Source organism: Mirounga angustirostris, unplaced genomic scaffold, assembly GCF_029215605.1.
Source record: "Mirounga angustirostris isolate CCGP_5_RB_7025 unplaced genomic scaffold, mMirAng1.0.hap1 SCAF_13, whole genome shotgun sequence".
In the NCBI taxonomy this organism is placed as follows: Eukaryota; Metazoa; Chordata; class Mammalia; order Carnivora; family Phocidae; genus Mirounga; species Mirounga angustirostris.
Window position 1 is genome coordinate 26,638,025 of NW_026991721.1, and position 288,358 is coordinate 26,926,382.

The window sequence follows — 288,358 nt, forward strand, 5'->3', positions numbered from 1 at the left end:
GAGGTGTGGCAATTAACCCAGTCCAGCGCAAGCTCAAGAGGACTGGCCAAGGGCACAGCAGACGGAGTGACTCCAGTAAACGTAACTGGCCTCCATTCCCCAAGGCCAGGGAAAATGGAGCAGAAGCTGGCCCAAGCCTGTTTTCAACAACGTGTGGTTTCGTGCGGGGAGGAAAGCAGTGGAGACAGGCCAGGACTTAATTCAGAGGAGGGCTTGGTCTCTTTCTTCCCTGTGTGGCTGAGCCACCTTTAATATACTGTGTGATGGGCAAAGCTCTATGGTTTTGCAAAAATCTACCCTTAGAGCGGTAAATGATTCCTGAAGGCAAAGTGCCTTACTTAGTACTCTTACATGTTCTACTCGCCACCTTAGCAGGAAGTACAGATGGGAAGGGAGTCATGATTTAACACATGATAGACCGAATTTCTATACCTCTCTATTGGGATCCATGTGTGCATGATCAAATACCCCCAAATGTAAGCTTTCCCTGTGATCCGTGCCCAGGTATGGAACTGTGGGAGTTGAGCTTATCACTCCCCTTGCTTATTTCAGCTCTGCTCCTTTCTGATGAGGACTCAGCAGAAGACTGGCAACCAATTTCTAAGAACAGAGATCTTTTTTTTTTTAAAAAGATTTTATTTATTTATGTGACAGAGAGAGAGACAGCGAGAGAGGGAACACAAGCAGGGGGAGGGGGAGAGGGAGAAGCAGGCTTCCCGCGGAGCAGGGAGCCCGATGCGGGGCTCGATCCCAGGACCCTGGGACCATGACCTGAGCCGAAGGCAGACGCTTAACCGACTGAGCCACCCAGGCGCCCCAAGGACAGAGATCTTTAATCCTAATGCTTTATGTGGTAGACCTCTCCAAGGTAACCTAAAATGATCTGAGGAGACCGTTCCAGACTAATTTGCTCTTTCCTCATTGGAGACAAATTCTTTCAGAAATACATTTCTAGGGTGCCTGAGTGGCTCAGTCGTTAAGCGTCTGCCTTCAGCTCAGGTCATGATCCCAGGGTCCTGGGATCAAGCCCTGCATCGGGCTCCCTGTTCAGCTGGGGATCTGCTTCTCCCTCTCCAGCTCCCCCTGCTTGTACTTTCTCTCCCTCTGTCAGTCTTTAAAAAAAAGAAATACATTTCTAAATTATTCCACTGCTACCCAGTTGAATCTTTAAGTCCAAAAACCCTACATCTAAAGCGCCCTGAGATAGACCTTCCCCATAACCTTGTATTTAGCCCCTTATATTCTGGTCCACACTAGAGCCTTCTGGAAGTATTGGTTTCAGTCAAGATTAATTTTCCAGAAAGGATAACTGCACTGTCTGACTCATGGTCATGATTTCTATTTTTTAAGACTTAATTTTTAAGAAGATTATTACAAAAGTAATATGTTTGCATATAAAATAATTAAAAATGAGGTATATAAAATAAAAGGTAAAAAGTAAACTTTTCACTTGATCCCACTCCCCGCAGGTATCAAACGTTCATTTATATATAACATTTAAAAGAAAAATGGAATCATGCTATATATACTGTCTGCAATTTATTTTTTTTCACTTAAAAATATCTGGGACATCTTTCCCTGAATATAAATTTTAGAGCAGGAAACTAGGGTCCTTGGATCCCCTGAGAGATCCCTTGATGGACTTCAAGAGTTCATGGACCCTGAAATTTTATGTGAATGCAGATGTGTGCATTTTCGGGTTCACAGTGTTCCACAGGGCTCAGAGAGTTCTATCACCCCCAAACTGTATAAGCAAAATCACCCCAATCCTACCTTCAAGGCTTTTCTATACTGGCTGCTGCAAAAATCACAGTTAAAACCCTTGGACGTCATTGTTGAATTGCCATTGTGATGTATTAGTCTAATGGTGACTTTATGAAATTGCCTTTAAATGCTAAGTACCTTCAAGCATAGAAGCTCACTCTCACTCCGTAACTTGCTCAGTAGACCACATTGTACCTCTCCTTGCTCTGTAAATTTTGCAGCAGGCTCAAGCCAAAAACAATAAAATCTGACCTGGACAAATCTGTGCAGTAACAACCATGCTGTTAATGGGGTCCCTGTCCTGTAAGACTGCGCGATGTTCTAGCCAAACAAAATGGAAATTGGAAAGAGGACAACAGATAGTCCTTCGTCAGGTAACCCTTTTAGAAGAGGAACAATAAAGGAACTGGAGGCCTGGATTGCAAGTCCATTTCTAATTCTTTGCTTTCTCCAACCGCAACACAGGTTAATGATTGTTCGAAATGCTCCTCGCCACCTCCAGCCCTGCTTCATCACACGCGGGAATTACCTTACTTTGTATGTTTCCTTGTTTATTATCTGTCTCCACTTGGCACCGCCCAGAATGTAAGCTCCATCATCAGTCTTGGTGTATCTTCAGTTGCCTAAGAAAGTGTCTGGCAATAGAAACTAAAAGAACAGTAGAACAGATCAACGAAACTAGGAGCTGGTTCTTTGAAAGAATTAACAAGATTGATAAACCCCTGGCCAGACTTATCAAAAAGAAAAGAGAAAAGACCCAAATAAACAAAATCATGAATGAAAGAGGAGAGATCACAACCAACACCAAAGAAATACAAACAATTATAAGAACATATTATGAGCAACTCTATGCCAGCAAATTAGATAACCTGGAAGAGATGGATGCATTCCTAGAGATGTATCAACTACCAAAACTGAACCAGGATGAAATAGAAAACCTGAACAGACCTATAACCACTAAGGAAATTGAAGCAGTCATCAAAAATCTCCCAAAAAACAAAAGCCCAGGGCCAGATGGCTTCCCAGGGGAATTCTACCAAACATTTCAAGAAGAATTAATACCTATTCTTCTGAAACTGTTCCAAAAAATCGAAACGGAAGGAAAACTTCCAAACTCATTTTATGAGGCCAGCATTACCTTGATCCCCAAACCAGACAAAGACCCCATCAAAAAGGAGAATTACAGACCAATATCCCTGATGAACATGGATGCAAAAATTCTCACCAAAATACTAGCCAATAGGATCCAACAGTACATTAAAAGGATTATTCACCATGACCAAGTGGGATTTATCCCTGGGCTGCAAGGTTGGTTCAACATCCGCAAATCAATCAATGTGATACAGTACATTAACAAAGGAAAGAACAAGAATCATATGATCCTCTCAATAGATGCAGAAAAAGCTTTTGACAAAGTACAGCATCCTTTCTTGATCAAAACTCTTCAGAGTATAGGGATAGAGGGTACATACCTCAATATCATAAAAGCCATCTATGAAAAACCTACAGCAAATATTATTCTCAATGGGGAAAAACTGAGAGCTTTCCCCCTAAGGTCAGGAACGCGGCAGGGATGTCCACTATCACCACTGCTATTCAACATAGTATTGGAAGTCCTAGCCACAGCAATCAGACAACAAAAAGAAATCAAAGGCATCCAAATTGGCAAAGAAGAAGTCAAACTCTCACTCTTTGCAGATGATATGATACTTTATGTGGAAAACCCAAAAGACTCCACCCCAAAACTGCTAGAACTCATACAGGAATTCAGTAAAGTGGCAGGATATAAAATCAATGCACAGAAGTCAGTGGCATTCCTATACACCAACAACAAGACAGAAGAAAGAGAAATTAAGGAGTCGATCCCATTTACAATTGCACCCAAAACCATAAGATACCTAGGAATAAATCTAACCAAAGAGACAAAGGATCTTTACTCAGAAAACTATAAAATACTCATGAAAGAAATTGAGGAAGACACAAAGAAATGGAAAAACGTTCCATGCTCATGGATTGGAAGAACAAATATTGTGAAGATGTCAATGCTACCTAGAGCAATCTACACATTCAATGCAATCCCCATCAAAATACCATCCACTTTTTTCAAAGAAATGGAACAAATAATCCTAAAATTTGTATGGAACCAGAAAAGACCCCGCATAGCCAGAGGAATATTGAAAAAGAAAAGCAAAGCCGGTGGCATCACAATTCCGGACTTCAAGCTCTATTACAAAGCTGTCATCATCAAGACAGCATGGTACTGGCACAAAAACAGACACATAGATCAATGGAACAGAATAGAGAGCCCAGAAATGGACCCTCAACTCTATGGTCAACTAATCTTCGACAAAGCAGGAAAGAATGTCCAATGGAACAAAGACAGTCTCTTCAACAAATGGTGTTGGGAAAATTGGATAGCCACATGCAGAAGAATGAAACTGGACCACTTCCTTACACCACACACAAAAATAGACTCCAAATGGCTGAAAGACCTCAATGTGAGACAGGAGTCCATCAAAATCCTAAAGGAGAACACAGGCAACAACCTCTTTGACCTCAGCCGAAGCAACTTCTTCCTAGAAACATCGCCAAAGGCAAGGGAAGCAAGGGCAAAAATGAACTATTGGGACTTCATCAAGATAAAAAGCTTTTGCAAAGCAAAGGAAACAGTTAAGAAAACCAAAAGACAACCGACAGAATGGGAGAAGATATTTGCAAATGACATATCAGATAAAGGGCTAGTATCCAAAATCTATAAAGAACTCATCAAACTCAACACCCAAAGAACAAAGAATCCAATTAAGAAATGGGCAGAAGACATGAACAGACATTTTTCCAAAGAAGACATCCAAATGGCCAACAGACACATGAAAAAGTGCTCAATATCGCTCGGCATCAGGGAAATCCAAATCAAAACCTCAATGAGGTATCACCTCACACCAGTCAGAATGGCTAAAATTAACAAGTCAGGAAACGACAGATGTTGGCGGGGATGCGGAGAAAGGGGAACCCTCCTACACTGTTGGTGGGAATGCAAACTGGTGCAGCCACTCTGGAAAACTGTATGGAGGTTCCTCAAAAAGTTGAAAATAGAGCTACCATATGATCCAGCAATTGCACTACTGGGTATTTACCCCAAAGATACAAAAGTAGGGATCCGAAGGGGTACGTGCACCCCGATGTTTATAGCAGCAATGTCCACTATAGCCAAACTGTGGAAAGAGCCAAGATGTCCATCGACAGATGAATGGATAAAGAAGATGTGGTATATATATACAATGGAATATTATGCAGCCATCAAAAGGAATGAGATATTGCCATTTGCAACAACGTGGATGGAACTGGAGGGTATTATGTTGAGTGAAATAAGTCAAACAGAGAAAGACATGTATCATATGTTCTCACTGATATGAGGAATTCTTAATCGCAGGAAACAAACTGAGTGTTGTTGGAGTGGGGGGTGGGATGGGAGGGATGGGGTGACTGGGTGATAGACACTGGGGAGTGTATGTGCTCTGGTAAGCGCTGTGAATTGTGCAAGACTGTTGAATCTCAGATCTGTACCTCTGAAACAAATAATGCAATATATGTTAAGAAAAAAAAAAAGAAGAAGAAGAAGAAGAAGGTAGCAGGAGGGGAAGAATGAAGCGGGGGAAATCGGAGGGGTAGACGAACCATGAGAGACGATGGACTCTGAAAAACAAACAGGGTTCTAGAGGGGAGGGGGGTGGGAGGATGGGTTAGCCTGGTGGTGGGTATTTAGGAGGGCACATTCTGCATGGAGCACTGGGTGTTGTGCACAAACAATGAATCATGGAACACTTCATCTAAAACTAATGTTGTAATGTAAGGGGATTAACATAAGAATAAAAAAATTAAAAAAAAAAAAAAAAAAAAAAAAAGAAAGTGTCTGGCAAAGAGCATTTAATCAAATCCCTTAAATGAACGAATAAATGGATAAATCGGTGTGTGAACGCTGCCCTGCTGTCATTCGTAAGAACAGGACACCTGGACACGCAGGTTGGCGTGTGCCCACACTTCCTAACTTTCCAAAGCCGTGGGAGCCACAGGCCCAAGCTCCTAAAGGAGGAACCAAGCTAGAAAGATGCCTACTGGAATTCCTAACTCAAGCCCATAGCCTCTCAGCACTCAGCAGGCCGTTAATTCTCGTCGTGGAGGGGATAACAAAGACAAACATCTTTTCCATTCCCTGATTACAGAATGGGAGAATGCTGCTTTTCTTTTTATTTTTAACCTCATCTCCAGTTTTAGGATGACAAGATGCACCAGCGTGTACCAGGCAATGATTTCACCCTCTAGCAGCGGTGGAAGGGGTTGAGTGCAGACATGAAGCAGCTGCTAGGCTAGTCATTGGCACCCTGACCCTGTTCCGACCCAAGATGGTCAGTAGCCTGTCCTCTCGGCCTGCCCTGCAGCCCAAAGCTAGGTAAGGCAGCCAAGGCTCTGGAGGGAGACGAGGCCGCCCCCTGCCCTCCGCCGCCCCCTCTCTAGCACAGCCTTGTCGTTTCTTGGACTCATAAATCCTGAGCCAGTATTTGATCCCACAAAGCAAGATTGTGGTTATCTGGGTGGATGGGCCTGTCATGGGGCCTGTAGACAAACCACAGTCAGGCTGGGCCGCGCTGCATCATTAGTCACCAGGACAGAAGTTCTGCACCGGGTCAACCCCAGGGCCAGTCCAGCTCTGGCCTCAGACAAGGCCCCAGGAGGACAGCTCATTATTGTTCTCAGGAACTCACAGTCAAGCCTTCCCGTTCTTTTTTTTGGGGGGGGGGGGTAGGTGAATAAATAAATCTCTTACATCTGTGTGCAGTGCCTCTCAAACTCCAATGTACAGAGGAATTCTCCTACAGAGGGTGTTAGAAAAGCAGGTTACCCCGAGATTCTGATTCAGTGGGTCTAGTTCTAAGATGACCCTTAACATCCCCCCATGACCACTTGTGACTGTATGTACTGCATCCCTGACCTTGGTTTCATGCTCTCCAGGCATTGCTCCCCTCTACCCCACCCACCCAGCAGCCCCTCTGCGGGAGGCTGGAGGCTGGGAGAAGGTCTCTGGGATTCTGGCACAATTCAGTACTCGCCTTGTTGCTCCAGGGGACAGAAGGCAACGTGCACTGAGCGGCACTGGGACCAAGGAGCAAGAGAGCAGAGCCTGGAACCCCCCGGCATTGGGAGACAGGTCAGCCTCTCAAGGGACAACATTATGGATAATAATCCCAGGGGTTACCATTAGTCGAGCGCTTCCACACCCCGGGTACTGTGCTGAGCGGTTTCTGTGCATCCTCTCATTCGTAAGGCAAAAACCCTACGTGATGGGTTCCATCATTATGTCCATTTTACAGATGAGGTACTGAGAGGTTAAGTGACTTTCCAACCTCAGCAGCAGGCCTATAGAGACTGTTCAGTGTGGACTGATGCCTGTGATGGCTTTAAAAATATGGCCCCATGTGTTGCTTCTCTGCCGCTCTAGAGGTGGAGTGTCATTCCTCTCACCTTCTGTGTGGCCTTCTGACACATAGAATATGGCAGAGGTGATGGCATGTCACTTCTGGGGTTATGTGTAAAGAGACTGTGGTTTCCGTCTCAGGTGAAGCAATACCACCCGTAAGCAGCCCTCTGGAGAGGCCCACACGGTGAGGGACTGGACCCTCCTGCCAACAGCAACCACCCAGGGTGCGCCTGGAAGTGGAGGGGCCAGTCCCTTTGGAGACCGCAGCCCGAATGACAGCCTGCTTGTCACCTCCTGAGAGAGCCCACGCCAGAATCCTCCGGCTAGGCTGCCCCTCGGGCACGGTGTGAGACAGTAAATTATTATGGTTTCATACTGCTAAATTTGGGGGCAATTTGTTATGCAGCAATAGATAACTAACGTGGTTATCATCTGGAAGCTTTTTTTTTTTTTTAAAGATTTTATTTATTTATTTGAGAGAGAGAGAGAGCATGAGAAGGGAGAGGGTCAGAGGGAGAAGCAGATTCTCCACTGAGCAGGGAGCTGATGCGGGGCTCAATCCCAGGACCCTGGGATCATGACCCGAGCCGAAGGCAGTGGCTTAACCAACTGAGCCACCCAGGCGCCCTGGAAGCTTTTTAGAAATGCAGACCTCAAGCCTCACCCCAGATGCACTGAATCAGAATGTTCGCAAACTCCCCCAGGTGATTCGTAGGCGCGTTAAGTTTGAGAAACACTCAGCCGCTCCACTCTTAGTCAAGCACACACATATAAATACATAGGTATATCTCCCAAGGAAAGCCTTTTCAGTTAGCTCATCTTGTGTCCTTCCTTTCCCCTCTCCGTCTTTTTCCCTTCACCAAGGGAACCAGAGCCTCCGCCCATCACCCCGTCCTGGCGGCCATGTAGCTTGCTTGGTGGAACATCCTTCCTCTTTGCCCCAGACCCACAGGTGACAAGTACTCGAGGGAGTGCATTAGATGGGAACCCAGGGAGGCCACGTAACATGCAGATTGGGAGAAGTACCCAAGGGATATGATGCCATAACATAAAAGGGTGAGTTTGATTCATTTCCTTGATAAGGGGCCAGCCTGCCTCCTGGGGTCTCCCCCTTCGGGGAGTTTTTAGTGACTTCAAAGGCCAAGTTAACATAGTGGAAAAGGGAGTAGGGGGAGGGTGAAAGGGGTGTTTTGGTTTCGAGTTATGAACATAGGGTCACCAAGAGAACCCACATTTCGACGATGGTTGCTTTTTTGTGTCATGATTTACACAGTGTGCCCGCTCTAGGTTTTGGGGCACAGATACTTCCTGGGGGACTGAAGCTGGCTGGCAGGCCTTCAGACTCGGGAGGCAGCCTCGCTAGCTAGCAGTGGGAATCGAGGGAGGAGCCTCTGTTGTTGCTCAGTCCCCAGATGGTGGCACACATGGCAAGGGACCATTACTCTTTCAAACAATTCTTCTTGGCCTTGTTTGTCGAGCCACATGCCGGGATTCTTAAGGAGTGTTTCGGCCAGGTCAGAAACACCACGGAATAATTTGAGCAGGTAGGTGATACGTGGCTTCAGTTAATCTTTTTTAGCCATGTTTCTGGTCCGTCTCCATCACGTACTTTTTTTACTACAGCCAAGTGGAACAATTTCTATTCTGCAAAAACACTCTGGGTTTCACATCTAGACCTTTGGATATGCTACTCCCTCTGCTTGCAGTCTCTTCCTCCTTTTCCTATGGGTAACTTCTACTCATCCTTCAGTGCCTGACGGAAGTGTCACCTCCTCTGGAAAGCCATCCTAGATTCCTCCAGGTCTGGTTTCCCTCCTATGTGTTTTGAGAGCACCCTGCTGAGTCCTTGCTCCTACTGTTTATCACTCTGTAATGGCTGATTTCCTCCTCTCGCCTATGAAACTGGAAACTCGGTGAGTGGCCATGTCTCATTCCTTGTTCCATTTAACCCAGTGTCTGGCACAGAGTACGTGCTCAATATTTACCGTTGTACGAATGCACGAATGAGTATTAGCTGTGCCGAGAATGGTGCCTGGCCCCTGGTACATGTTTAATAAAGGCGTTTGGGATGAGTTGGTGCCTGGTGATTGTTTCTCTGGAGAGGTCAGAGAGGTGGTAGAGCCCTTGAGGGCAGACCTCCCCCCCTCCGCCCTTGGAAGCCCCCAGAAGCCCATGCAAACCGGGAGACGCTCTGCCTCATCCAGCCCTCTTCTAGGAGGGGTACAGTTTTGGCCTCCACCGCAGCTTAGCCAGTGCCCTGCTTTCATCAATGCCTCTGCTTCTCTCACTTCTCTTGACTTGATAAATAGAATTGAACTTTCTGGTCTGAAAGGTGCTGCCTTATTGATTCAAAAGCTGGCAACAGTGACCCCAGCACAGAAACATTTCCTGGGGATCAAATAACCAGCTCCTCTCGGCCCTCATCAATCTGCAGCCTGGCTACACGTCCACTTACTCTAGGACTTACTACCTGAACCCTAACCCGAAGTCCCCCAGGCCAGGGGATGGCCCAGATAATTTACTATCATCTTGATTTCCCAGGGTTGTAATTTAGAAGGGCTTGCTGTTGGAGGCAAGACAAAGCCTTACTTTGGTTCACTCGGGGTTCTGAGTGGTGCTACTTTCCTGGGATTAAATAATAATCCCGAGTCAAAAATACTTTGTACACACATTTTCTTGTCTGGCTTACATAAAAAGCTCGAGATAATCATGAATATCTCCAGTTCATAAATAAGGAAATAAGCTAGTAGAATTTGAATAAGATGATCCTCTGGCCAGAGATACTATTCTTAGTGATAAGAATAAATAAAATAGTAATAACAGTTATTTCTTTAGTGTTTAGTATGTGTCATTCAATACTTCATATAGATCATCTGATTAAATGGTCACACTGATGTTATAGATTATGTATTACTATTAAAATTTTGGGGGGGTGAAATAGGGGATTAAGAGTACACTGATCATGATGAGCACTGAGTAACGTATAGAATTGTTAAATCACTACATTGCACACATGAAACCAATATAACACTATATGCTAACAACACTGGGACTAAAAAAACCAAACTTAATAAAAAAAATAAAAAACACCTTCACAATAAAAGAAAAAAAATTTTTTGAATATAGTTGACACAGAGATTATGTGTTATTATGATTTTCATCTGATACTTGCAGATATTGAATCTTAGGCAAGTTAAATAACCTGCCCAGGATTCTGAAGCCCATCAGTGGTAGGGCCTATGGTCTACCTCTGGTCAATGCAGCTCCTGAACGGGTTCTCCTAGTCATTCTTCTGTGAACCCCGTTAGGACAGGGACCACTGAGCCTTCCACTGCGTCCTCAACTAGCAGCACAGAGCTAGTGCATGGAAGGGGTAATGCCTACTGTATCTGCTTCCAAATCGGATGTTCCTTTATTTAATTTTTTAATTTTTTAATTTTTATTTTTTTTCGGATGTTCTTTTAAACGTTCTGTTCTGCCTCAAAGAAGGCAACAGAGAAGGCAGATCTGTGCCATGTGTCAGGAGGCCAGTCAAGGCCGTTTCCCATCCATCACCAAGGCGTTTCATGCTCTGAGCCTCCGTGAGCTCTGCGTCAGAATGGTCGTAAGGAGAGTCACCATGCGTCAAGTACAAGGCACACCCTCACCAGCCAGCCAGGCAGTCTGCGGGCGAGCACGGAGCGGATCCTCTGCCCCACCCTGCAAGGGAGGCAGTATTATTTCTGAGAGGTCACTAGTGATTCAGAAAGTTGAAGTAATGTGGCTAAAGTCGTACAGGAACTAAGTGGTCAAGCTGGGATGGAACCCACATCACTGCCAAAAATAGACTCCATGATGTTATCTCTCTTTTTAAAAACAGCTCTACTGAGATATAAGAAACCACACAATAGGTACATTTATCGTTTAAAATGCACTGGCTTTTAGTGTAGTCACAGAGTTGTGTAACCATCACCACACTCAGTTTTGGAATATTTTCGTTACCTCCACTTCAGCTCTCTACCACCCCAACCCCACCGTACTCTCTCAGCTCTAGGCAACCACCAATCTACTCTTTGCCTCTATAGATTTGCCTATTCTGGACATTTCATAGAAAGGGATTCGTACCATATACGGTCCTTTGTGACTGGCTTCTTTTACTTAGTCTAATGTTGTCAAGGTTCATCTATATCATAGCACAGTTCAGTCCTTTGCTCCTTTTTTTACTGCTCAGTAATATTCCATTGTATGGTTGTACCACATTGTACTTATCCATTCATCAGTCTAAGGACATGGGGGCTGTTTCCGATGTTATCTCTCTTACACACCCTAGTGCCTCCCAGGGATGTCCTGAGGACCAAATAAAAATTAGACAAGAAAGCATTTTCTAACTCTCAAGTAGGAGGCAGCCATTTTTATTGAGCTGATGGAAACAAATGAGGGCCAGTTGGCTTGTTTGTTTATTTGTTTCCAACGAAGCCCGGAGGATCCTGCCTCGGTGGTTGGAAACTGAGTACCAGTATAAGAGCTGTTTGTGTTCTTATCATTGCTGGTGCCTCTTCAGCATGCTGTTCTGTGATAATAGTTTCTATCTTGACTTTTATTTTTTGCTGTAAAACAAATGATAGCAAGTGGCTCTTTAAGGGAATAGTTTTTATTTTGAGTGATTCAAAAGTCTGGCATCTAACTTTAATGGAAAACAGATCTATCTTCTGCCACTAAACTAGGGAATTGTTGACTGGAAATAATCTTACTAAACCAATTAAAAAAAACTCTTCACGGATCTTTCTCATCAGCAGTTCAGCAATTCATATATTTTTCAGATATCAGAAGGGGCTAATCTTGTGTGTGTTACTAAGGAATCCACTGAGTCTATTTTGTAAACACACTTACATGAATCCAAGAAGAAAACCAGGACAGTTAGGAAACTTGCATCCTCTTCTCTTCCTTATCCTGGGGTGAAATGAAACAGAAGTGGGAGATTATGTTCTCTTCCCCATCTTAATTTAACAAACTAGGAATTGTTTCAACCAAGCCCTGTAAAGGTTGCTTATGCTGCACAGATATTCCTCGTGTATAACACACTTTGGGGTTAGGTTTTTCAGCGGCCAATCTGAAGGTGGTATAAAAATATCCATGTAAAATCTTCCCTGTTTTCAGTGAAAGGGGGCTTCCATTATTTTCAAAAGGGGCTCTACACAATTCAACAGATTTATTGAGTGCTGACTGCGTCTGGAAAGGGACATGGAGACAGGCATACCAAGAGGAACCAGCTGGAGCATGAGAAAAGTGATCATCAAGGCCAGAAAGAAGAACTAGAGCAGGGCAGGCGTTGCGGGGAAGGGGTCTGTATTGGGACAGCAAGTAGAAGGGCCAAGATGGGCAGGAAACACTACGAGCTAGTATTTTTGTTTACACATTTACTGTTTGCTAGACACTGTGCTAAACACTTTACCCAGATTTTCTTACCCAATCACTGCAATTTAATGGTGGTATGCACCACAAATGGGTACCACAGTGGGTATAATTATTAATCCCCCTTTTAAGATGGAGACTTACTGGGGTGCCTGGGTGGCTCAGTCGTTAAGCGTCTGCCTTCGGCTCAGGTCATGATCCCAGGGTCCTGGGATCAAGCCCCGCATTGGGCTCCCTGCTTGGCGGGAAGCCTGCTTCTCCCTCTCCCACTCCCCCTGCTTGTGTTCCCTCTCTCGCTGTGTCTCCCTCTGTCAAATAAATAAATAAAATCTTTAAAAAAAACAAAACAAAAAAGGTGGAGACTTACTTACCCAAGTTACACCCTTAGTAAATGAAGGAATTCAGGCCAAGTTTCTAACCACTGCCCAAAACCACCTCTCAAGCAAACAGAAACCAGTCTATTCTGCTTCATATCAGAAAGTAGATAATGATTTTTTAAAAGGAAAATGAAATAAATTTTCTCCCTACAAATTATGCAATTTAGTTCTGAAATCTGAGTGTTGAAGAGGAAATGATCAGAGTTTTACATTTTTACCATCTGAGCATTTTTGGGCTGAACATGTTATTTCAGTGGCCCCTGGTGAAGCTGGGAACAGGATGACTATCATCTGTGATACTTCCACACCCCGCCCCTTCCCCAATATTCGGGCCCCTTCTGTATCACCTTTCAAGTCACCATCTGGCTGCCTGTTACATCCACGCTGTCCTATGTCCTAGATCTGATATTTGTTTCCTTAGATAATAGTGGAAGTAGGCTCTAGAGCTGGAAAAGACTGGGAGACATGATCTGGTCTCTCTCCCATTTTGTGGATGAGGAAAACTGAAGTCCAGAGAAGTGAATCACTCCAACTCACAGTGTTGGATAATAGGTCTCTGATGAATTGATTAATTCTTGTGTGCAACTGTGTTGGTTTTTGGAGAAACATGAAAGGGGCCCACAGAACTCCCCAGAGTCTGGGATGAAGACCATTGGTAGTTCCTAAGATAATTTAGATGATGTTCAACAGCTTTTAACTTCTCTGTCAATCCTTCTGGTTTAGGTCAAGGAGACAATTTCCATTTGGCTCTGTCTTTAATACCTAACACCTAACGCTTGGTAATCTCTCTTTTTAACAAAAAGAGAACAAAGCTGAGGCTCAGAGCCTTTGACAGACAACTAGCTAGCTAGCATCTAATAACATTGTTTTGTTTTCATTGTATTTATTATTATGCCTCTATTTTTGGCAAATGACACTGACTTTACATTTATACTACCGATGCAAACTTTCCCCTAAAACCTACCTATTTGTTTTTAAAAATAGATCTAAATTGTTAAGCAAATAATATTGCAGATGGTTCACAAATACGACAAAAATCTTCATGATGGTAAGCAAATGCCTTAAAAGCAAGAGATGTTGCTGTAAACTATTTGAATGGCAAAACGCAATGACCTGGGGCCCCTATGCAGGTCCTTGAGGTAAACAGATCTCAGATCACACTGCCCAGCTCCTTGCCTGTTTTGAGAAGGGTCATCTTTGCTTGAAGATTGGGGATAAATTGATGAATCACTTAGCATCGTCCACCCCCTGCCCCATGATACCGTCATTCCCACAGTCTGGCTTCTCCATGGTGTGCTCATCTATTTCCCTGCCCCCTCACCCCCCACTTCTCTCTCCAATCCGGCAATGGCCTCCAAATTCCCCTCTCTTCTCCCTATAGATTCTGACACTAAAGATGGCAGACAGCTCACAGGGAATTACTTCACACTGAAGAATGGGGATACACTGTGGCCTCCTTGATCAGGCTTAGGTGAATGAGAAAAAATGCTGTGTGCCATAGTGAAACAATGCTGCTGTGGGGGCCCCTGGGCCTGCCTCCCGGGAACTGCATGAGCCTTGTATGGCAAGTTGCTCTGTCTCTAGGCCTCAGTTTCCTTTCTTAGCAGCAGCTGTCCCATCAGCCCTGAAATTCTGAGTTCCAATGATCTGCCCTCCACTTACCTCACCTCTCTGCTTACAGGAAGGTGGGCTGAAGAAAGGAGGAAGAAGGACAAAGGATGGGGTGAGGACAACAGGAGTTTCCTGGCCTGTGAAATGAGAGAGCTGTGTGTAGCCATTTAGAGGCCCAAACACACAGGGTTGTTGTGAGGATTAATTAAGATATTGTCCGAAAATGTCTTACCACAATACTCCACACACAGTAGGTGCCCAAGGTGGTAGCCAGTCTTATTGTCAGAGGATTGCTGAAGAGGTGAGCCAGCTTCTAGAGACTGTGGAGGCCCCTGAAGGGCAGCAGGCTTCACCCAGGGTCATCGTATAGAGGAGTCACACCTCAGCCCATGCTGGCCTCTCCCAGGGCTGGACTGGGAAATGGGCCCATTCCCTTCCACTGGGTCTGACCAGGGACAGAGGACACAGTCAGAAAAAATAACACCAGGGAGAGAATAAGGGGAATAGAGGCCCCTGTGCAGAGGGAAAAAAAAAAAAAAAAATGACAAGGAACCAGTCAAAGGTCAGGAAATCAATTTTTTTCTCCTTACAGATCTATAAGTCTAGAGGCTTGTAAAGGTCAACGTTGTCCTTTTAAAGTACCTCCAGGATTTACATCCTGAGTAACACTTGGTTTCCTCCATGGTAAACATGAAGATCCAATTAGTTTTCCCTATAATTCAAACAGATCCGAGAAACAGGGACCTTTCCGGTTGGGAGTCAGTTTGGCTATAAAGTTTCTTGCTACGCTATTCTGAGGATGAACTTTAATCCATATCTTATCTCCTGTTTGAAAATGAACATCCCTTCTCTTCTTATCATAATGTTTCTGCTTTCTTTTTCACTTTTTTCCCCCTTTCCTGAGGAGCCTTGGCCATATTCCTTTTTGGCAATTAGAGTAAATTCTTCATACTTGGTTATTTGCTGCACTCAGTTACCTTAAGAATTTTTCTCCCTGACTTGACTCCAGAAGGCATTTTAAGGTCCTGTCAAAGCAGAATGTTGCTGGAACCCAAGCTCTCTGGGCCCTGATTCTAAGTCTTTTACAGCAATGTGAAATGGGGATCATTGAATATTTCTCTTTTTTATGGCATCCTTGACCAGGGATGAAGTCACCAATGCAGTTGTTCCAGGAACCCTGTTTACAGAGGCTGCTTCTCAGTCTCCTGGTTTCTCTCTTTCCCTCTGGGTCTACAAATCCATCCTGGTCTTTCCCAGGGGCCTGAGGGGTGAGGTGGCAATTGCCAAATATAAACATGCCCCAACTGGTCTTTCTTCTCATGCTGGGTGTGGAGCTGGTGTGCTGTCACGAAGAGGGCTAGTTCTGGATTCCTGGGGTTAGAGGATACGGAGGGGGAGAACCCCCTTTCACAGAGGGTGAGAATCAATAGCATTTAAGTGCTCCAGGTCCTTCTGAAAGGCAGGACGGAGCTCTGAATAAGAGATCTGTGTGTGAGCTAAGGAGTTGTGGGGCCTGTTTAGAAATCTCGAGGAATCTTATTTTGCTCTCTTTTGACTGAAAGAAGAGGAGTGAGCTCTTCAACAACAAGATGATATCTTGTACAAAGATCACTGGGAATGTTTGGCAGGAGATATTGGTCTCCCCAGTGCAATCCCTAGTTGACAGGGGATTCCTGATCATCATGAAAATCAACATCTACTGAGTGTTTACTATGAACAGGCCCTGTCAGAGGCACTTGACATGCATTAACTCACTTAATCTCAGAGCCTCCCTATGAGACGATTATCATCTCCATTTTACCTATACGGAAGCGAAGGCACAGACAGGCTAATTAACTTGCTCAAAGCCCAACAGGGTAGTGGCATGTGACATTACATGTGACAGTTTGGTGAGTCATATTTTTCTCCAGCTTTGGTGATTGAAAAAAAAAGGATGAATGACCATACACCTACCTAATATGGTGGATCGAGGGATGTTTTCACTGTCACTTCTTAAAAGGCCGCCATTTGGTGTTTCCTCTTTGTTGCCCATCAGTCCAGATAGGAGGTGTATCAAATCAGAATGCATTCTGAAGTTGCAAAGAACAGAAAATGCAACTCAAATGGACTTTAATAAAGGAGATTTATGAGCTCATGTAATGGCAAAACCAGGGTGATCCAGCACCTCAAGGACATTATCATGGACTCAGTTTCTTTCCGTCTTTCTGTTCTGCCTTCTGTTTGCTTTCCAGGCTTCATATGTGAGTAGTTGAGAAGGTGAGAGAGCACTTTTTTCCTAGCGTTCCAAATACAAATCCGAAGTTCACCCTGGTTGGATAACTTAGGTTGCAGCTAATCCTTGAATCAATCACCCTCCAGGCCAGGGCAGTGAAATTTTTTGACTGACTTAAGTCAACCGATGATCACCTCTGGAAGTGGGGGCAGAATCTGCATCCACTGGGCTACATGAAATACATAGGAAGACTGGATACCCAAATAAAAATCTGGGTAGAGTCAGGAAGGGGAGAACGGAGAATGGTTAGTGGGTAAATAATTTATATCCCTGAATTAATTAAAGATAATGGGTGCCTGGATGGCTCAGTTGGTTAAGCATCTGACTCTTGATTTCAGCTCAGATCATGATCTCATGGTTGTGAGATTGAGCCCCACATTGAACCCCATTTGGTTTTGTGCTGGACATGGAGCCTGCTTAAGATTCTCTCTCTTCCTCTCCCTCTGCCTGCCCCCTCACCCCTCACTATCTCTCTGTCTCAAAAAAAAAAAAAAAAAAAGATAATCATGTCCTTGGTTAAAAGTGATAGAACACCCAATGGCTGAAATATAGGAGATTATTAGTCACATTTAGTATGAAATGTGAAGGCTGGCCATTCCAGTTGGTGTAGTGGCTCAATGATGGCCCCAGGGACCTGGGCTTTTTCTGCTTTATTATACTCAGTGTTTCAACAATGGTTACACATGGCTGCTAGAGCTCCAATGTGACCCAAACAAGAAGGAAGCAGGAAGGATGGACACAAAAGGGTCCTCTCCCTATGCATCTTGTCTTTTACTGAGATAGGAAAAATCTTTCCCCAAATCCCCTAACCGTCTTTCTCTTCCATCTGACTGGCCTTAACTGGATCATATGGCCATCTAGCTGCAGAGGAGGCTGGGAAAATAAATACCCGGAATTTTTAGTCTCTGCAGTGGGAAGCTGGTGAGGAAGAAGTGGATTGAGAATGGCCTTGAGTAGTCATCTAATAATGTTTTGTTTGGGTAATTTTGTGCTAACGAAGGAAAAGCCATGTCCTAAGATCCTGCTAGTGTCCATTATAGAGAATATTATCAGGATCTGGCTTAAGGTCTTTTTAGTTAAACTCAGACTTACAGGTAGTTAGCTTTCATCCATATACCTTCAAATACAAAACTCAATGTAGCCTTAGGTATTCAAGTGTTGACATCACTGAGAGGTTTATCAGAAGCAAATTTAGGCAGCAGCCTACTTCACATTGTCAGCAGTAAATGAACACTTCACACCTACTTAAAAATCAGATGTCTAAAATAGCCTTATAAAAACTGGAAATTCCAATATAGACTGTTAATTATTCTGAAACTGGTTTTTTCTCTAGATGGCAAAAATATTTCTCTGTTAATTAATTGCCTAATCTTCAGGGCTACAAGCTCAGTCTCAAAGTACATTACAAATATCCTATCACTCAATAAATTGCAGCTAGTATCAGCAAAATATTTTTGGCTTATTTGAGGACTAGAGCAACGAAGCCAAGAAAGTGACTCGATAGATTAGGGAAACGGTAGAGTGAAAGATGCTGAGAACAATCTGATTACACACACATACATCCATTATGTTTTCAGTTTCAAACTATTCCAACTTTGGACATTTTTTTTTTCCTTCTGGCTTCCTTTGAAAAATGACATGAACGAATTTTTCACTGCAGTTGGAAGCAGACTCTGTGAGAAGAAAGAGGCCAATATTCGGGGAAACTGTGACAAATGAATCTGCTAGGAGGAAAGAAAAACTTAAAACATTCAGAGAGCTAAAGATCCAGGAGTAATTGCAGTTTGGCTGGGCAGGGCCAATATAGACTTACATTTAGCACTGACTCACAACCAACATTTCATGGTGCTTTAGCATTTATGAGGCATTTTTACTTATACTGCCAATAGGCCCAAGCTCTAATAAATCTCCATAGAGCGTATTTGGTATGTACAATTACACAGGGATGTAATAGGTTTTATTTTTGGCACCCCAGCACTTTATTCCCCATCTTCCCTTTTCTGGCAGCTGATTCAGGCCTGGCCCACCATAGTATCCATTCACCTGAACGGCTGGAGGACCAATCAGGGTCTTCCCCTGGGATTTCGATATAGAGCCAATAAAGTTATCCACTCATCCCATCAGCACCTATGTTGCAAAGCTGAAAGGGTAAGACTAGAGCTGCAGAGGGGGAGTAATGGACATGGAGAGAGCTTAGTGCCCCTCCTGGACCCAGGATCCATCTTTGCCTGAAGCCAGATCTCTTGGGATGTCCTAGTTATGCAGACTAAAAAATTCTACTTCTGGCTTGGCTAGTTTGGCTTGAGTATCTATCACTTGCATCAAGAGTCCTGGTCGATACCACCATTTACACAAGCTACAATCCATCCTGGCAGGTTCAGCTTGAATTGAGCCTCTTTGATGAAGACTTCCCCAGGGACTACCCCCTGCCCATTACTCTTTCCAGGAGCCACACCACTCACTGACTCTACCAAACAATTTGAATGGTGTTTCATGCAATCAGAATATTCTCTGATTTTTCAAATGCCTTTTCAGTTGTAATGTAAAGTCTTATGGGAATGGATAATGTAGTCTCCAATAAATAAACAGAAGTTCTGAAAGTTTTTTTGGAAGTTGTTTGGTTAGAAGCTACACATCTCTGGAGAAGTAATATAAGCAATGGTTGAATTCCCAGGCTAGCTCACAAAAGCTTATTTTATGAAAATGTGTGTACAATGGCAGAGAATAATAGAGGAGTCATGCAGAAAACTGCTGCTTGGAAAAAAGTGAGTTTGATTTGAGAAAACAAGGAGATAGAAATAGACTTTTCTGGATCATCTGGAAGAGTTTCAGAATTGTGTTTGTCTTTTTTTGGTTTGTTTGTTTTAATTTTTACCAAACTTACACGTCCATGTGGTTTGAAGAGTCAAATAGTTCAACAAAGCTTATCATAAAAAATAGCAATTTCCGGGCGCCTGGGTGGCTCAGTTGGTTAAGCGACTGCCTTCGGCTCAGGTCATGATCCTGGAGTCCCTGGATCGAGTCCCACATCGGGCTCCCTGCTCAGCAGGGAGTCTGCTTCTCCCTCTGACCCTCTTCCCTCTCATGCTCTCTGTCTCTCATTCTCTCTCTCGCAAATAAATAAAATCTTAAAAAAAAAAAAAAAAAAAAAAATCCAAAAAATAGCAATTTCCAAACCACTCCGCCTCCTCAATTTTCTGCTTCTTCAGAGACAACTGCTTTTAAATCTTTTAGTTGTTTATTTTGGTACTTAACACATGTGTCTAAGCCACTTCTTGGTTTTTCTCTAGTAGGCATTATCTACGGATTCTTAAGAATTTAGCTTTCATGATCATTTGCCTACCCTGGTACACACCACTCATCTTCTCGGTACAATTCTGTCATAGCTTTGGTTTGATCAGTGTTTCGTGGTCACATTCTCATGATGAGATACATGCAATTCACTGCTGAGCCATGCAGTATAAAAGAATACCAAGATTATTTTTTAATTTCTATGCCAATTTGAACTTTTCCCAGAAATAACGATCATCTTATTTGTTTGTTTCCTTAGGTTTTCATGTCATTATTAATGTAGCCTCCAATTATCTCCCAGTTGGCTATGTATGTTCTCAGTAAAAGACATGTTTTTCATCGATTCCTCTTTTTGGAGACATCACTTCTGGAACCTTCTGACCTGCTCCATTCTGGAATGTTGTTCTCTGTGCCCACTGGACAGCTGTTATCCTCAGACCTCCCTCCATCATTATCCTGGGGATCCTTTTGCCTTGCTTTTGAGTTAGATTTCTTGCTTCTTGTATCCCAACTCTCCTCTTTCTTGTTTCACTCCCTCATTTGGGTGGCATACCTCCTCCTCTGGTGGCTTTTTTTTTCCTTTTGGTAAAACATAACCTAACATTTACCATTCTAACCCTTTTTAAGTGTACAATTCAACGGCATTAAGCATATTCACATTATTGTGCAACCATGACTACCATCCATCTCCAAGACTCTTTACATCTTCCCAAGGTGAAATTCTTTTTTTTTTTTTTTTTAAGATTTTATTTATTTGACAGAGAGAGACACAGCGAGAGAGGGAACACAAGCAGGGGGAGTGGGAGAGGGAGAAGCAGGCTTCCCACCGAGCAGGGACCCTGATGCAGGGCTCGATCCCAGGACCCCGGGACCACAACCTGAGCCAAAGGCAGACGCTTAATGACTGAGCCACCCAGGCGCCCCCCAAGGTGAAATTCTGTACCCATTAAACAACTCCTTGTTCTCACCTCTCCACACACCCTGGTACCTAATATAGCTGGAATCATTTATTTGTCCTTAAGAAAGGGTATGTGAAAGGTAGATTTTTTTGAGTGTATGCATGTCTAAAAATATCTTTATTTTTCACTTATTGATAATTTGGCTGGATATATAATTCTGTGTTGGATGTACTTCTCACGTTTAATTTTGAAAGCACTGTTTCAGTATGGTATACCAATTAGATCTCAGAATCTGGAGCCAGACTGCCTAGTTTCAATCCCAGCTCTTACCATTTATTACCTAGATCATTTAGGCAAGTTTGTACTTTGCTCCTTTGTACCTCAGATTTCTCACCTGTAAAATGGAGGTAAGAAGAGCACCTATTTCATAGGGTTGTGGTGAGGATGAATTGTAAAGCACTTACTATAGTCCAATAGAGTTAAAATCTAGTCTAAAATATTAGCTACCATTGCCTTCCAACTTCTAGTGTTGTTGTCGAGAAGTCTGAAGCTGTTTTTGATTGTTGATCCTTTCTAGGTCACTCATTTTTTTTTTCTTTAGATGTGGTTAAAATCTATTTGTACTAATATTCTGAAATTTCATAGCGATGTTCCTTTGTGTAGGTTTATTTTAAACCGTTTTTCTGAGCACTCAAGAGGTCCTTTCAATCAGGAAACTCATGGCTTTCAATGTGTGGGGGGGAAATCCTATTGATTAATCAATAATTAATTATTTAATGATAGCCTCCCTCTATTTTTTTTTTTTTCGGTCCTTTCTTCCTGGAATACTTATCATTTCGTTGATCTGGTCTTTCCTTTATTTTCGTATATTTTCACCTATGTCTTTACGCCTTATAGTTTCATATATATAATGTTGAAGAGCTCCGCCTGTTCCTAGTTCCTTTTTTTTTTTTTAACACACTGTTTTGTTTCAAGGATTTATACCTTCTTTTATCTCTCTGAGAATCATAATTTTAAAAAATGTTTTTTTTGGGCTCAGTTGGTTAAGTGACTGCCTTCAGGCTCCTGGAGTCCCAGGATCAAGTCCTGCATCGGGCTCCCTGCTCAGCAGGGAGTCTGCTTCTCCCTCTGACCCTCCCCCCTCTCATGTGCTCTCCTCTCTCTCTCTCAAATAAATAAATAAAATCTTTTTAAAAAAATAGTTTTTCTTCTTCTTTTTCATAGTCTTTGTTTTTTTCTGTTTGCTCTTACCACATCTTTGACATTAGAATCTTCCTTCTAACATCTGGTGATTCTTGGTATCTGCTAAGTGGGCAGAAAAACGCTGATTAGAAGCTCCGTGTGTGTGGACGGGGTTTGTCCACTATGGGCTTCACCAGAGGGCAGTTTTATTGGATCTGATCAGGAGCCCTTCATGACATAGAAAGGAATCTTGCAATCTCCTCTCTGGAGGATGTATGTCAGACTTCCAGCCTGTTGGGGAAGAGGACTTGGGCAGTATTTAAATTTTCATTGAATCCTCTTATTTTTTTTTTTTTTTTTAAGATTTTACTTATTTATTTGACAGAGAGAGAGAGAGCAGGAGAGCACAGGCAGGGGGAGCGGCAGAGGGAGAGGGAGAAGCAGGCTTCCCGGAAAGCAGAGAGCCAGATGTGGGGCTTGATCCCAGGACCTTGGGAACATGACCTGAGCCGAAGGCAGCAACTTAACTGACTGAGCCACCCAGGTGCCCTTGTTTTTAATGCACTCATCCTCTCCAGAGAATAAACCTTCGGTGTTTTGCTGCCGTGGGGCGCAGTCACCCAGCTATAATGACTTGGAGAGGCTATCTAATTGATTCTTCAATACATTTCAAACTAAAGCTCTGTTTTCTGCTCTGTTCCCCAGTTCTGCAGTTCAAATAGGGATTCTTTTCTGTGTTCACTATCACCTGCTTAGGAGTTTGCTTTTGTGGTCTTCTGTCAGTTACCACTAAACTTTTTTTTTTTTAAACAAGAAGGGAGCAATTGTTCATGTTGCTCTTTTCACTTTACTCACCAAGAACATCTTTCCAGGTCAATAAATATTCTCTGAACTATGTTAATAGTTGTCTTGTATTCTTTCACATGAATGTACCATATTTATTTTACCAGCTTTCTACTGCTGGACAAATTTGGGTTATTTCCAAATTCTTGATATTGCAAGCAAGAATGTGTTAAACATTTTTGTTGCAAAAATTCTGTTTACCCCCTTAATTATTTCCTCAACTTCAATTCACTGCTCCTCTGACAGTACTACTTTAGATAGCTCATTAATTCCATGAGATGCTTTGTGAAATAAATTTTCTGCAGACAAGTATGTTTGGGATTGCTGACATTCTGTGTGGGTCAGTAGTTTAAAAAGCTCCACAGATGATTTTGTTGTACAGTGTAGTTTGGAAACCACCATGAGCACAGACTTGGCTTCCATTTTACCCAGGAAAGCTGCCCTGATTGAAGCCTGAGTGAAGCAGAAGAAAAACCAGCAGGTATCTTAGTCCATTTGGGCTTGCTATGACAGAATACCATAGACTCGGTGGCTTATAAACAACAGAAATTCCTCACAGTTCTGGAAGCTAGGATATCAAGACACTGGCAGATTTGATGTCTGGAGAGCCCATTTCCTGGTTCAGTCATCCACTAGCTGTGTCTTACATGGAAGGATAACTTTCCCAAGCCAAGATCTTATAAAGTCACTAATCCCAGCAGGTTCTGCCTTCATGACCTAATCATCTTCCAAAGACCCCACCTCCAATTACCATCACACTGGGGATGAGGTCTCGACATGAATTTTGGGGGATGCAAACATTCAGTCAAGAGCGGCAGGGCAGGAGTAGGTCTGGCTCAGAATGACAAACAGCCCAACGTTAGTAGAAGGCACTCAGCATAATCCACTTACTTTTTTTTTTTTTTTTTATCATCAGGAGGTGCTCAGAGCCCTATACAGTGGGAAGAAATGCTTTGGCATAATTTTCTTTAAAAAATTCATGAAATAAGGCAGTTTGTTTGGAAGCCAAATTTTGTAGCCTACACTAAAAAAAAAAAAAAAAAAAAAGAATAATGTTTAACACTGTTGAGAGTTTTGAGGGAGTGCTCCAGATGGAAAAACAAGCACCATATCAGCACTGTCAAATAAAGGGCCAAATCCAGTAATTCTCAAACCATACTGAACAGAAACCTCACAAGGCAAGCTTGTTAAAATGCAGATTTCTGGGCCTCATCATTTTTTTTCCCAAAGATTTTATTTATTTATTTATTTATTTGACAGAGACACAGCGAGAGAGGGAACACAAGCAGGGGGAGTGGGAGAGGGAGAAGCAGGCTTCCCACGGAGCAGGGAGCCTAATGCTGGGCTCAATCCCAGGAACCTAAGATCATGACCTGAGCCGAAGGCAGACGCTTAACGACTGAGCCACCCAGGCGCCCCTTCTGGGCCTCATCATTCTTAATCCAATTTATCATCTATAGTGTAGGCCCTAGGTCCTGAATCTCTCTACCAAGGATCCCAGGATATCTGATGTAGGTGGTCCCTGGACCACAATTTGAGAAACTGGCTTTAGACAATGCCAGAAATTACTAGGGTTGCTTGAATCTGGAAACATCTCTAGAATTCTTTGTTGGCTGTCACAGGATCTTGGGGTTGGGGCTGAGAACACTTTTTCCCATCGAACAGGGCACCAAGCCCAGAAGACATGCTGGGGTGGCCCAATTTGGAGTGGTTTTCATGGAGCAGAGGGTGCAGGCAAACATTTGGGATGAGAGGCCTTCTCACCCTCTTGTCTGGCCGGCTGTTTCCTGGGGTTACTGAAAATTCATGCAAGGCTGCGGGGATGGAAGCTATACAGGGCCTCGTAAAGGGCTCTTAAAAACTGTAATTAGAGGGGCGCCTGGGTGGCTCAGTTGGTTAGGCGACTGCCTTCGGCTCAGGTCATGATCCTGGAGTCCGGGGATGGAGTCCCGCATCGGACTCCCTGCTCAGTAGGGAGTCTGCTTCTCCCTCTGACCCTCCTCCCTCTCATGCTCTCTGTCTCTCATTAAAATAAAAAAAATAAAAAAACCCCAAAAAACAAAAAACTGTAATTAGAGAAAAGGAAAAAGTAAGTTGGCTTGCCATTTGATCCAAGGAATAGGAAGTGGCCGCTCAAAATGTGGAGCCAGGGGCACCTGGGTGGCTCAGTTGGCTAAACGGCTACCTTCTGCTCAGGTCATGATTCCAGGGTCCCGGGATCGAACCCTTCATCGGGCTCCCTGCTCGGTGGAGTCCGCTTTTCCCTCTCCCTGCCACTCTGCCTATTTGTGCTCTCTCTCTGTCAAATAAATAAATAAATACATAAATAATCTTAGAAAATGTGGAATCATATTTTTGGGGAGTCCCTCTTCTCTGCCCCTTAGCCGTTTGTAACCTAATGCTCCTCTTTCTTCTAGTCCCGTGGTCTCCGCCTTGAACAGCTCCAGAGTCTGATGAGAGCGCCCACACTCAAACCTCTGACCCCCACAAGTAGCCAACGCCTTCACCCCCGAGGCTGGGCCTGCAGTTGGGGTTCAGGCGGAGGGGGCGAGGCTCTCCCAGCTCTCTCACCAGTTTCCCGGCGCGCTCGAGAGGGGGCGCGCTCTTCGCCCGCCCAGGCCTGGCCGCGGGTCAAAGGTCGCGGGCCGAGCGGCCCACAGGCACCCGGCGCCGCGCTGCCCCGAGGCCCGCGACCCCAGCTCGGAGCGCGCCGGCCCGCCGCTTGTCACGCGCCCCCTGCCCCCGCCGGGCCCCTGGAGACCTGCGCGCCACCGGCCGCCGACGGTAAGCGCCGCGCGACCCCGCGCCAAGTTCTGGAGGCGGGCGGCGGGCGAGCTCGGCGGGTCGGGGGCTCTGCCGGCTCCTCCGCGCTCCGCTTTCCAGCCCCGACCCGCGGCGGCCCTGCGGCGGCCCTCGCGCTCCTTCTCTGCGCCGCGCGCCGGGCTGCGGCTCCGGGGCTTCACCCGCGCGCGGACCACACTCCTGGGGGCGCAGGCGCAGTGTCCCTCGTCCCCGGCTCTCTGCGCCCCGGCGGCACTTTCTGCCCTTGCGCACTTGGCCCTGGCGCGGCCCGGCCGCGGCGCTGTCTTGACAAGTACGCCCCGCTTGCCCGGCCCCGGACGAGTTGCCAGCTTTCTCTTTGCTCAGCTCACGACTCCCTTCTAGAAAACACACCGGAAGGGGGAGCTTTGGGCCGGGCGAAGCCTTTTTCTGTGCAAAACGCCCGCTTCCCGCACACCTGGTTTTAATAAGCGCCAGGGGCGAAATATGGCCGGGATCTCGAAGGATCCCCAAGAAATTCCGTCCACAGAGAGAAAGAAGGGGGCACATGGATTGTACGTGAGCCGACGCACTCACTGTACCAGGGTTTGTGAAGACCTTGTGCGCTTTTCAACTTATTTGTAGCCGGGACAGGTTGTAGGTGGCAGTGATGGTGGAACTGGGATATAAACAGTTAAAAACACATTTATTAAGATAAAGACAAGAAAATTGCACGGTTATGCACAATGTATTCTTTTCTTCCCAGTTTTAATAACAACAAAGGACTATTGAAAAACTACCGCCACCCCTTCGTATTCTCCCATCGCCTTAATCCACGTGCACACGAATTTTTTTTTTTTACATAGTTGCAGTTAGAGGTACATGGCATTCTTATTTCAAATTCTGGAACAAGGGAGGTAAATTACATCCGGACAGAACGGATGTCTTCATTAGTTCTAGGAGAAAGATCTTTCAGTGCATGAGGAGCTGGAAGTTAAAGATTGTATCGTGCTTTCAACCTATATTACAAAAGTTTAAAGGATAAAGGACATGAAAGGCTTTTTAAAAAGATCCTTGTGAGACATATAAATGTAAATATATATTCACAGACATTCTTTTTGCATCTTCCCTTAAAGCCAAGGACAAATTTCTTTCCAACATAGCACTTTGATCTTTATGCTCTTAAGGAAATAACTCTACCATGTACTACAATTTTGAGAGAACTGGTTTTTCATCAAACGTTTTTTAAACCTCTAATCAGCATTTAATCAGACAGAGGCTTCGGGGTCTTGCACTTCTGTTCTTTCTGCCTGAAATGCTTTTCCCTTGCCTTTGCTTTGCTAGCTCCTCCTCATTTAGATCTTAGCTCATATTCATTTCCCTGTCCACCCCATGGGACAATGATATTTTATTTTCTTCAAAGCACTAATCACAATCTGAAATTATTAATTTGATTATTGCTGCCTCCCCCCACCTCAATAATGCAGGGGACTTTGCTGTTTTACTTGCTGTTATATCCCAGAATTGTACCCCCCAATCCCAGTATCTGCCAGGACTGGTATTTAGTAAATAAATTTACTAAAAAACCAATCTTTGCCATATAGTATAGCCTTGGGAGCAGTTGGTGAATGTGACCCTGGAGGAAACATCTTTTTTTTTTTTTTTTAAGATTTTATTTATTTGACAGAGAGAGACAGTGAGAGAGGGAACACAAGCAGCAGGAGTCGGAGAGGGAGAAGCAGGCCTCCCGCTGAGCAGGGAGCCCGATGCGGGGCTCAATCCCAGGACCCTGGGACCATGACCTGAGCCGAAGGCAGATGCTTAATGACTTAGCCACCCAGGCGCCCCGGAAACGTCTTTCTTTAGTCTCCTGTCCCCCACCCCTTGCTTCTTTCCCTTGGTGGCTTGGGGGCAGCTGCTTTCTGATCTGCTGGCCCTTCTTTAGGGCCCCACCCACAGTGACCTAGCCCAGCCCCAGGAAGTGGGCCCTGGAGGCAGCTGAAGCCTCAGGCAGTTTTTCTGGGGCCAGATTTTGGACTAGAAAGTGGCCGGGTTTCTCCCCCAGAGGCCTGGGACTGCTGGCCACACAAACCCCCTGACCCTTTAGCACTTCTCAGTGCTTGGCTGCACGCATGAGGCTGCAAGGTTCGTGGTGGGAGCTGCTTGTGAAAAAACGCTCTGTTATTGTTGGACTCCAGGCACAGGGAATAATTAGGGGAGTGACATGCGCTAAAGTTGAGGTCTTTTCCTTGTGGGCTGGGCCATGCGGCTGCAACTGGCCTGCTTGCTGGCAAAGGCTGCGGATTCCTGCGCAGCCCTATGTGGTTCACTTCTCAGAGGAAGCCTTGATGAGGAAGAGGCTGGGAGTGGGGGCAGAACGTTTGGAATTTCCCCGTGGTTCCTTGGGGATTGATTGTTGCAGAGAACCACCCTGGCCAACACCAAGGTGAAGTGGCTGGGCCTGCTTGCCTTTTCCTCAAGGCCACACACAGCCCCTCCAGGCGCTTACAGCTGCCTGGGCCTGTGAGAGAGCTGGAGTCAGCACCTGTGGGAGGAACCATTGTTCTGGGAACTGTCAGGTGCCAGCAAGGAAGAAGCTTGTCCTTAAGCTCTGCAGTGCCCAGCACGGTGCCTGGCACATGGTGGGTGTTAAGTCTGTATTCAGTCACGTAGGGAGTGTGAGAGTGCCCTTAACACTGTGTCCAGCCTGGGTGTGTTGGAGAACAGAGACTCTGGAGGCCTACTGCTTGGGTTCAGATCACGGCAGCTCCGTGTACAAACTGTGAGCCTGCTGTTACATAGTTCCCTGTGCCCCACGCTCTGCATCTGTAGGATGCAGACAGTAATGCTCTCCACTTCGTGGGGTTGTGGGGAGGGGGAGATGTGGATGTTTTGGAAAGCACTTTGAACAGAACCTGGCACATAGTAGTAGGGTAAGTGCTAAACAAAAATTAAAAATAAAGTATGGCAGGGGTGCCTGGGTGGCTCAGTCGTTAAGCGTCTGCCTTCGGCTCAGGTCATGGTCCCAGGGTCCTGGGATCGAGCCCCGCATCGGGCTCTCTGCTCAGCGGGAAGCCTGCTTCTCCCTCTCCCACTGCCCCCTGCTTGTGCTCTCTCTCTCTCTCTCGCTGTGTCTCTCTCTGTCAAATAAATAAATAAAATCTTAAAAAAAAAAGTATGGCAAAGGTAACAGTCCTCACTGGGGAGGACAAGGAACGGGCCAATTGGGAACATGGGTTTCATTATACTGCTATTCTTTATGCTTTACACATATAAATGTTTAAATAACGGTTCAGTATATAATAAAACATTAAAGCTGCACACCTCAGTGTATCCTGTACTGCCTGTCTCTTAACACACTGAAGACTCTTGAGGCATTAATTTGTGCAGCCTGTCTTGTTCTTGTACAAGAAGGACTTCTTATGAGGGAAGAACTATTATTATTTCCAGTTTTCAGATGCAGAAACTGAGGCTGAATAACTTGCTTACGGTCTGCATTGTTAAACAGAGGAGAGCCAGGATTTAAATCTGACTCTGGGTTCTTAATTGCTGTATATGGCTTTCTTAATGTGTTACAGATAATAGGAGGTTGTATCTGAGCTTTAAAAAAATGGAATTCGTTACCCTGCCAATGTCCACTCACATAAAATTGCACACTGTGGCTTAGTTGTGTGGATCAGGATTTTCTGAATCATCTAAAATCATGTGAAAAATTGAGTACCTAGACCAGGGAGGATTTCATGTGAAATTCTGTGTCAAAACACAGAAATAAGCTGGATATGGAAATGGCTCAGTGCAAACCACCACTCCTAACCCTCTGCTTCAAATTTTATATTCACTGAAACAGCCTCCTATTCTCATAGTTCACTTAATAATAAGAAATGCTGTAAATTTTAATTTAAAATAAATGTATATAAAATGAGATGCCACTTACATGTGCTTTACTCTGTATATAGAATACATATAAAATCTTCCTATAAAACACATATTGGGATTCAATCTAAGATTTCATTAGAAAAAACGTCTGTGATGCAAGAAAGAAAAAAGAATACTATCACTGGCTTAAGGATGTAATTAAGGTTTAGGAATTTGATGGTGTGTGTTAAATGTTATTCAACAGACATTTATTAAATGCTTTTATGTATAAAGCATCATGTTAGGCATTTGGGGAAACTAACAGATGGTAGCACAGTTTTATATTCAAATTTGTTTATAGTCCTTCAATGTGGAATACTTTAAAGTTGATTTTTGAACTATACAGGTTTGAACTGTGTGGGTTCACTTAAATGTGGATATTTTTTGATAAATACAGTACTATAAATGTATTTTCTGTTCTTAAGATTTCTTTTAAAGATTTATTTATTTGAGCAAGAGAGAGTGCACGTGGGCGCCTGGGTGGCTCAGTCGGTTGAGCGACTGCCTTCGGCTCAGGTCATGATCCCAGGGTCCTGGGATCAAGTCCCACATTGGGCTCCCTGCTCTGCGGGGAGCCTGCTTCTCCCTCTCCCACTCCCCCTGCTTGTGTTCCCTCTCTCGTTGTGTCTCTCTCTGTCAAAAAAAAAAAAAAAAAAAAAAAACTTTAAAGAGAGAGTGCACGCATGCTCGCAAGTGCATGGTGGGGAGGGGCAGAGGGAGAGAGAACCCCAAGCAGACTCTGCGTTGGGTGCAGAGCCTGGCCTAGGGTTTGATCCACTATACTGAGATCACGACCTGAGCTGAAACCAAGAGGTGGAGGCTCAACGGACTACGCCACCCAGGCATGCCCCCCCTTGTGATTTTCTTAATAACGTTTTCTCTAGCTTGTTGTAATGTAAGAATACAGTATATAATACATATACCATAAAAAACACGTGTTCATAGACTAGTACAGCTTACTTGGATTTTCCACAGTGTGGTGTCAGTAACCCTAACCCCTGTGTTGTTTAAGGGTCAAAACTGTACTATTGACTATTTTGAAACTTATGACACTAAACCAAGCTGAGTGTATTATGAACTATGAGATTCCTACTATCGAAGTGTTTGGGAGAATTCAAAGAAAAGATCAATGATTTCACAAGGTCCCAGCATTTGAGCCAGATTTCAAAGATGGATAAAGACAAAGAGAGGGGTGTCTGGATGGCTCAGTTGGTTGAGCATAGGACTCTTGGTTTCAGTTCAGGTTATGATCTCAGGGTTGTGGGATTGAGCCCCGAGTCAGGCTCTGTGCTCACACGGCAGTTTGCTTGAGATTCTCTCTCTTCCTCTGCTCCTCTCCCCGCTCTCGAGTGCCCCCCCATTTAAATAAATAAATCGTTTTTTTAAAAAAGACAAGGAGAAGAGGAGTGGGTTCAAAACTGATTGAGGATGAGGCTGGTGGGGAGGGTGGGCTGGGTGTGATGGGAAACCTTGAGGTCCATTCAGGGAATGCAAAATAGTTGACTTGACTATAGGGTTAGGTTCCCTGTGGTGGGAGATGTGGCTAGGTGGGAGACGTGGCTAGGAGGGCAGGTTGGAGTGAGAACCACAAAGAATCCCACATGCTAGACTCAGGGGTCTGGTCTTCTTTATCCAGTGGGTAATGGGGAGCCACTAAAGGGTTCTAGGCATAGTTGTGACATGCTCAGCACTGTGATCTGGAACATTCTTCTGATGCTGACTGTTACGAGGGAAGAAAATAGAAATACGAAGACCAGGGAGGAGTCTACTGGGGTAGTCATCAGGACATAAACTAGTATGATGGCAAGGGACAAGGAAAAACAGGTTGATGGAAGAGGTATGGCTGGAGCTGAATTCATAGTCTGATGACTGATGGAATGTGCTGACAAAAGAAGAAATAAAAAAGACTAAAGATTTGAGATTGGATGCCACTTACAAAATAGAGGTCAAGAGGGGAAGAGCTGGGCATATTTTAAAAATGATCAATGGGTGAGGATCTGCGGAATTCAAATTTCTGGATTACAGGACTCCTCTGAGCCTTTAGAGAGAATGTATCCTCCAGCATTTCCCAGGTTTTCCCCAGAAACCCCCTCTCCTCCCCAGACTTCAAGTAAGGAGCAAGCCTAGTGCCTTGGACCTTTAGCAACATCAGTCCTACATGATAACAAGAAAACATCTCGCAGGAAGCCTTACTCCCAGGACACTGAGTTCTGGAACCCGGGTCAGTTTGCATTTGCCTATCTCTTCAAGCAGTTCTTCTAGGTCCTATTTCGTCATGCCTTGGATTTACAGCATAGGGAAAGTGCATTATCAACTTGAGAGGAAGAGGAGTGAGGCTTTCACACTTGTGCCTGAAGGGTTGGGAAGTTGTGGGGAAATTTGAATTTTCTTAGGAAGAAGGCCTGGAGGAGGTGGGAGCTCTTTTCCATTATCCCTGCTCTGCTACTGCTCTTTAGACATTGTTTCCTTTAGAACAGGTCCTTGGGTTTTGAAACATCATGTGTGCATTTAATACCAGATCATCCAAATGGACTTATCTCTAGGGCCGCTACAAGCTGTTGAAGTGACTTTGAAGGATGCAATTCCACTTAAATCAAGGGCTTCCCTTACCAGAAAGCCATCACTGATTTTTTAAAAATCAAATTATATACCCCACATAAAATTTACCATTTTAACTTTTAAGTGTACAATTCAGTGATCTTAAGTACACTGACATTGTTGTACAACCATTCACCGTCATCTGTCTCCAGAACTTTTTCATCTTCCCAAACTGAAACCCCATACCCACTAAACAATAACTCTGAATTCTTCACTCCCCACCAGCCCCTGGTGATCGCCGTTGTTTTCTCTCTATGAATTTGACTACTCTAGGGACCTCATATAAATGGAATCACACAGTATTTGTCCTTTTGTGGCTAGCTTGCTTCACTTAGCCCAATGTCTTCAAGGTTCACCCATGTTGTGGTATGGGTCAGAATTTCCTTTCTTTTTAAGGCCAAACAATATGCCATTGTATGGATAGATAGACCACACTTGTCTGTTCATTTATGTGCATATGGACCTTTGTGTTGTTTCCACCTCTCGGTGGTCTTGATGAACTTCTTTAAGCACTCCCTGCTTGGAACTTCCTTCCCCACAAGTTGGAGATGCCTTTTGAGTCTGTTTTGATTATGTTTGAATTGATAATAGAAAATCACAAGCCATCTCACTAAATCAAGATGTGAAATTGGGCTCATTAAACTTTAGAGAAGGGGCACCTGGGTGGCTCAGTCGTTAAGCGTCTGCCTTCGGCTCAGGTCATGATCCCAGGATCCTGGGATCGAGTCCCACATCGGGCTCCCTGCTCCGTGGGAAGCCTGCTTCTCCCTCTCCCACTCCCTCTGCTTGTATTCCTTCTCTCGCTGTGTCTGTGTCAAATAAATAAATAAAATCTTTAAAAAAAAAAACAACTTTAGAGAAAAAAATACTTTTAAATTCAGACTGCAAATGGATTTGGATAGCAGCAGTTCTGTATTTGACTGGGGGGCTTGGTCCCAGAAGCTCCCCAGGGAAAGGTGAGGGTCAACTCAGTTAGCAGTTCGGTGTTGGGGCCTGCTGTGCTCTCCTACATTTTTGTAAAGCCTCAAACTTTGGGGTGGAGGGGCGGAAAAGTGAGTAGGTTGGTTGGAGATCCTAGACACCACGGAAAAGAATGTGGGACCAAGGAACATGCTGCTTTGGAGGCTGCTGTTGGTTCTTAGTTTTGAGTACCAGAATCATTGGCAGAGGACTTTGGTGGAACAGGGGTATAGGGAAACCACCAGAACCCAGCGCTCAGCCCAGCTTCCCACACCATCCTTTTCTCCTTCCCCGAAGACTTTGGTTTAGAGAAAACAAAATAGTTTTGACTGAGTTATTAGGTTGGAATAACTTCAAGTCTAGTTTAATGAGTTTCTCCTCCTTTGCCAGCCTTACAGGGAATCAGTTTTATCATTTGAATTTACTGGTTCCCAAATTGTGCACCATGGCACCCAGGGGTGCTGCAGTAAACACACAGGGGTGCCGTGAGATATATTAAATTTTTAAGGGAAACACAACTATACTTGACAGTTGTGGGATGCCCAAGAACTACTAGCTCGAGGTGCTCATAGTTTCAACATTAGGTCGCGCTGCATTCCTTCCGATGGTGTCATATCTTTGTGAAGCTGGGTTTTTGGTGGTTGGAAGCTGTGATAAAAACTGACTACCTAATGAAAATCAGTGTGGAGTAGGAGATGAGAGTGGCAGTGTCCAATCTAGTGTCAAAGTTTAAGAAGTTGTATGGTGCCCAAGAGGTGTACACAGTCCATTAATAAGTAATTGTGACCGTTTAAGAATGAAATAAAAATAATTTTTTTCACTTTATGTATATTATTCTTTCAAATGGCCATGAAATTGTTAGGACATAAATACTTCGTAAGTTGTTTGGACTTTGACACTTAATAAATGGAACTGTTAAGTATTTCTTTCATCCAAGGGATGCCATAAAAAAATTACTGAGATACTAAAGGGCACCATGTACCAAGAGAATTTGGGATTCTTTGCTTTAATTTATCAGAAAATTCCCCAAATATTTACTTTTAAATATATCATGGGGCTGGAGGTGAGGTAACAAGAGAAATAAACACTTTGCTTGGAGATTTCTTAAAGTAAGTGACTTTATTTTTCTGATTATAAAATTTAATATGTATTGTTTATTTAAAAAAAATCCAGAAAGGTACAAAATAGAAAATAAAACCTCCATGTTCCCACCCCCTATTTCTCCCCCCCCTTCCCAGATATAACAGCTCTTAACATTTTGGTGGATATTCTTCCAGACTTTTATTTCTCTCACGTATATTTAAGATTAGATGTTATACAAAAATTGGATCACAGGCATTCTGTTTTGCTTATTCCTTTTTAAAATTCACTGTATCACAGCCTTCTTTCCATGTCAACATGAATAGATTTGTAATCATACATAATGCATATATATTTACTTTAAACAGGCTTACAAATAGACCTTCAAGGGAAAAAAGCCTCTCAATTCTAAAACCTAATTTATTACTAACTGGAAGAGGATTCAACTGTTACAGTAGCTCAATCATGCCCCCTTGTGGCTTGGCATGATATTTAACATTTTTCTTCAAAGATTTGCACGTAAGGCCTTGTATTCTGACCTGGAAAATACAAAAGCGAATGAAATCGGATCTATTTTAGAAACTCACAATCCATAATAGGAGATGAAATGTATAGTTAAATAACTATGGGAGGAAAGAAAAAGTAATTAGGTACATCATAAGAGAGCTACAATTAAACATCCTGTAGGAGCAGGGGTTAATCTGTCTGTGAAGATTAAGGCCTTCATGGCACGCTCACAGGGGCAGTGGTAACCACAATAATAACAGAAAATGTTTAATGAGTGCTTTTAAGCCAGATATTGTTCTTTGCACTTTTTATAGCAAAGATGGAATTTCTCTCTTCTAGGCTTTACCCAAGGGAAGGATTTCGACTCAGAGAGGTGATGAGGGAATGGAATGAAGGCAGGGGATAGTACCCTAGGTGGGGGGATGCTGCGGGAGCAAATGCGGGAGAGTCTGTACAGAGAGGACTGGGCCTTGCAGATTGCTCGGAGTGAAGTGGGAAAGGACATCAGAAAGAGGCAAGTGCCTTGAATCCCAGGCTAAGGAATGTGACCTTAATTCTGCTGACAGGTGATGGTAACCAATGATTCAAGTTTTTTGATCAGGGGAGCAATTTTATCAGAGCTGGACTTTTGGAAGATTAACTTTTCAGCGGTGTGAAAGATGAGAGGCTACTGCACCCGTCCAGGCAAGATACAATGCCACTCAGAAGAGGTGCAGCAGCAAATGGAAAGGAGACATGAATCTGAGCTTGGTTAGGAAGGTGGCAATGACAGCATCTATTTCTTGAATTTCACAGTTTAATTACTGATGTAAAGCCACAGTAACATTTGGTGAACTTTGAATGGAGGTCTTCATACCCAGTGGTTCATAGATTGATTGGCCAGTGTTCACAGGCTGATTTCCTCCTTCTCCTCCAAGAAACTAGTTATTTTAGGGACACCAGCTAGAACACATTGTTCGGCCTCTCATTTGGTAATTTTGACAGAGCTCAGGTCCTCTGGTAGGGTGTACTATTCCTAGCCATCTGCTAAATCTGCGATCGTGGCATGGTATTTGGAGAATGGTGTTACAATATGTTTCTCTTTTCCAGTGAATATGAAAGCAGAGGGAATTTGCTGAACCTGCGCAAACAGGGCTTGGGTCAGGCCAGAGGAGCTGATTCTAAGGATGAGAGATAACTGGAGATAACGAATTGCACCATCAAGGGGCCAGCAGCGCACTATTTTGTGGCCATTTAAAAAGGTGAGACAGTCAAGCGAGATGATGGGAGTTTAGTTTGCCTTCCAAAATAATCTATTTTATTTTATTTATAAGTGGTTATCAAAGAAATCCTGCCTTTAATATTATAAGCATCCAGTGCAGTGATTCTCAAAGCAAGGACACCAGGTCAGTGGTGAGCCATCAGGATCTTCTTGATGGGCTCAAGCGTATCCCATAAATGTGTAGGGTGTTATTTTATAATAAAAAGTAAGGTACATCAGCTCACATGTATCTCTAATAAAGCTAATAACAGATGATTCAGATATCTTCCTCCCAGTTCTTGATCATCACGGGCTTTCCCATGCTTATGTGGGAGTGTCCCTTACACAGTTCAGGGCTCACTGATGTGGCAAGAAGTGATCATACTGATTGCTCTTCATGCATTTTCCCAGTAACTCGTGAACTTCTCTGCACTTCATGGGTCCTCTGGAATATTGTTCCTTGAGAAACTAGCTTGAGTTAGATCACATTTGAAAGATAAGTAAGTTGAATGAGGGAAAGTTATGTCAGGTGTTCCTAGGGTATCCAGGACCTAGAATTCAAAAAGCTTCACCTGGCTTTCCTCTCTGACTATTAGAGGACATGCTTTTGCTGGTGGGTAAAGAGGTGTGACTGAATAGAATATATAACATAATATAATGCAGTTCTTGAATTTGTGGATCACTAATTAACATGCTTGAGCTATTTCAGACTTTGCTGGAGTCATAATTCAAAACTGGTTTGTCATCGGTGTCCAGCAGTATCATATTTCAAGCCCTATCAGGTTATAGTTGTGTACTTTATCACTTTTAACCATTTAAATTACATTCCTGTTAATAGGATCTATGTTTTAACATCAACAGGCGGATTGGAGGATTGCATGGTTCATGTCTAGTTGAGTTTTTATGGCTAATTGGGCACATATGTACTGAACTAACCCCTCTCTTCAGAAGTGAAGGATTTTACTAAAAATGAGCACATTTTTATCACAGGCAGTTTAGTTTCATCTGCTTAAGTAGTTTTTAAACATGACGCATTTTTCAGTACAAGTGTGCCTTAATGTGTTAACTGTATTTTTTAAATGCAGATTTCTTTCGCTAGCTTAATGGGAATTCACAGAAATCATAGCATTTTAATTAAAGCCAATCTGTTTCAGTGCCAGACATTCTGAAAGATTCCAGTGAACCAAAAACGAACACATTTCTGCACTGGAAGTGTGCATGTGGGACCCTTCAGAAGCCTGACAGAAATGCCTGATGGAAGCATTTGAAACAGGAAAAAGATTAGTAAAAGGAATGTCAGAGTAGTTTTCAGAATAGCTTAAATAATGTGTGTACTGACATAATTTTCCACACCAAAGGATGATTTGATTGAAAAACTGTGACTCTTGCATAGTCGTAATGCTATAAAGTCTAAATCTCACTTCAGAATGTTTAAAGTAAGAAAGAGAGCCCACGATGGCTATATTTTTCAAACCTAAAATTGATATAAGTGACTGTATTTTCAGAACTAATTCAAGGGGTCTGATAAGCACAATTTGGAAGACAAAGGAACAGAATATTTAAAATTGAAAGGATCCTGGAAAATCTGGAATGTATAGTCATTGTAATAGCAGTTGTGAGGAAATCACAGGATACATTTGGGTACGGTTTGGTCAAACAGAAAGAGCCAAAGACCAGAAGTCAGATGCACTTAACTAGTGGTGGGACTAGACAAGTCCCTTAACTTGGCTGTATTTCTATTTTCTCTGTTGTAAACAGTGATTATATCTACCATAACCATTATTGTGAGGATCCTAATGAACTATTGGGTATAAAAGCTTCTGGAAAAGTAAAGCTGAAGTGTTACACAAGTGGAATTACTTCTGTAGTTCTAAGTAACCATGGCCAGGCAGGGAACATGTTTTATTTGCCATGGCCTCAAGCAAGTGCCTAGCACCTGCCTGGTGTAAGGAAAGGCTCCCTAGACAGAGCTGAAGGAAGGAAGGGAGGGAAGGAGGGAGGGAGGAAGGAAGGGAAGAAGGAAGGAAGGAAAGAAGGAAGGAAGGAAGGGAGGGAGGGTTCTCTTTGCTCTTGTTTGTTTTATTCTCTCCCGCAGGGACTTGGGCCAAAAAAATAAAACCGTATGTGTGTTTTGGGATTCTCCAGAGTTTGACACAGACCCATCCAAGTCTGAACTACATGTACAAATACAAATAGAAGCTGGTAGATATCCTCGTGGTACATGTGTACAGGATGTTTGGTGGGATTTCTTTCTGTGGTACTAGAAGTGTAGTTGCAGATGCAACATTTTAAAGAAAGCCAATGACAATGTGCCCCCTTCTCCTTCCCTTCTCCATCCTTTACCTTTCGCCCTACTATGGGGCAGCCTACTACGTCCTCCTCCTACCTCCAGTCATTGACTCAGGCCTTCTCTCTCATCCTGAAGGCCTTTCATGGAGGTTCTGAGGGAAGGAAGAGAGGGGAGAGTCTTATTGGCTGTAGCCTTCTGGAGCAACAGTGTTCATAATTTTCCCCCCTTTCCATTAGGGAGCGGCAGAGGCAGGGGGGTAATTCCTTCAACAAATTAAATGAGGGGAGAAATTCCCTCTTGCTTGCAAGAAGGGAAAACTGGCTTTAGGTGCCCTGTTGGACACCTGCTTGGGTAGCAACAGCCTTGCACATTTGTCCGCTGGCCTGCTTAGCAGAGGAGAGGACCAGAGAAGGATGGCAGGAGGCTGCGGGGCTGGTGGCCAGGCAGCCTGCATGTGTGCTGGGTGATGTGGCGAAGATCGCCCGAGTGGACTGCGGTCAGGTACGGGCTATGGTGCAGGGCTGTTGGCTTCGACTCTCTTGCTGGTTTTCTGGCCCAAAAGGGTGGCCCACTGGGTGAGGAAGCATGCTGAAGAGTCACACTCGCAGCTGCAGCCTGCCCTGCAGGGGAGGGAGGTGATGAGATTTAAATTGAGTCCCACTGACATTTGAAACTGAACTAACTAGCACTAGGTGACCGTGACCCAGAGGTGACCGAGCTTGCTTGAGACCCACTACTCCAATGGTGAAGGGAAATTTGACAACACATAATAGAAAGCAGTGATTAGAAGAGAGACAGAAAACAAAGCCAAAGCCAAACCGTTCAATGTTGTGTGGCACTGAGCAGAGACTTTCAGGAAGTTATTACATTAATTAGAAACTGTCCCCATGTGGTTTGACTCCAGTTGCTTAATCACAGAATCCAGACTCGGAGCAGATAAGACCTTAAAGATAATTCCTTCGAGGCCAGTAGATTTCAGATGCTGTTCCAGGAAGTCCAGGGTCGGGCAGGATCCCTGGGGGAGGGACGAGGGTGGGCGTAGACCGAGGCGGTGTGGAGGGAGGTAGATATGCTGAGAAGGAGGGACTTCTGGTTTCTCTCCCTTTAGCTGGAAAAAGTTTGCTTTTATCTGCTTTATACATCAGGCTTCATTGCAAGATTACTTTTGTTCAGAGGGTTCCCCGATTTAAAGAAAAAGCTCCCTTGTAATCTAACCCCCTTAATTCTGAGATTAACAAATTCAAGTTCAGTCTGGGGAAGTGACAAGCCCCACCCAGGCCATGGAGCTTTGAGCGGCAGAGGCAGGACATAGGCCATTTAGTTCTGTGACCTGTCCTGAACCGAAGGGTGGCATTAGCCTCATGAATTCAAGGTGCATTTATTAAGCAGCTACTAGATAGAGTAATGTGGTAGGTTTTTTTTTTTTTTTCCTCCTTCTTCCTAAAAGATTAATGCAGTTATTGCATCCATTTGGTGCCTTTACTGCCGGAAAAATAACAGCCAGCAGGGGCTTTCTTGGGTTACCTCTGTAAGAGATCTCTGCAAGTCAAACACTATTAACTTTAATGAAGCGGCTTTGATGGTGGGGAAGAGACAGCTGACACCACATTTCCCTAACAATAAACCACTCTGACAGATAAAAACAAACAGGCTCAAGATAACATATAGCATTTCGGAGAACAGGGCCAATAATGAATGTAGACGGATGTGAGCCGGGCTTTCCTCTAAAGCTGTGTCCCTCCATCTGTCGTGAAAACTTCTAAAAGGCCGGGCACAGATGATCTAATCCGGCTTTTACAGAAACCACTGCCTGGGTTATTGTAAGGATGGCCCTGGGAGGAAATCTTGAAGAATCTCAAGACCCTTTTTTGCTCTGTGTTAGGTATCTGAGCACTGGTGGTTTGTTTAGCCACTAGCAGCCACGGTAATACGCTCCTCCACCTTCCTGGCCTCGGGGGGGGGCCTCGCCCGCTGATGTCCTCTCCACGGGGCGCGCTCTCAGCCCCCAGGAGCGAACCCCGTGACCAGGCATCACTAGCAGGGGACTGCCAGGGCTTTCCTCCGTCTTGGCAGATCCCAGCAGAGAACTTGGCCTAAAACAGCAGCAGCAACAACAATAAAAACCAGCCAGCGGTTGACCAGGTTTGGCGTTAATGCCTGTTGGAGGCCGCAAAGAGGGAAATGGCGTAAGGCTTGGAGCTTGATCATGATGTGGTCATTAGTCATTAAACCCAGATTTCAGTTAGGACTAGGATGAGTAACACATACTACTTTACAAAAGGCTTATTTCAATTCCCTCACCAGGCTGTCCCTTAACAAAATACCCTATAGTGTGTCCTTTCTTTGGGGGCTGCTTTTATGTGTGCAGTGGTAGGGGGGAGCGTTGTAATTCCTTCCTACTGAAGTAGACTTTTGATAGTCCCACTGATTTCCCCACGGTCATATAGGTAGTAAACACCAGAGCCAGCACTGGATAGATTTCAAAGCTTATTCCACTCTGATGGAAAGCTGTGAGAGTCCTTTCTCTCTCTTTTTCTCTGTTGGGAGTGGGGTGTGAGGGGTAATGGATAGCAAGCAAAAGAGCCCACCCTGAATTACTACTGAAATCCACTGATAATTCCAGAGCCCTAGTGTAGCCTCAAAAGCCATGCTCTTTCCTTAGGAGTATCTTTACTAAGACAATTAACAAGTTGTCCAGGTACCTGCTTTCATAATGGCAATAATTATTAATGGGTCTCTAATTCAAAGTTGGAAAGAAAGAGAAAATTGCCATTGCCTCTTCCCACACCCTTGGCTGAGATCAGATTTCTGTCTGTTAGACACACCGGACACGGGTTAATGAGGACCCTTCCTGCAGGAGTGGGTGATGAGGGCGTAATTTGCTTGTGTTCGGGTTCTCAGGCATGGGACAGGGGCTGTGCAGGGACTTAGGGCCCCACAAAGACATTCTCGTGTCTTCCAGCCTGAGAAAGCTTCTCAGAGGCCGAAGTGACTGGGTTTTGTGGGAGCCCTCAGGGGCAGCCTAGGACTGATTCAGGGTTGCTCCAGGGATTTCTCCGGGCCCCTTTTCTCTGCATTACAGCAGCTCTAAGGATGCTCCCTTCATCTTCGACTCTGGTTGCTGCAGGCTAACAGCCCAACAGAAGACAGAGTTTTAGATGGGGGCTGAAAATAAGGGATGCTTTAGGCCCAGAGTTGATTTGCCGCCTCTTCTCACCCAGTATTTTTTTTATTTATTTTATTTTTTATTTTTATTTTAAAGATTTATTTATTTATTTGAGAGAGCGAGAATGAGAGAGAGTACATGAGAGGGGTTAGGGTCAGAGAGAGAAGCAGACTCCCCGCCGAGCAGGGAGCCCAATGCGGGACTCGATCCAGGGACTCCAGGATCATGACCCGAGCGGAAGGCAGTTGCTTAACCAGCTGAGCCACCCAGGCGCCCACCCAGTATTTTTTTTTAAGTAGGCTCCCCGCCAGCTGTGGGGCTTGAACTCACGACCCTGAGACCAAGCGTCTCATGCTCTACCGACTGAGCCAGCCAGACGCCCCTCACCCAATATTTTATATGCCGATGAAATCACAGTAAAATGAACATCAGGGACTTAGTCAAGGGAAGGACTGCAGTGAAAGTAGCCTCAGGTGCGGGGTGGACTGTGCGCTTTAAGAGCGGTGGACGGTGCGGGCCATTGGGTGTCTCTGAGCCTATGCTCGGTCTTGATCCCTTTCAGCTTGGAGCGCCCCCTTCTGGGCTACTCTGTATCAGGCGGCTTTGGGCTCCGCCCTGCCGTAGTCCTGTTTTCTTCTACCAGGAGGGATACGCGCCCTTCCGAGGTCTTGGCTGGTTTAGCAATTAGTAATTTCGGAACATCACAAAGCTCTGCCCTCTAGTGGTTCTTTGGGAAACATTCACAATCTCTTAAAAAACACACACACACACACAACCCCCCCCCCCCAAAAGACAGCATTTAATGCTAGCGGTATTTAAAACAGAATGGCCAGAGAGCAAGATGACTTAAGAGAGCAGAGTCCCTGCAGCTCCAGAGTTGAAAACCCCTCTCTGCTTCAGTTGGCACTCCCTGGCCGTTGAGACTTTTAGGAACCGTCCAAATCCATTTAGACTGTTTTAATAAAAAAATGAAGCAACACATCCCTGAAAACAAAACTTGGTTTTGATTCCTCTTGCTCAGGACAGTGCCTCGAGAGCCCTTTTATTTGTTGCCCTGTTTGTTTACATTACTGACGGATAACAAGGTCGGTTCTGGGATTGCATCAACCTCCTCTCTGTTTCTTTATGAAATATCCCTTTAGTGTTTCTCACCCTCTAACAAGTATTCCTGTTTTCTTTCGCATTGGGAAGAAAATGCCTTTAGTAACGTAGCCATTTTAATATTCAATTTTCCCCATTTCTTCAAAGTGAAGACAGATCTTAATTTATATGACAAGCTGAACTGTGTGCTCTCTTCCTAAAGTTTTTAACTTTACCCTTAAGTTGACTCTTGCCTACTCGGTGACCTTGCACCCTAATTTTTCCGTTTACTTCCTGTACTGCATTTGAAGTGCCTATAAATCACATCGTAGGTCAGCCCTTTCCTTAACATGAATAATATTTGTATTCTCGCTGTGCAACACAATTTTACAACAATGCCAATTTATTTTTTTGGCAGTCTAGACTTTCATTCTTTTTTCTTTTCTTTTTTAAAGCCCTATTGAATTTCAAGCCTCTCTCTTAGCTCTTGCGGTGATTACTGCTTTAATGCATAACTTTTCACCTCTCGAGGCATATCTGGAGAATATCACATGGGAGGTTCTAGGTGGGCTGACCCAGTTTGATGTGGGTACAAAAGCAGAACTGGGCCCAGTCAGGCTGTGATGTGGAGGTAGACAGGGAAGGAGGGATGGTGAGATAGGCCTGGGTGAGTAGATGCTCGCCTGGTGCTTGGGTTGACCACTAACAGTTTACTGCCCCTCTCCAGAGGACCCTCCTTTAATTAAAAAAACATACTTTAATGATCTCGTAATCATTGGTTTGTTTCCAGAAGCTATCAGGTTGCGCGTGGAAAAGTTAGTGGAGCAGAAACAAGATCCACTGACCTCATCTCCCAAGCCATGGAGGAGGGAATTTCAGCATTTGGCCCAGGGAGGGTAGAACCAGATAGAATTTTTATCTCCGTCATATCTTCTTAGAGCCTAGCTTTTTATGATAAACTCTGGTCATTTCCATTCTTACCACTCCTCCCCCTTGTGAAAATCACTCAACTGTAGTTTGTACCCATTTTTTTGTTTGTGTCCTTATGCTGTGTGTGTTGAGCGTTCTCTGTTGGAGGGCTTAGAATTCTTAATCCTGCCCAGGCAGTCAGCAGTCTTTACAAATCTCTGGGAACTCAGAACCTCAGAGGGTTGTCCCTGGCATATAATCAGTATTGTGGCCCAGCTTGCCTTTCAGGTAGATAAAGCAAAATGGATGAGAGAGGACCCTGCAGTCAGATGACTTCCCTGTGTGATGGTGGACACCTCACATATCTTTTCTAAGCCTTATTTTTTTCATCTGTAAAATGGGAATAAGAGTAACACAGGTGAAGAAAAATGAGGTGATTCATCTAAAGCACTTAGCAGCATGTAGTGCTCAGTAATATGAGTTATTATAATTATGAAGCTGGAAGATCCATTATAGGGGATCAGTTTATATGGTACAGACCCTAGACTATGGGGTCAGAAAGGCCTGAGTTTGGGCTCCTGACTCATCGGTATTAGCTACCCTGGAGCCTCATCTCACCACACGAGCCTTTGTGTTCTCCTTCGTGAGCTGATGACCATACCCGTCCACCCCAGGGCTGTTGTGGGGCTTCTGTTAGATACAGGGTGTCCCGTGCCTGGCACATGGAGCCTAACCCGTGTTAGCCGATTTCCCGTTCTCCAAGTCTTCTAAGATGCTGTGTGTTGTCTCCAGTAGGCTTTTCAGCCCTAGTTTCACTTGATATGAGTCAGAGATAAAGAAAAAGGGATCTGTTAGAATGACACCACCCCCACCCCATATTAAAAACAACCATTCAATACTTTCTTTCAGATATCTTCAAGAACCCAGGAGCCTTCGGCTCTGCAATTTAAAATACTAGCTTAACTGAAACAAATATTGCTGTTCTGTTAAAATTAAATGAATGCAGATGTTGTTACAGAACAATGGATTGAAAGTTCTCCTAATCATTCTGTAGAAGAACACAACTCCCTGATTGGGAAGTTCTTCAGGGCACCATGTGCTTTGGATGTTAACAGTCTGGTTGGGAAGATGTCACGGTACGTAACTTCTGTGTGCCGTAGTCTCTTGGCTTGTACCTACGAATGCAGCTCTGGGCAGAATTTTTGCTTGAGTGTCCCAAAGGATTTTTTTCTTTTGTAAATAAAGAATTCAGTTTATAATCAGTGCTTTCTGGGGGTTGCAGAGGTGAGAGAAGGGGTCGTCCATTGACATGGGACCTATGCATGAAAGCGTCTTTCTGCTCTGCTGAGATGTGGAGCCTGTCGGCTCCACGGGCAGGTCCGTGAGAAACAGCAACACCCACTTTGGTGTGAGCAGTCTGTTTTCTGCTTACATATACAGACTTGATTTATAATCCTAGTCCGGACAGCATCTGAGTCTAATTACCTGGGTATATGAAAGTTCAGGAGATCTCAACTAAGTTTGCAGTTCAGGGATGCGCTTTACCAGAAGCAGATGGAAAAAATAAAACACTTTAGTTTATGACTAGTTTTCTATTTGGGGGAAGTAGAAAGAACAAAAAGAGTTGCCAAATTGATCCTTGTCAAGCACTAATTAAATATTATTCATGATTAATTCTGATGTTGATGTATTCAGTGTTTTAGCGGTGTCATAAATATCTGAAAGAATGAAATAACTCACTTTGTGTAGCTCTAATAAATCATGCATACCACAGTTCCCACGTGGCCTCGTGAGCCAGCCCCTTATTATTATTTTGTTAATGCATACACTTGTTAGTGACTTTTATGGAATATTATTAGAGATGTGAGAAAATAATTTCGTAATTATGCCTTGCAATTGCCATGTCATTCAGTTAACAAATACTTTTAAAATTATGAAGAATGAACAGTTTCTATTTTTTAGAGGTAGACACTGAAATATTTACATGAAATGTCTGGGATCTGCTTAAAAAAATACAGGTTGTCTGAAAGAGGGGTGAGTGGGTGGGAATATAGATGAAACAAGAGTAGCCATGAATTGATAATTCTTGAAGCTTTAGTGATGGTCCATGGGGGTTCATTATAATATCTTCTATTTTTGTGTATTTGAGGAATTTTCCATAATGAAATATCTAAATGATTTTTCCTCGGAAAGGAGCTTAAGTTTATTTCTCAAGGAAAATTACAGTAATCAGTTTTTGTTGTAAGCATATGTTCCTTAAATTACAAATCATGGGTCAGAACATGTTGTAAATCCAGTTTGGGGCTGATAGACTGATGATGAGGAGGAGGAGGACGAGGAGGAGGAGAAGGAAAATAGCAATTGTAGCTTCTACTTCATTGAACATCAGCTGTGTGCCAGGTACTGTGCTGTGTGCTTTACACCGTTATTTCATCCTTGAGACAGCGATGCAGGTTAAATATTTGTATCCTTAACTTTGTAGGTGAATAAACTGAGACAGAGATAAAATTACTTGTAAAGGTCACATGCTCTATGACAGAAATGAGGCATCCAGGTCCCAAAGCAAATTCTTTCTTTCTCTTTTTAATTTATAAGGAGACTGCACTTAGTGACACAGTTGGGCTGGAACTATGAATCCAAGTAATTTGAGCAGGAGGGGACCTTAGAGATGCTTTCGTTGGAGATGGCAAACAGATGACATGCTTACTCCCTGCTCCCATGCCCATGGTAGCAGACACGGCTAATGGATTGTGGCTCAGAATCCCACTCAACATAGTGTCCCAAACGGGTCAAAAGGCTCAGAACTGGAATTCCTTTAGAAGCCTATTCATCACCTCTCATCCCTCTGACTACCTTACCAGATGAGAAAACTGAGGCCTGGGGAGAGGGAGGACTCACTCAAAATCTCCCGGACAATAGGTGTCAAAGTCCTTATTTCTCCTGGCATCGGTCTAGGGCTCCTTCCCCCACAATAGCTAAGACTCCTTCCAGGTCAAACTTTCTATGATTCTACATGTGTGAATACATGGAAACTTGCTTAGAACAGTGCCTGGTACATGCTAAGGACTGGATCAGTTTTGGCTATTATTATTTTTTTTTTTAAAGATTTATTTATTTATTTATTTAACAGAGAGAGAGAGAGAGAGAGAGCACAAGTAGGCAGAGTGGCAGACAGAGGTAGAGGGAGAAGCAGGCTCTCCACCGAGCAGGGAGCCCGATGCGGGGCTCCATCCCAGGACCCTGGGATCACGACCTGAGCCGAAGGCAGCCGCTTAACCGACTGAGCCACCCAGGCGCCCCAGTATTGGCTATTATTAATATCATTATTTGTTATAAGGAGGTAAAATGTAAAATGGGCCAGCTCTCAGATATAAGAGCGGTGACTAAAACCAGGTCAGTTTGCAAAAGCATCTGCTAGTTTCCTAAAATGGTAACGGAGCCCTGGGCCGAAGCTGGCCACACAGCCGCAGCCTCAGGCCCCAGGGCTCCCTGGCAACACAGACTGCTCAGCCCTCGGTCCCCAGTCACTGCTCCTCAGGAATGTGCATGGAGAGCACTGCGCTGAGGGCTCTGTCTGGTGTAGATTGATGATGTAAAGCAGCCGACCTTAACATTGCCTTTGTATGGCTCCAGCAGCAACCCCCAGCCTCACCTTGTCCAGGCTTGGCAGATCCATAAACCACGCGGCTGGCTCAATGAGCTCCTGTTCTGATATGGCAACCAGATTTGGGCTTTGCTCCTGATCTCGGGTCTCCCTCTCCGCCCCTGAAGGCTTTTGAATCATTCGGTGACTCTGACCAACATTCCTTTCACCACTCACAGCAGAATTTTCATACATACAATGTCCTGGTGCCGTGGTCTTTTATTCTTTGGTGGTTTCGTGGGTTGGCTCTGCTCTCCCCAGGAGCTTAGGAGTGATGCAGGTATTGTGAGTGGAATTCGTTTTTTTTTTTTTTAAATCTGTGAATTAAACAGCTAAGAGGCCCATGTAATTTGTGTGACAAGTGACAGCTTGTGTGAAAATAACTTACCCATATCTTGTTACACATTTGCATCCATTATGCTGGGTAAAGCCGTATGTCACTGGTAGACCATTAAGTCGTAGTCACCAATGTTTTCCTAGGTGAAAGGGTAATTATTTTTGCTGTTTGTTCATAATTTATTAATAGTCAGTGAAGAACATTAGGGTAAAGGATTATTTCAAACAAAGTGACAGATCAGATGTGTGGAGGGCATAGTGATCTAGCAATTGATAAGAAAAGCTATTAGTGTAAAGATAAGCTTTCATTTGGGATCTGCATTTGCTACTACTGATTGGCATTTCAGATAAAATAGGTGCGTACAGAAGACCGAATAGGAACTTACGGAGAATACCAGTAAGCGGTTTCGCTTTGGATGGAATCAGCTGTGTTCTAGAGTAAGAGCAAATTTCCTATAATGTTATATGCATGCTGGAGGTAGTTTGCAGAGTGATTTTAAGTGGCACGTGAATATTTTTTCTTTTAATAGTTATGTATTTATCTTAAATGTGCTAGGAAAACTGTAACTTATAAAACACATGATTTATTGGATTATTTATTATTTATTTTGCTTAGGCTGAGGTTAATTAGGTATTTATGCTTTATATTTTTTATTAATTTTTTAAATTAACATATTATGTATTATTTGTTTTGGGGGTACAGGTCTGTGATTCATCAGCCTTACACAATTCACAGTGCTTACCATAGCACATATCCTCCACAATGTCCATTACCCAGCCACCCCATCCCTCTCACCCCCCACCACTCCAGCAACCCTCAGTTTGTTTCCTGAGATTGAGAGTCTCTTATGGTTTGTCTCCCTTTCTGGTTTCATCTTGTTTCATTTTTCCCTCCCTTCCCCTATGATCCTCTGTCTTGTTTCTCAAATTCCACATATCAGTGAGATCATATGACAGTTGTCTTTCTCTGATTGACTTATTTCGTGTAGCTTAATACCGTCTAGTTCCATCCACATCATTGCAAATGGCAAGATTTCATTTTTTTGATGGCTGAGTAATATTCCATTGTGTGTGTGTGTGTATACACACACACACACACACACATATATATATATATATATATATATATATATACACCACTTTTTCTTTATCCATTCGTCTGTTGATGGACGTCTGGACTCTTTCCATAGTTTGGCTATTGTGGGTATAAACATTGGGGTACAAGTGCCCCTTTGGATCACTACATTTGTATTTTTGGGGTAAATACCCAGATACTGATGCAAGTGCTGGGTCGTAGGGTAGCTCTATTTTCAACTTTTTGAGGAATCTCCATATTGTTTTTCAGAGTGGCTGCACCAGCTTGCATTCCCACCAACAGTGTAGGAAGGTTCCCCTTTCTCCACATCCTCGCCAACTTCTGTCATTTCCTGATTTGTTAATTTTAGCCATTCTGACTGGTGTGAGGTGATATCTCATTGAGGTTTTGATTTGGATTTCCCTGATGCCAAGTGATGTGGAGCACTTTTTCATGTGTCTGTTGGCCATTTGGATGTCTTCTTTGGAAAAATGTCTGTTCATGTCTTCTGCCCATTTCTTGACTGGATTATTTGTTCTTTGGGTGTTGAGTTTGATAAGTTCTTTATAGATTTTGGATACTAGCCCTTTATCTGATATGTCATTTGCAAATATCTTCCCCCAATCTGTCAGTTGTCTTTTGGTTATGGTGACTGTTTCCTCTGGTGTGCAAAAGCTTTTTATCTTGATGAAGTTCCAATAGTTCATTTTTGCCCTAGCTTCCCTTGCTTTTGGTGATGTTTCTAGGAAGAAGTTGCTGCGCTGAGGTCGAAGAGGTTGCTGCCTGTGTTCTCCTTTAGGATTTTGATGGACTCCTGTCTCACATTGAGGTCTTTCAACCATTTGGAGTCTATTTTTGTGTGTGGTGTAAGGAAATGGTCCAATTTCATTCTTCTGCATGTGGCTTTCCAATTTTCCCAACACCATTTGTTGAAGAGACTGCCTTTTTTCCATTGGACATTCTTTCCTGTTTTGTTGAAGATTAGTTGACCATAGAGTTGAGGGTCCATTTCTGGGCTCTCTATTCTGTTCCATTGATTTGTGTCTGTTTTTGTGCCAGTACCATGCTGTCTTGATGACGACAGCTTTGTAATAGAGCTTGAAGTCTAGAATTGTGATGCTGCCAGCTTTGCTTTTCTTTTTCAACATTCCTCTGGCTATTCGGCGTCTTTTCTGGTTCCATACAAATTTAGGATTATTTGTTCCATTTCTTTGAAAAAAGTGGATGGTATTTTGATAGAGATTGCATTGAATGTGTAGATTGCTCTAGGTAGCATAGACATTTTCACAATATTTGTTCTTCCAATCCATGAGCATGGAACGTTTTTCCATTTCTTTCTGTCTTCCTCAGTTTCTTTCATGAGTATTCTATAGTTTTCTGAGTACAGATTCTTTGTCTCTTTGGTTAGATTTATTCCTAGGTATCTTATGGTTTTGGGTGCAATTGTAAATGGGATCGACTCCTTAATTTCTCTTTCTTCTGTCTTGGTGGTGTATGGAAATGCCACTGCTCTCTGTGGATTGATTTTATATCCTGCCACTTTAGATATTTATGTTTTAAAAAGTGATTTAAAGAAAAGTGAGTCAAAGAAAAGAAATAAGTGAATAATTTTTTTTTAAAGATTTTATTTATTTATTTGAGAGAGAGAGAGCACATGAGAGGGGGGAGGGTCAGAGGGAGAAGCAGACTCCCCGCTGAGCAGGGAGCCCGATGCGGGACTCGATCCCGGGACTCCGGGATCATGACCTGAGCTGAAGGCAGTTGCTTAACCGACTGAGCCACCCAGGCGCCCCATAAGTGAATAATTGTAAAGGTGGTGGTCAAATTTGACAAAAATTGAGATAATGATATACGAATTAGTGATGTTTAAAGAACATTGGACTAAAAACTGGTTGGAACCTTGGGATTAGCTTTTGTTCACTAGGGATGACCACAGGTGTTGACGTAATATGTCTTATGGCAAAACCATCTGGAGCTCTTACAATATTCTACCTTTGATTTAAATTTTCAGCATAATATTTAACTTTTGAAGCAAAAAGCAAAACAAAGCATGGAATGTGATTCAAAGTAGGAGTTGGGAGGTATTTTTCTTCTGAGTGTGAGATGAAAAAAGATGAAAGTCTTGAGTGTGTGCTTGGATAAGCTGAGGTCTTGTCCAAACTCTGCCATTCACTTCCTATTTGATCTCTGGGATGACCTCAACTTTCCCTGAACCTCAGTTTCCTGTAAAATGAGGGGTTGAGTTAATCTCCAAGTTACCTCCTGGCCCTGAGTTTTTGACTCATTCAGAATTCTGAGAGGTGGGAAAAGTGAAGCCACCCTTAGTGGCCTGATGTTCTGGGAAATTTAATGTATTCCTTAACCTTTGAAGAGGGGGTTACGAACGTCAGAAACTCAGTTGATGTCTTAAAGTGGACTAAATAACTTTTTTAAAGGGGACAGCACTCATCTGTAATGTAAATTTGGGTGTGCTTTTTAAGTAAAAACCATTCCCATTTCTTCTTTATCACACACAGGAGCTTTTTGGTAATTGGTGTCCCTAACTGGGCTCAGGGACAGGTCAACGATGATTTCCCAAGCGAGCAGAACTCTAAAGCTGATTCTTGTAAACAGAGAGGAAGTTAGAGGAATGGGAAGGACAACTCAGTCAGAGAGGGTAGCTTGAATCAAGACCTGGAGAAGGAAAAGAACATGGTTCATTTAGGGAAATGCAAGTACTCACAGATCCAGCACACGATCCTTGTGGCACCCCCTCCGTGCTAGGCATGTGACAAGTGATCTGGACAGATAGTTGCTTGGTCAGGCTGCAGTGCGTGGTGGTGACGGTGGGAAAGAAGTGAGACGTTGATGAGCAGGACTCTCTCCCCAAGGGCCTCCTGCAGGGGCCTCGGAGGCCTTGCCGAGGACTGAAGAGTTTGCTCATGCTGCTGCCCCCCCCAAGCAGGCAATGGTTAAGGGGCGCCCGGTTGGCTCAGTTGGAAGAGCATGTGACTCTTGATCTTGAGGTTGTGAGTTCGAGCCCTATGTTGGCTGTAGAGATTACTTAAAAATGGAGTCTTAAAAGAACAAACAAACAAAAACCTTTCCTTTAAAAAAAAAGAAGAGGGGCACCTGGATCACTCAGTTGGTTAAGCGTCTGCCTTCAGCTCAGGTCATGATCCCAGAATCCCGGGGTTGAGTCCCACATCGGGCTCCCTGTTCACTGGGGAGCCTGCTTCTCCCTCTGTCCCCCACCCCTCTCTCACTCTCAAATAAATAAATAAAATTAAAAAAAGAAGAAGAAAGCTTTGAGATCAGGAGAATTGTGGGAAGGATGGAGGCTTTGGGATGTCCTTGCCCTCCTCCAACAGCTCAGTCCCTGTTGGGGCCTTTCCTGTGAGGGAATCTTCCTGAATCTGGTCACTTGAAGGCCCCCTTGAGGCTCTAATGATAAATGTCCTTGCCCCTCTAGCCGGAGGCAGGGGGAGGGCCAATGACTGTGCCTAGCATGGGTCCCACTGTGGTCTCAGATGCTGATTCACAAATCCCCCTCCCCCCCCGCTTTTTTTTTTTTTTGGTGAAAGCTGACCCTTTCCTTTGAGCTTCTTGCTTGGACAAGGAAGCATAATCTCAGGAGATATTCTTGTGGATTAAAAACCATGGGCGTGTTTCTTCTTGCAGACATTCTTCACTTTGTAGCTAATTTGCGCAGACCGTGTCAGTGCCATTCTAGAGACAAGCTGCTTGTTCCTAGCAGCCTGTTCCTTCCTAACAAGCAGATCTGGGGAAGCCACTGCCAATTTGGTGAAAGTACAGTGTTGGAGCACAGGAGACTCAGCGCTGAGCCAGGCACCCAGGGGCGGGCGTGCGCTTTCTAGTTAGCTCCGTTACCGAGAGGAGAGAGAGCATCTGGGCATGTAGCCTCTTGCAGTTGTTTGAAACTGCAGTAAAGAGAAGCGCCCCCCCCCAAAAAAAACCCACACCCCCAAACATAAAAAGAGTTCCACCACCGTTGTTCATTTTAAGCTTTGCATTTGATGTCTAACCATTTGAGGAGTTAAAAAGTAAGAGACTGGCAGGCTCGTTGGACTGCTTCAGTTCAAAATCTGGCTCTGCTGCTTGCTAGCTCTGGGGCCCAGTGCAAACAGAACAGTAATATGCCTTCTTTAGAAGATTTTGGCGGGGAGGGGATGTAAAGAACTTGGCCAAGCTCTTGGGAGGTGTTCCATGATTGGTAGCTCTTGTTATCACCTGGTGGACATTGTCGTTTTTCTGGTAACAATCACCTTTCCCCTGACACTGAACCCCGTAGTAACCACTAACAGCTTATGTGCATGGAGTATAGAGTTTAGCCACGTTTCTCTGTTTTTGACAAATAAGAGTTCAACTGAGCTGGATGTTAAGTAGGGCAACTGTTCCTTCCCTCGTATAGGGGAGTAAACAAAAATTGGAGCAGTTAACGGATTTGACCAAATTCCTAGAGTGAATAAAAGGAATCAGCACACAGATTCAATCTTTTGACTGAAGTCTTGTGCTTTTTATCGTGCCACAATTTCACTCTTACGCCGAGAGTATCTCCTCGCTTCTGTAAGTGAATGGTCGTTACTCTTAGGAATCAGAACACCACCAGCCACCTGCGTCCCGATGTGAGCACTGGCGGGGCCACATCTGGTATCCCGGTTTCAGGGGCAGGCAGGCAGGCAGACAGGGGAGAGGTTAACAGGGCTTTGGTAGGGGTGTTACAATCATGCCTGTGACAAATCTTGAAAACCCAAACCCAATATTCCACTGTATTTGCGTTCAGGGGAGGGCTTCTTGCTGCTACAATGTGGCGGTCTTGGGAAAACATACAGGTGACATCAGCTTGGACAAGGAGTGTGATTCAATCTTTGCAGGGGCAACAATAGTTCCAGCGATGCCCCCTAACCACCCCCTGTGTAATTCACAGTGGACATCAGGTTTGGGTCTGAGAGTATAATACTCATCTCTCTCAGAAGGCTCCGACTCAAGTCCGCATCCTCCAGCATCATTTCTTGTTGGTTCACTGTGGTTTATGGAACCGGGTCACCTGTACCTGGTAGATTCTGGTCCTGTGACCTGCAGGTTCCTTCTCAGTAGAATGCGCCTCGGAGTCCATAGTTCGCGTTATTGCTTAAGTGCCATTTCTTCACATCCGCAGAGACTAATTTTACTGCAATGGAAGACCTCAGTGTGAGCTATTCTTGCAGAACATCCTGTGATGTCAGAGAGAGAGCAGGACTGTGAGCACCCCTGCTTGGGTCCTAATCTGGGTCAGCTTGCCAGGTGGGAAAGATCCTTCATCTGTGTGGCTGATGTTTCTTCTTGTCTATGATGAGAGAGTTGAAGCTGTATCCAAATCTCCTTCAGCTTTTAAATTCTATGATGTTTAAGCAGTAGCTTAGGAACAATTTAGGAGAATCGATTGGAACACCTCACTCAGTCTGAGAATTGCTGAGTTGTGGAGACATGAATATTTTTATTCTTTTAAAAATTTGTTTTGCAGCTGTCCCAGGGATTAAAAAAACCCACATTATTAAGCAGTTTCTATGTATTGCCTTTGCATGGAAGCTAAAGGCTTTTATTAAGATTTAAAAGCATGTTTATTCTTATTTTCTTCAAAAATGTCTTAAGTGGGGTTATCCTCCCGTCCAGAAGTTCCTATGCCTGGTTTATGGTCAGAAACATGGAGGAAACATTTAAAAGCTACAGGAATCCTAGGTATCTGCCAGACCTATGGAATTAGAATATCTGCGTTGTAAGGCCCAGCGGTCTATATTTCAAAACAAGCAGAGTCAAGCAAACTTCCTGGGTGATTCTGACGAACAGCCAAGTCTGGGCAATCACTGCTAAGTCGGCTGATGTCCTGTGATTGTGGTGGATTCGGTTTCTGATTCCTGGCTCTGCCTTTCTCCTCCCAGTAGTTTTGGAGTGCTCAGGGTGAGCTGCAGGGAATGATCTGGGTTATTGATTGGGTGGTGTGTAGGAGAGGAAGCCCAGGTCTGTACCAAGGCCTGAGGGTGATTTTTTGCGACAGGTTAATCATTTGGCTGCATAGCACACCCTGTCTTTGGTGCCCTCTCTCCAGAGACTTCTGACCTCCCACATGTGCCCCTGACCCAAAGCAGCTCCCTCCTCATACAAGTCAATAATCCAATCCTGCTCGGATTGCTTTCTTTCATTTTGGGGTAACTGTTTTATTGAGGTATCACTGACATTTCATACAATCCACCCACTTAAAGTGGATAACACAGTGGTTTTTAGCATATTCACAAATAAGTGCAATCATCTCTTTTCAAAGAAACGCTATACCCTCTGGCTACCATTCCTCCTTCGCTTGCCACATCTCCCAGCTCCAGGCAACCACTGATCTGCTTTCTGTCCCAGCAGATTTGCCTCTTCTAGATGTGTTGTGTAAACAGAGTCATAGAATATGGGGCCTTTTGTGACTCCTTTCATTTAGCATGTTTCCAAGATTCATCCATGTAATAGTGTGTAACAGCACTTCATTGCTTTTGATGGTCAAATAATATTCTGTTGTATGGCTAGCCTACATTTTATTGATCTATTTATCCACTGGTGGACATTTGGGTTGTTTCTACTGTTTGGCCATTATGAATACTGCTGTGTGAACATTTGTTTACAGATTTTTATGTGGTTATATGTTTTCATTTCTCTTAAATATATACCTAGGTAGGGTGTTGTGGGCTGGATGGTAACTTAATGTCAAACTTGGACTGTTTTCCAAATGACTGCACCATTTTACATTCCTGCCAGCAGGATAGGAGGGTTCCAGTTTCTCCTTGTCCTTGTCAACACCTGTTATTTTCCAGTGACACAAACAGCCACTTGAATGAGTGTAGAGTGATATCTCATTGTGGTTTCCTTTCTTCCTTTTTAAGGAGGATTCCTGCCAAATATAATTTATTTAATCCATCTATGAAAAGTCTTTTTAAAATCAAAATTAACTTTTAATTGTTCACTGTAAAAAAAAAAAAAACAAACCCTAGAATATACAGATAAACAAAAAAGTAGAAAACCCAAATCACTCACAATCCCACTACCTAGGAAAAACCAGTATATACTATGGAGCATCTCCTCTTAGGTTTCTTTTTTATGCAGTATTCACTTTTAAGAGGAGAATTTGGTAGACTCAGTGAAACAAATTGATAGGATTACGGGGGAGTTATTTTTGAGCAAGAAGAACCCTGACCTCTCCCCTTCCCACCTGAGATGAGACGAGGATTGGGCCTCTTGGCTGCATCCCTGCGAAGTTCTGACCTGTGTGGTAAATGGAAGAAATGCTCTTCTTTCTGACCCCAGCTGTCTGTTGAGAAACGTATCTAACTTTTAGCAATGTAGCTGTTAGCAGTTGCTGAATGAGGGTCCCTGATGCCACTTAGACTCTGAGTAGGGCCTTGGGGTGTGGGTTGGGGGTGGCGAGGTTCTCTTACACCCTGAACCTAAGAAACTTTTGACATGTGCTGTGAGAGACATACTTTCTTTTTTTAAGCATTGATCACATTGGACTCATTGGATGAAGGAAAAGATCATGCATGTTGCTACCCTGTCTTTGATACGTGACCCACATGTTGGCATTGATTTAAAAAAGGCAATCTTTTTCTAACAGCCAGCTGATTAAGAGTTCAGTGGTAACTTCTTATTTTCATAACAACTGAAACTGTCAAGAGTTCATTGTAGGGGTGCCTGGGTGGCTCAGTCGGTTGGGCATCTGACTTCGGCTCAGGTCATGATCTCAGAGTCCTGGGATCGAGCCCCGCATCGGGCTCCCTGCTCGGTGGGGAGTCTGCTCCCTCTGCCCCTCTCCCACTCATTCTCGCTCTCTCTTTCTCAAATGAATAAATAAAATCTTAAAAAAAAAAAAAAGAGTTCATTATAAATCCATGGTTTGTACCTTGGAATCTTTTCTCCCTTATCAGCAGTGGTGTTCTACCTGGCAGCCAGGTAGCTAAATATAAAGTCTATTTTATATTTTAGCTCCAATAATAAAAACTAAATATTGTGGAGCACTCACTGCATGTCAGGTGTCCTCCAGTCTTTTACATGGATTATTTCATTTCATCTTTACAGTCACCTTACAAGGGACGATTCATCACTATCCCAGTATTATGGATAAGAAAGCTGAGGTTGCACGTCTTGGCCTGGACATGCAGTCTGGCTGTACTAGCATTCCAGAAAATGGTACTTGCCTAAAACTCATAATGAACCAAAACAGGAAAACAGTATGATTGAAGAAAGAAGGTTTGCTTGTCTGGACTGCCTGTACCACTCCCTGATTGAAAAGCTCCTTCTTCTGTTTTGCTGTTGGATGTCGCACACTGGGCTACCTCAGGGGAGGGTTGCTCGTACTACTTGGAGAGGAAGTCTAGAATTAAGTGAGGTAAACTTCTTCTGCAGGGGACACCACTCCAACTATATACTTTTGGCTAATTAAGCACTTTTTCTGGGAATGCACTTGAGGAGTGAGAAGAAGCTGGGATTGGTTCAACTCCTTTTTTTTTGATCTCGCCATCCCGAGACACCAGGTCATGAGGGGGATGAGAGCCGTGCACTGGGAGCCTTAGGAGGGTGGGGTGGTAGCTCGGGCATGGGAGCCCCTGGAAGGACCTTGCTGGGGAGCTGGATGCTCTGTGAGTAGTCCGGGGGATGGGGGCAGAAGGTCAGCGTTAACCACCAGCCCGCCGTGAGCCAGGTGCTGTGCTGGCCTCTTCTTGGAGGTTGTGTCATAACAAGCGCTGTCCTCATAAATAGCTAATAAAATTCAATTTTATTCTGACCACCACTCAGTGCGGTAGGTGTTATTAGCTGCCCGAAACCCTTTTGGAAAAGAGCTGGTGTGAATAGTTAAGACTGTCATCCCTGTTCAATGGACACATTTGCAGGCTCAGAGAGATGAAATAACGTGTTTCCCAATCCCCAAACGACAGAGCCAGGGCTGCAGTTCTGCTGTGATTCCAGAGGCCGTGCGAGTATATATTTAGTTAATTTTCTGGAGCCCATGAGTCTAAGTCCTGTGCGCTCTTGTGGGACCATGGCATGGGGTTGGAGCGGGCAGTCTGCTGGCCTAGTCGGGAGGCGGCCAGGATTCTGTGATTGCTGACTTCGTGTCCCATTTTTACCAAAAACTAATTGTAAGAAGTTTTCCTTTCTTCCTTCCTTCCTTCCTTCCTTCCTTCCTTCCTTCCTTCCTTCCTTCCTTCCTTCCTTCCTTTCTTTTATCTCTTTCTAAGATTTTATTTATTTGCCAGAGAGAGACACAGCAAGAGAGCGAACACAGGCAGGGGGAGTGGGAGAGGGAGAAGCAGGCTTCCCGCCGAGCAGGGAGCCCGATGCGGGGCTCGATCCCAGGACCCCGGGATCACGACCTGAGCCGAAGGCAGATGCCTAACGACTGAGCCACCCAGGCGCCCCTTAAGCAGGGTTTCTAAAGCCTTTAGTGGTTAGGGACTCAAGATTAAGGTCAGACCTAGGTTGGAATTCAGACCTCGGGCTACTTATATATACTCCATATGCTTTTATTTGTGAGGAGGGGATGATACTGCCCATTTGACAGAGTTGTTGGGATGATGATGCTTGGTACATGGTAAATGCTCAAGAAACGTTAGCTGTTACTGTTATTACCAGCTATGGATGCCCTTTTGTACTCCCCTGACACTTTTTTTTCTTTTTAAAGATTTATTTATTTATTTATTTGATTGGGGGGCGGGGCAGAGAGAGAGAAGGAGAGAGTCTTAAGCAGACTCTGTGCTGAGCATGGAGCCCCACAGGGGGCTCGATCTCATGATTCAGAGATCATAGCTTGAGCAGAAATCAGGAGCTGGCTGCTTAACCGACTGTACCACCCAGGCGTCCCTCCCCCTACTTTCTTATAGTCCCCCGGAGGGGCCTCCTGGACACCCTCTACCGTTCACCCCTATTGAGACCCACTAGATTCAGTGATTTTATGGAAAGGTATTCAGGAATTTCATTGATTCTGCCTTTGTTTGGAGTTTGCTGGTTGGATGCCTTTAGGCTCTGGGAGACTTGGCTGCACCGGGTCTCCCAAGGCTGTGTAGCTTCCATATTGACACCTGTCTGGGGCCAGAGCTGCTCTATCAATTCTTTATTAAGACCAGTTATTTTTTATTTATGATGCTTGTGTGTTCATTAAAAATGGCACTCCCTGTTGGGGATACCATCAAGGCTTTTAGCCAGTTTTTATCAGGTTGTTAGAGTAGATATGAATATTTTAATAGAGAGAAAGAGCAAAGCCTTCAACAGACTTAATTTGTTCTGGAATCTAAGTGACAGGCTTAACAGGGGTGCCAAGTAATTCAGTATAATCAGCCCAGATAGTGGAGTAAGGAACACAATTCAATGGACCAGGGAGCTTTTCCAGAGAGGCCACAAGGGGATTTTCTGCCCCTGAGCAGCTGTAAATCACTGTATCCTGCATCCTTTGAGTCCAGGTAAGATCTTGCATAGCCACGGGCAGCTTCTATCCCCCGTTAAGTTCCTAGGAAGCCAGGGGGAGCGTTTTTGCAGATGCCATTTTAACATTTATAGAATTCTTTCCCCAGGATGCTGATCTTATTTAATTATGTTCAAAATGATGGATAAGTCAGGTCACTGCTGCCCATTAGAATCATATTTGGGCCTCAGTCCTGATTGCAATCCTAGATGCCATGGCTGGTTTCTTGGTGTAGTTTAAAAATTATCCACTTGGGGGAGCTTTATGATTGAATTTTAAAATCCGTATCAGATTTTTTTTTTTTTTTTAATGTGCGACCGAGATCCAGATGAATTCCACCCCTCCCCACACCAGTGACAAGCTACTGAAGCAAGCAATGGTTGCAGAAATACAATGATAAATCAACGTGAGTGGTTTTACTTTATTGGCAATTCCTCCCTCTGGATTTTGAAGTTATTCTTGATTTTTTAAAAGCTTCCCTTTCAAACTGAAGTAGCTTAAAGATAAAATAAAGAATAGCAGTACTTTCTGCTGTTTCTCGGATGAGTGTTCTGCATATGTATGCAGACATCAATGCATACTTAAATAAATGCTTGTCCCAGTTAATTTTCAATAGCCACAGCATCAGAAAAATCTCCTTTGAAGTTTTATGAACACGGTCAGTTGCAAAGAAGATGAAATCACGAAACCAAATGTCTGAGCAGGGAATGCTGTTTTCCAGAGTATTCGCCATGTAACTCTCCATCACTCTTTCTCTCTTTCACATAGGTGGGGCCTGGAGAGGTCTAATGAAGGACAGTCCCTTGCTGCCTGGGCATATGTCCAGGTTCCAGATGGTCTTTGGGGTCTACCCAGATTTGGACAGTTTTGAAATAATGGAAAGCTAGTTAGGGTTCCTAATTAGGACATTTGCTAGAGAATGTTGTCACAATATGGACGCACTATTAACCCACTTTACTATGGAATAAAATGAAACCAATTATAAATGCACGTATACAATTGTGACTCTATGTGCCCACCTGCCCCCACAGAGGGAGCAGGAAAGTGTTTCTCAGAGGGGGATGGCTTGCTCATTGTCTAAAGCTCAGTGTTGTTCTGTTCTCTTCTTTTCTCCTCTTTGTCTTCTCCTTTTGAGAAGACATTCTAGATTCTCCCCTCATTTACTTAGGGTTCAATTATTATATTAATATGGCTCTGCTATTTTGACAAAGCCTCTTTCTTAGTTTTCCTTTTCTCTCTCCGGAAGAGGAAGGGAGGAATGCCGGAGGGCCGCCTTGCAGCCTTTTGTCCCTCGGGTGAAGGGCATCGCTGTCTCTGAGCAGCCGCTGCTGTCCCCGTATCTGCCTCGTTCCGTGCCATTTCCTCCCGCCCCCCGCGCGCTCAGGCTCACCTTGCCCCGCCGCTCTCTCCCTGGGCAGCCTGGCCTGGCTCCACGCAGGCAGCCCTCTCTGTCGTCAGTGCTCCGCGGGGACAAGTCTCGGGTACCTGCTCCAGTGGGGACCCCACTGCTCCCCTCCCCCCCCAGTCACTTGTTCACCATCTTCATTGGTCACATCGATATGACTTTCACTGTCTGCTCAGTGGAGGAGAAATCTCGCTTCCTCAGGAACCCTGTTGCTCCCACCAGGAAGACTTCTTCAGGAGGAAAAAAAAAAATTGCTGCTCGCTCCTATTTTTATTTTCTGGTCTTTGGCTTTCACAGAGTGGTTATCAAACTTTTCTTTGTAACCATGGACTTTTTTTTTTTTTTTTTAAATAAATCATACACAGAAGCCCAGACCCGTCCATGCCTGACTTTCAGAGAGCTGTGTGGCAGATTGTTCTCTAAGTCAGCTAAAACCATTTCTGCTGACATCTTTTGCAGTGGGACTCCGCTGCTTCTGCCATCAAGGGGTGGAATCTGTTTCTCGTCCCCTGGAATCTGGTGGCCTCTCCACTGGCTTAGACTGTCAGAGTGGGGTGATGGGCTGGTAGAGGCGCTGACCAGGTGCCAGCTCAGCTTCGAGCGGCCTCGCAGTTCCCACTTCCATCCTCACGGGTCCTTGCCCTGAGACGACCAGGTGAAGAAACCGCCCCTTCTGTCCTCTTGGGTCCTTACCCTCAGACCCCCGGGGGAAGAAGCTGCTGTACTCTGCCAGAGGATGAGAGGCCGTGGGGATGAAAACTGAGGCCACCTAGCCAACATCCGGTACTGAGCGCTGGGCACATGAGGAGGCATCTCGGACCTTCCAGGCCAGGTGACTCCCCAGCTGATGGCAGGAGGATGAGCGGGCCCGCTAGAAAAGCAGAGGGACCATCCAGCAAAGTGCAGAATTAAGAGAAATAGTCAATTTTAAGCCACTACGTTCTGGGCTTACGTAGATGACTGAACTAGAAATAAAAATAGATGGCCGAAAGATATGCCCTTCAAGGAAAATCTTATGCTGAGTCTGCTATGTGTGCGTAAGCCAGCTCACTTTTAATTAGGAAATCAGTTTCTGGGCTATGACAGTGTAAACGGAGAAGAGACGGCTTCTAGCGGCCCCATGTTGCTGCCTCCCCCGCCTGTCCTGCCCCCTTCTCCCCGCATGTCGCACCACATCGTGGCTGAGCTCGTTGTGTATTTTTCTACACTGTGAACATGCTTTGTGGAGAGCCTCACATAAAATCGGATTTATGTTTATAAAGTCTTACATCTCTTACGTTAGCTAAGAGATCCCTGTATCTAAGGGCACACAAAGGCCCATCTGCTCTGTCTGATGGCAGCAGAGGGAGGATCTGGGCCCTCAACAGCCCAGCCCAACCCTACTCCCTTGCGGGGCTGTGGATGGGAAGGAGAGTGGAAGGGAAGGCCGCTGGCTTAGCACACTCCGGTGCCTTCTGGAAAACTTACAGTCATCAAGATCAGCCAAGCCGACTAGGTAGAAGTAAGGTATATATGCTACTTTTCTACTGCAAGTGGTGATTTTTTCAATTCTAAGGAGACATCTGCTAGGACTACTGCTGCACATTAACCTATTCTTGAATGTTAGGCTTGGTGGCCATTTTCCTAGTACTCCCTGGATAATAATTACCATATGCTCACTCCTTACTTCATGTTGACCTCTTTGCTAAGCACTTCACATACATTGTCTCGTTTAGTTTTCCTAAGTGAGGAAGGTGAGGCAGGTATGATTGGTTCATTTTACAGATAAAGAAGTGAGGACTCAGAGCGAAGGCATTTATCCATCAGGGCTGGGACACCGCACGATTCCAGGGGGCACTGTTCACATGGTGGCCCTCCCCGAGGTGGCAGTCAAGGAGGTGGCAGAGCTGGGATTTCAGACTCCCAAACCTGAACACTTCATTTTATATGACTTCATTAAACTTTTCACTTCTCTAAGCTACTTTATTTCTTCTGTCTCTATCTCTGTATCCCAATGTCAGTCTATCCATCCACCCATCCACCCATTCATCCACCCATCCATCCATCCATCCATCCATCCATCCATCCATCCATCCATCTATCCACCCATCCATCCCTGCCTCCTTCTATCTACCACTCACCTAGTCATCTGTTTAGTCAAATCAGGGAAGGTATTGAGTGTTAATAATTAAGGTCTGAATTTCCAGTTTCTTGAAATATACATGGAAACATGAATTCCCTAATGTGTATTCTTTTTTTTTTTTTAAAGATTTTATTTATTTATTTGAGAGACAGAGAGCCTGAGAGGGAGGAGGGTCAGAGGGAGAAGCAGACTCCCTGCCGAGCAGGGAGCCTGATGCGGGACTTGATCCCGGGACTCCAGGATCATGACCTGAGCCAAAGGCAGTCGCTTAACCAACTGAGCCACCCAGGCGCCCCCCCTAATGTGTATTCTTATTCTTAAGTTCATCTGAAATAAAAATTTTTATTACTGAATGTTTAAAACAACCGGAAAAGAAAATCATTTTCTAGAAACCCATGTGCCCACAATACAGATTTCATATTGTGCCATATTTGCTTCAGATTTCGTCTCTCATTTTAAAAATGAAAATAGAATAATGAGGGTCAAAGCTCTGCCCCCTCTCTTTTACTTCTTTCCCTAGCTTAAAGATGGCATGTCATATCCATGCCACATTCCCATGTGTGATTTTGCATATTTACTACATGTCTGTATCCATAAATAATATTTAGTATTATTTTGAGTTTTATAGGTTGTATTTACCATCAATGTGCTTTTGCACCTTGCTTTTGCCCTTCAACACTATTTTTTTGAGATTTATTCATTTCGACATGTATACATCTAACTGATGAGCCGTTAAGTTGTTTTACTTCTTTTGCAGTTATAATAATGCTGTAGTGAACATCCCGGAACAGTCTCCTTGTTCACAGGTGCATGAGCTTCTGTAGGGCAGACGCCAGGGAATGGAGCTGCGTGTCTTCGCTTTCCTGTTCAAAATACTCTTCGAAGTGCTTGTACCTGCTTACCTCCAACAGCACTCTACTGCAGTTTCTGTTTTCCCACATGCTCGCTACAGCTCATGTTATCTAGTGTGTATCAAATGGTATCTCATTTTTTATTTCTATTTCCCTGAGCATCATTGCATAGTTGTATAGGTCATTCAGATTTCCTTTTTGTGGAATGCTTAGTCATAATATCCTTTGCCTATTTTTCTACTGGATAGTCTTTGCCTTTCTTACTGATTCGTTGGAAGTTTCTTGTTTCTGGTGTTGTTGTTAAATATTTTCTGGAAGCAGATCCTTTATCAGTTAATTGCCTTGCAAGTACCTTCTATGTCAACAAACACAGTTCAGCGAGCTCCATTCAGTCTCTTGCAACTGTGGGTCTTCTATGTCTCCTAGGTAAGCATTCAGAATGTTGTAGGTCATTACATATTACTGGTCATTACCTTTTACTAGGTCAATCAGACATGGCCAAAAACCAACGTGGTAAGGAGTAAGACATTGCTAATGACCTCATTTACCAGACTTGTATTTCTCTTCTCACTAACCTCTGCCTATCAAAATCACACTCTAGCAACTGCTGAGTCAGCACAAGGAACTAGAAGGCTTGTTCCTGGTGGTAACTAATGAGTCAAATCAATGAAAGAGAATTAATTCACAATAAGTCTATCTTACCTAAAACAGGCCAATCCTAAGCATAAATAACCCACATTATATATCATGTGTCCTGGAGAGAATAAGTTCATTTAATTGAGTCTTCTCAGCCAGCTGCATCAACAGCTTCAGTAATGACCTGTAGGTAATGACCTATAACACTGTGGGACCAGTGGCCCTAGGGTAGGTCATGGGATCTGTATATTAAGAAGCTACTCCAGAGGATTACGCTCTGTGGCCATATTTGGAAATCTCTGAATTAGGCCATCTGGTTTTCTGGGCACCACTCTGCCTTTACTATGGGGCTACCTTCTGTGGAAGAGGGTATTTTTCCCCAAGACAAGGCAGGAAGCAGATCCAGGTACGGGAAGAGGATCCCAGGGAAGAACAAGAGCTTCCTCCCTGTCTCAGGTACCCCCTACAGACTAGCTTCCTATCCGAAAATCTGTCTTACTCCCATTAATTGCCATTAGGAGTCTTCACAACTCATTCCATCACCCTGGCCCAAATGAGACAAGCACAACAGCATACAACCCATTGCACCTCCTCCAAAGTGAGACCACACCTGAGACCTGGGGGATTGTTTTCTTATTGCTAACCTGGGAACTGGTTCCCTGAGTCCTAAGATTTTTATTTTATTTCATTTTTAGAAATGTGCTCTAAGTCTAATGATCCATTTAAAAGAACATTCACAGCCACTAAACCTCTTGGAATAGAATCCTTAAGACTTTGTGTGACTCTGTTGTTTTGCTAATGTTGTCAAGATGATCCTCGGGTTGTTCCAGAGTCGGGCAGAAGGAACACACGGGTGGGTCTGAAGGAGGATGTGGGTAGTTATCAAGTCCAGCAGCTCCTCCTGTTGAGCCTTTGTTTCCTGCAGAGTTCTGTGACTTCCAGAAGTGGTTGTTAGGACAGGGATGGACCAACAGTTTTCTGTGCTGCCTAAGCTAAGGAAGTATTATGTTGAAACATGGTTTTTAAAGTTTCACTTTAACAGAGTAACAGGACCATCCTAATCCTTGACTGCTTTAGTTCTCCAAGGAACACAGAAGCCTCCAAGGAGTTGGCCAGTTTGCATGGGAAAATGATTCTGGCTCTTCCTTCCTGCAGATCAAGTTTCCAGGAGGGCAAAGGGGTGCTTACACCCTTTCCATGTTCTACTCACACCGTCTTGTGCTATGGAGTCTGACATCAGCTACAGAATAGACTCCTTCATGGGGTTGTATTAACTCTCAGACTAAATTCTTCTTCTCTGTTTTCCTCTTTCAGTTCTTTCCAGAGCCTCCTATGGAGAGAGCCAGTGTTCGAATCCTATCACTTGCTAGCTGTGGGACCTTAGGCAAGTCCTTTAACCTCTTAGAGCCCCAGCTTTTTCTTCTTTATTTTATTTATTTATTTTTTTAAAGGATTTTATTCATATATTTGACAGAGAGAGCAGGAGAGCACAGGCAGGGGGAGTGGCAGAGGGAGAGGGAGAAGCAGGCTTCCCGCTGAGCAGGGAGCCCAATGCAAGATTCGATCCCAGGACCCCGGGTTCGTGACCTGAGCTGAAGGCAGACGCCTAATGACTGAGCCACCCAGGTGCCCCAGCTTTCTCTTCTTTTTTTAAAAAAGATTTTATTTATTTATTTGACGGAGAGAGAGCACAAGTAGGCAGAGCGGCAGGCAGAGGGACAGGGAGAAGCAGGCTCTCCGCCGAGCAGGGAGCCCGATGCGGGGCTTGATCCCAGGACCCTGGGATCATGACCTGAGCCAAAGGCAGACGCTTAACCGACTGAGCCACCCAGGCACCCCATCTCTTCTTTAAAATAAGAATAATAGTAGTGCCAATCTCATAAGGTAGAATCAGGACTGATAATTTGTAGGGCCCAGTGTAAATGAAAATGTGGGGCCCTTTATTAAAAAATTATTAAGAATTTCAAAATAGTGATCGTAGAATGTGAAATCAAGTGTGGGGCCCTTCTAAGCACAGGACCCTGTGTGACTGCATAGGTTACACACCCATGAAACCATGGAATCAATGAGATAAGTAGTATTACTATTACTCCTATTAGTTTGTGTCTTCTGTTTCCTTTGTGTGCTCTAGGTTTGCCAGGAATAGCCAAACATGCCCTCCATCGAAATACACACACACGTACTTATTATTCAGTTGTTCTTAGGGTCCCTTACGTCTGTTGTTTGCTTTTCTTTTTTTCTTTGCTTGAACCTAATAACAGAAATCATTAGGTATAAGGTTCTGATTTCATTCAGAATGCCTCAATTTATATATTCCACTTTTCCTTTGATCCTTCTCCATGTTCATACTTTTGTATTCTCCTTATTTCCATGTTGTTCCATGGTTTTCCTAAGTTTTTAAAAAGAAAATCATGAAATCAGAGGAGACAAACCATAAGAGACTCTTAACTATAGGAAACAAACTGAGGGGTGCTGGAAGGGAGGTGGGTTGGGGGGTGGGGTAATAGGGTGATGGGCATTAGGGAGGGCACATGATGTAATGAGCACTGGGTGCTACAGACAACTGATGGATCACTGAACTCTACCTCTGAAACTAATAATACATTAAAAAATAAAAAGAAAGTCATTTAAAAAATGAATGAGATGGTAATTCATTGTTAACAATTAAAACAGATGCTCAAGAAGGAAACCGGGGCTTTGAGCAAGGGAGGAAATGGGATGGAACCAAGAGCTGGAGAGAAAGACAGAAGAGAGATTTTGAGGGCTTAAGTGTTTTGGTGACTGGGGTTTGGTTCATAATAATTACAGCCGACATGCTGTGCTGAGTGCTTTCCAGAGCTCGTCTCATTTGATCCTCACAATAACCTGAGAACGATAGATGGGGTTGTTGTCACTGGTAAACAAGAGAGAAACAGAGGCATGAGAAGTCAAGTAACTTGCCTCAGGTCACAGAGCTAGTTGGTGTTGGCTCAAAATAGGAACTTCTCAGGCAGACAGACTCATACGGAGCTGTGTGTATTTTGTTGGTGGCTGTTACCTGTGACTGCAGTGTGTTGAAGTCAGTTCTAGTCCTTTTGTCATTTCACCCCTATGTACTTCATTACGCATTTCTAGAAAATAAGGATATTTTCTTACGGGACTGTAGTACCATAATGATACCTGACAAAATAGCAGTATTTCTTTGATATTACATGTAACCCAGTCATATTCAAATTCCACTAATTGTCCCCAAAATGTAATTTTTAAATCTTGATTCATACACACCAGGATGCAAATAAGGATCTCTATATTGCCATGGTTGTTATATTTCTTAACTTTATTTTCATCTAGAGCAGACTCATCTTTTAAAAAAATGCGATTAACTGAAAAAGCCTGGTCAACTGTCCTATAGAGGTCCCCAAATGGGGTTTGTCTGTTTGCTCCTCCCTGATATTACTTGACTTGCAGGACCTGTTTTTTTAATTCCTACACTGTATGTCGCCTGTGTTGTTCTGGGTCATGCAAAAAGCAGACCTCCTTTTTGAAATCTCTTTGAAAGATATCCAAAAAGATTAAATTTGTTTCTCAGTGCTTTTCCTTTGGATTTGTGGATTTGTTTTTAAGTATTAGTCTTGTATTTCCCCTGGGGATGATCATCATTTAACTCTTTTCTCTGCTGTTTTATGTTTTGTATACAGCTTTTCCCTTCTTTAAAAATGCTTTAGTGAACATCTTTGCAAATATAATACTTTTTATCATTTCTAATTCAGTTAGGGTGTCAAAAGTTATGATCATTTGATGCATTCGTAGAGATGTATCAACTACCAAAACTGAACCAGGATGAAATAGAAAACCTGAACAGACCTCTAACCACTAAGGAAATTGAAGCAGTCATCAAAAATCTCCCAAAAAACAAAAGCCCAGGGCCAGATGGCTTCCCAGGGGAATTCTACCAAACATTTCAAAAAGAATTAATACCTATTCTTCTGAAACTGTTCCAAAAAATAGAAACGGAAGGAAAACTTCCAAATTCATTTTATGAGGCCAGCATTACCTTGATCCCCAAACCAGACAAAGACCCCATCAAAAAGGAGAATTACAGACCAATATCCCTGATGAACATGGATGCAAAAATTCTCACCAAAATACTAGCCAATAGGATCCAACTGTACATTAAAAGGATTATTCACCATGACCAAGTGGGATTTATCCCTGGGCTGCAAGGTTGGTTCCACATCCGCAAATCAATCAAGGTGATACAATACATTAACAAAAGAAAGAACAAGAATCATATGATCCTCTCAATAGATGCAGAGAAAGCTTTTGACAAAGTACAGCATGCTTTCTTGATCAAAACTCTTCAGAGTATAGGGATAGAGGGTACATACCTCAATATCATAAAAGCCATCTATGAAAAACCTACAGCGAATATCATTCTCAACAGGGAAAAACTGAGAGCTTTCCCCCTAAGGTCAGGAACGCGGCAGGGATGTCCACTATCACCACTGCTATTCAACATAGTATTGGAAGTCCTAGCCACAGCAATCAGACAACAAAAAGAAATCAAAGGCATCCAAATTGGCAAAGAAGAAGTCAAACTCTCACTCTGCAGATGATATGATACTTTATGTGGAAAACCCAAAAGACTCCACCCCAAAACTGCTAGAACTCATACAGGAATTCAGTAAAGTGGCAGGATATAAAATCAATGCACAGAAGTCAGTGGCATTCCTATACACCACCAACAAGACAGAAGAAAGAGAAATTAAGGAGTCGATCCCATTTACAATTGCACCCAAAACCATAAGATACCTAGGAATAAATCTAACCAAAGAGACAAAGGATCTGTACTCAGAAAACTATAAAATACTCATGAAAGAAATTGAGGAAGACACAAAGAAATGGAAAAACGTTCCATGCTCATGGATTGGAAGAACAAATATTGTGAAGATGTCAATGCTACCTAGAGCAATCTACACATTCAATGCAATCCCCATCAAAATACCATCCACTTTTTTCAAAGAAATGGAACAAATAATCCTAAATTTGTATGGAACCAGAAAAGACCCCGCATAGCCAGAGGAATGTTGAAAAAGAAAAGCAAAGCCGGCGGCATCACAATTCCGGACTTCAAGCTCTATTACAAAGCTGTCATCATCAAGACAGCATGGTACTGGCACAAAAACAGACACATAGATCAATGGAACAGAATAGAGAGCCCAGAAATGGACCCTCAACTCTATGGTCAACTAATCTTTGACAAAGCAGGAAAGAATGTCCAATGGAACAAAGACAGTCTCTTCAACAAATGGTGTTGGGAAAATTGGATAGCCACATGCAGAAGAATGAAACTGGACCATTTCCTTACACCACACACAAAAATAGACTCCAAGTGGTTGAGAGACCTCAATGTGAGACAGGAGTCCATCAAAATCCTAAAGGAGAACACAGGCAGCAACCTCTTTGACCTCAGCCGAAGCAACTTCTTCCTAGAAACATCGCCAAAGGCAAGGGAAGCAAGGGCAAAAATGAACTATTGGGACTTCATCAAGATAAAAAGCTTTTGCAAAGCAAAGGAAACAGTCAACAAAACCAAAAGACAACCGACAGAATGGGAGAAGATATTTGCAAATGACATATCAGATAAAGGGCTAGTATCCAAAATCTATAAAGAACTCATCAAACTCAACACCCAAAGAACAAAGAATCCAATCAAGAAATGGGCAGAAGACATGAACAGACATTTTTCCAAAGAAGACATCCAAATGGCCAACAGACACATGAAAAAGTGCTCAATATCGCTCAGCATCAGGGAAATCCAAATCAAAACCTCAATGAGATACCACCTCACACCAGTCAGAATGGCTAAAATTAACAAGTCAGGAAACGACAGATGTTGGCGGGGATGCGGAGCAAGGGGAACCCTCCTACACTGTTGGTGGGAATGCAAGCTGGTGCAGACACTCTGGAAAACTGTATGGAGGTTCCTCAAAACGTTGAAAATAGAGCTACCATATGATCCAGCAATTGCACTACTGGGTATTTACCCCAAAGATACAAAAGTAGGGATCCGAAGGGGTACGTGCACCCCGATGTTTATAGCAGCAATGTCCACAATAGCCAAACTGGAAAGAGCCAAGATGTCCATCGACAGATGAATGGATAAAGAAGAAGTGGTATATATATACAATGGAATATTATGCAGCCATCAAAAGGAATGAGATCTTGCCATTTGCAACGACGTGGATGGAACTGGAGGGTATTATGTTGAGTGAAATAAGTCAAACAGAGAAAGACATGTATCATATGATCTCACTGATATGAGGAATTCTTAATCGCAGGAAACAAACTGAGGGTTGCTGGAGTGGGGGGTGGGATGGGAGGGATGGGGTGACTGGGTGATAGACACTGGGGAGGGTATGTGCTCTGGTAAGCGCTGTGAATTGTGCAAGACTGTTGAATCTCAGATCTGTACCTCTGAAACAAATAATGCAATATATGTTAAGAAAAAAAAAAGAAGAAGAAGGTAGCGGGAGGGGAAGAATGAAGCGGGGGAAATCGGAGGGGTAGACGAACCATGAGAGACGATGGACTCTGAAAAACAAACTGAGGGTTCTAGAGGGGAGGGGGGGGGAGGATGGGTTCCTGGTGGTGGGTATTGAGGAGGGCACATTCTTCATGGAGCACTGGGTGTTATGCACAAACAATGAATCATGGAACACTTCATCTAGAACTAATGATGTAATGTATGGGGATTAACATAAGAATAAAAAAAAAGTTATGATCATTTTAGTGGTTCAGAAAATTACTTTCCATAGGAATGCATTTTTTTACATTAAAAAATTAAAACTTAAGGTTTCTCAGATTCAGTTGCAAGATCCCATGGGTTCTTTGGGTAACCACAGATTCAGGGGTGAGTGTATAATTGAAGATTTGTCCCTATAATCTTTCCTAATATATTTTCAAAGAAATGACAAAAGAGATTGCATTGCATGACCTACAACAACATGTCCAAGAGAGGCAACATACAGTGTAGGGAGGAAATGAAGATAATTGCAATGATGTCCAGACATACTGGCTTAGTATGTCACAATATTGTGATTTGGGCTCATTTCAGTACACCTGTTTTAAAGATTTTATTTTTAAGTAATCTCCACACCCAACGTGGGGCTTGAACCCACAACCCCGAGATCTAAAGTCTCCTGTTCCACCGACTGAACCACCCGGGCGCCCCAGGACACCTGTTTTAAAGGAGATTTTGTTTTGCTATGATCTAGTGGATTCTAGGTTGGTTGTTCTAATGAATTCTACCACGAGCCAATCCATTTGAAAAAGATCCTTAGTCTGTTTAAGCATCTAAAGCAAAGTAAAAACAAGAAATGAAAAATCCCAGTATCGGGCACCTGGGTGGCTCAGTTGGTTAAGCGACTGCCTTCGGCTCAGGTCATGATCCTGGAGTCCCGGGATCGAGTCCCGCATCGGGCTCCCTGCTCAGCGGGGAGTCTGCTTCTCCCTCTGACCCTCCCCCCCCTCATGTGCTCTCTCTCTCTCTCTCAAATAAATAAATAAAATCTTTAAAAAAAAAAAAAATCCCAGTATCTGCTGTCTTTTACATCCCAGGTGGTTGATTTTTGTTGCTTTGTTTTTTTCATTAGATGAAGTTTTGCAGGTGTCTTTTGTGCTTAGGAATCAAGAGTGTATTACAGTGCTGATTTCACAGAAAGGATACAGTAATTAGAATATCAGTCTTCCTGATTCTCTCACACCCTCATGCCTGCCTTCTTACCTAAGTCTTTAGCATCTTTTCCTCGTTCATGTGATACTTGTTGGCTGTATTAATTAGAGATCAGTTAAGCTGCTGTAACAAAGATCCTCTAAAAGTATAGTGGTTTAAATAATGTAGAAACGGACTTTCCGCTCATACAGCAGTTCCATGGTGGTCTGGGTAGATGGGACAGCTCTGCTCTCTGCAGTCATTTAGGAACTTGGGTTCTTCCAAGCTTTTAAATCTGTCATCCCTTAGGATATAGCCATTGTCTGTGTGACTGAAGCTTGATCCTTGACGTTGTGAGTTCCGGTTCATGAGAAAGAGAGAGAGGAAGTCTGGGATCAGGGAGTTCCTTTTGACTCAGAAGTTGCACACGTTACTTCCACTCATATTCCTGTAATAAGAACTTTATCAAATGACCACACTAAGTGCAAAGGAAGCTTAATTAGCAGTATAGTTTTTGGTGAGGCAGACATGTGCCCAGGAGGAAGAGGAGAATAGATTTTGGTGGGCAAGTAGCTGTCTGTGATTTATTATTTATGATGGTGGGCTCTAGAGTCAGACAGACATGAGTTCCAATCTTGGCTCTGCCACTCACCATCAGTGTGACTTAGAACAAATGATTTATCTTCTTGATTTTTCTCATTAGAAAAATAGAGATAATCATTTCTATTTTCTTGGGGTTGTTACAAGAATCAAGTTGAATGAGCAAATTCATGCAAAGTGCTTAAGAAAAAAAGCAATGGTGGGGCACCTGGGTGGCTCAGTCAGTTAAGCGTCTGCCTTGGGCTCAGGTCATGGTCCCAGGGTCCTGGGATCGAGTCCACGTCAGGCTCTCTGCTCAGTGGGGAGCCTGCTTCTCCCTCTCCCTTTGCCTACAGCTCCCCCTGCTTGTGCTCTCTCTTTCTGTGTCAAATAAATAAAATCTTAAAAAAAAAAAAAGCACTGGTAGTTAAGAACATAGAATTAGAATCAGACTGGTTGAGTTAAAATCCTGGTTCTGTCTTTGCTGGCTGTGTGGCTTGAGAGAAATTATACAAAATTGCCTGAGATCCACCTTTTTTGTCTATAAAATGGAGATATTATTAGTACCTACCTATAGAAAAACATGAATAGAAAATTTTCCAAAGAAGATACCCACATGGCTAACAGACACATGAAAAGATGCTCAACATCACTCATCATCAGGGAAATACAGATCAAAACCACAAGGAGATACCACATCATATCTATTAGAATGGCTAAAATTAACAACTCAGGAAACAACAGGTGTTGGCGAGGATGTGGAGAAAGGGGAACCCCCCTACACTGTTGGTGGGAATGCAAACTGGTGCAGCCACTCTGGAAAACAGTGTGGAGGTTCCTCCAAAAGTTAAAAATACAACTACCCTATGACCCAGCCATTGCACTACTAGGTATTTAAAGGATACAAAAATGCTGATTCGAAGGGGCACATGCACCCCAATGTTCAGAGCAGCACTATCAACAATAGCCAAATTATGGAAAGAACCCAAATGTCCATGGACTGATGAATGGATAAAGAAGATGTGGTGTGGTGTGTATACACACACATACACACACTGGAATATTACTCAGCCATCAAAAAGAAGGAAATCTTGCCATTTGCAATGATGTGAATGGAACTAGAGTTTATTATGCTAAGCAAAATAAGTCAGTCAGAGAAGGACAAATATATGATTTCATTGATATGTGGAATTTAAGAAACAAAACAGATGAACACAGGGAAGGGAAGGAAAAATGAAATAAAATAAAAACAGAGAGGAAGGGGCGCCTGGGTGGCTCACTCATTAAGCGTCTGCCTTTGGCTTGGGTCATGGTCCCAGGGTCCTGGGATCGAGCCCCACATCGGGCTCTCTGCTCGGTGGGAGGCCTGCTTCTCCCTCTCCCACTCCCCCTGCTTGTGTTCCCTCTCTCGCTGTGTCTCTCTCTGTCAAATAAATAAAATCTTTAAAAACAAACAAACAAACAACAACAACAGAGAGGGAGGCAAACCATAAGAGACTCTTAAATATAGAGAACAAACTGAGGGTTTCTGGAGGGGAGGTGGGTGGGGGGATGGGGCTAACTAGGTGATGGGCATTAAGGAGGGCACTTGTTGGGATGAGCACTGGGTGTTGTACGTGGGTGATGAATCACTGGATTCTGCTCCTGAAACCAGCACTGCACTGTATGTTAACTAACTTGAATTTAAATTAAAAAGCAAAAGAAGAAAGAAAGGATTCAGTGAGAGGTCCTCCATGCTGGATTTATATTAAATGATTTATTCAAGTTCGATAAATCATGATGGTCTTCTTATAGTTATTTTTATGTCTGTTCATTTTTTTAAACTCTTGAGTTTATCTCCAAAAAAGAAGTAGTAAGTTTTCATAGTGTAAGCATGCATCTGTTATGGGTTGCTGCATTCTCTTATGTCTCCTATATCTGCTTTGCTCCTGCATCCTGTTCATATGTTTGTATATGCAGATTGTGTACTGATTCCTGTTTGATTTCTTGGGTAAGCATCTACTGACGACTTCATATTCTAAATCACGTAGACTAGGCTAGTTAGTGTGAACTCTATAGCTTATTTCAGAAGTTGAGTACATTTGTTTCCATAATGGCCTCGATCCCATGCACCCATTTTGAAGGGATCAAGCTGGCCAGAAGAAATCTCTCTATGGATAGCTAGCTAGGCAAAGTAATAAAAATGGAAAACACAGGGATGATACATGGCTGCTTTAACCTCAGTGTATCTCTCTCTTGCATCATTGCAGTGACCCTGGATTATATTTTTCAGGTCTAATTTGGGGATATATTTGCAGAGTTCTGCTTCTCTGATCTCATGCAGATAACCTTAAGACCACAGTTGCTCCTCTTCTCTTCTAGGGGCCCCTCCATGAGTCCCATATGACTGCAGGGACACTTCCCTCTTGCCCCTCTTGCCACCCACTACTTACAGAGCTGACATGCTGCTGTGTTGTACCATTGTGCTATCCTGAGTATGTGGCATTCAGCCTGGCTCCAATGACATGAAATGAGGGGGTGTGTATGCCTTTTTCAAACTTGAGACTAGCAAAAGACAAAACCCCCTTTTGTTTGAAACCATTGGAAGTGTAGTTTTGAGTTCTTGTTCTTTTAGAGAAACTGTGGGGTGGGCTCTTTTCTTCCCCACACCCCCACCCACTGGCTGCTGTAGTTTTGCATGGAGTAATTGAGCAAATGAAATACCAAACCTATAAAAGTAACATTATCAAAGTGAATGAACGAACGCTTACCTAGCAGAACTGTAAGACGTGGAAAAATAGGAAGACAAGTTAATGATCTAGAAATTGTATAGCTTTGCTGTCTTAGAATCATGGGGAATGGAACATATGGCATTGGGTCATTTTTTGCATTGATATGAAAAGAAAATGAGTTTATTTTACAAATAAATGGAGTTTGTGTTTCTGTTTGCTATTCATGACTGTAATGTTTACTTCTCTTGAAATAGAAATATGTCACCTAAATATTAAATATAGAGAAAGATTTTTTCAACTATTAATGAAGAATTTTTTCTTTACATGCCATGCTTTTATCCACTTCAATAAACATTTTATGCTTTTTTCTTCATTTGCTATTACTTTGTCTGATGAGGCTGTCTGTAAACAGAGGCATCTTAAGAAAAAAAAAGGTGTGAGGGGGAATTGGTGAAAAGACAGACATGTTAAAATTGTTATTTGCCTGAGTATTAGAATTTCAGTTTAAGGCCTAGAATCAAATTCACTTCATTTTCTCAAGGATTTTAAGATATAACAGTGTTTCTGTTTCCTATTTTGAAATTCAGAATAGCCCCAGAATTCCATTAAGGTTGCCATTAAAAATTTACCACATTCATTGTCACTGTAGTGAACATTTAGTATTTTTTATCTCCACAGCATCCCTTACTTCAGAAGCCTTCTTTTCCTTGTAGAAACCACCTCTGCCCTAGTCTCAGTTCATGTGACTCAAGCCCGGCCAATTGAAGTCCCCAAGTTAGTCCAAGTCAGTTACAAGACTTTAGAGAAAAAGGAGTTCTCTGCCTGTTGAAATTGCTGGCTAGAGGGGCACCTGGGTGGTTCAGTCATTAAGCGTCTGCCTTCAGCTCAGGTCATGATCCCAGGGTCCTGGGATCGAGCCCTGCATCGGGCTCCCTGCTCTGCGGGAAGCCTGCTTCTCCCTGTCCCACTCCCTCTGCTTGTGTTCCCTCTCTTGCTGTGTCTCTCTCTGTCAAATAAATAAATAAAATATTAAAAAAAAAAGAATTGCTGGATAGAGATGCAGTATGAAGCTGGCAGAGGTGATCTAGGCTTCTGCATGGTGAGAGTCTCCTGAGACTGAAGCCAACTCAGAGAAAATTGACCCAAGAGATGGAGCAAGATTTCTGGCCATATTGTTTGAATACCCATGCCTGAAGTGATATTTATGCCTTACTACTGAGTTTCTTATTTTCCCCCTCAAAATATTCTGAGTCCGTTTCATCCACTTACAGTTGGAAGAGTTCTGGCCAATAGAGTCATCATCATTTTCCTCAGGGAGCATTTTGTTCAACACCTGGATCATTGCATATTAACCACTTCACATATAATAGGAAAATAGAGTATTAATAGAACAGCAAAATTAGCAGGGTCACTTGCCAGCTTTCTCCCCAATGCACAACTCCCTTCCTCAGGATCCTTCACTGATAGTCACCCTAGAATCAAAATCACTTCGTTTCTTCAAGGATTTCAAGACACACTAAGGTTTTTGTTTTCTGAGTTTCAAAATAAGTCCTGAATTCCATTATGGTCTTTACTTTAAAAAGTACACCCAATTCACCATGCAAGATAGCTTACTATCTTACAAAGTAGTGCATTCCAGTTTGGAAAGTTCTAATTCTCAGAAGGTTTTTTCTTCTATTGAGTTGAAATAGGTTTTATATTTATATCACTCATACACTCACTGGTCCCAATTCTGCTTGAAACCATTCAGATTAAAGCAAAGCCCCCCCTTCCACAAGATAACACTTCAGATATTTGAAATACCAATCATATCTCTACTCTGTCTTCTTTGCTCCCGGCTACATACCTTCAGTTTCTTCTCCCATCCTTCATAAGTTGGGGCTATCCAGACCACCTTGTTTACCCTCACCTTAATTTCTGTTTGTTAAATGTTCCTTTGATATGGGACCAGCACTGAGTTGGCACCTCCTTTGTTTTCCTCGAGATACTTATATGAGTGCAGCCTTATATTAAATTATATTTTGGGACTTCTAGTTCCCACCTGCAGTTTCTGATTTATAGTAAGCTTGCTGTGACCTAGTCTTTTCTTTCCCTCCCAACTTTTTTTTTTTTTTTTTTTTTGGTCCGAACAGTTCTTAAGCCAGGTCTATGTTTGAGTTTTGATTTTTCGAATCTGTACTAGGATTTTACAAACAACCATAAGCTTTCCTTTCCTAAATATCCAGCACCATGTGAAGGGTATTGTTTTGCCCATGTGTTTCTGCCTCATTTGCAACCTCTGTTGTGTAGAATTGATGGAAGATTCAGTCACTGACACTTGGGCCATTGAAATAGCCCACTGACTAGATAAGAGTATTCATTTGATCAATTAGGAGCTGCATTCAGATCTGGGGTAAGAAAGAATCTAAAAGAATGGCTTAACTACACATAAAGTCATGTGGAGAGAGCCAGCCTAGAGCTGGTGTGATGTTTGCACAAAGACATTAAGGGCTCAGGCACCTTCTGTATTATGTTCCACCACCCCAGTGTCTGCCTTCTGCTCTCAACATTGCCTCCGAGTCTAAGATTGTGCTTTCTAACATCTTGTCATGTTCCAGATGGTAGGAGGGACAAAAGGTTGCTTTTCCCAATAAAACAAGCTCCTTTTAAAGAGTTCCCCCAAATCCCCACAAGCATTTCATTTCTATTTCATTGGATAGTATTAAATCATGTGGGCATAAATAGCCACAAGGGAAGTTGGGAAATAGGACCTTTATTCTGGGTAGCAGCATAACCAGCCAAAAATTGGGATTCTGCTACTAATAAAGGAAAATGGATATTTTGGAGACCACCAACCCCATTCATGGAAAGCTATATTGAAATATTTTCCTTCTGGCCATGGAAGGAAAAAGTAATGAAAAGATCAACTTAATTTGGACAATATCTTTCCTCACTTCTGGATGACCTTTGGGTTTGGAATGCTCATTTTCCTCTCCAGGAATTTTCCTGAAGGCTTGTGTGGCCTTGTTTTTGCACTCCTTCCTCCTCCCCTTCTGGCTGCCTAATTTAGCATTAATCTGCCGACCATGGGGTGGCAAAGATGAAAATTGTTGGAGCCCAGGACATGTTTGAATTAAATCCAACCCCGCCTTTTTTTTTTTAAGATTTTATTTATTTGAGAGAGAGCGAGAGTGTGAGCACACAAGTGGGGGGCAGGGGCAGAGGGAGAGGGAGAGAGAGAATCTCAAGCAGACTCCATGCTGAGCACAGAGCCTGATGCAGGGTCAGGCTGAGATCATGACCTGAGCTGAAATCAAAAGTTGGATGCTCAACCGACTGAGCCACCCAGGCACCTCCCAACCCCCTTTTTAATACAGTTAAGAGTGAGATCTAGTCTTTCCTTCTTTAATAGAACTGTGGCAGTAATTAAACTTGACATAATCTTTAACACACAGGGCTTTCTTGGATAGTTCTGATATGTACAAATTTCAGTTACCCCAGTTTGCATAACACCAGTCTCCCAATGATATCATTCAAATTTCAGCTACCAAATATATTAACTGAGAAGTTGCATAAAACACAAAAAACTGTGCTGCTAGCTCTTCAGTCCATAAGTCACTGCATAAGTGACAGATGCTCATCATGATCAGTGACAAATCATGTCATCATTTCTAGTCTGTCAGTGATTGGTCACTGTGCACGTGTTATTCAGCTCAGAAATAAGACAGCAAAGTATGTATTTGTGTTTCCTCCTTGTTCCCCGGTGATAAACCCATGTGACATTTTACAAATAAGAATAATCAAAAAGGGAGAACTGGCAATAAAAGTGAAAGTGCAGCAAAGAAACAAAAGTGATAATGCTGCAAGTGAAGTTGGACTCAAACATAAAGGGAACAGAGAAGAAATAGCTGGTTGTAAGCATGTTAACACCGCTGCCTTTTGAAAGATGTGCAGTCAGAGGAACTTAGTGAAGGCAAATTTATTGACATAAAGGAGGAAAGCAGTTGTGATGAGAAGATAAAAATGTCCCAAAGGAGGTGACACCAGCAAAAATTTCACATAAAAGGAGCTCTTGGAGATATTTCATGACATTGAAAATGCAAGCAAGGGATAAAAGGTTGTAAGCAGATGCAAACTTAGAAAGCAAGGTGACAATTTGCCAAGGCACAGAAAAATGCTCACTCCATAGTATGAGTTATATGATGACAAGAAGGCAAGCACTGTTGAAACTAATCTTGATAAGTTTTTTTTACAAATAAGTAAACCACTTGATTTTCAATGTTTCTAGTATTTTAATGTACTAAGCAACTTTTTTTTCCCATTTTCCTATGTATTTATAACCAATAGTGAGAAAGTTTTCAATGTTTTGACAACAATTTTTAGAGGTCATGGGACAAGTGTAATGTTTTCCACTCACAGTCTTGTACAGTCTCACCCTGCATGCTCATTCTTATGGCCCTGTACTTGCCTATAGTTCAAAGTTACACTCTAATATCCACAACAGTTTTACAACTCAGGCAGATATTATCACCCCAATTTCTTCCATTCATTCATTCTTTAAGTGAATGTCACAGAATGAATGAATATAAATGAAAGTCACAGAGATCATGCAGGTTCCAAATTACATAGCTGAATAACTGACAGGACTTGAACCGTGATAATTTCCCTTTAAATTCATTGCTTCTTACAGCCCCACTACCATGACATGTACATTCTTTCCAAATAATCTCATTAATATGTGAGGTATAAACAGGAAAAATGTCCTGAATGTAGAGTCCCCCCAAATCTAATGTGTCCCATGTCAGTCTCCCTGCAGCCTCTTCCCTTGGCAAGTTTTCTTTGCCACTCCTCCCATTAACCGATGAAGTCTGTTCTCCCACCCCTTGAATTTGGGCTGGTTTTAAACTACCTTTGACCAATAGAATGTGCCGGAAGGGAAGTTTCACCTTCTGCTTTTGTTCTCTTGGAACATTTCTCCATCATTTAAAGGAGCCCAGTTTAGCTTACTGGAACATGAGAGAAAACATGGAGAACGAGGTATTCCAGCTGACAGCTCCTGCCAGTTTCCAAGTAAGTGAGTGAGTGAGGCAGTCTGGGATCAGTGAGCCCCCAGCAGATCTGTCTACTGACTGGAGATCAGTTCCATTCCTTAACCCAGCTGACATGGAGCAGAGACACACCATCCCAGCTGAGCCCTACCCAGATTGCTAATCTACAGAATTGTAAGGAAATAACTGGTTGTTATTTTAAGGCATTAAAGTTTTGGAGTAGATTATTACACAGCAAACCACTAACCAGTAGAAAGAGAATATATTGGAAGGATATGGGGTTGTTTGTAGGATTGAAGAAATCCTTGTGGCAGGAATTACTCAGCAGTCTTGCCTGGGTATCACTTATAGAGTGAATGAACTCTAGCTGTTTCCTCTGTTCTTGTGTTCTGCTAAAGATTTAGAGTCCTGAGGGAGAAAATTTGATGGGTCATGTGCCTATCCTAAGGATGGACTGATTTATGAGAGGAGAATCTGGCAGAAGGAACTTCCAGTTTCCTTTTAATCTCCTGTAGTTGGGGAGGCAAATACTGGAACTTGTCCCCCCAAAATTGTACACAGATACTACCACTGAAAGAAATCAGGGTGGAGAAGGAATGAAAGATGGACATCTTCAAAATGACACCTGTCCACTATAGTCACTTCTCTTTCTTGATAAGGATTTAAAAACATTTAGAGTATATAGTTTGTCATTTCATGGCAAATAAACTTGTGGGAAATCAAAGGAATTTTATGTCCATATAATATGGAGAAAAATTGCATATTGGACTGAGGAAGTTGAAGGTAAAAAGGACTTTGGAGGGGTGCCAGGGTGGCTCAGTCAGTTAAGCGTCTGCCTTCGGCTCAGGTCATGATCCTGGGGTCCTGGGATCGAGCCCCGCATCGGGCTCCCTGCTCAGCGGGAAGTCTGCTTCTCCCTCTGCCTGCTGCTTCCCCTGTTTGTGTGCATATGCTCTCTCTCTGACAAATAAATAAATAAAAAATCTTAAAAAAAAAAAAAAGGACTTTGGGGCTCATCAAGACTGAATCAAAGGTGATTGGGCCAAGGGTACATTAAGTTTGTGACAAAACCAGGACTAGAACTTGGGTCTTCCCCCTCCCCCCTTAACTGTCCATAGCCTCAGTTGGGTATGGGATGGGAAAAAAAGTGACCTGATATGTTTGAAATTTGCATATTACCTTCCTTTTGGGTATTCCCATAGCAAGGAGTCTTTGGGAGGCCTCTCCAACTATGTGTGGCACCTTTCTTTTATTTATTTATTTATTTATTTATTTATTTATTTATTTATTTATTTATTTATTTATTTTTTATGTTAATCCCCATACATTACATCATTAGTTCTAGATGAAGTGTTCCGTGATTCATTGTTTGTGCATAACACCCAGTGCTCCATGCAGAATGTGCCCTCCTCAATACCCACCACCAGGCTAACCCATCCTCCCACCCCCCTCCCCTCTAGAACCCTCAGTTTGTTTTTCAGAGTCCATCGTCTCTCATGGTTCGTCCACCCCTCCGATTTCCCCCGCTTCATTCTTCCCCTCCCGCTACCTTCTTCTTCTTCTTTTTTTTTTCTTAACATATATTGCATTATTTGTTTCAGAGGTACAGATCTGAGATTCAACAGTCTTGCACAATTCACAGCGCTTACCAGAGCACATACCCTCCCCAGTGTCTATCACCCAGTCACCCCATCCCTCCCACCCCACCCCCCACTCCAGCAACCCTCAGTTTGTTTCCTGCGATTAAGAATTCCTCATATCAGTGAGATCATATGATACATGTCTTTCTCTGTTTGACTTATTTCACTCAACATAATACCCTCCAGTTCCATCCACGTCGTTGCAAATGGCAAGATCTCATTCCTTTTGATGGCTGCATAATATTCCATTGTATATATATACCACTTCTTCTTTATCCATTCATCTGTCGATGGACATCTTGGCTCTTTCCAGTTTGGCTATTGTGGACATTGCTGCTATAAACATCGGGGTGCACGTACCCCTTCGGATCCCTACTTTTGTATCTTTGGGGTAAATACCCAGTAGTGCAATTGCTGGATCATATGGTAGCTCTATTTTCAACGTTTTGAGGAACCTCCATACAGTTTTCCAGAGTGTCTGCACCAGCTTGCATTCCCACCAACAGTGTAGGAGGGTTCCCCTTGCTCCGCATCCCCGCCAACATCTGTCGTTTCCTGACTTGTTAATTTTAGCCATTCTGACTGGTGTGAGGTGGTATCTCATTGAGGTTTTGATTTGGATTTCCCTGATGCTGAGCGATATTGAGCACTTTTTCATGTGTCTGTTGGCCATTTGGATGTCTTCTTTGGAAAAATGTCTGTTCATATCTTCTGCCCATTTCTTGATTGGATTCTTTGTTCTTTGGGTGTTGAGTTTGATGAGTTCTTTATAGATTTTGGATACTAGCCCTTTATCTGATATGTCATTTGCAAATATCTTCTCCCATTCTGTCGGTTGTCTTTTGGTTTTGTTGACTGTTTCCTTTGCTTTGCAAAAGCTTTTTATCTTGATGAAGTCCCAATAGTTCATTTTTGCCCTTGCTTCCCTTGCCTTTGGCGATGTTTCTAGGAAGAAGTTGCTTCGGCTGAGGTCAAAGAGGTTGCTGCCTGTGTTCTCCTTTAGGATTTTGATGGACTCCTGTCTCACATTGAGGTCTTTCAACCATTTGGAGTCTATTTTTGTGTGTGGTGTAAGGAAATGGTCCAGTTTCATTCTTCTGCATGTGGCTATCCAATTTTCCCAACACCATTTGTTGAAAAGACTGTCTTTGTTCCATTGGACATTCTTTCCTGCTTTGTCGAAGATTAGTTGACCATAGAGTTGAGGGTCCATTTCTGGGCTCTCTATTCTGTTCCATTGATCTATGTGTCTGTTTTTGTGCCAGTACCATGCTGTCTTGATGATGACAGCTTTGTAATAGAGCTTGAAGTCTGGAATTGTGATGCTGCTGGCTTTGCTTTTCTTTTTCAACATTCCTCTGGCTATGCGGGGTCTTTTCTGGTTTCATACAAATTTTAGGATTATTTGTTCCATTTCTTTGAAAAAAGTGGATGGTATTTTGATAGGGATTGCATTGAATGTGTAGATTGCTCTAGGTAGCATTGACATCTTCACAATATTTGTTCTTCCAATCCATGAGCATGGAACGTTTTTCCATTTCTTTGTGTCTTCCTCAATTTCTTTCATGAGTATTTTATAGTTTTCTGAGTACAGATCCTTTGTCTCTTTGGTTAGATTTATTCTAGGTATCTTATGGTTTTGGGTGCAATTGTAAATGGGATCGACTTCTTAATTTCTCTTTCTTCTGTCTTGTTGTTGGTGTATAGGAATGCCACTGACTTCTGTGCATTGATTTTATATCCTGCCACTTTACTGAATTCCTGTATGAGTTCTAGCAGTTTTGGGGTGGAGTCTTTTGGGTTTTCCACATAAAGTATCATATCATCTGCAAAGAGTGAGAGTTTGACTTCTTCTTTGCCAATTTGGATGCCTTTGATTTCTTTTTGTTGTCTGATTGCTGTGGCTAGGACTTCCAATACTATGTTAAATAGCAGTGGTGATAGTGGACATCCCTGCCGCATTCCTGACCTTAGGGGGAAAGCTCTCAGTTTTATCCCATTGAGAATAATATTCGCTGTAGGTTTTTCATAGATGGCTTTTATGATATTGAGGTATGTACCCTCTATCCCTATACTCTGAAGAGTTTTGATCAAGAAAGGATGCTGTACTTTGTCAAAAGCTTTCTCTGCATCTATTGAGAGGATCATATGATTCTTGTTCTTTCTTTTGTTAATGTATTGTATCACCTTGATTGATTTGCGGATGTGGAACCAACCTTGCAGCCCAGGGATAAATCCCACTTGGTCATGGTGAATAATCCTTTTAATGTACTGTTGGATCCTATTGGCTAGTATTTTGGTGAGAATTTTTGCATCCATGTTCATCAGGGATATTGGTCAGTAATTCTCCTTTTTGATGGGGTCTTTGTCTGGTTTTGGGATCAAGGTAATGCTGGCCTCATAAAATGAGTTTGGAAGTTTTCCCTCCGTTTCTATTTTTTGGAACAGTTTCAGAAGAATAGGTATTAATTCTTCTTGAAATGTTTGGTAGAATTCCCCTGGGAAGCCATCTGGCCCTGGGTTTTTGTTTTTTGGGTGATTTTTGATGACTGCTTCAATTTCCTTAGTGGTTATAGGTCTGTTCAGGTTTTCTATTTCTTCCTGGTTCAGTTTTGGTAGTTGATACATCTCTAGGAATGCATCCATCTCTTCCAGGTTATCTAATTTGCTGGCATAGAGTTGCTCATAATATGTTCTTATAATTGTTTGTATTTCTTTGGTGTTGGTTGTGATCTGTCCTCTTTCATTCATGATTTTGTTGATTTGGGTCATTTCTCTTCTCTTTTTGATAAGTCTGGCCAGGGGTTTATCAATCTTGTTAATTCTTTCAAAGAACCAGCTCCTAGTTTCGTTGATCTGTTCTACTGTTCTTTTAGTTTCTATTTCATTGATTTCTGCTCTGATCTTTATTATTTCTCTTCTCCTGCTGGGTTTAGGCTTTATTTGCTGTTCTTTCTCCAGCTCCTTTAGGTATAGGGTTAGGTTGTGTACTTGAGACCTTTCTTGTTTCTTGAGAAAGGCTTGTATTGCTATATACTTTCCTCTTAGGACTGCCTTTGCTGCATCCCAAAGATTTTGAATAGTTGTGTTTTCATTTTCATTGGCTTCCATGAATTTTTTAAATTCTTCTTTAATTTCCTGGTTGACCCATTCATTCTTCAGTAGGATGCTCTTTAGCCTCCATGTATTTGAGTTCTTTCCGACTTTCCTCTTGTGACTGAGTTCTAGTTTCAAAGCATTGTGGTCTGAAAATAGGCAGGGAATGATCCCAATCTTTTGGTACCGGTTGAGACCTGATTTATGACCTAGGATGTGATCTATTCTGGAGAATGTTCCATGGGCACTAGAGAAGAATGTGTATTCCGTTGCTTTGGGGTGGAATGTTCTGAATATGTCTGTGAAGTCCATTTGGTCCAGTGTGTCATTTAAAGTCTTTATTTCCTTGTTGATCTTTTGCTTAGACGATCTGTCCATTTCAGTGAGGGGGATGTTAAAGTCCCCCACTATTATTGTATTGTTTTCGATGTGTTTCTTTGCTTTTGTTATTAATTGCCTTATATAATTGGCTGCTCCCATGTTAGGGGCATAGATATTTACAATTGTTAGATCTTCTTGTTGGATAGACCCTTTAAGTATGATATAGTGTCCTTCCTCATCTCTTATTACAGTCTTTGGTTTAAAATCTAATTTGTCTGATATAAGGATTGCCACCCCAGCTTTCTTTTGGTGTCCATTAGCATGGTAAATGGTTTTCCACCCCCTCACTTTCAATCTGGGGGTGTCTTTGGGTCTAAAATGAGTCTCTTGCAGACAGCATATCAATGGGTCTTGTTTTTTAATCCAGTCTGTTAGCCTGTGTCTTTTGATTCGGGCATTTAGCCCATTTACATTCAGGGTAACTATTGAAAGATAGGAATTTAGTGCCACTGTATTGCCTGTAAGGTGACTGTTACCGTATATTGTCTGTGTTCCTTTCAGGTCTATGTTGCTTTTAGGCTCTCTCTTTGCTTAGAGGACCCCTTTCAAGATTTCCTGTAGGGCTGGTTTTGTGTTTGCAAATTCCTTTAGTTTTTGTTTGTCCTGGAAGCTTTTTATCTCTCCTTCAATTTTCGATGACAGCCTAGCTGGATATAGCATTCTTGGCTGCATATTTTTCTCATTTAGTGCTCTGAATATATCCTGCCAGTCCTTTCTGGCCTGCCAGGTCTCTGTGGATAGGTCTGTTGCCAATCTAATGTTTCTACCCTTGTAGGTTACATATCTCTTCTCCCGAGCTGCTTTTAGGATTTTCTCTTTGTCTATGAGACTCGTAAGTTTTACTATTAGATGTTGGGGAGTTGACCTATTTTTATTGATTTTGAGAGGGGTTCTCTGTGCTTCCTGGATTTTCATGCCTGTTTCTTTCCCCAAATTAGGGAAGTTCTCTGCTATAATTTGCTCCATTATACCTTCTGGCCCTCTCTCTCTTTCTTCTTCTTCTGGGATCCCAATTATTCTAATGTTGTTTCGTCTTATGGTATTGCTTATCTCTCTAATTCTGCCCTCGTGATCCAGTAGTTGTTTATCTCTCTTTTTCTCAGCTTCTTTATTTTCCATCATTTCATCTTCTATATTACTGATTCTCTCTTCTGCCTCATTTATTCTAGCACTTAGCGCCCCCATTTTTTACTGCACCTCATTAATAGCCTTTTTGATTTCTACTTGGTTGGATTTTAGCTCTTTTACTTCTCCAGAAAGGGTTTCTCTAATAACTTCCATATTTTTTTCAAGCCTAGCTAGTATCTTTAAAGTGATGATTCTGAACTCTAGATCTGACATCTTACTAATGTCCGTATTGAGTAGGTCCCTGGCAGTCGGTACTACCTCTTGTTCTTTTTGTTGAGGTGATTTTTTCCGTCTTGTCATTTTGTGCAGAGGAGACTAGATTAATGAGAGAACAAAATGCTAGCAGAGTAACCACGTCCCCAGAAAATATACTCTAAACAAATCAGAAAAGACCTGAAGCAGTGGGATAAGAAAGGGAAAGAGAGAAAAAAGAAAAAGAAAAGAAAGAAAAAGAAAAAGAAAAAGATAAAGATAAAAACAAAAACAAACAAAACAAAACAACAACAACAACAAAAAAACCAGAATGTGATCAAATATGATCTATATGGTATATAGATCAGTGCCACACACTAGATTTGGGGTGTATTTTGGTCTTTTAGAAGAAAGTGCCTCCCAAAATTTTAAAGAGAGAAAAACTTATATATGTACAAAAATAAGGGTTGATATGATGAAGGGATGGAATATGACTGTAAAAATGGAAATTATAAAAAATTTTATAAAAGGAATTGATAAGAAGTTGTTTGAAAAAAGAAAGAGGATTTAAAAAAAGAAAAAAAAAAGGGGAGAGGATGTGATCAGGCAGGGGAATAGAAAACACCATATACTAGAGATTTAGGGTATATTTTAATCTGTTAGAAGAAACTATCTCAAAATTTTAAAGAGAGAACAACTTATATATATAAGCCAAAAATATGGGTAACTACTATGAAGGGATAGAATATGACTCTAAAAATGAAAAATAACAATGTTTTTTTAAAAAAAAGGGATTGATAAGATGTTGGTTGAAAAAGGGAAAAAGAAAAATTCAAAAAGAAATAAAAAGACAAAAAGACAGTTAAAAAAAATTTAACTTTAAAAGACTAAAGAATCATGGTAAAAAAGCCGTGAATTCTATGTGCAGTAGTCCCCTAGTGCTGGAGTTCTGCCGTTCTCATTGATCGGTAAACTTGGTCTTGGCTGGCTGTTCTCGCTGATCTTCTGGGGAGGGGCCTGTTGCCGTGGTTTCCAAGTGTCTCTGCCGGAGGCGGAATTGCCCCGCCCTTGCCCCCTCCCGGCTAAGTAATCTGCTCGGGTTTGCTCTCCGCGGCTTTTGTTCCCTGCGAGCTTTCCGTACAGCTTTGGAGGCGGAGAGTGAAAATGGCGGCCTCCCAATCTCCGCCCCGGAGGAGCAGAGAACTCGGGGCCCCGCTCCTCAGTGAGCCCCCAGAGAAAAGCCGTCAGTCACTCCCGTCTCCCCGGTCTCCGGCTGCACTCCGTGCTCGCCCGGCCTGTGACCCCGCGTTTCTATCTCTGGCACCCGACCCCGCGTGCAGTCTCCAAACCCAGCAGATCCCTGCGGTGCACTCCCGCGCGGCTCCTCCCGGGGGAGGAAGGTGAGTCTCCCCGGATCTGCCGCTTGTTGGGTCCCTGCTGGAGGAGCAGGGGCCCGACTGGGCCGCGGATCACGGTCTATGGCCACCCCGAGCTGAGAGCCCGCGCCTGGGCTCCTCCTCTGCAGCCGGCTTCCCTGCTCCGATACCTGGGAGCTCTGCCACACTCAGGCACCCCCGGTCTTTCTGTGACCCCGAGGGTCCTGAGACCACACTGTCTCGGAGGGTTCCACCCCCCGCTTAGCCACCAGAGTGACGTCCCTCAGCGGAGCAGACTTTTAAAAGTTCCGATTTTGTGCTCCGTGGTTCTATCACTTGCCAGAAGCGGCCGACGGAGGCCCCTCCCCCGCCGTCTATCCTCCCGAATATCGCCGCGGATTCACTTCTCCGCACGTCCTACCTTCCAGAAAGTGGTCGCTTTTCTGATGAGAGAGTTGTTGCTCTTCTTTTCTTCGATCTCCTGTTGAGTTTGTAGGTGTTCAGAATGGTTTGATCCCTATCCAGCTGAATTCCTGAGAGGAGACGAAATCCAGGTCTCCTACTCCTCCGCCATCTTGCTCCACGCCCTTGTGTGGCACCTTTCTTATCTTTCCTCCCAATTAAACACCCATCCTCTCTTTTCTACTCCCAAACACATTCAGAGGTATTTAGGCCAATATTGCTTGGGGCCAGTCTACACCTGAAAAATCAGATGAGGTGGATGTTCCAAAATCCAAGTCAGCTAGCACGTGGATCAGGACAACTTTGTTGGGTCAAGACTCAAACACTCTTAGAACTTTGGTTTGGTGACGGCTATACATTGTATTTTTCCTTTGTTTTAAATATGTTGGTTTTTTGAAGGTTATTGGGTAAAAATAGCATCTTTGCATTCTTGTCAGATTCTGATGCATACTTTTACTTTAAAGTCCTAATCCTGTGAGACCTGTCGATTAGACTGGATCATGGGGGATTATGGCCTCTGAGAAGAAACAGCCCATTGGAGAATCTCCAACTATGAACTATGAGCACATACCTACCAAAAGAGAAAAGACCCTGATTATTATTAATGAAAAACTGTTGCAAAAAAAATAAAACAAACAAACAAGGGCAAGAACATAGAGGAGGAAAGGTTTTATGAAATAGAGTTTAAAGAATATTTAGATCTCTGGTCTGGGAGAAAACATAAGAAATTGGTGATAGTAGATGGCTCTGGAAAGAGGGATGGGTGGCTGGAGATTAGGTAGGAGGGACACTTGTCTATTTTGAACCATGTCTTTGAAGCCTTACCAAAATAATGAAATGAAAACAACAAAATAAGTGCTACAAACAGTTCCTTTACCAGAAGCATGTGTTTTGTTTTGAGAACTTCCACTGTTTTTTAATGCTTCAAGCAAATTTTGGCGAACGAGTTTTAAAGACATCTCCCTTAGCCTTATTCTCTTGACTTGTTAAGTAATACTGGGTTTTCTTTGACTAAAATTTCCGTTGTTGCTACCCTTAAGGGATTTTTTCCCCACTCAACACATCTTATCTCAGTATTTTCTGTCTTGGTATTAGTTGATTTTTATCATCCTAAAAATTCAACACATAAATAACACTCCGTTTTCCATCTTTCTAGTCTTGCACAATATTTGATATTTGGAAAATAGCCTCAAACCCACCTTATTTTCATGACATTTCTCTTATCCTCTTAAAATGTGGTCATTACATTAATGGACCAGTTTTACTCACCCAAAAGGTAGATTATTTTGCCGTTTGTTGGCTGTTTCAGTGTGTAACGGATTAAATCGGGGTTGGAAACTAAAGGTTTCACATTGGCATATAGGGAGATGGCAGTTCTCACCGGGTGCACCTTAATGGAGATTTTTTTTCCATTTTGAAAGACATGTTTTTTGATGTTTCTGCCATGGTTTTGCCTCCTCTGGAAATAATATCAGGGTTGCCATTATTTGTGATAGGAGAGAGACTATAGAAAGAAAGGATGTTGGCTTCAAGGTAAAGGTTTGGCAGATCCAGTGCCATCTCATTGGTTACAAAGCCTTTCTGGAAAGCGTGCAATTATTCAGCTTGCACAGCACAATTAAGTAAACAATTCATTTAGTCTCTCTATTGATACTCCTTTGCAGAGGGACTGGGGTGGCTTGGGAGATTGGAAATGGGAGCTGTAGCTTTTTCCCTCGACGTAGGTAGTTTGGATCTGTTCCTTAGGGTAGTGACCACATAGTGTCTCCATCTGATGGCTGTGCAGTGACCCGTGGGAAACAGATTGGTGGTTTCAGGCCCATGGAGAGAGGCAGTCACATCTCAACATCCAGGATCCCAGCTGGCAGAAATATGAGGATTATACTGACCTGATTCTATTCAGTTTGTGCATTAGTGAAATTTATATGTTGAAAATCCTACTTGCAGGAAAGTGAGCTTTAGAATATCTTCATAAAACTCAAAAGGAAGGTATCTCAGCCTTCCACATTTGTCAGATGATTAGCACACTTGGCCTGTTTATTTTGACTTCGAGGTTTCAAGAATTTTTAGGGTCATAAGACTTCTCCCACATTTGTGAATGTCGAGGATAAGATATCTGTTCACAGCTAGTACAAACTTCCTGAAGAAACACAGTACTTGGGTAACAGGATTCTGTTTTCATGTTGTAGTAAATTGTGGCACATCTTGGTACTTTTAGACTGAATGAGGCTTCCTGAAATGAAACAGATGTGCTTATAAATTATAAAGATGTGTTTATAAAGTGCCATTCAGACCTAAGATATTTCTTAATCTAGGCCTGGGGGCCATGTTGATTGGCCCACTGTTCTACTCCCAGATTTTCACCTTCCCATTCTAATATTTCATACACTTTTCTACACACACGGGCACACACATGCAAATTTACTACTTCTATTACTTGTTCTAGTTGGAGGAAGGAATCCACACCTGGACCTCAGGTAGATAAGTTTTTCAAAACTGAATGCAATACTAAACAGAAGGAATACGTGTGTGCAAAATCCTAGGGTGCCGGAGTTGCCAATAACATCTGCATAACCCTGCGATACCGTAGAAAGTTGCCATTCGCCTAAGGATTCTTTGAAGACTCAGAGTTATCGCAGCATTGAGCATGTAGGTATTAATAAAAAATGGGAAACAAAATTCTCTAGAGCTTGGGAGGAAGACATGGGCCCAGGCAGGGGAAAGTCTAGCCTCTTTTTTTGCACCAACTCATCTATCCCTAGTATTTTGTTGTGGTTTAAGGGTTTTTCCTAAGGATTGGATGCCTCTTGGTAAGCACATCAGCTAGGTCTAAGATTGCTGGAATTTGATTGGTCAATGTCAGGCATCATCTTTCAGATGGAACGTGCTCGCACCCCCTCCCTGCAGGCCCCAGCACCTCTACTCCTCCCTTTCTCACGTATGTGACAAGTGGAAAAGATGAGGCGGCCACAGGTGAGTTAGTGTAGTGGAAATTGGGAACCAGCCTCTATTACTAACCATGATTCATATCCTTCCGAGGAGCCGACCTCATGGGGGTGTTGCTGGAGGGCGGCCCGTGATTGGCCACCTAATGGACTACTTCCCTGGTGGGCCACATTACATGTCAGATCAGTGCGTGCCTACCAGTTCTGATCTAGGCAGTGGGGTGGGGAGGTGGGGCTGATGGATGTGTCTAAGTGCCGAATGTGCGTCGGTGAAGGGGATATTCACCTAGATGTAGCTAGTGGTGGTATTTATTTCTCTATTTTAAAGGTAATGATGGACCCTTACTCCCTTTTGGATGCCTGCGAGTAGTAGACTACTGTGATGAGACTATTTTAAAAAACCCTTTGCTTTCTTGGCAGAAAAATTGAACACACTGGAGAAATAGCAGGCATGGACCTTTCATCTTCTCCCTTTCCCTTTTCTGCCTAGCCTGATGGTGTTGGAGGCCCATGAATCCCTTGGGTGTGGACAGAGCCACTATACGTAGGTCCTGAGAGAGTTTGGAGATGTGGTGGAGTTGAATTTGTGACAGCCCTCTTTGTTTATGACATACTTAAAATGCCAGGGTTTGCTTTATTTTGTTACTTGATTAAAGTTTATTATTTGAACTTCAAGGTTTCACTTAAATACAGAACCTAATTGGAAGAGGTTTAAGTTGGATCTTTTCACTGACAAGAAAATTATCAAGTCATATATTCATCACTGAATTACAGAAACACAGTGGGATTTGTTTTTAACTCCTTTGGTGAAGACTGAACTAATTCTTTTTGCAAATTATTTGAGAAGAATCTTGTGGGAGTTTATAGAACTGATTCACTCACTTTCAGGAAGACTGATTTGACTTTTCTCTCCTGAGGTTGGCAGTAAATGCTTTTATTTAGTTTAGAGGAGAAAGGCTTTATAACCTCCTCTTTTCCATGACTCATAACTTTCTGAGCAGTTACATTGTGCTTTACGAGAGGGGTGTAATGAGAGTTTGGGGGAAAGTGTTACCTAAATTTAGCCAGCCATTTTGAGTGGAGAGCATGAAATAAAGAAAAAGGAGCAATTGATCTTTCCAAACTTCATATCTGCAATGTGCCCAGGCCCTAAGAATTAACTTTCCTCTTAAGAGGAATAAAGATTTGGTGGATATCTTAAGCAAAATTAATTCTGGTTTAAAGCTTTCGTACAGACATTTTCAACTTGCATAGGCTGTCCATAATTTCAGGGAAAATGGGTAGCTTCAGGCTAGATTGTTTTCTCTGTTGGTGGGTGTAAATGTATATGAAAGCTATTTGTTTCTCATGTAAAACTGGATCTGTTGACATAAGCATTTTTTTTTTTAAAGCTTGGAGGTGTAAGTCTGCATGAAAGACTTCACTCAAAGTTGTCCCGAGAACTTGAATTTAGTCAAACATGTTGTTGTGAGATATGTCACAATTTGAAATATTTTACATAGATTTTTCTCTGAATTTTGTATCAGAATGAATTTGTAAAGGAGAGTTAAAAGTAAATGCCAGTAGATTGAGGAGTGAAATGGAATACCGCTAGTGCTGAAATATCATTTGGGAAGGGAATATTCTAGCTAAAATAATGATATTTTGTACTTATCATCTTCTCTCTTTTCATTTGTTACCTCTTTCTGAATTCACAATCTGTTCCTTCATATTGGAAAAGAACTAGAACTGGACCACTAGAAAAACGTAAAATCGATAAAATCTATCCTTAGGCTTAGGAAATTAAAATATTAAAAATTTTCCCACAGATTTCATTACCATTTATAGCCTAGTAAAGCAAAAGAGGCATCACAGGTTCATATAGGGTCCAAATTTGTTTATTTTCAACAACATAATGGAGGCTAAAATTTTTAGCTTTTTTTTCTCTCTCCTCCTGTCCGCCTGCCTGCCTTCTTTCCTTCCTTCCCATCCTTCAGTCCCTTCCCTTCTTTCCCTTCCCCTCCCACCTCCTTCCCTTCCTTCTTTGCAGTAATACTTAGAGCACTACTGTTTAGTACCCATAGCATATGTTTAGCAGGCTCTCTTCAAAACAGGATGCAAAATTTTATGCCCCCCCCACCAATTTGCATTCAAATGCTGAACCTCTTTATCAAGAATTGGAGGTGGGAGGAAAGGAAAATGTAAATACATGGCTATTAAGTACATGTCATCATTGTACCCATTTGTCATATGCTGCTTCATTCATATTTTGTCCTGTCAGGAGAACTGGATTCTAGCCTTGGTTCTGTCATTAACTGGCTCTTTAACTTTGGTCTTGGCTCCTCAACATCCCTGAGTCACACTTTGCTCATCGTTAAAGTAGAGTGGTTGGAACAGATGATCAATAAAAATCTTTTCTTGATTGTATGCATACTCTATAACTTCTCAGTCCTCTTTCTGCGGGCATTTTAGTCTGTTTCCTGTCTGACTTCCCAGTTAATGGGGGATTTCACCCATGGCTGACAGGATGAAAAGTGAGAATTAAGTTCTGCAGAATTTTTCTCAAGGCAACTGGGAAGCTGCTTTCTCAAAGCCAGAGAGATGGGTCACATGGAAGTACACTGCTCACCAGGTTGATAATCCAGATACACAGAAGTCATCCATGTAGAAGTCATTTCCCTCTCTCTCTCTCATTTTCTCTCTCCACCTCTTTATCACCACCCCCATCCAATCTCACCTGTCATTTCTACTTCCTAAATATTTCTTGCCTCTGACTTCTGTTTCTTTTAACAATGCCCCAGATCAGGCCACCATCATCTTTTCCCTAAATGACTATAGCAGCCTCATAACTGATCTCTCTGCTGCCAGTCATGCCCTATCCATTTCCCACACAATAGCCAGTGAGATCTTATTTGATTCCACTCTCTGCCCCAGTGGTGGCCTTCTTGATTCCTATAGCATGCCAAGCTCTTCCTTTTATCAGGAAACATGCTATTCCTTCTATCTGGAACGTTCCTTTTTTTTTTTTTTTTAACATGCCTGGAACCTTCTCCTTCATCACTTCTCAGCTTAAATATCACCTCTTTAGAGAGAACTTCTTTGACTCTGCAATTCTCTTTACTGTCTATCACTTTTTTCTTTCCTTTTTGGCACTTATTACAGGTTGTAATATATATATTTACACGTGTAATGAGTGTCTTTACAAAAACTGAGGTGTACAGAGAGATGGAATGCTATTTCTCTATAGCTGAACCTAAGCCAACTCATGAATTTCTTTCTAAATGATTTCCTCTCACCCTTCTTTTCTTCTCCCTTAAGGCAATTAAAATTCTGGAGGAGCTTAAGTGTTTTCTTCGCATCACAGATGAGATGTCCAGTTTGTGCCATTTATCATCGATGGTCTCTACTTGATGTATATTGAGTTTTGAAGGGAATCAGTAAATAATACTCTTCTTTCCCTCCCAAATTCTGGTCAGTTGAGCTGTAAGACAAAAAGAAGAAGGCATAGGGAGACTGAAATAGCACCACTATCATTATTAAAACCGATGTTAGAGAATGTGTTTTGTATTTGTCTGCAAGTGGATTTGCTCATCGAAGCTCTAGCCTGAAAATGCATTCTTAAAATAGTTGCTAACAGTAAATGCTGAGGTGGTTTTAATTAGAAAAGAACAGTGGTTGTCTTAATCTTTATTCTCCTGAATCTTTGCTTGTGGGAAGAGGAGCTTGGTCATGGTCTTGGTGAATTTTTATGATACAATTTTAGTTACTTTTAAAGAAAAGTTGCAGAGCAGTGAGTGTCTGGTCCTATTCAGCACTCTGTAGTATTTGTTGAAAGAATTGAAGTGTTTGTTGTACATGGGCATTTTCCTAAATGAGTTCATTTAGTTTTAAACCAGAAATGTTGGGAAATAAGGATTATTTTGTAGATGTTCATTTGTGTGTGTGTGTGTGTCCCTTGAGGCTCAGAAGTGCAACATTAGAGATAGGTATCCTCTAAGGTGGCCCTAAGTGATCCTTGTCTCCTGGTTTTCAAACCTTTGTGTGATTCCCTTCTGCCTGAGTGTAGGCTGGGCCTGACGGTGACTCACATGTAATGAATAGAATATGACAAAGGTGATGAGATGTCATTTCTGAGATCAGGTGACATAAATGCTGCAGCTTCTCTCTCTCTCTCTCCTGTCATTTTCTGTCTCTGAGGGAAGCTGGCTGATACAGGATGAACTGCCCCATGGAGAGACCCATGTAGCAAGGAACTGAGGGAGGACTTTGGCTAACAGCCAAGAAGGAAAGGAAGCCTTCAGTCTATCAGCTCTCGAGGAACTAGATCCTGCCAACAACCAGGTGAATGAGCTTGGAAGTGGATCCCTCCCCACTTGACTTGAGTCTTCAGATGAGGCTGCAGCCCCATTTGACAGTGTGGGTGCAGCTTCTTGAAAGATCTTGAGCTAGAGTCAAGCAGCTAAACTGTGCCCAGATTCCCTATCCACAGAAACAGCGAGGTAATAAATATTTGTTGTTTTAAGCTGCGAAGTTTTGGGGCCAATCATCATGCTACAATATATAACTAATACATCATCCATGTGAGGTAGGAATAACAGAATGTATCCTATTCAGGATCTTGTGGCAGAGAGAGAGCACTTGGGAGGTGCCCAGTACATGTTTATTGATATTAATAAATGATAGACAACCAAAATATCTGTTAATAAATTATTCTAGGAATTAAAATTCTCATGTCGCCTTACAGGAAAATGAGGTCTTTTGGGGAGAAGGCAGACAATTGTAGAGGGGTACTTCTGTATCTTTCATCTAGGTTTATTGTTAAGTGCATGTTTCTGTATTCATTGCTGCTCCTAAAGTGAGGAAGGAATGGAGGGGGATATAAAGAATTACAATGCATCACAGTAGTTAGAATATTGAAAGTGATACATGCAGGAGAAAATCACATTAAAATGTGGGCCAGAAAATCTGGTGATAGAGAAGACAGCTCAACCAGTTTAGATAGACTTGGGATTTTGACGAGGTTAACAAATTTAAGTTGAGGGATAGTCTTTACACACATCAGTCCCAACAGTTTCCTGCCCCTGCCATATTTTGTTAATGCAAAATATTTTCATTATGTTCTTTTCCATTCTGCAGGGCCTCAGAGAATCCCAGTATTATTGTAGATAGCCTCAGAACTAGGATAATACATATAGGGTGGGAAAGCATAGTGGTTATTGGGAGCATGGGCCTTGGAGTCAGATGGGCAGGGCTTGAACATTCTGAGCTCCCCCATTCTACTCACTAGCCTGTGACCTTTGACACATTGCTTAACATATCTGAGCCCCAGTGTCCTCAACTTTAAAATTATAATGGTATCTACTGGGAGGAATAGAAATCCATATAAAGATTTACCACGGTATTTGTCATATACCTGAATGGTAGCTGTCAGTTATTTTTATTATTATTGTAAGTACTGAACACCATGGCTGGCACATAGGCATGCAGTAAATATCAAATTCCTGTCCTTTCTGTTTTTCCTTTACTTCCTAAAATCTAGCCCATATTTTTTTTTTTTAATTTTATTATGTTATGTTAGTCACCATACAATACATCATTAGTTTTTGATGTGGTGATCCACAATCCATTGTTTTCATATACAGCCAATATTTTTTGAATTCTATTTATTGATTATTTATTCTCCAATTCAAGAAATATTTTGATGCAGGAAATCTTAAAAAGACACTGCTCGTTTAAAGCCTCTCTGCTTTCTCCTTCTATTCCCAAAGGTTTTATTGTTAGCAAAGCCTTCTGAGAGCTTTCAATATAAATAGCTTGAAGTCACCAGATAAAAGAAGATTTTTTCTTAGGTTTAGAAATTAGGAGCCAGCTGAGCTAGAGGGGAGATACTTGTCATTATTCTGGCTATGTAGGATTGAGTGCCGTTTTGTGTATTCTCTATGAGTATCAAATTAGCAGGAAGGGCTGTAGTTGTCTGAAACTGGGGGAACGACAAGTGAACTCAGTGCTATATCAACAGGATGGAGTGTTGTAGGAAAATGACATAAGGAAAATGAACAATAGGGGATTGTTTTAGACAGAAGGCACAAAGGTTAACAAGGGTTAACCTACACTATAATAAATTTTAATTTTTTCTATTAAAACTTTAATTTCAATTTAACAAGTTTGACATTGCAACTATCAACAAGTTCTCAAAATAATTCTGCTTTGTAAGCTGTTGCATTTAAAATAACTCATTTGAAAGGAGTAATTTTTCATCTCAGCTCAGTGCCTATGATTGAATTGAATTCATTACACAGATTCTGGGAAGGTATTAAGCATATCAAAGACAAAAAATTGTGGTCTTGCCAAGGAGCTGAGAAGTGTACAGAATTCTCCAAGATCAGGTTTTCATGACATGTAAAGGAACGGGGGTGAGGGGGATTGTTTAGGATACTTAGCAGTGAAGAAGAGTTTAAAATGCAAAGTAAACCTAATATAAGGAAATAGCACCTTGAAAGTGAAACCCAACAAAGTCAACAGTTGATTCAAGTCCCTTCAATTCTTCTTTAGTGTGGAAATGACTTTGTTTGTTTTTAAAATCTTTTTTTTTTTTTTAAAGATTTTATTTATTTATTTGAGAGAGAGAGAGAGCACATGAGAGGGGGGAGGGTCAGAGGGAGAAGCAGACTCCCTGCTGAGCATGGAGCCCGATGTGGGACTCGATCCCGGGACTCCAGGACCATGACCTGAGCCGAAGGCAGTTGTTCAACCAACTGAGCCACCCAGGCGCCCATGTTTTTAAAATCTTATCCATGGTAATGTTCAAGTGTCTGCAGATTATCCCTAAGCAAAACCATTGGGGGTTCACTTCTTTGCTCCTTCATTCATTTGTTCACTGATCAATTCATTCAACAAATATTAATGAGTACCTGCTATTTGCCAGGCCCTGTATTAAGCCTTGGGATATAGTGGTGAGCCACACATGCCTGGGTCTTAGGAAATGCTGCCTTTTCTATTGAACCCCATCCCTCCTCTGCAGAAATACTCACAATGCCTGTTAGCACAAATTAAAGGCTCTGAGAAGTCCTGCAGTGAAGAAACCTGTTTAACCTTCTTTGATACAATGTTTCCTAGACCCTTATATCCTTAAGGGACTATTCTTTCTGGGAACACACTGTGGGAAATCTAGGTTAAGATGAAATAGGCTGCGGAGAAGGACAGGATGACATTGGATAACAGGGCAAGTAAAACACTGCTTTAATTCATACTTGTTGATTGCAGGGACTCTGTCACTAAGCAGCTTGGCACTCCACTTAATGGAGAGGAAGCATGTACTGCCTCGATTTTGTCCAAGACCCTTTCTATTCTCCTTTATTTGCAGTGGCCACATTGTTCAGCTCAGGAAATAATACAAGTTCAATATGACCAGTGAGGTTTTTCAATTTGTTCACAATGGTCCTGGAGCTAGCTGTTTGCCAAAAGAAACCTCCTTACCATTCATGATGCTTCATTTGGGGGAAATAGATGAAAGTATTGAATATAAGGTTAAATCGGATTCTTTTAAAACCATTCCAATAAATCTACCATCTGAGAGAAGAGGTAATCTTTGGATTGCCTGTTTTTGGAATTACATACTTTCATAAAGTTAAAATACCCCTCAAAAAAGGATATTAGTGTACTACGAGAAAGTAATCCATGGGCAGTAATGTAAGCTTATGGTACTTTTAATTTCTCAGTGGCCCCGGGGCACCGTTATCTGCTCTTTTCTGGGAAATCACTCATCATGTAGCTATTGGGGAAAGGGAGCACTTCGGCCCCTTTTCTGGGAGCAATCCAATGCAGTATGGATATTAATTAAATTTATTAAACAAATAACACAGCGACTCGGGGAAGCAGGGGTCCATCTGCCAGTTCTGCAGACAGATCTCTGCAGAGACGCGAGCTGAATGGTAGTTAAAGAGAAGTTGCCGAGCTCAGCAGATGGGCTCTTGTCTCCAGTGGGGGAGATTTGGTGGCGGTCCAGCAACTCTTTCCCCCCTCCAGGTTTTTGTTCCTTGCAACTGTGATTGAAGAAGCCCTTCTCTGTCTTTTCCCAGCCTTGGGCCTCTCTCTCTCTCTCCCACCCCACCCCGCTTTGTTTATGTGAGCAATGTTTAAATCTGAGTGATTTGTTAGAGAGGCAAGTCCCGGCTGATCTCATTTTGTGTATGTGCTGTAAAGCTCAAGCAGAAGATAATTAGGAAAATGTAATCCCATTGACTTTACACCCCACTTGTGTACGTTGCAACAACTCAGCCTCGTGCCCTGGAATAAAGTCTCTGAACAGATTTGAATTTAGTCAGCATTCCCATTCCCTGCCTTTGGAAGTTTTTATTATTCTGAGGTTTAGATGCTTATGATGCTTAAAATCGTTCTTCAGATTGCCTTTAGACCTGTGTGCCTTTTGAACCATGCAATTTAAGGATTCTTGTTTGTTTGTTTTTTCCTTATGTCTTCATATTCTGTTGGCAAGTGTCTAGGTGCCTTAAATCCCAGTGTCTCCTTCACTTGCCATCTGGGATGAGATGTCATTGACAATGTTAGATCAGCACATTTGTGATCTGCTGTGTCTTTTAGAAACCCACGTCCCCACCTCCCGACCTACCTCTTCCATGAAAAAAGATGGTGACTTTGAAACCTTTCTCTAAGGAAGAACCACTTTGCTTTCGGTTGATGATCGCTTCCCAGTATTTGGTATAAGTTTTGACAAAAGCCTACTTGGACAGAATTTAATGCTAGCATATTAGATGAATGCAAATCAGCACCCCACCCCCTTATCCCTACCTGAATCTTTGCAAAAATTATTTTGTCGAAGGCTCTGTCATTTCTGGCATTTCATGTCCCCTCACCTGAGACCAATGCCTTTCTCAGGGGGAGGGTGGGGGGCAGACGAAGCCTGCTAGGCAGATTTGGGCTCTATTGATGGCAGAGTTTTGGGTTAAATAGATGCCACCTTGGGCTGAGTCCTGAAATGCCCTTGTCTTAGAGAGGTAGGTCTGGTTGTGGCCAACCTGCCAGTGGGACACATTTGTAGAGATAAAGGCATCTCTGTGGAATAGAGTGGGTTCCCTCCCTTTCCCGCCATTCTCTTGCCAGTAGAGGTCTCTGCTGATTACAGAACCCAAAGAGAAGAGTGGATGAATCTGGGGTTTTGATTTTCCCCAGGTATACTGAGTTTTGTGGGAAGATGGAGGCCAAACCTTTATTCCAGTTTGTAAAAAGAACCAACAAATGGATCTATGTACCAAGAGCACAAAGAAATCTTAGCAGGCCAAGGCTCTGTCCATCCAGGATGGTCGGTTCCGTTTCTGCCGCTCATAAAGGTGTTTGGCCAAGTCTATCCTTAACATTGGTCCGTGTTTGTGCTTTTTGATACCCAACTTGAAATCCCAGTCTCCTCGGGTTTAACCAGAAGATGCAGTATTTTAGCTGCTCTTGCCAGTCCCTGCCCCTCACTGAGGTTCCTGCCCACCCCGCCGGCCATGCTAATATTCATAATAGGAAGGCTTCTGTTACTATGGCAAATGGTTGGAATGAGGTGGAGATTTTGTTTTCCATTAGAGCCCTGCCAGCGATTATTGTGAACTCTGAGAGTTATTGTTCCATCCCAGTTTTTTATGGAATTTAAAAATGCACAGCAAAAAAACAGTCATGAAGTGGCTGGTGAAAAATGTTTGTTTACCAGCAAGTTGTAGGTGAACTGCCAATTTATTTCTCTAATTGGTTGGAAGTCAGAATTGGCTGGGGGCAGGGGGAAGACTCTACATTTTGAATTCATAGGCTATTTACCAGTGTCTGCTCTGCTTCTCCTTCCACCCTGGTGTACCTGGACTAATTTTGTTCTCTGATTTAAATCACAATCTAGTGGCTCTGGCATCTCAATTTAAGGGAAGATTGGATGTTGTTTTTCAAAGGGAATTGCAAGTGTTTTACTCTTGCCTGAAAACAGATTGTGGCTTCTTTCCCAAGGATAAGCTTAGGAATTTCATATAAATCTCAGGGTTTCATTCTTAGCAAAATGTTTTCAACTCTCTTGTCCACACATTAGTATAAATGAATAAAACAGAGAAAAAGCCAGAAAACACCCTGACAGACAGTGTGTAAATATTTCTGATCTGCTTCCTCAGCCTGCCATTCTACTGAACACATTTTGTTTACTCCATGGCTTCTAATTGCTTTATTGCAGATGTTGTAGGCAGCATGACAACTTGGGAGTAAATGCATAAAAAAGCTTTTGATGGGGAACAGAAGTTAACACTCATTTGTAAGGAACCAGAGAGCGGCTTGAAAAACAACAGTTTATTTTAAAATTATCTGATAAGGGCAGATATTTTTCAGATGTTCTCATTTATTTGGTGATGATGTATCTTTCTCCTAGGAGCTCAAATGCAAACTTTAAAAATATTCATTCTGGGGCTCCTCGACTACTCCTTACTGTCTGTCACGCTTCTGATGAATATTTTGTCAAGAAACCATGTTTGGGAAGACCACCACCAGCCTTATGGGGCAACAGTCTCAGAATTCTAATGCTGTAGCTCTCCAAGCATGGACCTCACCGTGTAGGACAGGGACTGAGGAATGGTATCTCCAAGTGACCCCCAGGCCTGGCAGCTTGCACCTGAAAACACTGACAGTTGACCTGTGCTTCAGGGAACACAGCCCAGCTCCTGAGAGCGAAAATAAGGCTCATGGCCCTTGTCATCCTTAGTGATCTCTCAGCCTATTCCTGTGGCTCAGTCTTATTTCTGGTACCGTGTCTGGAGCTTTTCATAATGCTGGATCCAATAAATATTGATTGATTGTTGATTAGATTTGCATTTGGTTTCCAGGAGCCAAGCAGAATAATCCAGCACACTATGTTTTGGCCTCTGGCCATCTGAGTCTTCTCAGGTCCGGGAATTCCTTATCTTTGCTGTGCTTCAGAAACCCGCCTTCAGTTCTTCTGATCTAGTCTTCTGAGGTCAAGCTGACAGAAGGGCCATCCTGGGGCTATATGATTCTTTTGTTCTCACTGTACAGTATATTTTAATTCAAATTCAGAGTCTTGCGGTAGGAAGGGAATTTATAGACCGTAGCTCAGCCCCCTCCCAGTGACAGCCATGATGGAGGGATCATGCTGCTTATCCATTTGTAACAACAGAGAATTTACTCCTGTGTTGCTGCAGTTTTTAATTTTGTGAGTTTTAAAATACTCTAGATGTTAGAAACTCATTCTTTTAACTCAAGAGTAGAAATCTCCATCTAAGGAAACGCAGACTTTGCTTTGAGAAGTGATGAAAATAAAATCCCAGTTCAGCTCACTGGTATCATGATACCCTTTTCTTTTCTTTTCTTTTCTTTTCTTTTCTTTTTTTAATTTTATTATGTTATGTTAGTCACCATACAATACATCATTAGTTTTTGATGTAGTGATCCACGATCCATTGTTTTCGTATAACACCCAGTGCTCCATGCAGTACGTGCCCTCCTTAATACCCATCACCGGGCTAACCAATCCCCCCTCCCCCCTCCCCTCTAAAACCCTGTTTGTTTCTCAGGTCCATAGGCTCTCATGATGATACCCTTTTCTACATAATATGTCTTCAAGTAGGCTTACATATATTTAATGTTTATACATTTTTATATTTCCAAGTATGCTTGTATTTAACGATCACTAACTACCATTGCTAGTTCCTGGGCTAAGTGCTTCACATGCGTCATGCCATTTAATCTTCCCAACATATTGATATTCTTATTTTAAAGATGAGAAAATTGAAGCAAGGAGATGCTATGTAAGTTGCCCAAAGTCTAAGGAATCTAAAATAATCTAACATTGTAGCTAATAGCCAAGCCTGGATTTGAAACCAAGTCAGCAGACTCCCATATCCCTGCATTTAACTGCTCTGCTATGTTGCTGGCCTGTATTCACTCATTTCTCATTTCCTTAGATCCAAAAGGAATCTGAGGCCTCTTCAAACAAGGGTACACATAAAATAGCGTAGTTCAAAGCCAGAAGAAGAAAAGAAATCATATGAGGGCCCTTCAAAGGTTTGGAGGCACCCATCCCATTGTGCCTAAATTTGCACTTTCTAAGTCAACGTTGCCAGTTTCTTAAGCGTCCTACCTGTTGGGAAGAAGATGAGTTGCGACACCGGTAACTCTGTGGGGCAGAGGCCTTGTCTTGATGCCACTGTGTTTCTGGTGCCTGACAGTGTTAGGACTGAAGGAGAGGAGTAGGGAAGATGAAGCTGGATGCATAGATTTGATTCAGGCTGCCGCTGCTGCGGCCACTCATTCAGAGCAGGTGTTGGGTCAAATGGGATGGCATATGTGAGTTGGGACCCCAAGGCAAAAATGAGGATGGGAGAGGAGGAGAGGTAGAATAAAATAATATTTATCGGGCGCCTGGGTGGCTCAGTTGGTTAAGCGACTGCCTTCGGCTCAGGTCATGATCCTGGAGTCCCTGGATCGAGTCCCGCATCCGGGTCCCTGCTTCTCCCTCTGACCCTCCCCCCTCTCATGCTCTCTGTCTCTCATTCTCTCTCTCTCAAATAAATAAATAAAATCTTAAAAAAAAAGAAAACAATTAAAATAATATTTATCTTTCTTATCTATTCTCCACTGTATGCTATTTTGCTTTTTTTTTTTTTTTAATATATCACTGTAAACCACCTTGGATCCCTTTTAGAATGAGGCAGGATATAAATAAATGCTTATATATTTATACAGACACATAAAATATTAGATTGAATTGACCTGTTTAATGAAATCCTTTGTTGTCTGCTGAGATAAAGAAAGGGTGGTGTCATCATCAGGAGGAGGCTAACGATTGCCAGATTCGCAGACTAGGTGGTGAGGCACGAGCCGAGCCAAGATGATGAGCAGGGGTGGGCTTTCCGTGGGCTTTGGGAGCCTTCCCTGTGTTCATCCCGGGTAGCGCGACTTCTGGGCCTTTGCCATGCTGCTCGTCTTCCTCTGGAACTTGAGAGTTCCCCTGAAAACTGAATGCTGTACCTCAAATTCATGCAGAAAGAATAGACTTTTGTTCTTTCTTTATTTGTTGCAAACAATTTTATTTCTATTCATGCAGCTGGAGACTGTATTTAAAAACAATTGCATACATCACACGTGTGTCATATTGACCTTTGGTCAACTAAACCCCCTGGTTCTCATCAGAGAGTCCCCTCCTTAGATTTGTGCCTGTGACGTTTTACAACTAAATTCAGGACTTTGCATTCATTACTCCCATTTTGTAGATGGAGAAGCAGGTTCAAGGAGGCTGAGTAAGTCTTCCTTGTCTTGTGCTCTTGCCTTTTCTCTCCTGCCCTGTGGCCTCTTCATTTTTATTTGTTTGCTCCCAGTCCTCAGAATTATGCCCTTTCGGTGGTTGATTCCATGTGTCCTTGACCAGATGGTACCAGAGCACTGAATGATGGGGTTTGAGGGGATTTTCACAATATCTTCTCTGGGTGGGGAGTATTTGTAAAATATGACAAACAATCCATATTGGGTGTCTCCCATACTGTCCTTATGCTAAAATGATTTCCTGCCTTGCCCTGTCATATTCATGTACTAGGTCTCCAACCCCTAGAGGAAGGGGAAAAAGGAAGAAACCCTACGCGGTTTGGTAGGGTTTTTACACCCCAGCCCAGTCATCATTGGGTGCCCTTGGCACACTCTTGCTTTGTTCTCCCCAGAGAAGGTTTGAGGGTGAGTGTAGTAGGCCTGTGCTCCTTGGCTGTGTTCAGGATGCCGAAATCAAGTGGTGAGGTTTTGTCGTGTTACAGACAGAGGTTTACTATGGAGCTCATGGTGCACATCACTTATTTTCCATCAAGACAGAGAGTTGGTTCATGGGGGGCGCTTTACACTCCAAGTCCGGCTGGATAAGTCTCACTCAACATGAGAGCCTCTCAGATATCAGGACCTTTTGTTTATGAAGAAGAAAACTTTGGGAGGTAAGGAAGGGCCTGATGAAAAAGATTCTTCCCTTGGGTAGGTCACTACACAAAGAAGAAATCGTTTTTCTGTCTCCTATAAGCTCAAATAGACCAGGGCTGCTGTTTCTCAGCTGGGGTGACTCAGGGAATAGAAGCGACTTGACCTAAATAATGAGTATAGCCCTTTTTATCTCTGACATCCGTGTTTTTCCCAGCCCTTACCAGGGGTCACTGAGGTGCACAGACAAGCGTTGGTTCAGTTCTCCAGAACTTTTACTATTTGTAATACTTGTCAGCATTCATTTAGTATATGTGCTGCTGAAGCAAGCACTTTGTCAGCGTTCATTTAGTCATCAGATATTTGTTGAGTGCTTTCTAGAATCAGGACAAACTAAGAAAGCAACAGCAATGGGTCCCTGCCCTCAAAGAATCTCTGTCTAGAGGAGGAGACAGATATCAGTTAAAGAATCACAGCAACAATATTATAATTACAAAAGTGGTAAATGATCTTAAAGAGAATAGACAGAGAGCTCAGTTAGTCTAGTGGTTACATGACAATTCCAGTAATCCTGTCCATGAATGTGGACATCCAGATGTGGGTTGGGGGCGGGATGGGAGTGAAGAACCAGTGTGGGTGGATAGTAGGGAACAAGATGTTGAATAATGGGGTAGTAACTTTTTATAAAGGCAATGAGTGGGTATTTTTCATTTAATGCTCTTGTAGAGCTGGAATGTTTTAATCAAGTGGATGTGTCATTTTTACAATCAAAAGATTTCAAAATAAAAACTAGAGAAGATGGTTTGTTGGCTTATATACAGCATTTTCTTCTCGCAGTTGTGGAGGTTGAGAAGTCCAAGATGAAGGTACCAGCAGATTTGGTGTCCGGCTCGGGGTGGCTTCCTGGTTTATAGATGATTGTGTTCTCACTGTGTTAATGGTGGAAGGGATGAGGAAGTGCTCTGGAGTCCCTTTTATAAGGACACTAATCCCATTTCATGAGACTCCACCCTCACGACCTAAGCACCTCCAAATACCATCATGTTGGGGATTAGATTTCACCATATGAATTTTGGGGGGATATAAACATTCTGTCTATAGCAATGTATGATGTGTAAATCTACTTATTCTTGGCCCTGTCCAAGGAAGGATGCCATTCTAGAGTGGAATCCTCCTTTTCCTTAGGACATCTCAGGTCCCGCTGTGAGTGAGGGTGTCAGCATTAACCCATATAATATATTCCAGTGATGCTTAATTTGTCTTTTAGTCTTGATATAAAAAAATAAACATGAATAGAAGTTCTGGTATTTTCTTCCTGCCTCCCCAATGGAAGTTCTAGTATTTTCTTCCTGCCTCCCCATGCTTCTCATCATTGGATCATCCTAGATAAATGCTTGATGCATATCCCACACTTTGGAGATCACTGGACTAGAGGACAGGAAGATTATTTGGGGATACTAAAGGCAAACAGAGTAAAGCGTCATTTTAAAAATAGGAGTAGATGTGATTGATTCTCTGTGGAGCAGGTGAAGAGTTTGTTTCTTTCATTTGTTCATTCAACAAACAAGAAATTGAGCAATTCCTGCCAAGTGCTGTATTATACACTGGGGAGAAGAAGATGATTCACTTAGTCCCGTCCCTGGGGAGCTCCCAGCTAAATGAGGAAGACTGAAATGCAAATGAGAAATTGCAGAATAGTAGATGGAAAGAGGTAGTACAAAATGTTCAGAGGCCCTCACCTTCTGTGTGTCTTTGTTACTTTTTTAATTGGCTCTACTCTGACCACTGCTTTTAATTGCAATGCCTCTTGTATGCAGCCTCCCCCACCCCCATACAGGAAATATTATGTGTGTCTTTTTTCTTAGTATCCGGTGGCTAATGACTATGAAATGATAGCACAATCATTTGTGAAGGTGACTTGGACAACCATCCATCCAATGAGCTCATCAATAGACTCTTCTCTTGCTATTCTGTTTGTTCATTAAAACAAGCTTTAAAAAAGCTGCATGTATTTATTTAAATACTGATTTCATAAGATGGCTTTTTAAAAAAAAAGCTGCATGTATTTATTTAAATAGTGACTTCATAAAGTAGGAAGAAGTAGCTAAGTAATCAATTTTACTTACTTCTCTCATGATGTTTTGTCCTGTGAGTTTGGGTACAATATGCATAATTTATATATCATAGAGCTAAAATAATTTTTAAAGTTTCTAGTTTCAGATAAATATACTTTATAATAAAACATGAATTTAAAAAAATCAATGAAATGATCATTTGGGTAATAGGCTGGATTTAAGATACCCAAAGGATCAGATTACTGTAGGTGAAATTCTTCCTGGAGCGTGAATCAAGCATTTTGGGAAGTGGCATTAATTTTGTTAGACTTGTTCAGGATAAGGTTTCAGCGGATTAATACTCTGAGGTTCAAAAAGTCCAAACCATCTGATATTCCCAAAAAGCCTGGGCATCAGCCTGGGCTGAAAGTTTGAGTCTTACAGAAATCACTTAGCTTTATGCTATTAACATGCCCTGGCCTGGCTCCCACCCGGACTGGTTATTAGCTACACGTTGGCTTTTGGTCTTACCAGGGACTGGGTAAAATAGGGTGAATTGCTTATGCAGATTTATCACCATTTCTCAAAAGGACAGCACACTGCTCCCCCTCCAAGCATGTACCCTTTTCATAAATTCAGTGACTATTTTTAGAGAGTAAATGACATCAGAAAAATTTAAAAAATTTATATCAGATGCTAGAATTTGGCCTTTGTTTACTTAAACATTATTCAACCTGAGTATAAAATATACTGCTGGGGCCCTTTAAAAAAATTTTTTTTGGTTAGATATTTAATTCAACTATAAAGACAATTCAAGTGAGAAATTTCAGTGCATTGATTTTCTTCTTTGCGTCATTGCACTGTAATTAGCTGAGTTGCGTTTTAAATGCAGCACAAGAACATCTTTCTTGTCTGTTTATGTCAGAAAAAAATGGCTAATGAGCACTTATCAAAAAGATGAACATTTTTTCATTAGATTAAGTAAAATCAAAAGAGACTTATAATGTACTATTATGTTTCAGCTTGGAATAAATTGAGTAAAATAGCTAATATCTTCACAGCTTCCTGAGAATTTCTTTGCATGGCAGGATCCTCCCCTCACCCCTGCTTCGGCTTCAGGGAAGTGCCCGTTTGTGGCGACAGGCTTTGTGAAGTCAAGGCACATTCCCAAAGGATATGGAATGCCCTTAATATTATTTGTAAAATCTGAGTATCTATGAAGCAGGTGTCAAAATTGATTTCCTTTGGATATGCTCGTGTTCTTTGCTACTTAAATATACAACTCTTTAAAATTGCTTGAAAAAAGGATTTCCCTCTACTTTCTCTTCGTGGTCAGTCAGAATGCCACCTGGTACTCAGTATCATGCAGAGCATTCTTTCATTTTGAGATTTTTGTGTGTGTTCAAGTGAATGAATATTATTAACCTCTGTGTTCCCCGAAGGTAACAGGCGATGGAGGTTGATTCCTCAGGAAAGTTTAGTGTAAAAATGTACAAGTTTAAAAAACTTCTCCTTGTAAATGTCACCTAGATGGCAGGTTATTTTCAGGTCATCAAAGGTTCTAAGACATTACTTTCTTTTTTACCATGTGAGAGTTAAAATCTGTTTTTATCAGTGTCTGCTTGGGGCTGTATGTGCACATCCACAGAACAACTGATATAACAAGGCCTTATATGGATAAAGAAGAACTTAATTTTCTCAAGTTTTTTGAGTTAGCATTAGGGTAAATGGACGAGAGATAAATTCTCTGTATAAAAAAAATAAACTTTTCTGGACACTAGAGACTTAATATAATCATATAACTTCTGTCCACATAGCATACTTTTTGGGAAAACATTTTAATTGAAGTATAGCACATTCATAAATGAAAGAAGCTTGGTAAGTTTCTACAGAGTAATATACCCATGTAAACACCACCCAGACCAAGTTGTAGAGCATTACTAACACTGCAAAAGCATTCTTTATACCTCTCCCCAGTCATTATCGAAAGTAGTAATCATTCTGATTTCTGTCACTGTAGCTTCTGATGTTTTGGAACTTTATATGAGTACAATCATAAAGCAAGTACACTCTTGTGTTTCACTTCTTTCCCTCAAAATTATTTCTGTAAGATACATTAATGTGATTATGTGTATCAGAAAGTCATTTTTCATTGTTGTGTAGTACTCTATTCCATGAATCTACCACTATTTATCCATCCTACTATTTGTTTTGTTTCCAGTTTGGGGCTATATGAACAATGCTGTTATAGATATTCTTGTATGTGTCTTTTGGTGGACATATGTATGCATTCCTGTTGGATATATGCAAAGGAGTGGAATTGCTGGGTCACAGGATATGTGTTTGTACAATTTTAGTAGATACTGGGAAATAGATTTCTGAGTTGTAGCTACCAGTCACACTCCCATCAGAAGAGTATTAAAGTTCTAATTGCTCTACATACTCACCAACAAAGTAAAATTTTAGCCATTCTGAGGGGTTTTAAAGTGAAATCATTGTGGTTATCATTGCATTTTCTTGATGGCTAATAATGGTTAGATAGCACCTTTTATTATGCGTATTGGCCATTTGGATGTCCTCTTTCATTATGTGCCTACTTAAGTCTTTTTCTTCTTTTTTAAAAAATTGGGTTGTCCATTTTTTTCTCATTGATTTTTGGAAGTTCTCTCCATATTTTTGGTATGAATTCTTTGCTGGATATGTGTATTACATACCTTACTGGTATCTTTTGATAAATGTAAGTTCTTAATTTTGAGGAAGTTATATTTATTAATCTTTTCTTTTTATGGTAAGTGATTTTTGTGTCCTGTATTCAGAAGTTATTTTGCTCACCCCAACATTAAGAATATAGCCTGTGTTACTTTCCAGAAGGTTTATTGTTTTTCCTTTTACATTTAGATCTGTAATTCATGTGGAATTGATATGTATGCATGCTTTGAGGTGGGTTAAAATTTCATTTAAAAATGTCAGTTATTAAACATACCATCTTTTCCCCCATTGCATTGAGTAGCACTTTATTCATAAATTAGGTGGTCTTATATGAGTGGTCTATTTTCTAGATGCTCTATTTTGTTTCACTGATTTATTTGTCCATCTTATCCTAATATCACTATTTTAATTACCCTATACTTTATCATACATCTTGATATTTGATAATGTAAATTCTTTAACTTTATTCATTTTCATGGTTTTTTTTTTTTTTTTGGCTGTTCTAACTCTTTTGCCTTTTCATGTAAAATTTTAGGATCAGTTTATTAATTTTTATAGAAAAGCCAGCTCAGGTTTTGATTGGGTTTACATTGAACTTCAAGATCAATGGGGAGAACTGACATCTTTGCAATACTTAGTCTTCTAATCCATGGACATAGTATATCCCTCCAATTTTGTAGCTCTTCCTTAATTTTTCTCAGCAGTGCTTTGTAGTTTTCAATATACGGGTCTTACACATGCTGTTCCTAGGTATCTGGTATTTTTGATGCTGGGGATTCTTAGATAGCTTACATTATAGCAATGTAAATGATATTGTTTTAAAATTTCATTTTCCATCTGTTCAGTGTTAGTATATAGAAATATAGTTGATTTTTAAGTATGATGTCTGTATCCCATGATGGCTAAATTCACTTTTTTTTTTTTAAGATTTTATTTATTTATGTGAGAGAGAGAGAGAATGAGAGAGAGAACACGAGAGGGGGTGGTCAGAGGGAGAAGCAGACTCCCCACTGAGCAGGGAGCTTGATGTGGGACTCGATCTTGGGACTCCAGGATCATGACCTGAGCCAAAGGCAGTCGCTTAACCAACTAAGCCACCCAGGTGCCCCTCACTTTTTAATCAATAGTTTATTTGTAGATTATTTTGAATATTTTATGTATATAATTCTATAATCTGTGATCAATGACACAGATTTTTTTTTTAAAACTTAAAAAAATAATTTTAATAATTTTAATTTCTTTTCTTTGGACCACTATGCTTAATAGAAATACAATGATGATAATGTTTAATAGTACATTAAACATTATGATGCTCAATAGAAGTGATGATTTCTTCTATTACTAGTTTATCAAGATTTTTAAACATCATGAACGGACATTGAATCTCATCAAATGCTTGTTTGGGGCATCTATTTAGTGACTATATATATATATATATTTTTTTAAAGATTTTTATTTATTTATTTGAGAGAGAGAGAATGAGAGAGAGTACATGAGAGGGGGGAGGGTCAGAGGGAGAATCAGGCTCCTCGCTGAGCAGGGAGCCCGATGCGGGACTCGATCCCGGGACTCCAGGATCATGACCCAAGCTGAAGGCAGTTGCTTAACCAACTGAGCCACCCAGGCGCCCTGTGACTATATAATTTTTCTTATTTACCTCATGGGGTAAATTATATTGGTTGATTTTCAAATGTTAAACTAGCTTTGTATTACTGTTATAAATTAACTTGGTTGAAATCTTCTTTTTCTGTATCATAGGATTTGATCTGCTAATATTTTTATTTGATTTTGTCAGATTTTTTCATCTATGTTCATGAGAGAGATTGGCTTATACTTTTCCTTTCTGGTAATAATTATTTTTTGGTAAGTTTTGGTAGGGGGCCTCATAAAATGAGTTCAGAAGTGATTTTATTTTATCCATTCTATGAAATAATTTATATAAGATTTGTGTTGGTTCTTTTTGAAATGTTTAAAGAATTCACTGATAAAGTGATTTGGGCCTGAAGTTTTCTTTATGAGTAGGCTTTGAATTATAGCTTCTTATTTTTAATGGACATAAGACTGGATTATCTATTTTTTTTTTCTTGTGTCACTTTTGGTAAGTTAGTATTTTAAAAAAGGTATCTGTCCATATCATCAAAATTATCAAATTTATTGGTCTAAGGTTATTTATAATGTCTCATCTTTTTAATGCTTGTAAGATCTGTAGTGATGTTCTTTTTCCCTTTATAGTATTACTAGCATTTTATCAATTCTTTTTTTTTTTTAAATTTAAAGAGCCAACTTTTATTTTTGTTGTATTCCTCTATTGCATGGATTGGCAAAATATGGCTCCTGGTCAGATCTACCCATCACTTGTTTTTGTAACTATAGTTTTATTGGAATACAGCTAAATCCATTCATTTACGTATTGTCCGTGGTTGCTTTTGCACTACAATGGCAGTGTTGAATAGTGGTGAAAATCATGTAGTCCACAAGGTCTGAAATATTTACCCTTTGTCCCTTTACAGAAAAAGTTTAATGACCTGTGCCCTACTTTTTTTCTTTTTAAATTAATTTTTGCCCTTATCTTTTATTGTTGCTCTTATACTTTCTTTGAGTTTCATTTGCTGTTCCTTTTCACACTTCTTGAGATGGATCCTTAGGTCATTGATTTTCATCCTGAGATTTTCATTTAACTGTTATATTTTCTCTAAGTACAGATGAGCTGTATCCCACAAGTTTTTATATATCATATTTGCATTATTATTCATTGAAAATGTTTTATTATTTCTATTGTTATTTCTTACTTAACTCATAGGTTATTTACAACTTTATTGATTTTCAGGTATTTAAGGATTTTCAAAGTTTTTTCCTTGTTATTGATTTTTAGATTATTCCACTGTAGTGAGAGAGCATACTCTGATTTTAATTCTTTGAAATTTGTTGGGACGTGTTTTATGGCCTGGTATATGTTTTATTTTGGTAACTGTTCCATAGATACTTGAAAATAAGGTATATTCTGTAATCATTGGGTGCTCTAAGTTTGTTAATCATGTTGTTCTGATTTTCTATATTTTACCTAATTTATTTTCTGCTTGTTCTTTTAGCTACTGAGAGATGTGTGTTAAAGCTGCCCACTGGGTTTGGGAATTTGTCTGTTACTCCTTTGGTTTTGTTAGCTTTTGCTACATTTGAGACTATGTGGAGATCTTCATGTTGAATTGACCTTCTATCTTTACCAAAAGTTTTTCTTTATATGTAGTAATACTTCTTGCCTTAAAATCTATTTTGTCTGTTTTTAGTACATTTATACCAGCCTTTTTTGGGGGGGTTAATGTTTGTATGTTTTCCATCTTTTTCCTCACAGCTTTTCTGTGTCCTTACATTTAAGTAATGTGTAGTTGGGTTTAAAAAAAATACATTTTGACAATCTTTGTCTATTATTTGGAGTATTTAGTTACAACTAATATAATTATTGTTATTTTTTTTCTTAAGTCTACTACCTTACTTTGTTTTTTGTGTGTCTCATCTGTGTTTTGGTCATTTCACCTTACATATTTTCTTCTTTGGATTTGAAGATTTTTTTTATTGCTTAGTTTTCCTTTTGTTAATTAAATATTCATTTTCTGTTATTTTTGTGATTATCCTAGAGGTTACAACATGCATCCTAGACTTACGGTCAACCTTAAATTAGGATTGTTACCACTTACTGAAGAATACAAGGACCTTAGAACACTATAACTGAATTTACTCTACTATCCCTTTGCTACTGCTGTGGAATATTTTAAATATCTATATATTTATATTATATATATTAAATACCATAAGATATTATCAATATTATTATTTAAGGAGTCAGTATTAATTTAAATTTACCCACTTATTTACCCTTTCCACTGCTCTTCATTCTTTTCTTCATTATTATGCTTTCATTGAGGATCATTTTCCTCCTGCTTAAAGAGTACCCTTCTGCATTTCCCTTAGTGTAGATCTGCTGGGATGAATTCTCTCAGGTTTTGTTAAAATGGCTATTTATTTAGATTTCAATTTTGAAGGATATTTTCTCTGGGTGTAGAATTCTAGCTTTGCAATTCTTTACTTGAAGAGCTTTCAAGGTGCCATCTTCTGTTTTCCGTTGTTTCCATCAAATAAGTCAGCCTGTTGTTGTTGCTTTGAAGGTAAAATGTCTTTTCGTTTTTTCTTCAAGATTCTCTTGTCTTTGTCTTTGGTTTTCAGCAGTTTTGTTCTGGTTGCTTTTCTTTAATTTAACCAACTTGGAGTCATAATGATTCTTGGATCTGTGGCTCCAGGTCTTTCAGTCTGGGAAAACTTTCTGTCAGTATCTCTTCAAATATTGCTTCTTACCCATTATCTGCCTCCTGTTTATCTAAAACTTTAATTACAACAATTATGTCACTTAAAAAAAAAGTGCTGTCCTATATGTGTTGGTTATGCTTGTTTGTATTTTAAATTTTTTTTATCTATTTGTGCTTCAATCTTAATATTTAAACTGACCTATATTCCAGTTAATTTTTTTCTTCTACTATAACTAATCTGTTGTTTAACCTATCTACTGAATTCATAATATAATGATTATATTTCATAGATTCCATTGCTCTGGTAAAATAGTTTTTTAAAATCTGTTTTGAACATATGAATATCGGGGGACAACTTTAATTTTTTTAAATTTCAAATTTACAGAAAACTTGTAGGAATGGTGGAAAGCATTACTGTATATCTTCTACCAAGAGTTACAATGTGTTACATTTTTTTCCTCATTTGCCTTATCTTCCTTTCCTCCATGCACAGGTGTTCTCCCCTGCCACATTCACACACACTATTTCTTTCTGAACCATTTGACAGGATGTTGCAAATGTCATGCTTCTTATTTCCTAAATTCTTCAGTTGAGTTTACTAAAAGCAAGGAATTCATCTCAAATAACCACAGTACAACTATCAAAATTAGGAAGTTTAATATTGATATAATACTATTGTGTGATCTACAATCTGAATTCAAATTTTTATCAGTTCTTGCAATAATGTCCCTTATAGCTCCATTTTTTTTCCCAATCCAGTGATTTAGGATCATGCCTTACAATTACTTGTCAGGGATATTTAGTCTCTTTTAATTAAAATAATTCTTCCACCCTTATTTGTCTTTCATGATCTTGATATTTTTTAAGAATATAGAACAATTACTTTGTAGAATGTTCTTCAATTTTGGTTTTTCTGATGTTCCATCATGATTAGATTCAGATAATGCATTGTTGCCAGAAATAGCACAGAAGTGATACTGTGTCTGTCTCAGTATATCGTCTCAGTCTGTTGGTTTGTTATTGGTGTTACTGACTTGGATAACTTGGTAAAATCATACTGTCTTTGTGTGTGATCCACCATAAAGCTACTGTTATTGATTTGTAATGAGTAAGTAATTTGTGGGAGAAATATTTGGGGACCATATAAATATTATGCTCCTCACCAAACTTGTGCCTAGTGTATTTTAGCATTCATCAGTGATTCTTGAGTGAATCAATTATTACTATGATATTTGCAAAATGATGATTTTCTAAATCTATTATCCTTTCTACATTTATTACTTGGCATACCTAGGGAAAGAATAACTTTTCCTTTGACCCCATTTATTAATTTTGCAGACTTAGGAATTCTTATTTAATTGAGAAGATTATAATCCATCAATCTAATTTTTTCTTTTAGAGAGTTGTGGGGACAGAAGGAGAGAGAGGGAGAGAATCCCAAGCAGGCTCCACACCCAGTGTGGAGCCCAATGTGGGGCTCAATCTCACAACCCTGAGATTGTGACCTAAGCTGAAATCAAGAGTTGGATGCCCAACTGACTGACCACCCAGGCACCCCCCACCCTTGATCTCATTTTTAAATCTAATGCTCAAATAGTCCAGATATGGCCATTTCAAACCCCCTTAGGCAGGCTCTTACGGACTTTTGCAATCTTCTTTGAACTTTCTTTACTTGCTGGCACAACACGATGTGCCACAACAGGATCATCTTTTATTTTATCTGCCCCAGCATTGGAATCAGTCATTTCTTTAAGACATCCTCCTTTCCTTTAGTGGAGAAAGGTGTTTAGAACCTAAGATCTGGATACTTCAATATGATCATTTTGCTACTAGAGTGTCATTGTGTCAAGGCTCAGTGGAGATAAGAAACCTCTATTTCTGTCTCTAATCTGTGAATTCATACTGATACTCCAAAATTTAATCTAACACCAGAAGTCTTATCTTAGTTTTTCCCCTTCCTATTTGTAAATCCTTTCTCCAAGTGAGAAATCTGGCTCACATTATCCTTGGCATATCTACCCATTTTCCCAGTCTTAGGTTCACAGAAAGCAGTTCCAGAATTGCTAATCCTACCACTATAAAAAAACATGTGCACTAACCAGTGTTTAGTATTTGTTAAAAGATTTTTGTCTTTAGACTGAGGGTATATAGTCAAAACTCTGTATTCAAAAGTAATTATTTTTCCCTTCAGTGTGATTGTTACTCATTTGAAATATAGTTGGACTCATTTGTTTCTGTTTATATTCCATTTTTTATTTCTTTTCCTTCCATCATTGTTAATTTCATCATCATCATCATCATCATGTGTGAGTATGTAAAACATTAACATGGTCCCCAAACCCAAAATTACACAAAAAGCTATATTCAGAGGAGTATTACTTCCCCTTTTTCACCCCACCCACCTTGTTAATGCACCCTCATTAGTTTCAAGTTCAACCTTCCTTATTTTCCTTTTGTAAATATAAATAAATAATTATCTTATTAAAGCATTAGCCTGAGCACAGGCATCAAATTTAACACATCTAGTAGCCTGCTAGAAAACTCTCTGGGGATGGAGACTGGCTGGTGCCGTCTTTACGCTCTCCCTTTGCCGTGCTCCAGAGTACCAACATTTCCTGGAAGGGAGCTTTTGCCTGTTTGGTGCCCTGGTTTTTGCAGCTGCTACCCAGAGGACATCCCTTGATCCCCTGGCTCTAGTAGCCGGGGATGGGGTAGGGGCTTGCATCCCTGCGTCCCAGGAGACTATGGCAGTCAGAGAGGCAGTTCTTGGCAGGATGCCACCCCCAGGGCATTGCATAGATAGCAGACAGAAGCACACCCCCCAGTCCTGTGAAATAGGCCTTTGTGCCTGGCCTGGAGCTGTGGCCTGAGGAGCAGGCTTCAGGCTTGTCAGACATCTAGTGGCCTGTAGAGCTGCTTTCAAGGAACATAGGCTGTGCATACCATCTGGGTGTTCTCCCTCTGCCTTGCTCCAGCTAGCCTGTATCTCCCAGAAAAGAGCTTATTTTCTCTTCTTTCTTATGCAAAAGTAACATATATGCTTTCTTGCCCTTTGCTTATTTTGACTGACTGCAGATACATCCTGGAAATCACTCCTTACCACACCTTCTTTAGTTTTTATTTACAGCTCTATAATATACCATCGTGTGAATGTACCATAGTTGATTCAACCAATCCTCTGTTTGTTTTATCCCAGTATTTTTTCAATAACCAATAGTGATGTTCCTTTTTCATATGTATTTTTGTATTCTTTTTTTTAAAGATTTTATTTATTTATTTGAGAGAGAGAGAGAGCACATGAGAGGGGGGAGGGTCGGGAGGGTCAGAGGGAGAAGCAGACTGCCTGCCAAGCAGGGAGCCCGATGCGGGACTCGATCCAGGGACTCCAGGATCATGACCTGAGCTGAAGGCAGTCGCCCAACCAACTGAGCCACCCAGGCGCCCTGTATTTTTGTATTCTTGAAGGTGTACCTTCAAGGTAAATTCTTAGATATGAGTCAAAAGGTAAACTCACTCATGATTGCATTAGATATTGTCACATTCTCCTCCCATAGAGGTGGGGGACATTCCCACCAGCAGCGTGTAAGAGGTCCTGTCAAGAGAATGTGCTGTCAAGCTTTGTATTTTTACCAGATTTCATCACTGAGAAACAGTAATGCAGCATAGTTATAATTTCTCATATTATGACCTAAGTCTATCTTTTCATATGTTTAAAGGTCATTTAAAAACATTTGTGGATTGTCTCTTTGTGACTTTCATTTATTTTTCTGTTGGGTTTTTAAAACTCTTAACCCCCTTAGTTTTAGAGTTTTTTATGTATTAGGGATGGATATTAGCCCTTTATCTGATGTCTGGTAATCATGGTTATTTTAAAATTTGTGTGAGTCTCTGAATCTCTTTATTTTTTATTTTTATTTTTTTTTAATACTTTTGGATTTTGGTCATTCGTTCCTCTTTACTGGTAGGCCTGGCTGGTTTTGACTGAATGCCAGACTTTGTGTATGAAACATTGCAGAGGCTGTAGGTGGTGTTATTTCCCTCTCAAGGTGATTTAACTTGGGTAGGTAAGCTTGATCAAGGCTGATCAGTTTAAAGTTTGTCCTCCCTGTAAGGGGGTAACCCTTCTCGGGTTGAATCTGAGAGTCTGGGGTCTTTGCCCTCCTCCTCAGCAGCCCTGAAAGCTATGTCCTCAGCACAATGAGACTCCTATTTTCTCCTTAGGTTTTTAGCCTTGTATTAGTTGCTTTCCAAGGGTTTGTCTGTCTCCTCAGAGCATGTGCTGTGTGGGAGGCAGCAGATGCCCTGAGGGGACCCTGCACCTCCAGGCTCACATCTCTGCAGCTCACCCTTCTCCAGGATGCTGGCCTATCACTTTTTGTCCCCTCTTCCAACATGACAAGACCACCAGGAGCTGTAGGCTGCTGCCATCTTGCAGGCTTTATTCCCCACTCGTTGAGCTGGCAAATACCCGGATGAGAAAGTGTTGGCAAGTGCTGGGCTCCCTTGAATGTGTTCCCCTGTCCCCAAGGTTGCAGCCTGTAAAGTCCTGCTGCCTTGATTATTTGCTCCTAGCTTCAAGCAGCTCTTCTTTTACATTTATCTAGCTTTGATAGCGCTTCTCAAACAGAGGGGTTATTCTGATACTGGTTATTCTAACACAGCCGGTGGCAGGAGTCATTCTCTCCACTTAGCACATTTCATTGAATTTGTGTGGAAATGAGAGAACACAGTCAAATCGACAAAGCATTTTAAAATCAACAAGGAAATTGGCCTGCACATCACCACTGGGGAGGGTAGAAGTTGGTACCACCTTTCTGGAGGGCACCGATTTATCTCAAAATCTTTAACAATTGCCCTTTAGCAATTCTGCTTGGGTGGTGTTTACCCTAAGAAAATAATCCGGATGTGTGGGAAGATTTATTTACAAAGATTCTAATCCCAGTCAATAAAATTGGAGTCAGAATCCTAAGTATGCAACAATAGAGGATTTGATAAATTGTGGTGCTTTAATACAATGCAATATTATGGAATTCAACATTACAAATGATGTAGAAGAATATGCATGCATGATAATGATCTATTGTTAAGCATAAGAGATAGTGACACGGCATGTGCAATATGGTCCAATTTAAGAATGCATATACAGATACATGAATATAAGACTGGAATAATGAATATAACTGGTGTCATTGGGTTGTTGGGATCCCCCCTTTGTTATGCATATTTAAATTTTTTCCCATTTTTGGAAAGTTACTTTTGTTCCAAGAAAAAAATTCATACCCTTAAAAAAGCCCTGATAGTAGGCCCAGTTGATGATATTTTCTGGCAAACATTTTATTTTATACTGGTTGCCTGAGCTCTCTCTTTATGTCCTCAGTGGTGTTACAGATTTCAGCAGAAATGTACCCACCTCGGGGTGCCTGGGTGGTGCAGTCAGTTAAGTGTCGGACTCTCGGTTTTGGCTCAAGTTGAGATCTCAGGGTCATGAGATTGAGCCCCTCCTTGGGCTCCACGCTCAGTGTGGAGTCTGCTTAAGACTTGCTCTCCCTCTGCCCCTACTCACCCTCTCAAATAAATAAATAAACAAACAAACAAACAAACAAGTAAATAAAAAATCTGAAAGGAGGGAAGGGAGGGAGGGAAGGAGGGAGGGAGGGAGGGAGGGAGGGAGGGAGGGAAGAAAGAATGTACCCGCCTTGAAAATACTTTGTGGAATGGAAGACCTCCATACAAATATAAATCAAAATTTTTTAATTTAAATTCCCACTAGTCAAATTCAAACAGGGGCGCCTGGGTGGCTCAGTTGGTTAAGCGACTGCCTTCGGCTCAGGTCATGATCCTGGAGTCCCGGGATCGAGTCCTGCATCGGGCTCCCTGCTCAGCGGGGGGTCTGCTTCTCCCTCTGACCCTCTTCCCTCTCGTGCTCCCTGTCTCTCATTCTCTCTCTCTTTCAAATAAATAAATAAAATCTTTATAAAAAAAAAAAAAATTCAAACAGAGGCTTCACTGGTTTCTGTCAGTGTTTGTGAAAGCCTTTTTAGTAAGGAGTCTTTTAAAAAAGTAAACAGATTTGTGACAAGGACTTGGATTATAAAGGAAGATTTACCTCCTAGGAGAAAAATCGAATTTCCTTTTGAAACCGATGGGCAAAATTGAATGAAATTGCTTTGTAAACCTGATATCAAGATTTCGGCACACCATCCTTATCCTTTGTTGCTTTCTTCTTGAAGGTCTGCTCCAAGACAGCAATCACCAGCTATGACCTGTTGGGCTTCGAGGTTGCTTCCTAGGAATGTCCGTTCCTTGGGCACATCACCAAAGAGCCAGAGAGTTGAGGATTGTCATCGGCACCATGAGGCCTATGGGTACTTCTTACCCATCCAGACGAGATGGCAGGACAATGACCAGTATGGCCACGTGAACAATGCCGTGTACTACAGCTACTTCGACACTATTATCAACCACTACCTGATCAGGTAGGTTTGGCTTCTGAGCCCCATGTCCTTCTGTCATTCCTCCGGCACGCCCTTTGCTGGGAGTTCATGCAGGGCATGATGGGAAGAGATTCCTTCCATTTTCTTCTGCTAGGGCACCTTTTTGTTGAGCCCACTGAAAGTCAGGTGATTCAACAGGGGAACAGGAGGACCGACATGTGAGTGAGGAAGTGTCACCCTGCTGTTCCTGCAGTCTCAGGTGTTCGTATATCTTGGTCCTTTGCACTAAATTGGCGGCAAATGTGCAGGCTTTGCATCTCAAATGAGCATCTCCATAAAAAACCCCGCGCATCTATTTAAACTTGAGCAGACAATAACATCAGCCCTCGGGCCTTTTTGTGAGAAAAGCAGCTGCTTCCCCCAAAAAGGGCACATAAGGGGGAAGGAGAGTAAGGATATAAAGATGTTGTTATAGCCTCTGAATGCAATGATGACATGATTGCCTTTTGATGTGTGTTTGCAAGGTGGTTAGTATATATTTGGTTAGTATAATTCTCAGTATGAAAGATTGTATTGTAAAAAGAAAAAAAGATTGTGTCGTATAGACAGATCTGAGTAAATCCTACCGCGACTTTGCATTAGCTGTGCAATTTTGATCAACTTATTTAACCATAGTGAGTCTCCTATAAATATAACTACATCTATTGAGAGCTTTCTCTGTGTCTAGCACTGTGAAGCATTTTATACAGACTTTCTAAATTGAGGTATAACTGACATATAATATCATACTTGTTTGAGGTGAACAATGTAATGACTCGATATTTGTATACATCATGATCACCACACTAAGTCTGTTACTATCCATCACCATGCAAAGTTACAAAACCTTGTTTTTATTTCCTTGTGATGAAAACTTTTAAGATTTAATCTTCTAGCAACTTTCAAATGTGCACGACAACACTATTGACTAGAGTCACCGTGCTGTACATTACATCCCCATGACTTATTTCTTTTATAACTGGAGGCTTGTACCTCTTGACCCCCTTCACCCATTTTGCTCACCCTCCAGCCCCTCTCCCCTGTGGCACCACCACTCTTTTCTCTGTATCTATGAGTTTCATTTTGTTTTTAGATTCCACATATAAGTGAGTTCATATAGCATTTGTCTTTCTCTGTCTGACTTAATTTCATTCATCATAATACCCTCAAGGTCCATCCATGTTGTCACAAATGCAAGGTTTCATTATTTTTTATGGCTGAGTAATATTCCATTGTGTATATATACAATATAAATCTATATCTATATCTATATAGATATATATATTTGTGGATTTTTTTTTGCATAACAAGTTTATTTTTTTAAAAGGCATATATAGACAATAAACAAAGTAAACAATCAGATCTTCACTTCTACCCAGTCTTATCTGTCCTAGAACTGTTCCATTAAGTTCCAGTCTCTAAACATCTTAAATTTCAATAATCGTCCTCTTCATCAGAGTCCATGACTTTTCTTCTGTTGAATTTAACTGTGGTTTTCTTTTCTGTTTCTTGGCTTACTTTTTCAAGGATTTCTATTAAACCTTGTTTATATATATAGATATAGATACATATCTATATATATACTTCATCTTCTTTATCCATTCATCCATCAATGCATATTATGTTTTTTCCATATCCTGGTTATTGTAAATAATACTGCAGTGAACATAGGGGTGCATATATCTTTTCAAATTAGTGTTTTCATATAATTCGGATAAATACCCAGAGGTGGAATCATATGGTATTTCCAGTTTTAATTTTTTGAGGAACTTCCATACTGTTTTCCATGGTGGCTACACCAATTTTACATCCCTACCAACAGTGCGCAAGGGTTCCCTTTTTTCCACCTCCTTGCCAAAAGTTGTTATTCTTTGTCTTTTTGAAATAGCCGTTCCAATAGATATGAGGTGATATCTCATTGTGGTTGTGATTTGCATTTTTCCCTGATGATGAGTGATACTGAGCATCTTTTCATGGTCTGTTGGCCGTCTGTATGTCTTGTTTGGAAAAGTAGCTATTCAGATCCTCTGCCCATTTTTTAATTGGAGTGTTTGCTTTTTTTGCTATTGATTTGTATAAGTTTTTTTTATATATTTTGGATGTTAACCCCTTATCAGATATATGACTTGCAAATATTTTGTCCCTTTCAGTATGTTGTCTATTCATTTTGTTGATAGTTTCTTGTGCTGTGCAGAATCCTTTTAGTTCGGTGTAATCCCACTCGTTTATTTTTGCTTTTGTTGCCTTGTTTTTGGAGTCAGATCCAAAATATCACCAAGAGCAATGTCATGGAGTTTACCACCTACATTTTCTTCTAGGAGTTTTATGGTTTCAGGTCTTCTATTCAGATTTAATCCATTTTGAGTTAATTTTTGCATATGGTGTAAGATGGTAGTCTAGTTTCATTCTTTTGCTTGTGGCTGTCCAGTTTTCTCAAAACCGTTTATTAAAGAGACTATCCTTTCCCCATTGTATATTGTGGCCTCCTTTGTTGTAAATTAATTGACCAAATATGCATGGGTTTATTTCTGATCTGTCTATTCTATTCCATTGATCTACGTGTCTGTTTTTTATGCCAGTACCATACTGTTTTGATTATGATAGCTTTGTAATATAGTTTGAAATCAGGGAGCATGATATCTACAGCTTTGTTTTTCTTTCTCAAGATTTCTTTGTCTATTTAGGGTCTTTTGTGGTTCCATACAAATGTTAGGATTGTTCTCTATCTCTGTGAATTTTGATAGGGATTTTGATAGGGATTGCATTGAAGCAACCTTATTCAGTCAGTGACTGGTGGGAGCTGGTGTATAAATACCCCAGCTTCCTCACCTCTTGGATGAGATAACTGTGAGCCACCCACTTTACAGAGGCTCGCAGCTTCTCCAGGGGGATTAAGCTCCAGTTCCCAGATTGGTAGTTTTTTTTTTAATTGAGTTAAAATTTATATAACATAAGATCTACTATTTTAACGAATTTGAAGTGTACAAGCAGTCACTTTCATTTCCCCTCTCCTCCCTTCCCTTGGTAACCATGAATCTACCTTCTATCTCTATAGATTTGCCGATTCTAGACATGTCATAAAAATGGAATCATACAATATGTGGGCTTTCGTGTCTGTCTTCTTTCACTTAGCAAGATGTTTTCAAGGTTGATCCATGTTGTAGCCTCTATTATACTTCATTCCTTTCTATGGCTGGATAGTACTCAATTGTATGGCTATGCCACATTTTGTTTATTCATTCATTGGTTGATGGACGTTTAGGTTGTTTCCACTTTTTGGTTTTTAAGAATAATCTCATCATGAGGGCTCCACCCTCATGACCTCATCTAAACCTAATTACCTCCCAAAGGCTCCATCTCCTAATACTGCCCTATTGGGGGTTATGATTTCAAAATATGAATTTTGAGGGGAATATAGTCATGCAGTCCATAACATGGCATGTTTGTGGCTTTTGAATATCTCTCATCTATGAACCTCGGAAGTTGATGTGTAGGTAATGATGATTGAGTCCTTTATCCACTGAGGATTGTGTCTGTGTGGTCCCAATTTGTTTGAAACTGTTTCACACAAGACCTGTTTCTGCTAGTTTGGAGGGGGTGGGGAGGGGTTAGCAGCATGTAAGGAAGAATTCCTGACAGAGCAGAGTGTCCTTTCTCACGTAGGGGTCTCCAGATATTACACATTTACTCCAAAACTGTGAAAATACCCCTGCTACCATGTACAGGGACTTCCTAGTCATGACATACTTTTTCTTGGAGATCTGAGGATGGTCTAAGAGGTGGTTCACTGACTGTCAGAAGCCAAGCCAGCACCACATAAAGGTGTGAGAACACGGGGAAGACCAGCTAAGGGGAGCTAACCTTGTCTCATCAGTGTGAGGTAATATGAGGAAGGGCAGCTGGTCCAGCCAAAGCAACGCATCCCAGGCTGGCTGGCACACTCACCTCCTTTCACCTGGCTCTCTAAGGATGGGATAGTCAATGAGCAACATCCCCATCTAGAACATTCTGTCTTTGAGGGGGATTTTTCTGTAGGAGAGGGGACCAGGGAGTTGTGGAAGGCATGGCGGGGGAGGCTGAGAGAGACAGCGGAAGAGGCTGCAGCCTGCCCAAAGTTCCCATCACTTTGACACGCGGAAGGGGTTAAGTCATTCTTGAACAGTTTACCGCTCATCAATTGTAATTAAATATGTTTATATTAAATTATGTTCTGTAATTAATGTAAAATCCTTTAGCCTGTGCTGTTATTAGAACCAGATGCTGAAGTACCAACAATATTTCAACATGACTGTGCTGCCTCACCAGCTGTCTGACTGTAATTACTTTAATCTCAGCTTGTTATCTAATTATCACCTTTGTAAAGGGAAAAGCACTCTCTAATGCTTACTGATTGTTTCAGAGGATGAGGAGGAGCGGGGAACAGCTGTCAGAGGTCGTGGGCCCTGCTTATCACGAGGAAGGAACTTATCCTAAAGCCTATTCAGGGCAAAACTGCTGGGGGGAAAAAAAAAAAAAGCCGTCCCGGGCGGGAACGGGGGCCTGGCCCGTGAGGGGGGACAGTTGAAGGATGGTGAAGTGGTGAAGGATGCGGCCCTTCCTGTGCACATACTGTCAGGTGATACCTGCCTCTTCCAGGGATGGCTGGAGGACAGGTTACCCACTCTGTGTGACTCTGTTGCTTTGTCCATCACATGGAGACGGTCACAGTGCTAGAGTCTCCCTCAGAGGACAGTTGGGAAGATGCAGGGAGATAATGCATATGATGAAGCCCTCAGCACAGTGTTTGACAAGATGCACATACTCAGTAAATGTTAACCCTTCTTCTTCCTTTTTTTTTAACACATTTATTTATTTATTTATTGATGTAGTGTTCCACGATTAATTGTTTGCATATAACGCCCAGCACTCCATTCAATACGTGCCCTCTTTAATACCCATCACCGGGCTAACCCATCCCCCCACCTCCCTCCCCTCTAGAACCCTCAGTTTGTTTCTCAGAGTCCACAGTCTCTCATGGTTCGTCTCCCCCTCCGATTTCCCGCCCTTCATTTTTCCCTTCCTACTATCTCTTTTTTTTTTTTTTTTTTTAACATATAATGTATTATTTGTTTCAGAGGTACAGGTCTGTGATTCATCAGTCTTGCCTTCTTCCTTTTAAAAAAAACTCACTGCTGGTTTTCTCCATCTTAGCTTTTATAGCCAAATCTGAAACAATTGAAAATGGATATCTACATGCCAGCAACTTGGTATTATCAGGTTGTTTTCCAAATTATGTTTAAGTTCTGTCCTTTGGGGACTGAAATTTACCTTTTCATTGCTTTTTCAGAAATGGTTCACCAAATCAGTCAAGAGTATAAATAAGTATTGTCAGGGAAATCTGGGAGCTCTTAAGGGGTATAAACTGGTTTGGAGTATCTTTCAGGACTTCGTGTATACATTTGCATGTCAGCAGTTGATGTGGCTAACTGTAGTTCATTCCAGAATGATCATTAAAGCATATTCCCTTAAGATGTTTTTTAAGCTTTTAATATCCTCCCATGCTTTACCTCTCAGGAGCTGCACTCCCATCAGAGGGGAGTTGGCACCACTCGCCCTGCCTTGAAAATAGCACGTCCATCTCCCCCATTAGACTGTGAGCTCCTCAAGGGCAGGTGGTACCTTCATCGTTTATCTGTACCGAGTATATTGCCTTGCTGGGCACATATTTTGTCCGCAGTAAGTGTTCCCTGAAAGAGCTACACAAAATAACTCATTGTCGGACCATGCGGGTTCACCCGGGGTTTTTTCTTTCCCAAAGGTGTGAGGAAGCACCCCTCCCGGGGCTGTGCAGTAGGTCTGTCTCTCATGATTGTTCTTGCCCCCTCATTGTTGCCTCGTCCTCATATCAGGAAACTGCAGAGCTGGCCTGTGGGGGAGACCTGTCCGAGCTCCCAGTGGCGTCTGACCGAAATGGTGATGAGTCAGCTGTGTCTGGGGCAAGAGGCCACAGCCGGCCTACTCCAAGGCACGCAACCCGAGGAGGGCAAAGCAGTGGGTCTCTAATGGCAGGAATGCCCAGCTGCAAAGGGGGCTGCTTTATGAGCAGGGGCTCCCACCGATCATCAGAAGAGCACAAGCATTACGAACTTCACGTAAACTCCCTTCAGTAGAGGGTATAAGCCAGGCTCTGGAGTCACTCTTTGTTAGAGTGTCTTTGCCTATTGAAGGAAATATCTCCAAATGAGAGAAATTGCCCAGCAACGATTTCCTGAAGGAAATGTCTGCCTGTAGTCTCATCTCCCATCACTTTCCTCTCGGTTCTTTTCTCTCGGGCAACAGCAAGCTGCCTATGATTCCTTCCCAGCAGCTTGCTGAGGCTCAGCCCTGCCTTTGATCCACCCATTGCCCCTTCCTGGCATGCCCTTGCTCCTGTTCTTCAATGCTCTGACTCTTCCCAGCTTTTGGTGACCATCCCACCACCACCTGTCAAGTAGACTACGTGCCCATTCTCTCTATTCCCATAGGCGCCTGGATTTTCTATGTCAGAGATCCACAAACTCTTCAGTAAACAGCCAGCTACTAAATATGTTAGGCTTGGTTGGCCATGGGTCTCCGTTGCAACTACCCAGCTCTGCTGTTGTGGTGGGAAAACAGCCATAGGCAACATGTCAATGAACACGTGGCTGTGTTCAAATAAAACTTTATGGTAGCTCCCTACTTACTTGACTTTCTCTGGGCTCTTGTGTTTTTATAGCTTGAGTCATTGTACTGGCTACTTGGTCATAGATTGTTAGTCTACCATTGCTGAATTGTTCCTCTCGTAATGACCTGTCACCCTAATCTGAGCTCCTCAAGCTAGGAACTTTAGTGTCTTCGCCTTGATTTACCCCCAAAGCAGAGCTGAGACAAGATCTTGCCTACAAGTAGTTTGCTTTAGAAATTGATCCCAAGGAGCAAGAATGGAGACCTAGGATGTATGAACTAAAAGAAGGAAAGCCAGCCCAGGGTGTCTGAGCTGAGCAGCAGTGTGGGCCACAGTGGCTGAATTCCACTGGGGATCCCTGAGGAGCCGTGTAAAACAAGCCTCAGAATTGTCTGCCCACAGGGCAGAAATGGGGAGCCCTCATCTACTGGTTCCATCCCTCGTCGGTCAAGGCTCGCCGCATGTGGTGTTAGCTCCCCGATTTTCCCAAGTCTGTGCAGGTGTCAGAATCATGGAGCAGATTCCTGCCACCTCCCATGAGGTGTCTGCTGGGGCAGAGACCCCGGGGAGGCAGAAGAGACTCTTCACGCTGCCGAGGCAGGGTGCCATCAGGTCACTCCTCGGCATGGCCAGTTGCTGCAGCAAGGCTGGAGTAGAAAGGAAGCTCCAGGGGATGTGAGGCCGCCTCGCGGAGGTGTCCCACACGTGTCACGTACATGTCCTGTCACCTAGCATGGGGACTTGTGTGTGCCGAGGAGCACTGGTTAAGAGGGCGCCTGCCGGAGCCCGACTGCCCACGTTTCCATCCTGGTTCCACTCCTTCCTGAAGGTGTAACCCTAGGCAAACTCTTCAGCATCTCTGTTCCTCATTCCCTCACCTCCAAAGTGGCAATAATAGTTCTTTTTTTTTTTTTAATTTTTTTAAAGATTTTATTTATTTATTTGATAAAGACAGATAGTGAGAGAGAGAGCGAGAGAGAACACATGCAGGGGGAGAGGCAAAGGGAGAGGGAGAAGCAGGCTCCCCGTGGAGCAGGGAGCCCGATGTGGGGCTCGATCCCAGGACCCTGGGATCATGACCTGAGCCGAAGGCAGACGCTTAACCGACTGAGCCACCCAGGTGCCTGGCGATAATAGTTCTTACAGCAGAGGCTGCTGTGGGGTTCAGAGTGCTTAGAAAAGGACCCGTGTCATGGGCTCAGCAGATGTTAGTTATTAATAGGCACTTAGCAAATACTAAAGAATTTTTAACAGTGGCCTTTTGTAAGTCAACGTGGCTATCTTTGCTTTTTTATTTTTTTGGTTTTATTATGTGTCTTTATTTTATTCATTCATTGTATCTGTTAAAAAATGGAAAAGCGAAAGACAAATCAGTAGGGCCACATGTCTCCAAGAAAATGGGAGGAAATATATTTCTTCGAGGATGTGAAGGAATTTTCCTATGTGTTTTCTTTTTTTTTTTTTTTAAAGATTTTATTTATTTATTTGACAGAGAGAGACACAGCGAGAGAGGGAACACAAGCAAGGGGAGTGGGAGAGGGAGAAGCAGGCTTCCCGCGGAGCAGGGAGCCCGATGTGGGGCTCAATCCCAGGACCCTGGGATCATGACCTGAGCCGAAGGCAGACGCTCAATGACTGAGCCACCCAGGCGCCCCTCAAGTCAGTGTTTTACTTGGTAAACATGTCTGAGACCACGCATCCCTGGCTGCTAAACACCATGGCGGACAGGGCTAGAAAGGTAACAGCTTTATTTTGAGCAGGGGGCAAAGACAAGGCAGCACTTTATATGTGTTTTCTTTTTTAAAAAGATGTTTGTTATTAAAATATAGCTGGCACACAATGTTACATTATTTCAGGTTATCTTTGCTTATTTTTGAAAATAAAATATATTCTTCCCAAATTGAACTTGAAATACCTTACCACATAAGATGCATACAAATCATTCTTTTTTTTACTAGAAATAGAAAATAAGAAGATAGAAGATAAGGAGGAAAAAGACCTAAAACAGCAACCTCATGCTGGTGTTTTATGAGATTATTGAGCATGATATTAATCTCTGAGCTTCCTGGCACCCAAGAAAACAGGAGAACAAGATGAGCCATGCAATTCTCATTACCTGATAGAAGAAAACATGGTATTTCTTCCAGAGAAACAGACTATTTTTTTCTCTCATATTAAATTCTAAAAGAAATTTAAAGGCGTTTCCCAAGCAGGCTTGACCCGTGCTCAGCGCATTGGGTGCTCAATGAATAAAAGAATAATGGGAAGTGTTTTCAGTAGCAGATTTTGTAAGAGGCAGCATCCTGCTGCTGATGACTGGTACAAAAGAGGGACTCTACTGCTAAGGTTTGGAGGCGGGGTGGAGGACAGAGGTCAGTGGTTCTGCCACTGGGGGGGGGGTTGGGGGCTTGAGGAGCAGCCAGTAGGTCTTTTCGGCTGCCCTCCTTGCTGACCCCCCACCAGCATCTACTGCTTCCTCTATCCCGTGGTCTCGTTCCTTATTCCCCACCTTGGCCTCGATGAGCAGACTCCGAGGGCAGCTTCCTCCTGGGGGCAGGTGAGAACAGCCTTCCTGTGGCCCTCGGCCAGTGGCCAGCGCCAGGCTGCTCTGCTGGGGAGGCCTTGAGCTGCCCCAGGCAGGCAGGCATCCTAAGGGGCTCAGTCGTGATTTCTCCTGCTGACTGGCATCTCCCAGACCCCAGACAAGGCCACACTCCCTCTTGAGTACATTTGCATCTCAGGGCTTCTATTAACAGATGGATCCTCTGTCAGTCCGAAGGCCTCAGTTAAAATACTATGATCTGTCTCCTTGAGCCCAAGGAAATCTCATTATAAATAAAGTAATCTCATTTGCGGGTGTGTTCTATAACCCACAGGCTCAGAAATGTACGGATACAGTATGCCTGGGAAGTAGGGCTGTCAGATTAATACATTGTGTGAAAATTGGGGCCGGAGGTCACCAATCTCCTGATACACAAATCTCCCTCTGAGAATCTCATTTCATTCAGACTATCGTTAGATTAGAAATACCCTAATTATCCCACTGAAATTAAATTACTTTATGTTAGGGTGATATAATGAACAGCCATAAAGAGGATATATACAACCAATCATCTTATTAGTCACAGCAAGACCAGACCATACACTAAACGGACCTTGCTGGTTATTGTCAGCTAGTCTGTCACACAAAAGAGGGACGAGGGAAAGAGGAAAATGAGAGAGGTTAGCACTGGTTCTGCTTCGGGCGTGTCGTGTGTTTTTTCCTGGACAGGTGCAGTTTCCTCCCGTGTTCCTCCACTGCGTTGCTAGGAGTTTCTCCCCAAAGACACCACCCCCGGTCATTAATGAAAGAGCTATGAGGAGTCCACTGCATTCTTGACCTTATTCACTGCCGTGGTGGTGTGAGGCCTACTGACTTAATGAATAGGACCAAGCATTCATTTTTTTATCCCACAGACCTTCACAGTGCCTGTCAAGTGATACTACTCTGTTGCTAAGGTACACTTGTCCTCCACAGAAAGCCTAACCTCCATCACTTGTATTTGTCGATAGTGCTTGCTGCTATGATTACCCACAAATCTCAATAACCTAACCCAATAAATGCTTATTTCTTGTTAAAATCACTAACACAGTCCAGCGTGTGTGTGCGCGTGCGTGTGTGTGTGTGTGTCCATGCTGTCGTTGGAGAACCCACCTTGTGGCTCTGCCCCGCTCTGGCTCAGAATTCACAGTCGTGGGACTATTGATGTTTCGGGGCGGGCTAATTCCTTGTTATGGATGGAGGGCTGTCTCGTGCAGTGTAGGATGTTTAGCTCATCCCTGGTCTCTCCCATTAGATGCCAGTAGGACATTCTCCCAGTGTGACAACCAAAAGTGTCTCCAGACATTGCCGAATGTTCTTGGGGAGAGGGGGACACAGTTGCCCCCAGTTGAGAACCACTGCTCTACATCAGTTGGGCCTTCTGTGTCCATCAAGGAGTTGGGAAAACACAGCAAGGAGGACTCTGCAGGTTTTTATAAGCCACGCCTGGAAGTGGCCCACAGCACTTCCACCTGTACTCTGCGAGGCAGGAATCCCATGGCCTCACCTAACTGTAAGGGAAATGTAGTCTAGAAGCGTCTCCAGGAGAAGAAGGAAATGGAGCTTGTTCAACATGAGGCATTTCCTGCCACACTGACCTTCTTCAAGGACAAACCAAGGATACACCAGAACCTGAGATTTGATACTTCCCTTTACTAGCACGTGAGGCTCTCAAGACTGCTGGTTGCCACCACGGGAGCCCACCTACGCCTGCCTTTCTGTGTCTCTGCCTTCCTTTGCCTTCCTATCAAAGCTCATCTGTCTTGCCTTCCATTATTTGTGCAGAGCCCTGATTTCTAACTAATTCAATAATCTAATCCATGCTGATGTAGAAAAGGAAGCTGCTGGGTTATTGTGCAACTCTTCTGAGGAGCATAATTATGAATTTTTAACAGAAACAAAGGGCAGGAAAACATGTGAGCCACTCTAGCAGATTGGGCAGAGGGGAAGGGGCAGAGCTCCGGGTGGACTCTGTTTGGGCAACGTGGTCATAACAGGATTGTTACAAATAGAGAAAATATTGACAGTAGTTTAAAGATTAATACCATTATCTTAGGTAGATCTTTTTATTAAATGATAAGCAAATAAGAAAGAATTTAACAAAATGAGCATGCTATGGACTGCAGGTTTGTGTCCCTCAGCACACCCCTGCCCAGGTGGGGCAGTGCCCCTGCCAGGCCCTCTGCCTCAGGGGTTTTCCTGTCTCTCTTCTATTGGTTCATTTTTCCTTCTAGTTCTCCAGCTGAAAGGTCACTTCCTCAGGGATGCCTTCCCGATGTGCTGACTAGGTCTACTTCCCCTCTCCTGGGCTCTCTCAGTACCACCCTACCACCCACTACCTGGCATATACATTGTCAGGGTTGCAGTTTTTCATTTGTTGGAATAAGTATTTGAGAGCATCCTGTCTCCATTGTTTGTTTGCAAACGATGAGCCATGACTAATAGCTGTGTTCATTATTGTATCCCAGGGCTTGGCACATAGTAGGTGTGAACACATTTTTCTTGCATGAGTGCATTAAGGATTTGGTCTCTCTGGAAGTATTCCTCCATCAGGCTTGACACTGTAACGCAACCTGTTTGATTCACTGCAAAGCTGCTGACAATTTGGAAATCTGATTTTTAGGTTTTTGAGGAGTGCCCCGAAGAAAGCACAGGTAGGTAGTCAGTGAAAAGAATGGTGTGGCATTCATTAAATCTTTGTCACCTTGACTTCATTGTTTCTACTGGAAATCTTAGAGAGCCTGGAAACCCCACAGTCCTCCAAGGCCTTTTATTTAAAATGTGTGTCCCCGGGCCAGGCTTATGTGACTAGCAACCCCAGGAGCCTGACTCTGGTCAGAAAGCAGGGCTTGCAGGTAGATAGCCTGGTTTGGGGTAGGAGAAGACTGCAAATCACGTAGCAGTGACTCCAGCCCTCTGAGTTCACTAATTCCCGGCCCAGGTTAAGGGATGGGGTGAGCAGCCTGCCACTGTGTAGACGTGAAAGTGGGAGGAAGGCTGGGCAGCCCCTCGAGAGCCTCAGCCTCTTATGATTCACACCATGCAGCCACCTCTCAGCTCTGAACAGAGTGAGGTATGAAGTCATTTCCAAAGCAGCATCTATGAAATTCCATTACATGGTGCTTTTCAATTTAAGGGGAAAGACCTTTGCAGAAACTAATTTGCGTTTGCTTTAATCATGGAGCTCAGAGACAGCACACTTTCCCCATCGATGTGGCTAAAAAGGCTCACACTGGTTTTGCAGATTGGGCTTCCCTCCCCCCACCCTCACCCCCACCTCAGCTCCTGGGTTCCTTCTGTGGTGGTTGTACATCCCCTAAGTTTTGCAATTTTTGAGACACAAAGGGAGTAATTATATTCAGTCCTCCTGGTGAATGTAAATGTTTTGGAATCAGAACCCAGTTGAAAAACACTCGGAGTTAAATCAAAGCAGATGGAATTGCTCTAGGAAGGGGATCATCTTGTGCCCGTTTCTTCTCCCCTGACTGCCTCTCTTCCTCCCAGGGAGGGTCTCTTGGATTCCCCTTGTTCTCTTATTCACTGACACCACTGTGATTGTTCTTGAGACCTGGAGAAGGATGGCCAGGGACTGGAGAAAGTGAAAAGTATTTGGTCAGGAGTCAGGAAACCTGTGTCCTGTCTCAGCTCCCCTGTTGACCAGATTTAGTCCCTTGGGAGATTCATTCAGCCTTTCAGGGTATCTCATTTATCAAATGAAGGCAATAACACTTACCTTGACGATCACATGGGGTTTGGGGAGAGATTGGGTGAGGTAAAACCTGGGGAAGCGCGTGAGTTCTCCCTGCAGATAGGGGCTGTTAGGGAGTTGGTGATACTGGTTTACTAACGAAAGACTTCGTTACTGACCCCACACTCCCCAAGGTAAATTTCACAGCTGCTTGAGATTCTGCTGGGTTTGAAGCTTTATGGCTCCTGGAATCTCTTGTGAAAATAGAAAGATTCGGGGGGAAAAAAATCACACTAAGTAACCCATTTTCAGTAATCAAACATTAAGCAGGGATTTGTTTATCAGACAACCAGTGACTTCTTGGGGGGCGGGAGAATAAAGAGATCGATGTGTGGAAATAGGTAGGTTTTACAGGTTGGAAGTTTTGTGGGTGTGTTGGGGGGAAGAATGGGGGGCGTTGTGAATATCTTTATAATGTGGTGTTCTGACATACTTGTCAACACAGACAAGGTACAATGGATAAGGTACAGGATGATAACACATCAGGGACTGGATTAAGTATTTCACTTGCTTAGTGAATATTAGTCATTCTTGTTGGCTGTTAGCAACTAAACATACTTCCTGTGACTATAGGAATCACCTCCCCCATGACACACACCTTACAGAAGCTAAAAATGCAAGATACTTGTTTTCCCAGCCTCCTTTGTGGCATCCTAGCTGCGGGCGAATGATCCAGGCTCTGCCAGTGCATCTGCCCAGGCTGTGACCCAGCAGCTGTTGATGTGTTGAGGTGGGGACGGCTGAGGGTGGTGGAGCGAGGGCAGCTTCGTCCTTCCTGAGCCATGACCGTGTTTCTGGTGTCAGCATCCACAGTATGTCTGGGGATAGTGGCTGTGGCAGAGGGTTCTGTAAGGGACTTGCTCTGTGATGTGATTTTGGGCGTTATTCCTGGCAACATTGGCTTTAAACCTGTTTTTCAGCCTTTCTGGAGAGCTCTGGGCTCTCCAGAATCCTTTCGATAAATCCCCTTTCATCCTAAATTAGCCAGACTTCATTTCTGTGGGTTGCAGCGCAAAATCCTGATGAGAATATATATCTATGTCTGTATCTATATTTATATAATATACTTAAATCTTCACAACAGCCCTATTGAGATTATATATCTGTTGCTTTCATTTTAGATCATGAAACTGAAGTACAGGGGTAGAGGGGTCAGGCAAAGGTGAGTAGCTATTTCAGAGTAGAACCATTGAACTCTGGCGTCTGGGCAGGTGAGCATGAGGGGGCGGAGCATTACCTGCTGGAGGACCCAGGTGGGACCTGACTGACCTGGCACAGGAAGAAGGAGTGCTGAGCGACTAAGGCCCTGAGTCAGCCCTGCTAATCTACAGCAGCCCCCCTCACTGGGGATGCTTTCCAAGACCCCTCACCCACCGGGGATGCTTTCCCAGACCCCAGTGGATGCCTGAAACCGCGGATAGCACTGAACCTTATATATACTATGTTTTTTTCCTATACATACATACCTATGCTAAAGTATAATTTCTAAATTAGGCCCAGTCAGAGACGAACAACAATAACTAATAGTGAAAAAGAATGGTTATAACAATATACTATCATAAAAGTGATGTGAATGGGGTCTCTCTCTCTCAAAGTATCTTCTCGTCCTGTACCCTTATCTTCTTGTACTCCCCCTTCTTCTTGTGATGATGTGAGATGATAAAATTCCTCGGTGATGAGATGAAGTGAGGTGAGTGATGTAGGCACGAGGACGTAGCGTGAGGCTCCTACTGACCTTCTGGCCCTACGTCGGCTTCGGGACCGCGGTTGACCGCAGGTACGCGAAACTGTGGAGAGCAACACCGCGGATGAGGGGACTACTGTATTCGCAGTTGTCTGTAAACTATAGAGAGGGCTGTAGAGATGTGTTGGAACCACACGAATAGTGACTATAGTACTGATGATGATGGTGGTCGTGCCTGGTTGGGGTGGGAATAAAGGCCCTGATGGTTCCACGACACTTCTCACAGGTGCAGTGAAGCAGTCCGTATTTTCTGCGCCTTCTCTGACCCCATTTTGCAAGAGAACTCAATTTAGCCTTCTCACCGCAGGGGAGATCCCTGCCTCTTTTGTGCTCAGCCCCAGCAGCAAGAGATAAGAGGCACCCACTCCCTGGCTGGTTTGCGGAGGTGCCCTGGGGGGAGACCTACTCTGATTTAAGGCACAGGCTGGGCTCGTGTTACTCCAGAAGACCTAACAGAACTGATTCTTTAGCTCGGCTCACAGAAACAATCCTCTTGTTTTTGAAGATTTGAGATTTGGTTGTAGCGAATGCTGCAGGGCCTCCTCCCTCTCTGCCCAGCCCTGAAATTCCCCCCAGAACTCTGGAACTTGGTAAACTTTATGACCATGTGATAAAGTCAGAACAAAGGAGAGTTCTAAGAAAGCACGCAGGTGACTGGCCAGTCCGAAGCAGCAGCTGTGAGGAGCTCTACTTACCACTTTGCTAGCGTGGGAATGATTCATTTTACCTGCTCACGTGCTTCTGAGGTCAAACGTTTATACGTGGACTTCTTCAATAAGGCCAGCTTACGGAAGACATTCATCTCAGGTTGTGTGTTATGTTAAATAACTGACAGAGGAAACATACTTGCTTTTCCCTCACTTTGCGTTGGAAATAGATTTTCATTCCACATTAGAAATGGGTTTTTATTGAATCATTAGCCCCTAGGGCTTATTTTTAAAGCAAGGTCCCCTCGATGGCTTCATATGAAAGCCTTCTGCTGAGCAGCGAGGCTGATAGGAGGGCTCACAGCCTGCTGGCTGGTCAGGGGGTGTGGACCCTTGATCACACTTCCTCCCCCTCTGCCTGTGACCGTGTTTCTGAATCGCTAAGAGATGTAAAGTCAAGGGTAAGAGGCACACGAATAGAATCGTTTGAGGAGCACCTTTGGGAAGAACAGCTCGTCTGGCAAAGGAAAATGGGAAGAGAACAAAAAATACTCCCCTGAAGTTATTTTCTGCTTCTGGAGCTCTTTTTCCTGTCCTGCTGTTACCGGCAAGGGAAGCATCATGAATGAGAAGCGGTGGAGGTTTTGCTTCATTTCTGATATGCTTGGTAAGTTTTGTGATTATGAAGAAGGAGTCTGATAAGGGCGCGAAGCCCTGGGAAATGGGAAGATCCTTGTTCTTGGCGTGTCGGGTAATGGAAGCTGTCAGTGCAAGTGCCGGAGCAGACGGGGTAGGTCGGAATCATGGCGGACCGGGCAAAGGACAGCCTCCCCGTGCCTCAGGTTCCTCATCTGAAAGTGCGGGTAATAATGATACCAACCTTAGGGGATTCTTGGGTACCGCACTTAGAAGAATACTCGGTACAGCCACAGACCGGGCTGGCTTCGTGTTAGCTGCTCTTGAGGTTCTTATTCGTGCTCTTGCCCTTGTGCTCCACACGTAATACCAGCCACCTGCTGTGCAGTCTGAATGGCCCCACACATCCCTTTGCCTGGTCACACATGACTCCTCTCCTCTTCTCACTGGCTCTTGAGGTTCCCTAATTCCCGTGCTTTTATGAGAGGGGCCCCTTTCCAGTGACTCCGAGCTGAGTCCTCAAGGGCATGGCTCAGTCTCTAATGCGAGTGGGATACCACAGAAGTACCTGGGTTTGGGGAAGGGGGACCACCGGTCAGAGAGTGAGTGGCTGATGAGACCACCTGACCTAGGCCAGTTTGCTCTGTGGATCAGAACTTGGGATGCTCTCCTTTCTCCAGGAGGTACAAGGTGGGGGCCGGAATTCATTACTCAGGCATTACTGGGGATTCCCCAAGTTTCTCTTTCCCGTTGTTTCTCTTTGCATGTGAGTGGTAGGCCCCATTTGTCAAAGATCTTTTGTTGTATGATGTCACTTGAATTTCACGAAGACTACGTGAGGTGAGAAGGCAGGTATTATCGTTCCGTTCGAGGTAAATGAGGCCCAGAGAGGTTAAGTAGCATCCAGGGTCACTTAGGTAATTAACTGCAGAACCTAAACCAGAATTCAAGTCTCTTTCCACTGCCACTTGGGTTTCCAAAGGTAGAAGCCACTGCACCATAATGACGTAACCTCTGATGTGGTCTCATGGTCTCATGTTCCTTTGCGCTTTGATCATGTTGTTTATCCTGGAAAACTCACTCTTAGAATAGGCAAAATGCCCTTGTTTAAGAGTTTGCTGCTTCCTTACCTGTTAACCTTTGCTTTGTAGGGAAAGAAACAATCCAATATTTCCATACTCAGTATGCTTCTAGCTCTTTGAGTCTAGAACATCATATCACACGGAGGTTCAGAACACTGCTTCTGGTGTCTGGCAGTCTGCATTCCAGTCCTAGATCTTTCAGTTCACTGTATCACTTTGGGCAATTTATTTAGCATCTCAGATTTCCATTTCTTTATCTCTAGAATGGAGATATGAATAGTCCTATGTCATAAGTTTGCTCAAAATTAAATACGATAGGGATGGTAAGAAAGGTGGGAACAAAATCAGGAGGGGGTGATGTCATGGAGGACAGTTTCAAGGAAGGAATAACAAGGGTGAACACTGCCATGAGGCCAAAGGGTTGAAGAATGGATTTCTTGACATGAGATCACTGGAAATGTTAACTGGGACTCTTTGTGCAGTGTTGGGGCATAACTCTTATGGGGGGTAGACTGGGGGTTTAAGGGTAAATGCCAGCTGAAGAGATAGGAACAGAAAGTGTAGACAACTCTTTTTTTAAAAGATTTTATTTATCTGAGAGAGAGAGCGAGTGAGCACGCACAAGCAGTGGGGAGGAGCAGAAGGAGAGGGAGAAGCAGACTCCCCACTGAGCAGGGAGCCTGATGCGGGGCTCAGTCCCAGGACCCCAAGATCATGACCTGACCTCAAAGCAAATACTTAACCGACTGAGCCACCCAGGCACCCTAGACATCTCTTTTAAACAATGTTGCTGGAAAGTGATTAAGAGATTGTTTGAGAATAAGGGGTGGTGGGTGTGATCAATACATATATTTTTTATCATTAAGATGAGAAAGATACGAGCATGTTTAAATACTGCTGTGGACACAGTTGAGAGGGAGAGGTTGAATTATAAAAGAGAAGGGATGACTGATAATGAGCATTCCCTGAAGGGTAAGTGGGGACATGGGACCCAAAGCCCTGATGGAAATCCTGGCCAGGACAGGAGGGGGACATCCCCATGGAGTCCCAGCAGGGAATGGAGGAGCAGGGTGGGTGCAGATGTCACGTAAAAAGGTTATGTAGTGGAAGCTGAGAGAGAGTTCCCATATGCTGGCCTCCTTTTCTCTCTGATACAGATCGAGTTGTTGGCGGAGAATATGGGATCAAGTGGATAGGGCAGAACCAAGATTTGAGGAGAGTGGAGGAAGTTTAAATATCAGGTCAGAGACCAAGAGTATGAGTAATAAATTGGCTAGGTTGCTCTAACAGGAGTCTCCCAAGTGCCGTGCCTTAATCAAGTAAAAGGTTTTTATTTCCCTCTCACACAGCAGTCCAAGAGGGCCTGGGGCTGATAGTGGGGAGCTCAGCAGTGTTGAGGGGAGCACCAGAGCCAGATCATACAGGGCTTCGTTGGCCCAGAGAAGGGCATTGGGTTTTATTCTAAGTGGGATCGAAGGTATCAGTGGGGTTGCGTCAGGAGGCAGTGGGTGGACATCATGAGGGCAGTTGGGGAGGGCACCAGGGAACCCGTGTCTTACTAATATCTAGAAAACTGAAAAAGTCTGGGACATGCAGTGGGGCAGGAGGTCCCTCCACCTTTGCCTCTTGAGTACAGGGCGTTGTGGGCACTTGCTTGCATATTCCCAGTGCGTGGACCTGTTAGCTGTTAGCGGAGAGAGGAGGAGTTAGACTTCATTCTGTATCCTTCCTGCTTCTCACACAGTTAATGCCCATGGTGCTTTACATTTTATATTAGGTCATCTGCACACGCACCCACACACCCACACACACAGAGAACAGGCTTTGGAATCAGGTGGACTCGGATTTAAACCTCAGTGACTGCACATACACATTAGGCATCTTTGGGAAGTGAATTAACCTGTTGGAACCTGCACTTCCTCCTCTATAAAATGGTGATATGAATAGAATATACTTTATAGAGGTGTGCAGATCAGGTTTAAGATGGCAGGTGAAGCGTAGTTCCAGGTATGCAGTAAGTGCTCAATAAATCGCCGCTACCATTATTATCAAGTGTAATCAGTAGTGGCTCTCATCACTACCATTTTACTTTTTTCCAGCAGTGTCTTTTTTCTGTTAAAACAAAATGCCCAAACAACTCAAAATGTACATTTGCATTCCAAAAAAAAAAGTGTCTCTGTTTGGAGCCAGCTTGTGTCTTCCTCTCTAGGCCTGACCAGGCAGCCTGGAATCTGGAGAGAAAGTGACGGGTGACGCTTTCCGACGGGAAACCACCTGCCCACCCTTTTGTGCTCTCCCCAGAGAAATCTGTTGTCCTGGGAAGTCTTTTCTTTGGATGGCGATTTGGCTGCTAAAATGAAGCCAGGCTTCTTCGTGTCCGAGCACAGACTGGTTCCAGGGCTCGGCATGGGGATGGAACAGCTTGTCGTTAGCAGGTGACGATGGAGCTTCCTGCGGGTGGCCCCTTCTCCTTCTCGCAGAGCCACGTGAAGTGATGCCGTCTGTTCGTGAACACCTCCACGTGTGTGTGTGTGTGTGTGTGTGTGTGTGTGTGTGGTGGTGGTCTTGACAGACTCTCCCTCAAGGATCTGATCTTAGTCTTGTCTCTTGGTTTGAGAGGCCATGTGGCTATGTGTCCCAGATATAGACAGAATCGTCCCTTTTCTCCCAAGAGTTAGGACACTCTGTTTCTCCCTGAGAAGGTTGTGAGTAGCTATAGGAGAGGAGTTCCAGAGCTAGGGTGATTCACCCCTGCAGGGCAAGGGGGCTCCTGGCCTGGGAGGCTGTCTGATGTGGAGAGTAGGTATGTAGGTCTCTGAGTCAGACATTCTCAGGGTCAAATCTCAGCTCCAGCCCCTGGTAGGTGTCTAACTGGGGACAGCTCACCTCTCTGAGCCTCAGTTTTTCTTCTCTGTAAAATAAATGGCTGGCACATAGTAAGTGCTCAATAAAGAGCAAGTCATTGATAAGACTTGCCTGTACCATTAAGTAGCTGAATAGCCTTGCCTATGTTATTTAACCTTGCTGTTCTGGTGGGTAGAAGGTACAGGGAACTCAGAAGTCCCCTTTCCCTCTGGGGTTCTATGATTCTACCAGCAGCGATTAGTCTAGAGGTCTTGGTTCTTTTGGCCATTGCCTATCCCTCCTGAATTACACCTCTCTACATCTCCAGTGGGTCATTCTTGCAGTGTAGATGCATGATCCATCATCTCCTATCTTTAAAACATTCTTCCATCACCTTTTGCATATGTCTTTCCCAATAAACATTTGAAATGCTTTCTCTGCTCAGTTCACGAGTAGGAAACAGAAAAGGGAAAACAAAACAAAACAAAAAATCATGTGAAGGCTGGAAACTGCTCAGAAGTCTTACCTCCTCCAAGTCTTAGCCAAGGAGATGCTCTGGAATGATACCAGCTTTGTCACCCCTGTGTGCTTATAATGGTTTATTTTATGTCAACATGGCTGGGCCATGGTGCACAGATATTTGGTCAAACATTATCCTGGATATTTCTGTGAGGATATTTGGGATGAGAGTTCCTTTAAATCAGAGGACTTTGAGTAAAGCAGATTGCCCTCCATAATGTAGGTGGGCCTCATCTGATCAACTGAAGGTCAAAATAGAACTGAAGACTGATCACTGCTGAGCAAGAGGGTCACCCTTGCATTGATCAGAGTAAGGCTAGATCTAAGGTACCTTCCCATCTGTGGTCCCCTTCTGTGTTGCCCTCCCTTCTGTGGGGCAATGGCATAGACATTATGTGAATGCAGGTAAAACAAAGCCCCAGGAACATAGGAAAAAGATCCGCATCCTACCCCGCCGCTTGACGAGAAGACACTCGGTTTGTTTGGTTTCCTAATGGATACCTTTTGAGGAACCTTGCTTTGCTCTGGGATGATCCTTCTCTTTAATTCAAAACTACCAGGCCAACTTTCAAAAGGAAATTCCCTTTTTGCAAGTATCTGGGAACATGTACAGATTTCCAGCCATGTATTCTGCTTGGTTTGACATTCTTCAAAAAGCCTAACTTGATTCAGGAATGGAGAAGCTAACTTTATCTCAGATCTGTGTTTTCAGCACAGAGACACACAGAAAAACCACATTGCCTGATGGCATCACGTCACTGCACTGACTTCTAATCTGTAGGATTCACCAAGTCATTGATGCGCATTTAGCGCAAGGCTGCTAGGTTCGTGCCAGATGTTATGGAGACATACAGAAGAAAGAAGGAAGAAGACATGGCAACCTGTTCTCAGGGAATGAGGAGGACTTCTCACTTTGAGGCAGCTTGTACCTCGCCATATCCCACCTTTCACCCTAGGGCACCCCATGACCGGGTGGCCATATAAGTTATCATCCATAATGGGATGCTTTCAAGAATGAAAGTTGATGCTATTAACAATTGCATCAGGACAACAGATATAAATTGAGCAATCCTGCCACCATATTTAATAGTGAGAGCACCAATTAGAGAAGTGGGGGGGGGGGTGAGTGGAGTGACTAGGGCTTGATCTAAGCGTTGGTCACACTAGTGTCACAGATGGACAGACTCCAGCCACTACCTATCCTAACATGAGGCATTCTGGGCTGAGTCGATCCAAGAGCAGCACAATTGGAATAAATCGCCCCCCCAGCAGTGCCCAGGATCAGAACTGTGGGCTCAGAATGAAGATGGTCGAGCTAAATGAGGGAAGAAACTTCTGGTGCTCATGGATTCTAGAAGCATTAGCCTTTAGGACCTCACTCCTGAAGGGGAGCCAGAACCCTCCCAGAAGCTCGATGCTGCTGTAAGCTCGGGACAAGTTTAACGAGTGGCTGAGCATTTCTCCCCCGTTTTTGGGTAACAGTTTTCATAAGTGACATTTTGTTTCCAAGTCTTGTCCATCCATCAATCCTTGTCCATCCTTCTGTTGCCTTCCCAAGTCAGCCGTGCCTCTTCCCAGCCCACCTGGCACCAGATGTTCTGTCAGCCACCACTGTGTGTCCCGTGTCCTCCGAGTGGCAGAATGCGAAATCTCAGGCGACGTTCACCTGGAAGCGCTTAGCCCTCAACAGCTGCAGCCCCTTGATTACCTTGCCCGCCTCGGCAGCTCCGTGCCGCCACCGTATCAATTGCTTGTCAATTCGGTTTAGCCATGACTTTGACTGACTGGATTGAGGGGAGTGGAAGTGGGGTGTAAGCGAATGGTTAAAATTAATTGCTACATAAGAAAAAATTGAAAGATAATTATTTCTGCTTTCCTGTCAGTGCTCGAGGGTAGATGACCTCATTAACTTGCAGCTTGTACACAATTCAATTACTAGGAGATGGAAAATACATTTTTAATTACCTCGGTGGCCTGCGTACCATTCATCTCCATTTGCACGGCTCTTTTTTTTTCTTTTTAACTGTTGTGCTCTGAAGAAGTAGCACCATCTTAGGAAGGTTGTCATAAAAGCCAGTTCCTGGCTCCTATTATTCCTGTCTAAGGGAGGACAGTAAATGTGTGAGATTAACCCGTAAATGCCAGGTGAGTTGCAAGGCAATCCTTGCCGTGGTAACATGTTCTGAATTAGCTTGTGAGGTCAGAAAATCCCCAGTTCCTGGGGAGAGAGAATTTCAAAAGATAAAATTGTGTATTTGGTTTCCAGTCATTGAAAGGAGAACTTAAAAACTGTGGCAAGCATGGAAATCAGGAAAGTGGGCCAATACCAAAATCTATATGGACCCCGAAAGAAAGTTCTAGTGCTTTTTTGATGTCTGTTATTTTAGTGATTGAATTAAACAATGAATTATCTCATGTGTATTGCTTGACATCCCCCCCTCCCCCCTCCGCCGCCCGCCCTTTTTTAAATTCCAGGCACAACTTAGAAAACTATCTAAGCTCTGGATGGTTTTGCAGCCAAGTCAAAAATATGTGTTGCCTGTGATTGTTCTCAGGATCAGTTGTATTCTGGAGAGTAGCTGTTACCTCTCTGCATCTCAGTCTCCTGTCCACAAAGTGTCCTGGGCATGGCTTCCCAGATCCTCTGAAACAAGGTAGACGTAATCCCCTCTGGATAAAATTGTACATGTGGGACCCGCTCCCACTACACACAGCCTCTCAACCACTGATAGGTTGTTCTTCCCTCTTCTCTACAAATAGGGAATTTGAAGTGGTGAGTCTAGTAGTGTCTTTGTCCATACATTTGGGGATTGAGGAGCCATATCTGAAGGGCAGCTTATTTATTTGTATGAACTCCATGGATGTTGTTCCTTAATTGTGATGGTCAGGTGCCTTGTATAATAGGAATAACAAGTATATAGAGCATATTTTGAAAAATGTGGATGACTTTTTGAATTGACTTGCTATTGCATCCATTTGGATATAGCATCACAATCAAAACATTGCTCTTGAATCGTAAAGAAAATACCTAAATAACACGGTGAGACGTATTAATTCTGCCAATGCCAGGTTTGTAAAGGAGATCCTTTCCTCTCTACTTCTGTCTGTTCAGGCATTCATACACGAGCTGAAGAACATTGAACACTTGCTGGGCAAGGCCTGGGCAAGAGACACCCCAATTTCCATGGAGCTCAAGGTCTAGCAGAGAAGATTGGCATGTAAATCAGTAACTAACAATGTCCCGTGATAAATGTAACAATGAGATATTCACATGTGACTAAGAAGAGAGTGTGGTGAACTTCTCTCAAGGTGCTAACGAAAGCTTTCTGTTTCACCAGGCTTGTTTTGTTTCCAGCTCATGGTCCAGGGAGAGAGTTTCTCTCTATTGAGTGACCTGTGCTTAGCTCTCGGAAAGATGGGCCCAGAGTTCACATGACTTTAAGAAGCTGGGAATTGGGACCTGTGTTTGCAGAAAGGGGCAGGTCTGAAATCTCACTGTCCTGGGGGGTAACTGGGACTACTGAGGCCCTTGTCTGTACGATTATGAGAATTTATCACTGAAGGAGTTGTATTTAAGTTGTCCATAGTTCTATGAAGTGGTGTTCTTTAAATGTTTAACAAGTGACTGTCCAGGGAAAAAAGAAGTTTATTATAAATTTTACAGACATAAAAGAGGTATAGCTCACAACTTACAAATAATATTAACCTAGGCAACATACTTTATTGGTAAGTCTCATTATCACAGAGTGCTCTTGTTGATTTTGCTGAACTCTTATATATCCGTAGCCAGCCTGTGGTTGCAATCTAACCCGTGTGATGAAATCAGACTACAAATAAACAGGTGATTGCAATCTGGTTCAGCAAAGAAGTTACATCACTGATGAATGAGCACAGTTCCAACATGAATGACACAACAAAGACACGTATCATAACTTGACTCATTTGTCAGTGACGTGGGATACTTCTTTGGTGAGGTAGATACTAGCTTCCAGATACCGGAAGACTATTTCCTCAATTTTTTATGCTATTCACAATATAACAGCTAGAAAGATGGCACAGTTTAATCTATATTATTAACATTTTCTTCATAACCTCCTTAAGTCTAGACAACAAAACAATAAATCAAGCCCTGATTTCTCGTTTTTGCTGATTTCCATGGTGTAAATACAACCACTGTAGCTGGTTTCAGGCTACCCCCGAGGTATCATGGAATGCAGAGGTGAGTGATACGCAGCAGCGGACCATTAGAAGGTATTTCCATTGCACAGATAGGAGTGTAGTTAGTAGAAAAGGTAGTAAATTAATTAGGAAGTGAGGAGTTTTGAGTGCTGTATTTATTACCTTTTTCTTTAATATAATTTATTTGAATGTCAGTGTGGCCACCTATTCCCTTATATTTGGCAGCTTCCCAGATGGAGGTTTTCATGCCAGTCCCAGGCCATTTGGAAGACCTCTTTCGCTACAATGCATTTTCTATAAATATTAACAAACCGGATCCTAAGAAGGAAGAATTGTCTATGAAAACTCAAGGCTTTGGTGTCAGACCAGAGTTTGAAACTCCATTCTTTCACTTACTGGTTGTTGGGGATTGGGCCAGTGCCTTGCACGTCTGGGTCTCTGTTTCCTTGGCTGTAAAATGGAAGTCATGGTATCTAACTTTCACAGTTGGTGGTGGGATCAGTGAGATAGTTTGAAGATGCTCAGCACAGAGCCCTGCATGGAGACCATGCAGAACAAACAGCAGCTCTTGCAGCTGAGGGATTAGCCTACACATGCTAGGTAGGAACTGGACTCAAATCTATATTTTTTTCCCACTGAATGAAATAACGGTGATGGAATGGAACTCTACTTGCTGTTACCCAGCCTTGAATTCTGTGCCCTGGAACAAGCCAGGTCACAGAAATAAGAGTCAGGGAAGGCAGCCAGCCACGTACTTGTTCTGGGTCTTGACCCTGGCTGGGAGGATCACTTAAAATTGACTTCTTGTTTTTTTTTTTTTTTTTCAAAAGTAATAAATATTATAGAAACTTCAGAAAATGTAGATAAGCCCAAATCACCAGTAATTGCACACTCATCAATAATCAGTAACCTCTATGAACACTTTGCTGTTTTTCTTCACACGTTGATTTTTTTTCTTTTGTAAGAATTGAATAATCCTATAACACTAGTTCATAATTTAATTTCTTTTACTTAACAGTATCACGAACATCTTTCATGTTAGTATTTTTCCCTCAATGCTAATTGTAATATGGTGTGTGAGGGTAGGAGATACCTTCATAGATTTACCACGCACCCTGCTATTGGACGTTTATGTTATTATGATATTTGCTGAAGTCACATGTCTCGTTTCGAGGAGAATTTTCCAGGTTGGAAGGAATGCACCTTTTAAATTGCATATTAAAAATAAAGAGCTCTGTTCACGTTGAGGCTCTTGTGGCCTCGTATTCTGTGGAGCAGGTGATGGTCACACCCGGCTCGTGTGTGTGACTCAGTGAGGTCGGGGGCTACAAACCTTACTCCAGCTTCCGTTCATCTTCCTCCGCGTTTCCTTCTCAGGATTCTAGCTTCCTAGAGGGTGTGACAAAGGGAACAAAGGCTCCCAGAGCGGATTGCCGGTCTGAGGGGTTCTTCATCCCTAAAATGCCTCCTCTGTCTCCAAGTGTTCCTCTCTGTGCTCATGACTTATGGACGGCTTTTTATCCTCTTAACACACCTTCCCCTTCACAAGGTCTTCCTTTCCTCCTGAGTACAAAGAAATTCTCTGACCCTCTCCAACCAGCATCTACAGCAAAACCTTCCCCAGTGGCATGCAGTCGGTTACATTAGCCCGCTCCAACTCTCCCCTTTGCCACACTTGCCTTGCAAACGTGTACCTGTTTGGTGCGGTACTTCTCTCCTCTACCAGAAGGTGCAAGGTGTGACGTCAGGGCCATGTCTTGATGTCTGGTTTGTTTTCATAACACTACTGCCAGCACAGGGAGCATTGCAAACAGTCAGTGATTAATGTGTGCCTATTTAGTGCAACCGATTGATGGTTGGAGGTGGGCATGAATCAGATATGGTATGGCACTCTGTTAAAAAAATTTTTTTTTCAAACAGTGGAATCCTTTCATTCCAAGAAACCCTTAGCTGGGGCTGCTCTTTCTAAAACAGATTAAAACAGAGCCCTGGTGGACAGGAGGGGCAAGCCCTGAGCCTTGCCCCATGAGTCTGCCCTTCACCCTACCCAGTATATCCATGGAACCCTCAGGATCCTTCCTGGACTTGAGTCAGGAGAACCGGCTTTGAATCCTCATTCTGCTATTGTGTGACCTTGCACAAGTATCATCTGCACATTAGATGTGTTCGTTCCTCCCTCACAGGGGAGTTGGGAGGACCAAGTAATAGGACTTAACCGAAAGCAAATAGCACAGAGCTTGGTGCCTGGTAAGCACTCAGAAAATGTCACCTTATTTATTCCCCTCTCTCCCTCACTCTTCCTCCCCCTCACTTTGCTCTTTCCTGTTCTCTTTGCTTGACTAACAGAACTTCTTAGTCTAGGTTTCTAAACGGAATGGGCCCAACCAGTTAGGTGCGGGCCTATCCAACCCACTCTCCACCTCTGTGTGCAGGGAACCCATCTCCCACTGGGAACCTCTCCAGCCCTGAGCCAGTCTCTGGTTCAGGGACTCTTCTGCATCTGATGAGATTAAAGCAGCAAGTGCAAGCATGGAGGGTTCCCGTGCTCCAGTCTGTCTCTGACTCTTGTTTTTATTTTAAAGGCCTCCGTGTTCCTTTTGACTTAGAGACAAGGCCGTCTTGAGGGACCTTGTGAACCAGCCACTACCTGTGTTGGGGGGACAGTAAGTGTCCCTACCAGGGGCTTCTGTCACTAGCAGCTTGGTGTGGTGGTTAAGGATGGAAGCTTTGGGATTAGAAAACTTGGGTTCAAATCATGACCATCTCTTTTAGGTCTGTGTCCTTGAGCAAGTCACCTAAGCACGCCATGCCTCAGCTTCTTCATCTGTAAAGTGAGAATTATAATAGTGCCAGCCTGGCGAGATTATTGGGGGAATAAAATAAGAAAAAAATATGTAAAATGTTTAACGAATACTAACATTCTTTCAAAATGTAATCATATTTCAAACATACAGTGTAGTTCAAACTAAATGATAAGCTTCACCAGATTAATGGTGAGTGCACGCAGCCGGCCCCGAGGAGGCGGGACAACGTGGAGGTGTGCTCTGAACAGTGCCTTGCACAGCATCAGTCTTAGCTGTTATTATTGTACAAATATTTATAAAGAACTTAATGATTATATAGGATAATACAAAGAATAATCATACTATGTAATAAATAATTATACTATGTTCAAATATATTTAATACAACATAAATAATTATATTGTACAATAAACAATTGTATAATTGAACTAACCAAAAAGATGCTCAAACTCACTAGTAATAAAAATGGGGATTAAAACAATGAAAAAAAAATTTTTTTTTTGTCCTTTTGTTTTGGCCAAGATTAAAAGCAATGGTAGTATTAATGTTGGTGAGGACCCGGGGAAACAGACACTCTTTTGCCCTGTTACTTGGAGTAGTTAAAACTGACATTAAGTATACCCTTTTGAACTAGCATACTACTTTTCAGAATTTATCCTAAGGAAAAGATGATTTTTCTAAGCTGTAATTTCAAAGCTTTCTATTGTGATTATTAAAAAATGTTAAACAACTGAAAGATCCATCAGTTAGGGAGTGGTTAAATAAATTTTGATATTCTAATATTATGCTGCCATTACAAATTATAATATAAATTTATTTTTCTTTACATAGGAAGATTACATAATTTATTAAATAATAAGAACAGGTTACAAAATAACATGTTACAGCATGATTTCTCATCTGTTTAAAATGTGTCTATGTATATATATGTGTATGCATGTGTATGAACATGCATGTGTACACATAGTAAAAATTCTGGAAGTACATACACAAAAAATTTAACAGTAGGGGAGTTTTGGAAGATATACTTTATTTTCTTTTTAGACTTACTTATTTTGGGGGGGAAGGGGAGAGGGAGAGAGAAACACAAACAGAGCCTGAGAGGCCGCCCAATCCCACAATCCCGAGATCTGAAGCTGAAACCAAATGGGCACTCAACTGACTGCACCACCCAGGAGCCCCAGACATACTTTATTTTCAAAATATCTCTCTAGAATTTGACTTTTTTTTTTTTTTTACAATAAATATACTACTTTTATAATCAGAAGAAAATAATAGTTATTTTTTCTCCTTCATTAAAGAAAAAGGGACTTTTTTTTTTTTTTTTTTTGAGAGAGTGAGAGAGCAGGAGGGGAGGGGTAGAGAGAGAATCTCAAGCAGGCTCCATGCCCAGCACGGAGCCTGATGCAGGGCTCAATCTCACAACACTGACAACATGACCTGAGCCAAAATCAAGTCAGTCAGTCAACCAACTGAGCCACCCAGGTGCCCCCCAAAAGGGACCTTTTATTTGCAAACCAAGGTTCTGGGTGTGAGTGGTAAAGACAAGGGCCCAGTCTCAGGACTAGAGAAAACTATGGGGAATAGGCAATGGTGTGCAGTGGGGAACGAAGTAATGAGAGACTTATTCCAACTCGGTGGGTGAAAGGAAGGGACATTTGAACTTGGCCTTGAAGGATGAGAATCAGTAGGACATAAGAAAAAAGCATCAGGATTGATAAAACCCATTGTGCATAAGCTGCTTATAGTCTGAACTAAAGTAAAGGATTTTCCCCCAAGAATTGCCCCTCAGAAAAGAATAAGATGCCTTATGTTCAAGTCTTGCAAGTTCCCTCATGTTATGGGATTCTCTTTCCATTGTTTTATTTTGAAGAATCACATTAGCCTGAAATGACCTAAATCAAGGTTAGTTTTTGATGCCTGTAGACGTTCCCAGCAGTGACTTAGGAATTATTCCTTTAGGTGTGACTTCACGATGACAACTGTTAGAATTTGTCTTCAGTGTACCTTTTAGAAATCATGCTACACAGTCCTGTGGTTACACAGCGAAGCTCATGAATTTACGTAAAAGCACGAATACATGAAAAAAAAACCAGTTATCATCATATGTGAAAATAGTATTTGGGGATTAGGACAAAGTTTTCACGTTAGCATCACATACAGATTCAAGAATTTACGTAAAAGCACGAATACATGAAAAAAAAACCCAGTTATCATCGTATGTGAAAATAGTATTTGGGGATTAGGACAAAGTTTTCACGTTAGCATCACATACAGATTCAAGAATTTACGTAAAAGCACGAATACATGAAAAAAAAACCAGTTATCATCGTATGTGAAAATAGTATTTGGGGATTAGGACAAAGTTTTCACGTTAGCATCACATACAGATTCAAGAATTTACGTAAAAGCACGAATACAGGAAAAAAAAACCAGTTATCATCGTATGTGAAAATAGTATTTGGGGATTAGGACAAAATTTTCACGTTAGCATCACATACAGATTCAAAAGCGCTGCATCTCAAACAACTTAGATGGAAACCAAGATGAAGTTCTCTTGAAAACGACTCAGGAAAAAAAAAAAGGTTCTAAGGATGATGAAGACTGATCTCAGAATAAAATTATTTCATGAACTATGAAACTAGAAAAAGCATTTCTAAAAGCAGCATATGGTTTTCTTCTACATGTGATTTTACTTGTGTATGTGTAACTAGGTTAAATTGAATATCGCCAGGAGACCTTTGGCTATTTCCTCTTCATCCCTAAAAGTTTCCCCCTGGTTTTCTCATTAGAAAAATGGGAGATTGGCATTTAGGGAGTTGCTTTATATTCAGACAATCTGGTATCTCCTGTGTTCACCATACACGTGTATCTGCTGTCTGTGTTATGTTCCACTTGTGATATTCTGATCAGTAAGACCAACAGCTGCCAACTTCGCACTGCAAGTCTCTCTGTTAGTTTGCTGCCATAACAAAGTACCAAACACTGAGTGGCTTAACTGACAGAGATTTATTGTGTCATAGTTCTGGAGGCTAGCAGTCTGAGAGCAAGGTGTTGGCAGGGTTGGCTCCTTCTGAAGGCTGTGAGGGGGGATCTGTTCATGCCTCTCCCCCCGGCTCCTGGTGCTTTGCTGGCAATCTTTGGTGTTCCTTGGCCTGTAGAAGCATCACCCCAATCTCTGGCTTCATCTTCCCATGGCATTCTCCGCGTGCACCTGTCTCCAAATTTCCCCTTTCTGGAAGGATACCAGTCATACTGGAGCAGAGCCCACTCTCAGGACCTCATTTAAACTAGAGTACATAGCCTTTCTCCAAGTGAAGTTACAGTCTAAGGTACTGGGCATTAGAATGTCAACATATGAATTTGGGTGGGGTGGGGGGGCACAGTTCAGCCCAGAGCAGCAGGTGGATTAGTGGTCTTCTGCAGATGGGGAAAAGCAGACTGGAAGTTGTAGTAAGAAAGTGGTGGGGCCAGGGATTGAACCCAGCTTGGTTGGGAGCCAGCCCTCGGGCCTGCTCTGCCACACAGACTTCCCGGGCTGTGCGCGCTCATGGATACTGCCTTGTGGACATTCTCTCAGCAGCCATGGGTCTTGCGAGGTTTTATCTGAAGTTGATGCTACCATTAAACTCTTTCATCCTGATGGCTTTATGACCAGTTGTGAACCAGAGAACAAGCAGATAAGCTTTCATGTTTGTATAACTAGTCTTCACCCTTAGGAGATCTGGTAGCTAGAACCTGAGGTTGTGGTTCTTTCCTTTGTTCATTTACTGTTTATTAGGCACCTGCAGTTAGGTAGGTAATGCTGAGAAAATATAATAAGACAGAACCCTGGCCCTCATCCATTCCTGTTGCTAGTCTAAGATGTACATAATCAAATTAAAATTTAAAATGCGAAGCCCACATGTGAGAATAATTTGGCTTGGAACTCGTGGCCGAACTTTTGATTTTTAATTAGCTTCAGAGAAATAAACCTATTCCATTCTCGGCGCTTTAGAGCTTCCTCTGGCTTGGTAGTGCTTCTTTGAAGAACAGAGGGTTCGGGGAGGAAATCGTGGGACCTCTCAGGATACTGAAAGAGCTAGCAGGTTTTTACTAGTTTTAAGATGGAAGGATAAGAGCCGTTAATTGCACTGTGTGTCCACTTCTGTTGCAGGAGCTTGATATACACGGTCTCATTTAATTTAATGCTTGCAACAGCTGCTGTCCTAGGTGCTATTTTCCCCATCCTATAGGTGAAGAAACTGAGTTTGGACTAGGTGAGACAGAGAATGGGTGCTATTCTAGTGATTTCTGGAGAATGGAGTTGTTTCCCAAGCACCGTCCCCCTGTAGGCATTGAGCGTGCAGTGGCCCAGGGCCCGGGCGCAGTCCCGCCCTTCAGGACTGGGCAGGTGCGGGACCCTGGAAAAACTGGGCATGGGGGCGCTTGGGTGGCTCAGTTGGTTAAGCGACTGCCTTCGGCTCAGGTCATGATCCTGGAGTCCTGGGATCGAGTCCCGCGTCGGGCTCCCTGCTCAGTGGGGAGTCTGCTTCTCCCTCTGACCCTCCCCCCTCTCGTGCTCTCTCTCCCATTCTCTCTCTCAAATGAATAAATAAAATCTTAAAAAAAAAAAAAAAAACTGGGCATGGAGTCGGCCTCTGTTCTTCTCCAAAGCCATGTGTGTGACTGAAGGGAGAAATGCCGTTCACGTTAAGAAGGTAAATAGGACCAAACCCAGTGAAGCCCACAGATTGGATAAAAGCTTGACCCACCAGCCAGTTTGGCATTAGCTTGCTCATGATCTCTGCCAACACCATGGAGCTGCAGTCTGACCCTGCTGTAATGCTATCAGTGGGGTCCAAAAACTCCACCCCATAAAATGTAGGGTCACATTATTGCTTATTGAGAGGTGAATGGAATTGCTGGGGTGGATTTCCTGCCGGTTGGCTATATTGCCTTATATCCAAATTAGCATTGTCCTGGGGCTTGGGACCACAGGGTTTCACTGTAATTTATCTAAAATCATAAACACTACTCAGAGGAATAGAGTCTAGCCAAACATTCTATTTCAGCAACGTGTCATTGTTGTAAGTGTATGCCCCAAATCTTGTTTCTTTTTTTTTTTTTTTAAGTTTTTATTTATTTGAGAGAGAGAGAGAGAGAGTGAGCATGAGCAGGGGGAGGATCAGAGGGAGAAGCAGACTCCCCGCTGAGCAGGGAGCCCGATGCAGGGCTTGATTCCAGGACGCTGGGATCATGACCTGAGCCGAAGGCAGACGCTTACCGACTGAGCCACTTTTAAATTTTCTTATGGCTCTAGTCCAGAGTCTCTCAATGTCAGTTCTCCTGACACTTTGGGCATGTAATTCTTCATTGTGGACAGGTTGTTGTGTCGTGCATTGGAGGGCATTGAGCACATCACCAGCCTCTACTCTCTATATGCCATTAGCACATCCCCACGGTGGTGACAACCAGAAATGTCTCCCAACAACGCCAAATGTCCTCTGGATGGGGGAGGGGAGGGCAAATCACCCCCTGGGGCTGAAAGTTGAGAACTCCTTCTCTAGACCTATGGTACTTTGCATCATCAGAAGTCCAGCCAACCATCAAATGTTTATTGGATTTTACTGTGCTGTGCACAAAGCAACATACTAGAAGGCACCAGGCCCACAGTCTGATTGGAGTCATGCTGGGGAGACAGGACTTGTGTTTATGGGCCAAGAAGGAACTGGAGATCAGAGAGGTCACAGATGGGGAGCCACACCTGCTGAGGGTGGCATCACTCAGATGGTGAGTGTGGCTGGGCCCTGAAGGATATGGACGTAGGGCACGGAAGAGAGTGAGCAGGGATGCTCGTGGTCTGTTTGGGTCCCAGGAGTGTTATGTGTAAAGCAAACGTAGAAGAGAAAGCAGGACAGGGAAGCTGGAGTTGGAGAGTCTTGAATGGCTACACACAGCTAGAGGGAACAGAGTCTTAGGAGCTCTCTCAGGAAACAGGGGCTTCTTGTCAGGATGTGGGGTCTATAGGTGGATAGGGATCCCATGGATTCACTGTTGTCCTGTATCCAAGATCTCGTCCTCCGTACCTGGAGCTTGAGGTCTTCACCTCTGTCCTCTGTCAACGAGGGAGATGCTACCCCATGTGCTCTCTGCATCTTTTTCAGTGTTTTCTTATTTCTGGTCCTCTTTCCTATTGGTTTGCTTCTCTCTGAAGTTTTCCGTTCACTCCTGGAGGGAGACTGAGTCTGATTGGTTTCACTAGTTACCATTATCCCTACTGAGCAAAGTTTTTGTGCTGGCCACATCATGGGTCTTGGGAAGCCTATAGTTGGACTGCTTTGGGGTCAGGCGCTCACCTGTGGTCCAATTAGCGGCTCTGCCTTTCTTGGGGATCAGCCTTGGGCTGCTTCCCACAGGACGGAGTATGAAGATGGTACTATTGTCAACATGTCTGGAATCTGGCCTCAGGAGTCCAAATTCTAACTCTGTAGACAGTGATCAGGGTCTCTACGGTTATGAAAGAGTGAATGCTGGCCCTGAAGGCTCCATGTTGAAGGGGGATGGTACTCTGGTTAAGCCCTGGCTGGGTTTAAACCACAGCCTGTTTACTTACTAGCAAATAACTTCAGGCAGGTTTAAATATGCCCTAAGTCTCAATTTCAAGATTGATGATGATAATAATAGCACCTACGTCTTTAGAGGATGGGGACTTGGTGTTTTTTTGCTGCTGGATCCCCAGCAACTAGCACAGTGCCTGGCACACGGCAGGTGCTCAGTACCTGTTTATTGGATAAGTATGGCGACATTTACTGAGCACTCACAACATCCCAAGTTGCTGTTACCTGTCCCAACTCATTAATCCTCAGAAGGATGGCAAGAGGTAGATACTGTTACTATCCCCTTTTTGTAAACAAGGAAACTGAGAACCAGAAAGATTAAGTCACATAGTGAAGACATCCACAGGTAATCCAGGCTCACTGGCTACCGAGTTCAAGTTCTTGGTTGTTATCCTGTGTTCCTACATGATTAACTGATACACTGTATGAAAAGAGTCAACCCTTAATGAATGGTAACCTCTTAAAAAAATCCAAACTTCCCATTAAAAAGTAGTTTCTGAAATCAGTGAGGAGGAAAGAACAGTACCTCAATACTAGATGTTACACAGATGCTTGTTAGCTGGACAGTCTTCGTCCCTGTCTGGAAAGTTGGTCTATTTAAAAATAATAGTCGTCGTTATAGGATTTACTATGTTCTCAGCACTTTATATATACTAACTCAATCAGTTCTCCCAAAGATCCAATGAGGTAGGTATTTATTACGCTCTCCCTTTATAGGAGGAAAAGAATGAGGTAGAGAGGTTAAGGCATTGCCCAGTGTCACCAATGAGAAAGTGGCGGAGCTGGGATTTGAACTCAGGTGGTCTGGCTCTTAACCAATAGGCACCACTGCCCCAGGAGAGCTTCCTCTATGGACTGATTGTGATTACACAATCTAACTGTCATGTGCAACAATATGAAGACTTTTCAGAGAATCTTTGTTTCTCCAAACAAAGCTGGTAGAATTTTAAATCCTAGAGGTATAATTCAGAGCAAAGGCATGAAAACACTTCCATGGGCTTCATAAATGTAATCTCTGCTTCATTTTGCATGCATGTTTGAAGAACATTGTTTTTCCTTACATTGCTTTGTGGCTTTTCATGTCTGGACGGTTACCTGTATTATCTCAAATATACTGTGAGCTCTTAAAGAGCCATTTTCTCCTCCAGAGCTGCTTTTTAACATGATCCTGACCATGGTGCTTTTCAAACCCGTGTGAACCTATTTAAACACAACTCATAACTTCGATTCATTTGCTTCATTTGCAGTTAATGGAAATACACTGAGCATCTGTTGTGCTCAAGACGACATGGAGAATTAGAGGTGGATGAGGCAGGATTCTTGCCCCTGAGAGCTTGCAGTCTAGCAGGCCAGTCTGCAATGAAAGCAACCAAATGTAATAATAGGCAGAATAAAGGAGTGCTCATTTAACATATAAACTGTGTGTTGCAGAAATGCTTTGAATGGAGGGATTGATTTTACCCAGAAAGAAGGGGATATTTTATCTGGATTGAAAGGAACAGTGATAATTCTGTTGGCAAGGAGGGCGAGACCCTTGTATACAGGTGCTCAGAAATGAGATGACAAAAGTAAGTTAGGACTAAATCATTAGAGGATCTTAAATGACAAGTGAAGGAGTTTGAACTTTATTCTGTAGGCCATGGGGAGCCACTGAAGGATCTTGAGCAGGAGAGTGACATAATCACCTTGGCTTTTAGGAAAGGAATCAGCTCATAGGAGGTCACTTCCATAGGTCAGGTACAGGATGATGCCGTCCTCCTGAGGACAGTGGAAGTAGAAATGGGAAGGACAGATGGGAAGGAATATGCACGACTGTGGAGGTGAGAACAACATAACCCAGTTACTGATCAGCTGTCAGAAGTGAAGACAGGAACTGAAGATGAGGCACTTGGTTTCCATCAAGGCAAGTTTGTGGTGACAGAGGAACAGAGTGTCCCTACATAAGACAGATGCCATATTAGTGCTGGAGATGCAAAGATGAATTCACACCATGCTCTGGACTCAAAAGAACTCACAGTCCCCCTGGGGAGCAAAAAAAGGAATGAAGGTGTTCTAGAACTCGGAGGGAGGGAGTGACTTATTCAACCTAGAGTGGACAGTGTATAGTTTGGCAGTCTTCATCTCAGAGAGGGTGGTGTTGAACTGGAATTTGAAGAATGAGGAGGACACCAAACTAGAGTGTGAGAAACGGACTTAGGCAGGGGCTCCACCACAAACAGACATGTGGGTATCAGTGGGGCACAAAGCAAGAGTAGGGCCGGGAAAGGAATTGTCAAAGGTGAGGGTGAGGATGGAACATCTCGTGGGGGCCAGATTGTGGTGTTGTGTCATAGAGGAATGGGGGAGACATGATCACGCTGTGTAGGCATGCAGGGTGGAGGAAAGTTGGGGAGCCTTTAGCGCAGCCCCAGCGGATGTTGACGGCTGGCCTTCTGGTGCTGGGCATAGAGAAGAGGCTATAAAGTTGCTCTTGGGGGCGTGGAGTTTATAGCGCTTGGTGACGGTGGACGCACAGGAGGAAGGACACTGGGGAGATGGTGGGTGTCTGGCCCAAACGTCACCTGGTTGTAGGATCTGCCTCCGAGTCGCCAGTCTGCCTTGTTCCTTTTCGGGGGGCTTAAGTCTCACAGACGTCACTGCTGAGACCCATGCCGATCCTGCCCGGTATCCATTGCAGAGCAGGAGAGCTGCCCACAAACGCACTACCTAAAAGCAGCCTTGGTAGCCTGCCAGAGGAAAAGGGATTTCATTGTCATTTCATGAATCAAAATTGCAGTTCAAGAAGACTAGATTTTAGCCTGTGGGTGGCGAAGGAGTCAGAGATAGCTTCCATAGTCAAATGAAGGCGGCCATTCTGGACTGGTGCTCTCTGGCCCCCAGCAAACCACAAGAGGGGTCTGTCAGGAGGATCCTATTTGGACAAAAAATGAGGCGGGGTGGGGGGAGTTGTCAAAAATCAGAAACAAAACACTCAGGCACGACTCCAAGCCTGGCTGTGGAGTTGCTAGGAGGCCAGGTGCTGCTGCTGGACGCCGTGCTTTCTGCATGGCTTCGCCCTCCGTCATGGCGGCCATCCTGTGCTTGGCCCCATCAGGCCCAGTCTCCCCGCCAGTGGGCACTGTAGCCACAAGCACGGAGGGGCTTGCTGAGGTGTCTCAGAGAGAGAGATCGGTGTCAGAAGGTCCTGTGAAAAAGCTCTCTCTGAGGGTTCAAGGGGAGGAGTGGCAGCAGACCTGATCTCTCTGTTTTGCCTGATGCGTCCCGTCCTGGTTTCTAAGAGCATCCTGGGGAGAAGTAAAGGCCTTCTCCTGCCCCAAATCTGCACATCCTTCCCAGGGCAGGAACATGTGCCTGGTACACAATGAGGACTAGGTAGGGGGCAGCTTTAACACGAAACGAGTTTAGCACTAAGCTTTATAGGAATGCTGTGGACAAGTTGCATCGTGAGGCTGAGGAAAAAAGCCTTATTGGTTGGGCCCTTTCTGGCCTCGGCCCCAGCTGAATCTCCACTACGAGTCTCTGGAGCCTCTTCAAGGACGCCCTCTAAATCCTGTTCTGAGTTTAGAGCCATTGTCTTCTGGAATCCGAGCACAGGGCTGGGCCTGCTTCCAGGTTGCTGTTTCTTATGGGTTTTTAAAGCTGCTGTTGGTTGTTTTGTTTCTGTGAAGAATCATGAGGAAGAAATGTGGATCTCTTCCCAAGCACTCATCCCTCAGCAATATAAAGATGCATCTTGAAAGGAGCTTCTGTCCTCAACTATGGGCCACACTCCCTGTAAATAGACTTCTGTTTAACCACATCTCTCTGAGGTTATTTCTCCCAACCGTGGGGACTAATTCTCATTTCCATCTGGTGATTTTTAACCCAAGTCTGTGTAGCTGGGTGGGAATGAAATGACCGTGGGCAGTCATTCCGCTCACGTTTACTGAGTCCCTACTGGATGCTGAGCACTGCGGGGGGTGGGAAGCACACGGCACCATGAGAGCCTGCCTCATGCTTTACGAGACAGTATGACTTTGCGTCCAGGGCCAGATGGATTGGTTGAATCGTTACTTCATAATCTTTGAATCATACTGCAAGGCCCAGGCTGGGTAATTCGCTTCTCTAAGCCTCGTATCCTCACTTATAAAATGTACATGCCCCCACCTCACAGCACTGCTCTGAGGCTTACATGTGATGGCCCTTCTAAGGCACCGTGTGTAGGAAGGACTCGATAGGTGGCAGCTATGATGATGAGAGGCTAGCCGCAGGGTTATGGGACTGCCAGAGACAAGCCCCTAACTGAGCTTTACCTGCAGGAGGGGACACTGGACCTGAGTAAGTCAGGCAAGAGGGAGGTGTCTGCAAGCTTCAGTTTGGGGAAGGATGTGGTTAAAAAGTCACCTTGGAAGCCTTGTCCAGCATCAGTGTTATATGCTCAGTGACCGGTTCCTTGAAGGGCATGATTAAACATTCTCCAAAGGGTCTTGGGAGTTAGGCTTTGCCTTCTGGGGGCCGCAGTGTTTGGAAATAATGAAAAGACGGAAGCCCCACCAAAGCAAGAAGCGTCAAGGTGGTATTCTGGCTTGCAGTTTGCATTAGATGTAATTACATTTCCTAAACATAAAAGGAAATATTTGTGATCGGCAGAGAGGAGGCTCTAACAGACAAAGGCAGGTCTCTCCTGGTTCCCTGAGCCATTAAGTGACAATCACGGTACCCATGTTCAACATCTTTTAGGGGAAACAACTTGACATGGCTCTGTGCGGTTAATGCTGGCCATAATGGCATTTCCTCCCCCGTTGCATAAATGTCAACATTTATGATTTTAAATAATGGCACATGAAAGCCCAGCCCGGAAGTATTTGCTGGCTTTCTTTGCCACCCCAGTTTAGACTTTCAAGTGCTTTTCCTCCTTTATTTTTCCCCAAGTAACTGTTGACCCCCTGTAGCAGTGAGGAGTAGGGATGCCTGTGCAGAACAGAGAATCCAAAATAATGGGACTTAAACAAGAATGTAATTTTTTTTTTAATAAAAAATGGATTTAGAAGACCTTGTTGGAACTTCAACCCTTGTGGCTGCGGGTAGGAGGAAGGCAGGAAGGACAGATGGTGGGCAGAACTTCCAGGCGAGTCCGCTTCCTTGAAGAGTTTTCTGGGAGACCCACATGGCACTTTTGTGTTCATCTCTTTGGGCAGCACTTAGTCTCAGGGCCACGGCATCTGCAAGGGGGGCTGGAAGATGCAGTCATTTAGCTGAGTAATTGTCACCGGGATAACACTGGGGTTCTGTTACCAAAGAAGGGAAGAATGAGTGCTGGGTGGCAATCAGTCTTAGCCAAGTAATGGAGCAGTTTTGTAAAATCCAGGATCATATTTGGTAATAAAGAATGGGAACAGCTGTAAAGCTGCAGGATCAGCTTTTTAAAAAAGAATTACAAATAACTCCGATTGTCTTTTTCCTTTTGCAAAAGCAACACAATTTTTATTGTTAGAAAATTTGAAATTGCAGATTAGTAAAAAAAAATTACAATGGAAAGGCCCCATGACTCCCATCACATGGTGATAACTTCTCTGAACATCTTGGTAACTATCCTTCCAGAACGTTTTGTGTCCATTTACATATATAGATTTCCAAATAAATTGGGATTATGCTGTAGAAACATTTATTCTATGCTCTTTTGATTTAATAATATAGGCTGAATGGTTTTTTTCTGTCGATAAATATTAAGCTCCTTTAGACTGCTGGTAATTTATTGAATGGATGCCATAATTTCATTAGCTAATCGATCTATTATTGAGCGTGTTTCCAGCTTTTTACCAAAAAATACCATAATGAATGTCTATAGAACTAAATCTCTGAACACATCCATGATGATTTATTTGGCATAAATTCCTAAATAAACTGAGAATCCTAAGACTGCATACCTTTTTAAGACTTAAGTGAGTATGCCAGACTGCCCCCCCCGAAAGTCCCTCCCCATCAGTGTTGAGGGGTGCCCTCGGGGATGGTCAGCTCAGATGCCCAGGGCAGCCACCTTGCCTTTGCACCTCCGATGGAGAGCTGAGCCCTTTGGTGGCTCTGTAACTGCTTTAGCATCCCCCCCTGTTGATTTATCTGATGGCTATGAAGTGTGCATTCGCTTAGTCTATAGAAGAGCGCATTAGAGATGGGCAGGGAGTGATCAGAGTGTGAGCGCCTAGAGCATGCAACAGGATAGGATTGGCCTCTTCTGTCAGATGGTTTGGGGAAGCGATGCACCCAACATAATTAGCCCAACAGAGAGACTGAAGCCAGAGAAATGGGGGTGTGCCTCTGAGCAGCTTTTGTGCATGGCCCCCCCCCATCCAATTGTGGAAAAATGTCCCCGTGAACATACTGGGTTTGAAATGTTTGCATCTTCTGAAACCTGTGGAAAAACAGTGAACACAAGTGGTTAATGGAGAATAAGAGTTAGGAGGAGGGGAAGCAGGCCGGGGTCCCTGAGACACTAAGACACAGTCTCCTCTTTGACAGGGACAGGCTGCCAGTCTGTGAGCACACCAGGAGGTTTCTCTCTCCTGCCCTGCTAGCCTGAGCCTCATGAACCTGACACACACATAGTTCCCAGATCCCAAGCTTTCCTGTACAGAAGCCTCAGAGCTGTCTCCCGTGCTGGATCCGACCCAGTCCCTGTCTCCGTCACCCTGCCCCCAGCCTGGTAAAGTGACCCGACTCCTGCTGGTCTGCTCACTTTGCTGAAGGGCTGGGCTGTAGCATCTTTTGACCTTGGGCCTTTCCCAGCTCCAGGAAACAAGGTCAGCTGGGTCAAAGTGTCTGTGAGGACACTGGGCTCATGGGTCCTCTCAACCACTGTCTTTTTCTCTGTTTGGTTCCTTGTATCTGTCCTCTTTGCCAGCCAGGCTTCTTCGTCTTCTTTTTTAAAGATTTTATTTACTTATTTTCGAGAGAGAGAGGTAGGGGGTGGGGAAAGGGCTGAGGGAGAGGGAGAGAATCTCCAGCGCACTCCCTGCTGAGCTCAGAGCCTGACGCGGGGCTCGATCTCACGACCCTGAGATCATGACCTGAGCCGAAATCGAGTGTCGGACGCTCCACCGACTGAGCCTCTGCCGGGCTTCTTTGGTGAATAAAAGCTCCTGAGAGAAGAGAGAAGGGAGAGAAGAAGGCAGACAGATACATAGACAGTTGGTCAGTCCGACAGACTGTGGGAGGTCTTCCTACAAGAGCGAGCAGAGAGAAGGACTGCTTTCCCACCACAGAGAAGCAGCCCAAGGGACACCGAGAAGCAGAGCCCTGCAGCCCTGTCACCCGGGAGCTTCGAGTCTGCTGGGTGTGCTTGTGATTGAGGATTACCTAGTGGTTTAATGCAACTAGCCCTATTAAGTGCCAGGCACTGTTAACCACAAAAGACTTAAAAAGAAGAAGAAGCCATGAAAACACTCAACCTGTCATCGAGGAGCTCCCAGTGTGGCAGGGGAGATGGAAGCCGAACTAAATACTCGCAGTAAACTGTGGCGGGTGTGCAAGAGCTGTGCGCAGAGCTGAGGGCAAGTGGAGGAGACCTGCCCAGTGAGGGGGGAACCTCACAGAAGAGGTGTCAGATGAGCTGCATCTTGAAGGAGGGTCTGCCAGGTTGAAAGCAGAGGATGGACAACAAGGCCGAAGGACGATGTGGGCAAAGACGTTGGTCATGAATTTGGGGAGAGGCAGGTGTTCATAGCCTGAAGCTTGGGATACATAGAAGGTAATGGCAGGAGCCAGATTGGGGTCAGATAGTAAAGGGCCTTGACTATTTATTGTGCAGAAAATCAGTCTTTGAGGAGAGTGGAGTAAGGTTTGGTGGAGGAAGAAGGACTTGAGGAAAGGCAAGCCAGGGTGGAATGGGAGAATGGCATGAACAGCAGTTTGGAGGCATGGTGAGGGATTGGTAAATGACCAGCCTGGTTGGCCGGAGGATTTGTGTGAGGTGGTGTTGAGAGAGGAGGCTGAAAGTAGATCCATGTGGGCAGCAAGGACGCCCTGGAGGATTATGAGCCAAGGGGTATATTAAAGCAGATGATTTAGAAGGATTCATTTCTTGGCTATATAGAGATGGTTTAGAGAGAGACTGGAGGCAATCAAGTCAGTTATGAGGTTCTCAAGAGGATCCTGTAAATTGTGTGTGAGGACAAAGTCCTTTTTGCTTCCTGCTTGTCTGTGTCCTAAAGCTACTATTATTATTACCAGAGGGATTCTAGAAAGGTCACCAGAAAGCATATACCTAGACTGTATTATTTTAGTACCCTACAGAAATGGTTTTGCCAGATTTTTTTTTTTTTAAAGATTTTATTTATTTATTTGACAGAGACAGAGAGACACAGCGAGAGAGGGAACACAAGCAGGGGGAGAGGGAGAGGGAGAAGCAGGCTTCCTGCCGAGAGGGAGCCTGATGCGGGGCTCGATCCCAGGACCCCAGGACCACAACCAGAGCGGAAGGCAGACGCCCAACGACCGAGCCCCGCAGGCGCCCTGGCCAGTTTCAATATAAAGTTTTGTCCTTGCCTCTTATGGAGCCTTCACATAAGAAGTACTTTCTGAAGAACACTTTTGTATCTTTTGCTAAGGCGTAAACACACTGACAATCGATCTTACACAATGGCCTTTCTGTAAGCAATCACACAATCAGTCTCTCAAATCAGGGTGAGGAAGGAAACATGTTCTATTCAGACAAACTTGCATGTTACCTTAAGGACATCAGTTAATGAGAACTAGATATCCCAATGCCCTTACATTTTTTCCTTGGCTTCCAGGAAGCTCAGAACTAAATTTGCTTTGTGAATGTGGTAACTACCTTATGCTCTTGCTCTCTGTTCTCTTTCTCGCTGACTTCTTATTTAAAAAAATAAACAAAAAACACTTCTTTATTTATTCTGTTTATGTGTGTTTGAATAAGGTAAATACCTCAGATACATCTGGGAAATAAGCTGGGTGTATAATATGATTAAATCTTAAATGAAATAATTTCCTCCTCCCTGGGAAGGCGTCTTACTGTGCTTTTTCATGCAGCCAAAAAAGCCTCTCCCCACTCTTCTTGTTGGCCCCGGCTCCTGTCTGGTTGTGGTGCCCAGCCTGCCTCTCCATCAGTTCATCCTGGCCAAGCTCCTTAGTAAGAGACACTCACTCTGAGCCCATCCGCCTCTGTTCGTTGGCCCTTTTGGCTTGAGATGTTTTCTATCCTTTCTATATTTCAAAGCATTGTGGTAAATAATCAATTCAAACCAGCACCAAGTCTCTCTTTCTGTAATTCTAAAAACCCATTAAATTATATTGTTGGGAGAAAACAATAGCTGTGCTAATCATGCCCTGTGCATGCGCATCTTAATTTCCCTAGAGGCCTGAATATGAATTTTTACGAACATGTTAATTTTGTGTGTTAATCAGTAGCTGTAGGCCGAATGAATGGATTGACTATGTAAAACTGTTTGATATTGAAACAACTCCTTTTGACCCCCTCAAATTGGCTTCATTCCCCTAAAGACGGTTAAAGTTAATTAAGCACTCAATAGGTTTATGGTGTTTAAATTAAAATATATTACTCCTCATTGTGTAGTCATCAAGTGAGAAAGACATCCTCCTCCTGGCTGCCTGGCTGGCTAATGGGCTTATCAAAATTCATGATGTAATAAGAAGGCCGACAAGTGCATAAGGGACTCTGGCTGTCACTCAAGGAAAAACAGTGACCACCTTTGTCCACTAGAGGGCACAAGAGAGCCACGAATGCCCGAGGGCTGGCCGAGGTTTCGGGATTGGAAGCAGGAAAGGCCCCTTGCAGGCCCGATTCTCTCATTTGTGAAGAAAGCAATCTGTTATTCTTTTTTCCTATAAGTGAGGAGCTCTCTCTTGATTTCTGTAATTCCCCTCTTCTCTTCCACGTTAATATTTTACACCACTCTTCCGTCTTCTTGGGTTTGTTTGTGACTCTGTGTATAACAGTAGCATGTGCTGGAGAACAACCCCTATAGCTCTCAGGAGGAAAAAAAAATGTTGCCTTTCTTAGTCTGGGTAAGTTTTCCATGAAATTTTCATGGGGGGCGGGGGGGGTGGTGGTGAGAGAAAGCCTGAGGCTTGTGCTTCCTGAGAAAAATCACTGACATGGTGCAGAGAAAATATATAAAATAACACTTAAGTCTTCTCTCCAGAAAGACACATGAAAGCTATAATTGTGCCTGCTGACTTTCCCTCTGGGCCTCTCGGGGCTGGGGGTAGGGAATGCGGCTTTCCAGCCTGCCAGCCAGTTAGCATTTGGATCTGGGGGAAGAATCGCTTAATGAAATGGGCAGAGTGCAAAAAGGGGGAGGCAGTGGTGAATCCTGCAGGAACACTTACTTTGAACGAAAGCTGGGCCTAGGTGAGGCTAATCAGGGAAGCTCTGCTACATGCCCGACCCCACCACCCGTCCTCTGTCCAGCAGAGTCCATCCTTGCATTAGTCAGCCGGGGACAATTATTTGTAGTCACTTTGGGAAACTTGGCCTGGTGGTAGGGATCATTAGGGGATTCCAAAGCATTCTTATTAATGAATCTGTAGCTCATTCTTCCTGGACTGGTTTTAAGAAATTTGTACTTTTATCTAGCTATTTGTGTGTGTGTGTGTGTGTGTGTGTGTAGGGCTGAGTCACAAAATGGACAGAAGATATCTCTTTTAAAGGCTACATAACCATGGGTATAATACGGTGAATGAGATAGGTGGCATCATGAGGATTCCAGGGTGTTGTGAGAAGAGGTTTATACTCAAAGAGATACGAGTCTGCCCCTGTTTAGGTCTGATGTGAATAAGCACTTGAGGGCCATAATGGGTTAGCTTCCGTTCATGATATATGTAATAGCATGGATTTTATTTTCAAAATGCTCTTGATTAGCAATTAGTAGTAGTGACTCTGAGTGGAGGGGAATGGTTTTCAGATTATGAAGTTGGGAACAGACCCAGAGGGTACGGCAGAGGGGGTGGGGCTCTCTCTGTCCTCTCTCTTATGTGTTGGGGCTCCACTCAAGACGCCTTTTGGAACAGAGGGTGCCGCTGCTAAAAGAGAAAGAGAGAGGGAGAAGAATTTTTAAACTTCTAGTTTATTGCCTTCTGGGCTACAAAATTTTCCACTTTCTCACTTGAATCTCATAACAGCTTTATTTCTCTGTGATCCATTTTCAGAAAAGGAAGCAAAGATCAGGGAGTCAAGAAATGTCTTCCTTGTCACTCAGGGAATGGCAGAGTTAGGACATGAACTTGGGTCTTCAGACTCCAAATTCAGGACCCCTGCCCTACAGCAGGGTAGGGTGAGGGCCTCAGACCAGACTGGAAGAGGATCATGGCTTGCACCGGCTGACTGGGTGAGGGTGGTGGTGATGAACCAGACTGGGGGAGAAACCTGAAATTTAAAAGGCAGGACAGTGGGGAGGCAGCAGTGGCCCAGGAAGGGAAGAAGGTCCCTGGGGCCTCCCGGGGGCCTAGGGCCTGCGGCTGGCCTGAGCCCTCCTCCCAGCTGGCTTCTCTGCTCTGGAAGGGAGAAGGGTCCTGCCCCTGGCATCTCCTTTCATTTGAGGATTGTCAGCATCATTCCAGGCCTTCAGTGGGTGGGGAAACTTGAGTCCCAGAGGGCCTAGGCTCGTAGGGAATCAGCCCCACAAGTCTTAGGGCCCAGCCAGCAGAGGCTCCCATGTCTTTCTGGGGGAAAGGATCAACTTTGGGGTGTGAAATGGGAACAGTTATTTCCTGTCAGCTCCATGTGTTTAGGGACAGACCCCCCTCTCCCCACCCCCGCAGCCTCCTTTCCAAAATTCCTCCCACTGACTCCTTTGACAAACAGGCTGGTAAGGCCATTTCATTCACTGTATTAAGACGCCTGCCCCTCTCCCCAGTGTGTCCACAGCTCTTTCTTCGAGTTAACCAGTAACTGGTCTTTTTGTTATCCCATTTCTGTGTGAGAAACCCTTCCAACAATTCTCACTGAGGGAGCACTTCTGATGTTTGTTTCCTTTCTCTTTCGAGTCTGCAGAAAACCTTTCATGTCCCTTTGTGTGAGAGAGCTTCACACTGCCCCCCCGCCCCCCCCGCGCCCCCAGGACGTCCTAAGCTGCGTCGTTCTCCTTGGCACTCCTAACGCTGCCCTCAGCCATTCCCTTAACATCCCATCTCGGGCAATAAACCAGGCCAGGGAGATTTAGGGCTCCTCCAATAAGATGGATTTGTAGGAGACTCTCTTGGGAAGGAGCGGCCGGCAGAGAGCAGGGAGAATTACATCTAAAGTTTGTGCAGTTTTTTTCCTTTGTGGGGAGTTCTTTCCCTGAAGAGGGGCCTGATAAACAGCAGAAAGCCTACAGAACCAATTGGCTGGAAAAGAAATGACAATAAAAGTCACACAGAATAAAGTCTTCTGTCAGCACCCATTTAAGTAAAACAGGTTTACAAGTTGCAGCAGAGAATTAACTGTTTGATTTGCTAGAAGCCAAGAAGATTTTTCAGCACTTAGAGGGAGAAAAAAAAAAAATTATTTTATTTTTAGCTCATGTCTTAACCCCCCACCCCCACCCCCACCCCAAACTGGGACCTAACTGCAACATTTCCCCCATCCAGGTCAAAGGTGCTCATTGGAAAGTCCAAATCTCTCTTTCTCGGGCTTGCTGGAAGGGTCTGTAGTTTGCAGCCTGGGAGCATGCTCTGTTGTAGAAACCTCTCCGTGTCATCTCTCCTAATTTGTGCACTTAATTGACAGCTTGTTAACAGTTCATTAGGAACACTGAAAACCATGTGGCAAAAACAGATCTATCTAGCAGAGAGGATGTGGTCCCTTCTTCTGAACCACTGTTTATTAAATTTCACCAGAAACAAGATAGCATGGCAGAAACAACTGCCTTGTTTCAAAGCAAGTACTTTCTGTCCATCCCTGCTAAACTCTTCAGTTCCTGGGACACTGGGTTGTCTCCTGGCTGGGGCTTTGTTCTAATGGATTGGGACCCTGTGGGCCTGTGATGGGTACATAGGCAAAGGTTCCTAGGGCAGCAAAGGGAGGAATCACTCATCTGTGAAGACACTTTTAAAGGCTCTAGGGATTACACAGCCCCTCTGATCTTCCCACCTCCCACTCACCACTCCTCTGGGTCTCTGGAGACTTTAAATATTGTCTTTGTGGAGGCTGCTGGTAAGAACAATTATAAGCCAAAATTCTTTCTTGTGAAAGAATTCTCCCTGATCCTGCTAGGGAAAATTAGTTGCCCCTTCATCTTTGTGCCCATAACACTTTACATTTCCTTCTGTTATATATCCCATTTTGTTATTGCTACACAGGTGTTCCTCTTGCCCTGAGTATCTATGAACTTGTGTTATTTCCATCTCTGGATCCCTGGAGTTGAATTGTTGGAATGATTGCTTTTAGGTCACCTTTAAGCATTCCATTCTTGACCACTCCCTGACCACCATCACCACCTGCCTCACCTCAATCCAAGCCACCTAGAGGAATTATATTAGAATAGTGGAATAGTCTTCAGGCCAGGGCTGTGTGTTAAAATAGGTTGGCTTCTTCCAAATAAATTCAATCTGATTTCATTGCATCAAATATTTGCTGAATGCCTACCGTGTTCCAGGACTTGGGTTCACGGTGGTGAACAGAACAGTTCCTACCCATATGGATGTCACTGATTATTAATTACAATAATTGCTATAGATTATAAACTTAGGAGGAACATCCCATCTTTCAAATGAATGTGATATTTTAAAGTCTTCTGAAGCATAAATATACTAAAGGATACTTTAGTGTCAAGAATTATTCTTTTTCAAAGTGCATCCCTTGCTTCCTACTTCTGGGGTTCCCCTCACCCCCACTTATATGCATGATGTCTTCTTGTCACCAGAAGGAACTAGCACAGCAAGCTCTGAGCTTGAGAAAAAAATTGTTTGAAGAGCCCATCACAGAAATTTGACATCACAGACTTCCTTAAATCTTTTTACTAGTTGAAAGATGTGCTAGCCTCGTGCTTGCACAGGCTTACTTGTGTAATCTTAGGGTACTAGCTGATAACACCTGAGCTTTGTTCATAAAATCTTTCTGTAGTTTTTAACCCTTGTGAGGCATTTATGTCTTTAATATCCCTGGATTATATTCAGGATTTCAATAGAGCACTCTGGAGAAAACCCATCCAAAATGGGGGCTTGCTTTCTTAAAAGCTTTGTGCCAGGGAGATTTTTCTCCATCCAAAGAAGTCCAGGAGTTATGAGAGTCCTCTGGAAGGACTGAAATAAATCCAGGGAGACATAGTTGAAGCTACGAGAGAATTCAGCAATTCTCCAGGTGAATCCCCACACATCAGGCAAGATGAAGTAACAGCCTTGGACACATCATGTTGAGTGGAGTGGAGGTTTGTCGGGGGCCTTTCCAGTGTCTACGTTCGGCTTCTCACATGGAGGGACCCTGATTCTTCCTGTGGGGACTTCCCACCCCCTACCCCCCATTTACAGTGTACAGTTTGGGTGGGATGAACCCCGCCTCTAGCTCCTGGGATGGGCTCTGATTGGCCAGTTGGAGAAGCCAGGGATCGCTTGCAGTTATTGGTTCAGACGTGGACACGTGACCCGCTTCTGGCCAATGGCAGATGGTGAATCCGAGGGTTTGTGGGGAACTAAGGAAGAGGCTGTTTTCCTTCTGCTGGATGTGAGGTCGCTGCACTTGAAGTCAGTTTGAGACCTCAGGTGGTTTCCTGGAGCTGCGGGCGACCACTAAGTGAAGTTTGAGGATTGTGTCAGTGCGGAGGAGAGCGGAGTGGACAGACTGAAATCAGGGCCTTGGTGAAATTGATGCCGCCTCCGCTGTTTTGGCTCACCCTCTCTGGGCCTCCTTCCTTACGTGGACTGATACAGCACTCGTGCCCTTCGCCTGCTTTTGGCTTGAGTTAGTTTGAATGGGTTTTTCTGTCACTTGGAACTGAGGTGTTCCTAACCGCTGACTTTACTAATACCCAGAGTCGTGTATATTAGAATCAATTGGCCAGAGATCAATAATAGAATGAAATTTAGCCAAAGACAGCAATTGTGAAAGCTTTGGGGGTAGGATCGCTCAGCTGTGGAAGTATCAACAGGCTCTTTTTACCCCTTGTAAAAGTAGCCATAGCAGGAGTCCCAAGGAGGACGATGCTGTCAGGGGTTGGGCAGTCTGGGGTGCTAACGGTGCCCGGCACTGGCCGTGGTCCCCTTTTCGGGTCTGTTCCACCGCCTGGAATAGAGTAGTTAGCCTTAAAGGGCAGCCTAAGGAAATTCACCCTGGAAAGTCCTGGGCCACCTTCCCTGGGTTAAGGGGGGAGGCCGATTCTGAGTCTGAACATCACTTCGTGTTACGGAGAGAGTGGGAGGGAATAACTTTCAGCTCCACTGGGCTGTGGCCTCTAGGGCTGCACTGCCCAATAAAGTGGCCAGTAACCACCAGTGGCCCCTGAGGAACCTGGCTAGTCTGAATTGAGATGAGCTTGTAAATGTAAAATATACGTGGGACTTTGAAGACATAGTATGAAGAAAACTAAAGGATCTCCCTCATAATCGTCGGTATTAATTACATGTTGAAGCCATAATGTTTTGATATATTGGGTTAAATAAAATAAACTATTCACATTAATTTCACTCATTTCTTTTTACTTTTATTAATGTGGCTACTAATGTGGAAAATTTAACTTTACCTACGTGGCTCATGTGCTGTTTCTGTTGGACAGCGCCTCTCTCTCAAGGTCTGAGACATTTCATTTGCTTCGTATGCCAGAGAGAGTTCTCCGTGTTGTTTTTAAGTGAATTATCATGACTTAAACCTGCCTTTGAGAGCGGCCTTCAGCAAACGCTCGCAGCCTGTGTTTCTACTTTGATGGTGTCCTTTCTGTAGATATATCCTGATGTGGTGACGTCCTGAGTAAGGTCACACACCTGAGAGTAAAAGGCGAAGTCTCCGCTGAAGAATGAGACCATCCCAGAGTGGAAAGAGGAAGCTCAGATGGGAAAGAAGCCTTGGAAGCTACCAAAGGGAGCCCATCTCTTTGGATCTAGACCAAGAGGGTTCTAGATATGCCCGAAGACGCTTCTGGGGAAAGGATAGGGAATGTGGCTTCTGTCACACAAAGGCAGGCTGGAAGCAGGTGGGGAAAGGGTTTAAGGGACACAGTTGGCAATGAGAGAAAGCTGACCCTCCTAGTCCAGATTCTCTGGCTGTGTGTTACTCTGTGGTATTGTCCTTGAGCAAAGGCTGATCTACATGCTGCTCTCCGATCTCCGTTGAGTTGGGGCCACTGGTCAGGCCTGGGGTGAGCCATGGCGGTCGCAGCAGCAGAGCTGAGTGAGATGTCCACAGTCGGAGAAGCCCGAGACGGGCTGCCCCTCTGGAATGTGGGCATGCTTGCTCCATGGATGACCTCAGAAAAGCAGGTCTGATGCTTGTGGGAGTTATCTTTCAAGCAACACACTCTGAGGTAATGTCTGGTAGGACTATCCCAATGAAACCAAAAAGTGATCCAGTGATGAGGAAAGATGTCCCCCAGCATGTACTTGCTCAGGCTGCTTCGCTGATTTGAAATGAGGATGATAAGGGGGAAAATTCAGAATTCTGTGGCTTGGTATAGACTGCTGATCAAGGTTGGAATTGTAGTTGAGCTCAAGCAGGTGCTTCACTCCCTGGGTTATCTGAATTGGCCTACTTTAAAGTTTGGTATAGACAAGCAAGTGACCCAAGTTACCACATATTCCTGGGAGCTGCAAAGCTAAGGAGTTCCTTATATTCTACTCCCAAAAGAGAAATCAGATTTGAATCCTTTTTCTGGCTTCTCTACAACCCCAAAGGAGCTCAAGTGGGCTAATGACACAGGAATGATCTTTTAGGGAGAAATGATTTGGACAAAGTTATTGATACTTATCAAGGTCTTATAAATTTTCTGATTGCCAGCATTGGCCATTCCCACAATTTTCCACGGTGGAGGCTGGGGAGTGATAGGTTTTAGTTGTTTGAGGGCTCTAGGGAAATTAATACCAGCTATTTATTTTAAAAGTAGTTTTCGAGATTAGACATTTTCTGTAAATTATTCATGGAGTAAACAGTGTAGCTTATTAGGAAAATCAGTATGAAAGTAGCACCAAATGGCACCAGAAGTTCCAGAAATTCTGGGTGAGAGGCTGGTGTTTACTTTTAAAGGAGGGCTGTTGAAACTTGCAGCTTTCAGGTTCACTGGTACATTCACGGAATCAAGATCTTTAAGGTTGACACTAAGAAAGATTGACAGTTTAATAAGGAATTGGCATTGATTCTCAAGATCAAATCGAGTGCTGCTGTCATTTTTTATCGATGCCAAAAGACCTACAATCAGCCCTATGCCCCACATTCATTTCAGAGTTCCATTCTTCCCTTGCCAAAGACTGTCCATCTGCCTTGATTTGGTGTTTCAGCTTCTGTCCTTTTCTCATTCAGTCTGTCAGTTTCTAGCTTTATAACTGGGTGGGCACTCCTCCATCTCCACCGAATCCCACTGAGAGATCTCAATGACGTTACTTTCTGGAATAAATGACCTTGTTTTCTGATCTTCGACTTAACAGCCTCAGAATGTTAACTTACTTCTAAATGGATACTGTCTTGATTCCATCCTTTTTTTTTTTTTTAAGTGTTTATTTATTTGAGAGAGTGCACACACACAAGCAGGGGAAGCAGCTGGCAGAGGGAGAGGGAAAAGCAGGCTCCCCACTCTGGGGCTCGATCCCAGGACCCCGGGATCATGACTTGAGCCGAAGGCAGACGCTTCACCGACTGAGCCACCTGGGCGCCCCTGTCTTGATTCCATCCTGACGACCTCTTCTCTTTTCCTCAGAGTGTGGGGTCTGGTGCCAAGCCCAATGCCTCTAAGAAGGATCTCCCCTACTTCCTGGTCTTGGTTGCTGTGGAGTATCTGTTTCTTTCTGAAATCTCAAGCATCGAGCATGCTTTCCAGGATGCAGGACTTGGTAACCTTGGTCAGTTTTTAGCAGTAGCCCCAGAATTTCAGCACTTGTATTTGTTTGTTTTTCAAGGAAATATTGTATTATCCTTTGTCTTCCACTCTTCACAATTTCTGCCTGTCACACGGCTAGTAACACATGACCAGAATTGGGAGGGGCACCTGGGTAGCTCAGTCAGTGAAGTGGGCAACTCTTAATTTTGGTTCAGATTATGATCTCATGGTTGTGAGATCAAGCCCCGCATTGGGCTCTGCACTGGGCGTGGAGCCTGCTTAAGATTCTCTCTCTGTTCCTCTCAAAAAAAAAAAAAAAAAAAAAAGTTGGGAAAGGTTTGCTCTGTAGAGAAGCTTCACTTTTCACTCTTCTTTGTCCTTGATGATGCTCCATCTTCCCTAAATCCTTACCTTCTTTGTGGTGGAATTGTCAAACTATATATACTAGTTTTTGAGAACTATAGATTGGGGACAAATTCTGCACTTTCCTCAGTGATTCTCTTCATGCATACTGTGAGAATGGTTTAGTATGTGTTCAGATACTTAGTTGTCTAGTGTAATGGAATTGATTGGACTCCACACTTGTTCAGTTACTAGTTAGTTACATGACTTGATTTGAACTAGTTACATTGCCTTCCTGAGCCTCACTTTCCAGGACTATAAAATAAGGATAGTGGTATTTACCTCATGGAATTATTCTGAGGCTTACATTAGCTATATACTACCAAATACCTGGGAAAAGTGAAGTGATCGATAAAATTAGATGTTCTCACCCGTTTTCTTAATGCTGTATTCATAAGAAGTTCTAAGGTGAAATATAATTACATAGTGATTTAAAAAGACTCCAGTCTTTAGAGAAAGAATTATTTTGTGAAATCTGCAAACTTTTGAATAAAATGAAAAAGAGATTAGATATTTTTAGATATTTTTATGAACTTTGCAAAACATTTTGGATTGAGTTGTGCTTGTGTAAATTAAAATTTTAAATCAAAGTAAAATTAGAAATGGAATTTTTAGGAAATTTTCAAATGTTTAGACAAAAAGCCAAACTATATACCATTTTGCAAGTTTGAAATTTTTAAAAAACCTATGCTTGCTCAAAATTGCCAGAATCATGGTTTTGGAATGCTAAGGTTCACTCCAGACGTTATCTGTACATTTTCATTGCATATGAAAAACAAGGGCTAGTTGATAAAAAGCTTCTGTTCTCAAAAGAAAAAAATCTCACGAAACCATCTTTTCCTGTATAGTACTGGCCTACGTTGTACAAGAGAGTCACCCACAGACCCTGTCATCCATGAACTCAGCCACTCTGCACGTGTCTGTATGTGGTATAATTTCAGGCAAACGTACCCTGGTTGTGAAGGGATGAGGAAGGGGCTGGCCTTTTGCTCTCCATGACTTGACTGAGATGCGTCAAGAAGGTTCATCCATTCTACCAAGGGGCAGTTTTTATGGGGCTTGAAATATATACTTTTGGGAAGACTTGTTTACAAAAGAGAATACAAAACCTACAAATATGAAATTAGATCCAGGGCCTGAAAGGGACCCCAGTGAGTTGAAGGGGCCTGAAGCTAAGGCTTCGGGAGCCTCACGTAAGGTGGTCTCAACAAGATCAGGATGAAGTGTGGAAGGAGCTGGAATCCTAGACACTGATGGGGAAGCTCAGTTTAAGGCTGGTAATGGTTGTCCCTAATCTCCAGTGGCTGAGCATTTGTCAGAACACTGGGCATTGCAAAAGATGAATTTGAGAATGAACACCAAGACGTTTTCTTGCAAACTACATGTAACATAAATGGAGATTCTCACTAGCGGTCATGACTTGGAGGCCCATTGTGATTTCTTAGCTATTGGAAATATTTTTGTAGAGGGTGAAGCATAATTGTTCCTGTGAGTTCTTTTAGTAGCATAAATATCAGAAGGATGATTTTGAAATTTCTTTTCGTAAATAAAAATCTTAAAAAAATGCTTCTTTAAAAAAAAAAAGGGGAGACTGGTGGCTCTGTCAGGGTCATTTAAGTGTTTGCCTTCAGCTCAGGTCATGATCTCAGGGTTCTAGATGGAGCCCCATGCCAGGCTCCCTGCTCAGCGGGGAGTCTGCTAGTCTGCTTCTCTGTCTCCCTCTGCCCTTCCTCCCCAGTCGTGCTCACCTTCTCTCTCAAAAAAATAAATAAAAATATTTTTAAAATGTTTAAAAAGAAATTTCTTTTCAGGCTCAGGATGGAACTTTATTATTTGGCTATTTTAATTTTCATGCTTGTATTGGTATGCCAACTATCATCGAAGTCTTTCATCTGTTTTAATAATTTAAGTGGTATATTTCCCTTTTTAAACATCCCTTGAATATAACCATATGGATTCTAGAGTCTGAAGATTCAGGTTTATTTTGGGCACCCTCCTAGGATTTTAGGAATAGCATTCATTTTTATCTTTTAAATATTTTCTTGGTGGAACATTTTGCTACATGCCCCCAAAACAGTTAATTTGGCCCTCAGGGGCATCACAAGGCTGTGTTTTCAGAGAACTGCAAAGTCAGGTTGCCCCCTTTGCTCTTTTCCTTTGGCGTCTCTTCTTCTGGCGCTTTCTTGCCTGGATTCTATGGAATAGCAGCTTGTTCCAACCACCCCCCACTCTCCTGTTTTGCTCGCAGGCAGCCTGCTTACAACCATTGTGATGTACAATTAGCACTGAAGTACATGCAGATAATAAGAGAATCATCATAAAAGCACTAAACAGAGCAAATAACATTTCAGGCTGGATTTAATCCCAAATACCTGGTGCTCTAATGCAGGGAGGTACAGAAACCCAGTAGCCCAGTAAGATCACACTGCGGTTGGCTGTGGTGGGTTGGGATTGTATGTAAATATGTATATATACACACACGCACTGCAATGGTCAAATTCAGACATTAATCAGGACTGCATGCAGAGTGGGTAAATATTGTAAATTTGAAGCTAAAAAGAACCAGGAAAAAAAGGGAAGCCTTTAGGTTTAACGTAGCATTAAACCAGTTCTTCTGGCCTGAGGATGACAAGAGACGCATTCAGATTAGATGGAAGGAGTGAAGCCTTCGTGAGGGTGGGACCCTGGGGTCTTGGACAGACTTTAAGCCAGGGAGCTGAGCTACCACCTTGACCTTGGCCTGGCTGTTGACATCTCTGTGCCTCAGTTTCCTCTTAAAAATGTAAATAAAAATACTCGCTTGCATTGCTGAACAACTTCCAGCAAGTGACCTGAGATGATTTTTCCGGATGAATTGGAATCCACCAGGGGGTGGTTTCCTGAGGATGAGATGCTGTTGCTTCTTTTCTAAATAAGTTCATTTAAATCACAGTAGTAGCTGAGAGTCAAGTGCTTCCTCTGGAGTGGGACTGAAGTTTGGAAAGGTGAAGTCACTTTCCCAACTTCACAGCCACATGGAGCCTAGGTTTGAACCTGTTCAATCTGATTCTGATTCTGATTTAAGGATGCTCCTGGAGCTTCCCAACCAGGTCTCTTCCTTCCCTCCGGGCTTTCTTGAGGCTATCATCAAAGGAGGGGCGTTTGGATGGGTCCTGGGGCCCCACTGGAGTACTTTAGCCTCTCCCTCCCCATGTGGTCCAGATGGGTGGTAAGCCCGTGCTTGGAGAACACTCACAACAGGATAATGCAGGAACAGTTCTGTGTGCTTGGAGGAGAGGACCGAGTTTGTCCAGGTAAATCCAAGCACCTTGCTTTCCCAGAGACCCAGGGATACTTAAAAGTCTGCAGGGCAGTGCTAGGGGCTGATGCATAATAAATAGATCTTAGTCTTTCTCTCTTCTGGTACACTTTATAAGGCAGTGGTGCAGAGCTGAGAGCAGATGATTTATTAATTATATTTTCCAGATGGAATGGCAGCCTAAGGGGTGATTTTCTACCTAAAATAGACACTGAAAATGCAGAGATGTGCTCAAGATCTAGTAACCGACCTTAATATTTTCATCTTTGCAACTAAACCTGTAAAGACTGCCAAGTTGAAGGCAACTGTTCCTTTTTCTGAAAGGTTGGTTTCTTACTGCAGAGAAAATACTTCTTTATGAATAATCTCCAGCCTCAAACCTTAGATTTTTACCAAATCCATCACAAGTCTGAATTATAATAACAACTATTGCATTTATATCACAAGGTCTTTCTGGTTTAATTTTTAACAGAGCTCAAAGAGAGTGAGATGGATAGAGTCCTTCACTTTGGTAGATAAATTATTTGAAAGTCTGCATGATATTGGTAACTTAAGTGCACCCAGCGTCATTTTTGCCCAGCTTTTTTAGATTCTAAGTTGGATTTGATTTCAGCGCACTGTGTATTTACACCCAAAGTCAATGAAGCTATTTTGCAAAGCCTAAGCATGTGTGTGTGTGTGTGTGTGTGTGTTTTGCATCCTTTCTAATCTCCTGATAAAGCTTCTGAGCCTCAGAAAACAAATCACTGGCCTCCAGAGATTTCTGGAAGTTATTATTTTTGTTTGCTCAACGTGAAGATAGCTAATCCTCCAACACATCTCATTGTGTGTGTTTTTCTCCTCATGGCATTTGGGTATTAGTCTTCAGCATGGTATATACTTATTTCCTCTTTTTCCAGTTTCCGTGGTGTGTGTTTTAATAGCAGAAGGGGATTTACTGTTGATTAGGAAGGAAAATAGAGGGAGAAAAGTTCTTATTATATACAACGATTCTTTGCTTGCAGCAAGAGGATTCTCTGGGGCTTCACTGGGAAAAAAACAAACAGGAGGTAAGTGTCCTAGATGTTTACAGGTTAAACATTCCAGAACGGGCTCAGAATCAGCCCTTCCTGGCTCTCGAGGTGGCTAATTGCTGGAGCATCCAAGCCGTTAGAGCGACTTCGTTTTCCCCGGGGATTGACACTCACAACAGGATAATGCTTACCCTGATGGAAGTGTCACAGTGGGGACCCAGCATAATTTGCTGATATGATATCAAAAATAGCATTAAGGTAATTACATTTTGCACTTGTAATATTTCACAGGCAATAATACAGTAGAAAATTGCACCTTTTTTTTTTTTTTTGGAAACCTGGTCATTTAAAACTTTAGCTGCAATGAAGCTGGCATATTTGATGGGTTGTTGTTTCTTAAATGTGTGCTCAATTTATAAATGGATAAATGCAGTCATTTCTCCAACCATTTGACTGGGATTAAAAGAACTGAAAGTAGTAAATGGGAACTGTTTCAATGGGTATCATAAGAGATGTCTTTTTAATTGTAGTAGCAGAGAAATGAGAAAAGATAAGAACCTCCTTTGCCAAGGACAGTTTGGTGTAGTAGAAATGCTGCCTGAAGAGGCCAAAGACGTGGGATCCAGGCTCTCTTCCCCTATCCTTGCTGTGTGACCTTGTGCAAGTTCTTGAACCTCTCTGAGCTATTGCTTCAAACAGTAGTGCTGGATGGACTTGTCTTTTGCAGACCATATAAACTGTAATATCTATGATTCCAGAAAGAATTAAATTTTTTTTCAATTTATTTATTGATTTTTTTAAAATTGCAAAACATTTTCAGGGGTTTTATTTTACCACAGAGGTAAATTTTCTTTTTGCCAAGGGAGTATCACAGCCTTCTGAATATTGAGGCTCACACTGTGTTTTCTTCAGACTGTTGAAATTTTGGCAGTGGCTTCAGGTGAAAAATGGTTACTGATTTAACTTCACTGAAGAAACCTTCATCCTTCTGTTGTTCCAGGTGCACTTGGTGAGGAGTCTCAAATGCTGCCACTTTCTTAAACCACTCTTGTCACTACTTTCTCATCCAGGCATTTATATGGCAAATCTTTGGGGTGCCTGGCTGGCTCAGTTGGTGGAGCATGTGACTCTTGATCTTGGGGTTGTGAGTTCGAGGCCTATGTTGGTGTAGAGATTGCTTAAAAATAGATGAAGGAGGGAAGCCTGGGTGGCTCAGTTGGTTAAGCGACTGCCTTCGGCTCAGGTCATGATCCTGGAGTCCCGGGATCGAGTCCCGCATCGGGCTCTCTGCTCGGCAGGGAGTCTGCTTCGTCCTCTGACCCTATCCCCTCTCATGTGTTCGCTCTCTCATTCTCTCTCTCTCAAATAAATAAATAAAATCTTTAAAAAAAAAATAGATGAAGGAATTAACTTAAAAATATATATAGTTTCATTATTTGGCAAATCTTTATTGAGCAACTATTATGTGCTGACACTGTGTTAGGCTCTGAGCATACAGTAGTGAACGGGATATAGCCACTGCCCTCCTGCAGCTTAATCACAACAGGATAGATCTATCTATCTATCTATCCTTTTTTTTTACAACAGGATATTTTTAGTTACAAGAAACAGAAATCCACTCATTAAAGCTAATTAAGGGAGTTTCTCAGAAGGAGAGTAGGGCATCTCCTACAAGCCCAGGGCAGGAAGTAGAGCTGGTTGTTACAGAGACTGGAGCAAAGCACCTGATACTTTCAGAGCCCAGGCAACATCATCGTCTTTCCTTCTCCCTGCAGCTACATGTCTCTCATCACTGCTGCTCATTTCCTTCATTCTTGTCTTTGCAGACCACAGGTGTCTGCCCACATTCATCCACTTGCACAGAAGACTCACTGCTAGCTCACGTGACAACTTTGTGCAAATCAGGAGAAAGTGCCCCTGTCCGGGCACACGGCGTAGCAAGCTGAGTTCGGGGCTCACTTGGCCCCCAGTTGGGTGCTCTGGTGTATTTGGCCCTACGTCCACATGGCCTTATCTTAGTGAACCCAGCGTGATGTCTTCAGCTCCCAATTCCAGATGACCTTCTAGCTAGGTTCTCCACAGGTCAGTGACCATGTCTTCATGACCCAAACTCAGTTTCCTCAGAGAGAGAAGTTAGTTGGGCCAGGTGTCCCGTGAAGACAATCAAATGTGTCCAGAGTAAGTGAGAAGCAGACCCATGATAAATAGGGTTCTGGGGGGAGACGCTGTACATCTCTGGGAAACACCTCTGCCTGGGCTGGATGTTCCTTACAGGGGAAACACTGTCGGGGACATGTGACATCTGAATCAGATAAAGCTGTGTAGCATGCTACAGGGACCCAAGCCTTGGTCTTGCCCCTAAATCCCTCAGACCCAGTGGCTTTGGAAGAGCAAGATGTTGGATGACAAAGACAGCTGTTCTCCATCTAGTGTCAGAAAACCTTAGGGTCTGCTGTGAAAAGAGGCAGAGAAGGTCACTATATAATGGTAAAGGGGTCAATCCTTTCCACACTCAGCTCCTAATATCTCGTCTGAGATGGAGACCCCTGCCTTGGGCATTTCATTTTCCATACAGCAGTTCTCGCAGGACCACCAAGACACAAGGAAGAGGGAACATATGTCACAGGGGAGGAATCTGTGTTTCTTGAAATGCAATTCTCAAAAATCTCTACCCTGAGCCCCTTGTATCTTATAAATGTAGAAGCTCCTGCAGAAGGTGCAGGCATTCATCACAGGTATTTTTTTTTTATACCTGCCAGCTACATGCTGTTTTGATGGAGATCTATTGAAAGGCCTATTTTGGCTGCTAAAAAGTAACTGAGAAGATTCTGTCTAGGAGGTAGGATCTCGTTATACCATGAGTGGTGTCAGAGCATATTGCACGATATCTGGTATTTTTATCCAAAAATAAATAAATGAAAAGGGCGAAAAAATAGTTGATTTAGGTATACTTGCCCATTAGGAAGTTGGCCTGGATCAGGGTGGCTCAGTGAGTTGTTTATGCTTTGGCGCATTATCTCTGCTCCAAATCTGTAGTAATGAGAAATAAAATATTAAAGTAGAAAACCAAAAAGGTATAAAAGGCTAGGCTCAGAAATAAGATAATTATGTGGACAAGAAATGCAACATGAATGGGACTGAGTCCTTGGACTTGTTGCCTATGGGTCTGGAAGTCAACAAGGATGATGAAGACGTCCACTTGTGAGAAGTAAAAAAGATGACTAGTGTTCACTGGACCACACTCAGGGCTGCTTGAAGCTGGGAGCTAGGGTGCAGCTCTTTGTGGAAGGGGCTCAAAGTGCTGACCACTGCCTGGGGCTGCATCAGTGCTTCTCACCTTCAGTGCTATTAACACTTTGGATCAGATAATTCTTTATAGTAGGGTTATTCTGTACACAGTAGGATGTTTAGCAACATCCTTGGCCTTGACCCACCAGATGCTAGTAATAGCAAATACCCATCTCCTGTTGTGACAACCAGAAATGCTCCAGACATTGCTAAATATGCCCTAGGTGGGAAATCAGCCCTGGTTGAAATCACTGGGCTATAAAAATGATAGAGGTTGGAGAACACAGAGTTTCCCAAGTAAGAACTTAGCCAAGTTGCCCACTGCCTCATGACTGAACCGATGTTTCCCCAATAATACATGGGACAGGAACCTTGAAATACTATTAAAAGATCTGATTGGGGTAGCCTGTATGGAGGTAATTGCAAAGCTGTCAGACAAGAGGAGCTGAGCAAACAATGAAAGGCAATCAATCAAGCAATAACAATTTAGAAATATTGGAAATAAAATATTATAATCACTGAATAAAAAAAGTAATAGGATAAGGTCTAGATTATACACAGTTGAAGAAAGAATTCGTGAATTGGAAGGTAGCACTGAAGAGATAATTTAGAATGTGGCACTAGCAGGAAACATTTTAATAAAACAAAACAGTAAGCTTTTAAAAAAAGTTAACAGACATGGAGGATAGATCAAGGACTACAACATAGGAAATGGCACGGAAATAGTATCTGAAAAGAAACTGAAGACATGACCTCCTCAGGTTCAAAGTGCATGCAAAATTCCAAGCAGGAAATATAAAGAAAAACTCATATCTAGACACATCACAGTAAAACTGCAATACATAAAGTATAATTTCTTATAAGCAATAATAAAGGCCAGCAGACCCTGAAGTAATATGTTCAAAGGGACAATAACTGTCAATCTAGAGTTTTTCTACCCCATGAAACCATTATTCTAAAGCAGAGGTCTGCAAATATTTTTCTGAAAAGGCCAGATAGTAAATATCTCAGGTTTCAGGGCCATATGGTCATTTTCATATTCTAAAACCTGTGTCACATTTGGGAAGAAGATAGAACTACTGAGTAATTTGAGACTTTGTTGTACAAATACACAGTTAAGTGGGCAGGTTAAAATATTAAGGGTAACCATTACAAGAATAGCAATACAATCTATTTGCTTTTAAACCAACTGAATAAACAAGAAGAATTATTAAAAATTTTGTCAATCTAAAAGACGCCAGAGAAAGAGAGGAGATAAGAAGCCAGGAAAATGGATTAACTAATGGGAAAATATGAAGGCAGAAACAATTCAGTAATCACAAGACCCATTAAATGACAAAGACTATTAGACTCGACCAAAACTAAGTAAAAATAAAACACCACAAAGCCCCACATTTTAAAGGATTGTCTATCATAAATTTCATTAGAAGGCAGAGACTTTCAGATGATTCCCATGCCCTGGCTAATGTCCAGTTCCTACAGAAGATTTAATAGCTTGGGGTTAGATAAATTCCAGTAGTCCCTTTCCTGAACTGATAGCTCAAAAGTGAGAGAATTGGATTAGAAGATACCTAGGGGCGCCTGGGTGGCTCAGTTGTTAAACGTCTGCCTTCAGCTCAGTTCATGATCTCAGGGTCCTGGGATCGAGCCCCGCATTGGGCTCCCTGCTCCGCGGGAAGCCTGCTTCTCCCTCTCCCGCTCCCCCTGCTTGTGTTCCCTCTCTCTCTAGGTCTCTCTCTGTCAAATAAATAAATAAAATCTTAAAAAAAAAAAAAAAAAAAAAGAAGATACCTAAGTTCTTTTCAGCTCAAAAGTTCCAAGATTTAATGCTTTCCCAATGTGGCATCTTTGTGGGCAGAGCTTTATGCGGGCATTCTGGAGAATCAAAACACTGGATACTCCTGTCCACTGTGATGGAGGCTGGCCTTGTCAGTTGGCCATTTAACATTTTGATTGCAGTCTCAATTCCACGTTGTCACAAGTCTATGGTAAGGAGCCTTTTGCAGAAGGACAGATGATTGTTATTACCATACGCTTATAGGCAGCATGGAGATTGACTTGTGAGAGGCAGGAGAGGGCTTTTTACTCCTAATATGTTATGAAAGTTTGATCAGAGTGGGAATTTTCTGTCATGGGTGATTAGAATCAGCTCAGATTAATATTCACTTTCCCTAATTCAGTACGAAAAGTGCCAACATAAGAACACTCTGCTATGAGATGGAGAGAGAATGCAGAATGATGCTGATCACAAGGTCTAGTGTCTCCTTTCTGAAAAATGAAAGCCTTCCCCAACACCCTGTTTATTCTTTTTTTTTTTAACATTTATTTTTTAAAAAGATTTTATTTATTTCTTTGAGAGAGAGAGTGAGCAAGAGAGAGAGAGCACCTCAGTAAGTGTAGAAGGAGAGGGAGAAGCAGACTTCCCTGCTGAGCAGGGAGCCTGATGCAGGACTTGATCCCAGGACCCTGGGATCATGACCTGAGCCAAAGGCAGACACTTAACGACTGAGCCACCCAGGCACCCCACCCCCCCCGTTTATTCTTTTTTAGAAAAGCTTAGCCTCCTTTTTTTAATATTAGATTTTTCCAGCTTTAATGAGATGGAATTGGCATGTAACATTGTAAAACTTGAAGGTGTACAGTGCAATGATTTGATATTTGTATATATTGCTAAATGATTATCATAATAAGATTAGTGAACACATCTATCATCTCACATAGTTACAATTTTTTATGTGTGGTGAGAACTTTTAAGATCTACAGTCTTAGCAACTTTCAGATATAAGTATTGTAAACTATAGTCACCATTATGTATATTATATCCCCAGAACTTAGTCATCTTGTAGAAGTTTGTACCCTTTGACCACCTTCACCAATTCCTCCCGCCTCCCTCCCCTGGCAACCATCAATCTGCTCTCTGTTTCTATGAGTTCAGTTTTTTTTAGATTTCCTATATAGATGAGATCATATAATATTCGTTTTCTCTGACTGGCTTATTCAATTAGCATAATGCCCTCAAGGTTCATCCATGTTGTTGCAAATGGCAAAATTTCCTTCTTTTTATGGCTGAATAATATTCCACTGCATATATATACTACATTTTCTCTATCTATTCGCCAATGGACAACTTAGATTGTCTCCATATCTTTGTCACCGTAAATAATGCTGTAGTGAACATGGGGATGCATTCATCTTTTCAAGTTAGTTGCCTTGGTTGCCTTTAGATAAATACCTGAAGTGGAGTTGCTGGATCATATAGTAGTTCTATTTTTTGTTTTTTGTTTTTTTTGAGGAACCTGCATACTGTTTTCCTTAGTGGCTGCACCAATTTGCATTTCCTCCAAAATCACATAAGGGTTTTTCCTCCACATCCTCACCAGCACTTGTTATTTCTTGTTTTTTTTTTGTGGTTTTGATTTGCATTTCCCTGATGCTTAGTGTTATTGAGCACCTTTTCATGTACCTGTTGGCCATCTGTATGCCTTCTTCGGGAAAATGTCTTTTCAGATCCTTTGCCATTTTTTAGTCAATTGTTCGGGTTTTTTGTTTTGGGTTTTTTTTTCTTTGTTTTGCTATTGAGTTGTAGGAGTTCTTTACATAATTTATATAATACTATATATAATATAATATAAATATATTAAGTATGTGGTTTGCAAATATTTTCTCCCATTCTCCAGGTTGCCTTTTCATTTTTTTCATTTTTTTCTTTTTTGTTATACAGTAGCTTTTTAGTTTGATGTAGTCCTACTTGTTTATGTTTGCTTTTGTTGCTTGTACTTTTGGTGTCATATCCATGAAATCATTTGGATAAGGATTGCATTGAGATGGCTTTGGGTAGTATGGGCACTGTAATAATATTAGCTCTTCCAATTCATGAACACAGTATGTTTTCCCACTTATCTGTGTTTTCTTCAATTTATTTTATCAATGCTTATAATTTTCAGTGTGGATCTTTCACCTTCTTGGTTAAGTTTATTCCTAAGCTTCTTATTGTTTTTGAACTGTAGTAAATAAGATCACTTTCCTTATTTCTTTTTCTGATAGTTCCTTGTCAGTTTATACAAACATACTGATTTTGTATGTAATTGTTACATCTTGCAACTTTACTGAGTTCCTTTATTATTTCTCATTATTGTTGTTAATCTTTTCCCCTTTTTTCCTATTCTCTATTTCATCTACTTCTGCTGTAATCTTTATTATTTCCTTCCTTCTGCTAATGTAGGGCCTAATTTTTTTTTATTCTTATGTTAATCCCTATACATTACATCATTAGTTTTAGATTGTAGGGTCTAATTTGTTCTTGTTCTTCTAGTTCTTGAAAGTGTAAAGTTGTTTATTTGAGGTCTTTCTTTTTATTTAAACTTCCCTTTTAGAACTGCTTTTGTTGCATCCCACAAATTTTGATATAATGTGTTTTCATTTTCATTTGTCTTAGATTTTTTTTTTCTCTTTTGATTTCTTCTTTGATCCATTGGTTGTTCAGAAGTGTGTTCAATTTCTACGTATTTGCAAATTTCCCCACTTTCCTTCTGTTATTGAGTTCTAATTTCATACCATGTGGTCAGAAAAGATACTTGATACAGTTTTTATCTTCTCGAATTTGATGGAACTTGTTTTGTAGCCAACAATGCAATCTATCCTAAAAGATGTTCCATATATACTTGAAAAGAATGTATATTCTGCTGCTGTTGGATGGAATGTTCTGTGTATGTTTGTTAGGTCCATTTGGTCTATAGTGTTGTTCAATCCACTGTTTCTTTATTGATTCTCCATTTGGATAATCTTTCTATTGTTGACAGTGGGGTAGTAAAGTCCTCAACTCTTACTGGATTGCTATTTATTTCTCCTTCAGTTCTGTATTTACTTTATATATTTAGGTATACTGATGTTGGATGCATAAATATTTTGAATTGTTATATATTTATATATATGTATATATATATTCTATATATATAATGACTTTTTTGTCTCTTATCATTTTTAGCTTAAAGTCTGTTTTTTCCTGATGTAAGTATAGGTACTGCTGATTTCTTTTGGTTATCATTTGCTTGAAGTATCTTTTTCCATCTTTTCACTCTCAGTCTTTGTACGTCCTTAAAGCTAATGTGAGTCTCTATAGACAGCTTATTACTGGATTTTGTTTTTTTACCCATTCAGCCATTCTATGTCTTTTGATTGGAGAATTTAATCTATTTACTTTTTAAAGTGATTATGAATAGGCAAGAACATACTATTGCCATTTTGTTAATTGTTTTCTGACTGTTTTGTAGTTATTTGCACCTTGCTTTCTCTCTTGCTGCCTTCCTGTGTGGTTTGATGATTTTTGTTGTTGTTGTTGTTGTTAGTGGTGGTGGTGGTATGCTTTAACCTCTCTATCATAATCTTTTGTGTAACTGCTAAAGGTTTTTTTGTTGGTGTTGTCACCATGACACTTACATAAATTATCTTATAACATTCTGTCTTAAGCTGATATCATCTTAACGTCCATAGCATACAAAAACTTTATACTTTTTTTTTTTTAAAGATTTTATTTATTTATTCATGAGAGATAGAGAGAGAGAGAGAGAGGCAGAGGCAGAGGGAGAAGCAGGTTCCCGCGGAGCAGGGAGCCCGATGCGGGACTTGATCCCAGGACCCTGGGATCATGACCTGAGCTGAAGGCAGACGCTTAACCAACTGAGCCACCCAGGCGTCCCAAAACTTTATACTTTTACTTCTTCCCCCTCATATTTTAGGTTATTGATGTTACATTTACATTTTTTATATTGTGTATCTAATAACAAGTTATTGTAATTGTTTTTAATATGTTTAATACAGTTTTTTAAATTGTTTTAAAAGATTTTATTTATTTATTTGATAGAAGGAGAGACAGAACACAAGCAGGGGGAGTGGCGGGCAGAGTGAGAGGGAGAAGCAGGCTCCCCACTTGAGCAGGGAGCCCAATGCAGGGCTTGATCCCAGGACCCCAGGATCATGACCTGAGCTGAAGGCAGATGCTTAGCCAACTGAGCCACCTAGGCACCCTATGTTTAATATAGTTTTTTAGATACTTTTTTAACTTTTAAACAACAGTTGTAAGTGGATTATGCATCACCATTACAATATTAGAGAATCTGACTTTGACTATATATTTACTATTACCAATGAGTTTTACACATTCATGTGTATTATGTTAATTAGCATACTTTTATTTCAGCTTGAAGAACACCCCTTAGCATTTCTTGTAAGGCAGGTCTAGTGGTGATAAACTCCCTCAGCTTTTGTTTTTTGGGGGAAAATCTTTATCTCTTCATTTCTGAAGGACAGCTTTGCCGGTATAGTATTCTTGGTTGACATTTTTTTCTTTTAGTATTTTAGTATTAAAGTGTCACCCCACTTTCTCCTGGTTTGCTGACTTTCTGTTGAGAAATCTGTTGATAGTCTTATTTCCATTCACAAATTAATAATAATAAGAAGAATAAGAATAGGAATATTGATATGTAACAACCATATAATGAGTACTTACTATGTACCAGTAATGGGACTAAATTATTTACAGCTATTAACTTACTGAATTCCCTCCAACTCCACTCTTATCTCATTTTATGTATGTCGAAACTGAGGTTCAGAGGTGTTGTGGCTTCCCCAAGCTCATTCAGCCAGCAAGCAGCCATGTAGGACCCCAGTTCAGCAGGTGGGACTGGGATTCAACCATTGGGAGCACTGCTGTCCCTTTTATGGACGTGAAGGCTGTAGGTGTGTATTTGTTTGTTTGGGGGGATCTTGTAGGCTGTAGACCAGGATTTCTCAATCATGACACTATTGACATTTTGAGCCAGAGAAGTCTTTGTTGTGGGGGCTCTCCTGAGCCTTATAGGATGCTTAGCAGCATCTTTGGCCTTTACACATTAGCTGTCAGAAGCACCTCGTCTCACCCTCCCCCCTTTGCAACCCAAGTTGTGAAAATCAAAACTGTCTCCAGAAATTACCAGATGTCCCTGGGTGGCACAGTCTTCCTTGGTTAAGAGCCACTTCTCTAGATCAAGCTCTTCTACCCTCTGCTGGAGTGTCTCACATGGTCCGATGTAAGGCTCACTTCCTTCCTGCTTCTCTCCGTCGATAGGGGCTATTGTTTGCGGAGGTGGGAACAACTCCAAGTTCTATTTCAGTTGAGGGTGGGTTTCCTGAGTCCTGAGCTTTTCTGGTGATAAAGGCATCTGGGCTTCTACTAGTCCAGTAAAAACGAAAGCCTCCTTTATGTCTGATGGCAGTCACATGGGGTTGTCTGCCCAGCTCCTCCTTCCTAGGAGTTGTACCACACGTCCACAGTCAGCTATGTGTCTGGCCATAGCTGAGGGCCCGGGGTAAATATCTTACTGCAACCGAGCCAGTCAGTCTGTCTCCGGCGGTGGCACCAGAGTGAGTCTCCCCTGGCGGCGAGAGCCATGACCTGCAAACGTAGCTGCCCCAGTGGGCATCTTCCTGCCCCGTGCCCTGGGGCAGGTGGAGAGTGGTGGTTCTCTCCGTTGGTGCTCAGACCAGCTGCCGCGGCATTGCCTGGGAAGGGGTGAAAAATTCGAATTATCAGGCCCCTCCTCAGACCTGCTGATATGGACGCTCTGGAGAGGAGCCCAGCAGTCTGCATTTTCAGAAGTCATCCAGGTGATTCTGACACACACTGAGTTGGTATAGAGGGTGAAAGTAGACCAGGGGAATATGATCCATGAAAGACAGAGAGAGCTCCTGTGGATGGGATGACTTCCCAGTTCTCAGTTCCATGCCTCTGATGCCTGGCGGGCCATGTGCCTTCTGCCTTCTCCTGGCTTTGCTGAGATACTTCTGTGTCCTCATAACAAAATATGCCCTGATTTATTTTTTTCCCCCTTAGTTGATTGAAGTCAGTTTCTTTTGCTTGCAGCTAAAAAATCCCTACTCATTCATCTCATAATAAGACTATATAGTTCATGTAGAGAGGAAATTATATGGAGCAATATCACTCCAGCTGCTCAGGAAAAGGCTGTAATTTTATCAAGGACTCTTGGAAATAGTTAAAAGCTCCAGATAAAATACTGGTGTTTTTTTCTTATCATCAAGAGCAAGAATTTGTGTGTGTGCCTGTGTGTCTACTTACAGAAGCTTATTTACTGAAAACAAAACAAAACAAAACAAAACACCTTTTCCCTCTCTTCTTTCATCTCTTTGTAATTTTTATTCGTCAGTGCTTAAAGGCTTGGTGTTTTCTTGACTTGTCTCTTACTTGTCTATCCTAGGTTAGCCTATAGTTGAGATAAATCTCAGTCAGCTGACAAGTATTTATTGAATGCCTACAATGGGCCAGGTGTTTGGAGGGCCAGTTGGTCATGGTTCCCAGATAGTCTCCCCTCAAAGAACTTACAGTTTTGTAAGTTTTGTAGGAAAAGGGGAAGGGAGGGTGGTGGTCAGAGAGGGCTTCCTGGAAGAAGTTCCACCTGAATTCAAGACTTGGAAATATGACTAGGTTTCCACCAGGCAGAAAAGACGAGGGAAGGAGGGTGTTTAATTTGTGATTTGAAAGTATCCCAAGGGACCAATTGGATGTTTTGTTCCTCACCCTGTTCTTGATTCTGACTGACTCATATGGCTACTGTATATACATATAAACACTGAAAATAAGGCAAAGAATTTTCTAGTTTCTTGAGGCCTCTAGAAGCTGTCTCCATTATAGCACTGGCAAGTCCTCTTCCTGGACATAATTTATTAACTGGACTTTCAACATGATGTAGCTGAACATAACTGGCCTTTAAAGTCATCCTTGTAAGGAGAATAGACTGTACGTTGGTTTATCTCGACCAGGAGAAAAATAAAAAGTATGAGGGGGAAAAATTCCCTATTAAGTTTTATAATTATAATATGAAAATTCAGTTAATTTCTTTTATCATGGTGAGTCATTAAAGACTGAAGTAGGTTCCCAGCCTTTTGTTTCCAGAGCAATCCCGTAGAGGCTTAGTGCTCCGTCATCCGAATGGGCCTGATTAAAGCGGGGAACCTCTATCTTCAGATTACTGCCCTCCGTCATTAGCATTACGTTATCTTGCTCTTCAGACTGATTTTTAATTTTTATGCTTGCAATTATAAATGATTTACAGGGACATTCATCGCCCGACCTGTCCTGAGTCATTAAATTCACCTAGGTTGAATGGCCCGATGTGCACCTGAAATTAACCAAATCAGTGACATTATCTTGCTGGATTTTTTTTGGAGGCTTTAGAAATAGAGGAGACTCCTTTCTCCCTCTCAACTCCTCAGCTTAATGGGAAAATATTTTTAATTGATAAAAGAGGTAATTACCCAAGGCTAAGAGGTGCACACTAATTGTGCAGTATATCTTGCAGAGTTAGTTTGGCCGTGGTTTCTGGAATAGAAGGTAAGATGACCCAAATATGGACCTGGCTGTAGTCACATGGGGCTAGTTTGAATGAGTTTTATCTCCCTCACTTAAGTTCCGGGGAAGAACTGTGCTGACGTTTACTGGGCACCTACTATGTGTCAGAAACAAGAACTCTCACAACACTCCTTGGCTCCCCTCACTGTTGTGTTCTGTACTGTTTTGTTACAAGGAATGGAAACTTCACATGGAATGGAGACTGGGATATTGCTCAAGCCAAGGAAAAAGAAGCCAAGGGCAGGCTCTCCCATGCTCTTTTTCTCATTCGGGAGCCATGTCATTATTCTCATTCTGCTTCTCTCTTTCTTATCTGTTTATCTCAAAGCTCTCTTTTTTCTTGGCTGGCTCCCTCTGCTTATCTCTTTTGTGCTTGGGCCCAAAGAGCTGTGCCAACCCCATTCATTCACCCAGGGCCTTTTGCCTGAAGCACCCACCACTGACTTGGCAACAGCCTTACCCTTCTTAGTTGGAATTCTCTGGGGAACATCAGTGGTTTCTTATCAGCTAGTGATTTTTCTTCCTTTGGGTCAGGAATATGTCCCTAGTCCACTGTGGCCAGAAGGGACAGAAGTTGTAGGCAAAACAACTAGAATGAGGGTAATGCATCCTTAAAACAGGTGTGATCCTTCTCATTTTCCAGATGAGGACACTGAGGCTAATTTGTTAAAGGTCATATAGCCAGCATGTTTCAGAGGCAGGAACTAGGGACAAGTTGGGACTGACTCCAATCTCCTGCTTTCCACTTGATGTGCTGAGTCTGCAACATCCATTTGTTCCACAAGGTGTAAGAACAGGGGAAGTTCAAGAGCCGGGCGGAGCGCTGGTTAATTTGGTTAGGGACCCTGTGACCACTTTGGCAGTGTAAGCAACACCACCTCGCCCCTTTTCCTTAATTCCTCCTGTGTCTGTTCAGGGACATTGAAATAGCACATCCTATCCTCCTAAAATCAGAGATGAAAGAGGAGACACCTTGCACACCTTGAACTTTGGGAACAGCCCAAAGAAAATCTGGTTGGAGGGTCACAAAAGATATTTGTGGGGCTCTGACAGTGAAGCTTGATAAGGAAGGGGACCGGAAATCACACTTTCCTCACTGCCAAAGGATGGAGACCTGTACCTCCATTTACCAGCTCTGACATGGACTAGCTGGGTGATATTAGGCAATTACTTCACCTTCTGATCCTCTGTTTCCTCATCTGTAAAATGAAGCTGATGTAGTTACAAAAACTAGATGAGGCAGCGTGTGCACCAACAAGAACTGTCTCTCACACATAGTCATCCTGTGATTGTTAACTCTTCCCTCCTCGCTGTCTTGTCGAGACCCTAAGGCCCTGGCCTCTTAATAATTATAGCCTTGATATTAGCCATTGCTCTGGGTCTGAGAATCCCCTGGAAAGTTCTGCTAATCAAGGACCTTCAGCCTTTATTTATCCAGCATCCCTTTCCTCCTTGGAAGGGGTGAGAAGTGCTCCTTTCTTCCATGGGGTTCTGGCAGAGCTCCCAATTCAGTAGTACCACACCAGGCCTGGGCGGTCATGACACCCATCTGCCTGGCCCTGCTGATTGGACCAGAGATGGGCGCATAACTGGACATGGACCAACGGGAGTTTATATTCAGATGTCGGCAGGCTGGAGCTCGCTCCCCTTTGGGTGAGTGTGGAGCTGGGACGATATGGCCATGCTGCAGGAGGCCATGTCTGAAGGAGCACACAGAAGCAGGGGTAGCTCGGAAAGCAGGACAGGGCTAATTTCTGAGAACCTTGCTTCAATTCCTAGTGTCCCGAGGCTACTCTTAAACTTCCCAGTTCCATGAGCCCATAAATTCTCCTTTTCTGCTAAAGCCTTTTGAGCTGTCTATCACTTGTAACGGAGGAGCTTTGAGGAGACCAGGGCCGAGTTTGTTCTAGTCAGGTGCTTGGGTGAGGTTTGTGTCCCAGTGATAACCTTCCCAGCCAGAGCCTTTTGCCTGTTGGAGTCCACAGAAGGCCCCGTGTAGGAGCAGTGCTGCCACAGTGATGTTCTCTTTGCTGTTGCTCATGCTCTTCCAGAGAATAGGCCCGAGCTCTGAGGCCCCCTTCCGCCGTCTTCCTTCCTTACCTTCCGAGCTGTAACATCAGCGCACATGCAACATACCTTACGATCCAGCAGCACTGTTTGGAGCCATGGTCCAGCACCTCCTATTAATCTCTGACTGGATACCACTTGAAAAGTATGCCCCGTTTCCGATCACAAAGCCCTTTAATCGGATTATAGATGCTTATGCTCACAATTTCGTCATCATTACCAACCATCGTTGATGAGATGAAATGTGCTTCCTCTTGTAGCACTAGCAGTGGAAGCTGCCCACCCCCATCCCTGTGTCCACATGCTTGCCCTCAGCTGCATCTCACATCCGTACCTGCCCTGCCCTTCTCGCGGGCCTGCCTGCCTGGCCTTCACCTGGGTATTGACCCATCTGGAATTTCTCCAAGCCTTTTCCAGCCCGTTTGCAAACCAACCTTCTTTCACAAAGACCCTACATTCTTCTGAACCAAATACATGGTTTCTTCATGAGGCAGTCTCGAGGGATGGACTTTGGAGTCAGATGGACCTATGTTTGGATTTCATTGCTATCCGTCGCTAGTTATGGGACTCTAGACAAGCCTCAGTTTTCTCATCTGTAAAATGGAGATGTATTAGAGTGCCCAGGCAGGCCTGAGAGGAGATTCAGATACGTTTGGCTTGTGATGTCTGGGAACGGCTCCCTCCTCCTGGATCCGTCACTCCTCAAGTATTTCCAGGGGAGCTCTACTTCCTCTCTCTTTCTCTCCTTCCTGGCTCCTAGGAAATCATTGTCTCCTGCATATCCTCACACCACTTGGAACCCTCAGTCTTATTCTTGGAGCTTTCTTCTTTGCCTGTGTCTTAAGTTGGGTTCTTCTAGAAGCAGACCTTGGAACAAGGGTTGGAGTGTAAGCAGTTTATTTGGGAGGTGATCCTAGGACAAGCAAGTAGAGGAGACACGTGAGGCAGTGAAGTGAAGGAAGCCAGAGCAGATATGAATGAGGAGGTAACTGCTGTGGGCAGCTGGGGCTCCATCCCAGGGAGACCCCTGGGAGGTGGTGCAGGACACACTGGAGTGAGGAAGCTAGGCTAGTTCCCCTCTGCCTCCCACCTGTCACTGGCTGAGGGCTGTTGACCCGGGCATTTGGGGCTGCAGCAAGCTCAACCTGAGAGAAGGCCCTGTGGAAGAGAGTGTCAGCAAGATGCCAGGGGCGTATTTGGAAACAGTGAGCACTGAGCAGAAATGGGCAGGGCACTGAGGGCATCCACCATGGCCCCCAAAGTGCAGGGTTTGCCCTCTGTTCTCTTCTCTCCCCCCACTCAGTGCTCTCCATGAGCCCTGCCACACGCTTTATGACTTCAACACCCCTCTGTCTCCCAGCAATTCCCAAAGCTCTGGCCCCAGCTCTGCTCTCTTTCTTGGGTTCCACTGCCTACTGAGCCTCTCCACCGCGCTGTTCCATAGGCATCATGAAGGAAATACTTCCGAAGCCACACTCATCATCCTTTTCTTCCAACCCCATCCCAAACTAGATCTTCCTTTTATAGTTTCATTCTTGGTGGACGGCATCACTCAATTTCCATTCTCCTAAGCTAGAAATTTCAGAGTCATCTTTTTGCAGCAGGCCTTTGATTCATCCTCTTGTCATCAGATTCTCCTTCAGCCTATCCTATGTTTAGCTGCCAGAACTATGTTCATACATACTGCTCACACCACTTCCCCGTAAAATTATCTATTATCTGTTGTAAAAGACACTCTTGAGCCATCTGTCTTGCTCTGGTAACCCTTGTAACTTACCCCAAATGCACAAAAATGGGCCCATAGCTGTCATATTATCCCTAAGACTATCTCCATTCTCACCATCAGGGTTCATTGGACAAGCTGCACTGGTCAGATTCTCCTCACTAAAGCTCTCACCATTTACCAATTAATTCAGCATTTTTGGTGCCTCCCTGCCTTGTGCTGTCCTCTCTGCCTAGAATGTCTCTTTTTCTAAGCAGAAAACTCCTACATAGCCTTCAAAACCCTGCTTCAGTGTTATCTTCTCTCTGTAGTTTCCCTAACTTCTTTTTTATTCTCTCAAGCCACAGACACTTTGTACTGCAACTGTTTATAGATTTCTTAGTCTTCAGATGAAGAGCTCCAAGAGGGCATGGGTTGTATTTGCTTCTTTATATCCTAGGACATAGCACAGTTGCTAACAGTGACTTCTGTTGAATAAAGGAACATCAAAAATTTACTTGATAAGACTCAGTACTTGATATCTAAATAATTAGTGCACTGAGGGCTTTAAAAAATCCTTACCATCTAAGTAGGTGAAATATGTTCCCTGAAAACTTTTTTAAAAAGTTATTTTCACTGTTAATAAAAATCCAGAATGACTCCTAAACCCCGTAGAGACAGATTTAGCAAATATTTCCAGGAGTGGAAACCAAGATAAATGATTCTTCACCATATTTGGTCAGATGTGGAATAGCATTTTTCCATGGTCTAACTTGCACTTTGCAGCGTGTATTCTTTTTAAGGATATACAATGTAGATTACTTGCTAATTATGTTGGATTATCCCTTAATCCTTATACTCCTGGGTGAACACAAGAAATGATGGGTCATGACATCATGTAATAATTCACCTTCTGTTGCTCTCTGGCATTGTCTCTTTCTTTTCCATGTCCCCTGCATCTGTCTCCCACTGATGTATTCTGAAGACATTCGAGCTGGACGGTCCAGCTGAATGAGACATTTTGTTAATGTGGTGCCTTCTCTCTAGGTTGCTTTAGAGTTAGATATTTTTGTTTTTATGGAACACATAAAACAAAACAAAACAAAACAAAAATTGCGTAGTCCCCTCTGGCCTACCACAGCTTTTGAAAGAATAGAGGATCTTTGCCATTTGAAAAGTGTCATGTCTTTGATTTTTTGTGACCCATTGATGATCTTAAGATTCATAAGCACAGACTGTTTCCTCCAAATTTCTCTGTACACCTAATTCTTTCTTTTTCCACAAACAGTGCTTTATTTATTTTAAGATATTATTTATTTATTTATTAGAGAGAGAGAGAGAGTGCGCGAGAGCATGAGTGGTGGTGTGGGGGGGTGAGGAGGAGCAGAGTGAGAGGCAATCTCCTTGCTGAGCAGGGAACCTACCACAGGGCTCCATCCCAGGACCCTGAGATCATGACCTGAGCCAAAATCAAGAGCCAGCTGCTTAACTGACTGAGCCACCCAAGCACCCCAACAAAAGTAGCTTTTTTTATTTTGCTAATATACATGCTCATTTTGGGCAATTTGGAAAATTCAGAAAAAGATAAAAAAGAAAGGGATCATCATTAATAATCCCATAATCCCATGATCAGAGCCTGATTTTGTTAAGATATTGGTATATTTGCTATTGCTAAGATATTGGTATATCTCCCTCAAATAATACAAATAATAATTGTATTTAAAAAAAAACAAAACAGTTTCACTGAGGTTATCACTGGTATAAAAGAAGCTGTGCATACTGAAAGCATACAATTTGATGACTTTGGGCATAGTTCCACACTTGTGAATCCATCACTGCAACGGTGATGATGAACGTCACCCCAGTTTCCTGGTGCCCCCTTGGTCATCCCTCCCTCCTGATCCTCCCCACCCCCAGGTACCCACTGATCTACTTTATCTCACTAGAGATTTGGTTGCATTTTCCAGAAATTTATATAAGTGGAATCATACAGTATGTACTCTTTTTTGTCTGGCTTCTTTCACTCAGCATAATTATTTTGAGTTTCATCCACATTGTTGTATGTTCATTCCTTTTTTAATTGATGGCTCATATTCTATAGCGTGGATGCGCTGTGCTTTGTGGGCTTGTGGACTGACCTCTGGGTTGTTTCCAGCTATTATAAATGAAGCTGCTACAAATATTCATATACAAGACTTTATGTGCATGTATACTTTTATTTCTCTTGGGTGAATACTTAAGAGTGGGATGGCTGGGTCATATGGTAGGTGCCTTGTTCACTTTGTTTCAGGGAACTGACAGAGTATTTTCTCAAGCAGTCGATCGTTTTACATTTCCACCAGTAATCAGGATTTACATTTCCAATCCTCTGCATCCCTGTCACTTGGTATAGTCCCTCTTTTTAATTTTAGCCATTCCAGTGGTGTGCAATGGGTATCTCCTTGTGGTTGTAATTATCATTTCCCTAATGACTCATGATATTGATCATCTTTTCATGTTTTTATTACCATTCATATGTCTTCTTTGGTGAAGTATCTGTTCAAATCTTCTGCACATTTTAGAAGTATAGTGTATGCCTTCTTATTATTGAGTTGTAGGAATACTTTATAGTCTAGATCCAAGTCCTTTGTTGGAGAGGTTTGTCTGATATTTTCTCCTAGTCTGTGGCTTGCCTGTTCATTTTTTGTAATAGTGGGTTTTGAAGAACAAAAGATACTGATTTTGGTAAAGCCCAGTTTATTGATTTTTTTCTTGATAGCTTGTACTTTTTGCATCCTATTTAAGAAAATCTTTGCTAAATCCAAAACCACGAAGATTTTCTCCTTGTTTTCTTCTGTATGTCTTCTAAATTTCAGATCTTAAATTTTGATCTATGGTCCATTTTTTAATTTTTGTATATGATGTAATATATGGATCCAAGTTCATTGTTTTGTTTTGCATATGGTTCTCCAGTTCCAGCATTTTAAATAATTTTATATCATCTCTTTGTGCATGTGCTATGATGAACTTGGTATTTCTGCTGTGCCATTGAATAGTTGTGTGGCCTTTTGCAAGTCACTCTGACTTTGCGTATCTCAGTTTAATAATCTGCAAAATGGGTATATAATTATTGGCCCTATCTATTTGATAAGGTGGTTATAGTGATCAACTTGAGATAAGTAATAACGCTCATGATTTTTTTTTTCTCTGAAGTGTTGGAAACTTGAAAGTCAACCTTGATTCTTCCTTCACCATCATGGCCACACTCAGGCACTTCTAGATATTTCTTGAATCCGTTGTCTCCTCACAACTCCCACTCCACTGTCCTCATCAGGCCAGGCTCTTTTCTCATCCAGACTGTTGCAGGATCCTACCAACTGGTCCGCTGCCTCTGGGTTTGCTGCCCTCCGACCTGACCTCTCCGCTACCTCCAGGGTGAATCATCAAACCTTGTTGGTCGGCTTATCTTCGGCTTACACTGTATCATCTTCAGGGTCAAGCCTAAGCTCACATCCAGGCGCTCCATGCTCTGGCCCTGCCTCCGCTCTAGCCTCATCTCCCACTGCTCCCTGCTGATATTATATGTGCAGGAACACACTCCCTCCCTACCCCCTGACTCCCCGAGCCCCCACAAACACATGTTGCTCACCTCCATGCGCCTTGACTCCAGCTGTGAGACTTGCTACTTCTCTGTGTTCCTACTGAGCTCTGGGAGTGACCTCCATGCCCAGGGTGTCACGTGGCCTCTACCACATTGCACTGAAAATACCATTTGTGTCTCTCCCCTCAAAAGGTAAGTAGCTCAAGAAAAGGCACTGTTGTTTGTGCGTTTTTATTTCTTGACGTCCAGCATAGAGTCTGGCTCAGAGTAGAACCAAGGATTACTTGAAGATCTAAACATGATACCAGATGAGGGATGACTATTTTTATGAAGAATTCTAGCAGTTCAGTGCAGAAATGGCTCTTGGAAGTCATCCAGGTGAGCATTTCCTCACCCAGATTCAGGGCCAGTGACTGAACTTTCCACCCGTGTCTCCAGAAGGAGGAAAAGGCAAAGGGGAAAGGGCTGGAGTTAATGTAGGGCCTGACTCTTTTGTCTTGGCATAGATCATTGGTGGATACTAAATATGGAGGTAGAAGGTAGATGGAAAGGTTATAAAGGACAGTATCTGAGAATGAGACTAAGATCATCTCAGTATCTCCCCACAAAATACTTGTTAAAAGGAAAAATTAAAACTAGAGTAGAGGGGCAGCTGGGTGGCTCAGTCAGTTAAGCATCTGACTCGTGATTTCAGCTCAGGTCATGATCTCAGGGTCGTGAGATTGAACCCCATGTCAGGCTCTGTGCTCAGTGGGGAGTCTGCTTGAGATTCTCTCTCCCTCTGCCCTTCCCCCCACCCACCTGTGTGTGTGCACCTGCATTCGCTCTCTCTTAAATAAATAATCTTTTAAAAAACCCCTACAAAGCATATATACAAGAATGTGAATATATTTACTGCCACTGAACTATACTTAAAAATGGCTAAAATGATACATTTTGTGTTGTGTATATTTCACCATGAAAAAAAATAGACAAGGGGAAAAAACTATACAGTAGAAAAACTGGACAATAAATACCTTAATCAAGGGGTCAAAATTAACATCACTGATCAAAGGCAAATGGACACCATGAGCCTGTGGATGTGATACCTGAGAAGGGCCCATTAGCACTTATGTAGCATTCCAGCAAAAATGCAAACCCCAATCCAACCTGAGGAGTCACCAGAGAGACCCCAATTAAGCAATAACTGTCCTGTAGTCTTCAGAAAATATCAGTGTCATAAAAGGTAAGGCCTGTCGTTAAAGGATGACAACTAAATGTCATACAGGAGCCCAGATCAGGTCGTGCATCAGAAAGAAAGAAGTTTATTTCTTCTCTGTCTTCTTCTTCTTTTTTTTTTTAATAAAGCACCTTATAGGGAAGCTGGCAAACTTGGAATGTAAACTATAGATTAGATAAAATGTATCCTTTTCCTGAGTGTGATAACTGTACTGTGGTTATGGTAGAGACTCTCCTTGTTTTTAGGAAATACACACTGAACTGTGTGTTTGGGGGGAAGGTGTCATGACATGTACAACCTACTCTCAAGTAGTTCACAAGTAATATGAATTAATGATAGAGCACTTGTGGGAAAGTGTTACAGATGGATGACTCTGTATAAAAGATACGCAGACGTCCTTTGTACTATTCTTGCAAACTTTTCATTAAGTTTGAAAGTATTTCGGGGCACCTGGGTGGCTCAGTCGGTTAAGCATCTGCCTTCAGCTCAGGTCATGATCCCAGGGTCCTGGGATCAAGTCCCACATCAGGCTCCCTGCTCAGCAGGGAGTCTGCTTCTCTGTCTCCCTCTGCCCCTCCCCCTGCTCCTGCTCTCTCTGTCTCAAAATAAACAAATAGGTAAAATCTTAAAAAAAAGTTTGAAAGTATTTCAAGACAAAAGAAGTTTTTTAAATTGCCTGGGGATTGATTCAATAAATATTATATCCATACAAGGTCATATGTGGCCGTGATTAAAAATAATGATAAGAAGTTTATTTATTGATATGAAAACAAGTTCATGATGTATAATTGAATGAAGAGAGCAAGTTGCAGTACGATCTTGGTTTTATTCAAGACAAAACAAAAATCTCCTGTTCTAAAGAACAGTCTGGAAAGATGTGCACCAAAATGTCAATTCTGATCATTGCTGAGTTAGGAAATAAAGAGCAATTTAACTGTTCTTCTTTGTGTTTATCTATGTTTTCTATTTTTCTACACTGCACATGCATTAATTGTGCCATAAAATTATTAAATATTGTGAAGAAACAAATGACAAATAAAGCTTTAAAGCCATGCACATGCATGGACGATGGGGGCCCTCTAAGCTGGGGCACTTGCCTTCTTCAGTAACCTCTTTCCGGGCAGAAGCTCGACATTCTGTCAACTTCCAACATCACCCTGTGGTGATTAAAAAAGAAAAACTCTGTATCCTCCACCCTCAGTCTCCTGCAGCTCTGCCTTCTCAAGATAGAGCCCTCAGAGAGTCATTTCTGGTGTATTGGTATTCTAGATTGCTCCTCACGTGTTCTCAGTGTTTCCTGCTACCTGGTGGATTTAAGGGAGGTTGCTTGCCCTCCCAGTCTCCTGCAATTTTCTCTAACTAGTTGCAAGATGCTAGATGTTAAGGCCCTCACTGAGTGCTGTGTGCGTGGGAAGTATCACCCACCTCCTTCGCTTTGTACTCTCACCTGCTCTCAGCAGGTGCAGGAGTGATCACGGCATCCCTGGCCTGCTGAATTTGAGGGCTTGGAAGATGGAGCACTCGCTTTTTGGAGATGCCTTCTTTGGAATCTCTCCCTCCAAGAGCAACTCCAGCAAAGACGAAAAGCACGACAGTTATATCATCATTAGTGTGTAGATTAGAAGTTTCTCTCTACCCTAGTCTGTCTTACAGAGCCATCTCTAATGGTTGATTTGGCTTCTGGGTGTCCGAAAAAATCAAATCATCATCTACCACATTTACCCTTTAAGACTGTGTTTTCCTGTTAATTGAGCATAATGTCACGGTCTTCTTATTTTTATTCAAAATGTTTTAATGGATTTGTTACACTTCCTTCATTTTCTTGTCTTGATTTTTTCATCAGACCCTTTAACGTTCAGTTTCTGAACACAGATTTGGAGATTTTTGCTTGTTATATATTGTACCTCTTGAGACACGTTGGATTTTCTTGTCATTTTGACACTGATTTACCAGAACGAACTTCCTGCGAGAACACTGTTGCAGAGAAATTGGTCTGCTCTGACAGTAGATGATTGTCATTAGTTTTGCTCAGTTTGGGGACCCAGTGCATACGCTGTGGAAATTGCAGTGGTGATGATCTGCAGCCCACTTGGTCTGGGCATTTTCCTAATGTGAGCTACCGCCAGCTCATTACATCAGCTTCTTATAGTTGGAGACAGGCAACCTGGTTTAGAAATATCATTTTTATTATTATTATTTTTTATATTGCCAAGTGACAAGATAAACATAGCATGGGGTAAAGGCTTGCTTAGATATTTGTTCAGGCTCATGTCTTCTTGGACCTTAGTTCTAAGGAATCTTTCTTGTTGCTTTTTTTTCTTGGTATCATTTGTCCTTTAAAATAAAACCAATATTTTAGCTAAAACTAACCCCAGGAAAAACTCAGTATTCTTCAGGTCATGCCTGTTCAAAATATCCCTTTCATCCCTTTGGGAAACAAACAGCTTAAAAGTTTGCAAATGAATTTATCTGCATGGTCATTTCCTTTAGGTTTGGAATAATATTCTTCTTGAAGTACTTGGAAAACATGGCTCTAAAATTATACTTGGCTAGAAAGTGGGAAAGTAGCTCCAAAGACTAGAAGGTAGTTTACTGCTGTTACCATCAAACACCAACCTTTGTGAGAGGCAGAAGCCAATCAGCCAGGAAGGCCCAGGTTTGGGTCCTTTGAGCCCCTCCCTGAATATCTCTGGAGACACAACTTTTCACCTCACTGCTGCCACCCGGTCTGGTGCTCCTCATCCTCTTGTGTCCTCACTGGTGCCTCTTCATCCACTCTTGCCTTCACCAGCCCGTTCCCTAGAGGGCTGCGCTTGAAGTGCCAACGTGATCATGACTCTGCTTCCCCTCCAAAGCTCCACAGTGGCCCCTCACTCTGTTAGGGCTAAAATCCAGTTTGTGCACGATTGGGCCCACCCAACCTTTCTCTCCCACGTCACCTGCCACCATGCTCCCTGCCAGCCCTGTGGTCCCGCCACGGGGCCTCACTGGCCTCCCTTTGGTTCCTTAGAAGCTCTGAGCTCCCACCTGCCTCCATCTGGGGGAGGCTCCTTTGTCACAGCCTCTCATACAACCATATCCCTCTTCTGCTGAATGCCTACCTTCAGGTTGTATCCACATATTCATTATTGTATCTCTTTGATGAAGTGTAAGCTCTGCTAGAGAAGAGAACCTGTCACTGCCAAATCACCAGCACCAAACCCAGAGATGTGCTTAAGCCAGAAAACTCACGATGATGTCTAGATTGATTTACCAGTTTCCTTTGAGGAGAATTAGCTCCACAAATGGGTGTGCTTGCATCCTTGCCTAAAAGGATCAGGCAAGACTCTGTGCCTCTCGAGTAAATTCCTGTCTGTTACAACAATGCAGTAAACATTAGTTCAGTTCTAGTATTTACTATGCAAATTACATTGGCTCAAACTTATTCTGACTCAGTTGCTGGACCTATCCTCTCTCCCCTTCGAAACATCCTTTGGCTCTTCCTCCAAGTCCCTAAATTGTAGCAGCCACCAGGCCTCATCCAGCCCATGCTTTCCTTTCTGCTGCTTGTCTGGTTCTCATGTCCCCTGTCCTGAAACCACTGGAAGGAATGATGCAGGGGCCTTTCTTGATAGTGCCCCTGGAAGATCGCCAGTGTCCACACTCCGTCTGGTTACCAGGGAGCTTACACAAGGAGTGTTCCCAAAATAAAGGAAAAGTTTGGCCCAAAGACGAATGTAAGTCTCCACCCCTAGAGGCCAAAACTGTTCACAAAGGTTCAAAAATGAAACAAGCAGCAATAACAACAAAAAACTTTAAGTTCCAGAAATCAGCCAAGACATATAAAATATGCATTGCCTTATTTAATTTTCATAACAGTTCACTCAGGACTGGGTTCTGAGTGTTCATCTCTGTTTTAGAGATGAGAAAAAAACCGAGGCTCTGGGACACTGAGTGACTCACTGACATAACGGCAGGGCCACAATTCCAATCCAGGTCTCATGATGTTAGTTAGCATTTACCCAGTTTTCTACGTGCACGCTCTGTCGGGGGCGTGGCTGACACTGGGACTTGCTTCCAATTAATTTCAATTAGCCCCAGTCCGAAATCGTCCTGTAAGGCAATATCCAAATAGGCTCAACTGAAGACAGATTACTTACAGAAAGACACACAGTGCAGTCCTAAGTGTAAGTTTCATACATGTAAGGTATTTTCTCCCAAGTCTACCTTTCTAAAAGTCTATTTGTCTTTGTAACCACAGAACCTCCCAACGCCACCCAGGCAGGGGCCTCCTTGTACAGATTCCCAAGAGCTGTCACCCCCTTCAGCTGCCCACATGATGCTCCTTGAGGACTTGGCATGGTCATGAGGTCATGCTGCCAAGCTTGTGCTTATCCTGAGTTTCAGGAGTGTGGGACAGACTCTGCCAGAATCCTGCTCTGGCATTCCAGGTAACTGACCACAAGCTAAGGCCAATTCTGCTATTTATAGGGAGTGACAAAAATAGCCTCATCCCTTTGAAAGGTGTGCCTCTGTCCTATGCTCACTGGCCTCCTACCATCTGAAAGATGCTTCTCTCCAGACCTCAGATGGCAGCAAACCTTCTGACACAGCCCCAGAAGCACCAGAGCCTGGGGAGATACCAATGCAGGGCTCGGCACAGGGGTCAAGGTAGAACCTAGTTATGGACTCAAGGAAGGAGGCAGGAGCTTAGGAAGAGGGGAATGAGGTAAGACTGAATCCAGCTGTTGGAGTTGGGTACAAAGTCAGGGTAGGAACATGAGTGTGGCTGGTCTGATCCTGAGCCATGAATACACCAGAGACCCATTGGTCCCCAACCCAGGGCTGGGACTTAGTCCAGGTGTGAAGGGTTAATGGACCCAGCTGAAAGGGCTGGAGTGACCGGTTGAGTGCAGGCAGACCACATTCCTTTCTAGCTGCATGCAGGTGAGCGAGCAGCTTACTTCATCTCTCTGAGCTGTTTCCTTATCCAAAGCGGTGGGCCTAGAGAAGCCACTGCTGTGCTAGGTGTGTGCATCAGAATCACCTGGAGCATGTCAGAATCAGGATGCCGCGCCCCTCCTTGCAGACTGAATCAGGGGGTCTGGGAGGATGCTGGGGATCTGAATGTTTCCCAGGTTCCCTAGGAGATTCAGATCCACACCAGTATTGGAGAGCCCCTGTACCAGATGAACACAAGGGGTCTTCCCTAATATCCCTGTGTTCTAAAGTTTGCCCAGTCGGCGATAAGAAAGCACAGATGGTAGGCGTTTGCCTCACACAGTGATCAGGCAGCATCAGAATCAGACACCTTATCAGTTGCTTGCTGCACCCCAAGAAATCACCAATCGGGAGCTTACCCAAAGCCAGTTTTTCACATGTGAGTTCACCCCCTTCTACTTTCTCTTCCAGGCAACCCCTCCCTCTCCCGTGGCTTAATTATCGTCTCTCCCAGAGGTCACAAACTGGGGGCCAGAAAGGCAAACCCGGGCTAGCCACCCATGAGTTTTATTTAGTCTGTCCAGTATTTTTTTTAAGGCCTGAATCGGTGTGGGGTCAGACTGGGTATTTACTTTCTGGCTCACCACGGGCCCACCACGCCCGAGTGTGTTACATCTATCCGGCGTCAATGCTTTACATTCCCTGCCTAGACCCCGATTTTAGATTTAATGCGGCGTCTCAGCTTCTGTCTCCAGCCCCAACCTCTTTCTGAGCATCAGGCCCATATAGCCACGTGCCTCTGGGAGACAGAATCCAGCTGTGTACTTAACAGAAGAGGTGGCCCCTAGTGCAGGGCAGGGTAAACATGAGTGATGTTATTATCCTGGCTGTGCACCTCCTCTCGGGGTCTTGTGGGCACCTCAGCTCCACCTACAGTATTCATAACAGAGCCCAGCACTTTTCCTCACCTTCACCCCCAGCCTCTCCACGTTCCCTCTTTCCACAAATGAAATCACCAGAAAGTGCCTAAGGCTGGGAGCCATCCTGGGCCCTTTCGTCTCCCTCGATGGGACTTGTCATCAGACCTTGTACAAAATCTCTTTTGGTTCCATTCTGTTTTCTCCATCTCACGGCCACCATCCTGGCCCACGCCACCATTGTCTGCCAGGGCCGTGGTAGTTGCCGGATATTCTCCTGCAGACATTATTGTTTCAGTCTAACGCATTGCTCAGTTCAAAGACACACTGCTCATTAAACAAACTGGATTTTGCCTCTGCCCTGAATGCAGCCCATTTATTGGCTTCTAACCTGTTGGCCCAGGTTAGATTCCCTTGCAAGATCCTCCCCAGGCGGGCCCCTGCCTCCTCCCCAGCCTCCTCTGGCCGTCTGTGTTCTAGCCGTCTGCGACTTGTGTTATCTCTGGGATGTGCCTACTTCTGTCTCTGGCCTCTGGGCCCTCACATATGCCTTTCCTCCTCCTGGAGGACTCTTGCCCTTACTAGTCACTTGAATAGTTGCTACATTTTTCTTCATGTCCCACTTAGCTGTCACTTCCTCAGAAAGTCTTCCCTGATCCTCGAGATCAAGTCAGGCCCCCTGCTCTAAGCTCGCAGAGCCCCTCGCCTTCCCTGGCATCACACTCACTACACAGCAGGTCCCACAAGGGCAGGAATAGTCACGGTCTGGCTCGTTCCCTGCTCTCTCTTCCAGGCCTAGCACATGCTGGGAACAGAGTAGTGCACAGAGTTTGCTGCGGAAAGGGAGAGAAAAAGAAGAAGGAAAGCATGGAAGGGGGAACCAGAAAGGAACACAAGTAGCACCTCCTTCTTGCCTAAGGGAGGACAAGAGCTGACCACTCCCACCCCCAACCCCAGTCTCCTAAAGTTGAACACTTATGAGAGCAGGAATTCTCTTATTCGGGGCTGTGTCCTCAGTATCTAACAAAGAGTAGGTGTGCCGTGGAGGTCATTATAGACTATAGCCCATAGCAGAAACAGTCAGAGAACTACTATTTTTTTTTGGTAACAAGCCTTGAGCAATGACTTGACTTTTTAGAGTATGTACATGTATATAAAGCCTGATAAAAATTAAAATTGAAAAAAAAGAAGAAACAATAGATACATCTCACACCAAGTACCCTGTTGTTACCACCAGTGAAATCAGATTGGATTATGAACTTCCCAACAGGAGGTCTGTGGTCCAAACATGATAAACCTAACTTGCAACACTTAAAGAAAATGTAAATCTTAAAGTCATAGAAAGACTTAAAATGCAGTTCATCCACTAGACTAAAATGGAGATTTTGGCTTCGCCATCTAGTAAGCCGGGATGGAAGAGAAAGTGTGAACACTGGCCTTCAAGAGCATGATGTTTGGGCCCGAGCGACTGATTACTGCGCACAGGCCTTGGGGAGGTTTATTCAGCCTCTCTACTTGACTTTCTTTCCTGTAAAATGGGGACAATGGGACCTGCCTTGCAGGGTTGTTTGGAAGACGGAATAGAAAATGTAAAGCACAGAGCTCAGCCCTGGCGACCAGGTGCCCACAGAGGACATTGCTTCAAAGTGCCTGTGCATTTCAGTTATTTAAAGGTTTGGTGGCTGGGCTCGGAGATACAGGGAGCTCATGAAATACTGCTCTCCCCGCGGGAAGAGGCATTATTTCTTTACTGTCAGTGTCCTAAAAGAAGGAGAAAACCAGTGGCAGAGAAATAGGAAAGCAATAGCAACAAAGAAGCATGGGAATGAAAGCGCAAGAATTAGATTCTCACTGGATCTTGGAGTCACGCTGGAGGGCAAGGCTTTTCTTTCCATGTTTCTTTTCTCCCTCCCTGGTATTCCTGGGGAAGCCTCCGCAGCGAGGGTAGCCAGGGGTGGGATCCTAATGGGCAGGAGGAGTTTTGCTTTTCCAGGCTGCTCATCACTCCAGGGCTTTTTTAAAAAATAAAATTCATATTCAGACATCTTTTAAAATAACATTTTTTTTCCTATTTCAAAGGCAAATCATGTTCATTCTGGAAAATTCATACAAGGAAAAAGTTAACCAGAAACTCCACTGCTAGATGACTACTGAAAACATTCTGGAGTCTATCCTTTCTTTTTCTAGGCAATAAGTACATCAACCAATAGGTCTTATACGACAAATGAGATCAAATGGTACATACTGTTCTATAATCTGATCTTTCTCACTGAACAGCTTTCCATGTCAGCAAATGAACGTTATCTAATGTCACCATGGGCAACATCAACAGGTGCCCAGGGTGGCTGGTACTCACCGTGCCCTCCCTGGGTGGAGGCTGGTAGCCTGTTTCCGTGAACAGTGATTCAGTGAAGGACTTTGCAGTCAAGCCTTTATACAACCCCCCTGATTGTTCCCTTACAGTGAATTCTCACATTCAGTGTTAATTTTCTCAAGAAAAGAAGACAATAAGACAGTGCGGTGAAAATGTTTAGGTCGTAAGTGGGCCTCTTCAGTGGTAGTTGGGGGAGGAGACTATAATTCAGCATTATGCTTTTATTTCTGATCCTGTTCAACCTCCAAATGTATCTCAAGTGCAACCTCATTTCTAGTCATCCAACTTAAAAAATAAACAAGACACAGCCACTGCCCTTTAAAGAGATTAATAGAGATGAGAGACACGGTAACCGTCTATGTAAGAAATGAGTTTTCGCTTTCACTTTAACACAAAAGTTCCTGGCTCTTCACAATAAGAAGCGAGGATAAGATGGAATGATAATGCTAGTAATAGCTCATGTTTAATGAGCACTTACTATGTCCAGGAACTGTTCATGTAGCACACGGTACTGTGTTAAATGACATGCACCACTGATTCTCACTGCTTGCCCACGGAGTAGGTATTACAGTTATGAACATTCTATTGTGTAAATTGAGGTCCAGGGAGGTGAACCAACTTGCCTGGGAAACAGCTAGCGAGTGGTGGCCCTTTGAGGCTAGAGCCCTTTACTCTGGAACACACATCCTTGGGCTGGGAGAGAGGGTCATAGGGCCCTGGAATAAGCATTGTGATTCAACCTTCTAGATACTGCGGCCTGAGAACCGGCTTGCTGACGTCCCCCATGGTGGGGTTCATGGTGACAAATCAGTGTACCTTCCATACACCCATCAGCTTTCCTCAGGTCCCAGTGGCTGCTGTGGCCGTGGAGAAAGTGGGTCACTCCAGCGTACATTACCGCCTGGCTCTGTTCCCACCTAATGCCACCAAGGAGCTGCCTTCTGTAAATCACTGGGATCTCAGTGATGGCTTTTTCTTTGGCCACCCCAAGCTGGCCCATTTTGACTCTTCAGCCTGTACCACCGGGTCTTCAGTCCATGTCTTTGTGAATCCAGCCACCGGCAAGCCAACGGGCCTTCCAGAAGACTTCAGGAAGGGCCTTCGGAGGCTAATGAGCCCAGCTTCCGTGTGAGTCATCTGTATGTGGCCTTTCACCTGTCAGAAAATAAAATTCAGATGATTTTCTAAATGATTTCTTTAGATTCTGTGGCATATCTTTTAACTCTTAAAATGACTGTCAGCTCCTTAAAAGCTTTTAGGACAGAGTCCTCTGGCTCCACGGTTGAGTTAGGCCAGCGGCAGAGAGCTTTATACCCAGCGTCTCCCTGAGCCCTCTCCACCACCTGGCAGCGCAGGTCCTGCTCTTTCTGCCTTTTTCAGAAGAGGAAAAGGAGGTTTGCAGCGTAGAAGCAGTCGGTCTGGAGTCATCCAGCTGGCGAGTCCGTCTGACTCTCAGTCACCCGGGGGTGCTCTCTACATGCACCTTTATGGCTACTGTCTTAGCAGCCCGGCCACACACTTCCCTGGTTTGGGATCACCGATCTGATAGGACTCAGTAAATCTCCTCAGCTTCTTACAGGTAATAACCATGTGACTTCTTTTTTTTTTATTTAAGATATGAACTTTAAAACAAAACACCTTTCTTTCATGTCTTTAAAACAATAAACAAGCCTCTGACAGTTTTCTGATCCACAGCCTCGCTCATTCACTCCTGCCATGGGTGGAGGCCTAAAAGTAAGCACGAATAAATCCACTGTCTGCTGCTGAACCATGTGAGGACCCTGCTTTGGCCGACTAATGAAAATGGTTACCGTTTGCTGACCGCTGGCTTCACGAAGTGCTTTATGGGCATTTCCTTGATCAGTCCCTATTCCTCTTCTCGAAGGTAGGGATTACTGTCGCCATTTTTCAGATGAGATGGTTGAGGCTTTAAAGTGAACAGCTGGAGTAGGGGAAGGAGGTCTGGTCTAACCTCTGCCTCAGTGCGGAGGAAAGGGAAAACCACAAGCTGACTCTTTCTGAGCCTCAGTTTCCTCCTTTGAAAACAAGACCCTGAGGGACCTTTTTCAGCCGGGTCCCTGGATATTTTTTTTGAAAGTGCAGAGGCTTTTGATCTGCTCTTGAATTGAGTTCTGAATCGCTGCCACACACACAGCTTTGGAATGCTGTCACCACGATAAAAACAGTGCTGAGTGCGAGTCCTTTGTCATTTCATCTGGTCAGTTTCCTCCAGTAGTAGATCCGTCTTGAGCTTTTGAGAACACGTCACACAAGAAGGAAAGACTATGAGTAGCAGCCTGGTGTCTGTAGGCCTGGCCTGACTGCTGCCATGGGACCTGCTCAGAAAGGAAAAACTCCTTTTCTGTGTGTGTCACTTTTCAGTCCTTGTGGTTCTTGCCATGTGCATTATCTCATGCATCTTTGTGACTACTCTGAGAGCTGGGTATTATTATTATTATTATTATTATTATTATTATCATCCACGTCAGAACAGGCCTTTCAGGAGGAAGTTGACCTACTGAGATCACAGAACTTCTGTGTAGCAGAGCTAGGACTCAATCCAGCCAGACCTTTGGACCCGTCTTTCCATGCCACCAATTCTGCATCTTACCCCCATGGTCCTGAATTTTCAAATTACACCATGCATGGCCACCAGTTTTTAAAATGGTAGGAATATTAGCAGTGGATTCACCAAGAGGCTCTTTAACTGGCAGCAACATAGTGGGGTGATTAAGAGGGTGGGGTCCCCTATCAGAGACGCCTGGATTTGTATCCTGGCCCTGCCATTTCTAACAGAACACTCTTTGACATGGGGCACTGTCAGGAGTGACCACATTGGCTTGCCTGCGTTTGACTCTCACACTGCTGAGCCCCCACACCACGGCTGCCGTGGACAATTGGCCGAGAGTGGACTCTTTAGACCACTGAGGTGGTTGGGTTGTTCGTTCCCACAGCACAGCCCAGCTTATCCCTCTTTCCTACGAGTACCAGCCTCACAGGTTGTCGTGAGGGTTCCAGGAGAAATGTGTGTAAGAACTTGGCTTAGTGGCCAGTACGTGGCTCTTAGTGTGAGAGAAAAGAAATGCTATGTGCTCTCACTACACAAGCATCTCCAAGATAGGAAAGTAACCAAGCCTTACATTCATGTTCTCTCCGTGCCTCAGTGGTGAGTTGCACACTATTTTCTATTTTATTTTATTTTTTTAAAGATTTATTTATTTACTTGAGGGAGAGAGAGAGCATGAGTAGGGGAAGAGGCAGAGGAAGAGGGAGAGAGAGAATCCTCAAGCAGACGCCCCACTGAGCACAGAGCCCCAGGCAGGGCTCGATCCCACGACCCGGAGATCATGACCCGAGCCAAAGTCAAGAGTCTGACGACGCTTAACCGACTGAGCCACGCAGGCACCCATATTTTCTATTTTATATGAGAAAAATGACAGAGGTACTGAAAACACACGGGATGGTGGGATGCCTCATACCTAGGGTGCGTTGAGCCAGCCTCGGACTCTGGAACTGACCTGAATTGAGAGTGCAGATGGATTCTGAGCAGAGAGCTCCAAGTTCATGTAAATCGCAGGAGTTTAAGTACTGATGACGCAGTCTTTCCACTGCCCAAGTGTTCAATACTTCAGCGTGAGCCAAAGCAGTGAACATTACAGTGCTCATTGGTTTTTAGTGGGAAATTCTAGCATTATAAACTTGTTTTAAGACTCCAGAGAGAGCCAAATCCTAGTTGCATATACTTGGGAGGAAGCCAGATTTTATTACAAAAGTGCAGAATCAATCTAGAAAGACTTTTAAAAACATCCAGTCAGCCATCCACCACTTACCTCCGCAAGATGTTTTTGCTGGGCGGCTAACAAGTAGCCATGTAGCTACTGTTTGCTGGGCACTTCTGAGCAGACAGGGTTCATGCCTTTGCTAACAAGAAACAACTATAATAATCCACGCAGGTGAAGAAAACCTTCAGGTGTTGCTGATTTTCTAACTACATTTTTTTATTACACTCAAATTCATTCAAAAACCTATAGTAAGAGACAAGAGGTACGAAATGTGTGTTCATGTTTTGCTTGGACAGATTTTGGCTCCTAGCAATTAATGCTTTCGGTCACATTAAGCATATAAATAATGCTTTGTGACATTACAGTATTTCCCATTACAGATCAATTTTGTAGCATTTGTCCATAATCCGACTTGAAATGTTACCTAGAAACAAAATATGTTTTCCTTGAAACAGTCAGACCCTATTAGAAATCTAAGGCTTTACAAATCACCATGTTAACAGTTATGTCCCCTAGCTAAGGTTTTCTTTCTTTAAATAGTGTTAAATTCAGCCCCAGAAGCACTAGTCTCTGTGAGGGTTCTCTTCTTATGTACACTGATTTGAAAGGAGAAATTTAGTGCTCAAAATATATTTAACATCTTACAGTGCATAACTTAATAAATCAACCAGCATTCCCTTTTGGGGTAAAAATAATGTTAGCACCTTTTACAAGTGTTATGCTTCTAATTAGGTTACAAGATATTATTTTCTCATTTTTCAAAAGGCAGGTTTTCATTGCCAAAAAAAAGGTGTCAGCCTCTTTCTGGGTAAGGGGAGTTATTCTCATTCCCTGACCATATAATCATACACCATGGGTGAGCCAAGAAATAAAGGGAACAGGTATCAGCTCTGAAGGTTGGAGCAATAAAACTTAGTGCTACCCGGTGGAGATTTGGGGCCAGGAGCACCTGGGTTTGATTCCAGCCCTGCCATTTAATCACTGTGGAGTCCAGCAAATTACCTAACTTCCGATTCAGCAAATGTGAGCTATTTTTTAATTATTTACACACTTTTTTCCCCCTGAAGAACATTCTCTTTGATGAAAGCTAACAACCTCTCATCCATTCAGCAGGTAATTACGGAGTACCTATTGTAGACCAGGCTCTCCTGCTCTAGGTCCTGGGCAACAGCAGGAGATAAGACAGACCAGACCATTGCTCTCACGTTGCAGCTTGGGGAAGATGGACCGTGTACAAACAAGAACACATCAAATGGTGCAGTTGGCTGCAGGTGGCCCCCCAAAAGATAGGTCTACCTCCTAACCCCTGGAACCTGTGAATGTGACCTTACTTGGAAAAATAGTCCTTGCTGATTTAAGTAAGGATCTTGAGATGAGATCATCCTGGATTATCAAGGTGGGCCCTAAATCCAATGACAAGTGTCCTTATAAGTCACACAGAGGAGACAGAGAGAGAAAGGAAGAAAAGGCCATAAGATGGAGGCAGAGAGTAGAGTGATGAGCCACAGCCAACGAGCACCTGGGGCTGGCAGGATCTGGAAGCAGCAAGGAAGGATCCTTCCCTAGAGCCTCTGAGGGAGCGTGGCCCTGCCCACACCTTTATTTCAGACTCTGGCCTCGAGAACTGTGAAAGACTTAAGTTTCTGTTGTTGTAAGCCTCCCTCTTTGTGGTAATTTGTACATCAACCCTGGAAAACAATGGCTTAAATGGCAATGTGTACCAAGAAGAGAATAAAACGGGGAAATGAGACAAAATATAAACAGGGACTCAAATGGGACCACCATAAATGATGAGAGCGTGGGAGGCCCCATTGTGGAGGTACTGAGTTCCCCGAGGACGTGAGAGATGGGTGTTCTGAATCTGAGGGGCAGCAAGCTCAAAGGGCCCAACCTGGGAATGAACTTGGTGTGCTGGAGGACCAGGAAGTTAGTGGGGCCGGCCCTGGGAAGTGATGGGGTCAGTGGTAGGGAGATGCAGATGCAGGAAGGGACCAGACCCTGAAGGGCCTTGTAGGCCCTGAAACCCCTCTGAGAGAGACTTACAATGACTCGAAGATGCCCTTACTAGCAGAGAAAGAAGTTCTGCCTTTGTTACATAGGTAAATGTGAGTATATTCTAAACATTCTAGTAATCAGATTAAAAGCCCAGAGCCTTTATCATATAATCATGTAATCCCATCCCACTGTTAATTCTGTATGAACAAGAATGTCACAAAGAGTGCGTGTGAGGTCAAACACCACAGGACACAGTAGAAAATCCTCAGTGGGATCCTTTATTTTGTTCATTATTTATAAGGTGAAATTTCAGCCTGTAAGAGATGTTTCTCCCAGTTCAGCCAATGGCTTGTAACATCACCTTGTCCTAATTCCCTGATGCAGCAGTCCCCAGGGTCACAGGTTCCCCGGGACCAGCCAGAGTGGGTTTCAGAACTCCACAACGCCGGCCTCCCCAGGATCCCACCTCCTCATTCCTGTCGGCGATCAGCGAGGAAATGAATTGTATTTCTGTTCACTTTTTTCAAAGCTCAGACCTACCTCATTTACATGTCAAGAAAATGTTCTCAAGTATAATAAAGTGTTTATCATTTTCCCAGAGGTCTTCGAATGAATGCCTGACATTCCTTTCTTCCCTACCTCTAAAGTTCCTTTCTTTTTCACATTATCTTTCTTGATTGCTTCTTACTGTAAAAACAAAAAAACACAAAGATATGGATTTGTTGTGCACATTAGCAGGTCCGTACAGAAAAATGCACAGAGGTTTTATATACCATCAGTGACAGCTCAGAGTATAAAGTCAAGAAGGAAGAATCTGGAATATTAGACGTGCTCGGAAATAAGCCTACATAGGAGGATACCACTGTAGCTTCATCAGACGTTTCTCTCACCAACTATTCAACAGTGGCAGATCTAAAAAATGTGCAGTTAAAATACACAGCAGTCGCTCCATACACTGCCCCCCAACTTCTGAATATAGGGCTCTTCCCCATTTTCTTCCCCTTTCGTTTATGTTTAATGGAGAAAGCTAAAAAAAGTCTTGTTTTAGCAAGTATCCCTGTAGAGTGTCGCGATTGACCAAGATTTTAATGTGTTTGGAGAGAAGTCTTACTGAAACAAGAGCGATGACTATTTTCCAGTAAATAGTGAGTGACAAATAATTTTAACCCCAATCTGAGGTTAGAAACTTGCTTTTTGGGGGGCCCACAACTGCTGTAGACGAGACAACTGTAGCAACCATCCAAGACAACGAAAGAGAGCCTATGACAGTCTGCTGTATGCTTTATGCGGAGGAGGTATCAGAGCTCATCATGGTTTTTTGTGAGATCTTCCCCGTAATTGGTGGCTTGGCTTCCGACAAACATGTTCCAGTTCTCCAATATCTCCTCTTTAGTTAGCTTTTCATCCTGCAAGAGAGAGGAAAAGACCTCTGTCACAGAAGTTCTGGTAACTCTGAGGAACAGTTCAACGTGAAGCTCCCATTAATTTCATGGATTTTCAACATTTAAAATAGCGCATGTCATAATTAAGAAGCTGCTAGGTACCTCCTCCACCCACCATCACTGCCCTGCGAAATCCAAACTGCAACAGCCTCCGGCCTTAAAAGTTGCGCTAAAATACATCAGGCAAGGCCTCGAGGAATTCCGAAGCCAGAATCCAGTCATGTCCATAAGCAGTGCTGGCTTTCCGAAAACAGGCCCCAAAGATTTCCACTCCCCCTGTATGGCTTGACTGCGGAACTCTCCTGTCTCCCGAGAACATGCAGCAGTGATCAAACTGGGAAGAGGCAGGGCTTCTTTCTAAATCTTGTTTATTTATTTGGATATTTATCAAAAGATACTGAAGCGCTGGGCATCCGAGCCCTCGCAGGACGAGCTTGCTTCAGGCTGCCTGGGATGTCAAGGGATGGGCATCCTTGTGCCTGACACGTTAGAGATGTCTGATAAATATCTGCTGACTGACTGACTGACTGACTGAACAAACCTGTCCTCGGGCAACTCAGGGTATACCTCAGAAATCCAGGCCCGGCCCACGGCAAACAAAGTCACCGTTTCTGCAATCCTCAGAGACGGGAGGGAATTAAGTGTGTGGCCCTTAGCGGACTCTCTGGGAATGTCTGGGCCTCTAATGAGTTCACCGTGGGTTATCACGGTATTGGCTTAATTAAGTTCACAAGTCTCTAATGTAGGGCAAGAATGAGAGAAGTCAATAAGGACGCGGCCGCATGGGCCAATGCTATCACCAAAGCAGCAAACAGAACCAATCTTATATGTAAACTGTCTCCCTTCAAGCAACCATTCCTGGAGAACGTGAAATACCTTGTTTTTGTCTGACTCATACACTAGGTGCCTGGCCTCGGCCTGAGCATGGTCGTAGTCTTGAGGGAGGATCCAGTGGCGAATCTCATCTTTGTCCAACTTCCCGTCCTTGTTGAGATCCCGGAACTCATTGAACTGCTCCCGTTCTGACAAAACCCAGTCTGGCTCAGGGCCGTTCTCCTCGTGGGAAAACATATCCGCTAGAAGGGAAGGTGTTCTTGGTTATGAAGAGAAGTGGGAAGGTAAGTCAAGGAAAACCTGACCTCCGGAGTTTTTGGAAAGATCATGGCCCATCAGGAGCCCTAACCCAAATGTCTGGTGGGCAGTTTCTGGAGGATAATGACGCAGTGATTTAGCCACTGTGCAGGCCGCCTCGTGGAATAGAAAGAACGGAGCTCAGGAGCCCGAAGGTGAATCCTGGCTTGTGACTTAGTTCAGTGACAGGGATTATGTTACTTAATTCAGTGAGTGAGTCTTAAGGTGTCTTGTCTGTAACATGGAGGTAATAATTTACAAATCACAGAGTTATTATGAAGATGAAAGAGGATACTTTCTGTGAAAAACACTCTACAACCCAAACCAGCACTATATAGGTGAAAAACCAGTAAAAAGGACCAACATCAAGCACTTCCTACAGTCCAGCTATTATATATAAGATACTTTACACACTTTTTTTGTTCTAACTTTCATAATAATCCTAGAAGTAGGTACTGTTAGTATTCCCATTTTATAGATGAAAACACTGAGGCATAGCCTTAACCCAAGGACCCGCAGCTAGTATGAGCTTGAGGCTACATAGGAGCAGGGTCACTCTGCTTCTACCCCTGGTCTTAACCACTTATTCCTATTGTTGTTTGTATCCTCTCCAAAGGGCTTCCCCATAGATCATTTTATTTCATCCTTATAACAATTCTGTAAGATGAATCATTATCCTTATTTTATGAAATGACCAGGAAGGGCAAAGAAGGTGAAGTTTAGGTGCATTGTTTGCTAAGTCACTAGATCTCCTTGGAAAAGACAGATACCCTGTGGGTAGTTTTCTCTTTAATGGAAACACAGCTTGGAAATGCCAGGTGGTAGAGAGAGCGGGTAGTGAATGAAGGCAAAAGAGAGACAAGACCCTTGGTTCCGCCACAAGGCAGAGCCACACCGGACATTTACAGACTGTTTCTGAGCCAGGGCTGTCACATTTATTAGCTAACTTGGGCTTCACTGAATCCCACAAGCACGCATGCTGTGTATTCCCATTTTCCAGATGAGGAAACTGAGGCTTATCATGATGACATGACTCCCACAGGGTCGCACAGCTAGTAAGTGGAGAAGCCAGGACTCCCAAGTCCAGGGTTCCTCCCACCGCACCATATCACCACCGGTCTTCTGTTCACTTCCAGCAGAAAAGAAGGCTCCTCCACCAATGAACTCACTTGCTGGACAAGTCCACACGTCAGGCCTCTCCGACTACGAGCCGCTCAGAATTGTATTTTCAAGCACCATGCCCCCGCGCCTCCCTCACTCCCCAGTGCAAAGAGTAGAGTGTTTCTTTTAGGCAAAGGCACTGACTTCGCACCGTTTGAATGCAGAGTTCAGGAGGGCCAGGAAGAGCACACGCTTTTGATCAAAAGGGCTACACTGCGTGTTTCAATCCGTGAGCCTTCTCGGTCTAATTCCATCAGCACCGTCAAGGCGAGGCGTCCGCAGCTCTGAACCGTCCCTCACACGCACCCCGGGGAACGGGGAAGGCTGTGCGGCTTGCACGACGAGGGGCCTGTCAGCGTGTTACTCTCCGAAGGTCGTGCCACCGAGATCGCTTTAATTACCACGGTGAGAGCTACCTGTCGGTTACCACACACCCGAGGACGGCGCTCGGGCCTTCAGATCAAATAGCACTTCTCCTGATGAGAAGAAACTTTGCTCTTCATTACCGAAAGCACGTGTTCTCGTGCAGGGGTTGGCAAAGTAACGCGACCCCAGACCAGAGACCGAGGGTGACGTGCACTTCGGTTTTACGCTGAAAGGTAATAAACTGCCTCTATTGACTATGGGTATGAAAATTATATGCATCCCATCCCTCACATGACGTCCCAGCTTTTACTTTATCGGCACTTGGGAGCAGAAGAGCTGCCAGGAGAAGGCACCTGCTGTTGGGAGCCTTATACTGGGGCACCCAAGTGACCGCGGTGAGGGTCAGATGGAAATGTCCAAGGGGCCTGCGCCAGCCCTTTATGCTGGGAGGCCAACTGGGCTGCTCGGAAGGGCTGCCCGCAAGGCGGCTTCTGACCCAGCTGCATGAGTTTGACTCCATCAGTGCCTGGTACCTGATAAACACACCTCTTGATGCTTAAGTGGAGCCCATCAGAACAAAATGCGAGCTGTGGTACTCCCAAGGAAAGCATCAGAAAGCAGAGGCACACGATGGCTAACCATGGGCGGCTGGGCCCAGGAGACCAGGAGTCACCTCTCTAAGAAGGAGGGCCTTTCTGCAGATGCCTCGGCATATAAGCTGTCCCATCCATCACAGCTCCATCTGCTCAGGGCTTCGAGGCCCCATGGACTCACCATCTGACTGGAGTCTTTCCCCAGACCCAGTCTGCTCTGGCCTCATGGAAATCTGTGGGATCTCCACGCCCATTTTGCAAAGGTAAAACTAGACAGTGGGGTGGGGGGGCAGCTCTCAGAGCTGTGGGGCCCACTGCTGGCCACTGTGTGACGTCCCCTAAGTGCCTCCCACATACTGGCCCCTGGGGCTGGTGTGACAAGTCCCTCCGCAGTGGGAGGACACAGGAGTGACAACTTCAGACTTGCAGCTGTTGCTAAAAGAGACGTCTGCGGAAAGGAGCTCGACATGTGGGTGGAGGAATGTCGCCCTGTTGGGAGAGCTGAGCAAGACTGCAGGCCACACTCACCAATATACTCGTCCTGATCCACAAACCCATCCCCATTCTTGTCGATGTCCTCCAGGGTTTCCTAGGAAGCAAAGGGGAATAGAGAAGAGAAGATGGCAATGTGCTCTAAGTAAATCTGAGAATTCTACCTATTGTCCTCCTCGGTCTGGCTTTTATGGCCGAAAATGCTTGGAAGCTTTTGGCTCGCCTCCCTACCTCCGTGGGCATGAGTTTCTTATCTGTAAAAACTAGGCACTGGCTTCTGTTCCTCCTTCCCCTTCCCCCAATTTTAAGAGCAGAACACTCTCTTCAAATGCAAATGTAAGTAAAAGCCCACAGGGACTCGGATTTTTATCAAGAAGCCCCGCCAGGCCAACCATCTCCACCATCCAGCCAGACCATCCCCTGGGGTACCTGGGAGGAACCCAGCTTGAGAACCACTGGACCGGGTAATCACAAAAAACAGATTGCAGGGCTGAGTGGATGATGAACACTAAGCGGGTGTCATGAAAATATGAAACGATGGGCAATTACAAAGGAAAAGTATATCAGACTTTTGGATGTATATGTTCTGCACTTAGTGCACTTGACTTCTTAATTAGGTTTATTGCTTGGGTGAGTAATTAAATGAATTTACTTTGTCACAGCAACTCAGAGCCATCCTGGGCTGAAGCAAACAGCCGACCGGAAAGCAGAGAGCCAATCCAGAGGCACGTAATGCACTTGTGGACAATTCCCGCATCTTCATCATCCTCTAGCGAAGTAGCTATCACTACATGAATGGTGGGTGGTAGAAAGAAATGATTCTTAGAGCCACTGCCCAGTCCTTGGTGTCATGGTGATCACGAGAGTAAAACATGAGGCAAGAGTGGACCCCATCCACCAACTGGGCAACTAAAATAGTCCAGAGCTGATTATGAACAAAAACTTCAGTCACTGGTTTCCCAGCATTGAAGCAGTTAGAACTGGCCTGGGGCACCTGCCCAGGAAATAAATGATGGCATTTATTTTACTGTCATGGAAAATGAAGACGTTTGGGACCCCCCCCCCCAAGACACTATGGAAAGCACAGCCATCCCTCAAAGCCTCGGTTGGACCCATGCATCCTCCCAAGCCCCCCTCCTAAGAGGAATGTCCTTCCTGCCAGTTTTACTTGAAGTCCCCCTATGGTTTAACAATCACGAATTCCCTTTCAGAGTCTTTTTCTAGTTCCCGCAAGGCTGAAAAATGGGACAGAGACCAGCTAGTGGATCACTGAACCCATCTGCTCTTTCCGGCACACATCTAAACTGTATTTCCCTGCCTTGTCCTATCTAGAAGGAGCCCGTGGAAAGTAGAAGGAAGGGATGATTCATTTCTTGGCCAGGACAGTAATGGCAGACTGTTGCCTTCTCTGCATTCCCTTTTTTTTCCTTTGTGTCTCCCAGCTGGTTGTTCCAGGATGACCTAGAAGCCACAAGATGGTGGAGTACAAGGTGGAAGGCACCTGGGTACCTGACAGTACTTAGAGAAGTGCCCAAAAGGCCCACCTGACTCAAACCATCTGCACTGGACTTGGTAGAAGCAAAAATAAGCTTCGTTTTCCATGGCTGGGACTGGGGCTGTTTGTTACAGCAGCTAGCCTGCCCTGACTAATCTATTGGGTAGACAAGTATTCCCAACGTATTCCACTTCAGAGTTCTTCTCCAATTCCCGTCAGGCTGACGAATGCTCTCTCTTTGGAAGAAGGGACAAGACTGTGGTACAGATTTTGCTGGTCTTTTCCCAGCTCAGGCTCTTTTAATGATCTTACCAAAACCACAATTTCCTTCATATGCTCAAACTCCTCAGGGTGCAGAAAGGCGGTGAACTCCTCCCGAGTAGCTGTCTGGTCACCATTGAGGTCTGCAGCCTTGAACCTTCTCTCGTCGCGTGGCAGCATCTTTTTAAAGGTGTGATGATCCGAAGTATCCTGAAACTCTGCGGGGTTTCCTGCAGGATGTGTGCAGAAATGTTTGAACTGGCTGCTACAGAAAGTACTTCCTTCTAGATCACTCATCCTTCGTGCCCAAATGGTACACACAGGACAAAAGGTCCCGAGCCACTGAGTTCTTTGAAACATTTCAGAATGCCTTTAGTATCTGTCCCTTCATCTCCCTACCTCCCCCATAATCCAGGCCCTAACAGCTTATTGGGGGCATTATAGCAAATGGTTAAGAGTGCTGGCTTTAGGCCATATAGTCATACTTTTCTTTGCAGAACCCTGCTTTCATCATATCATTCTTTGATCTAGAACATACACAGGCTCCCCAGTACCCACGACATTCTAAATGTTTCTGTCTGGCTTTTAAGATCTCCCTTAACCTAATAATGAGTGTGTGCATCTCTGGCTCTCTCTCCCATGCACCCAGTGGGGCTGCACCCTGTGCTTTGCATGCATCCCTCTATCATTCCTCACAAACAAGCCTGTCTTCTATTCAAACCCCATCCACTTCTGAATGCACTCCTACCCCTTTGCTTCTCCAGCTGACCCACCTTCTCCTCTTATTTCTATCTCTCCAAATATATATCCATTTTTCAAAGCCTAACCCCCAGACCACCCTCCACCAGGAAGTCTTCCTTGACTGCTCCAGCCCACTCAGGTCTTTGCTATCTGAAAGCCGGCAGCATTTTGAAACCGTGCCACGGACACGCTTCATCTCTGCTCTGTTCTCTTTGTTCTTTGTGCCTCCAAGATCGTAAGCTCAGATTGGGCAGCAACCTAAGTCCCATCTCATGACCCTGAGATGATGACCTAGCCCAAATCAAGAATCAGATGCTTAACCGACTAAACCACCCAGGACCGTGGACCCCTCCCACTACTCACCACCTACAGCTTCACTCAAAGTAAGCAACTCTGGACATTCTTAGTAAGCAGAGGAGGATGTTACACAAGCGGGTTCTACTTAGTAGGTTGTGACATCTCCTCGAGGTGGGAGATGTGTCAAGAGAGAAGAGAGGCCTTGTTACGAGACCCCCAGCTGTGCAAGCTCCATGGCAGCACCTCTTACCTAGGTAGTAACCATAGGTGGCTTGTTTGTATTCTTCCCAGGAAATTTTATCATCTTTGTCCCGATCATAATCCTTCCAGACTTTGGCGACATTATCGTAGATGTATCTCTTCTGCACTCGTTTGATCCAGGTTTTCAGCTCCTCGGTGGTAACAAAGCTGTCCCCATCACTGTCAATTCGATCAACAATCTTCCTGTAGTTAAAAAAACAAAACAAAACAAAACACCAAACCCACAAGGCTATTATCAAGACTTGTGTGATCCTGATCCAGAAAAAGATCAAACATCGCAGAAACTAAAATGCATAAACAACTGAAATGAAATCAATGATGCGATCATGCGGACACAACCAACTGATCAGAGTTGATTTGTAAGATGAAACCTAGCAGTCTTCTCTAGGTGCAGTCCGACTCCCTCACTTTAGAGTGATGGCACCGAGGCTGAGGGAAATGAGATGACTTTTCTGAGATCACACAGCTTGTATGTGCTATGACCAGGGTAGGAACCCACATCTCGGGGCTCTAGGGCCAATGCAAAAAAAAAAAAAAAAAAAAGGAAAATTCTAGGTAAACCAAAAGATAAGTGAATTCTTCTTTGCTTCTTTTTTTAAATCTCACAACTTTGGACTCAAAGTCTTGAAACTTAAAGCAGAAAGAGGCCAGATCTTATTGGCCAAAGCATAAGATGTCAGGGATGAAAGCCTTCACATCATGGGAACTATTCAAGAAACTTGACCAGCTGAGCAGCTGCAGAAGTCTATACCTCTGTCCTCAGGGTACGGATGCCTTGGTCCAGTGATGTCTCCTGTTCCATAGCTGGCCCCAGGTCCAGCGACTGCCCACTAGACTCAACAGAGGAACCCCAAACCCTAGGCCAAAGCAAACTTCAGGTCGGGAACTCACCAGTGTCCATCTCTAGGCCCGAGGGTCCCAAGCTAGGGGTGCTTTCCCTGTGGGGAACTTCAAGGACACCCACAAGCTATTTCTAATGCTTAAACACGTTTTACTCTAGTAGTCCATTTACCTGGGATGAGGTCAACCAGGCTAATTAGGGATTTGTTTCTTTGCTTTGGGCTGCAATCTGTCAACTCAGTGGTAAATGAGTTAGATCTCTTTGATTAACAGTTACTCTTTGATTAACAAGAAATGGGGGATGAATTCATTAGTACGTGTGAAGTCTCCATCGCCTACCTGAGTCTGGGTGGCTGAGCTGCTCCTCTTGCTCAGGAAAGCGTAAGCGCTCCCCACAGCTTTAATGTGTCCCCTCATTTGCCATTTTAACAGGTCTCAAGACTAACAAAGACTCAAGGCTTCCTTCCAGGGAATCACAGCCCCTCGGGGTCTCAGTTTTCCCGACTATAAATTGGAACACATGCTTTTACAAGGGATGTTGTGGCGAATAAAGGAGAGAATGTGTGCCTGGCCTCACTAAGGACAGTCATCCAGATCACAGGCGGACAGAGAACTCAAGAGACATCCAGCGAGTAACAGACATGAGCAGAGCCTCCCGGCAGGGCCTCAGGCAAACCTAGAGATGTGGGGCCAGCCGCCTGCAAGGCTGCCCATCTCTGCTCCAGACAGTGACTGCCACGTGGGAACGTAAGTCGACCGTGTCAAGAGAAACCAGAAATCAGGGTCAGTATGTGACATCACTCAGATGGTAATTTACGTTTTCTCTAATACCGCGCAGCCTGTCTCTGACTACATGTGGCCTATAGGCCTCCACTTTGCAGCCCCCTGGCCTAGGTGTCTCCAGGGGCCTTAGAATGGTCACCTTTTCAGAATCTAACGTCAGGTGGTGATTGCCTGGATCCAGCCACACTCCTCCCTCAGCAGCCCAAGCTTGGAGTGGGGGATAGCGGGGGGCGGGGTGCTGCACCAGGAGCTGTGGACAGAGAGGTGGCCATTCACTCTCCAGCCCGTCCCAAACGGCACCCATCACTTCCAAGCCTCCCCCTAGCCTGGATTTACCTTACAGGTGACTGGTGTGTCCACTACCTATCCGGTGGTTGAGGCCAGAGACCGGATGTTCCCCTGGGTTCCTCCCTCCTCTTCCCCACCTCCACGCTGAGTCGAGAGCAAGTACGGACAGTTCTGCCTCCCACATGTGTCTGGATTCACCCTCTCCTGCCCTGGGGACCGGCTGGGCTTGGTTCAGGCACTCAGGGCCACTCCCCTGCCCCTGGTCTCCCCATCTGAGCTTCGGTTACATTCTCTGTCCTGCTGCTGGTCTGACGTTCCTAACAAGTTTTGGGGATGATGACATTTTGATGGTGTACGAGATAACATCTAATCTTCACCTCGCAAAGGTTCTTTCTGCCTCTGCCCTGTCCCTTTACTGTCCCAACACTCCTCATCCCCCAGAACAAGTTTCAATACCTTTACAAGCAGGTTGTTTTCTCTTCGGGAATGCCTCGCCCTGCTGGTACACCTGGCAATCTCTGAGCCATCCCACCAGTTCCGATCAGGGGGCATCCGGAAGCCCCTAAGCCCCTCTCTCCAACCTGCAGCCCCAGGGGCTCCTTCTCCCGAGGGCAGTCACTGTGGTTCAGACGTGCCACCACCACAGTGGTTATGCCCAGCGTCTGCTTGTGTCTCTCTCCTCTACTTCTGACTGTAAGGACTTGGAGGCCTAGAGCGTGAGGTTTCAACCTTTGTATCTCCCAGGTATCTAACACGGTGCCTGGCACAAGCAGCCATTCAGATGTTTGCTGCATGACTAAATGAATGATCGTGTTCATACACGATCAAATGCAGACCGACCACCAGCACTGGTTCTTGCCACTAGGCTTGCCTGTCATGAGAAAGGCAGTAAAACCGGAAGCTGTTAGGGCTGCAAACTGCAGAGTTCCCTACTCCAAATCCCAAAACCTCTCCTCCTCCTCCCTGGTGGCAGTGCTGCAAATGGCTGCCTCTCAGGGTCCCAGAATAAATCAGTTACCCAGTGCTTCCAAGCAGTACAATAGACTGAACCCATCAATGGCCCCCATTGTGAAGTCCCGAACAAGAAAAGTACTTCTCTGCAAAATAAAAGGTGATTGTTTGGAGAGGACTTTGAAGTTCAAAGATCTTTTATCAGAGCAGGCAGATGGTGCACCTACACAATAGGTATAATTTAGCCTCCGATTTTAACCAACCACACTGGCCTTTGGTAGCCCCTGTCAGCACAGGGATGGCTGTGTCCTTTTTCATGTAGCAGGACAAGAAGATCCTCCACCTCCAGGAAGCAGGTTCCGGGAGGCCTGGTGCCCAGTAGGCCGGGCTACTGGGACCACCCCCGCCCCCCAACGCCAGCCCAGCCCAGCCTCCACCTGGGACCGGGTCTTGGCTGCTGATTGCTCTGTGGAAGGGGTCCCAGATACCTTTGCACGAGCCCAACTGTATCCCAGGGAAACTGGAGAGGGTGCAGAAATGTACCAAAGTTTTGTTTTCCAGGTTTGGCTCCTGATTCAACGGTCTTCACCAGTGAAATTCACAATCTGCCACCACACCCTCCAGCTTTTGGCCCTCATTGCCAAAGGACTGGGTGCCTCCGCAGACATCTGCGGGGCAACAGAAATTGGGGGACCAGTTTCCATTCTCACTTCCCATTCCCTATGCCCTAATGCCCCTCTCTTCTTGACAGGATCTTTATAGCCCTACTTCTGCCATCCCTATCAGCCGGAAGGCAACAACACCTCTGCCCCCGACCAGGAACTCCCGGCCAGGAATCAAGCCTCTCCCTCAACCTGCCCCTTCATCTTTTATCCATTTATGTTCATCCTGGAGACCTTCTCAGCAGTGTCACAAACCCTCCACTCCGGGAATGGGGGGAGAAGAGGGAAACTGGGAGGGTGGGGAAGAGCTCATATCACTAAAATGCCACTGTGCACAAACTCTTCTTTTGTACACCCGCGGCCCTCCCTTCTGATGCAACCGAGGGGAGGGGGCGGGCCCTGGCCGCCTTGGCTCCCGCGGCCGCTGCCACGTTCTTGCCTCCCCGCGGGAAGCCAGCCCGGGCCCGGGCGCGGTGGCGGTCCCCGCATCGCGGCCCCGGCGCCCGCGGCCAACTCCGCGCCGGCCCCGCGGCCGTGCCCGCTAGTCCCCGCCCTCCGACCGCGCGCCCGGTTTCGCTTTCGCTTTGCGGCGCGCGTTCCGCCTGGCGGCCGCCCCGCCATCCCCGCAGACACCTGCGACGCCCCCGAGCGCGGCCCGGACCGCGGCCTCACCCCAGCCTCTCCTTGCTCTCCTCCGAGGTGAGCTGGTCGAAGGTCTTGGAGTCCTCTTTGCCCAGGAAGGCCTCGTGGTCGTACTGGAAGCTCTGGTTGTCCTCGGGCGGCCGCTCGCCCAGCTCCGAGTCGGGCCGCACCACGCGCTCCTTCCGCACGGTGGGCTTGGCCCGCAGCGCCCCGGGCGCCAGCGCCAGCGCCAGCAGCAGCCCCAGGGCGAGCCCCAGGAGGCGGTCGCGGCCGCCACGCGCCATCGTCAGGGCGGGAGAGCGGCCCGCGGGGAGGCACCGAGCGAGCGAGCGAGGAGGACTGCGACTCGGCAGTGGGGGCTCCCAGCGCGGCGGCGGCGGCGGCGGCGGTGGGGGAGGGGACGGGCCCGCCCCGCGCCGGGGAGAAGGGGCGCGTCCCGCGCCGCGGGCAGGGAAGCTTCGGGCAGCCCGGCTCACGCGCCCATTGGCCGCCGGGCTGCGAGCGGGGGGAGGCCGGGGCCGCCGAGCCACGTCGCCAGCCCGGGTGGTGGGCGCGGGGCTCGGGTTTCGCCTCGGCCCCTCCCCGCGATCTCGTTGCGAGGGGCGGGCCCAGGCGTACTGGGCTGGGGACCGGAGGGCTCTTAGGAAGACCGGGAAGAAGTTCTTTGTCAAGCAACAGATGTTCGCGATAAAATTCCCTCTCTCCTCTCCCAGTTCCGGAGAATTGAAAGGGGGGAGGAAGGGAGGCGTTGCCCCTCCCCAACTTCCAACGGGGCGCCCGAATCCCAGCCCTGGACCCTGTCCCAAGATGCGCTCCGTTTTAAACCAAATGCAACCCCACTTCCCCTAACTGGGAGTCTGGTTACAAACACAAGAGACTGGAAAGAAACCAGGGTGGCTGAGGTCCCCTAGAAACGAGGTCGCAAACTCAAATGTCTAGGAGGGCCAAGCAAGTAGCTTCAGTGTGACGTGGGGCCAGTTAAACTGGGCAGTCCTGCGCGTTCCCGCTGCCACGAGTGCAAGGCCCCAAACTGGGAGATAGTTACGTTTCCCAAAAGAAATCAGGATTTCAGATGTCTAATGTTTTCACTTCTACACAATGGCAACTCATTTTACGAAACACTGCGTGATTTAAACAAATCTTGTCTGTACATTGAATGCAAAGTAATGCTACCAACATAGAGAAGCTCTGTAGAACTGTCTGCAATCATGGAAATATTCTATACCTGGCCTGTCCAGTGGTGGTTATTGAGCACTTGATATGTAGCTAATGTTACTAAGGCTTTGAAAATTTAAATTTAAATAGCTACATGTGGCTAGTGACTATCATATCAGACAGTACAGGTCTAGGGCAATGGTTCTGTGTCACTGCCTTTTGAGACTCTTTGAAAACCATGGGCCTCCTTGCAGAAAAATGCACATACAGCTACTGGCAGGAATGTTTGATAAAATGTGTCAGGAGATTCATGGATCTTCTGAAGCCCCACGGATGAACCTCCGGTTAAGTATCCCTGGAAGACTAAAGCTGCGGTTGAAGAGAGGAGCCCTCTCCCACAGCCCTGGACAGCTGTACTCCAGAGCTTTTCCTTTATCTTGTTCTGCCCTCCATCCTGACCATCTAGAAAAGGTCACTGAGCTGTGCTTTTTGCTCTGGCAATAAGGACACCAGGACATTATCAGCATAGATCCAAGTACGTTTTTTATGAAGACTTCTTTCAATTAATGAACAATTATTGTGTGACCATCATGGCCTAAGCACTGGACTGGATGATCAGGATACAATGGGGAGCAAGACAGTCATGGTCCCTGCAGAGCTATAGTGTTTGTATAGGTCATTCAGGAAACTGAGCACCTGCTAAATGTCAGGGCTGTGATGGGTACTGGTTTACTGAGTAGCAAATTAGTGTGACAAGTGCTGAGGGAGGAAGGCATTGGGTATTATGGGGTACATCAGAGGGACAAGATGCAGATTTGGGGTTCCATTGAGGAAGGCCTCCCAAAGAAAGGGGCATCTAAACTGAGACTGAAGGTGAGTAAGCTAAGCCAGACAGCAGGGGTGTGGGCACATGCTGGGAGGATAAGGTCCCTGTGAGCTGGCGCAGAGAGCAGTGGAGTGTGAGGTCCTACCCTGTGACACTGAGATGTGGGGATGTAGTCCTCGGTGCCTCACCAGACCTGAGCTTACTTCATGGGGCAGGAGGTGTGGTGCTTGAGAACAGACCTGCTTCCCACTGTCAGTATTGAGGCTTGAATTTCTAGCAATAGAGAAACATTACATATTCTTATATACTTCGGGTACAGAAGAGCACCCTATTAAAATGCGAAGGCCCTGAGGTAGGTGGCCTTGTACCTTCAGTACTCATCACACAAGCAGAATGTGAACTGAGTGGGGGGGGAGAAGGAGTGGGAGAAGGCACAGAAAGAGATCGAGGCTAAAGAGGAGGAGGATTCGGAAGGGAATAGGGAAGTGGGTGGAGATTGGAGACAGTCTTTGCTTTGCTATTCACAACTGTACCACAGGCAGGCCTGGGCCCCTGGGATTGATCCAGACTCTCAGGATTGAGGACGGCACATCCTTTGCCCTGTTCTAGTTGGCTTTCTGCCAGACACTAGTGGTTTCCAATAGTTAGATTGTTCCAGAGGTAGTCTTGGCTCCTGTGGGAATTACCAGAGAATTCCAGCACTGCTGTGAATCCGGAAGAGTTTATATAATTTCCCCTGGGATGGCATATGCTTTTTTTTGTTTCTTTTGATGGAACCTAAACTATCAAAATAACTAGGCTTCCCATCCCCCCTCTACTTTTTAAAGTACCTTATTTATTTGGAGTTTAAGTTTTCTTTACCATTTCAAAAATTCAATTTATTTAAAGTAAAAAACCCAACGAAATAGTTCACCTACATTGAGCCCCATATCAGGCATCCCAACTTTTAAGACATACACTTGACAGACAAGCCTGCAAAACATTAACTTGGAAAACCGATGGAGCTCATATCCCAAGCCCCACAAGCCTGTAGTGAGCCAAGGAACCGCTGTTAAAGGACTCGAGGGTTCAGCTCATCAGCTTCAGGGCCCAGCCTGGGGACAGTCAATCGCACCCAGACTTAAAGTGAAGGAGGTTCACCTCTTTATATGAAGGCATCTGCCAGAGCACCAATATCTCCAGGGAGGGAGCTTTTATACACTGTGGCCTGATTTTTGCTGCTGTGGCCTGGGGAGTCTGTTGATCACTTGGTTCTGGAGACCACTTGTGATCCTTGTCCCGTGGGACTCTGAAATTGGTGTCACCTAGGAAGGAGCTCAGAGTTGTATCTGGTGCACCGATTTCTGTGGCGCTGCCAGGGGGCACTTCTACATCACCGGGCTCTGGTGGCCAGTAGGACTTATTCCCATGGGTCCACAGGACTATAACCAAAGGCAACTGAGTTCTTTTTTTTTTTTTTAAAGATTTTATTTATTTATTTGAGACAGAATGAGAGAGAGCACATGAGAGGGGGGAGGGTCAGAGGGAGAAGCAGGCTCCCCGCCGAGTAGGGAGCCCAATGCGGGACTCGATCCCAGGACTCCAGGATCATGACCTGAGCCGAAGGCAGTCGCTTAACCAACTGAGCCACCCAGGCGCCCGGCAACTGAGTTCTTAAATAACTGCCACCCCTGGGGCCCAGCAAGAGGCAACAGACCCAGGAGCTCAGTCTTTCTGTGAAAGAGGCCTATCAGCTAGTCCTCATCAGGCTGAGACTTGAGGAGCAGGCTTCTGATTAAACATGCATCTAGGGGCTAACTGGGATCCTCTCCAGAGATGTCGGAGGGCAGCCTCTATCTTTAGGCTCACCCTTTGCTGGAGTCCAGAGCACCAGTGTCTCCTGGAGGGTACCCGTGTCTGGTGGCCATTTGGGTGTCTGCTGCCAGGGGACACCTTTACATTGCTTGACTCTGGTGGCCAGTGGGGCCTGTGCTTATGATCCCACGGGACTATATATATATTGGCATACTTTTAAACACTGATGCCTGAGGGTCTGGCTTCCAGTAAGTCTGAATCTAGCCCCTGAGATCCTCCCTTTTGGGACACCATCAGGTCTTGGTACATCCTCAACTACTGGGAGCCATTAAACCTATAATAGGCTGCTTGGAGAAGAACAAAGATTTGAGAGACAAAAAAGAGCGGAGGCAGGGTTGAGTGGCAAGTTTCACCTCCTATACAAGGCCACTCCTTCAAGACTGGGAGAGGGCACTGTTTCATCTACTATATAGAAACCGACACAGAGAGTCAAACAAAATGGAAAAAAAACCCCACAACAAAACAGAAAAAAAAACAGAGGAATATGTTCCAAATGAAAGAACAGGATAAAACCTCAAAAAAAAGCCTTAGCGAAATGGAGATAAGTGATTCATGCTTCTCTCTGATAAAGAATTCAAAGTAATGGTCATAAAAGATGCTCACCAAATGGGGGAAGAATAGATGATCACAGTGAGAACTTCAACAAAGAGAAGGAAAAATAAGAAAGTACCAAACAGAAGTTACAGAGCTGAAGAATACAGTAACTGAACTGAAATATACACTAGCAGGGTTCAACAGCTGACCACATTAAGCAGAAGAAAGGATCAGTCAACTCAAAGATCAGTGGAACTCCCCCAAACAGAGCAGAAACAAACAAACAAACAAAAAGAGTGAAAAAGAGTGGAGATAGCTTAAGGGACAACATCAAATGGGCTAACATTTTCATCATTGGTCTACCAGGAGAAAAGAGAGAGAAAGGGGGCAGAAATCTTATTTGAAGAAATAACAGTTGAAACTTCCTTAACTTGGGGAAGGAAATAGACATCTAGATCCATGGACCCCAGAGAGTTACAAATAAGAGGACCCCAAAGAGACCCACACCAAGACACAATCAAAATGTCAGAAGTTAAAGACAAGAAGAGAATAAAGCTGCAAGAGAAAAAAAATATTACAAGCGGATCTTCCTAAGATTATCAGCAGATTTTCCAGGAGAAACTTTGCAGGCCAAAAGAGAGTGGCGTGATACATTCAAAGTGCTGAAAGAAGAAAAGCTTCCAAACAAGAATACTCTACCTGGCAAAGTTATCATTCAGAAGTGAAGGAGAAATAAAGTGTTTTCCAGAAGCAAAAGCTAAAGGAGTTCACCAATAAGCTGGCCTTGCAAGAAATGTTAAAGGGCTCTCTTTAAGCTGAAAAGAAAAGGTGCTAATCAGTAATAAAAACACACATGAAATCACAAGCCAGCTAGTTTACCAGAGAGAACCAGGGAAAGAGACAGCTAAGACGAGCTCTCCTGGTGTCAGAGCACACCTCAAACATGGATCTCAAGAAACTATCCCTGGAAAAGATTATGAGTTTAATGGGATCAGATTGGGGAGCTGTCTTTGCCCCAGGACATTATCTAAAACTATAATTAGCCAGCAATTGGTGGTACCTGAAGTTGGTTGCAGCCTAGGAAATAGAGAACTCTGCTTAGATACTGTCGTTCCAGGGTGACTGTGTGCACGGGAGGGAGCAATGCCAGAGACTTCATAATGTGGGGGAAGAGACTTCCCTAAGAGAGTCCAGCCAGCTGGACCAATAAGCAAATAAAAAACAACAACAACGAGAAGACCTGGAGGAGGAACGCCAGTATCTAGAGTTGTTATGGTGTGTTATCTAAAATAATCCAGTTTTTGGGGCACCTGGGTGGCTCAGTCGTTAAAATAATCCAGTTTTCAAAAAAAATGACAAGACATGAAGAGAAATATGAAAATATGACTCATATACAGGAAAAAAAAAAATAGAGGTAACAGAAAGTGCCAGTGAGAGAAACCAGATCCTACAGCCAACCAGCCAGGGATCCTGCATCCGGCACAGCTACCTTTCAAAAGTAGTGATGAAATAAGGACATTCCAGATAAACAAAACCAGAGAATTCATTGCTCGGAGACCCATCTTACAAGAAGTATAGTACTTCTTCAGGCAGAAAGCAAATGACCTAAGAAAACAATTAATACATACACACACACTCACACGCACACACACAAGCACCAGTAAAGATAATAATGTAATTATACAAGGCAATATAGATGCCTATTTCTTCTCCCCGTAACTGATTTTAAAACGTATATGTAGGGGCACCTGTGTGGTTCAGTCGGTTAAGCGTTTGCCTTCAGCTCAGGTCATGATCCTGGGGTCCTGGGATGGAACCCTACATCGGGCTCTCTGCTCAGCAGGGAGTCTGCTTCTCCCTCTCCTTCTGCCTCTCCCCCTGCTCGTGCTCTCACTCACTCACTCTCTCTCTCAAATAAGTAAATAAAATCTTAAAAAAAAATGTATATGTAAAATATGCATATAGTTGTATTGTTAAGCCTATAACATATAGATATGTAATATATTTGGCGATAACAGTATAAAGGAAGTGGGTATTGGACTGTATGAGACCAGATGATAAATAAAATCGAATGTATTAGACCATATGATAAATAAAATCGAATCTACAGGACAAATGAAAAGAACCAGAAATGGCAAATAAAAGGTAAATATAACAAAAGCTATAAATATATATTTGCTTTACTTTCTTTTTTCAGCTTCTTTAAAAGACACAGAATTATATAAAGTAATAATTATATCAATGTATTGTTTGTAACATATCTATAGATGTAATATGTGTAAAAATAATAGCACAAGGGGGAAAAGAGAATAGTTATAGAGAATGGACATTTCTATATTTCATTGTAATTAAGTTCTTATATCTAAAGTAGATTCTAATGAGTTAAGACGTATAGCATAAGCCTTAGTGCAAGAACTAAGGAAATAATTTAAAAAATATACAGTGAAAAAAGCCAGTAAGGGACTGAAAATACTACACTAGAAAACATTCACTTAATGCCAAAGAAAGCAGTAAAGGAGGACTAGAGAGACAAAAAAAAAGGCAGAAGGAAAATGTCACCGGCTAGAAGTCTGGCTGAACACATAGAAACCAAAGGCACCAAAAACGGTCACTGAAAGGGTAAATATATAAGACCATTTTTTCTTATTATTTAAAAACATTAAAAAATGTAATTGACTTCTCAAACAAAGATAATAACATTGTATTGTGGCGTTGATAACATATGCATAAGTAAAACATAATGACAACCATATATAGGATATAGGCCATTAGAGGAGAGAAGTGGATGCCCACTGTTTTAAGGTTCTTATATTACATGTGAAATGGTGAAATATCACTTGATGGTAGACCATGATATGTTAAAAAGTATGCTGTAAGGGTTAATTCCAGTGGGCTAGGAATTAATCTGAGCCATTTTGCTAAAGTTTCTGCATAGTAAATACATGCCCCCTAGTAAAGGCATGAACCATACCCATTCGTAGTATTGCCTTGAAACCAAGGGTCCAAGAAACTTGGCGATTTTTACAACTTTCCAGCATCATTTATTGAGACTGCTAGAGGAGTCTATCGCCATGTAGCAAGAATATGACTACATGACTGGACAAGGTGCCATTTGGGGCTACTTGGTTCTGAGGTGCTCTGTATACACAACAGTGGTTCCTGATCCCAGAGAGAAATTGCATTTGGCTGTGGCCCTTCTAGAAAGGCAGGCAATAGAAGACTCTTTCTGACATTTCCAGACCCATCACTGTGAGAATGCCTTTGGTTATGATGCAGGTTTTTACTTTAATGTTGTTATGTATTTATTGTGGTGATTATACACACACACACACACACATACACATAATATCCTTTTCCTATAGCTTTGTAAGCATGGCCATTTTGAGTCTCACAAGTCTTAATCTTTAGCAATTGACTCTTCAACTTCCATTGTTAATGTGAAGTATACTCTAAACTCTAAAGCAACACAAAACTATCAAAGCTAAGAGTTAAATGAGCCAACAAAAGTCATAGAATGGAGTCATAAAAAGTACTCAATTAATCCCAAAGCAGGCTGATAAAAGAGAAAAAAGAGAACCCAGAACAGAGGTGACAAATGGAAACAAATAGCAAGATGATAGACTCAAACCTCACCATGTAAATGGTCATATTAAAGGTAATTTGTATAAACACTCCAGTCTAAAAGGCAGAGATTGTCAAATTATGTAAAAAAGCAATACCCACCTATATGCTGCCTACAGGAAATGCATCTTAAATATAAAGACACAAATAGGTCAAAAGGACAGAAAAAATAGACAATGGTTATACTAACCAAAGAATGTTAGAGTGACTATATTTATATCAGATAAAGTATATTTCACAGCAAAGAATATTGTGAAGAGTAAAGAAAGTCATAATCACAGAGGGGTCACTTAATCAAGCGAGCATAGCAATCCTAAATGTTTGTGCACCTAATAGCAAAACTTTAAAATAAATGGAGAAAAAAATAGCAAAGAGAAATAGACAAATACACAATTATAGCCAGAGATTTTTAGAGAATCCTCCCTATTCAATAGCTAACAGAACAAATAGCAAATCAGCAGAAATACAGTAGACTTGAACACCTCTAGCAATGCTTGGTCTGACTGACGTCTGATAAAACCTCCACCCAACAACAGCAGAATACACATTATTCTCAAGTGTACGAAATTTACTAAGAATATTTTCTGGCCCATAAAACAAGTCTCAATAAATTTAAATGGATTCAAGTAATACAAAGTGTATCCTTCAGGTGGATGGGCCTGTTACTACCAACTGTTGGGTTTCATGGTCAAAGCCAAATTGGCCAATGAAAGGGCTAGCCTCAGGCAATGAAAACCTAGTCTCACGACTTCCAGTTTCAGCTTCAACAAATAAAAAGCTTAGAGGTTGTCACTCCTGACTTCACAACAAGAAAAAAAGCTGAACAAGCTGAGAATCAGTGACTTTTCTTGGACCCACCAGAAAACTGAGATTGCAGAGCAAACCAGCACCCTCAAATCTGGACAGATAGGTGAGTGCAGAGAATCAAAGCCAAGGTCAGCTTACCTGGAGCAGAAGCTGCTGGAACCCAAAACTGACAGGAACACGAAGATGGCAATTTTGGTGAATTGCTGGAGGTAATGTGTGGACCACAGGGGGAGTGAGAATCTCCTGGGTGCCATAGTCCTGAGGGCAGGGGTCAGACTTTTATGGGGTTTACCTCCATGAATCCCACCGGGTTCTCATTGTGAAGGGTCAAGAGAAAAATCACTTTCTGTCTCTGGCAGGCAGAAGGGGAAAGTAGCCATTCTGAACCCAGTAACCATAAGTAACCATGACGCCCAGAGTGTTCTCCATTACAAAGAACTATTCTCCAGTGAAAAGGACTTTCCAGAGCCTTATTTCACCTGGGGGAAGGGCACTTTGTGGTCTCCATCCCTCCAGTTAATGATGACTGTGTCAGGAAGAGTAGATTAAAGAGCAGGAAGAGGAGCTAGGAAACCATTGCCAACATAACAAAGAGTACAACTTTGATATTTCAAACCAAGTTATTTTTATCCCTGGTGTTAGTAACTGAACTGTGTTTCCCACCTGCTACCCTCCCTCCATCATACGTGGAAGCCCTAACTCCCAGTGTGACCATATTTGGAGATGAGGTCTTTAGGCATAATAAAGGTTAAATGAGATCATCAGTGTAGGCCCCTAATCTGATAGGACTCATGGCACTATAAGAAGAAGAAGAGAGAGATCTCCCCCTCACAGCTTGTCAGCATGCACACACCAAAGAAAGGCCCTATTAGGATATAGCAAGCAGGGGGCTGTCTACAATCCAGGAAGAGTCCTCACCGGAAACCAGCCATGCTGGTGCTCCGATCCTTGGACGTCCAGCATCCAGAACATGGGAAAATAAATCTCTGTTGTTAAAGCCACCCAGCCTGTGGTATTTTGTATGGAAGCCTGAACAGACAAATATATCTGGCGATTTTTTTTTATGCTTGTCCATGGCCCTAGATTATTTGTAGAGAGGGAAGAGAATGCCAGTAGAAAAGGCAAGAGCCTAAAAATGCCAGAAAGAGTAGGTAACAGATGAAGCGAAGTCCTCAATCAATAGAACCCTTTGGAAATTAGATGAAAGCCAGGGACTCTCACCTAAAAATTGACATAAGGATATAATTCTGCATTAATTTCAGAAGATTCATGGATCACCTGGGGTGCCTTATGGACTCCCGTCTGTTTTAGGGAAACCTGTTGGATGGGGACCAAGAACTTTGGAGGGAGATGGGGGTGGGGGCCGGGGTGGGGGTTGGTTAACAGGACACAAGGAGGCAGGGAGACAGAGGAGGAGGAAGGCCAGCCTTTGGATTTCACATGTTAAGAGTCAATGTCTCCACGGAGGATGAGGAAAGGAGGAGCAGAGGTGCTGGGGCATGGAAAGGATCGAAAAGGTTAAGATCCACTCAAATTAGGGGGAAAATGAGGAAAGAAGTAGTAATGAGAAAGAGAAATCCAGGGCTTTAGGGACAGCCAGCTGGGGTGGGATTACATATAATAATACTGTCATTATACGGCTGCTGTAGGGCCCCTCGGCCTGATGTGTGATTGCACCAGCAGGTGGAGCAGGTGTCAGCAACAGCAGTACTTGTGGAGAAAAAAAATGGATGTGGGATTTATTACAAACTGAGGATTGGCAAGGAGAGTGCAGGGATAGAGCTGCTATAAACCAGGGCTGATTTTAAATGAGGCTCTAACTGCAAAATGTTGGATAAGGCAGGAAGAAAAGAAGTAAGGAGGGGGGAAGGAAAGGGAGGGAGGGAAGGAAAGAAGGGAAAGAGAAAGGAAGGAAGGAAGGAAGAAGGGGAGGGAGGGAGGGAGGGAAGGAAAGAAGGGAAAGAGAAAGGAAGGAAGGAAGGAAGAAGGGGAGGGAGGGAGGGAGGGAGAAAGAATTAGTGTTAGGTATGCTTGGCCTGCCCTGGGGCATTGAATTTCTTATTCTGAATGTATGAAATTTGATACCCCATTAGTAGGAATTTAGAAAAAGGTCTCTTTTGTTTGTTCACGGGTTGTAACTAAGCCCTGTAGGCAGGAAGTTGCCAGGGTGCTCTGGTCTGCTCCCAGTTTCCCTAGCCCTTGTCTCTGGGGGAGGGACCTCTAAGGTATCCTGGCTCTAAGACATGGGGGCTGGAAGCATAGGGTTCTTTGAAACTTTGGAGCTGGTGTGAAGCCCCCTCCACCCACAGAGCTTTTGTTCTCAGGTTTGCTAGAGGGATTAGAAAAGCGTGTTCTACTACCTGCACTCCTTAGTGGATCTCGGAAAAGGCAATGTTTCCAAGTTTCCAGCACAGGATGTTGTAGAAATAAAGTACCGATGACCTTATCCACCAAAAGTACCTGAAAAACATTCAGGATTATTACTGATAAACCAAAAGGTAATCAAACAGATGTTTAACTCCATAACAAATATTTTTTCTCCCCATGAAAAATTATGCAAGTAACACATGTTCTTATAGAATAACTGTAAATGCAGATAAAAAAACAATGAAAAACACCCCAAATTCCACCATCCAGAGATAACCATGTCAGCATCTTGTTGTATATCAGACCTGACACTCATTTGCAGGTGCAGACATGTATGTTTTATGAAAATGGTGTCATATTATATACAATGTTTTGCATTCCTTCTGTAATTTATCAGTCTATTGTGAACATTTCAAGTCAGTATACACCTATACAACATTCCTAATGGCAGCATGATATCCTGCCATTCTTCAATTGTTGGATCTACTACAATTGTTTCAGATAAGCCATTGACACAATAATGCTGTGTAGTGAGCAACCACAAAGTCGCAGTGGCATATAAGAATACACATTTGTTCAGTTTACAAGATTGTAGGCATTCAGCTGATCTGGGCTCACTCACACCTTTGCAGTCAGCTGCCTGTTGGCTGAACAGTCCTCATTTTGACTCGTTTCTATGTCCTTGACTGGCTGGCCACTGGCTTCTTTAGGATGCTCATGGCTGGGACAACCAGGGCGATTCTGGTCTGTTCCAGGTGAGTTTCCTCCAGGAGGCTAGCCCCGGCATGTTCTCATGGCTATTCAGAGAGGAACAGCTAAGCAGAAATGTGCAAGCACTTGTGCAAGCCTCAGCTTGTGGCATATTTGCTCACATCCTGGTGGCCAAAGGGAGCCATGTGGCCATCTGCACAGAGTAGAATGGCTCAGTACAATTATGGGCAAATGGTGTGAATCTAGGGAGGGGTGAAGAATTGGGGGCTTTTTTACAGTAAATTCTTATACAAATATCTTTGAGTGTCATGTGTGGAATATAAGAAACGGTGCAGAAGATCATAGGGGAAGGGAGGGAAAACCGAATGAGAAGTCATCAGAGAGGGAGACATGAGAGACTCAACTCTAGGAAACAAACTGAGGGTTGCTGGAGGGGAGGGGGGTGGGGGGATGGCAGGATTGGGTGATGGGCATTAAGGAGGGCACCTGATGATGAGCACTGGGTGTTATACGCAACTGACAAATTGAACGCTACATCTAAACTAATGATGTACTATATGTTGGCTAATTGAATTTAAATAAAAAATAAAATATATTTGCTGCTAAAAACAAACAAACAAACAAATGTCTTTGAGTGTTATCTGATTATTCTGTGGAACAGACCCCTACAAATAGAATTGCTAGGTATATCCTTTTCTGAAGACTCTGAAGATAAACTACCAAATTGCTCTCCAGAAAAGGCATACCAGTTTCCATTCCCATTAATGACAAGTGACAGAGCAGATTTTTCTATGACTATGATGTATAGAAAAAATATTATGCAAACTATGGACATTATAGGGGTCTGTGCTTAAGTTGTATTATGTGCCCCAAAGGTTCATAGACATAAACCAGGAAAAATAAGGTAACCTCGGGAGTCGCAAGAGAGGTACCCCAGTGCGGTCCTTTGGAAATGCATGTCCTATTCCTTCCTTAAGAAGTATTGGGAAAACTTGAAACAAACAAACAAAAAGAAATACCCACAAATAACAACAACAACAACAACAGGAGCTTTGGGAAGACTCTAGACAATGTGGAGGGACAGAGAGGGTAACATAGATCCTGGTTTTCATGAAACCGTCTTGGTTTACCCAGTTGTCTTGGCTTACTTATTAAGCAGACTCCCCTTTTACTCTCAAAAGTTTTCCATTTTGGACTACAGATTTTATAATGCCCAGGGAAAAGTCACCTTAACTAAAATCATTCCCTTTGATTTCAAACTCCTTCCTTCATGCAATTCGTGATGTTTTGAGTTTTGTTTTGGAGGGGGGTGTTGTTCTGTGTCAGACATTGCACTCGGCACTGATGATCCAGGAGTGAACAAAATCAGACACAGTACCTGCTTTCAGTCTGAAATGTTTCAGGGGAGAACTATTGATGGGATAATCACAGAAATCAATGTAGTGCAGCAGTGGTGAAGGCTACAAGGGAGAAGGCCGTGGTTCTAAGAGCATTTATGTAATAGGGAGATCTGATCTTCTTGCCAAGGGCAGGGATGAATCCAAGGGAAAGTAATGCTTTAGCTGAGATTGGAAGGATACTTTGAATTTACCCAGAGGGACGGATCCCTGGGGCAGGTGAGAGCATGTATGAAGACTCTGACAAAAGGAAGCAGGTACAGACAAGGATGTGAAACAAGTTTCTTGTGGCTGTGGTGGAGAGAACCAGGGGAACTTGGAGTGAGATCAGAATGGAGAGCCTACCCAGGATCCTACACCTTTCTTCCTTCCCAACAGAATCCCCATTTTGTTCAGGAATCCAGACATTCCCCAACAGAGTGTTCTGCCTCAGGGGACACTAACTTCACTCCTAGTTTAAGGGAGTGATCCCTTTCCAAGCAATTCGGTTTCCTTATCAGCTTGTGCCCTGATTCTTGCAACTGAGAAGAGAAGGAAAGTTTCCCGTGGACTTCCAAGAAGTTTCCTTGCTCCTAAGAGTGAGTCCAAAGAAAAGATGGTCCTTAATTGTCCCTCTGAGTTTTGTCAAATCTGAATGGGAAGTGGAGGGCAGCTGCGCGCTCTTCTCCTCCCGAAGATGGAGCTCGCACCAAGGATGGTGGAGTAGACACGTGGGAAGAAACTTTCGCCTTGATAAAGGTTGAGGTGACGAATCAATGTGCCCCTAAGGCCACCCTACCTCAGGACTTCCTGTTATATGGGATAGGTATTTCCTGAAATTCCTTATTGTTCAATCGAGATTGAGTTTGAGTGTCTCTTACGTGTGGTCAATATGTCATAATAAGAAAGAAGGGATACGGGTGCTTGGGTGGCTCAGTCGTTAAGCATCTGCCTTTGACTTAGGTCATGATCCCAGGGTCCTGGGATCAAGCCCCGCATCGGGCTCCCTGCTCCGCAAGAAGCCTGCTTCTCCCTCTCCCACTCCCCCTGCTTGTGTTCCCTCTCTCGCCATGTCTCTCTCTGTCAAATAAATAAATAAAATCTTAAAAAAAAAAAAAAAGAAGGGATAGACCATGTCTCTTATTGATGTTGGAGGCTATGTTAAGGATTGTTTTTTTTCTCTGCCTTTATCCCAAGATCAATTGGAAGTCATTAGAGAATTTTAAGCAGAGTGCATGATCCATATTTTCATTTTGCAAAAGGTTACTTTTGCTGCTGCACTGAGAAATTCTAAAGAGACAAGAGTGGATGCAAGACCAGTTAGCAGGGCTTTCTCTTGGGTAGAGAATGTGGAGAATCTTTTTGAGCCCTACACAGGGTGGGAAGCTGCAGAATGAACATCATTTAATCAACATCACTAAAATTCATTTTTGATGTTGCTGTTTTTAACAATATCTCAGGGGGCCAGTAAAAGATGCCCATGCAGAATGGCCTCCTTTTAAGAGCCAGTATTTTCGATGAATTCTGCACTGGCTTGTGTTGCCCTGGGTCTCACCTTCTTTAAGGGATAGCCCTAGAGGGGACATGTGTAAGATGGTAGCCTGGATAGAAGATGGTGACAGTGGAGATGGAGGTGGGGAAGAGTGGGCAGAAATATTTTAGAAATAATGTTTTGGTGAAAGAATGAATAGAACCAATAAAGGAGAGAGAGAGAGTGAGAGATTGAGGGTGACCCTCAGGTTTCTGTGCAGAAAGAGGAAATGGCAGTGCCATTAGATGATATAGAAAATTCTGGAAGAGGCCCCACTTGGGGGCAGAGGTCCATTCAGAGTTCAGTTTGGACATGCTAAATTGGATGTGCTTTTGGATACTCAAGTGGAGTTTTCAAGAAAGTAGCGGTATGGTGCTCAGAGGATAGATGGGGCTGGAGTTGTTAATATTTTCATCATGCACGTTTTAGAAATTAGTAAAAGCTGTGGACAATGGAATGGCTTTGAGAGAGAAGAGACCTAGAAAAGAAGAGGCTTAGGGCCAGGCCTGGAGGACAAGGGCAGAGGAAGATGAGGCATGCAAAGACCATGGATAGACTTTTGTCAGAGAAGCAGAAAGAGAATAGAAATGCGATGTGTTATGGGAACACAGGAATAAAGTATTTCAAAAAACAGATAGTTCACAAAGGCTCTGATAATTGTTGAAAAGTCAAAGAAGAAGTATGACAGCTAGTCTCCAAAAATGGCCCCCCAATGAATGATGCCTCCTGAAATTCATACCTTTGTGTAGTATCCTTCACATTGAATGAGGGTTGGCCCTGTTCAACCAATAAACTGCACAGAAGGGACACTATGTGACTTTTGAGGTTAGGTCATGTGAATCTGTGCAGTGTCCACCTTGGTCTCTTGAAATGCTTGTTCAGAGGGAGGCCAGCCACCATGTAAGAAGTCTTTTTACCCTTAGACCGTCATGTTGTGAAGAAGCCCAAACTAACTGTGAAAATGCCTCATGGAAGGAGACAGGGAGAGAAAGAAAGACTAAGAAGAGAGAGAGATACCTGGCCAGACCCCAGTTAATCTAGCTATTCCAGCCTGGGTGTCAGCCATGTGAGGAAAGAAGCCATCTTGAACGTCAAGATGATTCCAGCTCTTTGTGAGACCCCAAGTGAGAACTGCCCAGCTGTTCTCAGTCAATCCACAGGACTTAATAAAATAAATTCTTATTTTAAGCTCCTAAATTTTATACTGGAACAAAATAGGAATTGAAAAAAAAAAGTCTCTGATTTGGTGATAAAGAGGTCATTACTGTTTCTAGGAGCAATAGGGGCAGAAGCCAGATCTGAGTTAAAGAGTGGGTAGAAGCTAAAAAAAAAATTAAGCAAGTGAAGACAGCTGCTTTTGGGAAATGTTTGACGATGGATGGGGAGGAGATAGAGAAGTTGATAATTGGAAGAGGATATGACATGAAGGAGAGTTTTTCTAAAAGTGGTCTCTACTGCATCATGTTTAAAAAGTATGACCTATGAAGTACTCTTACTAAAAATAAGACTGAACCCAAATCTAATGAAATCTTTTGATGTAATTGCCAGTTTACCAAAAATGGAGGAATAGAGACACAAGTCATCAACACCATAAGGATATGATCAGCCAAATCAAGAAATTTGGGATAATCTTTGTAACAAGGGACCCAAGGAATTAATCTTAAAAAAAAATAAAGGCAAGAAGACTACTACAGGATAAAAACAACTTGAAACATAACAGTAAGATACAATATGGGAATCTTGACTAAATTCTGATTCTGATTTTGAACAACCCAACTAACTTATAAAGCTATCTTGAGACAGTTGGAAAAATGGAATATTAGATGATATTAAGGAATCACTAATAATGGATGGAAATTATGTTTTTTGAAATACCCTTTTCATCTGGAGTTGCATCTTACGATCACCTGATACCTGGGATTGGCTTTAAAATACATCCATAAACTGGTGACAATTGCTGAGGCTGGGTGATGAGTAAGTGATGGTTCCTTACACTAGTTTCTCTGCTTTTGAATATATTTGAATATATTTGAAAATTTCTATAATCACAAGTGTTAAAAACTGTACTGAAACATTCTTCGTTCTATTAAGGATTTATGGACAACATTCAAGTGTGGTATCTGAGTATAGGATATGTCCTTATCAATGCAATTATTCTCCAAGTGGGATATTAGAGAGAACCCCCATACTAATTTGTTACTCTAGGGATGTTCTACAATGGGAAAAGAAAGCCAAAAGGAAGGGTTCAGTTAAGAGAAGGTGACTAAAAACACAAGAGAGAGGAGGCATATGAAAGTGTACGGTTCTGAGAAGGAAGGCAAGGTGGGATCCAGAGTCAAGGTAAAGGATGAGGCCAGTGTAGATGTAGGCCAGTGTAGACAGTGTGTATGTTGGTATCTAGAGGAGGGGAGAATTCTCATTTGGTAGCCTCTAAATCCTTGGAGAATTAGGGAGTGAGGTCCAATGCTACAAGGTTGTGGGATTGGTAATTAGGAAATTGTAATTTGCAGAGAGTAGAAGAGATTTGACAACATCATTGAGGTGGGTGAGGAGCGAGTTTCCTGGGGAAACAGAGTAGAATTGCAAGGATGCTTAGAATAAAACGATGGCCCAGATACCCTGAGTTGGAGAAGGACGACAATGGAAGAGAACTGTCAATATCCCGGGAGAGAAAAGAAACCTTGTTAATCTGACTGCACACAAGTGGTGTTGAAGCATGAACCCACCTTCACAGATTTGGGCTCAGGAAGCACAGGATAGGGACTGTGCATTAATGCAAATGTAGGTAGTGCTTGGACCATAGTTTGAGAAATGCCGCCCTAGTGGCTGGAAAGGGAACGAAGCCAGCTTGAGGCAGGAGATGTGTCATGTGCAATGGGGCAGCCTGGGGGACAGACAACAGAACTTGCGTCTGCTGGTTGTTTCAGGTAGCTCTGTAGCTTTATTGGCCTGAGGGATTGCAATTTGTCCAGTGGGCTGCCCTTCCCAGAGTTCTCAGAGGGGCTCAAACAGAGAGATGGGCACCTTTCAAAGTCACCTTGTCTGCGTTTGCCCCAGGGGCTTCTCATCCTTGGACCCTACAACTACTGGGGGTCTTGTTTGTTGTTTGTTTTTGCAACTTTTGATTCTAGAAATAAAAATGGGCTTTAAGAATCAACCAACCAACCAACACTGTCGAAGTTGGCACATTTGGGCTAATTGTCTTTCTTCTCATTTAGACTTATTTCCCACTGAGTGTGAGGTAGCACTTTCAAGTAAATCTTTGGTAATTCCCAGGCATAAAGCAATTGCCTTCATTTCCCAGCGGGACGTACTAAAGTGGGTTCATTTGTGGGAAGAACAGGAATAGCAGTTTTTACAGCTTAAGGCCTATAAGGAAACCACTTTTCTCCGCACCCCCCCACCCCGACAATCATAATCCACTCATGCTTTAAAAACGCATTTCAAAAGTCAAAAGAACACTGAAAGTCTAGAATGTGCTAGCAGGATGTATTAGGACACATCTGATTAGCCAATTTATTTATAATCTAGATAAACGTACCTCTCGTTTCTCTTCTTTTGTAACTTCCTTAACTACAGACCCTGTGAATCGCTTGGATGTCAAAGAATTAAGCCTGTCTTGAATGAGCAGAAGTAACAGGAGTACAGAGAGAATTGCTTTCTCTTTTCCTGGTCTCAACCATGATTCTCTGATTTGAATTTGCAGAGGCAGAGAAAAAGGAGAGGTGAGGCGGGCGCTCCGGGGAGGGGAGGACAGCCTGAATAAAGACTAGAGGCCAGCAGGTCATGGGGCCACTGTCTGGACAGCCTGGCTGAAGCCGAACAGAAACAAGGCTGCTTGGTGTGGGGGAGCTGGATTAGAGAGGCTGAGCCGAGGGGCTTTGGGTGGTGCCTGGGGAAATCCGGAGCCATTTAAATGAGCCATTTAAATCTGACAGACAAATTGGTGTTTTAAGAAGATTTACCAGGCAGTGATGTGCAGGATGAGGTACAGTAGGTGGGGGCAGCGGGAGGGGGTGGTAAGAGAGGTGGGAAGAGAATGAAGCTAGGAGAATAAGGATTCTGCTTTGAGTCAGCAAACACTTACTGAGCCCCGACTCTGTACCTTACCCGGGGCCAGGCACCACAGTCAAGCATGCTCCCTCAGTGAATAGAACCAGCATCTGCCCTTTTGTCCAAACCAGAACCTAGCACCCTTCTGGATTCCTTCCTCTCCTTTCCACACTTAGCCATCGGGCCTCCTTCATGCCTGTTCTCCCTCCTCCCCACTCCCTCTCTTCTACTCCCGCAGCTGAGCGCCTCACCTGGCCTACGTGAGTCTCCCTGCCTCCAGTCTCCCCTCTAACTCCTCCACCTGGCAGCTGCTGGGGATGGGGATAGCCTTCCTAAAACATGGCTAATCAGGCCGCCTCCCCCAACAGAAACCCTTCCGTGGGCTCCCCAGTGCCTTCAAGTTTAAGTCCAAACTCTGCAGCAGAACCAGGAGGCCCTTGATAGCTGGGTTGTTTAGCTCTCCTTCCTTCCCAAGGCTCTTGTCTCCCCACCTTGAATCTCAGGATGTAGCCATGCAAAGATGCTTCCAGTACCTCTCGTCTTCCTTGCGGTGATAAAAGCCTCCATTCTACCCCTCCTCTCTGACTTATTCCTCAAGAATTATTTAGAGACCCCTTCCTTCTCGAAGCTCTTTCTGTCCCACAGGTGCCTCCTGGGTGCTTTTAAAGAGCTGTCTCTGGCTATCCTAGGGCTTATCACAGCATGCTGTCATTGGCCTTCTCTTCTCTGCATGTGAACTTCAAGAGGGCAGGGGTGGCCTCTTCCTCCCAGCCCGGCCCCATCCGGACCTATAAAGGGTGCTTAGTAAAGAGTCATCAAATGGAAATAGATGAATTTATAAGAACCTAGGTGGCAGGAGGCAGAGGGAGTTGGTCCCATTTTACAGATTAAGAAGTTGAGGCTCAGAGAGTGATTTAATAACTTGTCGAAGGCTTCTCAGCTTAGCCTAGAATCCACTTCAGGGTTGCCGAGTTCTTATCTAGGGCTTTTTTCCTCTTCCTTGCAGTCACAGAATGGAGATCATCAAAGAAAAGCATCCTATCTGGTGCCTTTGATTCTGGCTGATCATTCAGAAAGCCTCTAGGGGACTACTCAGGGAGTGAGTATGACAACAGAGGAAGAGGCTTTGATATATTAGTAAGGAATTTCATAAGCTGGAGTATTATTAGCTTTGGAGATTGCAAAAGGCTACGAGTCCAAATGAACAATTTTCCAACATAATTTGAACATTTATTTCACTGAAGTTATTATTCACAACACAAATCCTCCCTGTTTCTGAAAGCCGAAGGATACGGTTGCATGTGTTCATTGCTGTTTTTATTTTATTTTTTCCCCTCACTCCAATAAATGCTCTTTGCCTACCGTTTTTTTTTTGATTGACTGGAAGAACCGCCATGCAGAATGATAGATATTGGTCATTTAACTCTAGCATTTACTTTCCCCCTAAACTAGAGCTCTGTTCATGATTGATCAGACTTCTCCCCCATTTAGCACCCATGTAAAACACTGCAAAAGATTGGGTCTGCAGCTCGGATAACATTTTTGCGGCAATTTGTTCAAGCCGCTGCCGGCACGCTGGGGGCCACGGAAGCTCTTAATGAAACGGCGGTGGATATTAGGGGTTTATGGCCTGGAAAACAGTACAAATCAAAGCGCGATGCTTACTGTTTATCTGTTTAGAACATTTTTATTTTCTAAACCTAGCAATGTTCATCTTTTTCTTCCAGCATTTTGGTTTGGTTCTTTACATATTGATTTTCCTGTTCACTGGCACGCTCTGGTGGAGCTGGAACACTCAGGTGTGCTCTCTGGACGAGCGCCGGCCAGGGGGCCAGCACGGGAGGCAGCCTCTGTCCGAGACCCCTCAGCTCAAGGCCTGGGAGAAAACAGGGCTCACCGATAAAAGAAAAATATTGCTACACCTCTCTCTCCCCTATGGGGTCTGCCCTTGCGCCAGCAGGCTTGACCTTTTATATTAATATTTGCTTACGAATCTCACCGCAAAAATAGCACTCTCTTCTTAAGTTTTATAAGAAAAATGTAATAGACAAGGTCCCAGCAGGAAACAAAAGCCATCACGGATGGTTTGCCCAGGGGTCGGTCATTTTTTTCTCTGAAGGAGCAGGTATTAATATTTTGGCTTTGCAGTTCGCCTGGTCTCTGCGGCAGTGGGCCACACAGAGCACCTAAGTGATGGGTGATGGGTGTGGCTGAGTTCCATCAGTAAGACTGTCTTTACACAAAGAGACAGGGAGGGGGGGTATTTGCCTTGTGGGCCAAAGTTTGCTAACCTTTGTTTTAAATGAAAAGACTTTAAGGGACCATGGACAGGATCCTATATGGACAGGATCTTATGTGGACAGGATCTTATGTGGACAGGATCAAAGGAATAAACAAGGGGCACAGAGCAGTGGGAGCCTGGATGGGTAAGAGGAGGACTTGACATGACTGGCGTCCCAGTGAGGATGGGGCCCTGGGAGGCACTGGGGCAGGGAGGGAGCAGGGAAGAAATACCCCCTCACATCACCTGCCTGTGCCTTTCGTTGTCTGATCCAATCAGGGCCCAGCCAGCAAGGGGCCTGGGGATGAAGTCCCTACAGGGCAGCATCTGAGAGGGGAGAACAGATCAGGAAGGAGGCAGGCAGAGGCAGAGGGGGAATGAGCGTGTGGGTGATGTCCCTTTGGGCACTAACTTCTTAGAAACCAATCCTTTTGGGAGTAAAAGCTTGGCCGGCCACATCCTTGACCCTGACCATATTCTAGAGAACTAAGGCTCCCCCCAACCCAGCTCCAGGTTGGGCATGCCCCTGGATACAGTGAGAGGTTCAGGGATAGGCACATGATCTAACTCAGGCTAATGAGACCCAGGCGCAGAACTTTTGTTTGTCTGAACTATTGGGAAAGATAAGCTTTCTTTTTTTCTGGTGGATCCAAGGCTAGAACTTTGGCAGCCAACTGATGATGTGGTGAGGCCGTCACAGGGGACAGCCTGTGCACGGTAATCACGGGGGAAAGCAGAGTGGCAGAGGGGGTGGGGAGGAAGCTGAGTCCTGTTACAGTCACTGAGCCCCTGGATCAAGCTATTCCTGACACAAACGCTGCGTTCTCAGTCGGGCAAGCCGATTCACTCCCCTCTCACCGAGACCCGTTTTCTACTTCTAGCAACTGAAAGAATCCTGGCGAAGAGAGAAAGATTTATCTCTGGAACCAAGGCCTGCCTCCCCACAGCTGTGTGGACTTCACATGAGGCACATCTAATTACCAAAGCATGCAAGAGACAATGATTCTCCTGTGTGCACGAATGTTTTCATGTGTGCATGCAGGGGCATTCCAGTAATGGCGTTTGCTGCTCGCCTGTACATTTCTCAGACACAAAAATCTTTTCTTTTTTGAATATCCGCACGGCATGGGCCTCATATGTCACACAGACAGCAACTTCCTAGGTAATTACGTAGGTATCGTGATAACCATAGCAACCCAGCAGTTCCAAGATGTCATGCAGATCACCGCGGCTCGGGGACACTGCTGTTAATATACAACCTGCCCGGCTTCATGTTTTGCAACGACTTTTCCCTTTGCTTGAACAGAGGGCTTCTTACCATGCAGCACCTCCCATTGGTCAGGGATTTCCAAGGTTATGAATTTTACAGGCCAGAAAGATGTCCCAAACAGAGAGCCGACAAAGTTGCCAACTTAATTTTGCTAGGTAAGAACGTGTCACAAAAGAGATAAAACAAACAAGTGTCATCTACTATTACCATCATTTCAGGGCGCCTGGGTGGCTCAGATGGTTAAGCGTCTGCCTTCGGCTCAGGTCATGATCCCAGGGTCCTGGGATCGAGTCCCGCATCGGGCTTCCCGCTCCTTGGGAGCCTGCTTCTCCCTCTGTTTCTCTCTGTCTCTCATGAATAAATAAATAAAATCTTTACTATTACCATCATTTCATAAATGAAAGGATATTTTCACATGTCTGAAAGGAGAGGATAAAGAGGAGTTCTTGAACAGAGCACATTTAGCCTTAAGAAAAATACATGACCCCGTTGGTGGGAATGCAAACTGGTGCAGCCACCATGGAAAACAATATGAAGATTCCTTAAAAAATTAGAAATAGAAATAGCATATGATCCAACAATTCCACCACGGGGTTATTTACCCAAAGAAAACAAAAACACTAATTCGAAAAGATACATGCACTCCTGTCTTTACCGCAGTGTTATTTACAATAGCCAAGATAGGGAAGCAGCCCAAGTGTCCATCCGTGGAGGAATGGATAAGGAAGATGTGGTATATAGCAAGGGAATAATACACAGCCATAAAAAAAGATGAGCTCTTTCCGTTTGCAACAACATGGATGGACCTAGAGTACATTATGCTAAGTGAAATAAGTTAGACTGAGAAAGACAAATACTGTATGATCTCACTCATAGGTGGAATCTCAAAAACAAAACAAATGAATAAACAAAAAACCAAAGCAGAATCAGACCTATAAATACAGAGAACAAACTGGGGGATGCCAGAGGGAAGGGGGCCAGGGGATGGGCAAAATGGGTGAAGGGGAGCGGGAGACACAGGCTTCGAGTTGCGGAATGAGCAAGTCACAGGAATAAAAGGTGCAGCATAGGGGACAGAGCCAATGGCACTGGAATAGCGCTGTGTGGGAAGCACCGCGCCATGTATAGAGAAGCTGAATCGCTATGTTGTGCACCTGGAACTAAAGTGACATCATGTGTCAACTCTATTCAAATAAAAAAAAAATTTTTTTTTTAAGATTTTATTTATTTATTCCTAAGAGACAGAGAGAGAGAGAGGCAGAGGGAGAAGCAGGCTCCCCGCTGAGCAGGGAGCCCGATGCGGGACTCGATCCCAGGCCGCTGGGATCATGACCTGAGCCGAAGGCAGACGCTTAAACATCTGAGCCACCCGGGCGCCCCCAAAAACAAAAACAAAAAAAATTTTTTTTAAAGCATGACTAGGGGGATGCTGCATCTGGTAGGACACTTAGGCCCAGCCAGGCCCCCTGGATGAAGTGTACGCGGGGCCTTAATCCAGTCCTCACTCGGCCAAACCATGGGCCCTGCATGCGCTGGGCTGTGTCCCCTTGGATGGGGGGATACTGTTTTCTTTACACAAAGGGGCCTCCTGCTTGCTACGTTGTGTGCCGACAGGGCCGGGTCTGCCCAGAAAGGGCAACTTTTTCTAATCTTCACAAAACACGTTTGGAGGTGGCAGTGGCCCTGTGCCATATTGTTCTATTTGAAAACATTTCACTGGGAGGGACGCCTGGGTGGCTCAGTCGGTTAAGTGTCTGCCTTCGGCTCAGGTCGTGATCCCAGGGTCCCGGGGTCGAGCCCCGCATCGGGCTCCCTGCTCCGTGGGGAGTCTGCTTTCTCCCTCTCCCTGCCGCTCCCCCTGCTTGTGCTGTCAAATAAGTAAAATCTTAAAAAACGAATCAATAAAACATTTCACTGGGAGCTGTGCTCTGACCAGTGCCCGGCACCTAGGAGACGCTCAACAAACGTGTTCAGCAAACATGGAAGGGCCGCGGGGCATTCCAGCAAGGGCCATTCGCGGTCTGCTGGTTGACTTGGCGGCCCCCCTTCGGGAATCCCACACAGTGCAGGCCACTTTCTCCTGCCCCTGGTGTCCAACTGGACGGGGGCGGAGAGGAGGGTGAGAGAAGCCCCTCCTCCTGCCTCTCGGTCCTTCGAGAGGCCCAGAAGGCAAGCCGCCCTGCTGAGGCACCTGCTCTGTGGCAGGTAAGGCACGACGTCCTCTGTACGTCCCCTCACGTCGCGCGTTTTCCAGCTCAGGTAACTGAGCCTTGGGGTTGCCTCACCTGCTGCAGGTCACCCGAGGCAAAGCGAGATTCCGACTGCAGAGTCCGTATCGCTAGGGTTTGTGTATGAGTTGGGCGAGGGCCCTACCCTCAAGAAGCGCTACACAGATGTGCCCCGCGGGGCGCTTGCGGCCGGCCTCCCCATGTCCCTTAGCACCTCCGTCGCCCCCCTCCCCATCCCAGCCCGTGTCTGGCGGTCATGCACACAGACTTCTAGAGGCTCCATCAGTGTCCTAAGGCTGCCATCACAAACTGCCATAAACCGCTCGGCCTAAAATAACAGAAAAGTACTCTCTCTCCGTTGTGGAGGCCAGAAGTCCAACAGCAGTTGCAGTGGACGGAGATCAGGTGCCGGCAGGGCTCTATGTCCTCCAGAAACTCTAGGGGAAGATTTGCTCCCTCTGACTCCCAGCTCCTGGAGCTGCCTTCTTTGGCTCACGGCCCCTCCCTTCACCTTCAAAGCCAGCAGGAGCGCGGATTCAGATCTGTCTCTCTGCTTCTACCATCACTTCACCAGCTGCCTTCTGCGTGTGGGCATCCACTCCTGCCTCTCTCTTATCACCATGCTTGTGACGGCGTTCAAGGCCGCCCAGCTAATCCAGGATAATCTTCTCATGGCGAAATTCTTAATTGAATCACACCTGCAAAACTTTTACCATAGAAGGTAACATTCCCAAGTTCCAGGGATATCGGCCATTTTTCAGCCTACTATTTGCGCCAGGTCCCATGACAAGGGTGGGGCTCAAACCCAGGCAGACTCTCTCCAGAGCATGCCTGCCCACCCGGCTATCCTGCCAAAATGCCAACAGGCCAAACCAGCGGTGACATTAGGGAAGGCGATGACTTGAGAACCAGACATGGCTGGTTTGCAGGAAGTCATTCAATTGCCTTCAATATTGTTAGACGTAAAACAGGATGGAAGAGAGTTCCTCTTTTTGTAAAAAAACTAGTTTAACCAGCTCTCCCCTCTTTGCAGCTAGGTTAAGTCTCTGTCATTTTATGACGTAACCGTGAGGAAACGCTGGTTTGTTTGCTGTTTGTAGCTCTGTCATTAGACTTGGGATTTAGTAACAAGGTTGAAATGTCTCATTAAGAGCCGGGGAAGGGGAAAATGGCATTAAGGAGATATAATGATAAATCCCTAAGGAACTGGTTTTCTTCTCAGCCGCATCTTTATTCCTAGCTAAAACAGTGGAATCTGGTGTCTCATTAAGAGACCTTAAAACTTCTGAGTGCGGATGTTGGACAGAGGTGCCTGGTGATCTAGTCAATGCTTGGCTAGTCTAGAAACTCCCCTTCATCAGACATCTCTCTTTTCCTTTGTTTGCAAGCCACAGCACTGAGAAGAGTGACAGATGGAATGTTGTCTGAATGAAATAAAAAGATTCCAGTCTTAGAAGAATAGAGAACAGGAGAACAAGTCATACCTAACATTTATTATGCACTTACTATGTACCAGATACATTATATATTAATTTCCTTTTACCCCACTTTACAGATGAAGGAACTAAGACCTAGGAAAGTGAAGTAACTTGCTTAAAATGAAATTTCTAGAGGCGCCTGAGCAGCTCAGTTGGTTAAGCATCCAACTCTTGGTTTTGGCTCAGGTCATGACCTCAGGGTCGTGAAATGGAGCCCTGCATCGGGCCCTGCAATGAGCAGGAAGCCTGCTTGGGATTCTCTGTCTGCCCCTCCTCCCCACTTGCGTGCATTCTCTCTCTCTAAAAAAAAAAAAAAAAAAAAATTAAGTTTAAAAATTTTTAAAAATGGATTCTTTATATTAAAAAATGAAATTTCTAGTAGACAGTAAAGGAAGAACTTGAACCCAGGTCTATCTGTCTCCCAAGGCCATGCCGTTCATGATTGATTTCAGAAGGCCCGGGTTCTCCTGTTCTTGCCCCACCTGCCCTTTAGTGTAGAGGTTAAGGGCCTGGGCTCTGCAGGCAGAGCACAGGGGTTCAAACCCTGGTTCTAGCACCCCAGGCTCTGTAACTTTAGCCAAATAACTCAAACGCTCTGCTACTCCGCTTTCTGATTTCTGAGACCTTGACATTCATAGCACCTACCTTGTATAGTTCTTGTAAAACTCCAGTGGATTAATACAAATAAGACGTTTGGAACAGTAACTGGTCATAGTAGGCGAATTGTTATTATGGGTTCATCAAATAACTTAGGCAAGAGAGTCAACTTACCATCGGCACCTCACTAAAAGTCACTGACATCAAGCCAGAATCAAGTGCAACTACTGGGTAATTAACAGGGCAAATTCCTCCTCTTTACTTATTAAAAAGCAAAAAGCAAGCAAATGAAAAACCCAGAAGCCTGGGAGAACAGAATAATACAGTAATTATAATAAAATGTGTGCTTGTTTTCCTTTATCGCCTTACTGACTTCAGTTGAGTAACACTCTCCCTTAGCAGCTCTGACATGTTTTCCAGAAAGAAGAGTTTCATCTTACCCCACAGCTGTGGACCCACATGGAGACAGTTTCCCGGGTTTCAGCATGATCAGATGTCCATGTTGCAAGGGCGGGTGCTCGTTCACTCCCTGACCCACTGCACGGGGAGCAGACCTTGACAACCACACTGCAAGCCTGTACATCAAGTCATTCCAGAAGCTATCTGTTATAAAGCTGCTCTATGCATAGCACAGGCCCAGGTGCTGTCAGGGAGGCAGAGGGCGCAGGAGGCATTGCCCCCACCCTCCAAGAGTTTCCAGGTAACTTCTAGAGTCACTCGTCACCATAGAAGTCAGACAAGAACTTGAGCTCCAAGGATTAGCATGGGGCTGTAGATGAAGCATCGCTATGGGTCACCGTTGGCTGTAGAAGTATGACCATGTCCTGAGGAGGTGGGACTTGAGCTTGGCATTTGAAGAATAGTTGGCATTTGGATAAAGAAAGAGAAAAAGAGGGGCATCTCGGTGCCTCAGTCAGTTAAGCGTCTGCCTTTGGCTCAGGTTATGATTCCAGGGTCCTGGGATGAAGCCCCGCGTCGAGCTCCCTGCTCAGCGGGGAGCCTGCTTCTCCCTCTCCCTCTGCCCCGACTCGTGCTCTCTCTCTCGCTCTGCTCTCTCTCTCAAATAAGTAAATAAAATCTTAAAAGAATAAAAGAAAGACAGTGAAAAAGAAAGGGCATGCCATGAGGGACCAGAAGAAGCAAAGGTACTGAAGGTGGGAACTCACAATGGGTCAGCAGTACACTGCACACGGGACAGGATCTCTTCATCTATCCACCTGCTCAGTGCTCTCCATACGAAGCTTCTGTCACGTCAAGCCTGTCTCACTCGGATCTAAACATAAACTTTGCTACGTGTGACTCAGCCACTGGATTGTTGGCTCGTGCCCCCGGGGCACCCAGCAGGGGAGTGGGATTCACCATCATTGCTGGAGGAGGACAGAGCAGGCTAGAATGACAGGAAAGTAAATGCTGAAGAAGGTGGACGACATGCTGAAGAAGGAGGGGTTCAAGAGTGAAACGGCGAACTTAAAACTGAAGAAGACCGTGATTAAGGAATAACCTGTTCTGCAAAAGTCCTACTGTGATTTGATGGTTTTGGCCTGGCCTTTGTCTGCCCTCTTACCTGATGGGGAGTTCGGCTTCACCCCATTGACCACCGTCTCTGGGATCTGCTTGTCTGCAGAGAGTGTCCGCATGGCTCTGCCCTTCACTGAGGAATAACATGGCAGGAAAGGCTCTGCCTCAGGGGGACGCAGCCTGTGGCTTTTCCAGTGATGCCTGCTCTAGAAGAACCCATCTGTCTGGTCTGGGGTTCAGTGATAAGGGGCCTGTGGTCATGGGGCTCACACATGGCCAGTGAAGCATGAGCAGAAGCAATATGGTCACTTCTGGGTAGAAGCTCCGAGAGCGAGGGTGGGTCTCCCCCAACTCCTATTTCGCCCTCTGCCCTGATGATTGGCAGCGTCCCAGGGAGCGAGTGTTCCAACTGCTGGGGCCCCGGGTGAAGATGACATGGAGCAGACCCTCCGGCCACCACAGTGGGCATGTAATGTGAGCGAGAAATAAACCTTTGTTCTTAGCAGCCACCACGATTCCTGGTTGGTTGGTATGGTGGCAAGCTACCTGTCCTGACTGACACGATGTCCGTCATTCCTGCACGTCTAAGCCACTCTTCCCCGAAGCCGTCCCTCTGGGTGACAGGCTGCCACTGACGATTCTAGCTGCCCGACTCTTTCCCCCCCTTTCTCCAACTCTGAAGGGACCCGGTTATTTGGGGCTCCCCCACACCTCACAGCTGACCGGATGAAGGTCCAGGCTGCAGACCTGCAGGTAATCAGGATCCGGCATCTTGGTCCCCATAAAGGAGGGTTGGAAGCATCCACAGAAAATGTATTGGTGAGTTCTGATGCTGTGAAGTGAGTGGAAGATTATTTAGATAAACGGATTAATCTGATTGAAATGGTTCCCAGAAGTAAATGTCAATGAACCAGATGTAATAATTTCTTGCTCATGAAGTAGTGTTAGTATGCATGTGAGCTGAAGTTTATGTGAAAGCACAAGCACGAGATTGCTTCTTGGGCTGTGGGTGGTGTAAACAGGGGATAGGGCCACCACGAATGGGAGCTGTTGGTGTCCAATCCGGTTAGCTCAGGCAGGGGGACGGGCCAGACTCGAGGGTCTGAGACTGTAGTTGTTGAATCGTAAAGAGTAAGTCAAGGCCACAAACGTATCTTTTGTGTAGAAATTAACATCGGCTATCTGTCAACATCTGCTGAGCACATTCGGAGTGGTCTCTCTGAGCAGGAGGTTTTGCTTCAATGCTTCAGGAGAACAAGAGCTGACTTCAGGGGAAACAATTGCCCTCTTAAAGTGTATGGGAGGATCTGAGGAGAGAGAGAGAGCGACCCCGTCACGTGTGCATGTCCCCCGAACGTGCTTGCTGTTACGTGCGTGCTCCACTTAAGAGTTCTGTGATGAGATAACAAAAAATGGAGAACAGACTGAATTTAAAAAGTTTCTTCACTGCAGAACTTCTCAGAGACTCCAGCTCGTTACTCGTCGCTGTCATTCTCCAGAAGGAGCTATGAGAGTATGCAGCAATCACAGCTTCCCAAACTTTTTTGGCCACAGAACTCAGATAGATAGATGATAGATGATAGATAATAGATGGATAGAGGGGTGGAGGGGTGGAGGGATGCAGAGGTGGGTGATATGGGCATAGATGTATAGACACAGGTACCATTTCGCTGGACTAATTGTAAATGAGGCAGAGTACTAACTGACACCGTAAGTACACCTGTGACTAGATAAACTGACATCCTTTGATGTGAGATTGCACAGTGAAAATGAAATCAGCTAATTAGATTAGGATGCCTGTGGATGCAGGAAACAGACTTGCATTTAAAGGGGCCTTAAACAATAAGAATATTATGTAAGCAACCTGGAAGCTGGGTGATTTCAGCAGCAGCTAATTCTTAAGCAGCTCTACAGTCGTGTCGTGAATTCAGACTTTTTTGTTTTCTGCTCTGCCTTCCTCAGCACGAAGGCAAGGTCTTCCTTTTGATTGCAAGACGCGGCCGTAGTTTCTGGCACCAGGCAAATGCCATCTTCCACAGAGTTGGGAAGAGTCATTTCCTCCAGGGTGGCTCCTTTTTTAGGAAAGACACTCTTTTGCAGTAGCCCCGTCCCCCTGAAACGCTCCTTTAGGTCCACGTGACAAGGTGCGGGTTGCCGGCCTGTGCCCTGAATGAGAAGCTGGGGAGGGGAGAATTTGGCATTTTAAGTCCTCATAGAGGGAGGTGGGTCCTACCAGCAAGGGGAGTGGGGTGTCTCAGCCAAGAATGTCTATTATATAATTGTGTGGTCTTAGTGTTTTAGTCTGCGTTCTCTGGAGTAACAGAATATAATACTATGCATGTGTAACGCGCACATATACACTTCAGGGAAATACTGAGTTACAGTTAAAGAAATCTGTATATGAATATAAAGAGACTTATGATAAGGAATTGGCTCATGTGATTACAGAGGCTGACAAGTTTCAAGGTCTGCAGCTGCAAAGCTAGAGACGAAGGAGAGCCAACCGTAGAGTTCCAGACTGAGTCCAAAGGCAGGAGAAGACCGGTGTCTGACTTGAAGACAGTCAGACAGAGAAAGAATTCTCTTATTCTACTTTTTAAAATTCTGTTCAGCCCTTCAATGGCTTGGATGAGGTCCACTCACATCAGCAGAGGGCAATCTAACTTCCTTAGTCTACTGACTCAAATGTTAATCTCATCTAAGAATACCATCACAGCTATACCCAGAATAATGCTTAACCAAATATCTGGGCGCCTCATGGCCCAGTCAAGCAGACCCATAAAATTATCCATCACCTTTAGGTAAGTTACCACTTCAAGCCTTAGTTACTTCCTTTGTAGAATAAGATATCTGGATGGATTGCTGTGAGAATTACATAAAATAACGTATTTAAAGTACATAGCACAGGACCTAGCACACAAGTCACTCTTAATACAGATTTTTAGAGGACAAAATTGGATTCCTTGTAATAGTAGCCACCCCAATTTCATTGACTCTTTCTCTTATGTTCTTATGCTACCACTCTTTAATCCCCTACAAATGCTGAGTTAGTCAAGGACCCCTGGGATATCACATATAGACTTAAAAATTAGTATGTCTTCTGTAAATTGCCTCACAGCCATGATAGTTCTTTCCTACTCTGGCCCCTCGCAGATATCAATGTCCTGCAAAGTCCCTTGAGCTAAGGATGTTAATATCCATGCCAAGGAGGCATCTCTACTCATCCTGGATGGCACCCTTGAGCTCTCCAGAGCTGGATTCTGAGCAGAAGTCAGTGAAAAGCCCTCTCAGTTGCATAGAGTCTTCCATGAAAACCACTCCTTCAGCTTCTTCAGCAGCCCCTCTCTCCATAGCTCATTCACCTCACCAACAAGTATTTATTGAGCATCTGCTACGTTCCAGGAATGTGCCAGGGAGTGGCTCATAGACAGCTGGCCGTTAGGCTGAACTAAAGGTGTCTATTGGGTTGGCATTGGAAGATTGGAGGGTCGGGGCAGATTCTGCCTCTTCCCCAGACCCAGAGTGCCAAGAGGCCACAGTACTTGTGCCCTCCTGAAGCACTGGCAGTTAAAGGGATGAGACGGGGGGGCGGGGGGGGAGGCATAAGGATTTTGCAATGATGACCTTTGAAAGTAAGAACCATTGCTTCTTAGAGTAACCACTCTCCACATTGGATCTTTTGCACTTGGCCTCTGGCCAACGTGCCGTTTTGGATGAGGTGAACAAAAACAAATAGCACTTCTCCTTGTTTCCTCTTCTGTCTGCCCTCTTCTGGGATTTTCTTTCCATGCCTGGGCCTGAAAACATCAGAAGATGGAGATCTGAATTTTCTTCCTCCTGTTACCCCAACAAGAGTGTATGTTTTAAAGGATAAACAAAGTCCTAATGTTGGTTAACATTGCCAGCGATGTCTCGGCTAAGTCAGTTGGGTTCTAAATTCAGTGAGCATAGTAAAGATCATCTACCATTAAAATAACCTGTAGGAACTCAAAGTCCCGTAGCTATGGTTCTGCAGTTTCCAAGCTATAGCTGCGTATGCCCAACACAGCGGGTTTTCTCTCGACACGGGAAAAGATTGCTATTTTTGTGTTTGAGCACCAGATGAGGTATTTGGCTTGCGTTTAGGCATCATGATGAATGCAAAATAGTTGTGTTTTTTGTTCTTTGTTTTGTATTAGCTGAGGGTGAGCAGTTTGCATATATTTAAATAAGTGTGTGACTGATGTGAATGTTTTGCAGAGGCCCCTGATGATAAAGAATATGCCAGCCGTTTGTGTGGCATGGAACATTTTATAAATAATTTAAAACCATTTCGATTTTCCCCCCAACTTTTTACTTTGGAAAATTTCAAACCGAGAGAAGAGTTAAAATAATAATATAATGAATAATAAGTACTCATATATCTTTCACCGAGATTTATCATTTGGCAATATTTTGCCACACTAATGTTATCTTTCTCTTCCTCTCTCTAATAGACATACAAGCCTGTGCGCACGCACACACACACACACACACACACAGGACACTAGCTACAACAGACTTCCACAAAGTGAATATGCCCTTGCAACAAGCAAGATCAAAAACAGAACTTTATCAGCAACCTAGAATTCTCTTTTGGGCACCCTCCCTGGCCTCATGCCCAAGGAAAGCCACTGTCCTGACTTCTAATACCCAAATAGGTTTTGTCTGTTTTCTAACTTTATGTAAATGGAATCACATTTTATAAACTCTTTTTTGAGTCTGGCTTCCTTTGCTCAATACTATATATGTGAGATTTGTCCAAGTTGTGTGCAGTAATCTGTTTTTGAAATATCCCTAACTTTGTGGTTGTTACTATTCAGGGCATGGACTTTTTCGAAGAGTCTGGGCAAGTTGCCTTGCAGAATGCCCTGTGATCTGGACTTGCCTGATCATTTCCTCCAGATTAGACAGCTTAAACATTTTTTGCAAGAATACAACAAGGGTGAAGTTGTGTACCTCCCCTTGCCTCTACGAGGAGGCACAGTGTCAGCGTGTCCTGTTACTGGTGATGCTAAGCTGGACTGCTTGGTTAAACAGCTGCCTGGCAGATCTCTGGAGCGTGAAGATACTTTCCGTTTTGTGAAGAGACCTTCCGTTTTGTAATTAACAAGTAATCTTTGGGAGGATACTTTGAAATCATGCAAATATCCTGATGGCCAACCAACTAATCACTCAATGGTTTTAGCAACTCTGGATGATTTTTGCTTAAAGTCAATTATTTCATCGATGTTGAAATTCTTAGGAAATTCTCTTATAAAATCAAAACACATTAGGTATGGTCACTTTTCCTACCTCCTAACCCCCAAAAGATACAAAACGAACATGCAGGTTAGTCTCCCTGCCTTATCTGCCCTATTCTGTACCCTGGGAGGCGGACCTTGAACCCTGTACCACTCGAATTCACTTGTAATAGGGTTTCTGGTTGGGTGAGGCCCATGGAGCATGCTCCTGGCAAGACATCCAAGAGCAGGAGGGGAAAAGGGTGAGGGTGCCCCACCCCTCCCTGCTTCAGCTCTCATTGCTGGCAGGAGCCGCGTCCCTCATGCCGGAGTCCCCACCTGGTGACTCTCCATGGCGTAGCTCTTCTTGGCTCCAGCAGCCATGTTTCCTCCCTTTGGCCCCTCAGCCTTATGATGATAATAGATCCCTCCTCTTCTAGTCTGGGTGCTTCGGTAGTTCTTATTTGTACACTTAACCCTGTCCACATCTCTATAGAGTCCTTTTATTAAAAATCTCTTTATTTAAACCACCTGAGAAATTCTGCTTCCTGCCAGGACTCTGACTGACTCAGTAAATTTCACTCCAAATCACCAGTGCCAATCCAATTGGTGGTTTTAAAATTTTGCTTTTGTCAATGGCATCACGGACAAGGTTGCATTTGTCAGTGAAGACAATGGTCAGGGAGAAGCAGAAAAGAAAAGGAAGAGAGCGTCTTCCTTGTGGCGGAGTGCCTGGATCCCAGCTTCCCCAAGCCCTGATCCACAGTTTGGGTCCATGAACTAATGAAGTTTGCTTTTGCTTGAGCCAATTTGAGTTTGTGTCACCTGAATCCAAAGAGTCCTGGTATCTGGGGACAGCGCAAGGAGTCAGGAGTTTGCGTGAGCAAAGGGACCAGCGGTTCTAGACACACCCTGTGTCCTCTTCCATTTGCTTGAAGAGTGTAACATGGCTATAGCTCTTTATTCGGGTCTCAGCTTTCTGGTGGGCATTTAAACAAAATAGCAAAAGATTTACTATCTTTCACTCTTCTCTGTCTAGTTCCTTGAAAGCAAACTTTGCCTGGTTGTACCTCGGAGCACGTCTTCTCTGCATCACTCATTGGTCAAAGGCAGACTGCAGAGAAATTGCGAGAAGGGAGAACGCTATGCTCTGGGGCTGAAGGGCAGGGAGAGGGGGCAGGTATTAAACCTGGAGACAAGGAGGTCAGTGTGATCCCTTGACAGGAGCCTTGCTCCTCTCTCTCCTGCCATTGCTCCCACTGGCCAGACTCAGCAGATCCACCAGCTTCACCTTCCTGGCTCAGAGCCAGTGCAGAAGGGGGAATGGATGGGATGATATCCGGTACAGCGGCTCTGCTTAGTTCCTGGCCTGAAATGTGTGTCACAACCAAACACGACAGGTTCCAAATGGACCAAACAGCCCAGATGACTCAGCCTGGCATTGAAGAACAGTCTTTACGAGGAGCTAAGTGTTATGACAGAAAGCAAGGTTCTCCATCCCAACCGATCCCTGGACAAGTAGCCTAACCCATCTGAGCCTCATCTGTAGGGGTCATCAAAGTAGGGCTGTTGATGGTACCCGCCTCACAGCTGTGCCCCAGGATTCACTGAGCTCACACCTGGAAAGTGCTTAGCATGGTGCTGGATACATCGTGAGAGTTTCATCAAGGGTCACTGTTCTTAATATTGTTATGACCTTTGTACTTCACTCTGGAGTATCTCAAGGTGGAGTAAATTTCCCCAGAAAATATCTTGAGGCAGAGAGAAACTTCCTCGACTTACGATGGGGTTACGTCCTGATAAACCGATCGTTAAGTTGATAATAAGTTGAAATGCATGCAATATACCTAACCTACTAAACATCCTAGCTTAGCCTGACCCACCTTAAACGTGCTCGGAACACTTAGAGTAGCCGACAGTTGCGCAAAATCCTCTAACACAAATCTTCTTTTATAACAAGGCCCCTATTTAAAACAAATATAATATAAATGGAATATCTCATGTAATTTAGTGAATACTGTAGTGAAAGTGAAAAACAGAATGGTCGTGTGGGTACAGGATGGTCGTAAGTGTATCACTGTCCCCCCACCCCCCCACCACTGGTGTGGCTGACCGGGAGCTGTGGCCACCACCGCCTATCTCTGGCCCCGGAAAAGATCCAAATTCAAAATTCCAAGTACGGTTTCTACTGATTGCGTATTGCTTTCACACCATCATAAAGTCAAAAACTTGTATGTTGAACCATCATCAGTTGAGGACCATCTGTACTTGCTTTGCAACTGGAACACCTGGGTCCAAAGGCTGCCACAATATGTTCCTCCCCACCGTGACCTTGATTTCTCTGAGCCTCAGTTTCCTTGCTGTAAAATGGGGCACAACTATCCACTTCACAGACTTAGATGAAGACCAAAGCAAATGAGACAAATGTACAAGAAAATGTCTTCTAAAGTGTAACAGCATTCTGCTAATGGAAGGAACTGTAATTATTAACCCAGCAAAGAGTGTTCTGTGGCGAGCATTTTTCTGATGATTTTCTTTGCCGCTCTCTTGTTGACTCAGTGCATGTCAACAGATGACTCCATTTCAACCTAAATGTCCCTTGCCCAAGCTAATTGCTAATTTAGACTTAAACTGTGCCCAACTCACGATTAGAATTCAAACCTTGGAACCCCATTAGGGATGCATAATGCTACATTTTCCTTCACTGAAATTAATCAGCTGCAAATGATTAAATCACTATATATAGTGTGAAACACAACAAAGCTGTAATTTTTATATAAATTCCAGAATGTTACATTATTTCCCTTCAGCACTGACATTGGAATAATTCTTCCACAATCATTGCTTTGTCTTCTGTAAGATAAAATTTAAAAGCCCCATTGCTCTTCAAGCGTACCGAAGTCTGCATTCAATATTTAATATGATTAATGTTTACTGTATTTGTTGTGGGGTTGTCTGCTAATTGTGGCGTTAAACCGCACCCCCTTCATCATCTTTGGGGGCTGAGGGATGTTGGTTCAGAACCACTTTTGAGAAAGTATCAATTAAAATTCAGCTCCATTGAACACATGAATCTTTTTTGTTGTTTGTTGGTGGTGCCCGGCATGTCTGGTGGCAACCCTCTCCTTTTCTCCCCCTCTCTTAGCTGCAAAAACGGACTGAGATGCCAGGCAACTTCTCTGTAAGGATGTAGCCTACGGTGAGGCCCCAGACTTGCTCAACAGGCAAGCGGGGCCCAGAGGTACCTAGTTTGTAATCCCGACAGTACGCTTCTCTGGCAAAGCCCTCCACCCCTGAAATGGGACCTGCCACAAGGAAGGCCTGGGCATGGGTGAGGTGAGCAAGGCGTCTAGGGGCCAAATTTAAGATGGCAGACTGTGCACCTGCAAGACTCTGAGAGCCATTTCCGGCACCCTAAATTTTGTTCCCCAGCCACCTCCCTCTTCAGGACCTTGCCTCCTTATGTATTACACCCCATGAGCCCCACTCGCATCCCACTCTGATTAAGAGTGCCCTGTTGAGAGTCTGTTTCCTGCCGGCCGCAGGTCTCGCACCGCAACCATGGTGGATGTCATGGAGTTGCCCAGGTCGCGCGTCAATGCCAGCATGCTAGCTCAGTTCATCGACCGGCCGGTCTGCTTCGTAGGGAGGCTGGAAAAGATTCATCCCACTGGAAAAATGTTTATTCTTTCAGATGGAGAAGGCAAAAATGGAACCACTGAGTTGATGGAGCCCCTTGATGAAGAAATCTCTGGAATCGTGGAAGTAGTTGGAAGAGTAACGGCCAAGGCAACCATTATGTGTGCATCATATGTCCAGTTTAAAGAAGATAACCATCCTTTTGATCTTGGACTATACAATGAAGCTGTGAAAATTACCCATGAGTTCCCTCAGTTTTTTCCTTTGGGGGTTGTGCAATATGATTGATCTTGATGAACACATTGAAGACTGTCATAGGAAGCCCCTGATATTTGAGGGGGAGACTTCTGTGATTTTTCATATTTAATTTGTTCTCCTTTTAATTTCATTTACCTAACCTTATTAGATACTGCAATATCCCACTTTTGATGGAACCTCTCTGTATACTGAAAGTTAAGTGCTTATAAAGAACACTTCTGTATATGGTCAGATCAGAAGCAAGAACAAAGCAGTTGCCTTGAGTTTAGTTTTCTGTTTTATTAATAAAGGCTGAAATGGGAAAAAAAAAAAAGAGTGCCCTGTTGAGGGTCAGAACGCCTGAATGACGACCCAGTGCTGCCTGGCGCTACCGTGATAGACCTTGACTCTGTCCCTGAGCCTCCCTGGATCTTTGCTTTCTCATCTAGAAAATAGGAATAATAATCTCCGCTGGGAAGAGGTGGGGTTGAGACGGTGCTTTGTGAACTGCAGGATGCTCTCCAGATGCGGAGGCTGTTGTCATCGAGTGGCGTGCGTTTCTCTGGCTTGCCCCCCCATTGCAGCAAGCCCTCTGGTTCCCTTCTCAGAGCTCCTAGAGCTTTTGGGGCAAACTCTGGGCCAAGTCTTAAAAATGCTGCCAAGGGAAGGTGTCTCCCACTGCTGTTGCTGCCCACAGCTCCTTCCAGATGTTGGGGCTCTATTCTTCTGCTAGCTTGGAGGCCAAAAACTGCACCGACTCTAGGCCACTTGGCAGTTGTGAAGTGATCTCTTCTCTTGCCCTCTTCCGTTCTTGTCAGTTCGAAAGGACAACTGCCTCACTCTCGCCTGCTTTCTCAGAGAATCCCGGGACAAAGCATTCTTCTGCCTTCACTCTGTAGCTCTCTCTTTCTGGAGCCCACACATGAGACCACAGCTTCAAATTCTTCCGTCTCCATGCTCTCTTGTTTTTTCCACTCATCTTCCTCACCTTGGTGAAGCATGCCCCCCAGTACATGATCACTCCTTTCTGACCAAAGCTTGAGCTCCGCGCTAACCCCTGGCCACACTGAGTATTGACCGGGCACAGTGTTTGGGAGTTACACAGAGCCTGGCGTGCTCCTCACCCCAAGAGCTCACAACCCATGGGATATTCCCTCCTGGACTTGAGCCTCACCGAGCCCACATCAGAAGACCCCGGGTGCTTTAGTGGGCTCTCCTGTCATTCTTTCTGGGAATAAGCTCCCTCCTGAACTGTTGACAGCTAGGAGGTGGGGCTCCTGAATATTTTAGCCTCGCCCCACTATGGAAGAATAGGAACCAACCATGTGCCATTGTGACATTGTGTTATCCTTCCAGAACTGGGGAGACATTTCTCCTAAATCAGTTCACACATTTTTCACTCATCTCTTTTGCCAAAGAAGGCATATTTATAAATGGGCTGTCCAGTTTGGCCGATGGATAAAGGAATGCTCAGGTGAGAGTGAGACTGAACCCTCTACCTTGACCTAGAACCAATACTGAGCCGGGGTGCACCAGCGTGTCCATGCAGGTTATTAACATACTGAAATTTTTCTGTAGCAGTCAGTCAGTAGCCCCTGCCAAGTGCTCCTCTGCATTCTTGATGCCCAGTTCCCTCCCTGGGATCCCTAGATCTCCCCAAAATCCAACAGAAGGAGCCTGGCACCCAGGGGTTCTCTAGGACCCTGCCCCAGCACTAGGGCCAGCATTCTTTCCCATTGACTGGTGCTCCTGCCATGCTGGTTGTTTTTGTATGTTTGTTTAAGATTTTATTTATTTTTATTTGAGATAGAGTGAGAGAGAGAGAGAGAGAAAGAGCACGAGCAGGGGGAGAGGAGAGGGGCAAAGGGAAGAGGGAAAAGCAGACTCCCCACTGAGCAGGGAGCCCGACGTGGGGCCTGATCCCAGGACCCTGGGATCATGACCTGAGCCAAAAGCAGACCCTTAACCAACTGAGCCACCCAGGTGCCCCCATGCTGGTTGTTAATTAGTTCGACGGTCACCAGACCCTCCCAACTAACTCATCACACAGATGTCCCCAGATAGCAACTTTAAGAGCCTGCATCAAAAAAAGTGTTGGGACCTGCCTTTGAAGCATGCTAAGTGTCTATTAAAAATTATTTCAGTGACAAAAAGTCTTGTCACTGACCATAACTGCCCCTGATGAGATTTCCCTTTAACTGACAAACTACTTTGGCAATCTCAAACTGCCCCTTCGTCCTCTGCTTTTGGAAAATAGTTAACAGGGCACACACATGTACTGAGCGTGGCTCACCACCAGGCACAGCACCAAGTGCTCCACATGCAGGGTCTTGTTGAATCCCCTCTGTGATATTGTGCCTTGTAGACCTTATTATTGTCATTTAACAGATGTGGAGACTAAGATTCAGAGAGTTGAGGTAATTCGTCCAAAGTATCACAACAGGAAGAGGCGGGGTTGGGACTCACGCCCAGGCTGAGTGACTCCAAAGCTCTTAACTTTGAAGTGAAGCTGATATATAGTCTCATATGTGTTCCTTCATCTTCCTCTTGTTATATGATCTCCGCTATTCTCGTGCCCTGAGGAATGCCCGTGTGCGTGCGTGCATGTGAGTATGTGTGTGTGAGGGGGAGTGGGGAGGGCGGGTGAGGGGGTGGGGAAGGGCCAGAACAGGAATGGACATCTGTAGGATGAAGTTCTGTATACACACATAGTTATTGCCATGTCCCTGTTCCCCATCATTTTTGTGGACCCTTTGGATTGCCTGGGTTGTCTGAGATTGAAAACAACATTAAGTCAAGGGCTTTGATTCCCTTACCCAGATGAGTGCCACGTGCAAGTCAGTCCTTTGTTAAGGCTCCAGATCACAATGAGGGTGAAGAGGAATAAGTATCAGTAACTTCTGGGACCAGGCAGGCGGAGGCTGTTAGCCTGTTCTTTCTGCCGAGATGAGCTGTGAGGTCCTTCTTCTCCCTGCCTTCCTCCCTGCCTTCCTCTTCTTCAGGTCAACACAGAGAAAGGCACGAGAAGATTATTGAAGAGCTATGAGAAATAGTAAGGGCCCAGAACATTCCTTATCTCCAGACTGTGTGTGTGTTTGCTGGTCTGGGTGGAATGGAGACCATTTTGGTAGACTCTGGTGGTTTTTTTTTTTTTTACCTTGAATTCCCTTCAGAGTGCTTTTCTTGGAGGCAAACAATTGAAGTTTCAAAACAAAAGTAAACAAGAAGTGGAGGTGGTTCCTCTGAGAGTTGCCCCCTTTCCAGAGCAGGCTGAGGCTGTGCTCCAGCTATGTCAAGGCCTGGAGAGACTGTCCCATCTACTCCCTGGAGGCTGGTTAGCCTGGCTGTCAGGTTTCTTGCCCTCCCATCCCCACGGCTGACAATGGCCAAAATGTCCATCATTTCTGCGCACAGAGTTTGCTGTTCATTAAAGATCCCCTGACTAGAGAGCACTATGGATATAGAATTACCTCCTTTTTTCTCTTTTTCACCTTTGAGCTCAGAATTTCACCTATCATTAGGTTTTGAATGAGCCACAAATCCAATTTAATCCAGAAATACCCACCAAAAAGCTGAACTTGAATTTTGCCCTAGGGTATATTATGGCCCAGGAAGTAAGTGGGGGGAGGAGAGAAAAAGCATCTCTGCATTTCTAACAGTGTTGTCTTTCCTGGTGTGGGAAGAATGGAACCCTGCGGCCACGGATCTGAGTGTGGGCAGCCCCTGGACCTGGGTTGTTTCCTCCCAGTGAGAACATGCCCTCTGCCACGTGCTGGCCCCAGGCGGCAACCCGCCCTGGCCTGCAGACCGCAAAGCATCTGAGATTCTGTTAGTCTAGAGTGAAACGCAGCCAGAGGCTGACATTGCCATTGCGCCACCTGCTGGAAGTTTGGGAAAAGACTCTGAAACTCCCGGGTTTGGTTCTGACTAGTAATAGCACAATCCTAGTGATTATTTTTAATACTTCTCATTTTGTCTTATTATACAACTTACACAGGTTTATTGAAGACAATTTAGGAAGTTCATACAAGTAAAACAAAGCACAAAAATCGCAATCCTGTCGCCAAGAGATTACCATTTTTTATGTTTTGTTGGCTTTCTTTCTAGTCTTTTTTCTACTTGGATATGCATAAATACATGCACCCTATTAGTCTCATTCAACACATTATTTTATAGCCCGATTTTCAAGCTTAACAATATGTCTTAAGTATCTTTGCACATCATTAATTATAATCTGCAACCTGACTTTTCCTAGCAGTTTTTACATCGCTGTACCATGATTCTAGGGTGTCATCCTATGTATTAATTACGATGGTGTCTATGCTTTGAGTTTTTACTAAGCCTCATTTCCTACCTCCCCTGTCCTTTCTTTCTTCTTTCTTTTCTTTCCTTTTCTTTCGTTCTCCTTTCTTCCTTCCTTCCTTCCTTCCTTCCTTTCTTTTTCTTTCTTTCTCCTTCCTTCCTTCCTTTCTTTTTCTTTCTTTCTTTCTCTTTCATTCCTTCTTTCTTTCCTTCCAGCTTTTTGTCTTTATTTCTTTATTTTCCCTCCAGTAGAAAAGATCTCAGCAAATGTTGTTTGGGACAGTTCCTTGCAGTGTGTCTTGCTTCCCGCCCACCGCCCCCCTCCAGCCCCATAGGTTCTTTCTTCTAGGTGGGCTCTGCTATCTCTGCCTTGGAAGTCAGGACACTGTACTTTGAATTGGGATAGGCAAAACTCAAAGCATAGACAGTGTAGTGCTCCTCCAGTAAAAAATAAAAAGCTACTCACCAGGTTTCATTCTGAGAACCTTACATGAATTATCACAGGTAAGCCTCATAAAACCCTTATGAGAGAGAGTACTTCTCCTTCCTTCTTCCCACTCACTAGACAGCCGAGGACACCATACTTGAGAAAAGCAGATGAACTTACCCAAGATCATCAGCTATTAGTCCCAAACTTCAGTGTGCAGTGATTGCTATTAAAAGGAAACAAGGGGCGCCTGGGTGGCTCAGTCGGTGAAGCAACCGACTCTTGATTTCGGCTCAGGTCATGATCTCAGGGTCCTGGGATTGAGCCCCGCGTCGGGGTCCCTGCTCAGTGGGGAGTCTTCTTGTTTCCCTCTCCCTCTGCCCCTCTCCCTGCTCGCTCTCTCTCTCTAAAATATAAATAAATCTTTAAAAAAAATGAAAGGAAACAGAATTAAACAAAAGAGATTTCCAGATTCCCTTTAAAAAACTGGACATCTGGAGACATGGGTTTGTGCTTCCCCCACAGTAATAATCAGCCCCGCTGAGTAGTGGTGCCCACATGAGAGCAGCAAGGACTCTCCAGGGGTACCATCACCACCTTTCATATATTCTCCCCACCACGGAAGAAGCATGTCTCCTGACCACCATACTGTGGGGCGGTCTGGCCTCATCCGACAGACCAAGGGAACTTACGAAATGATAATGGCAGGTTTGAGGCTTTAAGTTCCTGGCTGTCTCAGAGAACCGAGGTGTGTTATGGCTTCCCTAAAAGAATCGCTTATCTCTCCCATCTGTGGGTGTGGGGATGGATTCTGAGGGTGCTAGACTAGGAAGGGAGGGACATAAAGATCGATCAGACTGAAACAGTCGCCATGGGTACCATTACCAGAGCTACTGGAATAAGCGTACCCATGGGCAGATGGGAATGGCTGTGTCAGCTTGGTTGGTTGACTGAAATCAGAAACCAACAGTAGCCTGAAATGAAGTTACTAAAATATCGAACAGGAATTGGCAAACTTTTTCTGTAAAGCAACAGGCAAGTATAACTTTTAGGCTTTGTGAACACCCAGTCTCCGTTGCAATCTCTGGCTAGAGTGGCCATAGGCAATATGTAAGTGAATGGATGTGATTGTGTTCCAATAAAACTTAATTTACAAAAACAGATGGTGGCTTTCTTTACAAAAGCAGGCCAGTTTGGTCACCCTAATATAAGACATAAATAGGAGAGCTGGAGTGACTTTATCCTGTGCAAACCACACATTGTTTAAACTGAGTGGATTCTAGTTTCCAATGTTCTTCAACTGAACCTTCCATACATCGTTTCTCTAATTTCGGTAACTTTGGAAAAGAGTCAAAATAAAACTTCTTTTTGGAAATGACTTGAAATTGCGGATGGGAATGCAGATTTGGATTCTCCAACCTGGGTTATTTTCTAAGCTGTGTTAGTGATTGGTTTTCTGGAAGACCAGAATCCTGGACAGGGGGTTCCCCATGTCATCAGACTGATTGAGCGAGGCAAGGCAGAATCATCCCCAGAAGGGATTGTACTTGTTGGGTACCCCCGTCCTCCAAATGCTTCCTTCAAGGAATTGGCTGAACAATATCATTTTAACACAGCAACTTTCCAGGCCTTGAGAGGTGACTTGAGTCAGGTGAAGGGGAAATAAAAAGAATAAAAAGAGAAGACTGAGAAGTCAGTTGTCTTTCCTAAGTATCGAGTCTCCAGATTTGGGGGTTAGGCTCAAAAAAATGAGAAAGTGGGCTCAGAGAGGGCCAGAGAGTGAAAGACCATGGGAGGGGCCCCCCAATCTGTGCTGTCCTTGAAGTATTTGGCGGTGTGTGGGAAAAGGACACGTCTATGCTGCTTAGTATAGATAGACAAAATTCTGTGAAGCTGGAGGGGAAGGGGGCTTAGGGATCCAGGAATCCCCTTCATTACAGGGAACTCCCCCTCCTGTGCCCACGAAGACACTACTGGACGGTTCTGGCATTCATTTCTAGCGAACCCTGATGGGGTCGTGACCAGTCTCACTTCCTCGTCAACACAGCACTCCAGGCAGCCTCCTGCTATCTGTCAGGGTCAGAACTTAATAATAATAATAATAACAACAACAATAATTATGACTAATAGTGATAGAGCATCTGTTGTATCTCAGGCATTGGGCTAAGTGTGCTTTACACATTATGTCCTCTAATCCTCATGACCCTACAAAGTAGTTGCTATTATTTTCCCTACTTTGCTCAAGATGAATTCCATCTTCCTGCATCCCATATTCAGTCCAAATGCCTTCTTTTACACAAGGGGACACTGAAATTTAAGATCACATCATAGCAAGTTGTGGAACTAACGAGGACCCAGACCTCTAAAGCGCCAGTCCATCGCCGCACACACCTGCCTTGGTGGGCGCATGATGTAGCAGTGAATGGGCCAAGAACACAATGGCTTAAATACAAGTGTTTTATCTATCTCTCACCACATGGTCCTAAGGTGAGCATTGCAAGGCTGATATGGTATCTCTGCTCCATCCCATAATTCAGGGACCCAGAATTTTTCCATCTTCATGGTCCACCGTCTCCTAGGGTGTTGTCCTAAGAGGATGAAGGCTGGTTCGATTCCACATCTGCCTTCCAGTCTGGGAGCAGATAAAGCCCAGGGCAAGGGATTGTTCTTTAAGGAGGTAACCCAAAAGTTGCACACACTTCTCTTCACATTCCATAAACTGGCTAACGTGTGACTTCCTATCCCCCCAGCCTCCACCCTTGCCAGCTGCAAGGCAAGCTGAGCAGTAGAGCCTCTTACCAGGCGGCCAGGGGTCCACTCAAGCTCGGGAGTTGATCACTAAGGAGAAGAGCAGAACAGGAAGTGAGGAGCCTCGAACTGAAGCCTGTCTGTGGAGCTTGGTAGAATACAGAATGTCAGAGCTTTAGCTCTGGCTCTCTTCCCCACAGTCTAGAATTGTCGTCTCCAATGCAGTAGCCACTGGCCTCAGGCAGCTATTAAACTGAAAATGAATTAAAGTTAAATATAATGAAAAATTTAATTCCTCAGTCGCAACAGCCACATCTGAAGCACTCGATAGCCATGAGTAGCTCGTGCCTACCGCATTAAACAGTGCAGACTGAGAACATTTCCATCACTGGAGAAAGTTCTATTGCATAGCACTGATCTACAGATGGTGGACCCAAACACAAAGACCTCGAAGCTTCCAGGCTCTCTTTGTGAGGCAACTGGAGTTTTATTTACCACAGAAGTTCGCAAGAGGAGGTGGGGGCTGATGAGTGATGAGGCTCAAAGATTTTGCTCTGGGTAACTTCCCGAGACTGGAGAAGTTGAGTCAAGCCTGAAACTGAGATATGGTCAGGCCTATTTTTTAAGCTGCTGTTCCCCAGGTGCTGCCCCTCCCCTTGTAGGATCAGTCACTGCTGTCACAGGTAATTCTCAGGATTCAGAGGCAAGGTGGGAACCTTGGCAGGAGTTTGTGGCTGACCCATAATCCCAGTCTGTCCAGGGGTAGCAGATTAGGGTCTCTTATAACCATCTGCTGTTATTACCTGCCCGGTGTCAACCCACTCTCCTTTTGGTGACTGCAGCCCTATTTTCTCTTAGGGAACCCACTCCCCTCTTTCAGTACATGTGGGTGTGTCCGACTTCAGGGTTGGGCATGTGACCTAGGCCTGACCAATCAGAGTCATGTTAATCAGCCCAAGGGTGGGCACGTGTCCCAAGCAAGATCAAGGAGAGTCAGCCTCAGGTTTCTGTTGGAACTATGGGGAAACCGGCATTCTCCTTACACTAGATTGCTAAACAGATAAATTCTGGACATTTCTACCACCACGCAGGAAGACCCTGAGAGTAATGAGAACAACGGGGGAAATTAGAGGCAAGAGAGTAAGAGAGACAGAATCCCAATGACGAAGTTTGAGCCTAAGAATCTAGCTTTTGCCTGAAGTCAATCTAGCTTGTGCCTGAAGTTTTTAATTTTGTAAGCCAATAAATTTGCATTGTTGTCTAAAACTGTTTATGATGGGGGGTCGCCTGGGTGGCTCAGTTGGTTGGGTGGACGACTCTTGATTTCGGCTAAGGTCATGATCTCGGGGTCATGAGATCAAGCCCCAACTTGGGCTCCATGCTGAGCGAGGAGCCTGCTTAGTATTCTCTCTCTCCCTCTGCCCCCTTGCTCCACCCCCCTTACTCTCTCTCTCTCTTTTTCTCTAAAAACAAACAAAAAACTGTTTATGATTGGCTTCCCTTACTTGCAACCAAAAGAGTCCTGATAAATATGGGGTCATTTCCTCAAGAATCACATTTCCTGCTCTTCTTCCATTGGTGTAGCTGAGCCATGGATCACAGCACTGGTTTTGGGCGAAGAGAGAAATTCCACCAAATAAAGAAGACCTGGTACCCTGAGCCAGGTCATTGACCCACTTCTCCCTCCCAGGCACCTCCTGAGCACTCACACCTCCTTCTCCAAAGACCATCCTCAGGCTGCTCTTCCATGACTTCTCTTTTATTTAATATTTATTTTAACTTGTTTTCTTCTGAATATGACTGAGTGTGTGTGTGTGTGTGCATGCACGTGTGTGTGTCTGTGCATGCCTGAGCATGTGTGACAGTGCTCCTCAATCTTGAGTGCCCATCAGAAGGTAAATACAGCTTTCTAGGCCTTACTCCATATTTTTTAATTCAGCAGGTCAGGGTGGGGCCTAAGAATTTGAATTTCTAGCAAGTTCCCAGTGATGCTGATGCTGCTGTCAGGGGACCATACTTTGTGCATTACTGGCATATGGAATGGGAGTAAATAGAGAAAAACACCTGCCATTTCTAGAAATGTTTATAATTTGTAAAGACCTTTGATGCAATTAATTTTAATTGAGCCTCATGGTCACCATGGAAGATGGATAATGCAACTACTATTGACATAATTATTATTCTGATGAGGAAACTGGGTCTCAGAGGAATTAGGTGATTTGCCACTTTCACACAACAGGACTTGCAAAAGCTGAAACCATAACTCCCATCTCCTGACTACAGGATTTATTGCATTACAGCATGCCATCTTGCATGGAAGTGGAATCCAATTTTAAGGAAGGGAGGAAAGAAGGAGGGGAAGAAAGGGGATCAGAAGCAGGTAGGACAGAAAAGGAGAGAGAGAGAGGGAGAGCCTGCAACTGAAACCCAGGACCATGTGGCTTTCTGAAGACAATCATGGGCTTAGCATTTGCCAGACTTGGATTTGGTCACATTTCTGCCACTTTCTAGTCCTTGAACCTTAAGAACATTTTTTAATCTCTTTGATCCCCAATTATAAAATGGAGATAATGAAGCCTACCTTGAAAGATTGTTGTGATTATTTAATGAAACCATGTGTCTAAGTGTTTAGCACAGAGCCTGGCACTTGGTAAACTCTGCATAAATTCTAGCCATTCCAACTTCACTTAAACCCCATAGCCCTTCTGAGTTAGATGTTGTATCAGTGAAGAGTAGGCCCAGTCACTGCAACAAATTAACTTTGTAGGTGCCTTACAGAATGAAAAGTTTATTTCTCTCTCACATGACAATTTGAGATGAATGTTCTAAGTTGATGGATGGCTCTGCTGCACAGAGTCATTCAGGGACTCAGGCTGATGGCAGCTCTATCTTCTTCAATACTTGGTTTCTGAGGTTTCTCTTATCATTGCCATTCCAACCATCCAGCCAAAGTGAAGGGGAAAGAAGGAGTAGATGAGTCATGGCTTGATCTTAAGTTGTCACCCTGAAGGCCCTCCCAAACTCTATTGCAGAAAACTAAGTCACATGGTCACATCTAATCTCAAAAGAGGTGTGGGGAGAGATTACTTCTTGGACTCTTACATGTCTTCCTGGGTGTACCAAGATGGTGAGGCCCTCACTGCTCTTTTAATCCAGCCATTTCTCAGAGCTGTTTATGCAGACAATAACCTTGACAGATGGACACACACAGCCCCGCAAGGACAGTGAGCAAGCTTGCTCATTCCCTGCTGTAATAATGGTTGATTCCCCAAGCTCAGTGTTCATAGTTGTAACCCAAACCCACTTTGTGCATAACATCCCTCTGGGTCTGTCACACCACCCCCACGAGACCTGGAGGGAAGAAGAGCCGATGCAAATATGTTCATGCTGCTTATTGTATCATGAGAGATAAAATCCTTTGTCTCTGACCTAGGGGTCTCATGTCTTCTATCAGCATCAATGAAACAGTAACAAGTTAACATATTAGTTTGTAAGAAGGGTAAAATCAAATCCCACAGGAAGTTGGGAAATGTGGTTCTTAGCTGGACAACAATGTCCTAGCTACAATTTCAGAACTATATAAGAAGGGCAATGTGGACTTTGATGATTAGCAGGCAGTCTATTCCGTAGATGGTCTTTTTTTCTTTTTTTTTTTTTTAAGATTTTATTTATTTATTTGAGAGCGAGAGAGAGAACACGAGCAGGGGGAGGGGCAGAGAGAGAGGGTAAAGCAGACTCCCCACTGAGTAGGGAGGCTGACATGGGACTCGATCCCAGGCCCCTGAGATCATGGCCTGAGCTGAAGGCAGACGCTTAACAGACTGAGCCACCCAGGCGCCCTTCCATAGATGGTCTTATCCTTAATAGGAAATAGAAATGCAAAGAGGTGAAGCAATTTGCCCAAGTTCTGTCAAGAAGCAGAGCTGGGATCTGAACACATGCCTGATTAATTCCTTCTACTAAAAATGAAAAGATATACCTCAGAAATCTATTACTGCTGCCATGCAAACATTTGCACAGAGGGCCATTTGCTGAGAAGCTCATGATAGTCCTGTGTCGACCTTAATCCTTACCCTAACCTTTCCAAGGCTCAGGGAGGTACCTTAGCAATGTGGTCAGGTGCCATCGGATGCTTAGGAGCTTAGATTTTATCATATAGACAATGGGAAGCCACATGAAGTTCTTAAGCAGGAATATAACATTGTCACTGCAATGTGGGAGATGACCTGGATGGATGGTAGAAGACAATGGAGGCTAGAAGACTGTTCTTATGGTGCTTGGCTCAGAGTAGGTGCTCAGAGTGTTCTGAATGAATGGCTTTGGTGAAAAACGATAATGACCTGAAGCAGTAGAAGGGCAGGATATATGGGCTTGAGAGCCAGATAACAAATTCATGTGACATCCCATGCTTCATTGTATTCAAGATGGCAGTTACTTCTAGGGGCCAGGAAAAGGTTGTGATTAGGGAAGGGGTCAAAGGGGCCTCAGCTTCACTGGTAATATTTTATATTACCATGGGTGATGGGTGATTCCTTATCTTACCTTTTGTAAATCTAAAATATTTTGTAATAAAACTTGTAAAAGAAATTTTACAGGCAGAAGAGAAAGGGCAATCCCTCCCAGAGATCTTTGCATTTCAACAGAAGATAATTCATTAACGTAAAGGAGAGAATGTCTAATGGAAGAAAGTCTAGTCTCAGCGACCTATAGGTAGGAAAGATATTTACAGAGCAAGGAAGAGTCTTGAGGGCCTGCATGTGGTCACATAGGCATGACCGTTTCAGTCTGTTCTACCCAATGGCCTACAGGGCTGGACCTGGGGGGCCCTTAGGAGGACAAACAGTGCATCCCCTCTGGAGGGGCTCTCCTTGGCAAGCCAGCTGGTGTTTGCTCTGAGGCCCCCAAGAATCATGTCAGCAGTGACCATTTTAATAGTCACACCCCTCACCCCGAAATGCCCGAGTTCCCTCTGTGAATTTCTCTGAATTGTATTTTAAGTCAAGATGAACATGCTAATCTTTCTCCTCCCTCTGCCTCACATCAAGCCCTTCTGCACAGCCTTGCATTATTCATGGAGGTTTACATTAATCAAATGCTTCAAAGTTTCATAGAGCTTCTATTTTGGAGCATGCATTCTCCGTAGAGTTGGCACTTAGGGACAATGTGATCATATTTTGGAGATTCTCCAGCATTCTTAATTCCCATCTGCTTTATTTGCTGCAGCTGTTTGATATCTTCCCCAGAGACCGTATCTTGGAATTCTGCAGCATGTAGACTGTCTTCAAATAAATGCAAGCATCAGGAACTGCTTTCTGGGTTGAATGGATATGAAAACGTTGAAAACAGTTACACTTGGTTTGTCTCCTCTGCCCAATGACATCCTGTGATGCCCACATGTATGATTTTTTTGCAGAGGCTACTACTTGCCCTCCAGTATCCGTTTTCTCTTTTTTCCTTAAAACTTTTAACTGAGCCAGGCGGAATAAATACATTTTCCGGATTCTCTAAAGGCGCCCTTGCAGTAGCCACGTGACCAAGTCCTGGCCAGTGGCGTGTAACAGAAGTCTTGCCTGTGATTTTAGAGTAGGGACACAGCCCCGTTTCATCTTCTGCCTCCCTGCCCTCTAGAGTGTTCTGTCATGGCTGGAGCTTGGACCACGAGGAGTCAGTGTGCTGAGGGTAGTAAAGCAACAGGATAGCAGTCACTGAAATCCTAAGCCTCGGAATGCCTTACCAGCCCTGGACTTCCTAAGAGAGAGAAAAGCACCCTTGTGCTTTATGTGTGGAGGTGGGGGGGAAGGGAGTGTTGTGACACAGAGGCCGAGCTGATACTTAACTAATTCACTCTTTTAAAAAACAATGCCATTTGAAAGTTTTGTAGGAAGGGCTTTAATTTAACAATTAGAGAGTATTTTACTGGTTTAGTATCAAAGGTCATAAGTGGGAAGGACTGAGCCTAAGGTGCCAGGGCTTGGAAGCATAAAGAACTTCCTGTCTAGGGACGCCTGGGTGGCTCAGTCGTTAAGCGTCTGCCTTCGGCTCAGGTCATGATCCCAGGGTCCTGGAATCGAGCCCCGCATCGGGCTCCCTGCTCCGCGGGAAGCCTGCTTCTCCCTCTCCCACTCCCCCTGCTTGTTTTCCTCCTCCTGCTATCTCTCTCTCTGCCAAATAAATAAATAAAATCTTAAAGAAAGAAAAAAAGAACTTCCTGTCTAGTATCAGGCCGACCTGCTCCATGTCTCCTTTTGCCAACAGCCATAGCACTAGTGTTAATACACTGAATCACCCAGGGATATTCCCTGCTGTGCTAGATGAAAAGAGGAGCTGATCCAGCGAAGCAGGAATAACGCACCATTAAGTTGCAAACGGTTGAATAATACTGGATTACTGGTATCTTTCGCATTATAAAAGCCCAAGAATGAAAATCACCAGTAGTCCCACTACCAAGTTATCCATTAGTACCCATTTCCTTTTAGCCTTTTTCAATGCAAAAATAGGTGTTTGTCTTTTCATAAACAATATCATAGCCTATATATTCTTTAGAGTTTGCCTTTACACTTTTTATACAGTGAACATTTTCACATGTCATTATGAATTCTTCTACAATATGATTTTTAATCATCTTTACCTCCGGGATGTCCAGGCCATCATATGTCTACACCCTAATGTATACATTTTCTTTCTTCTTTGGCTTCCTTCTTTCTTTCCCACTATAAATAACACTGGGATGAACATCCCTGTAGATCAATAAATATTTGCACACATCCTGATTTTTTTTTTATTAAGATAAATTCCTAGAACTGCAATTCGGGAGAATTTCCCCGCAGTTGCTACTACTCCCTTTCTAAGCCCATTTTGATGTCAGCGATATTTCACAGTCTCATCTGGTTGGGCAACTCTTAGTCAGGTTTCCTGAACAATAACCCATTGTCTGATTCAATAAGAGAACTTGAACATTTCTTGTTCTGAAATGTTCATAGGTTTTTGTTTTCATCCTTCTACCATTGCAAGCACTTAAAAACACAGCCTGGAGAAGTGGCATTTTTCTTTCAGAAAATGAATTGGTAATTTATTTAAATGAGGATGGGTAGTTGTTTTAAATTATTACCTTATGCAAACCTCTAATGAAATGAAGTCAGTTTACATCTTTAAATAACCTTTAACATTTGTACAAGCAAATATCTCCATTTGACGATAATGGAAATTGTCAGAAATTTTCATTTTCTCACAGTTTAGCTCACTCACAATGGCTGTCAGACAGCCAAATGATATGACGCAGAGCACTGCTAATCGTTTCAGTAGAAGACAGTATTTCAAAGGTAAGGGAAAGGAGGTGCAGACACTAATGAAGTTTTATTATCAGAACATAGAATTAAGATTGTGACAAGAGACAATGGTGCCAATGACATGTAGTTAGAATGTTAAAGCTTGTGAAATCTCGAGCTGAATCTAGGGACAGAAATGTTGAGAAAGGTAGACAGATGAACACCCTTAAATGGCAACAGACAAGGTCTCAGCTTATCTGGCTGGAAGAAAAGCAAAAAACAAAGCAAAACAAACAAAACCTCAGGTAACAAACAAACAAAAAAGATCCAAGCCGATGTATGATCTGTAAAATAAACAGGGTGCAGGGTTATGTAAGTATCCCTCACTTCACCAAATGATGACGTCAGCATGCTTGGGTGTGTTCGTTGTCCTGAAGAGTGGGATAGTGAGAGCTGGCTCCAATGGATCCCAATTCTACTAAGGATTTTAGGTCTCTCTTATCAGGGATTTGTAATGATTTGGTTGGGGAGAAGAGGAAGAGAAGTGAAGAGAAAAGAGTACAAAAAGGAAGGAGAGGAAGGTCCATCTTCATCCAAAATGGAGCCCACAAATATCAAACTCGATGAGATGGTCCTTGTCATTTATCTTTCATTCATTTCATACGTATTTATCATCAGTAAGTGCCAGGCACTGCTGTACTAAACAGAGGGGACCCAGTGGTGAATAAGACACATGAGGTCCCTCTTCTCAAAATTTGCATTCCTGGGGGCGTTAAAGAGATAGGAAACCAATAAGAATATAAGATAGCACTACATACTATCCAAAAATTATAACAAAGTGAGGTGACAGAGTGCTTGTGAGACTATTTCATACACGCTATGTGGTCGTTTCAAAACAAGTCCACAAATTCTTTGGCGTCCCCCTCACTAACAGGAGAAGTTTAGGTCCCTTCCCCTTGCACCTGGGTAGCCTTTTGGCTGCCTGGAAGAATAGGATGCAGAGGAAGTGACACTCCATGCAGCTTCTGCTGGTTTTTCTGAGAACAGAACTCTAAGCATCTTCAGCTGAATGTAAGAAGTCCAGCTACCCTAAGCCTACCATGTGGAGAGACCCCCTGGAGGGACACACAGAGAAGAAGAGAGATACCTGAGCAGCCAAGTGTGCTGGTCCCTGGCTGAGTCTTCTCAGTTGAGGCACCAGGTGTAGGATGAAGAACTTTCAAGATGCTCATCTGACAGCAACCATAGGAGAGACCTCATCCCCTCAGACTCCAGAGCCAAATGAATGATTATTACTGTTTTAAGCCACTGTTTGGGGGTGATCTGTATAGGGCAATAGAGAACTGGAACAGGGTAATTTAGAAAATTTCTCTGAGAAGTCTTCTTTGAGAAGATGACGTTTGAGCTGAACACCTCAGTGACAGGTAGGGGCCAGGGGAGGCGGGAAAACATTCCAGGCAAAGGGAACGGTGCAAACATTCTAAGGCAGAGATGGGTTTAGCAAGTTCAAGAGAAGAAAGAAGGCCAATGAGGCTGAAGTGTAACACTACGAGAGTGGTATGAGATGAGTACCAGCACATAGAAGGTGCTTTAAGAATATTACCCTTTATCAGGGTTATTGTGTACCGCCTTATGCCAGGTTCTCTCTTTGGAACTGGGCTGTATGAATTATGGTATTTGACCTTAAAAGAACTTTGATTTGGGGAGGATGGTGCAGACTTACCCAAATAAGATACTAGTGGGATGCTGAGTTTGGCCATAGTCACCTTCCAAGTTAATATAGAAACTCTGGTACAGCTTGAGCTCACTTTCTATCCCATCCCAGTGGCAAGATTGGTGATAAAGAAACTTGCGCAAGCTGCTTCTCATACCACTGAGACTCAGGGGGAAAGCGTGGGCGTTAGGATACTGCCATTTTCCTCAACTAGAAGAGGATTTAACACCTTCTTGTTTTAAGAAAAAAATCAATCCTTTAAAAAGTTTGGGTACAAATAATTCAAAATAATACTATATAGATATTCATTTCAAAAACTGCAAACATGCATATGAATACCTTTGAACTGTCAAATCACCTGGTCTTAAAAACTTTGCAGTTTTTGTCTTCTTTAAACTGATGGCTTATCTTGTGGCTAATGTGTAATACGCAAAATGCAAATATAAATGACATTATCAGAAAGTGAAGGGAAATAGCCTGAATCTGCATTCTGTGCCAGTTACAACGCCCTCTAACGTAGATGAAGGATTCTCTGACTGAGGGGCGTGACCAATGAATGAATGACACACCAAAGACCTGCTGCCAAAACAACCAGGCAGAGGTCGCTTTCAAGGAACTGGACAGAGAAGAGATGGAAGATAGTGAGTCATTCAGTATTTTATTTAAACACCCACAGAAAGCTGAGACAGGAATAAAGACCTATAGCCACGTTACATTCTTCAAGCAAATAGAAGAATATACAGTATGTCTTTAGAACCTCTGATCCCTTTGCTCATGCAAAATGCTGACTCTTCATGCTGTCCCCAAACATCAGGACGCTTTGGATGCACTTGATACAAACGCAATTTAAATTGCCTTAAGCAAAAAAGCAGACTTAATTACTTCATGGACTCAAACTGTGGGAAAAGTAGGGTGGATCTGAGCTCTGGGAAGCCAGGATCCAGGACCTTCACCGCCAGGAAGATGCTCTCTTCCTTTCTCTTCTGCTTGTCCTGCATGTTGGCTTCACTCTGTAGATCAGATTCTCCAAATGACAGGAGACATGACTTTGGGCCACTCCAGGATTCCATTCTTACAGCTTGTTACAAAGATGAGAAAGAGCTGTTTCTCCCAGTTTATATTTGGGAAATCCCCCCAAATACCCTCTGACTGGCCTTGAGTCCCTTGGCCATCTTCTTTGGTCAGTCATGGTAGCCAGTGAGGGGTTGTGACGAGCACAAGAGGAAGCAAGATCTGTTACTAGAGGAAGTTTGGCAGGTGAGAGATGTTGGGCAGATAAAAACCTAGCATCTTCTTCCCAAAGGGAAAGAATTTCGTGCAGTCTGATGTCAGAGCTCACAGATCTGTGAACTACCCCTTTACCGCTGTCCACCACCCTAGACATATAAGTCTTAGGGCTTACCTGCCGGCTTCACAAATTGTGAAGGCACAGTTTCTATAATTCAGCTCATTCAGGGTATGAATTCCCTGTTGCAAAGCACTTACATCTCAAGAACAGGGATTTCATGGAACCGTTGGCTGCTCAGATGGGAGAGACTGTTTAGCTCAACACCATTATGTTATACTCATGACAGGATTCAAGACATTGGTACGTAAGATTTCACAGATTTGTGGTGAGGCAAAGGGGAGAAAGGGAACGGCTGTCATGCTGAATGGGTTCCGCTGAGGAAGATGAGTGAAGAGCATCATTAGGACCCTGGCTGAGTTATGCTACGCAGTTCTCCTTGGTAGCCTTCAGCAAAACACATATTACTTTTTCAAGATATATTTTCAGAGTTGGATTTAGTTTAGATCCATCACAGTGTTAAGAGTGACTGGAAGCAGCCTAATTACAGTATCTGTGGTGTTTCTGCTCGTTCTTCATGCTCCACCACCCTTGCCCCCCAGCTGCTCCCCATCCTCACACACACTCCACGTACTCACTTAGGTGCTCTGAAGCACCTACCAACCTGAGTTTTTTGCTACATCTGTGCAGATAAAGGAAAATAGTAGGAAAAATGTAGAACAGAACGAGGCGGCAAGATTTAAATCAGAAGGACAAGGAACTACAGGCCAGAGCAAGAGAATAGGTAAGGAAAGGTGAATAGAATAGATAAGATAAGGCAAAGAAAGAATGTCTGTGAGCTGAGTTTTAGGCAGTCTTTGTGGTACTTAGAATGAGGGAAAGGAAGACCTTTGAGGGTTCTGCTGTATAGACAGGAGATAGAGAATGAGGGGGGGTTACAGAAAAGCAATTCCAAGACTTCTTTTGTGTATTTAATATTTTAATATTTTAAATGGGCAAAATATTTTAATGGATCATCACCAAAGAGAACATGAAATCCTGTTCTTCAAATATCTATTACAGTTTTTTTCTTTTCTGCTTTTTTCTTTTTAATTGCAGTAGAGTTAACACCCAATGTTGCATTAGTTTCAGGTGTACAACACAGCGATTCAACAAGTCTACACTTTTTGCTGTACTCAGCACAAGTATAACTACCATCTGTCACCATACAATGGTGAGTTATTGTTTCTGTAAATGGAAGCCTGAACCCTCCACTCACCTTCACCCGTTTTGCCCCTCTTCCCAACCTGTTGTGTATTTTTGATGCAATCCTTTTTATTCTTAGGTACAATTGAAAATAGGTAGAATTGAGAATAGGTGGAATTGAAAATATATGTTTATATAAAATCTTGCACATGAATATTCATAGCAGCATTATTCATAATAGCCAGAAAGTGGAAACAACCCAAGTGTCCGTCAACTGACGACTGGATAAATAAAATGTGGTAGGTCCATACAGTGGAATGTTACTCAGCCATAAAAAAAAAAAAATGATATGCTGACCCACACTACAACTTGGATGAACCTTGAGAACATTATGCTGTGTGAAAGGAGCCAGTCACAAAAGAGCACATAGTTTATGCTTCCCTTTATATGAAATATCCTCAATAAGCAAATCTTTAGAGAAAGTAGTTTTGTGGTTACCTCGGGTTAGAGGAACTGAAAGATTACTGCTAAGGGGTGTGAAGTTTCTTTTCGGGTGGGGAAAAATGTTCTAAAATTGATTATGGTGTTGGCTGCATAAATTTGTGAATATAGGGCACCTGGGTGGCTCAGATGGTTGAGCGTCTGCCTTCGGCTCAGGTCATGATCCCAGAGTCCTGGGATCGAGTCCCGCATCAGGCTCTCTGCTCCTTGGGAGCCTGCTTCTCACTCTGCCTCTCTCTCTCTCTCTGTCTCTCATGAATAAATAAATAAAAATCTTTAAAAAAAATTTGTGAATATATTAAGAACGATTAAGTTGTATACTTTAAGTGGGTGAACTGATCTGTGAAAAATATCTCAATAAAACAGTTACAACAACAGCAACAACAAATAAAAAACCAGACTGATGTGGGGGTGGGGGCAGAATCATCCAGAATCAGTGTAGTTGTCTAACTGCAGTGAGTTTGAGTGCATAGACAATCTTTAAATTGCAGGATCAGCCCAGAAATGACCTCTATGTACAAGGCTTGTGTGGTTTTGTAGCTTGCTGCTAAAAAGTCATAATGTGGGACGCCTGGGTGGCTCAGTTGGTTAAACGACTGCCTTTGGCTCAGGTCATGATCCTTCAGTCCCTGGATCGAGTCCCGCATCGGGCTCCCTGCTCGGCAGGGAGCCTGCTTCTGCCTCTGACCCTCCCCCCTCTCATGCTCTCTCTCTCTCTCAAATAAATAAAAATATTAAAAAAAAAAAAGTCATAATGTGGCGGACCAAACTGGGGTGTCCACTTTAAAAATGCCACCAGCACACATATCTGGGAATTGTGGTTCTCTTACCATTGCATATCACACATTCCATTCTGGACAATGTCTTATAACAACTGGTCATTTCATAAAATGTAAGACAATGTTTCTCCAAAACCACCTCATTTCTGGTGGCAGTGGTGATGGTAGGGAGGAAGTCCAATCTTCCTCTGCCAAGATTCAAAGCGAGTCATTCAGGGCACTTTTTGGATCCCATCCATGATAGAGATAGATTTTTATACCAAAATAGGAGGCTGCCACATAAAGCAACCATGGCAAGAATGAAATTAACTCCATCACTGTTGTGCATTCAGTGTGCAAAAAAATGTAACATTTGGCTTCCAAATTAAATGCTTGACTGTGTATTAGTCATTGGTACTCTCCTCCACCATCTTTCTGATAAAGTGATATTAATAGCCAATAGATTGGCTAATAGGGTACAAATGGAAGCTTTAATTGTATTAACTACCAGAAAGAAAGAATTTATTTTCTCATTTTAAAACAACAGAATTTCCCCTTTAACTGGAAGATTTGTACTCTTGTCAATTGTTAAGGGAAAAAAGTGCTAATCGCTAAAATGAAAGATAACAAATATGAAAACCTGCTGTTGTGTGCATATATATAATAGTGATCTCTTATTGTAATGCATTCAGTATTTCTAGCTCCTGGGCGAGGCACTGCCTGGGGGGGAATGTGGATGTGACTCAGCTGCATAATCTACGGATCTTGGCAAGTTGCTTAATCTCTCTGAGGTTTCGTTTCCTTAGCTCTCAAATAAAGATCATAATTTTTGATCTGCTGTCCTAGAGATGTGTTTTAGTTCTTGCTCTGTCCAAAGGCCCAGCTAGCCAGTGAATCATAATTTCTAAATAGGGAAGCATCCAGACAACCAGAATACCTCTTCCAGAAACTTGCACTAAGAGACACAGTTGTTAGTGGTTGATGATGCAGAGTGGACCTGATGAGGAGACATGATGGCTGCCATGTTGGACCATGGATGAAGTGAGGAAGGAGGAGAACTGGCCAAGAAAGAAAAGTGTGAAGAGAAACCCAAAGAGGAACAGGGACGAAGGAGACCATGTGGCCTCTAGAGGCAAAGCAGCTTTGAATCTCGGCTTCCTGAACTAGTTCACTGGAAGCCTGGTTATACTTAGATTGCTATCCTTAGATTCCTTGGAGTCTCTAAATGCCTGTGCTGAGCTTCGTTTTTACTTATTTTGATCAAGTTTGAGTGTGTTTCTGTTTATTGAAAGAAAAAAAAGGTGGTGAGTAGGGTGTAGCCTTATTTAAAGCATCTTGCTACCTTATAGAATTAGATTAAGGATCACATGCCTTCCCCTGATTGAATGTGGGCAGGGGCCATGCCTTTTTAATATTTGTGTTACTAAAATATTTGCTTAACTGAACTGAAATTGGTGAAGTGGGTGAAGCTACTTTGAAAACTGCAAAGCACAATGCTGATGGAGAGCATAGGGGTAAATGATTAAGATTTTATGAAATCCTCATTAGTCATTTTTGTGTATCTGCCACAATGAATAAAGGCAAAGGAAATGGCTAAAATATACAGAAATTGGGTGGATTTTCACTTCTTTATCAGAGCAGTTGTGACTGTAACCCCCTTCTAAAGTGAAAGGGAAGCAGGGGGTTCTCCTCAGCCGGTAAACAAGGTAGTTCCTGTCCAGAGCCAACATTCAGGTTTCTGGAGGCAGAAAGCAGGCGTGTTCATTTTGTAAACTTTCTAGCATGGAGCTGTCGGGATCGAGGAAAAAAACAGATTTTCCATCTCATCTAAATTCTTGGCTCCTCTGCTGGAGATGAGCTACAACGGGAAATGAAGAATTGCATTTATCAACTTCATATGAGTATTAAGACAATAACAAAATCCCGTGTTCCAGAAGATAACAGGCCATGCTTTGGGGGATGCTCAATTGTCCAGGCTATCTCTGTTGGCCAACTTCAACCCGTCTCTCTGCTCTACTTGCCTGACCTCCAGGCTACCTATTAGAGTGGGGAGAGAAAGAGAAGACACAACCATTCAAGGATTAAAGAAAAACATAGGTTGAAAGAAAACGTGGACTATTCTCTTCATTGTGTGGCTACCTGTCACACCCAGACTTGTAATGGTTCCCGTCCTGTGGGAGAAGAAATCCCAGATGCGGGGATATTACAACGAGCATGTTACATATACATTCAAATTGGTGTCTAGTAGCTGCCTGATCCCAAGTGCTGCCTTTGGCCCCCTTGAGGCTCATTCTGCTGCCTGCTGGCCTTCACACGGTCCAGTCCTACCATCACCCTCACCCGGCTCCACCATATTTTGTAAGGCAAACAGACATGTCAGCTAGAATGGAAGGGAGGGACCACCTTTAAAATATCCCAAACAACCTCTCCCCATTTCTGATACAACCTCTAGGTTTTAATTACTCCCTGAAAGTGAGAGCCATCCCAGGATCCTTCGGTGACATTTTCCAGTTTCCTGTCGGCTCCACTTATAAGAAACAAATGGGCTGGCTGGCCTCCCTCTAGATTGAGTTTTTCATGAAGTCATTACTTCTGTCACGGGGAGTATTTTCAAATTGAAAAATCTGAAACAATAAATGATGGTGAAGCAGTTAATAACTGTTAAGAAATCACATTTGGAAAATTGCATTTAAGCAATAACCTTTCTCCCTGTAATTAAATGACAGAAAGGTCCTGGTTTTAATTAAGTCAGCAATTTATAGTTATGAAGCTATACTTCACTATGCAGATTAGCAAATGATAGGTCACAGAACACCCTGAGTGCATTTTGAGTGGGCCTGATATGGTAATTACTCCACTGTTCAGTGGTGACCACATTGAACCGTATCTCTAGATGAAACAATTTTCTTTTCCTTGCTTCATGATGTATAACTAGGATGAGTAAATGTACCACGAGCACTGCCTTGCGCATCTTTAAATTAAAATGGATTTTAAATGAGGGGGCATGAGCGGAGGGAGCGTGTTTGAAGAACAGCACCGCAAATGAATGGGCCACTAGTCAATGCCTGCGAGCAGAGAATATATCATTGTTTTACAGGGCTTTCTATCTTGTGCCTGAGTGTTTGCTGCAGATTTATGAGGAAGTAAAATGCTAATGTTAGTGTATTTATAAACATATGATGGGGGTTTCATCTATAATTTATTTGCTGGCCCTACTCTGCCTCCTTGGAAAGGAAAATGAAATACGACATTGGACAGCCAAAAGGGACATTAATATGGCTTTCACATTTTATTTAACTAAACCCCAGCTCATATTACACATTGATGATCACATTGTGAGATGTTTCTGGAAATGCTTATTGTGTCTTGTCTCCTATGTGCCCGAGCCTCAGCTCGTGCGGAGTCCCAACAGTCCCCAAAACGGCTTCAGGTGGCTTGGTGGGGATCTGCGAGAGGGAGATTGTGTGTGTGTGTGTGTGTGTGTGTGTGTGTGTGTGTGGTGTGTCTGGAGCCTCAGAGGGAATGGAAAGTCCAGCTTCTGAAAATATGTCTTTTTTCATTTCTCTTAAAGTTTCATGCACATCTGAACTCTAAGAAATGACTTGTTTTCAGGTATTTGATTTCTTCTTCAAACCCCATATTTCCCTGCCTCTCTTCATTAAAGCATATCTCCACCCAAACTCATGGAGAACATAGGCTGCAGAGGAAGGAATTCGAGCATCAGAACAAACATCAGAAGTCACGCACATCCCATGTGGCAGAGGGGGCTGAGGATGGAAGGACCCTCCTCCCCAGCCCATTGCTGTGATGGCAGTATCTCTCCTGGATGGGGACACCAGCTGTTCTGGTTCTCAGCACTGGTTTCACACCCTCTGTTCCCCCACCTTGTGCATGCACGAGGGAAGAGGTGAAGTGAATCAGATTTGAGTGAAGCTGACCAGTGAATCACTGAATGTGTCACAACTAATAGTGATTCAATAGTCATGAAGCCCGGTTCCAAAGAATCAGAGGCAACCCAAGATTCTCCTAAGTCAAGAATTTCTTAATTTATAATCTCGAATCTCCTTTTAGGAGGGAAAAAATAATGATACAAATGTACTTCCCACCCATCCTCCCTTGGGCTTTTTGGAATCCTAGAAGAGGGCTCAAAATGATTGTGTTCCCTCCAAAATTGTATTATATTTAAAAGGAAAAAATATCACCACAGCATTTTAAAGAATCATGTCATGCATCTTTAATTCAAATGTCAGCTACATGGATATTCCCAAATTGCCCAGCCTGCTGGGGTCATGCTAGCCTGTGAGATTTTTTGTCTTGAATCCTCATCTAACATATTTTGGGGGGACATGGTGTTCTTCTCTGTATCCTGGGGGTGTTCTTTGACTCAGATTTTCCACAGTCACCTCTGACCTGAATTCCTGTTTTTGCTGAATTCTATGGCTCTTCTCTGTTTTGCCTTCCATGTATACCACCCCTTTTCTGCTCTGGGTCACCCCCATTGGGCGTCACCCAATTACTTTCTTCCCCAAGCTCTTCTGGCCCAAGACTTGGGAGGACCTCCTGAAGGGTTGAAGCCATGGAGGGAATGAGAGACTTCACAGCTCAGCAAATAACTTAAAATGGAATTTTAGACTGTTCTTCAAAGCACTTTGGGTGTTCCCACGATGGGAAAGTTCTTGAAGGAGAACCCACTTCTATTTCTGTGTTGATCTTAATCTCTCTTATCTGATTTGCTCCCTTCTCTCCCAACTCCCAAATTCTCATTTATCAGTCCCCACACTTTGGTCCTCTTTGTCCTCTTCCCAGTCCACTCCTGCCATGGCCAGGGGACTTCATCCTCAAGACTGGACTATCTCTCTCTTCCTGGGGGGAGTTCTGCTTTCATCTTCAAAAATGCTGCATTCTGTTTCCTAATACCCATGTGGAAACAATAAAGCTCTACCAGCGAAGGAGTGAGGCCTCTGAAGGGCAGTGCCTGGGCATCTCGGGGGAAAGGCAGTGGGGGCTGAGATTCTGCCCAGCTCCCTTGGGTTTGACTGAGCTTCTGAGACTCTCAGTGTCATCGGTCATGGTCTTGAGAAGACAGCACATTCTGCAGTTGTGTTTTTGTATCTTAGATCCAAGAAGCCAGTTGCCTTCTGTGCTCAGATGTTTCCTTGAAGCCTCAGCTTGATCCATGTATCAAATTATATCTGGTCCCTGGCATGAGTTTCAAGTAGAATCTCCAGGCAAAACAAGAAGCCAGCACTGGCCAGAATTTCCTTTGGATTCACCATGTGAGTGGGGGTCCCATCACAGACCAGATTCCAAGCTTGTGTCCCTGCTGGGCTGGGTGGAGAGCAGGACAGGGCAATGGAGCAGGAGAAATGGAGTCATCCTTGCTCCTGCAGACTTGGACACCAGTTTCAGAAACAGATCCTCTTTATTTACAAGTTAAAGTAAAACTGTACATGTCCAGTCTGGCTGGAGATATATTTCTTTGGGGGAAAGCTTAGAGAAATGTTTCTTTTTCAACTTCTCCCACAATTGGGTCACCTGACATATACGGAAAATGTCTGTGGCTGAATTTATAAGTTAATAGAGATACATAATAGGGACTTCTCTTTGTCCTCCTTGAAGATATGATGTGTCTTCAACCAGAATTAA

General features: G+C 43.7%; 3 protein-coding genes and 1 long non-coding RNA gene across 7 annotated transcripts; 2 read left to right on the forward strand and 2 right to left on the reverse strand.

The window, feature by feature from the left end:
- Positions 1-10,333: 10,333 nt before the first annotated feature.
- Positions 10,334-25,811, reverse strand: LOC123856442 (uncharacterized). The gene is made up of 4 exons (XR_006793718.3): positions 25,675-25,811; positions 16,570-16,685; positions 12,107-12,166; positions 10,334-10,936 (listed from the first exon to the last, which is right to left on the reverse strand). It is a non-coding gene; the product is annotated as an uncharacterized LOC123856442 (long non-coding RNA).
- LOC123857261 (uncharacterized) lies at positions 25,747-208,213 on the forward strand. Of its 4 annotated transcripts, XM_045893949.3 has the most exons (4): positions 25,754-25,887; positions 36,013-36,164; positions 120,583-120,828; positions 207,769-208,213. In XM_045893949.3, exons 3-4 carry the CDS (start codon positions 120,611-120,613, stop codon positions 208,151-208,153), a joined length of 603 nt encoding a protein of 200 aa, XP_045749905.1. In that variant the 5' UTR covers positions 25,754-25,887; positions 36,013-36,164; positions 120,583-120,610; the 3' UTR covers positions 208,154-208,213. The 4 variants fall into 4 exon arrangements, with proteins under 4 accessions (XP_045749906.1, XP_045749905.1, XP_064432778.1 ...); XM_045893950.3 differs by lacking the exon at positions 36,013-36,164 and having other exon boundaries at positions 25,747-25,887; XM_064576708.1 differs by lacking the exons at positions 25,754-25,887; positions 36,013-36,164 and adding an exon at positions 58,144-59,536.
- A 4,835-nt stretch (positions 208,214-213,048) lies between these two features.
- Positions 213,049-225,776, reverse strand: RCN1 (reticulocalbin 1). The gene is made up of 6 exons (XM_045893948.3): positions 225,235-225,776; positions 221,028-221,221; positions 219,791-219,969; positions 218,020-218,080; positions 215,117-215,316; positions 213,049-214,204 (listed from the first exon to the last, which is right to left on the reverse strand). Exons 1-6 carry the CDS (start codon positions 225,486-225,488, stop codon positions 214,097-214,099), a joined length of 996 nt encoding a protein of 331 aa, XP_045749904.1. The 5' UTR covers positions 225,489-225,776; the 3' UTR covers positions 213,049-214,096.
- Positions 225,777-262,178: 36,402 nt separating this feature from the next.
- LOC123856443 (replication protein A 14 kDa subunit-like) lies at positions 262,179-262,673 on the forward strand. The gene has a single exon (XM_045892646.3). The coding sequence runs from the start codon at positions 262,213-262,215 to the stop codon at positions 262,576-262,578; it is 366 nt and encodes a 121-aa protein (XP_045748602.1). The 5' UTR covers positions 262,179-262,212; the 3' UTR covers positions 262,579-262,673.
- Positions 262,674-288,358: the final 25,685 nt, after the last annotated feature.

Excerpts from the sequence above, each read along its gene's own strand:
- LOC123857261 (XM_045893950.3), top strand. The coding sequence starts at position 120,611 with ATGACCTGTTGGGCTTCGAGGTTGCTTCCTAGGAATGTCCGTTCCTTG. Across the intron at positions 120,829-207,768 it reads ATCAACCACTACCTGATCAG|ATACTGCGGCCTGAGAACCG; the intron begins GTAGGTTTGGCT and ends TCAACCTTCTAG.
- RCN1 (XM_045893948.3), bottom strand. The coding sequence starts at position 225,488 with ATGGCGCGTGGCGGCCGCGACCGCCTCCTGGGGCTCGCCCTGGGGCTG. Across the intron at positions 221,222-225,234 it reads GAGAGCAAGGAGAGGCTGGG|GAAGATTGTTGATCGAATTG; the intron begins GTGAGGCCGCGG and ends TTTTAACTACAG. Across the intron at positions 215,317-218,019 it reads GGATCAGGACGAGTATATTG|CGGATATGTTTTCCCACGAG; the intron begins GTGAGTGTGGCC and ends CTTCCCTTCTAG.
- LOC123856443 (XM_045892646.3), top strand. The coding sequence starts at position 262,213 with ATGGTGGATGTCATGGAGTTGCCCAGGTCGCGCGTCAATGCCAGCATG.